At 42.5% G+C, this 288,358-nt stretch overlaps 3 protein-coding genes, 1 non-coding gene and 2 pseudogenes across 8 annotated transcripts; 5 read left to right on the top strand and 1 right to left on the bottom strand.

The window, feature by feature from the left end:
- Positions 1-32,211: 32,211 nt before the first annotated feature.
- On the top strand, positions 32,212-32,337 carry LOC115830735. Its single transcript, XR_004026287.1, has one exon. It is a non-coding gene; the product is annotated as a U6atac minor spliceosomal RNA (small nuclear RNA).
- A 17,668-nt stretch (positions 32,338-50,005) lies between these two features.
- On the top strand, positions 50,006-68,064 carry PABPC1 (poly(A) binding protein cytoplasmic 1). Its single transcript, XM_030795384.1, has 15 exons — positions 50,006-50,699; positions 53,760-53,953; positions 54,146-54,261; positions 56,404-56,543; positions 58,838-58,932; positions 59,224-59,361; positions 59,557-59,652; positions 62,303-62,575; positions 62,811-62,901; positions 64,012-64,122; positions 64,204-64,358; positions 65,340-65,424; positions 65,932-66,062; positions 66,592-66,685; positions 67,620-68,064. Exons 1-14 carry the CDS (start codon positions 50,507-50,509, stop codon positions 66,682-66,684), a joined length of 1,911 nt encoding a protein of 636 aa, XP_030651244.1. The 5' UTR covers positions 50,006-50,506; the 3' UTR covers position 66,685; positions 67,620-68,064.
- A 19,556-nt stretch (positions 68,065-87,620) lies between these two features.
- On the bottom strand, positions 87,621-87,721 carry LOC115830790 (annotated as a pseudogene).
- A 36,403-nt stretch (positions 87,722-124,124) lies between these two features.
- Positions 124,125-200,728, top strand: SNX31 (sorting nexin 31). 2 transcript variants are annotated; one of them, XM_003256066.4, is made up of 14 exons: positions 124,125-124,338; positions 124,439-124,513; positions 138,095-138,209; positions 143,706-143,770; positions 155,448-155,558; positions 160,126-160,216; positions 161,128-161,215; positions 164,624-164,693; positions 172,744-172,836; positions 176,345-176,548; positions 184,482-184,595; positions 189,274-189,351; positions 196,547-196,603; positions 199,652-200,728. In XM_003256066.4, exons 1-14 carry the CDS (start codon positions 124,273-124,275, stop codon positions 199,745-199,747), a joined length of 1,323 nt encoding a protein of 440 aa, XP_003256114.2. In that variant the 5' UTR covers positions 124,125-124,272; the 3' UTR covers positions 199,748-200,728. The 2 variants fall into 2 exon arrangements, with proteins under 2 accessions (XP_003256114.2, XP_030650998.1); XM_030795138.1 differs by lacking the exons at positions 124,125-124,338; positions 124,439-124,513; positions 138,095-138,209; positions 143,706-143,770 and adding an exon at positions 154,821-154,843 and having other exon boundaries at positions 155,447-155,558; positions 199,652-199,747.
- Positions 200,729-213,613: 12,885 nt separating this feature from the next.
- Positions 213,614-273,765, top strand: ANKRD46 (ankyrin repeat domain 46). 3 transcript variants are annotated; one of them, XR_004026180.1, is made up of 7 exons: positions 213,614-213,689; positions 243,058-243,159; positions 246,499-246,836; positions 248,353-248,511; positions 253,594-253,759; positions 271,757-271,871; positions 273,386-273,765. XR_004026180.1 is itself a non-coding variant. In XM_003256063.1 (5 exons), exons 3-5 carry the CDS (start codon positions 246,526-246,528, stop codon positions 253,808-253,810), a joined length of 687 nt encoding a protein of 228 aa, XP_003256111.1. In that variant the 5' UTR covers positions 213,614-213,689; positions 243,058-243,159; positions 246,499-246,525; the 3' UTR covers positions 253,811-255,596. The 3 variants fall into 3 exon arrangements, 2 of the variants coding, with proteins under 2 accessions (XP_003256111.1, XP_030650941.1); XM_003256063.1 differs by lacking the exons at positions 271,757-271,871; positions 273,386-273,765 and having other exon boundaries at positions 253,594-255,596; XM_030795081.1 differs by lacking the exons at positions 213,614-213,689; positions 271,757-271,871; positions 273,386-273,765 and having other exon boundaries at positions 241,448-243,159; positions 253,594-255,596.
- Positions 224,440-226,102, top strand: LOC100594294 (annotated as a pseudogene). Its single transcript, XR_179541.3, has one exon. The product of XR_179541.3 is annotated as a glyceraldehyde-3-phosphate dehydrogenase pseudogene (transcript).
- Positions 273,766-288,358: the final 14,593 nt, after the last annotated feature.

Here is a 288,358-nt window from a genome sequence, read left to right as displayed (position 1 = left end):
ATGATCTGAGGTGGAACAGTTTCATCCCAAAACCACTTCCACTCTGTTTGTAGAAAAATTGTCTTCCATGTAACTGGTCCCTGGTATCAAAAGGTTGGAGACCACTGTCTTACAGGATTGTTGTGAAAATTAAATGGGAACCACCAGGCTCAGGGCAAGTCATAGAAGTTTGTTGTTCAAAAAGTCTTTGCTCCCCTTACAGTGATTGCTGTTGTGTTACTTAACTTGCATTTGGCTGGGTTGGATTTTATAGCAATGTGTGAAAAGGACTTGCAAAGTAGAGGTCAGGGCCTCCAGGGAGGCTCAGATGCAGGAGAATGGAAATTACACTGGAGGTGTAATCCAGCCCAGACCTCAAAGGCGAGGAGTCTACAACCAAACTGCCTGGGCTCTGATTCTGGCTGTCACACTAACTGGGTGACCTTGGGCAAGTTACTTAACCTTTCTGTGCCTCAATATCGTCATCTGTAAAATGGGGCTCATAGCAGTACCTATGTTACAGGGCTATTGTGAGGATTAAACTGTCATATGTAAAGTGCTCAGAGTAGTGACTAGCACAATATGCACCCTCCATAAGTGTTAGCTCTTGGGCTCATTATGTGTTGTGAAGAAAGCCTCCCACAGATCCATTTGGTTGAAGGGGAGGTAGAGACACGGGAAGGCAGGGTGAAATGAGGCATAAGATGGGCACAGTGTGAGCCCTGCCAGATAGGGGCTTCTCATAGGTGTAATTCCAGGCCCACATTGAAGGCCTGGCCCCATCTCTCTCAAATGCCTTCTACAGAAGCCTCTCCCAGCTGCCCCACACCTGGGTTTCTAGGGCATAGGTTGGTGCTCTATCTATACTGCCTTCTATTATCATTGATGGTTTTATATTCGGCCACCTGAACTCACATGTTGACCCACTGAGGAAGGAAAGAAAATACCTCTCACAGGCCATGTTTGATCCAGTCCCTTTCCGCCACACTCTGCTGTAAGTGTGAGGAGGGTATGGGTGGGTGGTTAAGAACAGTCTTGAATAGCTGGGTGCTGTAAGTCCAGCACTTTGGGAGGCTGAGCCGGGCAGATCACGAGGTCAGGAGTTCAAGACCAGCCTGACCAATGTGGTAAAACCCTGTCTCTACTAAAGATACAAAAAATTTTCTGGGTGTGGTGGCGCACACCTGTAAGCCCAGCTACTTGGGAGGCTGAGGCAGGGGAATTGCTTGAACCCAGAAGGCGGAGGTTGCAGTGCGCTGAGATGGCGCCATTGCACTCCAGCCTGGGCCACAGAGCGAGACTCCGTCTCAAAAAAAAAAAAAAAAGAACAGCCTTCTTGGAATCAGGCTGTTCTCAGTTTTAATCCCCATTATCCTACTTTTTAGATACATGATCTGGGCAAGTTACTTAATCTTACTAAACCTCAGTTTTATCATCTGTTAAATGGGAACAATACTATTACCTACTCCATAGGGCCATTGTAAAGATTGAAGCAATGCTGGAAAAGTATTTTAGCACAGAGCCCTCGGTCATAGAAAACATTCAGTAAGTGGTAGCTTTGATTATGCTCAAGGTATTAATAGAAGAACATCACTAAGAAATAATCCTGGCTGGGGGCGGTGGCTCATGCCTGTAATCCCAGCACTTTGGGAGGCTGAGGCAGGCAGATCGTGAGGTCAGGAGTTTGAGACCAGCCTGGCCAGCATAGTGAAACCCCATTTCTACTAAAAATACAAAAATTAGCTGGGTGTGGTGGTGGGTGCCTGTAGTCCCAGCTTCTCAGGAGGCTGAGGTACGAGAATCACTTGAACCCAGGAGGCAGAGGTTGCGGTGAGCTGAGATCACACCACCGTACTCCAGCCTGGATGACAGAGTGAGATTCTGTCTCAAAAAAAAAAAAAAAAAAAAAATCCTATTAGAAGCACAATGTGTGGTTTACCGTGGATTGCAGTAGAAAGTGCAGGAAGAGGTACCCACTGCAACTGTCCAGCAATGAAGTGATAAGGGCTACTGACCTATGCTACTTGGCCTCCAGTACTCCTTCCCACCACAAAGGTAGTGGTATTGGTCATTCAATCCCATGAAGATGACAGTCTTTGTATACCCCTTCCTCCTATATTTCCCAGCCTCTAGTGTCCCCTATTGTACTTTTTACTTCTGTGAGATCAACTTTTTTAGCTTCCACATATTAGTGGGAACGTGTGGTGTTTAATTGTTCCTTGCTTATTCACGTAACATAATGTCCTCCAGTTCCATCCAGGTTGCTGCAAATGACAGGATTTCATTCTTTTTAAGGGCTGAACAGTATTCCATTATATATATCTATATATATGTAATGTTTTATATGTAACTATATATAATACATTATATATAATTATATATTTTATGTATTTATAAAAATATATTCATATACACTAGGCGTGGTGGCTCATGCCTATAATCCCAGTACTTTGGGAGGCTGAGATCGGCGGATCATCTGAGGTCAGGAGTTCAAGACCAGCCTGGCCAACATGGTGAAACCCTGTCTCTACTAAAAATAAAAAAATTAGCCAGGCATTGTGGCAGGCACCTGTAATCCCAGCTATTCAGGAGGCTGAGGCAGGAGAATCACTTGAACCCAGGAGGTGGAGGTTGCAGTGAGCAGAGATAGTGCCACTGCACTCCAGCATGGACAACAAGAGTGAAACTCCATCTAAAATATATATATATATATATTTTATATATGCCATATATATTATATATATATTTCATATATATATAAAATATATACACCACATTTTCTTTATTCATTCATCTAGGTTGACTCCATATCTTGGCTATGATGATTAATGCTGCAGTAAACATGGGGGTGAAGATGTCTCTTTGATATACTGATTTCCTTTCCTTTGGATAAATGCCCAGTAGTAGAACTGCTGGAACATATGGTAATTTTATTTGTGTTTTTTTTTTAAGGAACTTCCTCACTGTTCTCCATAGTGGCTGTACTACTAGATTACATTCCCACCAACAACGTGTAAGAGTTGCCTTTGCTCCACACCCTTGACAGCAGTTATTTTTTTGTCTTTTTGATAATAGCCATCCTAACTGGGGACAGATGACACCTCATTGTGGTTTTGGTTTGCATTTCCCTAATGATTATTAATGTTGAGCATTTTTTTTTTTTTTGAGACAGAGTTTTGCTCTTGTTGCCCAGGCTGAAGTGCAGCAACACAATCTCAGCTCACTGCAGCCTCTGCCTCTCAGGTTCAAGTGATTCTCCTTCCTCAGCCTCCCAAGTAGCTGTGATTACAGGCACCCATGACCACGCCTGGCTAATTTTTTGTATTTAGTAGAGATGGGGTTTCACCACGTTGGTCAGGCTGGTCTCAAACTCCTCACCTCAGGTGATCTATCCACCTCAGCCTCCCAAAGTGCAGGGATTACAGGCATGAGCCACTGCACCTGGCCCAATGTTGAGCATTTTTTCATACATTTCTTGACCATTTGTATGTCTTCTTTTGAGAAATGTCTGTTCAGATCATTTGCCCATTTTTAAATTAGATTTCTTTTTATGTTGAAATTATTAAATTGATTATCTATTCTGGATATTAATCCCCTGTCAGCTGAATGGTTTGCAAATATTTTCTCCCATTCAGTAGGTCATCTTTTTACTGTTGATTATTTCCTTTGCTATGTGGAAGCTTTCTAGTTTAATATAATCACATTTGTTTATTTTATCTTTTGTTGTTTGGTTTTGAGGCCATATTCATAAGATCTTTTCCCAGACCAATTTTCTGAATTGTTTCCCCTATATTTTCTTCTAAAAATTTTATAGTTTTGGGTCTTACATTTTGAATATTTGATCAATTTGGAGTTGATTTTTATAGAGGGTGAGAGGTAGGGGTCTAGTTTCATTCTTCTGCATATGGATATCCAATTTTCCCAGCACCACTTGTCAGAGACTGTCCTTTCCCAAATGTATGTTCTTGGCATCTTTATCAAAAATCAGTTGGTGACTGGATGTGGTGGCTCACGCCTGTAATCCTAGCATTTTGGGAGGCCGAGCAGGCAGATCACTTGAGGTCAGGAGTTCGAGACCAGCTTGTCCAACACAGTGAAACCCTGTCTCTACTAAAAATACAAATGTTAGCTAGGCGTGGTGGGCATGCTTGTAGTCCCAGCTACTGGGACGTTGAGGCAGGAGAATCACTTGAATCCGGGGGTGGAGGCTGTAATGATCTGAGATTGCACCACTGCACTCCAGCCTGGGCAACAGAATGAGACTCTGAGACTGACTCTGTCTCAAAAAAAAAAAAAAAAAAAAAAATCAGTTGGCTATAGATACATGGATTGATTTCTGGGTCCTCTATTCTGTTCCAATGGTCTATATGTCTATTTTTATGCCAGTACCATGCTGTTTTAGTTTACTACCGCTTTGTAGTATATTTTGAAGTGTGGGAGTGTGATGCCTCCAGTTTTGTTGTTTTCGCTCAGGAGTTCTTTGGCTATTTTGGGTCTTTTGTGGTTCCATACAAATTTTAGGATTTTTTTTTTCTTTTTTCTGTTTCTGTGAGGAATGTCATTGGTATTTTGACTTTGCATTGACTCTGTAGATTGCTTTGGGTAGTATGGTCATTTTAACCATATTAATTCTTCTGATCTTCACAATAACCACTGAAGTTTTTAAATTTTTTTTTTTTTTTTTTAAACGGAGTCTTGCTCTGTCGCCCAAGCTGGAGTGCAGTGGTGGGATCTCGGCTCACTGCAACCTCTGCCTCCTGGGTTCAAGCAATTCTCCTGCCTCAGTCTCCTGAGTAGCTGGGATTACAGGTGCGTGCCACCACGCCCGGCTAATTTTTATATTTTTAGTAGAGACAGGGTTTCACCATGTTGGTCAGGCTGGTCTTGAACTCCTGACCTCGTGATCTGCCCACCTCGGCCTCCCAAAGTTCTGGAATTACAGGCTTGAGCCACCACGCCTGGCTGGTTTTTATAATTTCTTTTTTTCAGATGAGGAAACTCAGGCTTTGAGAAATTAAGTAACTTGTGGGGTTACACAGCTGAGTCAAGACTATAAATTTGTCGACTCTAAAGTCTCCTTGACTCGTATTCTTTGTAGATCTCTTAAAATCTGAGAGTTTGATTATTAAAAACAATGTCTAAAAGTGTATGTTTACATAACCACTGACGTTTCCTTTATCTGTGCTCAGTGGATTCTGTAGCCAGGCCCCCAAGGAATCACACAACAGTAAGGTGTGACAAATTCAATCCCTCGCCTCCTTCAAGCCTTTGTCCAAATGTCTTCTTTGGGCCTTCTCTAACCTTTATATTAAATGTTGCAAATCCCCATACACCCACATCCTCACCCCATGCAAGGATGACCAGTTGTGCTGGTTTGCCAGGAACAGAGTGGGGCCAGGATAAAGGGATTTTCAGTTTTCAAACTGGAGAGTCCCTGAAAAACTTGGAGAAGTCAGTCACCCTACCTTGCTGAGAAAAGGCCATTGCCCTTGACAGCATGATGGTCATGGATGCCCTTGACAGGAGCTGTTTTTGCAGAGTTCTGGAGATGAAAGCACAATTAGATTGGTTTTAAAAGAGAATAGGCCAAATACAATGCAGTACCCTGGACTGGATGAAAACAATGAGAAAACTGGTGAAATATGAATACGGTCTGGAGCTTAATGAATAGTCATGTAGTCACCAGAAAGGGCTCCTGACTCAGACCCCAAGAGAGGTTTCTTGGATCTTGAGCAAGAAAAACTTCAGGGTAAGTCCGCAGAGTAAAGTGAAAGCAAGTTTATTAAGAGAGTAAAGGAATAGACCGGGCAGAGTGGCTCATGCCTGTAATCCCAGCACTTTGGGAGGCCGAGGCGGGTGGATCACCTGAGGTCAGGAGTTCAAGACCAGCCTGGCCAACATGGTGAAACCCTGTCTTTCTAAAAATACAAAAATTAGCCGGGCGTGTGGCACTCACCTGTAATCCCAGCTACTCGGGGGCTGAGGCAGGAGAATCGCTTGACCGGGGGAAGGGCAGTGAGCTGAGATCATGCACTGCACTCCAGCCTGAGCCAAACCATTAAAAAAAAAAAAAAAAAAAAAAAAAAGAAAAATGAATGGCTGCTCATAGGAGAAATCCCAAGGCTGCTTGTTGTTTTTTTTTTTTTTTTTTTTTCGACGGAGTCTCGCTCGTCACCAGGCTGAATGCATGGCGAGATCTCGCTACTGCAACTCAGCTCCGATTCAAGCAATTCGGTGCTTCAGCTTTCAAGTAGCTGGGATTACAGGCATGCCACACCCAGCTAATTTGATTTTAGTAGAGATGGGATTTTACCATGTTGGCCAGGCTGGGCTTGTTGCCCATTTTTATGTTTTTATTATTATGATTATTATTATATACTAAACAAGGGGTGGATTATTCATGCCTCCCCTTTTAGACCATGTAGGGTAACTTCCTAACATTGCCATGGCATTTGTAAACTGTCATGGCGCTGGTGAGAGTGTAGCAGTGAGGACGACCAGAGGTCACTCTCGTCATCATCTTGGTTTTGGTGGGTTTTAGCCAGCTTCTTTACTGCAACCTGTTTTATCAGCAAGGTCTTTATGACCTGTACCTTGTGCCGACCTGCTATCTATGTCTTAACCTCCTGGGAATGTAGCCCAGTAGGTCTCAGCCTCATTTTACCCAGCCCCCATTCAAGATGGAGTTGCATGGCCAGGCACGGTGGCTCATGCCTGTAATCTCAGCACTTTGGGAGGCCGAGGCGGGTGGATCACGAAGTCAGGAGTTCAAGACCAGCCTGGCCAAGATGGTGAACCCATCTGTACTAAAATACAAAAATTAGCTGGCGTGGTGGGCGCTGTAGTCCCAGCTACTGGGAGGCTGAGGCAGGAGAGTCACTTGAACCCAGGAGGCAGAGGTTGCAGTGAGTGAGATCACACCACTGCACTCCAGCCTGAGTGATACAGTGAGACTCCATCACAAAAAAAAAAAAAAAAAAAGATGGAGTTACTCTGGTTCAAATGCCTCTGACAATGTCTCCATCGTAGTTTCTTGGTTTTAACAAATAAATGTGGCGTAGTAATATAAAATGTTAACATTGGGAGAAACTCGGTCAAGAGTATATGGGTATTCCCTGAATTACCCTTGCAACTTTTCTATAAATCAAAAATTATTCCAAAACAAAACATTGAGAAAGAGAATGGGAGGAGATGAAAAGGAAGCAGCAAGTATCACAATTTTCTCAAGGTAGAATAATTTATCTGTGGTTGATTTTTGAGCTTTGCAGAAAGTCTGCCACTAAAACTTTCAGCCCTTTGGCAAAGATGTTTTTTCCCTGCTCTAAAGCAAATACTCCTGTAGAAGATAAGCGATTAATCCTTATTGGCCATTTATACCTTAATATAAATGAGTTTATCAGCTACTTTTCAGAGAGCAAATGGGGTGGATAAGCAGGAAGTCAGAGTTTGCTTACATCGTAAATTAGTCTTGGGCATTTACCTTTTGCTTTTGTTCTTTACATTACACAAATATAAATGCACATCATTCCTTGGATTGTTTCCTTCTTCTTTCTTCTTTTTAACGGTCACTTACAAAATTAGCAAAAATTGGGGCAGCAACATGTTTTCTTCCTTGGTTGGTTACAAGTGCTTTCAGAGTGTTCGCATTTTTACAACTACTTAGCTCCTGGCACTAACCCAAGAGTAACCCACTACAGAAATAGTATCTGATCCCCCAGACGGCTTCAGGAGAGCTGGCAGCGATGGCACTCCCTCAGAGAAAGACACGTTCTTGCCTTATCTCACTGTCACAGAGCCTTAAACTTTTTGCCTCTCCTGTTATTATTTAGACTGAGAATGTTGGATTCCTAGGAGGATGAGAAACCCATACCTAAGTGAGAAGGTCTTATATGTAAAGAAGTTGTTACAGGCGTCCTTTGGTGGTTTTTTTTTTTTTTTTGAGTTAAATACTAAATGTGGAACTTTATAACCCAATATTTATAAATGTCTTATAAATGAAAGCTGCGAATATATTTTGAACTAACTGTATTTTAAATTTTAAAAATTGACAATGTGCCAAAACAGCAAAACTTTGACTTTTCAAGGATGAAATTACACTTAAGGAATTTTTAGTTCAAAAAAAAAAAAAAAAACAAAACACTTTAACTTCCAAAGGCAGAGGTAAATATACACTAGCCAGTTATTAATTGTGCAATTTCTACTAAACTTTAAAATACAATTGAGTTCATGAATACATGTGAAACCCTTGCCACCTTGATGGAGGTGTGACCTATGTTGTCCCACAGGGCCCCACACTGAGAAGGGCCCCATGCTTAGTTTAATGTTCTGCTGTCACCGTCTTGAAATTCTTAATACTTTTTGAACAAGGGGCCCTGGTTTTCATTTTGCACTGGGACCTGCAAAGTATATAGCTGGTCCTGCCTGGTATGGAGCCTCTCTGGTATGGAGTAGTGTTTGGTGGAATATTTGTCAAGGGAATGACAAGAAGGAGCCAGCCGTGCAAAAAATCTTCAGATGGATGTCCAGGCAGAAAGGCCAGCAAGTGCAAAGGCTTTGTGGTAGGAAAGAGCTGGGCGTGTGAGCAGGTCTTATATGTAAAAGTTGTACAGCGTCCTTTGGTTTTTTTTTTTTTTGGTTATACTAAATGTGGAACTTTAACCCAATAACTACATACTTCCAAGGGCATCATTCACCCTGCAGCCTACTGAATGCCTCTCTTGGAGTTATGCAGTGTACAACCTGCATGTCTGCACATGGTGGGCCAGGCATGCGAAACAGCAAAGTCAGTGTGGACAGATCATCACAAGAGGGAGGGGAGTGGTAATGCCATGAGATCGGAGAGTCAGGCAGGCCAGATCCCGGGGGGTCTCACAGACCATGGTGACGGGTTTGGATTCTATCCTGCGGTGAGATGGAAAGCAGATGAGTTGTAAGATGAATGACATGATCTGATTTACTTATAAGATGACACTAGCTTCACCAGGGAAAATGAATGGAGGGGGTCAGAGTGAAAGCAGGAAGATGAGTTAGTAGTCCAGGTTAGTGATAATGTCATGGTGGCTTGGATTTTAGTGGTAGCAGCACAAAATAAGGTGTGAGCTGATTTAATTTAAATTTTAGAACTAGTAGCAGTACTTACTAGAAGTAGTTATGCCTAGTTTCTGCTGGCAGCTACCAGCCTTGTTTGTTCTACATCATAGGTAATCACTAACTTCTTAAGGTCATCAACATGTCCGTGTTGATGGAGGCTTCTGTGACTCACTTGTTACGAGAGTATATAGTTGCATAATAGATCTGGGCTTATTCAATTTATATTACAAAATCATGTTCATATATGAAACCAAGAATCTGACATTTCTGGTTATATTTATTTTTGGTTACCAAGAGTCTCTTTTGTATCAATAGGAAATGAAACTGTAAGAAATAAAACTATCAAAAGTCCTCAAGACAGGAACTGCTGTATTATAATGACTGTGTTCCCATAGTGATCTCACAAGATATGCAAAAAACTCGGGCCACTTTGCAGTCAGCACACGACTATAGATTGACAATAAGGCCGTTGGTGGATGGTGGGAGTCTGCCTGTAGCTGCAACGTCCTTCCAACAGGCAAAAACATTCACCAGTAACAGAGGGCAGAAAGCTGCCATAGGCTTCAGTTACCTTGAAAGCTTGTTGATGCACAGTTGTCAAAGATTTAGGAGTATAGAATTAAAAAGCCAAGCTGAGCACTTTGAAGATAGGCAACCTTGTATGCTCCCAAGTCCAAGATCAACCTCCAGGATAAACAGGCAGCCTGGAGAATGAGGTCACATTGGTGAAATTTGTCCTTGACCCCCTGAACCATCTTCAGCAATATCCAGCTGTTTGTACTTTAAAATGCAGAAAAGTAGGATCAGTAGTGCCATGGATTAGAACGTGAGTCATGCCTTTTAGTCATGACGCTCCTCTTTCCAGCACATGGTGGGCAGAAGGGTATAACAGCAACCACTTACGTTGCTCTGAAGCTGGGCTGCCAGGCAAGACTTGCCACAAAGACAATAGGCAACGCGGCTGTGGGATGCTTGGGAGGAAGGAGAAGCCCATAAACCCACCTGGTGTGTCAATTAGACTCAGGGTGGGTCTGCTCAAGCAAATAGGAGGAAGACAGATCCCTGATAATTTTAGAAACAAGTCCTACAAACAGACAGACACTAACCAGGAAGCAGTTCTATCCCAGCGTGGTGTGGGAGACAGTGCTAAGGGCTCCTGCATAGGCACAGAGGTATCAGAAGAGCAACCAGGGGCTCCTTGGCAGCTTCCCATGGGAAGAGAAGACTAAAGCCAGAAGACAGGGCTAGTCCTGGCTTTGCCACCTACTAGCTGTGGAAACTTAGGCATATTCCTTAAGCTGTCTGGGTCTCAGTTTTTCTCATTTGTTGCCAAAGACCTTCCTGAGTGCTTGTCCTATGTGTCATCTCTGCAGCATTTGACACTGGTACCCACCCTGGCCTTAAGTGCCTTGCCTCTTCCATTGACTTCTTTCACCTTGTGTTCTCTGACTCTCCCTCCCAACTACTCCGACCCCTCGTTCTCATCTTCTTCATTCGTTTCTCTTCCAGTGCTCACCTCTTATGTGGCAGTACTCCCTCTTCCCATCTCACACTTTGGGCAATGCTGTTCACATTCAAGCTCTGACTACCATGACGTTTTCTAAATCTCTGTCTCCAACTTCAACCATTTTCAGGGTCCTTGGACAGGTATTGCAACTACCCACAGGATTGGACATTTCTACCTGGATATTCTGTTTTTTTTTGTTTTTTCGTTTTTTGTTTTGTTTTGTTTTGTTTTGCTTTGCTTTGCTTTGTTTTGTTTGAGATGGAGTCCTGCTCTGTTGCCCAGGATGGAGTGCAATGGGCGAGATCTCGGCTCACTGCAACCTCCGCCTCCAGTGTACAAGCGATTCTCTTGCCTCAGCCTCCTGAGTAGCTGGAATTACAGGCACACACCATCATGCCTGGCTATTTTTTTTTTTTTTTTGTACTTTTAGTAGAGACGGGGTTTCACCATGTTGGCCAGGCTGGTCTCAAACTCCTGACTTCAGGTGATCCTCCTGCCTCGGCCTCCCAAAGCACTGAGATTACAGGCATGAACTACCGCGCCTGGCCCTACCTGGAGTCAACTCAGTCAAATCTGCAGTCAACTCAGATTTATTAAGTCTAGTACTAAGCTCATATTCTTCTCTCTTCCTCTAGAATCTCTACCACAGGCCAGGTGTGACAGCTCACACCTGTAATCCCAGCACTTTGGGACACCAAGGCAAAAGGATCATTTGAGGCCAGGAACTTGAGACCAGCCTGGGCAACATAGCAACTTCATCTCTACTAAAAATAAAAAATAAAAACTAGCCAGGTGTGATGGCACATGCCTATAGTCCCAGCTACTCGGGAGGGTGAGATGGGAAGATCGCTTGAACCCAGGAGTTCAAAACTACAGTGAGCTATGATCACACCACTGCACACCAGCTTGGGTGACAGAGCAAGACCTTATCATAAATAAATAAATAAATAAAATAAAAATATAGACTCTCTACCACAGTTAACACCATCACCATCCAATTGTCTAGAAACCTAGGAGTTGTCCACTTCTCCTTCCTCTCCCTCACCACAAGATCAAAGCAGTCATCAGAGGAGAATTTATTTCTGAAGTACATCCCTTCCTCTCCGACATACACCCGCTGCTTTAGTTCTGTCCTTCATTGTTTGTCTGTCTTATTCTATTACAATGGTGGCAGAGGCTGTTAATTTTCTGCCGGTATTCATTCCTTTGATTTTTCTTTTAGTACAGAAGCCAGTTTTAGCTGTATACAAGGCTTCCCAGCTGGAGATTCGATTTCCTAAGGTTCCTTATAGCTAGTTAAGCCACAGGACCACACGGCCACATAACTAAATTCCAACCAGAAGGATGTGAGCAGAAGTGATACACTCAACTTCCAGGTATTTTCTGGAAAAAGGAAATGGTTTCCTTCTTCCTTTCTCTTCTTCCTTTCTTTCTGCCTCTCCACAGGCTGCTCCCATAGTTCTAACATGACAGATGAGGACAAAATCCTAGGTTAGTGTTTCTCAAACTTGAGTGTGCATCAAAATCACCTGGAGGCGGCTGGGTGCCGTGGCTCATGCCTGTAATCCCAGCACTTTGGGAGGCCTAGGCGTGATCACCTGAGGTCAGGAGTTTGAGACTAGCTTGGCCAACGTGGTGAAACCCCGTCTCTACTAAAAACACAAAAAATTATCTGGGCGTGGTGGCACATACCTGCAGTCCCAGCTACTCAGGAGGCGAAGTCAGGAGAATCGCTTGAACCCAGGAGGTGGAGGTTGCAGTGAGCTGAGATTGCACCACTGTACTTCAGCATGGGTGACAGAGCGAGACTCTGTCTCAAATAAATAAATAAATAAATAAATAAATAAATAAATAAAATCAACTGGAGGGCTTGTTAAAATACAGATTGCTCATGTCAGTTTACCATTGCCATAGCAACAGCCAGGGAAAAAATACAGATTGCTGGGCCCCACCCCTGGAGTTTCTGATTTGCTAGGGCTTGGGTGAGGCCCGAAATTTTTCATTACTGATAAGTTCCCAGATGATACTGATGCTGCTGCCCCAGCAGCTGCATTTTGAGAGCCACTCTCTTAAGAGATAGCAAAGTAACAAGGTAAAAGAAACCTGGGCCCCTGAGTGGCCTCACAGAGCAGTGTCCCTTCTGTGGCTCTTGACCACTCACTTTTACACTGTAACATGAAACTCTTGTTTGGGCCTTGAGTCTCAATGTTATAAAAGTTTAGCCTATACCCAAATAATACACCCCTTAGATCATCCTTCCTGATTCAACTTACACTATCTTTTTGTTTTGTTTTGAGATGGGGTCTTGCTATGTTGCCCAGGTTCAAGTGCAGTGGGTATTCACAGGTGTAATCATAGCTATAGCCTTGAACTCCTGGGCTCAAGCCATCCTCCTGCCTCAGCCTCCTGATTAACTGGGACTACAGGTGTGTGCCACCATGCCCAACCCAGCTTACGCTATCTTTTAAGCCACTGATCTGACATATCATTCTCCTTCATTAAATTCTTCAAATCTTTCCTATTGTCCAGCACAGCTTGACACAACCAATATATCCTGACAAACATTAACCTGAAGCATTGTGAGGAAGGGAAGGAATCCCAAGCAGCCAGCTGGGCTGGGAGGGATGGGCATGACCCTCTTCTATTCCTTGGGCCACGGTGAAGGATTTTCAAAATCCAAGTGCTCTCAAAGTAGAAAGTATATAGTGACTTCATCAGGGCAGAGAATAATAATACCTGGTGTCCTTTGGGTTAGATACCAGGCATACAATCCTCCAATTGCCCTGCAAGGGATCTACTACTAATATTTCCATTTTGCCACTGAAGAGACAGAGACGCAGAAGTAAGTAGACCGCCTGTGGTAGATACCAAGATGCGCTGCTCAGAGCCCCCATGCACTCCACCCAGCTACGGGGAAAGCAGTGAGCAGACAGCTTCCTCCTGCAGGGTCTCCGCTGCTGCAGACATCACCTGAGGCCTGGCCTTACCTGGGGCAGTCTGTGTCTGGTGATGGAGCAAGGTAGGGTTATAAAGGCCTGGCCATTTCAGCCTGATACAGGTCAACCCTGGCAGGCCGTACTCATTCCAGAATTTCCCATCAGGTTGGCCAAGCTTTGTTGGGCCTGCTGTTTGACTTCCTCTGCCCAACCCTGCTTCTTCCTTCTTCCTCTCATAGCTGTTAATTCCTAATAAACATCTTACACTCCAAATCTGTTTCAGTGTCTGCCTGCAAAGAACCCAACCTGCAGCACAGCCCATGAGTAGGGGAAGCTGAACTTCAAACACAAGCAATCTGCCCATGATCACAATTCCACAGCACGTTGCAAAATCCACTCACAGGAGAAATTCAACTTCCGTAGCATGGCATTCCAGGCCCTTTATAATGTGATTGCAATATTCTTCACTCACCTTATTTCCCACCACTCCCCAAGACAGGCCCTACTCCATTCCCATTCCAACCATTTGCTCAAGTGGTATATTGACAGGAACGCCCTCCTTCCTCCCGACAAGGTCCTTCCAAGCCTAGCTCAGACACCTTCTCCTCTGTGAAGCTTCCCTGCGGTCCCCAGAGAGGAAAGAGTTGCCTGGGGTAGTGAATGGAGCCTGGGAGTCTGTCAGGCCTGAGTTCAAATTCCAGCTTCATAACATAGCTATGTGACATGGAGAGAAGTCCCTAACTCCATCTCCTATCCTACACGACAGTAATAGCAACTCCCTCACCAGGTTTTGAATTAAACGAAATCTATACGCCGGCTGGGCACCATGACTCAGATCTATAATCTCAGCACTTTGGGAGGCCAAGGCAGGAGGATCACTCAAGGCCAGAAGTTTGAGACCAGCCTGGGCAACAGAGGGAGACCCTGTCTCTACAAAAACTTTCCTTTCAAAAATTAGTTGGGCATGGTGGCACATGCCTGTGGTCCCAACTATTCAGGAGGCTGAGGCAGGAGAATTGCTTGAGCCCCAGAGTTGGAGGCTACAGTGAGCTATGATGGCACCACTGCACTCCAGCATGGATGACAGCAAGCCCCTATCTCTAAAAATAATAACAATAATAAAATAAAATAAATCTGTCCACCACCTAGCCCAGTGCTTCTCGAACTTTAATGTGCACAGATACGTCCTGAACATTTTGCTCAGATGCAGCTTCTCTCTCTTTTTTCTTTCTTTTCTTTCTTTCTTTCTTTCTTTCTTTCTTTCTTTCTTTCTTTCTTTCTTTCTTTCTTTCTTTCTTTCTTTCTTTCCTTTCTTTCTTTCCTTCTTCCTTTCTCTTTCTTTCTTTCTTTTTTCTTTTTTTTTTCTTTTGAGACAGAGTCTCTCGCTGTCACCTGGGCTGGAGTGCAGTGGTGCAATCTTGGCTCACTGCAACCTCCATCTCCCAGGTTCAAGCAATTCTTCTGCCTTAGCCTCCCAAGTAGCTGAGATTACAGGTGCCTGCCACCACGCCCAGCTAATTTTTTGTATTTTTAGTAGAGACGGAGTTTCACTATGTTGGCCAGGCTGGTCTCGAACTCCTGACCTCAGGTGATCCACCCACCTCTACCTCCCAAGTCCTGGGATTACAGGCGTGAGCCACCGCGCCCAGCCAGATGCAGATTCTCAAATCAGTGGGGTCTGGGGTGCGGCCTGAGATTCTGCATTTCTAACAAGCTCCCAGGTGATGCAGCTGCTGTGGGTCTGTGGACCACACTTGGAGTAGAAGGGCAGGGCCCTAGCCCAATACCTGGCACTTGGCAAGCACTCAATGACATGTACTCTCCCTACCCCTTTCATTACTCCCTCCTCCTGGCACCCATAGCATTTCACTCTTACCATCTGCACACTGCTCACCACACCATACTTTAGCTGGTTACTATGTTTCCATCTCCCACTGCACTGTATTGAGGACAGAAATTATATTATCATCTTCTCGGTATCACCAGTGCCCAGCAGAGGGACAGGTATATAAAAGAGGATCAATAAATGTTTGATGAATGAAGCCTTTAAAATGGAAATAAAAATATCAACTCTGCTTGTCTCGACAAGTTGTTGTAATGAGCAAATGTGATAATTTGGGAGAGAGAGCGTAGAAACACGTATCGAGTGGTACAAGTATAAAGTATTTTTACCCGTCAGCCTTCCACCAGCAGCAGTTTAGACGGATGCAGCTGAAGTGTGTTTACTCATGGCATTTGCTCAGACGCTAGCAATTTTAAAAATTCAGATTCATCTATAGTTTAAAAATAAACCATATCCTCTTCAGGATAACAACTGTGGCATTCTTTGCCAATTATAAGAAAGTAATTATAATGATTTCAATGAAAAGGATGTGTCTTTCAATCAATAGGCAAACAATCAATCAATCATGAAGCAGGCACAGAGTACCTCTCTCCAGGAGGCACTGGGCTTACAAAAGACTTTTGCTTATCGACCTCCCCCAAATGAGCAGCAGATATCAGCCTTGTCATCTCATGTCTGTTTGAAGGGTGTAACATTCAAAGAGACATCCAGATGAGGCGAAAGAGAGAGAAATATCACAAAATGTAGACTATAACAAGTCAATGAGTATTCCTCTCACGCAGCTTGATACCAGGTATGCTTTCTGGATTCATGTGGGTACTGTAAGTCTCAGACATGGGGGGAGGCAGATGGTCCACACAGCTGCAATAGAAAAATAATTTTGAGCCGCATGTGGTGGTGTGTGCCTGTAGTCCCAGCTACTCAAGAGGCTGAGGCAGGAGGATCCCCTGAGCCTAGGAGTTAAGAGTCTAGCGTGAGCAACATAATGAGATTCTATCTCTTAAAAAACAAAACTTGCAAAAAAAAAAAAAAGTGATTTTTTTTTCTTTCTTTCTTTCCTTTTTTTTTTTTTTTTTTGAGATGGAGTCTCACTCTGTCACCCAGGCTGGGGTGCAGTGGTGTGATCTCAGCTCACAGCAGTCTCTGCCTCCTGGGTTCCAGCGATTCTCCTGCCTCAGCCTCCCAAATAGCTGGGAACATAGGTGCCACCATGCCTGGCTAATTTTTGTATTTTTAGTGGAGACAGGGTTTCACCATGTTGGCCAAGCTGGTCTTGAACTCCTGACCTCAAGTGATCCACCTGCCTTGGCCTCCCAAAGTGCTGGGATTACAGGCATGAGCCACTGTGCCTGGCCAAAAAAAAAAAAAAAGAAAAAATTTTTAATGAAAAGATGACTCACTGAGTGAGGGCAGAGTCAAGATAACCAAGTGAAGCACCTGGGGACCAAGAACAGTGGAAGACATCACCACCAATGCCAAGAGTCAGGGGCAAAAATTGCTATTACCAGAGCTTAAAAACTGGAGCCCTGGTGTAAACACCAAGTACAGTGGTGTTTACAACTAATTTATCACAACCAGCTACTAATTCCTTTGTTCCTTCTCCACTCCCACTGCTTTGCTTGACTAGCCTTAAAAAAAAGAAAAAAAAAATAGGCGGGGTGCAGTGGCTCAAGCCTGTAATCCCAGCACTTTGGGAGTCTGAGGTGGGAGGATCACGAAGTCAGGAGTTCGAGACTAGCCTGGCCAACATAGTGAAACCCTGTCTCTACTGAAAATACAAAAAATTAGCCGGCTGTGGTGGCAGGTGCCTGTAATCCCAGCTACTCGGGAGGCTGAGGCAGGAGAATCACTTGAACCCAGGAAGGGGAGGTTGCAGCGAGCTGAGATTACACCATTGTATTCTTGCCCGGGCGACAGTGCGAGACTCCATCTCAAAATAAATAAACAGGCCAGGCGCAGTAGCTCATGCCTGTAATCCCAGCACTTTGGGAGGCTGAGGTGAGCGAATCACGTGGTCAGGAGTTCAAGACCAGCCTGGCCAAGATGATGAAACCCCATCTCTACTAAAAATACAAAAATCAGCTGGGCATGGTAGCACACGCCTGTGATCCCAGCTACTGGGGAGTCTGAGGCAGAGAATTGCTTGAACCCGGGAGGCGGAGGTTGCAGTGAACCAAGATCATGCCACTGCACTCCAGCCTGGGCGACACAGCGAGATGCTTCTCAAAATAAATAAATAATTAATTAAAAAAATAAAAAACTGGAGCCCTGGAAAAGTGTCTGCCCCATGGAAGCTGTGACCACAAAGGGACACAATCACTATGATTCATAATGGAGAACCATAGGGAGAGAGTGGGAGGAATATGTATTCTGACCTTTGTCTATTTCCAGCCTCTTACCACCCACTGGTGCCTCCCATTGACTTAACCCAAGCCTTCCAGCAAGGGAGCCTGGGTGGTGCACCACATAAACATCAGCTTTCCAGGCACAAAGCGAGGCAGAGAAGGGCAGAAAATGAATCAGTTAGTGGTCTGAGCACTGTGGCTTCCACCTATAATTCAGCAATTAGAGAGGCTGAGGCTGATCGCTTGAGGTCAGGAGTTCAAGGCCAGCCTGGGTAACATAGTGAGACCACGTCTCTATGAAAAAAAAAAAAAAAAAAAAAGCCGGGCACGGTGGCTCATGCCTGTAATTCTAGCACTTTGGGAGGCCGAGGTGGGTGGATTACCTGAGGTCAGGAGTTCAAGACCAGCCTGGCCAACATGGTGAAACCCCATCTCTACTAAAAATTAAAAAAATTAGCCAGGCGTGGTGGAGCCTGCCGGTAATCTCAGCTATTCGGGAGGCTGAGGCAAGAGAATTGCTTGAACCCCGGAGGCGGTGGTTGCAGTGAGCCAAGATTGCGCCATTGTACTCCAGCCTGGGCAACAGAGTGAAACTCTGTCTCAAAAAAAAAAATAAAAATTAGTGGGTGTAGTGGTGGTGCACAACTGACAACTGTAGTACTTCCAGCTACTCTGGAGGCTGAGGTGGGGGGATCACTTGAGTCCAGAATTCGGATTTCAGCGAGCTATGATTGCACCACTGTACTCCAGTGCCACTGGAGGGACAAAGTGAGACCCTGTCTCTCTCTTAAAAAAAAAAAAAAAAAAAAAAAGAAGGCCAGCACGGTGGCTCACACCTGTAATCCCAGCACTTTGGGAAGCTGAGGCAGGTGGATCATCTGAGGTCAGGAGTTCGAAACCAGCCTGGCCAACGTGGTGAAACCCCATCTCTACTAAAAATACAAAAATTAGCCAGGCATCCTGGCGTGTACCTATAATCTCAGCTATTCGGGAGGCTGAGGCAGGAGAATCGCTTGAACCCTGGAGGCAGTTGTTTCAGTGAGCTGAGATTACGCCATTGCACTCCAGCCTGGGCAACAGAGTGAGACTGAGAAAGAAAGAGAGAAAGAAAAAGAGAGAGAGAAAGAAAGAGAAGAGAGAGAAAGAGAGAGAGGAAGGAAGGAAGGAAGGAAGGAGGAAGGAAGGAAGGAAGAAAGAGAAAGAAAGAGAGAGAGAGAGAAAGAAAGAAAGAAAGAAAGAAAGAAAGAAGAAAGAAAGAGAAAGAAAGAAAGATGTGAGGAAGGGAGGGAGGAAAGGAAGGAAGGAAGGAAAGGATCAGCTGGGAGTTGGGATAGAGTTGGGCACTCAGTCAGTTCAGAGATAACCTTGAGCTCTTCCCTCAATTGCCCTAATCCTGGTGACATTAGTCCCTGACTATCCTTTTCCCCACATTTTCTAGGTGCCTGGTCTTTCTGACTCTTCCAATCTTCACAAAACTGCTAGTTATGTAATGTAAACCAGTATAATCCAAGACCACCCAGTTCCAATTAGAACCTGAGAGACTAAGACAGAAACAACCATCAGTTCTGCCTCAATCACTACGGATAAAAATCTTTGTAGTCCACCAAACTGTAATGTCTAGTAGCTCAGGGCTAAGAAACAAATTTACTTAACCAAAGATTACTTTTCAATTAATTGTGCAAAAATATATGTAAACCACACAAAAATGAAAGTAGCATCCAAGTGGGAGCAGGATGTTTTGCAAACAGTTCCTCCGTGCTTATAAATTCATATTGGATGTGCATAAATCCAGAGAGGCCAGGAGTTCACCCTAACTGGAAGAGAGCCTCTTCTCTCCAAAAAGGGACCTCTGCACAGTCAGCAGGCCAGCACACTGCTGTTTGGCCTGAAAAAGAAACTGGCCAAATGCCAGGATGAAAGTTTTCTTTTTTAGCAACACGTTCATCGTTGTCTTCATCAAAGTGACTATAAAAAAATGCCACACAAAAGAATGATATAATCCTGGACCTGCCCTCTGTCGTTTATAGTATAAGCAAGATGCACTAGTGCAAATAGGTGTGGACAGATTGAAGATGTGTTATGGTGAACCAGCAAAAAAAAAAAAAAAAAAAAAAAAAAGAATTCACAGCCTACACACAAAAGGGATAATAGCAAGAGTTAATAGAATGCACATACAATAGTCCTATGGGGTAAGTATTATTATTATCCCTTTTCTATAAAAGATGAACATGAAGTTTTAAACTTCTTACATTCACATAGAGAGTGGCTGGTAGAGCCATGTATACCTAACAACTGGCTTCTCTCTCTTTTTTTTCCAGATGGTGTCCCGCTTTGTCACCCAGGCTGGAGTGCAGTGGTGTGATCTCCACTCACTGCAACCTCTGCCTCCTGGGTTCACCATGTTGAAACCCTCCTGGGCTTCACTATGTTGGCCAGGCTGGTCTCCAACTCCTGACCTCAAGTGATCTGCCCACCTTGGCCTCCCAAAGTGCTGGGATTACAGGTATGAGCCACGGCATCCAGCCTCAGATACTTGTTTCTGTACAGCCAGTATGTGTGGTGTCTGACAGACCCACCTGCAAATCCAACCTCCACCACACTAGTTGTTTGATCTTGTAAAAACTCCTTGACCCTCTTGGCCTCAGCTTCCTTATTTATAAAAATGGAGACAGGCCAGGCGTGGTGGCTTACGCCTGTAATCCTAGCACTTTGGGAGGCCAAGGCGGGTGGGATCACTTGAGGTTAGGAGTTTGAAACCAGCCTGGCCAACATGGTGAAACCCCATCTCTACTAAAAATACAAAAAAAAATTAGTCAGGCATGGTGGTAGTCACCTGTAATCCCAGCTACTCAGGAGGCCAAGGCAGGAGAATCGCTTGAACTCAGGAGGTGAAGGTTGCAGTGAGCTGAGATACGCCACTGCACTCCAGTCTGGGTGACAGAGGGAGACTTTGTCTCAAAAATAAATAAATAAATAAAAATAAAAAGGGAGAAAATAGCATCTACTTTGAACAGCTACTCTAAGGATTCAAGGAAATATATATAAGGGAACTAAAAGTCCTCAATAATTGGCAATAATTATTAATAAATAATAATAATAAACTATAAAAATGGGCATGCAAAAAGTTTTCACTAACCTAAAAAAGGCCCCTGTAAGAGTCTGTTCTGAACCCTTACAACAAAAAGAATGCCTGGGTGTGCCGAGCAACATGGTGGCCATGACAGGAGGATCCCTTGAGGCCAGGAGTTCCAGACCAGCCTGGTCAACATAACAGATCCCATCTCTACAGAAAAAAAAAACTAAAAAAAGAATGCCCAGGGGTGCTCAGCACGTGCTCAGCACGTGTGTGCTGAACTCCCGCCCTTGCCCTCTTTGGCTCCAGGCTACAAGCCTTCTCTTGTTCTCTGTCCCTCTTCTGAGTGAATGCACCGCTGCTTGACTTCTGACTTTAGGGCCCTTAGAATTTTTCAGACGGCACTAAGGCCAGAAGTTATCCTCTTTTCTGATAAACCAGCCATGTGACTTGTACATCCTGCAGTGCTGAGAGGAAGGAGGGCAGAATGGGAAGTGGGAAAGGCTGGCCATGGAGAGAATTCTCAGGCTACTGAGCTGAGATTATAAAAGGATTATTGATGGAAGTCCTCACTAGGAAAGGAAGACTTCAGGGGAGGCCCCTTGAATCCAGCTCCACCAGAATTGCCAGCACCACCCATCCCCAGCCTGTTCCCTTCTTCTCCCTCTTCCCTCCTCTTCCCAAAGTGGTGAGTTCTGTGTCAAGACACACACACATGCACACACGCACACACACACAAACCAAAAATGAGAAGAGGGACTTTTAGACTCCACTAGGAATCATTCCATTTGGTGTATGGTTTATAGGTTTGGTCTGTTCTCACTGTGGTTTTACATGATCCAAAGCCCCACCCCATTGCCAGCTCTGGATTCAAAAGGTTCCAAGGTCAAGTCTAGTCCAGAGAGGTGGCCAGGTTCTGGGAAGCCAGAATTGCTGCATCAGAGTCAAATCCAAAAGGCAAGGCCAAGATGAAAGTGGGGAGATTCACCAGGCATGGTGGTTCATGTCTGTAATCCCAGCACTTTGGGAGGCCCGAGGTGGGTGGATCATGAGGTCAGGAGTTCCAGACCAGCCTGGCCAAGATGGTGAAACCTCGTCTCTACTAAAAATATAAAAATTAGCTGGGCATGGTGGCGGCCGCCTGTAGTCCCAGCCACTCAGGAGACTGAGGCAGGAGACTCGCTTGAACCCGGGAGGTGGAGGTTGCAGTGAGCCGAGATCACGCCACTGCACTCCAGCCTGGGCGACAAAGCAAGACTCCGTCTCAAAAAAAAAAAAAAAAGGCTGGGCGTGGTGGCTCACCCCTGTAACTTTGGGAGGCCACGGCAGGCAGATCACGAGGTCAGGAGATCAAGACCATCCTGGCCACTGCGCCTGGCCGCACAGTTGCCCAGTTCTAAATCTAGAAACAATCCTTTCTCTTTTACTTCCTACACCCAACTTATCAGCAAGCTCTGTTAACCTTACCTCTGAAATGTATCCAGGATCTCACCCGTTCTCCTCCTCCTCCATTGCCACCCTGGTTCAAGCCTATCACCTGCATTATACGACAATAACCTCCTAACTGATCTCTCTGATTCCATTCTCTGCCCTATACAATCACTTCTCCATGTCATGGCCAAAGAGAGCTTCTGACACATAAAGAGGATCACGTTGGTCCCCTGCCTTAGAACCTCCAATGGCTCCCAATTACCCTTACAATAAAACCCACACTCCTCACCCCAGCTGGAACTCATGCTTCAACCTCCTCTCCCGACACCTCTCCCCGTCGACACCTCTCCCCCTCAACACGTCTCCCACTCGCTCCTTCTTTTTGTTTCTCAAACATGCCAGGTCCTTTCACACTTTAGGGAGAGCTTGCATTTGCTGTTCCCTCAGCCTTCGAGCCTTCATCCCACAGATCTTTAGCTGCCTGTTCCTTCTTCTCATTCAGGTCTCAGCTTGAGCCTCCTCTCTGCAGAGGGGCCTTTGCTGAGCATCTGAAGGGGCCCAGCAGTCCTCTCCAGCTGGTCACTCTCATTATAACTCCCAATACTTTCTATTTTCTAACTGCTTGCATCGCCAAAGTAAAGAGAAGCTACTTTATCTTTCTTATTCACCCATTTCCCTAGAACTTAGAACAGAGCCCAGCACAAAGAAAGCACCAACTATTTTTAAATAAACGTAAGATCAGGGGAAAGGTGGCTGATTCAAATTACAAGTCTACACTCATCAGGCAAAAGGAAAGCAAAATCCTTTCCTCTGACCAATTTTTTTTTTTGAGACAGGGTCTCACTCTGTCACCCAGGCTGGAGTGCAGTGGTAAGAACACAGCTCACTGCAGCCTTGACTTCCTGAGCTCAAGTGATCCTCCCATCTCAGCCTCCCAAGTAGCTGGGATTACAGGTGCATGCCACCACGCCCAGCTGTTTCTATTTTTTATAGAGACAGGGTCTCACTCTACTGCCCAGGCTGGTCTTGAACTCCTGGCCTCAAATGATTTTCCCACCTCAGGCTCCCAAAGCACTGGGATTACAGGGTTGAGCCACCGTGCTCGACCTGGACTTTGCATTTAACAAGTAAGTTCACGCCATCATGTAGAGATATGATTTTAAATGTATTTGATTCAATAACATATATACATAGGTCAATATTCCCTGGATGATCCCCTAGGTTCCTTTTCCTAGAGGTAACTACTACTACCAACCTGATAAATGATCACATCATTCATGGGATTTACTCACGCTTACTGGATCAGAATCTTCAGGTTGCAAATATTTTCTCCAGTCCTTCCCACATGTTCAACTATCACAAAGACTTGTGTAATGAATACAAGATACAAAATCAGAAGATTGTTTAGCAGTTTTAATTCAAATTCTTACCAGGCTATTCCCGAACCCTTTCAGGCCCTAGAAAGGCCTATGCCATTTTCTGCAGTTGGACAGATTTCTAGACAAACTAGAAAATCTGGATTTCAGGACAAGCTCAACGTCTAGACAGACAACACCCTGGCGGTGGTTTCAGAGATTAGGAGATGCACTGTCCTCTGATATCTGTGACAGGCACAACTCCATCTCCTTTGCTGTAACGCAGCGTGGTGTCATATGGGTCATTCAAAGAACATGGGCTGGATTCAAACCCCAGGTTTACTTCTTGAAAACTGTGTGACCTAGGACATGTTGTTTAACTTCTCTGAGCTCTTTTCTCTAGTATAAAATCAAAGAATATCTATCTCATAGTGTTGTTGTGAAGATTAAATGTAATGATATACGTGAATGGCTCTCACCAAGTAGTCATCTCATGGTTTGTTAAATGACTTTGGATTTATGTAAAATTCAGATGACATCCCCCGGGGGTGTCTTCCATGACTGACCACACCTGACTCTGTGGCATCAGTATCCGCAGGTCCCCAAGGAGTCTCTCTCTTCCTGTCTGGAGTCAGCCCCTCTGGGGTTGATCTCCATTGCAACCCTCCTCCTGCTCCTCCAGGATATGCTTTCATTGTCAGTTTCTTCTCTCTTCTATCTTGAATCTCTCTTTGTCCATTGGCTCTCTCTTCTTTCAGGCTTACTCAAGTCGTTTTTGTTTATTTTGTTGTTGTTGTTGGTTTTTTTTTGACAGACTCACTTGTCCACCCAGGCTGGAGTGCAGTGGTGCCATCATGGCTCACTGCAACCTCAAACTCCCAGGCTCCAGCGATCCTCACCTCAGCCTCCTGAGTAGCTGGGACCAAAGACATGCACCAGCACACCTGACTAATTTTTTATTTTCTGTAGAGATGGGGTCTTGCTATATTGCCCAGGCTGGTCTTGAACTCCTGGGCTCAAGCGATCTGCCCACCTTGGCCTCCCAGAGTGCTGGGATTACAGGCATGAGCCGCCATACCCAGCCACGTCTTTCATACTTGAAACAAAAAGCCCATCAGTGAATCTTGTGTGTTCTCCATTACTTCCCACTCTTGTCTTCTCTCCTAACAAGATTTTAAGTATGAAAAGTTTTAATTACTAAACTTAAAAGGAGCCTGAGTGACTGGTCAGACCCCTCAGGCTGGGACAGGACTTCCAAGATCAGCTCAAGCCTGAAGGCTAAGTATACCTCCCTTCTCACGGAAGAGCTGGCTTACATGTTGGTGATAAATGGATCCTAGCTAAGGTCTGGAGCAGAGTGGGAAGGACTGAACAGTGACAAAGGGAAGAAGCCCAATTCCTCCACAACTCTTCTCTGCTTTTAAGAGCCTGGGGAAGGCTGGGGGGGTGGCTCACACCTGTAATCCCAGCACTTTGGGAGGCTGAGATGGGAGGATCACTTGAGACCAGAAGTCTGAGACCAGCCTGGCCAACATGGCAAAACCCCATCTCTACTAAAAATACAAAAAAATAGCCAGGCATGGTGGCGTGCACCTGTAATCCCAGCTACTCGGGAGGCCAAGCCAGGGGAATTGCTTGAACCTAGGATGCTGTGGAGGTTGCAGTGAGCCAAGATCATGCCATTGCATTCCAGCCTGGATGACAGAGCAAGACTCTGTCTCAAACAAACAAACACAAACTTGAATGACTCTTTCTTCCCCTCGAGACTTGTGGATCTCCTTGATTTGACCCCTCTCTATCTCTCAGCCACCCCCCAACTTTCACTAGTTGTCCTCCCACTTTGCTGTCCTAATTCTCTTCTCTGTGCCCTGGATTATACTGGGAATGCCCTGCCTACCTCTGTTTACCTGAAAACCTTATCACCTTTTAAGATAAAATTCAGATGTTATCATCTCCAAGAATCCTCCCCTGAACCCTCAGGCAGGATTTTGGCTACCTGTCATCTTACCCTGTGATAATGTGTTCCAAGAAGACTGGTCACATTAATGTCTGCTGAGACATTTCCTAGCTGACTCAGAAATCTGATTTCATCAGCATTTTAAGAACAAATTAGCCAGGCACGGTGATGCGTGCCTGTAGTCCCAGCTACTCAGGTGGCTGAGGTAGGAGGATCCCATTAGCCTGGGAGGTATTTCTCAGGAAATAAAGTTTTCCCCAATCTCTCCACTCCTCACCCCACTTTCCCTGCACACCTCTCACCCCATGCTTCTGATAATAACAAATACATGTGAAAGTTTCCAGTTTCTTTCTTTTTTTTTGAGATGGAGTTTTGCTCTTGTTGCCCAGGCTGGAGTGCAATGGCACAATCTTAGCACACTGCAACCTCCACCTCCCAGCTTCAAGCGATTCTCCTGCCTCAGCCTCCCAAGTAGCTGGGATTATAAGCATGTGCCACCATGCCCAGCTAATTTTGTATTTTTAGTAGAGACAGGGTTTCTCCATGTTGGTCAGGCTGATCTCGAACTTCTGACCTCGGGAGATCCACCTGCCTCGGCCTCCCAAATTGCTGGGATTACAGGCATGAGCCACCACACCCGGCCTCTAGTTTCTATTTGGCTGCTACAGAGAGGCCTTCAACAAGAACTTGGAAATATGGTTCAGCTCTCGAATGACGACTTTAAGGATCTTGATGATTTTAAGGATCAAAGTACAAGCTGAGAGGATGGCTTTTACTAACAGGCTCTTCAGTAACTACATTAAAGGATTAATGAGCAAGAGGCACCCAGGCCAGGGGTTGGGGAGTGACTTTTGGTTGGCCAGGAAAGTAAAAAGGGAGTCACAGATAATCATGGGTAGTGATTATCCAGACTTCAGCCTGGGATGAGGGGACACAAGTGAACTGTCTTCTGATATCATGGTCCCATTGGCGAGCCCATTCCTGATGTGGAGATAGAGACATCAAACTTTCACCCTGATTCCACCAAATGTTTGATTTACTCAGCTTCCATTGTTCTGATTTTCATTCATCTCCATGGGTAGGTCTGTTTGCTGTTTATAACAATAATGACTATTACTATTTTGCCAACTGCATTGACTTCAGTAAAACGGTAGGTCTGTTTGCAAGGAAAGAGTGCATTAGTCTCTCATATTCCAGTATTACAGTTTTAAGAAAATTATCATTCTTTGACCGGGCACGGTGGCTCACGCTTGTAATCCCAGCACTTAGGGAGGCTGAGGCAGGCAGATCACGAGGTCAGGAGATCGAGACCATCCTGGCTAACACTGTGAAACCACGTCTCTACTAAAAATACAAAAAATTAGCCGAGCGTGGTGGCAGGTGCCTGTAGTCCCAGCTACTCAGGAGGCTGAGGCAGGAGAATGGCGTGAACCCGGGAGGCGGAGCTTGCAGTGAGCCGAGATCGCGCCACTGTACTCCAGCCTGGGCAACAGAGCAAGACTCTGTCTCGAAAAAAAAAAAAAAAAAAAAAAGAAAATTATCATTCTTTTTGAAATTAATCTGTTCATATCCTGACTTCATACATTTTTCTTTCTTTCTTTTTTTTTTTGAGACAGAGTTTTGCTCTTGTTGCCCAGGCTAGACTGCAATGGCCCAATCTTGGCTCACCATAACCTCTGCCTCCTGGGTTCAAGGGAGTCTCCTGCCTCAACCTCACAAGTAGATGGGATTACAGGCATGTGCCACCATGCCCAGCTAATGTTGTATTTTTAGTAGAGACGGGGTTTCTCCATGTTGGTCAGGCTGGTCTCAAACTCCTGACCTCAAGTGATCCGCCCACCTCGGCCTCCTAAAGTGCTGGGATTACAGGCGTGAGCCACCATCCCTGGTGACTTTATCCATTTTTCAAGAAAATAGTTAATTTGAGCCCCCCACTAAGAGATGAATTTTTTTCTTTCTTTCTTCCTCTTTCTTTCTCTTTCTTTCTCTCTCTTTCTTTCTTTCTCTCTTTCTTTCTCTCCCTCTCTCTTTCTTTCTTTCTTTCTTTCCTTCCTTCCTTCCTTCCTTCCTTCCTTCCTTCTTTTCTTTTCTTTCTTTCTTTCTTTCTTCTTTTTTTCATGGTGTCTGTCACCCAGGCTAGAGTGCAGTGGTGCAATCATGGCTCACTGCAGCCTCAAACTTGAGCTCAAGCGATCCTCCCACCTCAGCCTCCCAAGTAGCTGGGACTACAGGCTCCAAGCACTGCACCTGGCTAGTTTTTAAAAACACTTTTGTAGTGATGGAGTCTCAGTATGTTGTCCAGGCTGGCCTTGAACTCTGGGCTCAAGCAATCCTTCCATCTAAGACTCCCAGAGTTCTGGGATTACAGGTATGAACCGTTGCACCCAGCTCTTGGGGAAAATTCTAGGCAATGATTCCTCTCCTCTATCTCCACTTCAGCACAATTTTCAAGAGCTGCAGCTCTTTTAACAACTTGTTAGGGTTAGAAGTTGCCACAGCAGTAAAATTGTGGTGAAAAGAACATAGGGAAGTGATGGAAGCTCAGTGATCAGACCCTGAGACCTGTAGAGAAGGAAGGTGAGGAATAGCACTGTTTTGGTGTTTTTGTTTGTTTGTTTTTGAGACAGAGTCTCACTGATTTTTTTTTGTTGTTGTATTTTTTGTAGAAACGGGGTTTTGCCATATCGCCTAGGCTGGTCTGGAACTCCTGGCCTCAAGTGATCCACCTGTCTGGGCCTCCCAAAGTGCTGGGATTACAGGCCACCACGCCTGGCCAGCATGGTTTATTCTGTGCATCCACACCTAGCCCCACCCCACCACCTCAACCTCAGTGGATCTCAAGTTCAGTCTCTACATCAGTGGCATCAGCACTGCAGGGGACTTGGTAGAAATTCAGGGCCCCACCTCCAACCTACTGAATCAGAAACTCTAGTGGTTGGGCCCAGCAATCTGTTTTAACAAACTCTCAAGGTGAGTGTGATTGGATTCGAGAATCACTGATCTAGGGCAGAGTCCAGGGCCCTCCTCACAACACACACCCTGACCCATACCCAGGCAGACCTGCTTCCTGGATGGGTTCCTCCTGATGTTAGAAAGTGGCTTTACCTTGGACAATGTCAGGAGCCTTGTTTTATGTATTCTCTGGGTCTAGCACACAGGAAGTATTTAAGAATGGCTAATGGGCCGAGCTTGGTGGCACCCACCTGTAATTCTAGCACTCTGGGAGGCCAAGGCGAGTAGATTGCCTGAGTTTAGGAGTTCAAGACCAGCCTGAGCAACATGGTGAAACCCCGTCTCTACTAAAAATACAAAAATTAGTTGGGCGTGGTAGCATGCGCCTGTTGTCCCAGCTACTCAGGAGTCTGAGGCAGGGGACTCACTTGAACCCAGGAGGCAGAGGGAGGTTGCAGTGAGCCAAGATTGCACTGCTGCACTCCAGCCTGGATGACAGAATGAGAATCTGTCTTTAAAAAAAAAAAAAAAAAAAAAGAATGGCTAATGAACTAAACTGAAGTGCATGTTTTATATATGCTTGGGATCAGTTCATTTATTCCATTCCTTAGCTCTCTAGATTCAGCAATATCCAAATTCTCCTCTCTCACACCATTTCTTTCTTCTTCTTCTTCTTCTTCTTCTTCTTCTTCTTCTTCTTCTTCTTCTTCTTCTTCTTCTTCTTCTTCTTCTTCTTCTTCTTCTTCTTTTTTGGGCGGGGGCGGAAGTACAGACTCTCACTCTGTTGACCAGGCTGGAGTACACTGGTGTGATCTTGCCTTACTGCAGCCTCAACCTCCTAGGCTCAAGCAATCCTCCTGCCTCAGCCTCCCAAGTAGTTGGGACTACAGGTGTGCACCACCACACCCGGCTATTTTTATTTTATTTTTGCTATGTTGCTCAGGCTGGTGTCGAACTCCCGACCTCAAGTGATCCTCCCATCCCGGCCTTCTAAAGTGCTGGGATTACAGGTGTGAGCCACTGCACCCAGCCACACATCATTTCTTTCAGTTTTTCCCAGGGTTTCTTTCCCCCCTTCCCCGTCTCCCTAATTCCGATGTGCAGAGCTCTCAAACCATCCTGCTGTGCAGAGTCCATGTTTCCTCTCTAAATTCAGTCCTTTGGAAATGTACTCCATTCACTGTCCCAAATATCACTGCCATGGCCTATCTTCTAGCCACAGAATCCACTCGAAGGTCCCAGCGTACAGCATTCAACATCACTACCCTACGCTCTCTACCCCGTCATTCTTCCTGCCCACCTGCCCCCAATGTTTTAACTTCATTCCTTCTGTGATTGGTCCCACTATTTTCTTTTACTGTGGCTCCTACTCTTACTACTCTTACTGATATCCCTGAGTCTGCCCTCTCTGTCACCTCTATTCCCTTCCATTCCAGTTGACACCACGATAACTAAAGTCTTCAATCCTGGTCAACTGTGTCTCCTAACTGTTCTAATCTTAAATATATCCTGGCTCTGATCCAAACCATAGCACATCACTCTCAGATTAACTTTTGTCAGACACCACTATGGTCATGACAGGGAGGGGCACACCACAGAACAAACTATAATGCACAGGCACCAAGCCTGTCACCAGAGAATTGGCATGTGCCCCTCCCATGGAGTCCACCCACCTACCTTATCCTCAGAGCATGACTTCTCTCCCTCCCCATTCACTCTAATTTTTCTCCTTTTTCCTCTCAGACTGTCCTCTGGAATTGAAAATTTATTGCGTCCACTATTTTACTCCTAAATTATTCCTGCCATCCCCTCAGGACTGCCTTTGGACAACCAAAATGGCCTGTGAGAGTGCTTTGCTAAATCTGGTTCTTCAGGTAAAGACAGTTCTTTCTCCTAAGAGGAGTTCTGTTCTCCTAAGAGGAGTTCTGTTCTCCTAAGAGGAGTTCTGTTGGCAGATTTTAATCTTAACAATATACTTTTTCTCCCCACTACAGGTGACGAAGGGTGGAAGAGGTTCAGTTTGTAACAGGTCATCAACTGCGCTTGACCTAGAACAGGTCCTTAGGCGGGAGGTCAGGGCCTCCAGAGGCTTCCTGAGCATACTGGAATCCTGAGGGAAGGAACAGTCTCTAAGGAGGTGGTGGGAAAGAAGGTGCAGTACTGGAGTCTGGCCAATTCCACTCAAGTAGAGAAAGCTGACCCCCCTTCCCTTGGGATGCCCAGTAGAGAGGAAGCTAGAATCAGAGACACAGAGGCCAAGGAACTCTGACCATATAGAAACCTCCAGCCAAGAAGGTAAACCAAATCATTCCTTGGGAAGGTATTCCTAGATTTGCTTGGGAAGACATAATTGTTTTTTTTAGTGCATATACATCTCTTAATCCTGGGAAGATTTAGAATTACATAGAGATATAACGAAGGCAATCAAACCTCATGGTGTTTTTTGTTTTTCTTTTCTGTTTTGAGATGGAGTCTCACTCCGTTGCCCAGGCTGGGGTGCAATGGTGCTATCTTGGCTCACTGCAACCTCTGCCTCCTGGGTTCAAGCAATTCTCCTGCCTCAGATTCCTGAGTAGCTGGGATTACAGGCGTATGCTACCACATCCAGCTAATTTTTTGTATTTTTAGTAGAGATGGGGTTTCACCACGTTAGCCAGGCTGGTTTCGAACTCCTGACCTCAAGTGATACACCCGCCTTGGCCTCCAGAAGTGCTAGGATTACAGGCGTGAGCCACTATACCCGGCCTAATTTGCATTTCTCTAATGGTCAATGATGTTGAGCTTTTTTTCATATGTTTGTTGGCTGCATTAATGTTTTCTTTTGAGAAGTGTCTATCCCTGCCTAGACATACTTTTAATGTTTACTAAAGTGTCTAAAAATTAACCTTGCACAGGCATGATGGTACACACCTGTAGTCCCTACTACTTGGGAGGCTGAGGCAGGGGGATTGCTTGAGCCCAGGAGTTTGAGACCAACCAGGGAAACATAGCAAGACCCCATCTTTAAAAAATAAAATAAAATTAACCTTGCAATGCTGCTTTAAAGTATATAACTTGCTGATGTAGACTTTTTTATTATAATTTTAAAATCTTTTAAAAGTTTATATACTATTTTGGAACTTTTTTATTTTTTATTTTATTTTATTATTTTATTTTATTTTAGAGACAGAGTCTCACTCTGTCGCCCAGGCTGGAGTGCAGTGGCGCGATCTCGGCTCACTGCAAGCTCCACCTCCCTGGTTCACGCCATTCTCCTGCCTCAGCCTCCTGAGTAGCTGGAACTACAGGCGCTTGCCACCACGCCTGGCTAATTTTTTGTATTTTTAGTAAAGACCGGGTTTCACCGTGTTAGCCAGGATGGTCTCATCTCCTGACCTCGTGATCCGCCCGCCTCAGCCTCCCAAAGTGCTGGGATTACAGGCTTGAACCACCGCGCCCAACCCTATTTTGGAACTTTTAAGATAAATTACAACTTACTGTATGTATTAGTTTAATGTATTTGTTTAATGAGAATTACTTAAGAATTTGGAAAAGTGTGTTAATCAGAAAATTGGTGTTTTTGAAAAAATAATCAAATTTTTAAATTAATAAATGCAATTTAAAATGTTTAAAATGATTAAACAAGTGGCTCAGACATTGTTTGTTAGATTTATAAATAGCATAATAAAATGGAAATGTTTAATGTAAAAGCTTGAGATTTTAAATGTGAAAGTAGTGGATATCAATTTTTGAAAACCCAAGTAGTGTTGTATGAAAGGAGAGAAAATTAGCACACCTCTTGACAAGGATGAAAGAGGCCCTCAAGCCTGACAACACACATACAGTTAAGGCACTGCCACCTACTTCGTGGCATCTGACCATCCTTAAAAAATAATTTAAAAAAAAAAAGTGACTTTTTAACTTTGTTTTTTTTTTTGAGACAGGGTCTCACTCTGTCGCCCAAGCTGGAGTGGACCTCAGATCACTGCAACTTCCACCTCCCAGGCTCAAGTGATCCTCCCACCTCAGCCTCCTGAGTAGTTGGGAAGGATGGCACTCGCCACCACACCTGGCTTTTTCTTTCTTTCTTTCTTTCTTTCTTTTTGGCAGAAACAGGGTTTTTCCATGTTGCCTAAGCTGGTCTCAAACTCTGAGCTCAAGTGATCCACCTGCCTGGGCCTCTCAAAGTGCTGGCATTACAGGCATGAGCCACTGTGCCCAGCCCCAAGTAACTTTTTTTTTTTTGGATGGAGTCTCTCTCTGTCGCCCAGGCTGGAGTACAGTGGCACAATCTCGGCTCACTGTGACCTCCTTCTCCCAGGTTCAAAGCGATTCTCCTGCCTCAGCCTCCGGAGTAGCTTGGATTAGGCTACCATGCCCAGCTAATTTTTTGTATTTTTAGTAGAGATGGGGTTTCACCATGTTGGCCAGGCTGGTCTCGAACTCCTGACCTCAAGGGATCTGCCCACCTCGGCCTCCTAAAGTATTAGGATTACAGGCATGAACCACCGTGCCTGGCCCCTAAGTAACTTCTAAATAATCATTTCAGCGTGAAAAGTCCTAATGAGTTTTTTAAAAGTATTTTATTTTTATCTTTCTTTTTTATGCTACCATAGAGAAAGTTCACCAGGAAATATCCAAATCTATAAATGTAAATTCTTCCTGATAGTAAATGTCCAAGAAAAGTGCATTTGAGTTGGGTGAATAGGCAGCAAGTGTGCAGAGTTGGGAAAGCGAGCCGGAGGCTAATCAGAATGACACAATACAAACTCTGACATCTTACCTTCTCTCCAGACTTGTTTCTCCGGTTGCCTACAGACCTGCAATTGAACATCCTTGCTTCATCTTCAGCTTTGCATTTCAAAAACTTAGCTCACCAATTCCTCATCCCCATCTCTCTATTCTTGGCCTCAGCCAAAAGGCTTCCTGTCATAAATAATGTGTTTATTGCACCATAATCAGCCCAACACAACAGGCTGGTCACCTTGCAGTCATTTTTTCACTCTTTCCCCTCCTCCTCTTTTACTCTAAATCCATCAGTCAGTCCTGATGAGCCTTTCACGCTGGGTCCACTTTGCTCCAATTTCCTCAGTCACCACCATCAGCTGTGGCCATGTTACCTTATGCCAGGATTACTGCAGCAGTCTTCTGTCAATTTCTCCTGCTGCAGTTCATTCCACACGGAGCTCCCACAAGAGCCATCAAACTTTGTTTTCATCTCTAATTTGTATTTGCATGGGCTTTTATGGACTCCCCAATGTCTGTCAAATAAAACCTAAGCTCCTTTTGCTATCCAAACGTTTTCACCAATGGGGTACTCTTAATCTTCATCTTTTATTATTTCTTGATGGGACCCCTCTGTTTTTGTCAAGCTAATTTGCTGGTCCCATTCTCCAATGGTGTTGTGCCTACATACATATCTTTGCATAGCCCATTTCCTCTGTCTGGAAAGCTCTGACCCCTCTTGTTTTCCACCCCTCAACTCTGGTTTTTTCCTTTCCTTCCAAACCCTGTTAAACACTCACCTCTTCCCACACTTTATACTAGATCTTGTTTGGCTATAAACAATTCAAAATCTCCTTGGCATCAGTATACATTTCTGTAATTAATTTCCACGTGTTTATATTATTCTGTAACAATGTCTTTGGTTTTACATATGTATTGTTTCCTTAAAAGACTACATGAAGTTTTTGGCTGGGCACAGTGGCTCATGCCTGTAATCTCAGCATTATGGGAGGCCGAGGCAGGTGGATTACTGGAGGCTAGGAGTTCAAGACCAGCCTGGCCAACATGGTGAAATCCCATCTCTACTAAAAATACAAAAGTGCCTGTAGTCTCAGCTACTCTGGTGGCTGAGGCATGAGGATTGCTTGAGCCCAAGAGGCAGAGGTTGCAGTGAGCTGAGATCATGCCATTGTACTCCAGCCTGCACGACACAGCAAGACTCTGTCTCGAAAAGGAAAAAAAAATAAGGCTATATAAAGTTTTTAGAGAAGAGTTTTACCAGCAAAATTTAATCCCTCCTAAGTTCCAGTAACCTCACCAGTAAAATGGCCATAAAATGCTTTACAGAGTAGGGGGCTTGGGAAGATCAAATAAATTGACATCAATAGAAACTTTGCAGAATGGGCACAGTGGCTCATACCCGTAATCCCAGAATTTTGAGAGGCTGAGGTAGAAGGATCACTTGAAGCCAGGAGTTTGAGACCAGCCTAGGCAACTTAGGTCTCCTAAAAGAAAAATAAAAATGTTTTACAAAGTTTAAAGCACCAACAAATGCATATTCCCCCTTTTTCTTTTCTTTTCTTTTCTTTTTTTTTTTTTCTTTTGAGACAGGGTCCTGCTCTGTCACTCAGGTCAGGATGCAGCGGCATGATCTCAGCCCACTGCAGCCTCAACCTCTCGGGCTCAAGCGATCCTCCCACCTCAGCCTCCTGAGGAGCTGGAACTACAGGCTCATGTCACCTATGCCCAGCTAATTTTGTCTATTTTTTGTAAAGACAAGGTCTCACTATGTTGCCCAGACTGGTCTCCAACTCCCGGACTCTAGTGATCCTCCTGCCTCAGCCTCCCAAAGTGCTGGTATTCCAGGCGTGAGCCACCATGTATCTCTTAGTAATGACAAGGTAAGCACTTGATTAATAAATGTTGACTAAGAGACCAATACGTGTCAACTTAGTGATTCAACAAGATTATAAGATGAAGAGCACATACATGATGGCATAAGCAGCATCACTTCATAAACAGCAATCACAGCAGAGCAAGCAGCCTAGTGATTCAAACATACTGAATGTCTCTGACTTACAAAACAAGTTAATAGGACTCCAGATAGATGCTAATGAATCAAAAACCTCACATAAATCACTGTTTCTATGAAAGTAATTAATTATGTTTATTTAATTATGAGGGAATATTTGAAAAGCATAACATTTGTCCAATTTCCCCCAAGTTCTGATCCTATATTTGAAATGCATTCGAATTTGCTTATTCAACCTTTTTTGCTTTAGGAAATATTAGCTGTATACCAACTATATACCAAGCTCTGTTTTAGGCCCTGGAGACATACCAGTGAAGACAGTTCAAGTTCCTGTTCTCAGGGATCTTATATTTCAATCAGATAAGTAGCATTAAATAAACAAAATAATTACAGATTATAGTTAAGTGCTATGAAGAAAGCAGTATGGGGACTGGGTGGGGAGGACTGTGGATGGCATATTTAGGGAAGACATCAATGAGGGTGCCTTTTTTGTTGAGACAGGGTCTCACTCTGTCGTCCAGGCTGGAGTGCAGTGGCATGCATGATCAAGGCTCACTGCAGCCTCAACTTCCCAAGGTCAAGTGATCCTCCTGCCTCAATCCCCCAAGTAGGTGGGACTAAAGGCATATGCCACCACACTCAGCTAACTTTTTTAAATTCTTAAGAAAATTTTTAAATTTTTTGAGGTGGAGTCACTCTGTCACCCAGGCTGGAATGCAGTGGTGCGATCTCAGCTCACTGCAACCTCCACCTCCTGGGCTCAAGTGAGCCTCCCACCTCAGCCTCTCAGTAGCTGGGACTACAGCTGTGTGCCACCACACCCAGCTAATTTTAGCATTTTTTAAGTAGAGATGGGGTTTCACCATGTTGGCCAGGCTGGTCTCAAACTCCTGGCCTCAAGTGATCTGCCCATCTTGGCTAGAATTACAGGTGTGAGCCACTGTGCCCAGCCTAATTTTTCCAAATTTTAGTAAGGACAAGGTCTCGCTGTGTTGCCCAGGTGGGTCTCAAAGTCCTGGGCTCAAGCAATCCTCCCTCCTTGGTCTCTCAGAGTGCTGGGACTACAGGTATGAGCCACTGTGCCAGCCAGGATGGAGGATGAAGTAGAGAGGCACAGGAGCCCAGGAGGGAGCATGCCAGCTGACAGAAGAGTGAGTGCAAGGGCCCTAGGGCAGCAAAGAGCTGGCTGTGCTAAGAGGTCTATGTGACTGGAGCCTCCTGATTAAGAAGTCTGGAGCCAGATCACACAAAGCTTGGTGAGCCTTGGGGAGGAGTTTGGATGTTATTCTTTGTGCAATGGAAAACCACTAAAGGAAATTACATATTACTGAAATTTCAATTGTGTTATTTTTTAAACAGTCATATTTATCATTATAATATCTTGGATCACTTCACAAAACTTGACTAGATTTTGTTCAAAGTACAAGTTTCTTTCTTTTTTTTTTTTTTTTTGGAGACAGAGTCTAGCTCCGTTGTCCAGGCTGGAGTGTGGCAGTGTGATCTCGGCTCCCGAGTTCAAGTGATTCTCCTGCATCAGCCTCCTGAGTAGCTGGGATTATAGGCGTTGTCACCAGGCCCAGCTAATTTTTGTGTTTTTAGTAGAGATGGGGTTTCATCATGTTGACCAGGCTGGTCTTGAACTCCTGACCTCACGTCATCTGCCTACCTTGGCCTCCCAAAGTGCTGGGACTGTAGGTGTGAGCCACCAAGCCCGGCCCCCAAAATACAAGTTTCGAAAAGAAAAAGGACTAGGTATTTCGAAATGCGAGCTTCCTGCATATGGGCAGGGTGCACCAAGTAGGGGCTGTCATAGGCTCTACTTGCTGTTATCATTACCTGTCTTACGAAATTATGATTTTTTAAAATTATTTTTTGTAGAGACAGGGTCTTACTATGTTGTCCAGGCTGGTCTCAAACTTCTAGCTTTAAGCCATCCTCCTGCCTTGGCCTCCCAAAGTGTTGGGATTATAGGGGTGAGCTACTGTGCCTGGTCAAAATTAGGATTTTTAACATTTCAAATGCAAGCTATCTCATTGACTGTCAAAATCGCAGACAAGCCACCTTCAGGTATCTTTTTAAAACAGATTCTTTAGACTACACAGTCATAGGAAGGAGACAGTCGATGAACTGATATAAAGTGACCCTTAAAATATGTTAAGAGGAATTAAGAATGCCTTGTGAACAACAGTGATGTGCTAACATTACTTGTAAATACATAAAGTATCTTTGGGATATATAAGAAACCGGTAACATCGGTCACACCTATGCTGAAGAGACCTGAGTAGCTGAGGGATAGGATGGGAGAGAATTCTTACTATACACCTTTTTGTCATTTTAGTGTTTTGAAACAATATGAATTTACCTATTCAAACAATAAATTTAAATTCTAAATTTTTTCAATATAGATCCTTATCTGAAAGAAAATGGACAATCTTCCAGAATTGGTGAGAAGAAATTTGCATCACTGGGTAAACCATCTATTTTTTTGTTTTTATGTTTTCTTTTTCTTTTTTTTCTCAAGAGGTCACACTGAGGAAAAACCATCTAATTTGAAGGAGGCTTAACAGAACAGTGCAGTGGCTCAGGCATATAATCCCAGAGCTTTCGGGGCATCTCTTGAGGCCAGGTGTTCTAGAGTATCCTGGGCAACATAGGAAGACCTCCTACCTCTACAAATAAATTTCAAAATTAGCCGGGCATGGTGGCACAAACCTGTAGTCCCAGCTATTCAAGAGGCTGAGGTGGGAGGATTGCTGGAGCCAGGAGTTTGAGGCTGTGGTGAGCTATTTTCTCTCCACAGCACTCCAGCCTGGACAACAGAGTGTGACCCTGTCTCTAAAAAAAATTAAAAGCGGCTGAAAATCTAGACCTATACTGTTCAATACATCAGTCATTAGCCACATGTGTCTATTTTACTTTAAATTAAATGAAATTAAACTAAAAATTCAGTTTCTTGGTCACAGTAGCCACATTTCAGTGTTCAGTAACCACTAGCTACATGTGACTAATGGCTACCATATTGGTCAGCACAGATATGCAATATTTTCATCATCATGGAAAGTTCTATTGAACAGCCTACTATATACTTAAACAAAATGCCACCAAGGTTATAAACTACCTCTTAAAATTTATTTCATAGGCCGAGTGCGGTGGCTCATGCCTGTAATCCCAGCACTTTGAGAGGCTGAGGCAGGTGGATCAACTGAGGTCAGGAGTTCCAGACCAGCCTGGTCAACATAGTGAAACCTAGTCTCTTCTAAAAACACAAAAATTAGCCAGGTGTGGTGGCATGTACCTGTAATTCCAGCTACTCAGGAGGCTGAGGCAGGAGAATCACTTGAACCCAGGAGACAAAGGTTACAGTGAGTCACTGCACTCCAGCCTACGTAACAGACGAGACTCCATCTCAGAATAAATACATAAATAAAACAAAACTTAGTTGACTGAAACAAATTCGAATATATTCCAACACCAATTTTCCTGAGGTGATTCACTAAAATGACATTTTGAGGTGTAATCAAAACCCTCAGTATTCAATTTCTAAGGCAGGCAGGGATACACTGGGAAGGTGCCTACATACACAAATAATTTCGTCACTACAAAAAAAGCAGTTTGCACTAGTAGACACAGGTAGTTATAGCCTAAGAGTTAAAGAACTATTTTTCTCAATGTAAACTTAAAATTAACATACTTGTTATTTACTGAATTTGGTATCTGCACTGACTCAATAAATGAGTCAGTAGTACTAATATGATGACAGGGTAAATAATGAGATTGATTATATTCAATTTCTTTGGTACAATTCATCAACTTATCTCATTTTTGCTATCATTATGAATTCATCACCTCCCTACTTAAGGCATTTCAACTAACTATAGTCATCATTTTCCTTTTGATACACAGTTTAATAGAATCTAGTCAATGGGTATCCCATTAAACTGGCTTCTGTATTCTTCCATTATTTTCAACACTGTTATTTTTGTTTTTATATTCATTTATTTATTTTGAGACGGAGTCTCACTCTGTCACCCAGGCTGGAGTGCAGTGGCATGATCTTGGCTCACTGCAATCTCCACTTCCTGGGTTCAAGTGATCCTCCCACCTCAGCCTCCTGAGTAGCTGGGACTACAGGCACACACCATCACAACTGGCTAATTTTTGTATTTTTAGTAGGACAGTGTTTTGCCATGTTGGCTAATCTGGTCTCGAACTCCTGACCTCGAATGATCCTCCCGTCTTGGCCTGGGATTGGGATTACAGGTGTGCTGTAAAATGCTGGGATTATAGGCGTGAGCCACCATGCCAGGCCCCAACACCATTACTTTTAGAAAGCACTTGCCTTCTGGCCCAAACAAAATGTTCCAAGACTCCCCTGTGCTTCCCTAGACCCAGACATGGAATCAGCCATTTTTCTGAGGTATGTTGGTTCCTTTACGTGAAAAATGGTTTTAGACCTCAAAATTTAGCCAGCAAGAGTGCATATGATCAGGCTCATGTTGGTGGTGTAATATTGCTCCTTGGCAATTTCATTGAACAAAGTTAGAAAAGACATATTTTATTAAGTGTTATTAGTTTGTATTAATATTTTCAACTTAGTTCTTACATTACTGCATGTCTACTCCAATTTTTTATTCTTCTTCCAAGTTATAATTATATTTCTCTTTCTTTATAACTCAATGAAACACTGAATTATCACTCTAAAAGATGTTAAATTCTTAACAAAGTTAGCATAATCCCTTCTTTTATTTGGCAATAGAAAAAAGCATGAAATAGTAATGCAATTATTAATACTAACAGTAAAACTACTGAAAAACATTCAAATTCTTTGCTTTTCTCTTAAAATGCATCTCACTAAGGTGACCAAACCAATGATTTTGTCCCTCACAAGAAGTCTTCATTCTGCTTTCTTACTGAATACTTCACTAATATGCAGTTCCATCCTCTTAGTTCACGTGAGAGCGTTGGCAGGCAAACAACTGACACCTCTGAGTTCTTAGATGGGAATGGCTTTCAGCTTCTCAATTTTTCTCTTGAGAGGCTAGGATTTTTTTTAAATGCTAATTATCTTATCAATAGTTAAATGGCAGATAGGCTACCTTCACATTATCTTTTAAAAATAGATTTTTATATGGAAGGAAATGAACAGTGTTCCAAAATTATTCATGACAAGGAAATGGTATAATGTAGGTAACTTGAGGTAATTCTGATTAACAGGAGGTTTATCATTCAGACAATATAACTACAGATTTGCAAGACAGAGACACACTGGACAGGTACCTACACACATCATTCTGTCACAACAATCATTTGACACACACAGTTTTCAGGACATAGGCCATTACCACCATTCAGCATAAACATATTTTCTTGCTCAGCCTGTGAAGGAGCCAAAAGAAAGATTACTAGAAGGAAGTTGTTCATCCCTGGTTGGTTTCCTAGAAGAGAAAACAAACCAACGAACCATAGTTACAGGAGCCGTCCCCTAATTAGTAATACAAAGCTGGAACTGATGTCATCATTTAATCTGACAGGCAGGTCATTTATGATTCACAAGAGCTGCCTGGCACCTCTGTCATGGCCTACCCCAGAGAAGGCAGTGCTACCACTCAGCACACCGCTAGTGAGCCTGGAGCTGGGGTCTTGCTGTGTGCTGACCTTATTTGGGCCTCACTTGGCTCCTCTGAGCTGTTGTTTTAAGCAAAAGGGCTCCTTAAATGGTGGCTATTATTTTTTTATTTTTCATTTCATTTTATTTTATTTTATTTATTTTTTTGAGACAGAGTTTCATTCTTTTGCCCAGGCTGGAGTGCAGTGGCATGATCTCGGCTCACTGCAACCTCTGCCTTCCGGTTTCAAGCGATTCTCCTGCTTCAGCCACCCGAGTAGCTGGGATTACAGGTGCCTGCCACTGTGCCCGGCTAATTTTTGTATTTTCAGTAGAGATGGGGTTTCACCATGATGGCCAGGCTGGTATCCAACTCCTGACCTCAAATGATCCACCCACCTTGGCCTCTCAAAGTGCTGGGATTACAGGCATGAGCCACCGCACCCGGCTTTACTTTTTATTTTGACACAGGGTCCCACTGCGTCTCCCAGGCTGGAGTGCAGTGGTGCGATCATGGCTCACTGCAGCCTCCACCTCCTGGGCTCAAGCAACCCTCCCACCTCAGCCTCCCAAGTAGCTGGGACTACAGGTATGCACCACCACACCTGGCTAATTTTTGTATTTTTTGTAGAGATGGGGTTTCACCATGTTGCCCAGGCCAGTCTGGAACTTTTGGTTTCAAGCAATCCACCCACCTCGGCCTCCCAGAGTGCTGGGATTACAGGTGTGAGCAACAGTGCCCAGCCCCAGCTCTTTTAAAAGGCCCAGATAAAATCACTGATATTCGAGATATGTTGGCTAAAGGGTGCACCACCATCAGTTTCTGTAGATTTCGTAAGCTTTTTGTTAAATTTAGTTCTCAACAGGAATGCCATTAGTGCATTACGATTTGCCAGTATTTATTTTTCTTCAGAGACAGAGTCTCACTCTGTCGCCCAGGCTGGAGTACAGTGGTGTGATCTCGGCTCACTGCAACCTCTGCCTCCCAGGTTCAAGCGATTTTCGTGCCTCAGCCTCCCAAGTAGGTGGGACTACAGGTGAGAATCACCATGCCCGGCTAATTTTTGTATTTTCAGTAGAGACGGGGTTTCACCACGTTAGCCAGGCTGGCAATTTGCCATTATTAAGAGTTGACAAAAGAGGCTGGGCATGGTGGCTCATGCCTGTAACCCCAACACTTTGGGAAGCTGAGGAAGGTGGATTGCTTGAGCCCAGGAATTTGAGACCAGTCTGAGCAACATAACAAAACCCTGTTGCTACAAAACATAAGACATTAGTTGGGGTGGTGGCACTCACCTGTAATCTCAGCTATTCAGAAGGCTGAATTGGGAGGATCATTTGAGTCTGGGAGGTGGAGGCTGCAGTGAGCCAAGATTGTGCCACTGCATTTCCAGCCTGGACAAGAGAGTGAGACCCTGTCTCGAAAGGAAGGGAAAGGAGAGGAAAGAAGAGGAAAGGAAAGGAAAGGTGAGAGAGAAAAAGGAAAGAGTTGACAAAAAAAATTGTTCTTGCATTAAAAACAATCACTTGAATGTGGCTTTTGTTGCAGAAAAAAATAGAATATAAAAACAAATAAAAATAAAAATCACTATTTAAGACAACTGCCCTAGACAATTTCTCTAGAAAGTAAGCTCCATAAGGGCAGACACTTCAGTGGTTTTAATGTTTTATAACAACATTTATAACACACCCTGTAGGCCTAAAAAGCATTTGGTTTGTAGTGAATGAATAATTGACTTATATAACTCAATGTCTTTAAAGAGCTACACAATAAATTCTTTTCAAGATTTACTATAGGAAAAACATTAGTCTTCCTGAATAAAATTGTTGTGCTGCTTTTCATTAGACAGTTAGGAACTTGTTTCTTCGACTTCCAGGAAGATGAAAGTGAGGCCATTCCAAGAATATCTCAACTGGTCTTCTTTTGGCTCTCATCTTTCAAATCCAGTACTTTTACACCACCACTGGAATTACCTTTTGTAAAAAACCTGAAAGCCAAAAGTTTAGATCCTGTGTTCCCTTTTCATTCAAGCCCTAATCTATTGTTTATCGTACCTGCCTCCTCTCCCGCCTGCCTTTACGCCCACCTATTCACCCTGTTTCAGCCAAGGGATCATCATCCCTTCAACACATGCTGTTTATTCCCACCTCCACCACATTCCTGATGTTATTTCTTCCACCTTACAATGCCCTTTCCTTTCCTTTCCTTATTCCAAGTACTGTTCGGCCCCCCATCATTCCCACATCAAAGACATCCTTTGAAATTTGCACTGCCTGTGTTTGAATCAAAGTTGTTCTACTACTTTAGCCTCAGTTCCCTCATTGGCAATACTGTACTTTCCTGCCTGATAGGATTCTGTGAGGGGGCAATAAAATTATCCAGGTTCAGCCAGGAGCAGTGACTCATGCCTGTAATCCCAGCACTTTGGGAGGCTGAGGCGGGTGGATTACCTGAGGTCACGAGTTTGAGACCAGCCTGGTCAATATGGTGAAACCCCATCTCTACTAAAAATACAAAAAAAGTAGCTGGGCATGGTGGTGGCCACCTGTAATACCAGCTATTCAGGAGGCTAAGGCAGGAGAATCACTTGAACCCAGGAGGCAGAGGTTGCAGTGAGCTGAGATTGCGCCATTGCACTCCAGCCTGGGCAACAAGAGCCAGACTCCGTCTCAAAAAAAAAAAAAAAAAAAAAAAGAGAAAATTATCCAGGCTCAATAAATATCCATGCTCCATTAATATTAGCTCTTAATAAAATTAAAATTTCTTCTATTTACCTGAAAAGTATTTTTGTCATTCTTTATATCTTTTTGTTGTTTGTTTAGAGACAGGGTCTCACTCTGTCACCCAGGCTGGAGTGTAGTGGTATAATCATAGCTCACCGCAGCCTCAACCTCCCTGGCTCAAGTGATCCTCTTGCCTCAGCCTCCCAGTAGTGGGGACCACAAATGCACACCACTACACCTGGCTTTGTTTTGTTTTGTTTTAACTTTGTAGAGATGAGGTCTCACTGTGCTACCCAGGCTGGTCTTAAGCTTCTGGCCTCAAGCAATTTTGCCACCTCGCCCTCCCAAAGTGCTGGGTTTACAGGTGTGAGCCAGCCACCATGCCCATGCCTGGCCAAACACTTTATATCTTTTTTTTTTTTTTTTTTTTTGAGATGGAGTCTAGCTTCGTCGCCCAGGCTGGAGCACAGTGGCGTGATCTCAGCTTACTGCAACCTCCACCTCCCAGGTTCAAGCAATTCTCCTGCCTCAGGCTCCCAAGTAGCTGGGATTACAGGTATGCACCACCAAGGCCAATTAAGTTTTGTATATTTTTTAGTAGAGATGGGCTTTCATCATGCTAGCCAGGCTGGTCTCGAACTCCTGACCTCAAGTGATCTGCCCGCCTCGGCCTCCCAAAGTGCTGGAATTACAGGCACGAGCGACCATGCCCAGCCCCAAATACTTTATATCTTAACCTATGTTCTTAAAGTATTTGTGCCTTAAGAACAGTGGTCCTAGAATATGACCCATTGCAAGAATATTCTCACTTTGACCCCTCTTGTGAGTTTTTTTGTTATGCATCTAAGATTTAATATTGTCTCAATGGGGTCATTGCATTTTTCTGCTCTCTAAATTAGTTCAGGACAGTAACAGTTGTATCTCTTTCATGTGTCTGCATGTGTATGTCTATTTTTTTTTCCCCTCCCCACCCTCCTGTGTGTGTCTCTGTTTAATACTTCTGTCATACATTTGAACTTGGTATCTACCAAATCAATTGATGTGTGGTAATAGCGATAAGAGGTATTCGATAAGTGGTAGCACTGTACATTATGCTATTAAAATTTACATATAGGCCAGGTGTGGTGGCTCACGCCTGTAATCCCAGTACTTTTGAGGGCCGAGGCTGGTGGATCACCTGAGGTCAGGAGTTCAAGACCAGCCCAGCCAACATGGAGAAACCCCATCTCTACTAAAAATAAAAAAATGAGCCAGGCTTGGTGGTATGTGCCTGTAATCCAAGCTACTTCGGAGGGTGAAGCAGGAGAATCACTTGAACCCAGGAGGCGGAGGTTGCAGTGAGCAGAGATTGTGCCACTGCACTTCAGCATGGGGGACGGGGCACGACTCTGTCTCAAAAAAAAAAAAAGAAGTTTACATATAATATTTTACTCAAGTCTTACAAGAATCCCATTAGGAAGGTAGTAGTATCCCTGTTTTGTTTTGTTTTTGTTTTTGTTTTGAGACGGAGTCTTGCTCTGTCCCAGGCTGGAGCGCAGTGGTGTGATCTTGGCTCACTGCAACCTCCACCTTCTGGGTTCAAGCGATTCTCATGCCTCAGCCTTCTGAGTAGCTGGGATTACAGGTGCACGCCACCACGCTTGGCTAATTTTTAGTATTTTTAGTAGAGACAGGGTTTCACCATGTTGGCCAGTCTGGTCTCGAACTCCTGACCTTGTGATCTGCCGATCTCGGCCTCCCAAGTGCTGGGATTACAGGCGTGAGCCACCGTGCCCGGCCGTAGTATCCCTGTTATATTGAACAATCATTATAACAACTACACTGGTTTAACATAGATGGCTATGCCATTAGAAAAGCATCTTGTAAGAAACCTTAGTATTTTGAGATTTCTCTTATTCTCTTCCACAACAAAATCACTAACTACATTTTTTTCCCAATATTGTTTCTGTGTTTATGAGTCTGTGTTTATGACCCTCGACCTTATGACCCTTGATCCTGCCGCAGCATGTTACCTCTAAACTCCAGGAGCTCTTTCAGGGAGCGTTTCCTGACACGCTGGCTGGATTCTCATTTCTAGTGCTGAGCTTGGAAGTAGTGGACTTTTGGTACCCAAAGTCAGGCAAGCAGGGATCAGCAAGGACTTCTGGACAACAGGAGTTTCTGGACCTCCAAAGCCGAGGACGCTGTATGGCAGTGATGCCACTAATGTTCTGAGATCCCCTCTTTGATGTTAGAGTCTGATTGCTCGCCATTTTCTCAGAACTAATGTCAGGTTACGACATCTGACACACAATCTAGAAACAGGACCCCATTTCAAACTCATATAAATTCCTTTTTTCATTCTTAGTTGGTATGAGAAAAATATGTAATGCATATGGAAGAAAACATAAACTCTAAGTGAGTCTCATTATAGGAATTCCTCTGATCATGGGCATGACAATTTGCAAATCTGAGTAGGTGTTATGTTCCTCGCCAACCCAGCAAACCAATTAAGTGGGAAGCTCATCTTCTGAAACATTGCATAGTTTTGATTTTATCACAGACATCATATAATATTTTTTCTATTTCAAGGATTTACAGAAAGTATACCCCTTCAATTGAGAGGGATCTGCTCTCAATGAATACACTTATTATCCATTTCAAATATATCTCTGTATATTACCTAAAGATGTTACAAGGCCAGGCAACTTTAATTTATCTTACATTACACAAGATACTATAAATTATCCTGGATATATTCTGAATGTATCCTGGATATAACCTGAAAATTACTTATAAATTGCTAGTGAAGTTCAAGTGAATAAGCTCTCTGGAGAACTTTACAGTTTACTCATTAAATAAAAACAGGTTAATTGAATGACTTTAATGTCATTAGATATTCTTAGGCACCCACAGTGAGATGCTGCACATATAAAGACATTATTCTGTCCCACAGCTTGCAATCTAAAATTAGATAAAACACAGGCAAGCCAGATAAACATAGACAGCACATTTTTTAAGACAAAAAAAATGATAGGAGAGAAAAATGAGAGTAGTGAATCAAAAAGGCAAAAGGAATCAACAAATATTTCATCTTCTGCCTTTTATTCGTAGCCTTAATTACCTCTATCACAAGCAATCAGACTGCTAACACCAAAAAGGCGGTCTCAGAACATTAGTGGCATTACCACTGCACAGCGTCCTCAGCTTTGAAGGTCCAGAAACTCCTGTTGTCCAGGAGTCCTTGCTTGTCCCTGCTTGCCTGATTTGGGGTACTAAAAGTCCACTACCTCCAGCACTAGAAATGAGAGCCCAACCAGCATGTCAGGAAGCGCTCCCCGAAACAGCTTGTGGAGCTGAGAGGTAACATGCTGCAGCAGGCCAAGCAGTCTGGAGGTGAACACGGCCCTAGGTGCCCATGTGACCATCAGGTTGAGACCTCCCAACTAACCCTCATCCTATATGGTCAGTCTACAAGGCCTAGCTAGCTGGCCCTCTCCCTGAAGTTAGGTTTAAAAAGAAAAAATACACCCTCAGTGTGCCAGGCTTCACGGTAGATGGTTGGGATGCAGATAAACATGACATAAGCCCTCTTTTGGAGCTTACAACTTATTTTGGGAGATCGCTCATAAACAGACTATTTTGATATAACGTAGTAAATGTAGTGGCGGGGTTGGCGGGGGGCAGGGGAAAAACCGAAGGAGGGGTGCCCAATCCTACCTGGTGGTCAGGGAATGGTTACTGGGGGAGAGGAGGAAGAGTCTGAGAGGCAGAACCAGGAGACTGTAGCCCAGATACCAAGAGAGTGTGTGACAAAAGAGAGGGAGGAAAACAGTGTCAGACTCTGCAGATGTCCAGTAAAATGGACCTGAAGAAAGTCCATTGGATTTGTCAAATAGAACAGAGATCATTGGCAACTGTTGATGGGGCAATTTGAGTGGAGCTGAAAGTCATACCGTAGTGTTGAGGAACTAAGGAGAGATAAAGTAGAAATGAAAAGCTTGGCTATGAAAAAAAGTGAATGAGAGAGGAATATGTCATCAAGAGAAGATTGGTTTGTTTTCTTTTTGATCTGAATTGACCAGTTTCTGATCTGAGCGAAAGGAGCTGGCTGGAAATAAAGAGAGGTGATTGATGGATCAAGGAAACAGGTTCTTGGTTTCAGTTCCAGATCCCACTCCTGTTTCCTCCTGGGCTGACTCTCTCTCCTATTCTATTAAATAGCAGCTCCGTTTCCTCAGGGATGGACTTTGCTTCTACTTTCCCTTGCACATACTCAACTGTACCTCCATAAAATATGACAATGACATCTACTAAGTGTAAGAGCCACAGCTGCATAGACGTCCTGATGACTGGCTCCCTTCCCAAACTATGTATTCACCTACAAAGCACTAATGTCCTTTTCTAGTGATGAGAATGCTTCCACTTACCATCCAGGGCATCACTGCCTGTCAAGCTGCCCTGGAAGCCTAACAACTGTTTATTATTTATTTATTTATTTTGAGTCTCGCCCTGTCACCAGACTGGAGTGCAGTGACACGATCCTGGCTCACTGCAACCTCCGCCTCCCGGGTTCAAGCGATTCTCCTCCCTCAGGCTCCCAAGTAGCTGGGACTATAGGCGCGCGCCACCACGCCCAGCTAATTTTTGTATTTTTAGTAGAGACGGGGTTTCACCATGTTGGCCAGGATGGTCTCGATCTCTTGACCTCGTGATCCGCCTCCCTCGGCTTCCCAAAGTGCTGGGATTACAGGCGTGAGCCACTGCGCTCAGCTACTTTTTGTATTTTTAGTAGAGATGGGGTTTCACCATGTTGGCCAGGCTGGTCTCGAACTCCTGACCTCAAGTGATCAGCGTGCCTCAGCTTCCCAAAGTGCTGGAATTACAGGAGTGAGCCACCGCGCCCGGTCACATTTTATCCTCTTTCTAATAGGAACAAAATAGTATTTATGTGGGATTCCACTGGTTTAAATTCTAATTAAATGAGAACAGATATAAAGTACTTAATTCCACACCTAGCAATACAGTTGGCATCCATTAAAGTTTATTGAATTAAGGAATAAATTGGGCAATCATTTAACTTCTTTGAGACTGTTTCCTTAATAGTAAAATAAAATTATTACTACTTGCTCCACCTCCCACACAAGATTGCTCTCAGGAACAAATGATAGTATGTTTATGCGAGTGCTTTAAAAACTGTAAAAGCACTTTACTACTTTCGAGTGGAATTTGTATGTTGATTTAATGTCATTCCTAGAGCCGGTTTTTATTACTATCAATTCGTTAAATTTAGCATTCCTATTAAAACCCACTACTAATGTGCAGAATTGTTTTAGTTATTTATAAGGACGTTGTTTTAGACTATTCCTAATTTTGTCTGGTTGCAGGGCTGTGGTGCCACATAGTAGTGATTGTGACAAACCGTACTTTCAGGAAAAACATTCACTTTTCTCCACTCCTGGTTTCTACCGCCAAGAAATGTCTGGCAGAAGCAGCACAAATCAGTGACTGCAGCCTAGCACCTTAAGGTAAGGAGTGATCAAAGACCCCAACACAGCTATCCCAAATTAAAGCCACTTTGACCAACGACAACGTCCAGTGAAGACACGGAGGAGGGTCGGGCTGGAAAAGAAGAGGACGAGGAACCCGAGGGGCCCTCCCCTCTCTCTCCCTGCCCCCCCACCCCCCGCCCGGAGCTCCAGCGGTGCCGGGGTCCAGCGCGCAGGACGGTTGGGGGTCCCGGAGCGGGCGGCCAGGACCCGCGCAGCCAGTTGGGGTCAGCGAGCGCCGCGGCCGTTGGGGACTCCAGCTCCCAGCAGGCACCGCTGCTGCGGCCGACGCGCGTGGCGGCGGTGCCCGCTGGGACTCGTAGTGCGGTTCGGGTAGGAGCGAGCAGGGAGCCACCCCGGCTCCATCTACGCACGTTTCGGAAACCGGGCCCGGAGGGGACTACGCCCGCCCACCCGTGCCCGGCGTCCCTCAGAGCTGGGGCTAAAGGAGCCGGGCTGGCCGCGGCGGGAAGAGGCCACAGGCGGCCGCGCACGTGGGGGGTGGTTAGCGCGGAGGAACCCGGAAGCCCCTTGCACCGCCCACCGCCGCGGTGACGGGTTAACGCTCCTCCTGGTGGAGGCGGGGGCGGGCGGGGCGGAAGGCGGGGCCACCTCAGCCAACACCCCCCCCGAGGACCGCCCACGAGCCGCCCTCCCCACCCCCACGGACGCGACCCAGCGCAAGCTCAGCTTCCCCGACCGCGGCGCCTGCGCAAAAGCCCCGCCCCTTCGCCCCAGCCCCACCCCCACACCGCAGCCTCCGACGCCGCCACCTCTCCCCTCCTCTCTGCTCTTTCCGCCTGTTTTCTTTTCCCTCCTCCCCCTGGCCTCCGCGTCTCCTCCTACTCCGGCGCTGACGCTCGCGTAGGGCCCTGGCGTCAGACGCGCGGGGGCGGGGCGAGTGCGGCGCGGGGTATAAGTAGAGGGTGCAGAAGGCGGTGCTTCCCCTTCTCCCCGGCGGTTAGTGCTGAGAGTGCGGAGTGTGTGCTCCGGGCTCGGAACACACATTTATTATTAAAAAATCCAAAAAAAATCTAAAAAAATCTTTTAAAAAACCCCAAAAAAATTTACAAAAAATCCGCGTCTCCCCCGCCGGAGACTTTTATTTTTTTTCTTCCTCTTTTATAAAATAACCCGGTGAAGCAGCCGAGACCGACCTGCCCGCCCGCGGCCCCGCAGCAGCTCCAAGAAGGAACCAAGAGACCGAGGCCTTCCCGCTGCCCGGACCCGACACCGCCACCCTTGCTCCCCGCCGGCAGCCGGCAGCCAGCGGCAGTGGATCGACCCCGTTCTGCGGCCGTTGAGTAGTTTTCAATTCCGGTTGATTTTTGTCCCTCTGCGCTTGCTCCCGCTCCCCTCCCCCCGGCTCCGGCCCCCATCCCCGGCACTCGCTCTCCTCTCACGGAAAGGTCGCGGCCTGTGGCCCCGCGGGCAGCCGTGCCGAGATGAACCCCAGCGCCCCCAGCTACCCCATGGCCTCGCTCTACGTGGGGGACCTCCACCCCGACGTGACCGAGGCGATGCTCTACGAGAAGTTCAGCCCGGCCGGGCCCATCCTCTCCATCCGGGTCTGCAGGGACATGATCACCCGCCGCTCCTTGGGCTACGCGTATGTGAACTTCCAGCAGCCGGCGGACGGTGAGCGCCGGGCTCCGCGATCGGCCGGGCGGGCGGCCATGAGGCTCGGGCGGCCGCGGCGGGCGGGGTAGGCCGGCGGGCCCGGGGCGGGGGGCGGGAGGGCATGTCACCCCGCGACGGCCGGCGGGAAGGCGCCGGGGCCCCGGAGCCGCGTTTCCCGAGCCGGCAGGGACCCGTGCTACCGGCAGTCGCACGCCCGGCTACTTCCTTCTTTGCGACCATTTTCTCGGCCTAGACGCTCTCAAACTTTAGGGTGATGACGCGCCGGGAGGGTGGGTGAGATTCGGTTCCTCTGCGGCGCTCCCGCCAGTGGCCCCGCGATTCTGGGGCGTTGAGCGCTGAGCTCCTTTCGTGGGTAAGAGGTGGAGGCGCTCCCAGCACTCGGAGCTCCTGCCGGCGCCCCAGCCTGGGGAGGAAGTGCAGTTCTGTGCTCGAAAAATACCACGTGTTGAACCCTGTAACCTCGCAGGCCCGAGGCCTGCTCCTGCTCCTGGCCCAGTCGCCTGGGGGAGCCACCAGGCCTTAGGATAAAGTTTCTGTGGCGATGTGTGGTGTGGTGGTGGTCCTCAGGCTTGTGAGTCCACTCCCCAGAACTCATCAGTGACTGATGGATCTAGAAATGGGATTTACCGGAGACGTGCATTTGGGGTTTTCCCTAGATCAAGCATTTCTCTAACATTAAAAGGGCAGAGTGGGAGGAGGGGATGTGGGAGCCGACCACTTTGAAGGCCAGTTTTCTCAGGCAACTTAGACTATTTTTTGGCAAATTTTGTTTTAGATTCACAATACTGGTGGTTTTCGAGTATATTGTTACCTTCTGAAATAGTTCCTGTCGTTTTGAGGGGCTTTTCTTTATAAGATAGTCAATTTTGGCTATAAAATGTGACCAGTCTTAATCTGTAGCATGCAGGAAATTCAAGTTTCTCTTTTATTTTTAAAAGTGGCGCATGATACCTGTAAATCTTGGGAAATGAGTACAAAATAACGGAGATCAAATTGAGCTTGAAATTTATGGGGGGAAATGCAGCTAACTTTGTGCTTTTATTTTGAAGCTAAACAGTTAACAGTTACACAGTTTTGTAAACACATAGTATCTGTGGTCTGTTGAGTTGCTAGGATTTGTCTTCAGATCAATTGGCTTTGGGAAGTCAGCTTAATTCTATTTTACGGCCCAATTTTGCCTTTTTTCTCCCTACAGGCTGGCCACTTGAATACGTGTCAAATAATCGAAATATGAAGAATTCATTTTTATTAGAAAAGGCCTTAAGGGTGGAATTTAAGCTCCTATTAACATTCATTCAGTAGAACTTAGGTTACTGATCAGCTCTTCACTGTGTAAAGTTGATACTGATTTTGGAAGCAGAATATTGAGTGACACAAAGCCAGAAGTTGTAAAACTGCACTGCAGGTTTCCTGCCCTTTTGCTCTGTAAGCAGTAACTCCAAATGTCACCTCATAACAGTTCTTGTCAACTTCAGGCAGCGTGTATCAATGCATGTCAGATGGGGGTAGATTTTGGGGCAGGTTATCACAACCTAAGAGTTGGTAGAGAAAACATGGGAATGAATTCTAGAGACCATAAAATGATAACTTGGAAGTGTTACTCTTTCTCAGCTTAACGTTTTTAAATCCAAAAAACAATTTTTACATTTCTTGGGATTCGAAGAGTTGAACTTAAGGTTGCCGTGGTTACAGTGTACAGTATATATTATCAGTCTGTACCAGTAGACCAGTACCCTAACTACTGAAAAGAATATGGCAGTTTTCCATTTGTCTAGTTTCTATATGTACAATTTACTATCCAATTAATTACTTCAGTGGATTTCTTGTTCTTATATTTTTAAAACTTATTGCTACATTGATAGGCAGAATAGCTTCTGAAAGTGACCAGTTTTCAATTTCATAGGAAGAGGTGACTCATTGAAAAATAGCTCAAGCAAAGTCAGCTAAAAAAAAAAAACTAGGGAAGCTGAGTAGGTGTGGTCAATTGATAATGAGCTAACAGCTGATTATCACTATATTCTAGAAACTGGAACTTTCATTTATAAAAAAGAGGTGGCCGGAAAATTCGTCCTGTCAATAACTTTAAATTTACATTGGCATGGAATTTGTAGAAATTGTTTCAGGGCTTAAAAGGACCATTTTTCCTCTCTTCGGGGACTAGTCTTTTTATTTAAGGATGTGTTATTTCATTTAGAGCCTTTAATGGTACAGGTATACATAACTTAATCCTTTATAGACCCTGAAATTAATTGTAGATTTTGCGATTTTCTAGTACTATTCAGAAATAACTAAATCAGTTGTTAAGAAAATCAGCGATCTAAAGTGAAATTGATTTTATGTGTCAAGAAAGTGTTAATAGTGATTTCTGAATATTGCAGACCTGGTGTTTTTAAAATTGTGTGATTATGAAACCGAGTATGTCTAACTTCACATTAGCTTTTGAAAGCATGATTCAAATCTTGGTCTAGCCTTTCATTTTCTTAAATGGAAGTTGTGCCATGAATCACTGAAACCCTCCCTCCCCCCAATAATTCAGAAACTTTCATTTTTTAGGAAATGGACTAGTTTTCATGCAATAGTTACTAGCAATGAAATGACCAATTTTAGCAAGTAGTTGGGAAGAAGTTAAAATGTTTAAATCTATAAACTACTTCCAGCTGGTAGATAAATCTATTGCGTAATGTCTTTTATACTGCTCATTAAACAGATTGTATGTGAAGGAATTTGGATTTTGTTAACTAGGGAAAAAAAGTGTTTTTAGATTTAATGGCAGTTAAGGCAAGAAATGCTTCAAGAATTCATTAGTTATTAACAATATGGCATCCTTTTATATGTGAGAAATTTCGGGGGCTTCTGGTATTTGTCTTCGCTTTGTACAACTTAGGTCCCACACTAGTGTGTGATACTTGAAAGGTCTAGCCATCTTGAAGCTTAAAGAGGAAGCGTTCAACTGTGAGACCATGTGTCCACCCACGCCACTCACCATAGTTTATATAATCTTAAGTAGCCAGCAAAAATTTTGAAGTAATATTGACTCTGAAAATGTCTTTCCTGCAGCGGAGCGTGCTTTGGACACCATGAATTTTGATGTTATAAAGGGCAAACCAGTACGCATCATGTGGTCTCAGCGTGATCCATCACTTCGCAAAAGTGGAGTAGGCAACATATTCATTAAAAATCTGGACAAATCCATTGATAATAAAGCACTGTATGATACATTTTCTGCTTTTGGTAACATCCTTTCATGTAAGGTAAGCCAAAAATGTCCAATACACATGTTTACATTGTTGAGCTACTTTTAGTTTAGTGCTTGAAATAGGAACTGTGCTGTAATGGATATCTATTTCACAAATATCCAGGTTAGATGGCTAACAAATTGTCTCTCAGCACTGAACAAATGTTAAATCGATAGCAGATAAAAATGGGTATATGTTTTTCCGTAGGTGGTTTGTGATGAAAATGGTTCCAAGGGCTATGGATTTGTACACTTTGAGACGCAGGAAGCAGCTGAAAGAGCTATTGAAAAAATGAATGGAATGCTCCTAAATGATCGCAAAGTGTAAGTTATAAATATCCAGCTAATCATATTTTGAATCTTATTTTTAATAATTCCAAATCCATTCGTTTAAAGTTAGTATTTGTCAGGGAGAAGTTAGATACACATAAGATAAAAGAATAAAAACATTTTAAAGATGAATAACAAGAAAAGTTCATGTAGTTGTACTCGAGTGAAAATAAGCTAATCTTGATTTTTACAATTGGATTTTCTACACAATAAGTGTAGCATACAAATAACAGGTTTAATATAATTAACATTCATGCCAAAAGGAAAACAGAAGTAAACAGAAATATGAAGCTTTTTCAAAATGAGTGCATTAGTGAAAAATCAGGAATTCAGACAAACCTAATATTCATAATTCTTGAGGTACTGGTTAAATTAACCCATTTTATAGGTGAGGAAACTCAAAATAATTTGCTTTTATGTACTGTAAAAGGAGAGACAAACATTACTCACAAGGCCGGGCGCGGTGGCTCATGTGTGTAATCCCAGCACTTTGGGAGGCCGAGGCGGACGGATCACCTGAGGTTGGGAGTTTGAGACCAGCCTGACCAACATGGAGAAACCCCGTCTCTACTAAAAATACAAAATTAGCTGGGCGTAGTGGCGCATGCCTGTAATCCTAGAATCACTTAAACCCGGGAGGCGGAGGTTGCAGTGAACCGAGATTGCGCCATTGCACTCCAGTCTGGGCGACAAGATTGAAACTGTCTTTAAAGAAAAAAAAAAAATTAATACTCACAAATGCCTGTTACCGGTGCTTTAGGAGGAAAAAAAAGCAAGCCCAACACTGGCAGGATCCAGAAAAGAATGATATATTGCTGTTTTGAGTAAAAGTGATATAACTCTTTTGGAAATTTGTAACTGTCCTAAGAAAAAATACACAAAGTGTCTTTTCATAAAGTTTCAGCTTTACTGCAGTGTGCCTTTATTCCCAGCCACTGGGAAGCTGAGGCAAGGCTGTAGTGTGTTGTGATTGTGCCTGTGAACAGCTATTACACTCCAACCAGGGCAAAATAGCAAGACCTTGTCTCAAAAAAGTTGCAGCATTATTTACAAAGCAGAAAGTGATGCTCACAATGAAATACGCTCCCTTTGAGAACATTTATGAAACTAATAGCATAGTGAAGACCAACCATATTTTGTGGAGAGATACGGAAATTACTTTTATTTTACTTTTTATTCTAAAGCTAGGTTAGAGATAAGGAAATTTAGATGACTAGAGGGAGATTATGGAAGATGATTTTTCCTTCTGCTTTGCTGTGTATTATAATATGCTGTGACACATGTGCTACCTTTTTTTCTTCAGTGATGATTGTTCTTTTTATTTCTATATTTTTGAGACATGGTCTTGCTCTCTTGCCCAGGCTGGAGTGCAGTGGTACAGTCTCCACTCACTGCAACCTCTGCCTCCCGGGTTCTAGCGATTCTCGTGCTTCGGCCTCCCAAGTAGCTGGGATTACAGGTGTACACCACCACACCCAACTAATTTTTGTACTTTTAGTAGAGACAGTTTCACCATGTTGGCCAGGCTGAACTCGAATTCCTGGCCTCCAGTGATCATCCCACCTCGGCCTCCCAAATTGCTGGGATTACAGGTGTGAGCCACTGCCTAGCCCAGTGATCCTTGTTCTGAATTACTACTGTTATATTCAGGAAAAATTAAGTTTCAGTGTCGTTTTGTTGAAAATGCTGCAGTTATGTCAGGCCGTTGTGTGTTAGAGTACAGGATTGGGAAGTTTAAATTTTTATTTTAGGAGATGGCAAAGAAAGTGCAAGGGCCACTTTGAAATGATGATGAAAGCTTTTTAATTTGATAGAGGTCTTTTTATTGGCATGGTACACATGCACTTCCACTCATTTGTATTGATGGGAGTGATCCCTTTAACCCTAGGTTAGCTAGAGAAGAGAGAAGTGTGTATTAAAAGAAGTTTTTTTTTTTTGTGATTGTAGTTAGAGGTTTATTCATATATTTCATGGTGTCATATCTTAAATTATGGCCCTATTTCTATTTTGTAGTGTGCTTTTTATTAGAGATTCTGAATATTCCCAGTAACAATAACAAAACCAACCATCAGGCTTACTTAATCTGAACTTTATAAAATAGAATCTAATGTTATATTCCTTGTATATCTTAACTAGATTTGTTGGACGATTTAAGTCTCGTAAAGAACGAGAAGCTGAACTTGGAGCCAGGGCAAAAGAATTCACTAATGTTTACATCAAGAATTTTGGAGAAGACATGGATGATGAGCGCCTTAAGGATCTCTTTGGCAAGTTTGGTAATGTGTCTTAATTAAATTTTTACACACAAAGTTCTGAATTAGTGCTCTATGTTAACTTTAGCTATTACTTTATACTAAAAAAGTCAATAAAATTAGACTTACATGGTAGTTTAAAATATTTGTGGTTGTTTGAATTAAGCTGCTGGCCATCTATTACACTACAAAGTAGTGTAATGCGAATAAATAGAATTCTCTCCAGGTTAAAGGTTAATAGCATTGGATTAGCACAGTAAGGTATGACTAAGTAATTAGAACAGATTTTAAAATATTTCACTACATTAAGAGGCTGGAGATGTGTGTGTGTGTGTGTGTGTGTCTGTAATTAGAGATTCCATGTCATCAGAAGCATATATTTGGCACAGCCTACAGTGGAATGCAGTCTCATAGGACAATAAAGCTGGTCAGTCTAAGTAACATCATGTTTGAGCAGTTTAAAACAATGACTTTCAGTGATGAAGCCAAAAATTCAGATTTTCCAGTGATTCCTTGGGATTTAAAGTACTTATTTCCTGCATTTAAAAATAACTTCATAAAACTTGAAATTGATGAAGCACAAACCGGCCTTAGTTTAGGTAGGGGTGTAACAGATAATATAACTTTTAAGTGTTCATGTGCAGATGATTTGCTTGACTCCGCCCTTTGCATTTTGTGTTGAACTTAGAGGTGGCTTGCTTTTTTTAGTATGTCAAATAATAAAGAATTAGGAAATCTAATACTTTTTTGTGTGTGTGACTCTCGCTCTGTCACCTGGGCTGGAGTGCAGTCGCGTGATCTCAGCTCACTGCAGCCTCCGCCTCCCAGGTTCAAGCAGTTCTCCTATCTCCACCTTGAGTAGCTGGGATTACAGGTGTGCGCCACCATGCCCAGCTAATTTTTGTATTTTTAGTAGAGACGGGGTTTCACCCTGATGGCCAGGCTGGTCTCCAACTCCTGACCTCAAGTGATCCAGCCACCTTGGCCTCCCAAAGTGCTGGGATTACAGGTGTGAGCCACTGTGCCTGTCCAGGAAATCTAATACTTTACTGCTATGCTAGCATGTCACATCGAGCCCTCCACTAGAGCAAAAAAGTACCATTTTACACAAAGATAGATAACATAAAATGTAGAAAGTGACGTCATGTTTACATCTCAACCCCAAATTGTCTTTAGCTACTACTGCTTTTTATGTATTTTAACTGTCGTGCTTCTTAATATCTTTTAATTAGAAGCTATTTGTAAAAGTTGATGTTAACTACCTACCCTATGAGTAATGCTGCATAAGTTGACCACGAATATGTCATATTTTCTTGACTTCGGCCTCAGGAGAGAGGCACATTCAGAAGAAAATCTGCCTTGGCCCATACATCTTCTAAATTTCTGTAATCAAATGTGATTTTTAACCTTTTCTGCCCCACTTGCCTGAGATACCACCCGCCTCAGTCACCTGTCTCTCCTACTTTAGAGGGAGTTAGGGGAAAACATGTCTTCAGAAATAAAATGCTTCCTCCTCCAGGTAATTCACCTGTGTCTTTAAAAAAAATGTTTTTTTCCTGTCTTTCAAATTCCTGTATCACCTATGTCTTACCAAAGAGTCCAACCATGTATTTCTTCCACTCCTATTGAAAGTCAGGTAGGCCAAAGCTTAATAAACACTTGTTTCTTAATTGATACAAAGAAAATCAAATTGGTCTGGCACAGTGGCTCATGCCTGTAACCCTAGTGCTTGGGAAGGTCAAGGAGGGAAGATACTTGAAGCCACAAGTTTGAGACTAGCCCAGGCAACATAGCAAGACCCTATCTCTACAAAAAAATAAATTAGCCAGGCTGGTGGTATGTGGGCCAGTAGTCCCAGCTACTTGGTAAATTGAGGCAGGAGGATCACTTGAGCCCGGGAGTTGAGTTAAAGTGAGCTTATTCATTGTGCTACTACACTCCAGCCTGGGCAATGGAATGAGATACTGTCTCTAGAGAAAAGGGAAAAAATCAAATTATTGGGTAAAAAATGCAACTCTGTTTTGTGCTAGAGCTGAGAATAAAACTTTTTACAGCCGTTTAAAGTATACCTCCTTAAATGGAAGGAGGAATCCTTCAGGGCAGGGAAGGTATTTACCTTCTTAATAATAAAGGGTCTTTCAATGGAAAAGTATACCTACCTGGGGCATAGAAGGCTGGGAGGGAGGAGTCAAGTTATGGAGTTCTGAAATTTTTTCCATGGCTTTTCATCTTTTTCATGGCTTTGTATGTTGAAATTTGAAATGTATAACGTGAATGTTGTATGGAATATCTTTGATTTATTTAAAAAAATTTTTTAGGGCCTGCCTTAAGTGTGAAAGTAATGACTGATGAAAGTGGAAAATCCAAAGGATTTGGATTTGTAAGCTTTGAAAGGCATGAAGATGCACAGAAAGTAAGTGGTCTGTATTCAGCAGGAAGAAGGGGGTACAAATTTGAGTTGCTCTTGTGTTGAAGTCTTTGCATACTAATAGCTGTCTAACGTGTTCTTATATTTTGGGTTATTTGCATTTTATGCATTAGCTTTGAGAGTATAAATTGGTAACCTATATTGTCCCAAAACCTTGAGATTTTGGGATAGGTTTGTCTTTAGCTTTTGTGACTTAACAAATTCGTCTTAACTGTTAAGGAAATGAACTGTAAGTTGAAAGTTTTGTGATTTTTTTTTTTTTTTTTTTTTGGGAAGGCTGTGGATGAGATGAACGGAAAGGAGCTCAATGGAAAACAAATTTATGTTGGTCGAGCTCAGAAAAAGGTGGAACGGCAGACGGAACTTAAGCGCAAATTTGAACAGATGAAGCAAGATAGGATCACCAGATACCAGGTTCATTTTTAATTGAACAAGCAAAATAAGACAGGGATGAGGAAACCTATTTTACGTTGATTTCAGTTACTTCCAGATAACTGGAGGATTTGAGAGGAATAGGAGAAGAAACATGGGATAAAATAATAGGAGAGGTACTTAGGTACCGTACCACCATGGTTTTCTTTTTCTATAGTTTTGTTTTCTTCTTTTTAGGGTGTTAATCTTTATGTGAAAAATCTTGATGATGGTATTGATGATGAACGTCTCCGGAAAGAGTTTTCTCCATTTGGTACAATCACTAGTGCAAAGGTAAGAAAACATATGGTGCATTTATTTGAGGTCTGGTAAAAATTCATACATGTAGATACATGTATATAAATTTTATATTAATTACAGCCACTAGAGAGGTGTTTGCTTCATTACTTCTAAAACTTAAATTCACATTTGAAGTAGTTGTCGTAGCCTAATGGTTAACTTATAAATGGCAAGCGCTGAACTCTGCTAAGGAAGACTGATATCCTTACATGATATGCACTATTCCAACAACTAGTCATTTTGCTAAAGCAAGCAATTTATTAGAGACTTAATTGTTACTATAGTTCTGATCTGTTTATTCATTTCTACAATTCATTCTGGGTAGTCAAGCCCCAGTTCCTTCCCCTGCCCCCTAGCAGTAAGAATAGAGATCATATTTTCTTTTATTTGAAATCAGAGATTAAGAAACACAGCAGTAGTAGTCTAGTACAAATTCTGTAATCTTGATTTAAGAAGTTCTCGTCTAGTGTCCATGGGCCAAGAGTCCCTCTATATGGAAAGTTTTGTGCATACGTAATTTTGCTGGGGTTGGGGAAGAGTGCATAGAAAAAATTACAACTCAACTGAACTGTTATGACACTGTGGCTGATCTTTCTAGTCAGCTTTTCCTGGCAAGCCCGAGGAAGCTTCTGTGAGAGTGAGGAAATGTTAGGGGAAAGGTGGTTGAATACAAGTAAGATGGAAGTGCCATGGTTGTCTTGTGTTTCAGATTATGCTTTTTATGTAAGAGTATTGGAGTTATGATAGAATTTATTCCTGAATGTTTTTGTCTTCAGTGTGTTCCCTGGATGTCGTTTAAATTGAGTGTTGTGCATCAGCATATTTTGAATGTATGAAGCATGCATGTTTTTTTGTTTCTTGAGATAGGGTCTCACTATGTTGCCCAGGTTGGAGTGCAGGGGCATGGCACAATCACAGCTCATTGCAGCCTCAGCCTTTCCTGGGCTTAAGCCAAGCTTGTCCAACCTGCTGCTTGCAGGCCACATGCGGCCCAAGAATGCTTTTAATGCAGTGCAACACAAATTCTTAAACTTAGGAGGGTTTTTTTTGTTGTTGTTGTTTTTTGTCGTCTTTTTTAAAGACGAGTCTCACTGTCGCCTGGGCTGGAGTGCGGTGGTGCATTCTCGGCTCACTGCAGCCTCTGCCTCCTGGTTTCAAGCGATTCTCCTGCCTCAGCCTCCCGAGTAGCTGGGATTACAGGCGTGTGCCACTACGCCCAGCTAATTTTTGGTGTTTTTAGTAGAGATGGGGTTTCACCATGTTGGCCAAGCTGGTCTTCAACTCCTGGCCTCAGGTGACCTCCTAAAGTGTTGGGATTACAGGCGTGAGCCACCATGCCCGGCTGGTTGTCTGTCTTTTTATTGATTGAGGGAACATTTGTTTTATTATTTTTTTGAGATGAAGTGGCGCAATCTCAGTTCACCGCAACTTCCACCCCCTGGGTTCAAGCAGTTTTCCTGTCTCAGCTTTCCGAGTAGCTGGGATTATACGCACCTGCCACCACGCTCGGCTAATTTTTGTATTTTTAGTAAAGACGGGGTTTCGCCATGTTGGCCAGGCTGGACTCGAACTCCTGACTTCAGGTGATCCACCTGCCTCGGCCTCCCAAAGTGCTAGGATTACAGGCGTGAGCCACCATGCCTGGCCAAACATTTGTTTTATATTGGAGATATTTTCTTCAGATTTTCCACTTTATAGACCTCACTCTGTGTGTGTGTGTGTGTGTGTGTGTGTGTGTGTGTGTGTGATCTTAGAAAGGTTTTCTCTCTATTTCTACATTTTATGTTCAGATTCAGAATCTACCTGGCATTTAAGATTTTTCAATGTAATGTGAATTAAGAGTTGTTCTACATTTTTTCATTTGTCCCATTGTATCATGTATTGAGTAGCCCAAAGTCCTTTTTCCCCAGTACTTTAAAATGTTAACTTTAACACAATTCCCATAATTGCTTGGGTATATTTCTGGACTCTGTTTTATTACCGTTTGTTGCTATGCCACTCGCATACTGTTAATTTAGTTTTATAGCATGCTTATATATATTGCTGGCCTAGCGAGTGGTTCTTTGCAAGTCTTCATTGCTCATTTAAAAGGTCTTTGCAATCAATTTTAGAAGAACCTTCCTCTTGAGTGTTCTTTATACCGTAATATTTATGGATCCTCTGCTCTTGAATGTGAAAACTTTTATTTTAAGATGTGGGTATTGTAAGATTCAACTACTTTTTTCTCAAAGGCATAGTAAAGCATCTTGTCAGCTTGAATTGTTAGAATAGTCAAAATTTAATTGGGAAATTCTTCAGTGGTGCCCAAAAGTCAATTTAGTAGGCCTGGGATGTATTTATTTAGATAATTCAATTTCAATATTGAAAACCCAATCAAATTCAGTATCTAAAATCTTTGAAAGTTTCTGTGCGGCCTTCACTTCTGTCAATTCTCTGGCTTGGCTAGGGTAATGCATATGTGTAGTTTGCCCTTAATACTTGGGTATTAAGGAAAAATTGTGAACTCAATGGGTGAATACAAGATGATTAAGCATTAACAGGGTTGGGTTATTTGATTCAGTGATTTATAATTGTCTAAATTGTAATGCTCTTTTTTTGCTCCTCATTCTACCATTACATTAACTTTTTTTTTTTCTTTTAATAGGTTATGATGGAGGGTGGTCGCAGCAAAGGGTTTGGTTTTGTATGTTTCTCCTCCCCAGAAGAAGCCACTAAAGCAGTTACAGAAATGAACGGTAGAATTGTGGCCACAAAGCCATTGTATGTAGCTTTAGCTCAGCGCAAAGAAGAGCGCCAGGCTCACCTCACTAACCAGTATATGCAGAGAATGGCAAGTGTACGAGCTGTGCCCAACCCTGTAATCAACCCCTACCAGCCAGCACCTCCTTCAGGTTACTTCATGGCAGCTATCCCACAGGTAGGTTTTAGGAGGCAACCAGAACCATGAAGGTTTTCGTATTTGGTCATTTCTAGTGTTTTGTGTGCCCCTCGCCCCCCAAATGTGAAACATAAGAAAGGTGAATTATGATTAAGTTGGAAAAAATGCTTGAGTGTGAAGGCCTGGTAAATGTTTTGAAAAAGTACATATAATTTATTGCATTATTTGCTTTTTTTCTTCAGCTGATAAACTCATGTGCTTTTTTTCCCTGCAGACTCAGAACCGTGCTGCATACTATCCTCCTAGCCAAATTGCTCAACTAAGACCAAGTCCTCGCTGGACTGCTCAGGGTGCCAGACCTCATCGTAAGTCTTTTTTCTTTTAATTAAGGTTGGGGATTGAGTTAAAAATACACATTGGGTAAATCAGCTCTTCTATGTCAATGTTAGGTTAACTATTGCATTTCACATAATTTGTGGTTATGGATGTTCATTTTTATAGCATTTAAAAACAGTGCGAAGAGTAATGTCTACAGTGGTTTGATTTCCCTTTATAAAAGTTTTGGGAATAGGTACAGCTTTTCATTTTTTATTTATTTATTTATTTTTGAGACAGAGTCTCACTCTGTTGCCCCAGGCTGGAGTGCAGTGGCTCAGTTTCGGCTCACTGCAACCTCCACCTCCCAGGTTCAAGCGATTCTCCCTGCCTTAGCCTCTGGAGTAGCTGGGATTACAGGTGCCCGCCACCACGCCCGGCTAACTTATGCATTCTTAGTAGAGACAGGGTTTCACCATGTTGGCCAGGCTCGTCTCGAGCTCCTGATCTCAGGTCATCTGCCCACCTCAGCCTCCTAAAGTGTTGAGATTACAGGCGTGAGCCATGGCACCCAGTCAATTTCATATTTTGTCAGGCCACAGTTTTAAAGGTCTCGTTCCATTTAATCATGTATGAGAATCAGAGTCGTGGTATTTTAAGTCTTGTCCTGTGGAACAGTACGTTATATTCCAAGAACACTTAGAGTTTAGTTTTTTAGACAGAGTCTCACTCTTTCTTCCAGTCTGGAGTGCAGTGGTATGATCTTGGCTTACTGCAGCTTTCACCTCCCAGGTTCAAGGGATCCTCCTGCCTCAACCTCCCGAGTAGCTGGGACTACAGGCACAGGCCACCATGCCCAGCTAATTTTTTAAAATGTTTTTAGAGACAGGATTTTGCCTTGTTGGCCAGGCTGGGAGCACTTAGAATTTTATCATGATTATGTTTCAGGTATATTTATAAGTACTCGTCCTTGTATGAATTAATGTTTTTACTTACTGATGCTCTGAGTCTGGGAAAATGGCTGGTGTAAGACTCAGCTTTAAAAAGTTTTGTCACTTTTTAGTCTTTTATGCAAACCTCAGATCGAAGAAAACAGCATAAACATTTTTCACTCAGTAAATTTTTCCAGTTTAATATATATTCACATCTTTAAAATGCAGCATTCCAAAATATGCCCGGTGCTATCCGCCCAGCTGCTCCTAGACCACCATTTAGTACTATGAGACCAGCTTCTTCACAGGTTCCACGAGTCATGTCAACACAGCGTGTTGGTGAGTCTTAATCTTTCCTTTAAAAATTGATCACCAATTTGAAAGAGCAAGATAAAAATAAAAAATGTTCTTATTTTTTAGCTAACACATCAACACAGACAATGGGTCCACGTCCTGCAGCTGCAGCTGCTGCAGCTACTCCTGCTGTCCGCACCGTTCCACAGTATAAGTATGCTGCAGGAGTTCGCAATCCTCAGCAACATCTTAATGCACAGCCACAAGTTACAATGCAACAGGTATGGATTTAATGATTTCTTAATAAAAATCACATTTCTTGGGTGAAATCAAAGATATGAAGACAGCTGGGCACAGTGGCTCACACCTATAACCCCAGCACTTTGGGAGGCTGAGGCAGGCAGATTGCTTGAGACCAGGAGTTTGGGACCAGCCTGGGCAACATAGCAGGACCCTGTCTCCACAAAGAAAACCAGCTGGGTGTGGTGGCATACGCCTGTAGTCCTAGCTACTAGGAAGGCTGAGGCAGGAGGATTGCTCAAGCCCAGGAGTTTGAGGCTGCAGCAAGCTGTAATCCCTGCTGGGTGACAGCAAGACTCTGTCTCAAAAGAAAAAATGTGAAGACAGCTGCATGATAGATTCTTGAGAGCTTAGCCTATCTGGAACATCCTGCTAATATGGTAGTACGTAAAGTGTCTTATGCTTTAGGAATTGGACAAGCAGTGAGAAATTCACATCCTAAATCACCACGCCTGGTCTAAAACAACTATTATAAGTAGCTATGGGCCGGGCGTGGTGGCTTACACCTGTATGTAATCCCAGCACTTTAGGAGGCCGAGGCAGGTGGATCACTTGAGGTCAGGAGTTTGAGACCAGCCTGGTCAACAGGGTGAAACCCCAGCTCTAAAAATATAAAGATTAGCCAGGCGTGGTGGCACATGCCTGTAATCCCAGCTACTGGGGAGGCTGAGGCAGGAAAGTTGCTTGAATCCGGGAGGCGGAGGTTGCAGTGAGCCAAGATTGCGCCATTGCACTCCAGCCTGGGCGAGAAAGTGAGACTCCATCTTAAAAAAAAAAAAAAAATGTATCTGTGATGTATAGTATATAATAACTACTTTGGCCTCTTTCTAATTCGCTCACTCAACTTCTCCACCTCATGTTTCAATGGAAGTCTACCACTTCAGCAGATGTCCAGTGATGACTATTTGTATTTGCCATTTTTTTCTGTGCTTTAAACTTAAGAGTTCTCATTTTCTGTCTAGCCTGCTGTTCATGTACAAGGTCAGGAACCTTTGACTGCTTCCATGTTGGCATCTGCCCCTCCTCAAGAGCAAAAGCAAATGTTGGGTGAGTACTTCTGTCCCACCTTGCCAGTTCAGAGAGACTAGGCACCAGGTCAATCAACTGACAGCTAGGGCAGTGGAATTGGTCTGAATTGGCATGAATGATTATGATAGCACAGTTGGTCTGCCTAATTAAAACCACTGGAAAGCCAATAAGAAAATGTATTGTTAGTAATAGGGTAGTAGGGCATTACTCACCATGGGCCCTCACTACATTTTTGAGAGAAGGAATTTGAAGCAAATGAGAAGAAAACTTGTGACTTTGCCTGAACACCGATTTAACAACCTAATGGTAACACTGCTTAATTGGCAAGCCGATAATATCAAGAGTTAATTGGCTTGTGGCAGATTTTACTCTGTCTTCCCATGAAGACATAATGAAATTGTGGATTATGGGTTATTATATACGTGAGACAGAAGTATGGTTCTTAAACCCCAGTTTAATGTGGTAATTCAATGCAGTTAAAAACTTTTTTTATTGAAGGGAGTTTTTGAATGTTTCTGTTCCTAGGTGAACGGCTGTTTCCTCTTATTCAAGCCATGCACCCTACTCTTGCTGGTAAAATCACTGGCATGTTGTTGGAGATTGATAATTCAGAACTTCTTCATATGCTCGAGTCTCCAGAGTCACTCCGTTCTAAGGTGATTTAAATTTACCAAGTTGCCTCTTACAGAGTTATTACATGGCTTTTTATGGGGATTTAATTGTACAGAACACTTATATCGTGTTATATATAAGCCATGTACAGTTGTAAAGTCTGCATAATAACCTGTGGCGCTATTTATCCCCATTTTATAGATAGGTAAACTGAAACAGGCTGAATAATTTGCCAAATGCTCACACAGCTCTTAAGTGGCAGAACCTGGCTTCAAATCCCATCAGCTCCAACAGCCATACTCTCAACTGCTGCTGCTTTCTCTAGTGGAGAAAGAGAAATATTTTTCGAGCGTGGGGAGGACAAGGAAAGAGAGAAGTGCAGGGGAGCGATTCATAATTCTAGAATAGTGGTGATCCACTCAAAATTGAATGGATATAGTTGTTTAATGTAACAATTTATACTTTCATCTGAGGGAAGAAACTTAATCTTTGTTGGGAATTGGTATGTTACCAATATGAAACTCTATTTCCATTCCTTTCCTGAACCAGTTTATCTGTTTTCCCCTTTTTTAGGTTGATGAAGCTGTAGCTGTACTACAAGCCCACCAAGCTAAAGAGGCTGCCCAGAAAGCAGTTAACAGTGCCACTGGTGTTCCAACCGTTTAAAGTGAGCTTTTCCCTCTGGTTTGTTGTTTTAAGCTTGTTTTCTTCATCTTTTATAAGTTTGTTGAGCATATTTTGAAATGTACATAGCAAAAGATCATTTTACAGTTCATTTAAATGTATTGCTAATTTTTCAAGGAAAAGTAGAACTAACCATAGAGGAATTAAAGGAATTTTACCCTTTAACTGTTGGATTTTTAAAATCCCAGGACTTTCAGGTGGGTTTTGTTTTTTTTTTTTTTTTTTTTTTTTTTGAGATGGAGTTTCACTCTGTCGCCCAGGCTGGAGTGCAGTGACGCGATCTTGGCTCACTGCAACCTCTGCCTCCCAGGTTAAAGCAATTCTCCTGCCTCAGCCTCCCGAGCAGCTGGGATTACAGGCCCATACCATGCCCAGCTAATTTTTTTATTTTTACTAGACTCAGGATTTTGCCATGTTGGCCAGGCTGGTCTGGAACTTCTGATCTCAAATAATCCACCGACCCTGGCCTCCCAAAGTCTTGAAATTACAGGCGTGAGCCACTGCACCCTGCCAGATTTTGTATAGTAATATATATATTAAATGACCAGTCACAGGTTGGCTTTACACCGTTCCTTTTTGGGTGGTGCCCTTGGGTCTCTACTACTGTCTTTGATTACTCCCAAGAAATTGAGTAGTGCAGCCAGGATCAGGACCAGGGATTGGCAAATCTTTTTTGTAAAGGGCCAGATAGGAAATATTTTGGGCTTTGAGGACCATGTTATCTCTGAAATGATCTTGTTCCAATGTTACCATGTCAAGAAAACCATAGGTAGTATGTATACAAATGAACAGGTATGGCTGTGTTCCAATAAAACTATAGATAAAAACAGGCAGCCACATTGAATTTGGCTAAGGGCTTTAATTTGCTACTGACAAGTGATAGTCCTGGTCTTAATTTGTTTTTTTAACATTTACAGATTGATCAGGGACCACGAAAAGAAACTTGTGCTTCACCGAAGAAAAATATCTAAACATCGAAAAACTTAAATATTATGGAAAAAAAACATTGCAAAATATAAAATAAATAAAAAAAGGAAAGGAAACTTTGAACCTTATGTACCGAGCAAATGCCAGGTCTAGCAAACATAATGCTAGTCCTAGATTACTTATTGATTTAAAAACAAAAAAACCACAAAAAAATAGTAAAATATAAAAACAAATTAATGTTTTATAGACCCTGGGAAAAAGAATTTTCAGCAAAGTACAAAAATTTAAAGCATTCCTTTCTTTAATTTTGTAATTCTTTACTGTGGAATAGCTCAAAATGTCAGTTCTGTTTTAAGTAACAGAATTGATAACTGAGCAAGGAAACGTAATTTGGATTATAAAATTCTTGCTTTAATAAAAATTCCTTAAACAGTGCACGGTTTTGCTTTTTTTCAAAGTCTTTATAATTGCCATGCATAAATAGGTAATATCTTAATGGTGCTGAGCCGACATAAGAATCTTTCATGAAAAATGTACTGTTAAGTTCAAGGGGTCTATTGGTTTTAAGTAAAAGGCGCAAGACACTTCCTGTAGTGCATTTTATGAGTTAAGGTTTCCGTACGGATTATTGAAACAATCTGTATTTGTTACATGATCTTAGTATTTCATGTACAAGACTGACACCCATCAACTTTTGAAGATTAGCCAGTTTATGGGTTGTTTTTGCGGGTAGAGATGGGGTCTCCCTATTTTGTCCAGGCTGGTCTCGAATTCCTGGGCTCAAGGGGTCCTCCTGCTTAAGCCACCATGCCTGGCCTGCCAGTTTATGATTATATTGAGGTTTCTAGGCTACCAGATTATTAGCTTAAACTCTTACATGATATAAAACAATGATAGCTACTTTTGAAGAGGATGTAGATAAGATAGGCTTTGGTATGATTTTAGTATTAGAGTGTTAAAGGTTATGATTAAACCTTATTCCTGTAACGTCTTTAATTTGGTTGTTCATGATTGTGGCTTAATTTTAGTGTAATACCCAAAGTACTTGTTAAAGGTGAAGATGTGGGGTTCTTTTAGGAGGATGGATTTAGAAGATCTAGCCTGGGGTATAGGGTATCTGCATAAAACTGATAACCCAGGCAATTTACACTTCTGAGTTTTAATTTCTAACCAATCACTCTCTGTGGACTACTGCTAGAGTTAGCTTTCTAAGTTAAACGTGTGGTTATCTCATTCCATGCTAAATAAACAATTCTATTAACCTTGGGGATTAAATAAATCTAAACAAAACCCTAGCTTGTGACAGTGGCAGCCCTCCCTGCTGATGAAGCCTAGTGATGCTTCTGTACCTAGAATGCTTTTCACTTTGGCTTCTTGTTTTGAAACTCAAGATAATACAAACTCCACCCTCCTACCCTTTAGCATAGAACAGTGCGTCCAGTGGGGATCCTGATCATTTTGTATTTTGCCTCACAACAGACATACCCTCTCAGGGGCTGATGGTTCATTACAATTTTTTTTTTTTGAAAGATTTTCTTCACTGTGTTAAGAAGGCAGAGAAACACCGTATTTCTTCAAAATTGTAATACAAAATGGTTCAAATTTTGAGGCTTTAAAAGAGCTGGCTATTTTGAGACGCTTGAAGTCAAATCTATAAAGTTCACACACTAGTTCACACACCAAAATCTAGTGCCAGGTTGGGTTCATAGCTTTGTATGTTAGGTAGCTGATTGGAAGTCAGTATTTGTTGTGAGATTCGAAGATAAGTCATATTCATCTGTTTCTGAAATATCTGCTTTTTCAGTTATAGCAAACTTTAAGTGGCTGGAGCCAACAGATCTGGGGAGTAGACATTTGGATTCTTGCAGGAATTAAGGAAACACAGTTGATTCTCATTTGCAGATTCTGTGTTTACAAATTTGCCTACTCACTAAAATTTATTTGTAACCCCCAAATCAATGTGCATGCTGCTTTCATGGACGTGTGCAGAGCAACAAAAAGTTTGCGTCACCTGATATCACACTTCCCAGACGAGTATCCCTTTCATGGTCTCTTGAGTGCTGTGTTCTTGACATTTTTGTGCCTTTTGTGGGTGGATTTTGCTGTTTAAAATGGCCCCCAAGCATAGCGCAGAAGTGTTACCTGGTGTTCCTTAGCAGAAGAAGGAAGAGATGAGCCTTTTGGAGAAAATGGATGTTAGGGAGGCTTTTTTTCAGGTATGGGTGACATGAGTTATATGAATTCAGCATTTATGTTGAATAAGGTATCTTAACAAACACATAAAACAAGGTCATGTATTAATTGCTGGAAATGTCACAGGCTTGCAGGAACCTAACCCTGTCAATACAGGTTGATGATCCCTTTTCAGAAACGCTTGGGATTTTGGAACATTTACATATACAGAATGAGATCTTGGATGGGACTGAAGTCTAAACAATTTATTTCATACATGTTACAGCCTGAATGTAATTTTATACAGTATTTTCAGTAAATTTGTGCATGAAACTAAGTTTTGACTGACCCATCACATGAGATCAGGTGTGGAATTTTCCACTTGTGTCATGTCAGCACTCAAAAGTTTTGGGTTTTGGAGCTTTTTGGATTAGGGATACTCAACCTGTATTTAATAATTCAGTCTTCATGGTGATTTCTTTTCTTTTTTTTTTTTTTTTTGAGACAGTCTTGCTCTTGTTGGCCTGGGCTGGAGTGCAGTGGCACGATATTGGCTCACTGCAGCCTCTGCCTCCCGGGTTCAAACAATTTTCGTGCCTCAGTCTCCCAAGTAGCTGGGATTACAGGCGCGCACCACCACACCTGGCTAATTTTTCTATTTTTAGTAGAGACAGTTTCACCATGTTGGCCTGGCTGGTCTCAAACTCCTGACCTCAGGTGATCACCCTCCTCAGCCTCCCAAAGTGTTGGGATTACAGGCGTGAGCCACAGCGCCCGGCCCATGGTGATTTCACAGAACATAACTGCTATGAGTAAAAAAACTGACTGTAGTTGCATATGGTAAATAACATAGTTCATAATCCACAGTGGTTTGTTTGAAACTCCTAGTTTCATAGCAGAATTTGAGATGAAAAACAGAATAAGACAACTGACATTTTTTGGGCTACCGTGTATCTTTTAAAGCATATGTATGACTGCATCATTTGACAGTTTTGACACAAACTAATAGGTGACATTTTTCTGTGGATGCTAGATGTATAATGGTTAATTGGAAACTTCTGGAATCTTTTCTCTGTTTCAACGTATGCTAAGACTTGCGTAGATGAAATAAGCTCAAGTAATGTGCCTTGTTTCCAGTATGCTATCTTTGGTTATGTGAGAGACGTTAATGGAGAGTACTTTGAAAATTGCTTATTATTTTGGTTTAAAATCGTGATCCCAGATTATTCATTTAAAGCAAGTATATGACTTTGTTTTTTTTTTTTGTCTGTTTTTCTTTTTTTTGAGACAGAGTCTCGCTCTGTTACCAAGGCTGGAGTGCAAAGGCACGATCTCAGTTCATTGCAACCTCCGCCTCCTGAGTTCAAGCAATTCTTGTGTCTCAGTCTCCCGAGTAGCTGGGATTACAGGCACACAACACTACATCTGGCTAAAATTTTTGTATTTTTAGTAGAGACAGTTTCGCCCATGTTGGCCAGGCTGGTCTTGAACTCCTGACCCCAAGTGATCTGCCTGCTGCAGTCTCTCAAAAGTATTGGGACTACAGGCGTGAGCCACCGTGCCTGGCCAAAAGCAAGTGTATAACTTTGAAGAGGATCTGGATACTTAACGTTTAATGAGTGCACTAGACAAGTTGTCATGGAAGCAAAGTAAAATCCTAAGTCCGAGTTGGAAGCACCATGGGTGGAGCTGGTCAGTATACTGCCTAACACTGTCCAGCTATGATAGTCTGCTGCATGGCTCTCTGCTAGGAGGCCTAACCAGTCATGGGGACATCTTTGAATCAACCAGTCAGGGCAGACGTACCTTTGGACAATGCCAGTGCTACACCAACGAATTTTTTTTTAATTTTTTGTATCAGAGACAGGGTCTCTGTTGCCCAGGCTGGAGTGCAGTGACACAATTGTAGCTCACTGCAGCCTCCAATTCCTGGGTTCAAGGGACCCTCCCACCTCAGTCTCCCAAGTTGCTGAGACTACAGGCACTCACCACCTCATCCAGCTAATTTTTTTGTTTGTAGAGATGGAGGTCTTGCTGTGTTGCCCAGGCCGGTCTCAAACTCCTGGCCTCCTGAAGTACTGGGATTACAGGTGTGAGCCACTGCACCTGGCCCTACACCGACGAATTTTTTTTTTTTTTTTTTTTTTTACATAGGGACAGAGCCTTGCTCTGTCACCCAGGATGGAGTGCAGTGGTGTGATCACAGCTTACTGCAGCCTCAACCTCCTGGGCTCAAGCCATCCTCCCGCCTAGCCTCCTGAGTAGTTGAGACTACAGGTACACTCCCACATCTGGTTAATTTATTACTTTTTTAGAAATGAGGTCTTGATCTGTTGCCCAGGCTGGTCTTGAACTCCCGATTCTCCTGCCTTGGCCTCCCAAAGTGCTGGGCTTATAGGTGTCAGCCATCATGCCTGGCAATGAATTGTCTCCTGTTTTCTAGGCCTCATATTGACTCTCCCTCTTCAGTAAATATAGCCTGTCTTCTACTAAGTTAGATTTAAGGGTTTTTAGTTACCACTTTCTATAACACTCAGATCACTTTGATACATCTCCTGTTGCTGTATCTTCTCTACCACGTAGTTTCACATGCTAGGGAGATACATGGCAGAATTGCAGGATAACCTAATTTTTATTTATTTATTATTATCATTAATTTTTTTTGAGATGGAGTCTTGCTCTGTCACCCAGGCTGGAGTGCAGTAGTGCAATCTCAGCTCACTGCAGCCTCCACCTCCCAGGTTTAAGCGATTCTCTTGCCTCAGCATCCCGAGTAGCTGGGACTGCAGGCACGTGCCACCACGCCCAGCTAATTTTTGTATTTTTAGTAGATACAGGGTTTCGCCATGTTGGCCAGGCTGGTCTGGAACTCCTGACTTCAGGTGATCCACCCGCCTCGGCCTCCCAAAGTGCTGTGATCACAGGCATGAGCCACCGCACCCAGCCAGGATAACCTGATTTTTAAATTTTAGATAGTATTCTTTTATTTGACCCTCACAATCATGGCAAGTTTGCAAAATATTGTATTATCTAAAAAGGTAGAAAAACATGCAATTTATTTACTTCGTTACTGACAATATCCCCAGTAAAGGAAACAACATGGGCTTTTGATTAGCTCCGATGTTCTTTCTGTAGAGAAAAAGCTCTACATGTTAGAATATTTGTCCTTTTCAGAAAGTTCCCACAAGATACATGATCATTGATAAGGCATACATGAGCAGCTGGATTTATGATTGGTGATGGGTTTTTGTTTCTATATCCCACCCCAAGTAAAAAAGAAAATGTGTGGCACATGGAATATTTTTTATTATGCTTATTTCGTATTGCCAGGTAGATGGCCAGGCTGACATTCAAAAGTATTTTATCAGCCCCTAAATGTTAATATTTCCCAAACTATTTAAATCAGTAGAAGACATTTTTACTATTAAGAATAAAAAGTTATAAAATGGATTAAATGCCAGATTATATTATGCTAAACAAGTACTTTAAATTTTTAACAGATTTTTTTTTTTTTGAGATGGAGTTTTATTCTTGTTGCCCAGGCTGGAGTGCAGTGGCACAATCTTGGCTCACCGCAACCACCACCTCCCGGGTTCATGTGATTCTCCTGCCTCAGCCTCCTGAGTAGCTGGGATTACAGGCATGTGCCACCACACCCAGCTAATTTTGTATTTTTAGTAGAGACGGGGTTTCTCTATGTTGGTCAGGCTGGTCTCGAGCTGCCGACCTCAGGTGATCTGCCTGCCTCAGCCTCCCAAAGTGCTGGGATTACAGGCGTGAGCACTGCGCCCGACTTTAACAGATATTTTTATAAGCAAATCATTTATAAATATGGGTGACTATTCTTTACAAATCCAATTGTGATGCACTGGTAATTTGGTGGCACTGCAATTATGGCCAACAATGAAAATTGTAAAATAATTGCCTGAGGAACCAAGCTCATGTGCACTAAAAAGAAGCAGGGATTCTTAGAAGATTCTTAGAAGTATAGAGCAGTGATTTTTTTGGAGATAGAGTCTTGCTCTGTCACCCAGGTTAGAGTGCAGTGGTGCGATAGCTGCTCACTACAACCTCCGTCTCCTGGGTTCAAATGATTTTCCTGCCTCAGCCTCCCAAGTGGCTGGGACTATAGGCGCCTGCCACCATGCCTGGCTAATTTTTGTATTTTTAGTAGAGGCGGTTTCACCATGTTGCCCAGGGTAGTCTCAAACTCCTGAGCTCAGGCAGTCATCCTGCCTCGGCCTCCCAAAGCGCTAGGATTACAGGTGTGAGTCACTGTGCCCGGCCGATAATGCCTGTTTTTTAATCAACCAATTTTTAAAAAATTTACCAGAGCCAACTCGGAATTAACATTTGTAACTGCTAATATTGAGTATATGTATGTGTTTACTTAACAAGTAAACTCTTTACTTGCACTATCTCATTTAATTCTTAAAACCACCCTATGAAATTGGTTCAGTAATATATTCCCATTTTACAGATGAGGAAACTGAAGCATCAGACTGAACCGCTACTTGTCCAAAGTCACATAGTTAACTGGGGGTGGAGCTGGGCTTTAAATCCAAGCCTACATACAGACTGGAGTTCACACTTTTAGGCTTGGCATAAACTGTGTATAAACTATAAAAAAGTAAAACTCCATAAAATCTCAGGTACTTGGACTACCTTCAGTCTGAGAGATGGGGGATGGGGAGACACAGGTAGCAAATTTTTATGTTTATTAAAGCATGAAATAGCAAAAACAAAGTTCCTTTTTTTTTTAATATAAATTTTTGTTTTTTTTTTACAGAATCTCACTGTCACCCAGGCTGGAGTGCAGTGGTGCGATCTCAGCTCACTGCAGCCTCCACCTCCCGGGTTGAAGCATGTCTCCTGCCCCAGCCTCCCAAGTAGCTGGGACTACAGGCGCATGTCACCATGCCTAGCTAATTTTTATATTTTTAGTAGAGATGGGGTTTCACCATGTTGCTCAGGTGAATCTCGAACACCTGACCTCAAGTGATCCGCCTGCCTCGGTTTCCTAATGTGCAAAGATGCTTTTTTATTGTCACATTTTAAGGCAGCCAAAAGGAATGAGAAAGTCATTGTTTAGAAGAAAAGGAATCCTAGTGATGAGTTGTCTTGAAAGAGAAGAAAAAAGAAAGTTAAAAAACATAGAAGAGAAAGGAGATCTTTAACCGTGCTGGGTATAAAATTCTTAATCAGGATACTTCTCTTCCTTTGAGCATCTTCGACTGCCTGGGGAATATCAGACATTCTTTTAGTGGCCTTGTGATCATTTTGCTGAGCTTGTTCATATTCCTGTTCTAGGTTCTCTTAGAATTGATAAATAGACTTAACGAAAACCTTTTAATTACCATGAATTTTTAATAAAACGTGAAATTAATGTTCTGGCCTTGTATTGCACTTCTGTGCCAATTAGGAAGATATCTCAACCTTTTCTCAACAGTTATTAAGAAATATGTTGGATAAAACACCGATTACTACTGCTAAAGAACTTTCCAACAAATTGGGAATGTTTTCTTTCAGATAAGCAACACACACTGCCAGTTAAGTAGCAAAGCCCATCTAGAACTCCTGGCTCTCTGACTTCAGCATCTGTGCTATTAACTTGTTTAATTTTGCTTTTGTCTTGCTATTTATGCAGATGAGAATGTTTGATATTTTATTTACCAATTATATTAATGAATAATAACTACTGTCATTTCAACTTAGCTTTCATCTGATCTCAGATGGAGATGACATAGATGTTTTGTGCCATGTGAGTGTAAACATTGATCCTGTTCCAGCTCTTTCCTTGAAGAAACAAACCAGTGGACTTGGAGAGGTGGTGTTATTTATTGTGTGTGAATGGAGCCAGAAGACATCTAGCATACCATAAATAAGCTCCCCTTGAAGACGTTCCGTCTAATCACATCTTTGATACATGGCAGGTTGGGAACATCACCCTTTGCCTTGCTTTGGGTTTTAAAAAAATTATTCTTTGTTTTTACTACACCTAGATTTTATGCATGATATTTTGAATTATTTATATACAGTTGATACAGCTTTATGATTTTTGACCAATGTTTATTTTTAATTTTTTTTTTGTGACGGAGTTTCACTCTTGTAGCCAGGCTGGTGTACAGTGACGGGATCTCGGTTCACTACAACCTCCACCTCCTGGGTTCAAGCGATTCTCCTGCTTCAGCCTCCTGAGTAGCTGGGATTACAGGCGCCCACCACCACGCCTGGCTAATTTTTTGTATTTTTAGTAGAGAAGGGGTTTTGCCATGTTGGGCAGGCTGGTCTCGAACTCCTGACCTCAAGTGATCTGCCCGCCTCAGCCTCCCAAAGTGCTGGGATTACAGGCATGAGCCACCACGCCCAGCCTATTGTATTTTATTTTTTGAGATGGAGTCTCGCTCTGTCACCCAGTCTGGAGTGCAATGGCGCAATCTCGGCTCACTGCAACCTCTGCCTCCCGGGTTCAAGCAATTCTCCTGCCTCAGCCTCCAAGGAGCTGGGATTACAGGCACCCGCCACCACACCCAGCTAATTTTTTGTATTTTTAGTAGAGACCGGGTTTCGCCATGTTGGTCAGGCTGGTCTCAAAACTCCTGACCTCAGGTGATCTGCCCACCTCGGCCTCCCGAAGTGCTAGGATTACAGGCATGAGCCTGGCCCTGACCAATGTTTATACCCTGTAATCACTCATATAAAAATACAGAACATTTCCAGTACCTCAGAGGGCTCCCTTGGGCCCCTACTCAGTTAGTAATTTGCCCCCTTCCCCAAAGGTATACATCCTTCATATGTCCTATATTTGTGGTAGCTGTTTTGAATTTCATATAAATAAATGCACACATATTGACTTGTGCTTGTCTGCTTTTGTTCAACATCATGTCTGAGATTTCTCCGTATTATATGTAGCAGTAGTTAGCTCCTGTGTGGCAGCATAGTACTCCATGTATGAATATACCACAATTTGTTCCTTCTGTTGATGGAAACTTGGGTTTTTAGTTCTTGGCTGTTAGACAAAAAGCAAGCTTGTGACTAGGTCTCTGAATCACAATAAGGCAGCAAGCTGGATATTCTGTGCTGCAGTGATAATTGCTCTGCTACGGGCACCAGCAATCTACAACTTGATTTATTGCATTGAAACAAGGCCAAAAACTCCAGAGACAATGTAACATTGATAATTGCAGGACAATCAATGTTTTCATATTGATTCCCAAACAAGAGGAAGATGTCTTCAAAAGCTCTGCAAAATCAGAGCAAGTCTTAAAATGTGAACAATTACTGTCCTCATAAAATGAAATGTCTTGAAACGGATGCTATTATTACTACTTCGTGACTTTAGAACAAAGCTACATATAACTTCGTTTCTCTTAATTCACCTTTTCTCAAGTGTTAGGAAGGGGTTTTGCTATTTAAAGAAGAAAAAGACTATAACGATAATGACGACTACAATGATAAAAACGATGACGATGATTCAGGGATTTGCATTGATACCCACCCCCGATATTTGGATCCTAGATGAGGTGACTCCAGCAAAATGGAAAAAACATATAGAGCCAGGCCTACCTCTGTAACAGCACTTAAGAGTAGGGGCATGACTGGGGTATTCTGTCTCGCTTTACTGCTTGGCACATTCAATAAATACTTGTTGAATGAATTCAGTAAATACTTGAATGAATGGTTCAAACATGAGGTACCATTTTTCTTCAGGTTATGAATTTCTGAAATTAGAAACTGATTACTTGAGACATGGCATGCTGTTGTTTTTTACTTTTCATTGAAATAATTCAAACTTAAAATTGCAAGAATAATATTCAGAATTTTTATATATCCTTTACCCAAATTTACCAATGTTTAACATTTTGCCACATATACTTTTTTTATTCCCTTCATATATATATATTTTCTGAACCATTTTAGAATAGGTTGCATATATCATTTCCCTTTGCCTCTTATTATCTTTAAAAATTAGATAGAAGATTAGATAGATGATAGATAGATAGATAGATAGATAGATAGATAGATAGATAGATGATATAGATAGATAGATATTTAGAGATGGAGGTCTTGCTACATTGTCCAGGCTGGTCTTGAACTCCTGGGCTCAAGCAATTCTCCCACTTCAGCCTCCCGAAGTGTTGAGATTGCAGGCGTGAGCCACTGCGCCTGGCCCCGTCATCGTATTTGTGTATTTCCTGAGATCAAAGGTATTCTCTTATATAGCTATAAATCAGTTATTACATTCAGGAATTTAACATTGAGAAAATCGTAAGTCTTGTACCTCAACTTTTTCAGTTGCTGTGATAATGTTCATGAAATTTTTTTCCCTCCAGTCCAGGATCATGTTTTGCATTTTGTTGTTGTTGTTTTTTGTTTTCTTTAGTCTGCAACTGTTCCTCAGCCTTTTATTAGCTTTCATTATATCGATCCTTATTTTACAAATGTTCAATTTGAGTTTGTTATATATTTCCTTATGATTAGATTTCAGCTAACTTATTCCCAACCCAAATAGTGTATTTTTTCCAGTGTATCACATCCAGAGCCACACTTGGTTCCTCTGTTCCTCATTGGTGATCATTTTGATCAAGATGTTGTCTGTTTTCTCCACTGTAGAGTTACTGTTTTACCTTTTGTAACTAATTAGCAGTCTGTGGAGAGACACTTTGAAACTGTATAAATATTCTGTTCCTCACCAAACTTTCCCCCTAGATTTAGCATTCATTAATTATTCTTGCTTGGACCAACCTTTACAAGGATGGTTGAGAATGGTGATTTTCCAGTATCACAACTCCCTTTACATGTATCAGTTGGTATAAGGAAGGGCACCTCCCACACTTATTGATTGATTGATTATCAGTGTGACCTAAAGAATTCCTGTTTTATAACCAGGGTTATAATCCATTATATTCTTAGTTTGATGCTCACATTTTCTCACATTTGGCCAGTGGGAACTGTTCAAATTGGGTCTTGTGTGCATTTAACAATCTCCCATCATGTTTTGAACACTTTCTCACTTCTTGGCTTAACAAGATGTTCGAGGTTTATTTTGAACTTTCCTTACTCCAGCCCTGGGACCAGACATTCCTCTAAGGAGTAAAAACCAAGATAAGGCTTTAGGTGTACTCATTGCAACTGATTTGACATTGCTTCTAAGCCCTTTCAGAGGTAGGAAATATAAGAGTTATAAAAGTTCACGCTGGTAAGTCTCAATTCAACCTCCAATTTTTTTTTTTTTTTTTTTTTTTTGAGATGGAGTCTTGCTCTGTCACTCAGGCTGGAGTGCAATGGTGCAATCTAGGCTCACTGCAGCCTCCGTCTCCTGGGTTCAAGCTAATTCTCCCACCTCAGCCTCCCAGGTAGCTGACACCATAGGTGTGTGCCACCATGCCTGGCTAATTTTTAATTTTTTTTTTTTTTTGTAGAGACAGGGTTTCACCATGTTGCTCAGGGTGGTCTCAAACTACTGGGCTCAAGGGATCCTCCTGCCTCAGCCTCCCAAAGCACTGGGATTCCAGGTATGAGCCACTGTACCCGGCCTAATTTTATTATTTATTTATTTTTACTTATTTATTTATTTGAGACAGTGTCTCACTCAGTCAGTCAGGCTGGAGTGCAGTAGTGGGATTACAGCTCACTGCAGCCTCGACCTCCTGGGCTCAAGCCATCCTCCCACCTCAGCCTCTGGAGTAGCTGGGACCACAGGTGTATGCCACCACGCTTGGCTAATTTTTTTTAATTTTGTTGAGATGGGAGTCTCGCCATGTTGTCCACACTGGTCTCAAACTCCTGGGCTTAAACAATCCACCTACCTCAGCCCCCCAACTGCTAGGATTACAAGCGTGAGCCACTGTGCCTGGCCCAGTGTAATTTTAATCTGCATTTGTCTTACCATGAGTAAAGTTAAACATTTATGTGTGTGTGTGTGTGTGTGTGTATATATATATATATATATATATATATATATATATATATGCTTTTTTTTTCTTTTTCTTTTTTTGAGACAGGGTCCCTCTTTGTCATGCAGGCTGGAGTGCAGTGGGGCAAACACGGCTCACTGCAGCCTTAACATTAATATCCTGGGTTCAAGCCATCCTCCCACCTCAGCCTCCCAAGTAGCTGAGACCACAGGTGTGACCCACACATATATATATGTAGACCACTTTTATATCTTTTTGAATTGTCTGTTCATGCCTTTTGGCCATTTTTCTATTGGGTTTTTGGACTATTTGTCCTCCTAAATTTTAAAGACAGTTTTATGTGCTGTATTAGGGATAGTAACCATTTGTATGTGATATATGTCTGGAATACTTTCTCCCAATTTGTATTTTGTCTTTCAACTTTATTTACAGTGATTTTTTTTTGTCATGCAAAAGTTTTTTTATGTATTCAAATTTGTCAATCTTTTATTTCATTTAGATTTTGAGTCATAACGAGAAAGACTTTTCCTACACCCATTTTATGGAGAAATTTGCCCACGTTTTCTTCCACTATTTTTAGTTTCGTTTTTTACATTTGGATCTTTGATCTATTTGGAGTTTATGCTTGTGTGAAAAGATCGTGTGAAGAATGGATCTAATTTTATCTTTTCCCAAATGGCTGTCCAGTTTTTTGTTTGTTTTTCTTTCTCTTTTTCTTCCTAAGCCAGACAGATTTGGCATGTTCGGGTGTTTTAATATCATTTATTTAAAAACCCACCTTTTCCCTGGTAACTTGTGGTACCACCTTTACCATACACTAAATTTCTATTTGTAGTTGTGTCTATTTCTGGGCTTTCTACTCTGTTCTGTTAGTGTGTCTATTCATGCTCCACAACCATATTCTTTATCATACCAGCTTTGTAATGTGGTTTAATGTCTTACAGGTCTGGTATCTCCTCAGAGCCCTTCCTTCTTAGTTTTCCTAGCTATCCTCGCATATTTATTTTTCTATATGATCATTTCAATTGTCTATCTCCAGAAAAAAAACTTTTTGAAAATTATATTCGGATCACATTAAATTTATATATGGACTTAGAATTGAAATCTTTTTCTTTCTTTTTGAGACAGAGCCTCACTCTGTCACCAAGGCTGGAGTGCAGTGGTGTGATCTCAGCTCACTGCAGCCCTCCGCCTCCCAGGTTCAAGCGATTCTCATGCCTCAGCCTCCCAAGTAGCTGGGACTACAGGCGTGTGGGCCACCACGCCCAACTGAGTTTTGTATTTTTAGTAGAGACAGAGTTTCACCATGTTAGCCAGGCTGGTCTTGAACTCCTGATCTCAAGTGATCTGCTCACCTTGTCCTCCCTCTCAAAGTGCTGGGATTACAGGCATGAGCCACCGCACCCAGCCTAGAATTGAAATCTTAATGAAGCTGAGATATCCTAGGCAAGAACAGAAGTCTTTCTTTTTGCTCAAGTTCACTTTCAGGTATTTCAAGAGTGTTTCATAGTTTCATTCATATAGGTTTTGAACAATTCTTGTTAAATTTTATTCCTATTTTAGCTTTTTGTTGCTTTTGTAAATGGGGTTTTTTCTTCCACCATTATATATCCCAACTGGTTATTACTTGTGTATATGAAAAAAAATTACCTGTGTTGATTTTTGTATGTTAGTTTTTATATACTGCTACATTGATTTTTTAAAAATTGAGTGTATTTAATCATTTTTTCCCAGGGTCTGAGGTGTGCTATCATGTCATGTACAAATAGAGATAGTTTCACTTTTTCTTTTCTTTTAATTTTTATGCCTTTGCTTTGTCTAATTGTATTGGTCAAATACCTGTTGTGTAAATACTAGTGGGCCGGGTGTGGTGGCTCACACCTGTAATCGTAGCACTTTGGGAGGCCTAGACCAGAGGATCACCTGAGGTCAGGAGTTTGAGACCAGCCTGACCAACATGGTGAAACCCCATCTCTACTAAAAATACAAAAATTAGCTGGGAGTGGTGGCAGGCACCTGTAATCTCAGCTACTTGGGAGGCTGAGGTGGGAGGATTGCTTGAACCCGGGAGGTTGAAGTTGCAGTGAGCTGAGATCCCGCCACTGCACTCAGCCTGGGCAACAGAGCCAGACTCCATCTCAAAAAAAAAAAAACAACAAAAAAACGTAGTGGAGACAGTAGGAATCTTTGTCTTGTTTCTGACCTTAGTTGAAAAGTCTCTAGTACTTCACTGTTATGTAAGATGCCAGCTTTAGGATGGAGATATATATCTCCATATACCTACACACACACGTGTAATTTATATAGAAGATACATACATATATGTACTGATGTATATATTTTGAATAAAAATATATGTGTATGTATGTTCATGTATGCATAGCCATTATGAATTGTGTCTTTTAGCATTAAACATGTCCTTTGACACATTTAATACCTTATTGCTAGATATGTAATGTTATGTTTTTCTTTATGTAGTACATCTTTTGGTATTTAGGAAAGATCGCATTTTTGTTCTAATTATGTTACTTTTTTTTTTTTTTTTTTTTGAGATGGGGTCTCACTCTGTTGCCTGGGCTGGAGTGCAGTGGCGTGATTACTGCTCACTTCAGTCTCAAATTCCCAGGCTCTAGTGATCCTCCCACTTCAGCCTCCCAAGTAGCCGAGACAACCACTCATCACCATGCTTGATTAATTTATTTTTTATTTTTTGAAGAGATGAGGTCTCACTATGTTGCCCAGACTGGTCTTGAACTCTGGGGCTCAAGCCACTCTCCTGCCTCAATCTCCCAAAGTGCCAGGATTACAAGCATGAACTACCAAGCCCACCTTTTTTTTTTTTTCCCCGAGACAGAGTCTTGCTCTGTCACCCAGACTAGAGTGCAATGGTACGATCTCTGCTCACTGCAACCTCCGCCTCCTGGGTTCAAGCAATTCTCCTGCCTCAGCCTCTTGAGTAGCTGGGATTACAGGCATGTGCCACCACGCCTGGCTAATTTTTGTCTTTTTAGTAGAGATGGGGTTTCACCATGTTGGCCAGGCTGGTCTTGATCTCCTGACCTCGTGATAACCCTGCCTTGGCCTCCGAAAGTGCTGGGATCATAGGCGTGAGCCACCATGCCTGGCCTTTTTTTTTTTTTTTAACTAAACCTATTATCTGGTCTGTCAATTTTTTAATGGTATCAACTATCTAACAATCTAACACTCGATCTTATTCTACTTTCCCTTCTCTTTCCTCTTTCCCTTCTCCTCTCAATTTTTTTTGTTGTTTTGCCCTTTTCTCTTTTTATTTTGGAAACTTGCAAATGTGTAGAAAAGTATAGAAAGTAATGTAATAAAGCCAACGTTCCTATCACCCGCTTTCTCAACATTTGGTTCATTTTCTTTCATTTACATTCCCCCAATTCACATGTCCCTAGATTATTCTGAAGCAAATTTCAAACCTCATGTCATTTTATCTGTAACTATTTCAAAGTATGTATAAAAGATAAAGACTTTTAAAATTATTGCCACAATACCATTATCCCAGTTAAATGAGTAAGAATTCCTTTCTCTCTCTCTCTCTCCTTTTTTCTTTTTTGAGACAGAGTCTCACTCTGTTGCCCAGGCTGGAGTGCAGTGGCAGGATCTCAGCTCACTGCAACCTCCACCTCCTGAGTTCGAGCGATTCTCCTGCCTCTGCCACCCGATAAGCTGAGACTACAGGCGTGTGCCGCCACGGCCAGCTAATTTTTGTATTTTTAGTAGAGACAGGGTTTCACCATGTTGGCCATGATGGTCTCAAACTCCTGACCTCAAGTGATCTGCCCGCCTCAGCCTTCCAAAGTGCTGGGATTACAGGCGTGAGCCACTGCGCCCGGCCAAGAATACCTTATAAAATATCCAGTGGGTGTTCATACATCTCCACTTGTTTTATAATTTTTTTACATGTTGTTTGTCCGAATTAGGATTTAAATAAGTTCTAGTTATTTGTGTTGGCCAACATATCTCTTAAGCCTCTTTTAATTTAAAGGTTCCTGTTACTGATGACTAGGGATTCTGGGCACTTTTTTTCTTGCATATTGGCCATTCATATCTCTTATGAAGTGTCTGTTCAAGACTTTTGCCCAATTATTTTTAATTGGGTTTTTGTCTCCTCATTGCTGAGATGTAGAATGTCTTTATATGCTCTGGATACAAGTCCTTTGTCATATACATCTGTCTTGAATATAGTCTCCCATTCTGTATGTCTGATAGACAACTTGTCTATTCATTCTCTTCATGGCATCTTTTGATGAGCATAAGGTTTTAATTTGGATAAAGTCCAGTGTATTTTTTTTTTTTTTTTGAGATGAAGTCTCATTCTGTTGCCTAGACTGGAGTGCAGTGGCGTGATCTTGGCTCACTGCAACTTCCACCTCCCAGGTTCAAGCGATTCTCCTGCTTCAGCCTCCTCTGTAGCTGTGATTACAGGCGCGGGCTACCGCACCTAGCTAAGTTTTGTATTTTTAGTAGAGAGGAGGTTTCACTGTATTGGTCAGGCTGGTCTCGAACTCCTGGCCTCCAGTGATCCACCCACCCCGGCCTCCCAAAATGCTGGGATTACAGGCGTGAGCCACTGCCCCTGGTCATGTTATACTTAATATTTCAAGTATATTTTATTATACTTAATTATACTATATTTATATATCATACTTAACTATTATACTTAATTATACTATAATATATATATTATTAAGTATATTAATATTTTAAATTTTAACCATTTAAAATAATATTTTTAATTGTTTGGAGGTGAGGTATGAAGAGGCACCAAACAGCACCACCTTAGAGGCTCACCCAGTTACAGCATATTTTTTAAAGGTGTCTTCATTGTTTTGTTCTTGCTCTTATTTTAAAAATAACAGCTCCTCTTAAAAACTAACTCAGAATTCAGCAGAAAGTAAATGTCCTTCATAATTGAGGGGGGTGGGGGTGAGATGGGGAGTTAGGTCTGAAGTGAAACTTAAGTCCATTGCAGCTAAAGAATGATTTTACATTTTTAAACAAATCAAAACAATCATATCCACATCCAAGCCTCCAAATCCCCTACAGCAGAGTAGCAGAATCAAAATGTCTTGCTTTTGTGCTAAGCTTTTTTTTTTTATAGATGGAATTTAATTTTTTAATTTGAAACAATGACAAAGGCTACAGAAAAGGTGGAAGCACAGTACAAAAAATCATTTTCTAAACCATTTGAGAGTTGCTAGCCTAATGCATCGTACCCAAACACATATTTATTTCCTAGAAACAAGGATGTTCTCCTCCATAACCATGACACTGCCATGCAAACGATAGCACCGTCGAATCCTCATGCCCCACTCAAGTTCCTTGATTGCTTCAATAATGTCCTCCATAGCAAAAGGATCTAGTTCAAAATCGGGAGTTACATTTCATTGTCATGCCTAAAACATAAGAATTGCTCATTCACTTTGGAGCAGTTCTTCAGTCTATCCTTGATTTTCATGACCTTGACACTTTGGAACATTATAGACCAGTTATTCAACAGAATATCTTTCAGTCTGGGTTTGTCCGATACCTCTTTATTGTTAGATTGAAATGATACATTTTGGTGGAAATATCACAGAACTGACATTACATTCTTCTCATTACATCCTGTCTGGTGGCCTGTGATTCTATTTTATCTCATTACCAGTGGCGTTCGTTTTGAGCATTTGATTAAGTTGTTATCTGCCACACATTTGCTATTTTTCTCTTTATAATTACTATGTTGTAGGGAGATATTTTGAAACTATGTAAATGTTTGCTTGCCCATCAAACATTCCATTTGTTCATTGATTTATTTATATCTGTATGAGTTTATGGTTTCTCATTTTAGTCAATGAGTTATAATCTGTTACTATCATTATTTAAATTTTTTTTTCTGCTTTCTTTGGCTCCCCAGTGGGAAACGATGACTATCATTGTTAATTTTAGTGCTCAGGTTGTCCCTGATGTGACTCGTGGCAGTTCCTTCAAGTTGGCTTCTTTGACCTTTTGACATGTCCCTATTGTTTTTTATTTTAATTAATTAATTAATTAATTTATTTATTTTTTGAGACAGAGTCTCACTCTGTCACCCAGGCTGGAGTGCAGTGGTGTGATCTCGGCTCACTGCAACCTCTGCCTCCCAGGTTCAAGTGATTCTCCTGCCTTGGCCTCCCAAGTAGCTGGGACTACAGGTGTGCGCCACCACACCCAGCTAATTTTTAATATTTTTAGTAGAGATGGGGTTTCACCATATTGGCCAGGCTGGTCTCAAACTCCTGACCTCATGATCTGCCTGCCTTACCCTCCCAAAGTGCTGGGATTATAGGCCAGAGCCACTGCGCCTAGCCCATCCCCATTTTTTTTTTTAGTACTTCCTGGCTTTTTTTTTTTTTTTTTTTTTGAGATGGAGTCTCACTCTGTTGCCCAGGCTGATGTGCAATCTCGGCTCACTGCAACCTCTGCCACCCGGGTTCAAGCAATTCTCCTGCCTCAGCCTCCTGAACAGCTGGGATTACAGGTGCGTGCCACCATGCCTGGCTAATTTTTGTAGCTTTAGTGGAGATGGGGTTTCACCTTGTTGGCCATGCTGGTCTCGAACTCCTGACCTCACGCCCACCTCAGCCTCCCAAAGTGTTGGGATTACAGGCATGAGCCACCGTGCCCGGCCTACTTCCTGGCTTTATGGCACAAGATGTGCCAGTCTTTTCTTATACCTTCCCTGCTCCTGCCTTGCGATTAGCCATTTTTCCAAGAAGCCCTGGTTTCTTTTTGTGCAATGTGGCATTTAGAAGCCAAGATCTGGGTGTCAGGTGTGCTCCTATATGTTAGGGTGGTCACTGCACCTAGGCTGCCTTTATGAACAGAACTAGGGAATATAGGAAACATATCCAACACCTACTGAATCAGTCTGCAGTGTTAACAAGATCCCTAGGGGATTCACATGCACTTTAAAGCTTTGGAAGCACTGCTCACCTACAGAGTAGACTCTACTGTCCAATCCAGCTATTTGAGTGTCAGTCATCATGTTGCGTGTTAGCCATCACGTTTCATTTCAGCCATCAGGAAGGAGGAGGGGAGCAAAAGAATTCACCTCCCGTTGAGTTAGGTCCCTTTAATCCCAGAAGTCTCTCAGAACACTTCTGCTAATGTCTCATTGTTTAGAGGTTAGTCACATGCCTGCATGCAAAGGAGACAGGGAAATCTAGTGTTTTAGTTGGGGGCCATTGCCCAGCTAAATAAAATTAATGTTCTATTTTTTTTTTTTTTTTTTTTTTGAGATGGAGTTTTGCTCTTGTCGCCCCAGGCTGGAGTGCAGTGGCGTGATCTCGGCTCACTGCAACTTCCACCTCCTGGGTTCAAGCAATTCTCCTGCCTAAGCCTCCCAAGTAGCTGGGATTACCAGGCATTCACCACCACACCCTGATAGTTTTGTATTTTTAGTAAAGGTGGGGTTTCACCATGTTGGTTAGGCTGATCTTGAATTCCTGATCTCAGGTGATCCACCCATCTCAGCTTCCCAAAGTTCTGGGATTAAAGGCATGAGCCACCACTCCTGGCCTTAATGTTCTGTTTCTAAGGAAAAAAAAGAGATGCTAGCTATTGGGTGGGGTATAAGAGTCTCTGCTCCTCTGGTCTTACTTGGTAGCAGCCTGTGTGTCCTCTCAGCATACTGGGAAATTGTTGGTAGCAGCAGCCAACACTGGGCACAACAACCAATCACCCTTAACGTGGACAGCAGGGAAGTCCCTATGGTCAGCCCATACTTGAAGGACCAATGTAAAACCCCTTCCTCAACCCCGTCTTTTTCTTTCTCTCTCTCTCATTCTCTTTCTTTTCTTTTTTTTCCTTCTGTCTTTTCTTTTCTTCTTTCTTTCTTCTTCTTTCTTTCTCTTTTTTTATATGGAATGCTTTGTAATTTGTGTCATCCTTGCACAGGAGCCATGCTAATCTCTGTATCATTCCAATTTTAGTACATATGCTGCCAACGTGAGCACTCTTTCTTTTTCCTTTTTTTTTTTTTTCTTGAGACAGAGTCTTGCTGTGTCACCCAGGCTGGAGTGCAGTGCACTCTCTGAGCATCATGATCTCTGCTCACTGCAACCTCCACCTCCCGGGTTCAAGCAATTCTTGTGCCTCAAGAAGCTGGGACTCATGCATCCCAAGAAGCTGGGACTACAGGCATGTGCCACCAAGCTCAGCTAATTTGTATTTTCAGTAAAGATGGGGTTTCACCATAATGGCCAGGCTGGTCTTGATCTCCTAACCTCATGTGATCTGCCCCCCTCAGCCTCCCAGACTGCTAGGATTATAGGCGTGAGCCACCACACCTGTCCTCTTTCTTTCTCTCTTTCCTTCTTTCCATGAGTGCAGTGGTGCAATCATGGCTTACTGCACACTTGAACTCCCAGGCTCCAGAGATCCTCCCACCTCAGCCTCCCAAGTAGCGGAGACTACAGGTACAGGCCACCATGCCTGGCTACTTTTTTTTATTTTTTAAAGATGGCAGCTTGCTGGGTTGCCCAGTCTGGTCTTGAACTTCTGGCCTCAAATGATCCTTTCACCTCAGCCTCCCAAAAATGCTGAGATTACAGATATCAGCCCTTGCGCCCAGCCCCAAACACTCACTTTCATATAGACCCTGTTGCCATCATGCCCACCAATCCTATCCTCTATCCCAAACTGGAGCCAGGGCCAGAATTCAAGGAGCAATAAGGTAGAAAAGAATGTTTGGAAGGCACTGTTTCACACAGTAGCTCAGCCGGAAGACTCTGGAAACAGACTGCTCAGGTTCAAATCCCAGTGCCACCACTTATCAGCTGTGGGGTTTTCAGTAAGTTGTAGCTGTTTGCTAGGGCTCAGTATACTTGTGTTAAAATGGGGATGAGGCTGGGTGCAGTGGCTCATGCCTGTAATCCCAGTGCTTTGGGAGACCGAGAGGGGGATGATGGCTTGAGCTCAGGAGTTTGAGGCCAGCCTGGGCAACATAAGGAGATCCCGTCTCTAGTTAAACAAAATTAAAAAAAAAAAAAAAAAAGCCAGGCACAGTGGCTCATGCCGGTAATCCCAGCACTTTGAGAGGCTGAAGCAGGTGGATCACGAGGTCAAGAGATCGAGACTATCCTGGCCAAAATGGTGAAATCCCGTCTCTACTAAAAATACAAAAATTAGCTGGGCGTGGTGGTGTGCACCTGTAGTCCCAGCTACTTGGGAGGCAGGAGAATCGCTTGAACCCAGGAGGAGGAGGTTGTAGTGAACCGAGATTGCACCCCTGCATTCCAGCCTGGTGACAGAGTAAGACTCCATCTTAAAAAAAATGGGATAGATATAGGGTTACCTCACAGGTTGTTGTGAAGATTTGATGGAAATAACTATTATGCAAAGCTCGTGGAGCACCTGGCCCACAGTGAGCTACCATACACCTTAGTTCTTATTACTAAGCAGAGATACCACAGCAAAGATAGCACCCCCCCGGGGGTGGCTGCCAACCCTGATGGTGGGCTCAGGCCCAGAAACCTGTTCCACAGGAAGTACAGAAACCACCAACTTGGAGGTGCCATCGATTTACTTAGTACTAAAGTATTAAGTAAAAAGCCCAGTATTTCCACCATTTTGGAGGAGATTGAAGCCAGCTCCATTTGCCATTCTACACCTTTGTGACAGATACCCAGGACTTTCCTGTTTTGGTGTCGTGTAGACAGTATATTTTCTTTCCCTGAGTTTGCTTTTGTTTTTCTTGACTGCTCAAACTATTTCCAACAGATTTTTTTAAAACAGTATCTTGGAAAAAAAACAAACAAGCAAGGAAACAAATTGACCTGCTAGATAGAGCATTTGACTTTGCATACATCCTCTCCATGACAAAACCTGCAGCCACCCCTGCCCCTTTACAAGAACTTAGCAAACCTTCGCAAGTCTGCATCCGTCACTCGATACGTGAAAAGTGGCCTATCATTTTCTTAGACAAACATCCTGGGCAGTTTGGCTTCTTTTACTTTGTCATTAATACAACCGGTTTGGCTGAATACCTTAGGGGACCTTGAAAGACCAGTTCTTATTATTTTAACTTCCTCCCTGGCTTATCATTTTGGTTTATAATTTGGACATATTTGCCAGTGGCCTCTAGGTACCAGTGAAAGAAATACCTAAGATGAACAAAGACCATTTTTTCTTCTTAAGATCCATGACTCCACGTCACAATGGGGAAAGATTTAAAGAATGCCAAAGAGTGCATGAGTGTATTGTGGGTCTTTATGCAAAACTAGGACTAAATGTTCCTGTGCAGTATGACTGTAGCTCATTCTGCCACTTCCAAGGCTGGCTGAAACTGTTGGAAATAATCCCTCTGTCCTTTTAACCTCCGACTCAAGCTGGGGCCAAGATGCCACCTGGTTGGCCACCTCAGGGGCCAGGGAAGTGGCTGAGAAGAGTAACAGTGCCCCTACTGGTGAGTGCTTATGACAGTGAATTTGACAGTAGGAAACCTCCCCCAGGGGACTCCTGAAGCAGCTGGAACGTGACCCTTGGTGTCTTGCCCTGTGGCATATGCAAACTGATGTTTAATGGCAAATATAAATGTAGCACTTACTGCTAAGTATCTCAGGGTGGCCAGAGACTGGCCACTCTATGTTTTCCCTGCAGTGGCTGTGGTTTTCCCATCCCTCTTTTCCTGGTAACAGTACCACTTCTCTTCAGAAAATCTCTCCCAATCTCTACATGCATCCGGTAATTTTAATGAGCCACAGTACTTGATCCTGTCCGTAGGGGTGAGAATGGGACCCAGACAGGCCAAACTTAGTCCTGCATCCCTTTGGACATTGTTGAGTAAGCTAGAAAGCTGGAGGTCATCCTTGACAACATCCTGTCCCTTACCTGCCATATCCAAGCTCCCAGATCTGCCAATTTTGCCTCCTGGATCTCTTTCCTGTCCATATCCTCAATCACCCAAGTCCCAGCTGTTATTACCTAACTTCTTAGTTAGTGTCCTCCTAACTGATACTTTCACATTCACTCCGGGCCACCGCCATGCAGCCTACTGCAGCTGGAGTCTTTTATTTTTTTCAGATGGGGTTTTGCTCTTGTTGCCCAGGCTGGAATACGATGGTGCAATCTTGGCTCACTGCAACCTCCGCCTCCCAGGTTCAAGCGATTCCCCTGTCTCAGCCCCCTGAATAGCTGGGATTACAGGTGCCCACCACCAGGTCTGGCTAATTTTTGTATTTTTAGTAGAGACGGGGTTTCATCATATTGGTCAGGCTGGCCTCAAACCCCTGACCTCAGGTGATCCACCTGCCTTGGCCTCCCAAAGTGTTCGGATTACAGGTGTTAGCCACCGTGACCTGCCATAGAGTCATTCTTTCAACGGACAAATATGATTGTGACACCTTACCCACCCCCAATTTTGGTCTTGGCTTCCTACGGCCTTAGGATAAAGACAAAATTCCTTAATGTGGCCCACAAGCCCCATGGACTACTCCCCCCACTTCTCCTGCCCCACCTTGTCCTGCTCTCTGCTGTTTTAGCTACTAGACATTCTTGCAGCCCCAGTTTCTGGTATTAACTAACATGGTGCTTTGTGCATAGCAGTTCTTCCATCCAAAATGCCCTTTCCCTAACACTCCACCTAGGTAACTTATCCTTTTTGTCTTAGTGCAAGCATCATTTCCTTAGGGAAGCTTTTCCCAACCTCCAAGGTCAAATCCTCCATGTACACTCTCCAAGTACCACCTATCTCCTTTGCAAAGCACTCGTCACAGTGCAGTTTCACACTTGCTGGCTAATTGATTTATGTTTGTCTCCCCCGTGATTATGAACTCCATGGGGCTAGGCCCAGTATCATGTTTTGCTCATATTTGTTGAATGATTGACAGTGAATGAACTGGTCCAAGAGGTGGGCATCCAACATAAATCAGGCCAACTGGAGCCTTTCCCCCAAATTTCCCAAATCAAAGTGGGAGGAGAGTTGTTCTCCTTTCCTCTGGGATCATAAGATACAAGGAGGCAGGTTCTGGGTTGCAGATGACTATCTTTCCTGCCTTATGTAGTCACCTGTCTACAAAATAAAACCTGGCAGTAGAGAGGAGAGAAGGTCCTGCCAGGTAGGGTCCCTCATTCCATTCCCAGGTCCCTGGGCTCAGGAGCTCTTCCTTCAGTTCTCCAAGCCTCCCAAGTCATTCCCAGTTGTGAAAGCCAATAGCTCTCCAGTTTATGCAAGCTTGTTTGAGATCGGGTTTTGTCACTTACAAAATAAAGATCTCTGGCTAAGGCAAGTTAACCCAGTGGCCTGGGCCTAGAGATCCAGGACTGGAGAGACATTAGGTTAGGACATTAGGGAAAAAATTGGCCTAAAGATAAGTTTAAAATTGTATCTGATATGGCTAACTTTGCCTACTGCAATTAGACTGCACAGATGCCCATTGCTATCTGCCATAGGAAAGGTGTTCCTAACCTGCTGGCAAGCATCTGTGGCATGGCAGAAATATTTCATTTGAATGCTGAGTACATGTCTGCAACAAACAAGCAGCCACATGTCTAAGCAGCCATCCGGTAATGCATCACACATGCACTGTGCACCTATGAGCAACACAGATGCTATAGGAAACAGTGAATAAGCTTCAGTCCCCTGCAGAGGTTTATAGCATAGTTTGTTAGGGAGTGTGGCATAGACATAAATGGAAAGAAAGAAAGTGCCCAGACCTCTGACGGAGCTCACTCCTGAAAGGCTGCTTGAGGGGCCAGGCAGCACACCCAGGAGCACAAGCTTCAGAGCCAGGAAGACCTGGGTGTGAATGTCGGCTCTGCTGCTCACCGCCACTCGGGCTTACATCGTTTCCTCTGCTGTAAAATGGGATAATCATGCCCTTGTGGGTAATCAGGAGGATTAACAGAGATAAAATACATAAACTCCCCAGCAGAGAAGCATTCGGCAAATTGAAGTTAGTGTTACTATATGCCCAGGTGATACTTTGCAGCCCACCTGGAAAGTCCCAGGCCCAGATCATAGTGTTTCATCCCCATGAGACATAGAGAAATCCCAGCATTAGGGATTTAGTTTGGGGTTTATTGTTTGATTGCTGGAAGACCCCTGCTGAAATGTATACACGCTATTTAAAAGTGCTAATACTTTTTTTTTCTTTGATACAGAGTTTTGCTCTTGTTGCCCAGGCTGGAGTGCAATGGCATGATCTTTGCTGACTGCAACCTCCGCCACCTGGGTTCAAACGATTCTCCTGCCTCAGCCTCCCAAGTAGCTGTGATTACAAGCATGCGTCACCAGGCCAGCTATTTTGCATTTTTAGTAGAGACATGGTTTCACCGTGTTGGTCAGACTGGTCTTGAGCTCCTGATCTCAGGTGATCCACCCACCTCGGCTTCCCAAAGTGCTGGGATTACAGGCATGAGCTACCACTGCGCCTGGCCTAAAAGTGCTAATACTTTTTTTTTTTTTTTGAGATGGAGTCTCGCTCTGTCACCCAGCCTGGAGTGCAGTGGCGCGATCTCGGCTCACTGCAAGCTCCGCCTCCCGGGTTCACGCCATTCTCCTGCCTCAGCCTCCCGAGTAGCTGGGACTACAGGCGCCCGCCACCATGCCTGGCTAATTTTTTTTTTTGTATTTTTAGTAGAGACAGGGTTTCACCATGTTAGCCAGGATGGTCTCGATCTCCTGACCTCGTGATCCACCCGCCTCAGCCTCCCAAAGTGCTGGGATTACAGGCGTGAGCCACTGCGCCCGGCCAATACTTTTATTTATACTTTTTAATTGGTCATTGGAAGACATGGACACTTATCAAGCGTCAGTTAAATTGATCAGCAAAGAGCAGAATAGGACTTGGAGAATGAGGGAAATGATAATGCAACTCTGCTGTATACCATGCACCGTGGATTGTGCTTCTTGCACTGAATTGACCTAGATCTTCGTGGCCCAATTTCCACATCTGAAGACCCTAAGGACATTTAGTCCGGTGTGGTGGCATGCACCTGTGGTCCCGGCTACTCAGGAGGCTGAGGCAGGAGGATCGCTTGAGCCTGGAGGTCAAGGCTGCAGTGAGCCAAGATAGTGCCACTGCACTCCTGCCTGGGTGGCAGAGTGAGACCCTGTCTTCAAAAAAAAAAAAAAAAAAAAAAAGAACAACACCTCTCTCATAGTATTGTTTTGATAATTAATTAGGATAACGCCTCAAAAGCACTGGCACATTGCTTTAGCAAGCCGGCATTGGAGCCCAGGTCGGTCTGAGTGGCTAGGAAGCACTTGAAACCAAGGTCCATTTGGTGAGGGAACAGACAACAAAAGAGGAGAAGAAGGCCAGGCGCGGTGGCTCATGCCTGTAATCTCAGCACTTTGGGAGGCTGAGGCAGGTGGATCATGAGGTCAGGAGTTCGAGACCAGCCTGGCCAACATAGTGAAACCCCATCTTTACTTACATTACAAAAAGTAGGCCGGGCGCGGTGGCTCACGCTTGTAATTCCAGCACTTTGGGAAGCCGAGAAGGGCGGATTACAAGGTCAGGAGATCGAGACCATCCTGGCTAACACGGTGAAGCCCTGTCTTTATTAAAAATACAAAAAATTAGCTGGGCGTGGTGGCGGGCGCCTGTAGTCCCAGCTACTCAGGAGGCTGAGGCAGGAGAATGGCGTGAACCCGGGAGGCGGATCTTGCAGTGAGCTGAGATCGGGCCACTGCACTCCAGCCTGGGAGACAGCAAGACTCCATCTCAAACAAACAAACAATACAAAAAGTAGCCAGGTGTGGTGGCATAAGCTTGTAATCCCAGCTACCCTGGAGGCTGAGGCAGGAGAATTGCTTCAACCTGGGAGGCAGAGGTTGCAGTGAGCCGAGATCACACCACTGCGCTCCAGCCTGGGTGACAGAGCAAAAATCCATCTCAGAAAAAAAAAAAAAGAGGAGAAGAGAGGGCACTAAGATTGCCTCCGCCAGGAGCAGGTAAGGATGCCGTGCTAACACGACCATGTTGTATTGTTTCGCCGACTGAAAAGGCCACGGGTGCAGCTGGAGCCTTTTACAGTGGTAACCTGAAAGAAAACAGTGTGAGCAGACCTCACTTACCTTCAAGAAATCTGTTCCTGAACTTTCACCAGTTCTGGGAATGTCGCCTTTCAAAGTGCTTTCTCTCCTCTTATACTTTCCAAGACCTAAGATGTGCTCTCTATCTGGATTCTGGGACAAATGAACTGAAGATAAAATGATGCAGGCAGGAAAGATACTTGGTTAAAAGATCTAAAAGCAATGTAAACACTGGGACTTCTTATTGCAACAGTCCACAGGGGGGCATTGCTTGCCAGTTCATAATTTGTGGAATTTTCCATTCCATTGCTAGACACCAGAAGATGAAAAACAACTCCTGGACATAGACAAATGACAACTCCATTGTTGTCTCCATGGGGAAACTTGCTGGTCTTCATTAATTCATGCTCCTCTTTCCTCTTCTGACTAGCAGGCAAGGGTTGATGAAAAGAAAAAAATTCTAGTCCCTCAGTCTGAGTCACTCACAGAGTTAGAGGAGGCTCCCCAGCTGCATCAGGGCCATCCAGGAGCTTTGACATGTGCTCCATTCCCAGGGCCTGTCGCTCGGAGAACCTGATTTAATAGGCCTGAGGCAGGAGGTTGGGGGCATGGTAGAGACGTTTTTTTTTTTTTTTTTTTTTTTTTTTTTTTTGGTAAACGGCTTTATTGAGATATAATTCATATACCATACAATTCACCCTGCTAAAGTGTACAATTAAATGGTTTTTAGTATATCCACAGAGTTATGCAAAACAGCAGCACAATCAATTTTAAAACATTTTAACCAACCCCAAAAAGAAACCCTGTGACCGTTAGCTGTCACTCCCCAATCACCCTGTCTCCCCAGTCTCCCCAGTCCTAGGCACCCACTCACCTACTTTCTTTCTTTCTTTTTTTTTTTTGAAACAGAGTTTCACTCTTGTCGCCCAGGCTGGAGTGCAGTGGTGCGATCTCGGTTCACTGCAACCTCTGCCTCCCGGGTTCAAGCAATTCTCCAGCCTCAGCCTCCCGAGTCGCTGGGATTACAGGCGCCTGCCACCATGCCTGGGTAATTTTTATATTTTTAGTAGAGATGGGGTTTCACCATGTTGGCCAGCTGGTCTCAAACTCCTGACCTCAGGTGATCCCCCTGCCTCGGTCTCCCAAAGTGCTGGAATTACAGGTGTAAACCACTGCGCCTGGCTCATCTACTTTCTGTCTCTATAGATTTATGTATCCTGCATATTTCCTATAAATGGAGTCATATATTAACACTTTGTGATCTTTTGTGACTGGCTTCTTTTACTTTCCATAATGTTTCCAGGTTCGTTCATGTTGTAGTATGTATCAATATTCCATTGTTTTTATGGACGAATAATATTCCATTGTATGGATATCCACATTTTATTTATCAGTTCATCATTTGATGGACATTTGGGCTCTTTCCACTTTTTGGCTATTGTTAATAATGCTGGTATGATTATTCACGTACAAATTTTTGTGTGAACAAGGCTTATTTTTAAAGTGCTCCCTGGTTGGGCACGGTGGCTTACACCTGTAATCCCAGCAGTTTGGGAGGCTGAGGAGGGCAGATCGCCTGAGGTCAGGAGTTCAAAACCAGCCTGGTCAACATGAAGAAACCTGTCTCTACTAAAAATACAAAACTTAGCTGGGCATGGTGGCACATGCCTGTAGTCCCAGCTACTTGGGAGGCTGAGGCAAGAGAATTGCTTGAACCTGGGAGGCAGAGGTCACAGTGAGCCGAGATCATGCCACTGCACTCAAGCGTGGGCAACTGAGTGAGACTCCGTCTCAGAATAAATAAAATAAAAAATAAAATAAAATAAAATAAAATTAAAAAGTGCTACCCTAGGAGGCTGAGGCAGGAAGATCTCTTGAACCCAGGAGGTTGAGGCTGCAGTGGGCCATGTTCATACCACTACACTCCAATCTAGGCAACAGAGTGAGACCCCGTCTCAAAAAATAAAAATAAAAATAAATTGCTCCCCTACATCAGTGGCTCTCAATCAGGGTTGATTTTGAACCCCCAGGGGACATTAGGCAATGTGTGGAGACATTTTTGGTTGTCACACCTGGAGGAGGGATGGTCCTGGCAGCAAGCAGGTAGCAGCCATGGAAGCTGCTAAACATCCTACAGTGCACAGGGCAGCCTCCACAATAGTCATCATGTGAAATGTCTGTAGTGCCGGGGTTGAGAACCTCTGCCCCAGGTGACTCAGGTGCACAGCTAGGAGTTTGGGGAGCCCTGAGGGTCCTTATTCTTCCTTCTTCCAACTGAACCACATCTAGACAACTTCCGACCTTTCAAACCTCCAGCCTTGGCCTGTTGCAGTGGTTCATGCCTATAATCCCAGCACTTTGGGAGGCCAAGGGGGAGAATTGCTTAAGCCCAGGAGTTAGAGACCAGCCTAGGCAACACAGACAGACCCTGTCTCTAAAAAAAAAAAAAATCAAGAAAATTAGCCAGGTGCGGTGGTGAATGCTTGTAATCCCAGCTACTCAGGAGGCTGAGGCAGGAGGATTGCTTGAGCCCAGGAGTTTGAGGCTGCAGTGAGCTGTGATTGCACCACTGCACTCCAGCCTGGGTGACAGAGCATGACCCTATCTCTCAAGGAAGGAAGGAAGGAAGGAAAGAAAGAAAGGCTAGCTTTCTTTTTAAAGAAAAAGAAAAAGAAAGAAGACCAGCTTTATTTTTAAAAACCCCTCCAGAGAAAGAGAACCCATATTCTCCCCACCTCTTTTTTTTTTTTTTTTTTTTTGAGACAGAGTCTCACTTTGCCACCCAGGCTGGAGTGCAGTGGCATGATCTCCGCCCCCTGAGTTCAAGTGATTCTCCTGCCTCAGCCTCCTGAGTAGTTGGGATTACAGGTGCCTGCCACTGCGCCCAGCTGATTTTTGTATTTTTAGTAGAGACGGGGTTTCACCATCTTGGCCCAACTTCATGATCCACCCGCCTCAGCCTCCCAAAGTGCTGAGATTGTAGGCGTGAGCCACTGCGCCCGGCCGAGAACCCATATTTCTTAGAACTCTTCCAAGGGTCTGAAATTTATTGTTTATAATAAGGGTTCTTAACCCAGGACTTAGGGCAGTAGGGAATTTATAAACCACCTGAAATAGTTTACAAAATTGTAGGCACATGTAAGTTTTCCTGGAGAGTGGGTCTTTATTCTAAGTGGGCATGTGAGCCAGATCCTTCATGTCTTCTAAATCAATTTTCTCTTATCCTGAGTTTTCTGCAGCAACTCAGATAATTGTTTTTTGATGTCAATTAATCAAGACTCAGAGCTGAAAGGGAGTCACTGTGCAGATAACAAGGAGGTAAAGCAGTTAGTTTGTCCAAGGTCACCCTGTTGACTGGTGGCAGAGACCCTCTCACAGGGAAGGGGGCTTCAGTAGAATATTCTAGCAAAGTGGTTAAGAACATGGGCCTTGGAGCCAGATGGCCTGGCCTGGCATCCCTGTTGTGCCACCTGTGGTTGTGTGAGCTTGGGCAACACACTTCTTTTTGTGCTTCAACTTCCTTATCTGAAAAATAGAACTAGTAGTAATAACCAACTAACATGGTTGTGAGAATTAAGTGATTAAAGTACTTAGAATGATACCTACCAACTGGAAGAACTTTGTTAGTTTTTATTTACATGGCGCTGCTCTCTATTTTTTAAAACATATGAATAATAAATGTTAAAGTATAAAACAGCTGGGCATGGTGGCTCATGTCTATAATCCTAGCACTTTGGGAGGCGTAGGTAGGAGGATTGCTTGAGCTCAGAAGTTTGAAAACCAGCCTGGGTAACATAGTGAGACCTCGTTTCTATTTAAAATATATATATATATCACATATTATATATATATATATATATAACAATTAATGCTGACATCATTCTAAATGTAATATAATTTCCCATTGTCATGTCAGTGTGACTTTTTTGGATGCCTCTGATGTTCAGTATATAATCTGTTAGATGGCAATAAGTGCTCTATAGAACAATAGCAGGGTAAGCGGGGCAGGAGTGAAGGGGTGGGAGGAGGGCATGGAGGGGTTTGCATAGGATGTTCAGAAAAGGCATCACAGAGGAGGAGACGTTTTAACAGAGACCTGAAGAAAGTGAGGGATGAGCCAGGTGGCCATCAGGTGAAAGAACATCAGGCAGAGAGAACAGCCAGTGCAGAGGCCCTAGAGTGGGGATGTGCTTGCTTCATCCATGAGTCCAGAGTGACTTCCCCCAAGGAAGAGGAAGCGGGAAGAGATGAGGTCAGAAACGGATAGGAGCAGGGTGAGTTACTACCCCATGTGAACTGCTGAAAGCTGAGTAGGAGTGACATGGCCTGGCTTATAGGATGGGAAAAGGATGGAAGCAGAGGGACCAGTTGGAGTCTATGTTATTAATCCAGGTGAGAGAGAATGGTGGTTACAGCAGGGTGAGTGTAGGAGAAGGTGAAAGGGGGTGAAATTCTGGATATACTTTAAAGGAAAAGCCAACAGGCTTTGTCAATGAATGAGTTATGGAGTACGTGAGGGAGAGAGAGAGTCCAGGGTGTCTCCAAAGCAAACACTAGCCCCCTTCTACAACACAGTTCAAGTCCTGTAAATATTAATATCTTAAGCTGTGTTTACACATTAAACATATTTAACTTTAAGGTCCTCAAATGCTAGACTAAGAAGCAAAACCTTCCCCAAATACTTAAGCCACCACAGGAAAGCTAATGAAGTAAATGAGTAACAACAGTGATTTGCCAGTTATCTCAAACATTACAATATTGTTAATAAACTTGAAAAAATGCTATTTTATTTTTCAACTTAAAATCTAAAGTCTACAATTGAATACTCAATTACATATTTTACACTGGACTCACAAGGCTAATATGTTGCATACCCTACCATGCCAAGTCCTCTTAAACATCACAAACATTGTATCATTGTAGGTGCCTATTGATAAATATTACACAGACCACTTCTAAATGTAACACAAAAACATTGATACAATGGATTTAATTTTATTATCTCTAAGATTAAGTCTAAGAGTTTCCAGGGGTAAAGTCACATACCCAGGAAGGAAACATCCCAGGCATACTCGGGGGTACCTTCTATTGACTGGGCTAAGATAACTGACCAATCAGATAGTTTTGGCCAGGACACAAGTTCTGAAGATACAGAGATCTAAGCAGAGTTTTGTGTGTTTTTGTTTTGGTTTGATTTTTTTAATGACAAGGAGGAGCAAATTGAGCCTACAGGAAAAGATTTCTTGCTCTCCCAGAAGGTTATGGTGGGTTGGGGTTTAACAGTCCCCAAATTTAAATTACTCAAATACTCATTGCTTAATTCTTGTGTAATTTTTGTTGACTTTATCCCCAGATTTGAGGAGACAATATTTTATAACTCCACTCAGGTTGCTTTACCACTTGATGGGATTCAACTGTGAACATGGTTCTTAAACTTGGCTGCACAGTGGAATCAATAATGGAGCTCTGTAAACATTGAGACTGGTGTCCCACCCAGAGACGCTGATTTGATTGATCTAGGGTGAGGCCAAGGCATTGGCATTTTAATAGCTTCCAGGTGATGCCAGTGTGCAGCCAGCCTTGAGATCTGTTGGTGGAAAGTGCTACTCATGTTAAGTGTGAGGCCACAGCTTCCCAAGTCTTGATCATGTGGCAATTCAGAGAACTCTTTAGGGTCTTGGAGTACCTCAGGGACCAGGGCAGGAACATTTACCAATGTCGAAATGATGCAGGATATTTTTTAGTGCTGCTTTGCCAGCTGGAGACCTCCACAGCCTGTATTGTCCCTGCTCACTTGGCCTGCTGGGCTGCACCTGGCTTGTGCTTTGGGGTTGATCCTGCAGGCTCTGCAACTGCACACTCAGCCTGCAGCAGGAGCGAACATGTGAGTGAGTGAGTGTGTGGTCCGGCAGGCTGCTCCAAGCACCGGCACAGGAGAGGGCTCTGTGCAGGGCTTGCGACTGGATCAGGCATGTTGCGGTGGACTCCAACATCTAGACAAGGGGAATGCAGTGGCACCCGAACAGGGATGCCCATGACCCTGAAGCCCTAGAGTGGGTGTTTCAGCATGCTAATAGCTCTTTTGTCCTGCCATCCATGGCCCGATGAACGGGGGTGTGTTAACAGCTCTGTCAGTCCTGTTGCTCCACTCCGGTCCTAGGCTCTGGGACTGGCCCAGCCCCACCACTGCTTCCTGCCATGTGGGGCAGCTACCCTCTGCCAGCAGAGGCCAGGAGGGCTATAGTGTTACAGACTTCTTCATATCTGTGTTTGGTGGGTCTTAAACTTTTGTCCCGCATCCAAGAAGAATGAGATTACACTGACAACTTGATGGTGAGGAGGGCAGAGAAGAGTTCTATTGAGCGACAAAACAGCTCTCAGTGGAGAGGGGACATGAGGGTGGTCCACCACCTGAAGTCAGGTGGTCTCTCTCTCAGTATGGCTGGGTCTGGGGCTTTTATGGGCTAAGAATTGGGGACTGCATGCTGATTGGTTTGTGAGTATACAAAAAAGTCTAAAACAAAAGTGCCACTCAAAGGTGGGCACAACAGTGTAATAAACCAATTAGGGAAGGGCAGGTATATGTAAAATAGGTGAGGAGTGGGGATCAGAGAAAAGTGTGCCAAACAAGAAGAAACATTCTCAATCCAGTCCGTGGATTTATCTGGGACTTATGGCTAGACTTTAAACTGTCCTCGGCTTGAAGGTGGGGTTCCACTGGGAACCCGTCCCTGTCTGTCTAGGATTTGTCTGCCTCCTGCCACTATCCATTCATTCCTCTAGGGTTTGTTGAGTGCTGGCTCTGTGCCAGCCACTCCCCAAGACACTGGGGGTATAGCAGTGGAGTAGACAAATCTCTGTCCTGTTGGAGATTGTATTCTAGAGGGGAGGTGGTTGGCAGTCAAACGAAGTCAATAGATAAGTGACAATGTGGAGAGCAGCTGTAGAGCCTAGTGGTTCAGAGCCTGGACTCAACCTGGCTGGAGTTCAAACCCTGGCTGTGTGTGACCTTGGGCAAGTTACTTAACCCCTTTTGCCTCAGTTTCCTCATTTGTTTGTTTTTGTTTTTGTTTTTGTTTTTGAGATGGAGTCTCGCGCTGTCCCCTGAGCTGGAGTGCAGTGGTGCAATCTTGGCTCACTGCAACCTTTGCCTCCCAGGTTCAAGCGATTCTCCTGCCTCAGCCTCCCAAGTAGCTGGGATTACAGGCACATGCTACCTTGCCCAGCTAATTTTTTGTATTTTTAGTAGAGATGGGGTTTCACCATGTTGTCCAGGCTGGTCTCAAACTCCTGACCTTGTGATTCACCTGCCTTGGCCTCCCAAAGTGCTGGGATTATAAGCATGAGTTACCGTACCTGGCCTCCTTATTTGTAAAAAGAAGACGATGAATATACAGCATTAAGAATGAGCACTCCAGCCTGGGCAACAAGAGCGAAACTCTGTCTCAAAAAAAAAAAAAAAAAAAAAAGAGTGAGCTCTAATATAAACGATGGACTTTGGATGATAATAATGTGTCAGTGTAGACTCATCAATTATAACAAAAGTACCACTCTGGTTGGGGAGACTGTGGGGTGGGCAGCAAGGAGTATTTGGATGGAAATTCTCTGAACTTTACAATTTCATTGTGAACCTGAAACTGATCTAAAAAGTAATGTTTATTAATTTTTTAAAAGTATTTATTTATTTTCCCACTATATTCCCACCTGTTTTATCTCACTATATTGACTAGGCTGGTCTCAAACTCCTGGCCTCAAGCAATCCTCCCAACTTGGCCTCCCAAAGTGCTGGGATTACAGGCATGAGCCACCACACCTGGCCTATTATTTTTTTCAGAAAAAATAATAAGAACAAGCTCAGAACCAATTCATAAAGTTATTGGGAGAGAATTAAGTGTTAATGCCCTTAATTAGCTGAGTATGGTGGCATGCGCCTGTAGTCCCAGCTACTTGGGAAGCTGAGGCCAGAGTACTGCTCGAGCTCAGGAGTTCAAGGCTTCTGTGAGTTATGATAGTGCCTCTCCACTCCAGCCTGGGTGACAGAGTGAGACCCTGTCTCAAAAAAGAAAAAAAAATTTATTAATGTACTTAAAACACAGCAATTTCAGTTAAATATGTGCACACACACACACACACACACATATGTATTTTGAGACAGAGTTTTGCTCTTGTCAACTAGGTTGGAGTGCTATGGTGTGATCTTGGCTCACTGCAACCTCCGCCTCCCGGGTTCAAGCGATTTTCATGCTTACCCTCCCGAGTAGCTAGGATTACAGGTGTGCACCACCTGCCTGATTTTATATTTTTAGTAGAGATGGGGTTTCACCATGTTGGCCAAGCTGGTCTCGAACTCCTGACCTCAGGTGATCCACCTGCCCGGCCTCCCAAAATGCTGGGATTACAGGTATGAGTCACCGCACCTGGCCTAAATAGAAAATATTTAGTAAGAAGTAACCATTATTTTAACATAAGATATTGATAATATTTTCTTCTCCAGCTTTATTAATGAGACTCTTGATGAAAAAATCAAACTAGGTTAGGGGATAAAACAGGCATGAATAAGAGAATAAGGGCTGGGAGGGGAAGTGAGAGGGCTTCTTTTAGCTGGGGTGTTTAGGGAAGGGAAGGCCTCTTTGTGGAGGTGGCAGTTATGCAGAGACCTGAAGGAAGAGAGGAATGGACTCATAAACTATCTAGGGATGAGAAAACAGCCAAAAACAAGGGTCTGAGGCAGCAGACAGCTTGTTAGGCCCAAGAAGAAGAGGGCAGCAATGCATGGGGTGGAGTGAATGGGGAATGAGCCCATGGTGTCATCCAGCACTTCTGCTTATGGATAATGATCTCACACTAGCTATGAGTCTCAAGTCTTTGTATCACCCGGTCCTGTACCACACCATGGAATATGCTGTATAAATGTTTATTGAATAAAGAAAACATAATGATTAACCCGTACAGCCCCTCCATCAGCAAATTAGAATATCAATATTCTAGGCTCAATTGTTCACTCCCTAGCTCCAGGCACAGCCCAACTGAAAGAAGTGATATTTATGGAGCTCTCCTAAGGCTTTGTTTTTATTAAAAAATATAGAGTTCAGCCTACAAGGAGGATGTCCAGATGGGCAACCAGTTGATGAGAACAATGCAAATCCTTTGCTTGGTTCTTCCAAGTGAGTGGATACAATTCCCTGGAGTGCCATTATTATGTACAACTGCTTATATGCAGTCAGGGGTTACCAAAATTAGTGCTCCACTAGCGGAGTCCTGGGGACTGATTCAACATTCAGCCGAGGAGCTTGGCTGCCAAGCCCAGCTCTCTGGCGTGGCCATCTCCCACTGTGCACAGCATAGCTGGAATTCCTGCCAATCTTAGGCAGGAAGCTTTGTTGTTGTTGCATCATCGATGTTGTTTAGAGGGGATCCTGGCTTTCTCTTGCAGTTTTCTTGCATTTCAATGATCATTTTCTGTTTCTCTCCATCCTTAGCAATTTGGTTTGTTGTGGACTTGTTCTGTAAGCCCTGAGGCTGTGGTAGGGAATGTTTCATCAACACTTTTCCATTTCTTAGGTTTCTAAGTCATGAATATGTTTTTTTAAAATTTTTTTTGTGCATAATTGTCGCTTTAGCCTGTCCAGCTTCCCTTCTGCCTTCATGTAGTAACAGCACCCCATTTTCCCTTTGGGGAGCCCCTCCCCACTCCATGCCGCCTTGAGAAGCTATGTATCTTAGGGTCCTGCCTGTTCTGCCTCCCTTCTTACCCCTTTCCCAAGGGTGCCCCACTAACCAAGCTAGTCAGGAGCACTTACTTTCTTGGTCACCCCTTGGGTTCAGGGTGGACTATGACCCACACTAGACCATCTGGGTCATCCTTACAAGTTGGCAAGGTGATGCTCATTAGGAGGGAGTACACAGCCCTCTTCGTCTAAGACAGTGGTTCTAAAATCTAACACTTTCCTTTTATAAACAAATACTTTATTATCCTTTTAATATACTGAAAGGTAATGGATAATGTACATGTTATTTAAAACCTCAGGCAGGGTGCAGTGGCTTACACCTGTAATTCCAGCACTTTGGGGGTGGGAGGATGGCTTGAAGCCAGGAGTTCAAGACCAGCCTGGGCAACAAAAAAAAGACCCTGTCTATACCAAAAAAAAAAAAAAAAAAAATCAATATGATGCCCTAACTGTAGTAGAAAAGAGAAATTAAAATAGCTTATAATAAAATAAAATCATTTCTAAAATAGCATATAATAAAATAATAATTCATCAATAAGTAAATGCATGGTTATGCCCACACTAGAAGACATAACGAGGGAGTCGGATGCTTGCTCAAACACGTAGAATCACCGTGAGTGTGACAGCCGCAGATGAAGCCATATGCAGGTGTGCTGTGTGATACCTCCAACACCATAAGTGGCGTTGCCATCGGCGATGTGGTTTCTGAAACAGTGAAATCATGAACAGCCCTTGGCAAAATTTCAAACAAAAGAAGATACAACTTTCCCTTGTTTTACACAAGGTAGTATGTATGGACAACTCAATGTATATTAAAACTGTGCAAGAAATACTTTATATATAAAATAGGGTTAAGTCTAGGCTCAATTAATTACAAATAGGCTTTCCACCCACATAGATGTCCAGGTGGACATTATAAATTTGCGTGGGATGCAGGATAATTCTTTGTGTAGGACTATTCCATGCTTCACAGCAAGTCTAGCATAAAATTTAAGCAGTAGCTTTCCACCATCATTGTGACAACCAAAACCATCCCCACAAATTCCCAAAATGCTCTTCAGGGGGCGCTACTGACCTCCCCTTCCACACACGAAGCAGCACTGTTCCTGGAATGAGTGGCTGTAACTGCTGGCAAACCGGAACTACTTGTAGTCATCTTTCCCAGCTTCATGGAAGCAGCCATCTATAGAAGAAGCAAATGAAACCAACATGGGGAGGAAGGCAGAAATGAGAAGTGGCAAGAGAGAGGCAAAGCCCCGAAGATAATTATTTGAGATCTCAGATTCATGTATGCATGATGTCAGATCACATCTGTATTTCCCAGTTTGCATGAATGTGCAATTTTCTTTTTGCTTGAGTTACACTGAGTTTAGTTTCTGACATATGCAACCAAAAATTAGACAAATACGTATTTCAAAAGGCCATTGTACATATAATTTAAACTTTTTGTTTTGCTTCTTTGATGATATTTTATTATTACCACAAATTTATTTTTTAGTCTTGTAAAGTAGGAATAGAAAGGGGAAGTGAACTCCAGGGTACTATGTCCTAGCAGGTCAAACTTAGTAAAGCCTGTGAGCACATGGCCCTACCTTTTCTTTTTCTCATGGAACTGCTACACACACACACCACACACACACATATACACGACACACACACACGCACACATACACATATTCATGTAGGATGGCCACATTCTCTGCGGATTAGACCAGGCATGGACAAATCAAATTCTCTTTCCCAGGAACGTCAAACCAGGTTACTAGCAGACTGAATCACTCTCTAAGGCTGGAACTGTTACAGGTAACATGAAAACGAGGATGGAGAAGGGCAAGAGTTATACAGTGACTATATTCTGCCAGGTTATTTTGGGAAGAAGGGAAAACGGATTAGCAGATGTGCAGAGAAAAGAGATACAGAGAGTTTCAGAAACTTTCCTGTTCCAAGATCCATCCCTTCTCAAGACCCAACTATATATATCCTGTCCTACAGTTCTTAAAAGAACCCCTGTGCACTAAGTACGTTTCCCCTTTTTATTCAGGATGTCTCAGCCAGGCACGGTGGCTCACGCCTGTAATCCCAGCACTTTGGGAGGCTGAGATGGGCGGATCGCTTGAGTCCAAGAGTTCGAGACCAGCCTGGGCAACATGGCAAAACCCCATCTTTACAAAAAAAAAAAAAAAAAAATTAGGATATTTCTAGTGAGTTTCTATGACTAGTGTCTAAAGAGTTCTAAGCTCGCATCTCACTCCTATAGGCATTCTAAGTTTTCTCCTCACATCAAATTAGATAGAATTAGATCAGATTACATCATAAAGCCACATGGCATAGCAGGATCAGGTCCTGCAAAATTGCCTTCAAGGGGTTCAGCTCAGGGATGAGGAGGTAATGTGTTGCCTTGGGTTTAATCAAATGTCAACACAAGAAACAACTGGAGTTGTGGTTCAAATTCAGGCTTGGACTCTCATCAGCTGTGTTTCTTTAGGTAAATTACTTCAGACTCTCCTGATCTTTAAACTTGGGACAATAATAACCAGGACAGCTAACTGAGATGATCGAAGACAAATGTGCTTAGCTCAGCAGCTGGGCCTAAGTCAGGGCCCAAACATTGTTTCTCCTATGCCTTCCCCTTTCCTCCTTACCACATTTCAAGAAAAGGAAAGTGGGCAGGGCATGCGTGGTGGCTCACACCTGTAATCCCAGCACTTTGGTGAGGCTGAAGAGGGTGGATCACTTGAGGTCAGGAGTTCAAGACCAGCCTGGCCAACATAGTGAAACCCCATCTCTACTAAAAATACAAAAATTAGCTGGGCATCGTGGCATGCATCTCTAATCCCAGCAACATGGGAGGCTGAGGCAGGAGAATCAATTGAACCTGGGAGGCAGAGGTTGCCGTGAGCCGAGATCATGCCACTACACTCCAGCCTGGGTGACAAAGTGAGACTGTGTCTCAAAAAAAAAAAAAAAAAAGGTGGGGAGAGGGGAGGTGAACTCCAGTATTTTCAGGGTGTTTAGCTGTTAACCAGTTCTTCCCAAAGCATTAGCACAACAGGCAGTATCTTAGAATTTCAGATCTAAGATTATCTTAGAAATTCTGATAAAACAGAGGTTATCTAGTCCCACCCCCTCACTTGATTTTATTTTTCATTTTAAAATTTTTTTATCAAGACTGTAGTTGGATACAGGTTAAAGAATCAACTAGTTCTATAAGATTTATGTAGAAACAGCAGACTCAGGCCTCACTCCATCGTCTCCCTCTCAAGAGGCAACCTTTTCCTGCATCTAGCTGATCACCCTCTATGCCACCAAATGTCATGCTTGTGATGGCACTTCTTTTCTGGATTAGGCACCAGCAATTGATCTCCCACTATGGAGAATGAAGATCTGCCTCCTTGTTTTGCAGATCAGAAAGCTGATATGGTTAGAGCCGAGTGATTTGTCCAAGGCCATACTGAAGCAGATAATGGAATAAGGCCAGAGACCCTGCACTTTTTAAAAGCTCCTTAGTATTTTTTCACACTCAAGTTTGAAAGTTACTCCTAAGGCAGAGAGAGAGAGAGAAAGCTTGGAGGCAGAACTGCAGGATTTAAATCTCAGCTCTGATGCTTTCTGGCTACGTTATCTTGAGCAAAACTTTTCTGAGCCTCAGTTTCTCCTTTATTTTTATTTTTTCGAGACAGGGTCTTGCTTTGTCACCCAGACTGGAGTGTAGTGGCGCGATCTCAGCTCACTGCAACCTCTTCCTCCCAGGTTCAGGTGATTCTCGTGCCTCAGCCCCCCGAGTAATGGGGACTACAGGCATGTGCCACCACACCTGGCTAATTTTTGTATTTTTAGTAGAAATGGGGTTCACCATGTTGGCCAGGCTGCTCTTCAGCTCCTGGCCTTAAGCGATCCACCCACCTAGACCTCCCAAAGTGCTGGGATTACAGGTGGTAGCCACCGCGCTTGGCCTCTCCTTCTTTAAATTGGGCACATTTTAAAGGACTTATAGAAATAAAGTGGGATGACATGGTTAAATGTTGTATAAGGATGAATGACGATTGGGAGTTTTAGCTACAGAAGCTTGGGCACATTACTTCACTTCTCAGAGCCTGATTTTCCTCTTTAGTACTGTTGAGCAGATAATACCAACCTCACAGTGTTATTTGTAAGATTACATGAGGTAGGATTTGTAAAGCAAAACAAAAACCTTGGTGTGACCTGTGGGAGCCCTTGCACTCAGCAACCCCCCTCGCCTCCTGCAGTTTCCCTCCAGGTCACTGTGTCTCCAAGAAAACTTGAAGCTTTCTTTTTTCTTTTTTTTTTTGAGCTGGAGTTTCACTATTGTAGCCCAGGCTGGAGTGCACTGGTGCCATCTCAGCTCACTGTAACCTCTGTCTCCTGGGTTCAAGTGATCCTCCTGCCTCAGCCTCCCAAGTAGGTGGGACTACAGGCGCCTGCCACCATACCCAGCTAATTTTTTATGTTTAGTAGAGATGGGGTTTCACCATGTTGGCCAGGCTGGTCTCAAACTCCTGACCTCAGGTGATCCGCCTGCCTCGGCCGCTCAAAGTGCTGGGATTACAGGTGTGAACCGCTGCGCCCTGCCTGAAGCTTTCTTACATTTGCTGTTTTTTCTGACTAAACTCCCTTTGTTACTGAACACCAGGGATTCGGTCTAGGTCCTGTTGCTTGCTGCACAGAAAACCAATCAGTGGGACAGTAGTATTGCCAGAAAATAAAGCTTTATTATATTATTAGAGCTAATCCCAACTCATGCTTCAGCCATCGGTTAAATGTCCCTGGTCCAGTAAGCCTTCCCTGTCCCCAGACTCAGAGCTGACTCCCCCAGAGCTGCTCCCCCCGTGCACAGTCCCTGCTCTGTGCTTGCCCTTTCTAGAGTGGATCACGCTTGGAATCGAATCCACTTGTGTTCTTTCTTGCTGAATGTCTGGCTTCCCTGTAAGACTGTATGAGCACAGAGACATCTACTGTGCGACCCACAGCCCATCCACAGTGCCAGATCCGCCGTAGGTATCCACTATATATTTATTCTCTCCTTTCTTGGCTGAATACCAGGCCACCTCGCTTGGCCAGCTCACTGCCAGAGCCACCAGCTAAACCTTGCGCCCTACAACTCCCTGACTAGAGATGCAGAAAAGCTGGTTGTCCCCAAGTTCATGTTTACTTAACCAAAATCAAAGTCCGATAGTTGAATAGTAAGACAAGCTCAGCAGGCAGGACGTACCCAGCCACATTCTTATTTACAGTGCACCCCAGCATGGCTGAAAATGCCTTTCCTTTATTCTCCAGCCATGGAGCTGTGGTTCTCATTTCTGTTGAAGAAACAAAATCTTCTTTATAGGACCTTTTACTCAATAGGGTTTCCAGAGGGCTCCACTCTGACTGCTTCAGAGCTGGGGGACATCGCCGTCTTAATTCACATGGTATCCTCGCAACTGAGGAAGAGGAGCCAAAAAGAATCAAAAGCAGAACAAAGCAACTCTGAAAAAGCATTCCTCAAAAGCCCTGTGCATTCAAAAAAGGCTTGGTTGGGTTGTTTCCAGTTGTACTGTCGAGAAAAGAGCTATTTCTGTCTTTTAACTCTCAAATACAAAGATACTGCTCAGTGGGAATCAAATATTCCTGATTTTCATTTATTTCTTTTTTCATTTTCATTTTGGATTTGGGGGGTACCTGTGCAACTCTGTTAGACAGAGTATATTGCATGATGCTGAGGTCTGGGCTTCTAATGATCCTGTCACTCAAGTAGCAAATATACTACCCAGCAGGTAGTTTTTCAAGCCCCACTCCTTTTGGAGCCCCCAGTGTTTGTTGTTCCCACCTTTGTGTCTGTGTGTTGACCTCCCATCTACAAGTGAGAACATGCAGTATTTTGTTTTCTGTTCCTGCATTAATTCGCTTAGGATAATGGCTTCCAGCTACATCCATGTTGTTGCAAGGAGCATGATTTTGTTCTTGTTTTTTTAATAGTAGAGCACTGATTTATTTTCAAAAGTCAAAAATATGTATTTTTAAATTAGGCCAAGTGTGTTATGACACTCTATTTTTGGGAACAAAAATTTCTAACACTGAGCAAATTCCTACCTCAAAATGTTCTCCATTTAAGCAACAGCTGAAATTGATATTGTAGAGGGGACTTAAACGTCTGGTGGGACAGTTTAGATGAGAAAGGACGGCAGTTATTTATTTTTATTTTATTTTTTTGAGACGGAGTCTTGCTCTGTGGCCTAGGCTGGAGTGCAGTGGCGCAATCTCGGCTCACTGCAACCTCCGCCTCCTGGGTTGAAGTGATTCTCCTGCCTCAGCCTCCCAAGTAGCTGGGATTACAGGTGCCTGCCACAACGCTTGGCTAATTTTTGTATTTTAGTAGAGACGGGGTTTCACCATGTTGGCCAGGTTGGTCTCAAACTCCTGACCTCAGGTGAACCGCCCACCTCAGCCTCCCAAAGTGCTGGGATTACAGGCCTGAGCCACCATGCCCGACTCAGCATGGCAGTTAATAAGAGCTTGGGTGCTGCATATACATGGTACAAGTGCCATCTCTCCCTACTCCTGCCCCTGACAGGCATTGCTAAGTGATCATAGCAGTTTAACATGACAGTTGAGAATACCAGCTTTAGAATCATACTGTCTGGGTTCATATCCTGGCTCTGTCATTTAACAGCTGCATAACCTTGGGCAGTTTTCTCAATCATGCAGTTCTTCAGTGAGCTCATCAATAAAGGGAGGAGCAGAAGAGTACCTACTACATGTCATGAAGTTAAATGATTTAATATGGCCGAGCATGGTGGCTCATGCCTGTAATCCTAGCTAGCACTCTGGGAGGCCAAGGCAGGTGGATCACTTGAGGCCAGGAGTTCAAGACCAGCCTGGCCAACATGGCAAAACCCTGTCTCTACTAAAAATACAAAAATTAGCTGGACGTGGTGGTGCATGTCTGTAATCCCAGCTACTCCGGAGGCTGAGGCACGAGAATTGTTTGAGCCTGGAAGGCAGAGGTTGCAGTGAGCCAAGATCATGCCACTGCACTCCAGCCTGGGCCAGAGAGCAAGATTCTGTCTCAAAAAAAACAAAAACAAAAAAAAACAGTGGCTGGATGCAGTGGCTCACACCTGTAATCCCAGCACTTTGGGAGGCTGAGGCAGGAGGATTGCTAGAGCCCAGGAGTTTGAGACCAGCCTGAGCAAAATAGTTAGACCTTGTTTCTACAAAATTAAAAAGAAATTGGCCATGTGTGGTGGTGCACGTTATAGTCCCAGCTCCTTGGGAGGCCGAGGTGAGAGCATGACTTGAGCCCAGGGGGTCAAGGCTGCAGTGAACCATAACCCTGCCTGGGTGACAGAGTGAGACCCTATCTAGATTTAAAAAAAAAAAAGATATTAGCTGTCATTATTTCCCACTAACCTCATTCTTTTTAACACAGGGCCTCAGGTGTTTGCTACCTGAATCAGAGTCAGCATTCAGTTCTAGTCTTATTGTTATCCCTGATTTTGATGGACTTTTTTGATCCTCTTGCATTTAGGAGAATTTATGTTTCTATAACTTTCTAATCCTCTGAACCTCTCTGGGCCTTAGTGTTTTTCCTCAGTAATATGGAACTTATAATATCTACCTGCTTTTGCCGGGCGCTGTGGCTCACACCTGTAATCCCAGCACTTTGGGAGGCCGAGGCAGGCAGATCACCTGAGGTCAGGAGTTTGAGACCAGCCTGGCCAACACGGTGAAACCTCGTCTCTACTAAAAATACAAAAATTAGCTGGGCATGGTGGCACATGCCTGTAATCCCAGCTACTCAGGAGACTGAGGCAGGAGAATCGCTTGAACCTGGGAGGTGGGGGTTGCAGTAAGCCGAGATCACGCCACTGCACTCCAGCCTGGGCGACAGAGTGACACCCTGTCTCAAAAAAAAAAAAAAAAAAAAAAAGACCTGCTTTTCTGGCAGGTAGGATTGTTGTGAAGATTGAATGTTCATCAAAATGCTCCTAAAAACTGTACGGTGTGAGGAAAATATAAGGGGGTGATCCATGCTGCATTAGCGCGAATGTGTGTTTGCCAGGGCTTGGTATGCCAGCAGAACCCGATACTGAGTAGAACCTCTCAAAGCAGCCCTTTTACAAATATTATTCAGATTTATGATTTTAGCGTGAATGCCTTTGTGAGCTCATTTTATGGCTAATCATTGGGGTCTGTGGAGGGGAGGGATTCAGAGCAAGTACACTGGAGTTTGACAGGCCCAGGCCAGGCTACTAGGAGAGGCCAGGCCAGTGCTAGTGGGGAAGGCCGAATATAGCAACTTCCTGGGCATCAAGTTTGACCCCTACAGAACCTTCTTCTGTCAGGTCAGGGATGCCTGCCACTTGAGTTAGAGCCCAGTGCTGAGTGACATTGCAGGACCTGGTTTGACCTCTTGTGTAAAACATGATCATTTAGTATCACTCTGAAGAGCCCGCAGGCATGGGTAAAACATTGTGTTTACAGGAAACAGCATATTAGTGGCTAATAACTCAAATGAAGTAAATTTAAAATAAATAATAAAAATTGCTGCAAAGAGTTTAGGCTTAGAGAGCCTGGATTCAATTTCTGGCCCTGCCACTTTTAAACAATGTGACTGGGACAAGCTCACCTCTTTCTGCTTTAGTTTTTTAATCTGAAAAATCAGCATTCTACTATTATTACTACTGCTAATACCATTAGCTAATCTGTGGGTAGGTGTGAAGATTGAACAAAGTAGTTTACATAAAATGGTTCTCTGGAAGATGGTAAGTGCTCCAAGAAAGGTAACTAATAATCATAATAAGTGATATATAATTTGAGCAAAATCATTTCCACTGGCATAATTTACTTTCAGCGAAAGAGTGATCTTAATTATATTTTCATTCTTTTTTTCTCCCGTAGTTCCTAAATCATTTTTCTATCTATTGTTAATCCTTCTATTGTTATCTTTTTCATTATATGGAGTAATGATACAGTAGAGTTGTCAGTAGATCAAAGAGTTTGTCTCATTTTACCTATGAAAGCAGAATAAGGAGAGAAAGGAAAAGGATTAAGCGGAAAAAAAAAAAGCTCTGAAACTGTATGTGTTGAAAGACCTCATTTTGTGACTGGGGGTAACTTATAAAGCCAGAGTTGAAACGACTGTAAAGATATAAACTAAAATTGTACCAAATGTTTGCCAAAAGATCCAAACCAAAACACAAACAGTAATTACTCTTTGTCTTGGGGTTGAGGAAACTTTTTACTCTCTTCTTTTGGTTTATCTGTGTTTTCTAAATTTTATATAATGAATGGATATTGCTTTTACAAAAAGAACACTTAAAAATAGTTCTAATGTCTATGGAGTTGCTACCTTTGTTCAGAAAAGCAGGAAACATTCTCGTTACTTGTAACCAATAAAGATAGCTATCTGTAAGCAAGCAAAAATAATTAAAATGCCTCAAACCAAATATCTTAGATATCTGTCTCTGAGACCTTTACATGGGACAGCCTCAGGAATGTCTTGCTGTGCTCCTTGACCCTGAATGAAAAGAACAGTGATATCCCCCCACGCCTTTTTTTTTTTTTTTTTTGAGATGGAGTTTTGCTCTGTCGCCCAGGCTGGAGAGGCTGGAGTGCAGTGGCGTGATCTCAGCTTCTGCAACCTCCGCCTCCCGGGTTCAAGCAAGTCTCCTGCCTCAGCCTCCCAAGTAGCTAGGATTACAGGTGCCCGCCACCAGGCCTGGCTAATTTTTATATTTTTAGTAGAGATGGGGTTTCACCATGTTGGCCAGTCTGGTCTTGAACTCCTGACCTCAGGTGATCCACCACCTCGGCCTCCCAAAGTGCTGGTATTACAGGCATGAGCCACTGTGCCTGGCCAGCCCCCACATCTTCTTATGTCCCTTACTTAATTCTTGATCCTGCTTTGTAATCCATATGTGAATCCCACATGAATCTAAGTTCTTCTTAAATCAACATATTTTCCACCTGTACAATGAAGTTGGAAACAACTGTATTAAAATCTGAATTCCCCCAAGCCTAGCAGCCAGTGGGCAGAGTAGTAGGTCCCACCAGGAGTGATCAAACAGCAGTCATTGGTTCACCCCTAACGGAGACCTTGACTCATCGCAAAGAACCTCTTGAAAAGTATGGTGATCCCGGAAGCATCTCGTGTGTGCTTACACAAAGTCCACACTGGCCATGCCCCACTGTGGTCCTAGTGTCCCACAGATCACTGCAGAGCCTGGGCACTCGAGTTTCAAATCCTGGCTGTGGGACTTACCAGCTGTGCAACTTTGGGCAAGATACTTAACCTCTCTGATCTCAGTTTCCTTATCAGTAAAGTGCATACAGTAGTACCTATTTCATAGGATTGTTGTGCGGATCAAGTGAAGTAATATTGTAAAGTGCCCTGAATAGTGTCTGACACATGGGAAGCACCCACTACATGTTAACTATGCTATTAAATACTGGCTAATGCCTCTGCAGCAGCATTTGAGCATCCACTCACTGTCGCTCAATAGGTTCCTAGCAGCACAAGAAATGAACTTTCATTTTACAAATGAATGAAAAAGACTTTGAATAAAATCTCAGGCAATGTTTCACAGACTGCAGTTTTGTCCCTGCAAGCTGCTTGGATGAGATTCTAACGTAGCTTCCCAGGGAGGCATTTTTCCAACAGTAGCCTCCATCTCCTAGGCAGCAAGCTGAGCCAAAATTGCAGCCTTTAGAATCTTCAGAGCAGTGAGGGGCTCTGACCACAGTGGGTTTTACTCACTCTCCAGTAGTTTTCACACTTCGGGAGCATTAGCATCCCGATGCCCAGGCTATCCTTCAAAAAACAATTAAATCAGGATCCCTGAAGGTGGGACCCGGACATCAGCATTTTTTTAAAGCTTCCCAGATGATTCCCATGGTCAGTCCAGGTTGGGCTGAACTGACCTGCCAAGGTCTAAACAAAATGCCAAGGATTTGTGATTTTTCAAATGGTAACAAATCACAGGTGGTGACCAATTTTTTTAGTTTTTTGTTGTTGTTGTTATTTTTTGTTTTTTGTTTTTTGTTTTTTTGAGATGGAGTTTACCTTTGTTGCCCAGGCTGGAATGCAGTGGGGTGATCTTGGCTTACTGCAACCTCTGCCTCCCAGGTTCGAGGGATTCTCCTGCCTCAGCCTCCCAAGTAGTCCACTTCATTCCTCACCTCTGGGCCTTTGCCAGGTGACTGCACCGTCTCCCGTGACCCTGATCTTCACCCGTATTCACAGTCCCCGTCTTGTCCCTCCACTTCAGATTGGCTCCCAAGCCCTCCAGCTGGACCTCCTTCCCACACATCCAAGCACAGTCTGGACTCCACAGGTATACCTGCTGCCTCCCCAGATGAGGTCTCCTTGTCCAGCAAGCCTGTTCCACCCAAACCCAGAGGCAGCCTCGGGGCTCCCTTCCCTCCCTTTTCTTTCTTTCTTTCTTTTTCTTTCTTTCCTTCTTTCTTTCTTTCTTTCTTTCTTTCTTTCTTTCTTTCTTTTTTTTTCTTTCTTTCTTTCTTTTCCCTTCCTTCCTTCCTTCCTTCCTTCCTTCCTTCCTTCCTTCCTTCCTTCCTTTCTTCTTTCTTTCTTTCTTCTTTTTTTTTTGAGTTGGGGTTTTGCTCTTGCCCAGGCTGGAGTGCAATGGCGCAATCTTGGCTCACCGCAACCTCTGCCTTCCAGGTTCAAGCAGTTCTCCTGCCTCAGCCTCCGGCGTAGCTGGGATTACAGGCATGCGCCGCCACCACACCTGGCTAATTTTGTATTTTTAGTAGAGACAGGGTTTCTTCATGTTGGTCAGGCTGATCTTGAACTCCCGACCTCAGGTGATCCACCTGCCTCGGCCTCCCAAAGTGCTGGGATTACAGGCGTGAGCCACCATGCCCAGCCTCCCCGCTTTTCTTTACTTCCCATGCCTGATTAATCCAAGTCTTGTGTCACTTTCCCTCCTCATTTTTTAAAATTACATTTTAACAAAATATTAATTGACTGTAAGGTACAATATCCAATGGCATGCCATCTTTCTGTGTAAGCTTCATTAGCATGGTGGATGACTGTCGAATGCTTGCTCTTGCACCTGTATTTCTTCAGAATTCAATGCCTGGTTCAGTTTTTCCATACTTCTTGCTGCCAGACTGGGACAGAGCAGGGTCACATCTGGGAATCATTGTCGGCAGCAACCATTACACATGAAGAGAGGACCTAAGAGAAAGGAAATGAAAACCTCCAGAATGTGGATCAAGTACAAGTAGCCAAATTTTGCAATACATTGTGAAAGGATCCCAAAGTCGTTTAGGGTCAACAAATCGTTAAAGCCTAAATGGTTATCTTTTGGTTTTTTGAGGACAGGAGCTGTTTCTAGCTAATTACACAGTTTGTGTTTTGCTCTTAAATTTTTTTTTTTTTTTTTTTGAGACAGAGTCTCACTCTGTTGCCCAGGCTGGAGTGCAGTGGTGTTATCTCAGCTCACTGCAACATCCACCTCCCAGGTTCAAGAGATTCTCCTGCCTCGACCTCCCGAGTAGCTGGGATTACAGGCACCCACCACCACGCCTGGCTAATTTTTGTATTTTTAGTAGAGACAGGGTTTCACCATGTTGGACTAGGCTGGTCTTGAACTCCTGACCTCAGATGATCTGCCTGCCTTGGCCTCCTAAAGTGCTGGGATTACAGGTGTAAGCCACCATGTCTGGCTGTTTTTATTTATTTATTTTTCAGAGCAGGAGTGGAAGTTTCTTTAAAATCTTCAGAACAGTAAGGAAAGAAAAAAAGGAAGGAAAGTACACTTGGAAGAGGGACAAGTGGGTGACTTGAGAGACCAAGCATGCTTCTTAAATATTTTTAAATCCAGCCTTTTTGACACTGCCCCAGCCTAGGCCTCTGTCTTCTGTTGACAGCCATTCCTGGGACATTAGCCTCTGCAATGTGAACAGGTACAATGTAAAACAGAGTCCCAGGTTTCCTTGCTGCAGACATCTCAGAGCCCTCCATACACTAAGGCACTTTGTGAACATCCAAGAGGGGCTATCACAGATGATGCCACCCAGGCCTCCGTACTTTACAAGACTCATGTTCTACAATCTTTTCTCTCAAAAAACTTCCTTGCTGGTCTGACTGCCTCTAGTTATGACAGCCCCCCGCATTCCCTGCACACTGGCCACAGTGATCTCCATCTAGAACACATGCTGTCCACACCTTCTCCCATAGGTAGCTCTTCTTCATCTACAGGGCAAACTCCAAGCTTCTTGGCCCAGCAGCTGCAACCTTCAAAAGATCAGGCTGCCTCCCTCCCCAGCCTCACTGTCCACTTCTTAGGTCTCACCTATACTTCTCCGTAACAACAAACTCCTGCTGATAAAGACATACTCGAGACTAGGTAATTTATAAAGAAAAAGAGGTTTAATGGATTTACAGTTCCACGTGGTTGGGGAGGCCTCACAATCATGGCAGAATGCAGAAGCTGAAAGGCACTTCTTACATGGTGGCAGACAAGAGAGAATGAGCCAAGCAAAAGGGGTTTCCCCTTATAAAACCATGTGATCTCGTGAGACGTATTCACCACCACGAGAACAGTATGGGGGAAACTGCCCCCATGATCCAGTTATCTCCCACAGGGTCTCTCCCACAACATGTGAGAATTGTGGGAGCTACAATTCAAAATAAGATTTGGGTGGGGACACAGCCAAACCATATCACCTGGCTTTTTGTTTCTTTTAATTTTATCCCAGGCCTTTGCTGTGTTGCCTTCCTAAAATGCTCTTACCAGTTAACTCTTCCTGAAGAATCTCTCTGAAACATCACCTTCTCCAGAAAGCCTTTCCCGCCCTGCTCCTCCCTTCATGCCTGCTGGGTCAATGTCCCTCCTGTGTGCTGTTGTGGCAGACCGGACGTCACCGTGCCCCTTCCCCAAGGTGCTGGTATTTAGCAGTTTTTGAATATTGTCTGCCTTCTCTTACTAGGCAGTAAGGTTGTTGTAGCTGGCCCCACCTTCTGTCTTCAGTTTTGTTTTGTTGTTTTTTGAGACAGATTCTCACTCTGTCACCCAGGCTGAAGTGCAATGGCATAATCTCAGTTTACTGCAACCTCCGCTTCCTAGGTTCAGGCAATTCTCCTGCCTCAGCCTCCCTAGCAGCCAGGATTACAGGTGTGTACTACCACATCTGGCTAATTTTTGTATTTTTAGTAGAGATAGTGTTTCACCTTGTTGGCCAGGCTGGTCTCGAACTCCTGACCTCAAGTGATCCACATGCCTCAGCCTCCCAAAGTGCTGGCATTACAGGTGAGAGCCACCGCACCCGGCCCCATCTTTACTTTTTCCATCTTCATCTTTCAATTCTCACATTGAATGTGGTGCCTGCCCAGAGGCCCTGGAAGGGACGTGTGCTTCTCAGCAGCCCATTCCCAGGTCCCCTGGGGTGGGGGTCACTTCTGCCATGGCTCGATTCCCAGCAGTTTCATTTCCATAGAGTGGTATTTTCCTGATGTCATCCCTCAAATTTGGGGACTCTTGATTTTCCAGAGTTCCTCAAATGAGTAAGTACAGACTGAAATGTTATTTTTGTTTGGAGAAGGGATTAGGAGCAAGGGCTTTGGAGACTTTCCAGGCAGCCTGGATTTGAATCCTGACTCTTCTCTTACAAACTGTGTGACTTCGGGTGAGTTATTGATTTCCCTCCACCTCAGTTTCATCTCCTATAAAATAGGGATAACAATCACACCAAAGACCAGGGCAGTGGCTGATGCCTGTAATCCCAGCACTTTGGGAGGCTGAGGTGGGAGGAGCACTTGAGACCAGGGGATTAGAGACTGGCCTGGGCAACATGGGCAAAACCCCATCTCTACCAAAAAAAAAAAAAAAATTAGCCGGGTGTGATGGTGCACCCCTGTAGTCCCAGCTACTTGGGAGGCTGAGGTGGGAGGATCACCTGAGCCTGGGGAGGTCAAGGCTGCAGTGAGCCATGATCATGCCACTCCACTCCAACCTGGGCAACAGAGCAAGACCCTGTCTCAAAAACAAAAACAAGCCGGGCACGGTGGCTCACACTTGTAATCCCAGCACTTTGGGAGGCCGAGGCAGGCGGATCACGAGGTCAGGAGATCGAGACCACGGTGAAACCCCGTCTCTACTAAAAATACAAAAAAATGAGCCGGGCGTGGTGGCGGGCGCCTGTAGTCCCAGCTACTCGGAGAGGCTGAGGCAGGAGAATGGCGTGAACCCGGGAGGCGGAGCTTGCAGTGAGCCGAGATTGCGCCACTGCACTCCAGCCTGGGCGACAGAGCGAGACTCCGTCTCAAAAAAAAAAAAACAAAAAACAAAAACAAAACCCATCAAGTTCAGATGTTTGTTGCAAGCATTAAATGAGTTTGTGCATGTTACACAGAGTTACATCTGGCCGAGAGTGAGTGCTGCGTAGGGTTAGCCAGTCTTGTTACTACATCCAGGACACTGTCCCTCAGATTGCAGGTCTCCTTTCCTCTGAGCTGCTCTTTCTCTGTTCCATTCTCCTCCTAGATGCACACACGGCCGGGGGCTCAGCCCTCTGCTTTCTGGCATGAGGCTGACTGGCCACAGCATCAGTGTAGGTTTTTCTCATGGCTTCCATAACAAAGTGCCTCAAACTGGGTGGCTTACGACCACAGAAATGAATTCTCTCATAGTTCTGGAGGCTGGAAGTCTGAAATCAAATTGTCGGCAGAGCCATGCTCCCTCTGAAAGTTCTAGGGCTGACTCCTTCCTTGTTTTCCTGAGCTTCTGGTGGCCTGAGGCGCTTCTTGGCTTCTGGAAGCACAACTCCAGCTCTGCCTCCGTCTTCATGTGGCCTTCTCCTCTGTGTCTCTGTATTTCCTTTTCTGTGCCTTATAAGGACATGCTAATTGGATATAGAGCTGCCCTAATCCAGTAGGATCTCATCTTGAGCCTTACCTTATGATGTCTGCCAAGACCCTGTTTCCAAATCAGGACACTATTCCACCAACTACAGTCAGTCCTGAGTAGGTGTTCTGGACCAGAAAATCCTCCAGGAACCATGGACATTTTAGAACCACTGGTGTGATTTTGTAGTTCTCCTATGTATCGCATAATTTTGTATATTTCCTCAAATTCCAAAAGACCCTAGAGCACTCAACACAGACCAATACAGGTAAAGACAGAGAAAGACACACATCCCAAGCCATCCAGCCTTACCTTTCTGACTCACTGGTCTGAACCTCAAGAGAGTGAGGAGGACACAGGCAGATGAAGAAAGATACACAGGATGCGAAGACAACTCTGCATGCCCAACCTTCCAGCTCCTATCCCTTTCTGTGTTTGCTCAAAATAGGTGTCCACCAACCAGGAATCTCTTCCATGTTTGCTCAAGACCCTTTTTTTCATATGGCCACAGCTTTGACTGTTGGGGTGATGTGCCCAACACCTGGGCTATAAGAAAAGATGCAGCAAAGGAACACATAATGCACATTGGCTGGGCCCCTCTGGTGTAGAGCACCAGCTATTATGATCCACCTCACTGGCTCCCTCGTGGACCCTACTGCCCTCCCCATCCCAGAGGCCCAAGGATGTGAAGGACTCAGGAGACGTGGAAAGTTCCACAACAAGACAGAGCCATACCTCATTATCCATACCTCCAAAAGAGTGTGGGTACCAGATATCAAAGAGCCAAAAAGATTATACACCAAGTAGATGAGAGGCAACATGCAAATAATGCCTAAAGCTTTCAAAGTAGGAAATAGCACACTTGTTCTGTAATACTGTGGGCCATATTACAGAAATTGCCTCTTTTTAAAATCTGTAAATAAGCTTAGGCTCCATAAGGTTAGGGGACCGAGGCTGCCATGTCTAACAGCCTTACTGCAGCACCTGGCCCATAAGAAGCACTCAGTGAATACTCCCTGAATGAAGAAATGTTAAGCTTTTATTGAGTGCTGACCATGCGCCAGGCACAGAGTAAATTAAAATATCCCTTGGAAACAATATAGGATTGATTCAGAAATTGAGCACCATAAATGTTTATTTAAAACTCCATTAAGAATTAAAAACTTGTGGGCCAGGTGTGGTGGCTCACACCTGTAATCCCACGACTTTGGGAGGCCGAGGCAGGTAGCTCATGAGGTCAGGAGATCGAGACCATCCTGGCTAACACGGTGAAACTCCGTCTCTACTAAAAATACAAAAAATTAGCCGGGCATTGTGGCGGGTGCCTGTAGTCCCAGCTACTCGGGAGGCTGAGGCAGGAGAATGGCGTGAACCCAGGAGGTGGAGCTTGCGGTGAGCCGAGCTCGCACCACTGCACTCCAGCCTGGGTGACTGAGCAAGACACTGTCTCAAAAAAAAAAAGAATTAAAAACTTGTAAAGGGTGCGCTTGTCAAGTTATGGTACAGATTTCCCCAGGCACCCCTGAAAAGCAGCTTCACAGAGCACAGGCTCTAGAAGCAGACCACTTACTTCACATCGCCCCTCTACTACTCACAAATTCTGCAATTCAGAGGAAGTTTCTTCATCACTCTATGCCTCAGTTTCCCCATCTGTGAAATGAGAATAACATCAGTACCTACTTCAGGCAATTGTGAGAATTAAATGACTTCATTCATGTGAAGTGTTCAGAGCAGTGCCTCTAATCGCGTCAGCTACTATTATTATATTTATCTCTTGGTCATGTTTGAAGATTGTCTTGCACAGTGTGGAGTACACAGAAGCAGCTCAATAATGTTCACTGACTGAATGACTGAATAAGAGCCGACTGGCTACAGCAGAGGTCAGGGATGCAAGAGGATGGTGACTTGCACAGAGGCCTGTCCTGTTCCAGTTCAACTCCAGGGGGGCACTTAGTGAAAGGAAGGAAATGGCCCTGTTTGGACATTGCCATGCTGTGAAGCCAGGGTCCAGGCCATTCACTGGAGCAGGAAAGTTCCAGGAAGGCTGGGGCCACTTCTGGGTCTAACCAAAATGCTCTGGTTTGCCCTGAAGATCAGACCAGATTCCAGAGCTGCTGTGATCAGGCTTTGTCCCAAGAGGCACTCAGGAATGCCCCTGGCCTTGGTATAGGGAGGCCTTCCAGATCAGAGATGGCCTATGGGCAGGGGAAATACCCTAAGGCCCATCTATCCTGGACTGAAAATTCCCTTGAAGTGAGTAGAGTTATTAACATGATTTCATAAGAAGGAACTGCAGCTTAAAGAGTGCACTAATTTCACACTTGTAATCTCAGCACTTTGGGAGGCCGAGGTGGGCAGATCACCTGAGGTCAGGAGTTCAAGACCAGCCTGACCAACATGGAGAAACCCCGTCTCTACTAAAAATACAAAATTATCTGGGTGTGGTGGCGTATGCCTGTAATCCCAGCTACTCAGGAGGCTGAGGCAGGAAAATCACTTGAACCCGGGAGGCGGAGGTTGTGGTGAGCTGAGATCATGCCATTGCACTCCAGCCTGGGCAACAAGAGCAAAACTCTGTCTCAAAAAAAAAACAAAAAACAAAAAAACACACTAATTTGCCCAAGGCCTCTCAACTATAAGCCACTAAGCTGGGACATGAATTCCTGTTGCCATTCTCTTAACTGCTATACGATACTGCTTCCCTCACTTAATGGCCCTAAGTCTCAATTTCCTTTTCTATAAGACCAGAACCGTCAATGGCTCCTAGCCCACAGATGTTTGTGAAAATTAAGTGGCATAGCATATGTCAGGTCCTGGCACCCAGCAAGCACACAGGAGGCACCGGTGTTTGGCGGGTGTCCCTTCTCCTTTGTTAGTCTCAGATTCCCATTTCAGGCATGCAGCTCTTACCCCAGGGATGACTGGCATTTGAAAGGACTTTCAATGATCCTGATGAAATCCTTCAGTAAACGACTCAGACCCATGAAAAAAATGCCCTGTGAGCTTGGACAAGTTCCTCCACCCCCTGGGCCTGTTTTATCCATGGTAGGATGTCGTCTGTTTACCTGGAAGAGTTATGGGTGGATTAAAGGAAAGAGGGAAGAATGGAGCCAGCCCAGGGCTTGCTACAGAACAGGCTGGCGAGAGCTGCAGCATCTCTGTGCTCTGTGATCACGGCAAAGCAGGAGGAATTCTAGTTTCATTTAACTAAAATAAGAGAATTAGGAAGATTATTTTCCACAGCAACTAAAAATGAGAGACTGTTGAAAGAACTTGCACTGGGTAGTCCAGAGAACCAAGTGTTTATGTGAATGCACCTGTCTAAAAATGAGGGCTTCTCAGGGATCAAGACAGACCCAAGCCATTTCCATTTTGGGGGGCTTCTGGTATTTTAAGGAGGAAAAACAAGATTGAAAGAATAATACTAAAGCAGGGTTGCATATATTGCTGCATGTCTTGTGTTACATTTAACAAATGTCAATACAAAAAAACTGACCAAACAAACTCTGCTAATCATGAGGCAGTTACTAGATCTATGTAATTACAGAAATCTTAATTAGTGCACTGCAGGCAGCGTTGGCAGGTAATGGGACACAAACTGTTTTCAAGCCCCTCACGGGCCTTCTTGGAGAAAATACCAACAGTGGCTGATGTCCGGGGTGGGGGTGGCCGTGGATGCGCCCCAGCCCCGGTCACCACCTATCCCGGGACCAGAGCGGCGGGGCTGGATGGGGCGGGGACTGGGAGGCGGCGCGGCCCGGCCCCGGCCCCACCTGTGGACGCCCCGGGCCAGGGAGAGCGGGCGCCGGGGTTCGCCCTGAGTCGCGTGGCAGGCCCTGCTGCGTCCACCGCTGCCAAGTTCAGAGCCGCGCACCGCCCGCCGCCGCAGGTCGGGTTCCCAGCGCTACTCCCAAGCCCGCCCAGCCATGAAGATGCATTTCTGTATCCCGGTGTCCCAGCAGCGGTCCGACGCGCTGGGGGGCCGCTACGTGGTGCGCCCAGAGCTGGGGTCAGGGTGGGCAGGGAGGGGGCCGGTGGCAATGCTCGCTTATCCCTCGGCTCACCCGGGACGGGGTGTCTGTGTGTTTGCAGCTGTACTCCGTGTACCTGGACGGGTTCCTCTTCTGCAGGGTGCGCTACAGCCAGCTGCACGGTTGGAACGAACAGGTGAGCAGGTTGGAGGCGGGTACGAGCCCATCCACTGAGACAGGTGGAGAAAGCTGTCCCCAAAGCGCTCTGTTCCTCTGACTCTGGCAAGACACTGGGCCTTTCAGGGCCTCGGGCTTCGTATTGTGAAACAGGGTCCTGGTAAGGATGAACTGAATTGCTTGGCATACAGTTGGATGAATGCATGCTGCGGCGCCTGGTCGCCTACAGCTGTGAGATGAGGGAACCGGGCGCAGGTGATTCTTCCAAGCCACTCGCAGCCGCAGCCGGGTGATCCTCGCTAGCCCCGCCTGGCAGGGCGCTGGGGCTATGCTGGGCCCCATTTCAGTGCCCGCTGTTCCCCAGGACAATGCCTCCCTCCAAAATTAGGAAACTGGGTCTAGATCAAGGCCTAGAGTCTTTGGAGTCTTGTACATGGGTATTTAGTCTCCTTTGTTTCCAGAGTTTCTTAAGTTTGCCCCTTTAAAAAGGTGTGTCTCTAGTTTTGTTTTCGAATGGCCATGAGGCTTCAAGTACTGGCAGGCTGGGAACCAGGGAACATGACTTACCAAGCTAGGATAGTTTCTCACCCTGCTGTCTTGACAGTATTTTCTCTGGGAGGCAGACTGATTTATTAGTCTGCTCTAATGGGTTTCATTGTTCTTACAAGGAGGTGTTATAAGTCTTCAAAATGGATTACAGAAGTAAATGAAAGTTTAGAAATAAACTTTACCCTCCTCCTCCACTCCCCCATGAATAGTGCTTTTTGTATTTTTGTTTCAGATTTTAGGTTATAAAGAGCACATACCTAACATTAAAAACAAAAGTATAGGCCAGGCACCGTGGCTCATGCTTGTAATCCCAGTACTTTGGGAGACTGAGGCGGGAGGATTACTTGAGTCCCAGAGTTTGAGACCAGCCTGGGCAACATAGCCGAGACCTTGTCTCTATTAAAAAAAAAAAAAAAGTACAGAGAAAACAGAAAAAACTTGCCCAGAGGCAACAGCTGTTTTTGTTTGTTTGTTTGTTTGTTCGTTTTGAAAGAGTTTTTTCAGACAGTCTCTGGGTTTCTAGTGAGTTAGATACACCATGTTTCATTTAACCATCTTCTGTTGACTGACAGCTTAGTTTGTTTTTTCTGCTATTGAAATTGTCACTGTAGCAAGCCTTCTTGCTCATTCATCATAGTGCATTGGAAAAGTCCATTTTCAAGGTGTGATTAAGTATCTTTGGAGTCAACGAAGAACAGTTGTAATGTGGTTACTAGTTAATTTGAGTGGTCATCTTTATATTACTAGTGCTGTGACCCACTAGGTCCTTAGGAACGATTGTCAAATGATTGAATGAAGAATGGCATAGATTCAGACTTCTGGAAGATAAGAAGCTACTTGTGACTGAAACACATGTGAGGACTGCAGAGGCAGGGATCTCAAAGGAAGACAAAGGATGGGTGTCTTAGGCATTGGCAGGGGGAGGCAGGGTATCCTTTCCTACCCTCCTCTGTCTTCCTGCAGCTTGAGGTGGGGAAGGGGTGGGAGCAGAGCAGGAGGCAGCAAGAAAGCCTGTGACTGATCAACTGCGTCCTGGCTGATCACCTCACCTCTCCTCTGATCTTCAATTTTCTCATCAGAAATAACAAGCAAATGGGTCCTTATGGATGTCAGCCTCGCAGTGTGCCTGTGAAGATTAGGGGCCAGCTGCTTGCAGAGCCTGGTACATAATATATGCTCAGCAAACATTTGTGGACTCAGAGGCTTCAAGCATTCCTGAATCTGGCCCTTCTTACCCAACAGACTTGGGAAAATGCTTATTTTCAGGAAAACTCAGATGAATCAAATCCTAGCAGGTCCAGAAGCAGAGGCATAGAGTGAGTAAATTTTATTCTTGATCTTCTTTTTGGTAAGACATGAAGTAGAAATTGTCTGTTATTTACTATCGGGGCCTTTAAATATTGAATTACCATGGCTCAGTGCCCTCAGTAGGGTATACAATAGATTTTAATAAAATAGATTTTAATAAATATTTCATATTTATCCCAGATTTCTCAAAATACTAAAATGGAAATTTCTTTGTCTAGTTTCCAACTTCCATATATCTTACATGAATATTTATCATTTTCCCCCTTTCTATACAAACTACTACATTTTTAAAGAAACTATTTAGATCTTAGATGGCTAGTGGTATTTATAATCAATCTGAAATAATAACAAGTAGTTACTGTGTGCTGATTTTGGTACCAAATACTTCACCTGTAATAGCTTAATTTTTACAATAGTATGAGCTAGCATTAGAATTAGTCCAATTTAACAGATGAAGACGCTGAGGTACAATTTTCCCAAAGTCATACTGTTAATGTTGGAGGCAGGATTTGATTTCTAGAACCTGCTCTGACCTATTACATTAATGTGGTTTCTTTCTAAAGTTGATAAAATAAATCATATCAGTAAAACAATGAGTCAAATGACTGAGTCCCAAACTAACATACTTTTACTATATTTTGGAATCATGTAATGTAATAAAATTCCCCAACTTTATGGGTTCGGTGTAATGAATTTTGGTAAATGTATACAATTATCACCACCATGATCAAGGTTAAAAAATTTTTTTGCCTCACTCTAAAAGTCCCCTTGTCCTTGAAGGAAACCAAAATATTTTATCCAAAAATGTACTGCTATGACATATTTCAAGATGGCTGTGTAGAGAGCTGGAAATATCAGAATAGCTGAAAAGCTGCCTTTTGTGGAGGAAATTTGCACCTGTAGAGAGAATCTGTATTGATGCAGCCAGGCTTTCTCTGAAGTCCTCTCTTGTTCAGATTTAGGAAAGAATCACGGAGAGTGTGACACCTTTAAAGGTCTGAAAGAAATGTTTACCAACTATTCTCTCTGAGAGCTTCTATCTGTGGGTTTCCTCTATATACTAAGACCACCTTTGCTAGCCAGGTCTCTCCTCTTCTCCCATGACCTGTCTCGCCACCATAACCTGATTTGCCACCATAACCTGTTTTTGGCCATGCCGCTTTTTTCTGTAATCTCAAGATGGTATAAAACCATCAACCATCTGGCCATTTCTTTGAGATCTTGTATTTTGTAAGACGCCCGCGCATGTTAGTAAATTTGTATGCCTTTTCTCCTATGAATCTGCCTTTTGTCAGTTGATTTTTCAGTGAACCTTCAGAGGATGAAGGGGAAGTTTGCCCTTGGCCCCGATATTCTTTTTGCTCTCAATCTCCTTCACTCAGCCCTGACCCCAGGCCTCCAGCATCCACTCTCTGTCATGAGAGTTCTAGACACAGGATTTTGTTCCAGCAAGTCCCCAGTAAGGTCAGCAGTTCAATCATCATCATCACTCTCATTTTATAGGTAAAGAGTCTGAGGCCGGGCATGGTGGTTCACATCTGCAATCTCAGCACTCTGGGAGGCCAAGGTGGGTGGACTGCCTGAGCTCGGGAGTTCAAGACAAGCCTGGGCAACATGGCAAAACCCTGTCTCTACCAAAAATACAAAAAATTAGCCAGGCATGGTGGTGCTCCTGTAATCCCAGCTATTCAGGAGCCTGAGGTGGGAGGATCGCTTGAGCCTGGGAGGTGGAGGTTGCAGTGAGCTCAGATTGCGCCACTGCACTCCAACCTGGGTGACAGAGTGAGACCCTGTCTCCAAAAAAAAAAAAAAAAAAAAAAATGAAAAGTCTGAGTAGGGTTGCTAGATTTAGCAAATACAAATACAAAGTCCCCCAGTTAAATTTAAATCACAAATCAACAACAATTTTTTTTTTAGTATAAGTATGTCCCATGCACCACTTGATACATATTTAACTGAGCATCCTGTATTTTATCTGGCCACCCTAAGTCTGAGACTGAAAGGTTGGGTGACCTCTCCCAGATACTTTTCAGCTAGTTTTTATTTCTCCTATTCAGTGGAGGATGTGAAACGGCTCAGAATTCTTAATATGATTTAACACAGAGCACTGTAAAAAAGGAAATAGTAGAAAGGTCCCATCTGTGTTTGTGTTTGGGGAATATGAGTTTATTTCCAGTTTATTTTCTGGGAAGTTCTGCATCCTGATAGAATAGTTTTCATCTATATAATTAACTGATTATTTGCTTAAGAAATATTTACTAAGTTTCTATTATATGCCATGCATTCTGTTAAATTAGGACTATTACTTTAGCATGTGTGATATTTGGCTTTAAGAATTGGACTTATATTTTGCATGTTGGATAATTGAGATTGAGGGACAGTACCTGGCACAGGTGAGGTGGCCTCTACTCCATCTCAGCCAGGGTATGTGGAGAGCTAGTGCATAAAAACTGGACCTGGGTTGACCAGGTACAGTGGCTCACACCTAGAATCCCAGCATTTTGGGAGGCCAACGTGGGTGGATCACTTCAGCTCAAGAGTTTGAGACCTGCCTGGGCAACATGGTAAAACCCCGTCTCTACTAAAACACAAAAAATTAGCCAGGTGTGGTGGCATGTGCCTATAATTCCAGCTACTTGGGAGAATGAGGCACGAGAATTGCTTGAACCCAGGAGGCACAGATTGCAGTGAGCTGAGATCCCACCACTGCACTCCAGGCTGGGCAACAGACGGAGACTCCGTCTCAAAACAAAAACCAAAACAAAGAAAAGCTGGACCTTGGGAAGAGGTGGGTGTGTTTCCATGGGCTCTGCTGTGACCTGCGCCCTCTGTCATCCTCACCTGCAGTCCTGTCCCCAGTGAGGCTCCCTCGGGCTCTGGCAGCTTGAACCTCTGCTGCTCAGTGCTGCCCATCTTCCCGCCGTGTGAACTGGCTGGCCCCACCTTTTTCTGTGCCTTTAGATAAACAAAACCAGTTTGATTTATGCCCCTGCTCTTGCTGGCACCACCCTGCCCAAATAGATTTAAAGAAATCTGTGAGGGAAACATTTAATCAGCTCATTTCCACCAAGTTACAGATGAGGCCATCCTGTGTAAGTGATACGGGGCTCTGTGAACAGTGATATGGGGCTCTGTTTCTTTGCACTCTGCCAGCATCAGACATGGCAATGGGAACAAGTTGGGAAAGCTTGCAAAGGACCCGTCAGCAGGAGGGGAGGGCTGTGCAGCCTGTATGCGCTGGTTCAGTTGTCCTCCCTGCCAAGTGCTGACCCAACTTGGCTGCTTCCCCTCTGACCTAACCTGATCTCCTCTTTCCCTACCCATACCTCCTGTTCCTATCAGGCTGGCGCACTCTTTGTCTCTGCCTGGCTCACTTCCTCTGCCTGGGATGACTGCTGGTTTTAGTCTACCTGTCAAGGGAGCAATCGTTTCTCAAAGCCCACCTCAGTCCCATCTCCTCCAGGAAGTCCCCCTTGATTGAATGAGATGCCTTTCTCTGATTGCTGTGCCACTTCATTTTTCAACCTTGTCATGCTCCTTCCTGTTTTTGTGTTTATATTTTGTCTCCCCTGATTATTTACAAGCAAAACCCAAATATTTGAATGAAGGGACAGAATGAAGCCTTGCGGGCATGGAACACCCAGCATGGAATTCTGCCTTGGTAGTTGCTTAGCAGAGATTTGGTGGGAAAGGTGATGGTGATGATGATGACAGCAGTGAGAAGACTGAGTCCATCTTCTGCCAGTTATTAGCTTGGATGTCCTAGTTTTAAGTCACTTCATCTCCCTGAGTCTGGGGTTGCTCCTGCTCAAGGTGGAAGATGACAATGTTCATGGTGCTGAGGATCTGTCTACCTCATAGTGCTGTTTTGAGGAACAAATGGGTTAATATGCAAGCTCTAGGCCATGCTGTTAGGTTCTAGATGCCACCACCCAGACTCTGAGCTGTGGCCCTTTATATGGTGAATTTGAGTTTTTAACTACAAGGGGACTCGGAGAGATGGGATGAATGAGTCGACATTAGAAACAGACACCGTTTGTGTCTGTAATTCTACTTGTCCCAGGCCATCACCATTTTGGCGTAGGTATAGGAGGGTGTGAATGCAGTAAAGTGGGCGAAGTAGGTGACATTTTCAACTGGCCTGTAAAGGCCTCTTCATGTTAAAAGGCAGAGCTGTACAAAGGGGAAGTTGGTACAGGAGATTGTTCTGGGATTTTTTGTTTGTTTTTGTTTTGTTTTGAGATGGAGTCTCGCTCTTTCACCTAGGCTGCAGTGAAGTGGTGCGATCTCAGCTCACTGAAACCTCCACCCCCGCCAAGTTCAAGTGATTCTCCTGCCTCAGCCTCCCGGGTACCTGGGATTACAGGTGCCTGCCACCACACCTGGCTAATTTTTGTATTTTTAGTAGAGAAGGGGTTTTGCCATGTTGGCCAGGCTCGTCTTGAACTCCTGACCTCAGGTGATCTGCCCACCTCAGCCTCCCAAAGTGCCAGGATTACAGGCATGAGCCATCATGCCCGGCCTGTTCTGGGGTTTATGAAAATATTTGTCCGATCACAGTCTTAAAAAAACCCCACAATACCCCAAACAAACAAAAACACCACATAGTAAAAGAGCAGAACAGGTATGTTTTTCTTTTGATCTCTTTAAATAGTTTTTTGAAAGACAGATAGTGCTGAACTGTAGTACCAGATAATTCTCAGTGCACTGGTGGTTTTGACAGGTCAACTGTGCACTGAGACCCATGGAAAAGGTCCTCTTTTGGTGGAGTTGAACTTGGATTTGATTGTTGACTTTTGGCACATTTAACCACTCAGTTTCCTTTATGTTCATTGTCCCCCTTAGATCAGTATCCGAGAAGGGCGGGGAAAGATGCCTTGACAAGTCAGCTCATGTTGTAAAAACCTGCTGGGAAGGTTTCTGCCCTGTGATAGGTATTAGAACCTTAATCCTTGTTGATTTTTCCCCAGATTTTGTCCTCAGGACTTCCCCAAGACACTATCTTGCAGATGGATAACTCAGGCAGCCCTGTTGATTCAAGGCTGCTGTGATTAGAACTGATTCGGGAACATCTGCGACACTTATGAACACATGCCAAGGAAGACAATTGCCTTTTAAAGGTCACTTAATCAGTTAGCCAAGAAATAATTGCATGCAAAGAAGTCAAATTTTTGCTTCTATTTAATGGAATTAGCAGAGATGGGTGCATCAATCCCAGGTTGTTTCAGCAGCCCTGCCTGGGATAATGCTCCAACTGGGATGCCTTTTGACGGTGTCTGGAAGGGCAGAAAAATTTCCTTGAGTTTAAAAGAAACAGAATTGTCACTATAATATTTTATTTGTTTGTTTGTTTGTTTGTTTGTTGAGACGGAGTCTTGCTCTGTCACCCAAGCTGGAGTGCAGTGGTGCAATCTCGGCTCACTGCAAGCTCCACCTCCTGGGTTCACGCCATTCTCCTGCCTTAGCCTCCCGAGTAGCTGGGACTACAGGCGCCCGCCACCACGCCCAGCTAATTTTTTTGTATTTTTAGTAGAGACAGGGTTTCACCGCATTAGACAGGATGGTCTTGATCTCCTGACCTTGTGACCCGCCTGCCTCGGCCTCCCAAAGTGCTGGGATTACAGGCGTGAGCCACCATGCCTGGCCTATAATATTTTATACTAGGTTTAGTTGTACTCTAGCCTGGGCAACAGGAGTGAGACCCTGTCTCAAAAAAAAAAATATATATATATATACACTAGGTTTAGATGAGAGATTGCAAACTTAAATGGCTACAGGCAAGTACTATATATATACATATGCATGTGTGTGTGTATATATACATATATATATATATATATATATATTTTTTTTTTTTTTTTTTTTGAAACAAGGTCTCACTCCTGTGGCCCAGGCTGGAGTGCAGTGGTGTGATCTCGGCTCACTGTCGCCTTAGCCTTGAAGTCTCCAGCTCAGGTTATTCTCCCACCTCAACCTCCTGAGTAGCTGGGACTACAGGCACATGCTACCACACTTGGCTTAATTTTTTGTATTTTTAGTAGAGACAACATCTTGACATGTTACCTAGGCTGGTCTTAAACTCATGGGCTCAAGCAATCTGCCCGCCTAGGCCTCCTGAAGTGTTGGGATGACAGGCATGAGCCACCGCAGCCAACTGGCAGGTACTTTAAATGAGAGATGAGGGTCAGGTGAACAACAGTGGAGAGGTTTAGGTCCCCTCACCAGACAGTTGCCTGAGTGTGAACCTGTTGATTCCAGATCTCAGTTTTCAAGAGAAGCCAGAATATCAGTTTTTTTTTAAAATAAACTTTATTTTTTGAAACAGTTTTAGTTTACAGAAAAGATAGGACAGAGGGTTTCCATATAATCCAGTTTCCTCTATTATTAAGGTTTTATATTAATATGGTACATTTGTTACAATTAACAAATCAGTATTGATACATTCTTATTAACTACAGTCTATAACTTTTCAGACCTCCTTAGTGTTTACCTAATGTCCTATTTCTCTTCCAGGACCCCAGCCAGGGTACCACATTATATTGAGTTGTTAGGTCTCCTTAAGTTCCTCTTGACTGTGACAGTTTCTTAGATTTTCCTTATGTTTAATGACCTTGATAATTCTAAGGAGTACTTGTCAGATATTTTGTAGAATATCCTTCTTGGAATTTGCCTTGTATTTTTCACATAATTAGATGGGGGTTATGGGTTGGGGGGATGAAGACCCCAGAGATAAAGTGCCACTCTAATCACATCATATCAAGAGTACCTACTATCATCTGACTTACACTCTTGATGCTGGTCTTCATCACCTGGGTGAGGTAGTATTTGTCAGGTTTCTCCACTGTAAAGTTACTCTTTTGTCCTCTCTTTCCATAGTATCCTCTTTGGAAGGAAGTCACTACATGCAGCCCACACTGAGAGTGGGGATTTATGTTCCCCCTCCTTGAGGAGTATCTATAGAAATTATCTGATGTGGCTGGGTGTGGTGGCTCACGCCTGTAATCCCAACATTTTGGGAGGCCGAGGTGGGTGGATCACCTGAGGTCAGGAGTTCGAGACCAGCCTGACCAACATGGAGAAACCCCGTCTCTACTAAAAATACAAAATTAGCCAGGCATAGTGGTGCATGCCTGTAATCCCAGCTACTCGGGAGGCTGAGGCAGGAGAATCGCTTGAACCCAGGAGGCAGAGGTTGCAGTGAGCCAAGATCGTGCCATTGCACTCCAGCCTGGGCAACAAGAGCAAGACTCTGTCTCCAAAAAAAAAGAAAAGAAAAGAAAAGAAATTATCTGATGTTCTTCTGCACAAGAGATTTGTCTGGTCACTCCTATTTATTTAAAACAAGTCTATAAGGACTCATGGGTATTCACTTTATACTTCGGGTTATATTTCACTACTACTTGGTTGGTCAAATTGTTCCATCCTGGCCCATGGAAGCTCTTTCATTTTGCTCCTTTGTCTCTGATGTACTCCCATTCCTGATTTGTTTTTTTCATTTGTTTTGAATGTTTCCTTACTTTCTGGAGCTACAAGGTACTGCAGGCCCATCTTGTATATTTCCTGCCTCAGTCCTAGAAATCAGCCATTTCTCCATAGATCCTTGGTTGCATTGATTGTAGAATGGTATTGGAAACTAAGATCTGGGCACTAGATATGTTCATTGCTACTGGAATGTTGTTGCATCTAGGTCCTCTCAGCTGACAGAGCAAGGAAATATATGTGTGTATACTAACCCATGTATACAGACACATGAACAAATATTTCTATATGTAATCATCTGTATCCATATTAAACTAAACATGTGGTCATACTAATATATTCAACTCTAGTGCATTACCACATGGATCATTCTAGCCTCTTCCCCTTATGTGTAAACTCCCACTACAACAGTTGGAAACCTGACTCCTACTATCTGCCATTCATTTACTTGTTTAATTCTGTATACACATGTAGCAGTATAGTACTGTTAACCTATACTCCTGTGGGAAGCAACTTTATCAGCCAGAGTCCAATGCCTGCATACAGTTTGTTTCTTTGCCTTTAGTTTACAGACTCGACTCATTTTCAAAGTGACTTAGGTCAGCACTTTTTTTCTCACCACGTTCAGTGAGTTGGTTTCACACATTTGTAATATAGTTTTATCACATTCTACATTCCATCCTCGGATTCCCCCAACCTCTTAAATTATTTCTAAAAATATTTGCAAACATGAAGCTTCTGTTGTAAAGTTCAGAAAACATGAAGTTCTGTTGTAATTTTGACTAATGCATAGTGTCATGCATCCACAATTCTAGTTTCGTATAGACTAGTTTTATTGCCCTAAAAAACTCCATGTGTTTCAGCTATTCCGTACCTCCTTGCCCCAAAACTTGGTGGCTATTGATCTTTTTATAAAGTCTCTATACTTTTGCCTTTTCCAGAATGTCATATAATTGAAATCATATAGTATATAGCTTTTCCAGACTGACTCCTGTCACTTAGCAATATTTATTTACGTTTCATTCATGTCTTTTGTGTTTTGATAACTTTTTTCATTTTATTTCTGAATAACACATTTCATTGTATGGATATATCACCATTTGCTTATCCATTCACAGATTGAAGGACATCTTTGTTGTTGAAATTTTGGGGATTATGAATAAAGTTGCCATAAACATTTTGTATGGACAGTTTTCAAATCAGTTGGGTATTTATTGCTGGATTATAGAGTGAGACTATGTTTAGCTTTGTAGGAAATTGCCAAACTGTCTTTCAAAGTGGTTGTAATATTCTGTATTCTCTTCAAGACACAAGTTTTTAAAATTTTAAATCACACAAATAACTGCTGGTACCAAGTTCCAGTTATCTAAAAATCAAACAACCAAACACCAAAAAAATGCATCAGGGAAGTGTGTTTTACCCACAGGCAGGCAGTTAATAACCATTCCAGATGGCAGACCAATGTTTTCCAATAGAACTTTTGTGCTGATGGAAATGCTATATATCTGCTTTGCCCAACTCAGTAGCAAATTACAATATTTCAAGTGGCTATTAAGCATTTGAAATGTGGCTAGCAAGACTGAAGATTGAATTTTAAAATTTTATATTATTTTAATTAGGTTTAAATTTACTCACAGGTGGCTAATGCCCACCATATTAGATGGCACAGTTCTAGATCATTGGAAGAATTTTGGGTTTTCTTGAGTGACATGAGAAGTTGAGGATGATTTTGAGCAAGGCAGTGGAATGATCTGACTTACTTTTCTTATTTTAAGAGATGATAGAGTCTTGCTCTGTTTCCCAGGCTGGAGGGCAGTGGCTAACCTTGAACTCCTGGGCTCAAGCAACCCTCTTGCCTCAGCCTCCCAAGTAGCTGGGAGTACAGGTGTGCATGACTGCACCTGGCTGACTTACATTTTTAAAGTATCACTTTAGGCTGGGTGCAGTGGCTCACACCTGTAATCCCAGCACTTTGGGAGGCCAAGGCAGCCAGATCACCTGAGGCCAGGAGTTCGAGACCAGCCTGGCCAACATGGTGAAACCCCATCTCTACTAAAAATACAAGAATTAGCTGGGCATGGTGGTGCACACCTGTAGTCCCAACTACTCGGGAGACTGAGGCAGGAGAATCGCTTGAACCCAGGAAGCGGAGGTTGCAGTGAGCCAAGATCATGCCACTGCACTCCAGCCTGGGTGACAGAGCGAGACTCTGTCTCAAAAAAAAATAAAAATAAAAATAAAAATAAAGTATCACTTTAGATTCTGTGTTAGGAATAGACTGAAGGAGTCACGGGTAGAAGCAGAGAGACTTGTTGGAAGGCTACTGCAATAATCTAGAAAAGAGATGATAGTGGCTTGGACCAGGGTGATGGTAGCGGGCATGGAGAGAAGTCATCAGATTCTTGACTTTTTTGAAGTTAGGGCCTGTCTATGCAAGGTAAATATTTGTCAGATACTCACTGTATTTATGACAAAGGCCACGGAATTAAAAAATCTTACTGTTTGCAGCCTCATTTTTCTTATTCCATCTTTCATTTTCTTTTTTTTAAATTTATTTTATTTTTTTATTATTATACTTTAGGTTTTAGGGTACATGTGCACAATGTGCAGGTTTGTTACATATGTATCCATGTGCCGTGTTGGTTTGCTGCACCCATTAACTCGTCATTTAGCATTAGGTATATCTCCTAATGCTGTCCCTCCCCCCTCCCCCCACCCCACAACCGTCCCTGGAATGTGATGTTCCCCTTCCTGTGTCCATGAGTTCTCATTGTTCAATTCCCACCTATGAGTGAGAACATGCGGTGTTTGGTTTTTTGTCCTTGCGATATTTTACTAAGAATGGGATGAAACTGGAAAACATCTTTCATTTTCTTTAAGCCACTGAGTATGGTAATAGTAAGATTTCAGCCTTCCTGCTTTAGAGGTACCATGTCAAAACCTGATTGGGTTTCTAAGTGGATTCCTTTCTCTTATTTTCAGGAGAATGATTCTGTGCCTTACCTTCAAGCTGCCACTACAAGTGTAGGGCTGGAATAAAGATGTACACTTTTAGTTCTTAATTTTAAAATTATTTTTTATGCATCCACTTTTTAGGTTCCATAAAAATAATTACTACCATGGTCATGGGTCATATATGAGTAAGTGGGAGAGAAGGGCCTGGCTGGTTTCTGCTTGGGATCATATGTCAGCCTTATTGGAATTCTGTAACCAGCCCTGGTCCAATAGAAATATAATGTGAGTCACCTGGCCGGGTGCAGTGGCTCACTCCTGTAATCCCAGCACGTTGGGAGGCAGAGGCAGGTGGATCACCTAAGGTCGGGAGTTTGAGACCAGCCTGGCCAACATGGAGAAACACTGTCTCTACTAAAAATTCAAAATTAGCCTGGTCTGGTGGCACATGTCTGTAATCCCAGCTACTCAGGGGGCTGAGGCAGGAGAATTGCTCGAACCCGGGAGGCGGAGTTTGCAGTGAGCCAAGATCGGGTTGTTGCACTCCAGCCTGGGCAACAAGAGTGAAACTCCTTTTAAAAAAAAAACAAAAAAAAACAGAAAGGAAGAAATATGAGTCACCTATGTAATTTAAAATTTTCTGATAGGCACATTAAAAAGAGTAAAAGGAAACAGATGGAATTAATTTTAATAATATATTTTATTTAATTCAATATATCCAAAATATTATCATTTCAACATGTAATCAATATAAAAAATTATCAGCGAGATGTTTTACATTCTCTTTTCTTTGAAATTTGGAATGTATTTTACACCTACAACACAACTCAATCCAAACTAGCCACGTTCAAGTGCTCATTCGCCACAGGTGCCTGGTGGCTAGCGCATTAGGTAACACAGCTGTAAGCATTTGTCAAGTTCAGATTTGGTGGAGGTAGGGTTGAGGAATTTAATTCCCGTTGTCATTGACATCACAGACACTATTGTGGAATGAATCAAGATAATATTGTATGATGTGAGCAGTGGCTAGTCTTATAAAACAAATGAAAAATAAAAATACATCTCAGCTCTACCAAACTTAGACTGGAGCTGTCGGTCTGTGATATGTCTAGTAACGTCTCCAGAATATATACTGAAATAAATTCCTCCTTAAGAAAATCAAATTGTCCTCTTTTCCCCCTTTGGGCCACCAGGAAGGCTTAATTTGAAATAAAGTGCTGGGATGGGACTTGCCCTAGAGGAGGCTTTAGTAATCTCATCAACCCTGAACTGGTGGCTCACCTGCCTTAACTGTGTTTCCTGGATCTTTCAGCTAAGGCGGGTCTTTGGGAATTGCCTGCCACCCTTCCCACCAAAGTACTATCTGGCAATGACCACAGCTATGGCCGATGAGAGGAGGGACCAACTGGAACAATATTTGCAAAATGGTATGTATTTGCAGGTTTTTTAAAAAACAGATTTATTGCAATGTAAGTTATATGCCACAAAATTCACCTGCTAAAGTGTTCAATTCTTTTACAATATATTTATGTAATTAATTGTGTGACCATTACCATAATCTAATTTTAGAATATTGTCATCATCCCCAAAAGAAACCTCATACCCATTGGCAATCACTTCCTCTTTCCCTCCCCCACCACGCCCTGGCAACTACCACTATAATTTTTATCTCTAAAGATTTGCCTGTTCTGGACGTTTCATATATAAGGGATCATATAATATGTGTTCTTTGTATTTGGTTTTAAAAATACCTTTTTTTTTTTTTTTTTAACAGATGAGGTCTGGCTGGGCATGGTGGCTCACACCTGTAATCTCAGCACTTTGGGAAGCTGAGGCAGGAGGATCACTTGAGGCCAGGAATTCAAGTCCAGCCTGAGGAACATAGAGACAGCCTGTCTCTAAACAAAATTTTAAAAATTAGCCAGGTATGGTGGTGCGTGCCTATAATCCCAGCTACTCAGAACGTTGAGGTGGGAGGATAGCTTGAGCACAGGAAGCTGAGGCTGCAGTGAGCTGTGATTGCACCACTGTACTCCAGCCTGGGTGACACAGCAAGACACTGACTCTAAAAACGATTAAATAAATAAATAAATAAAAGAGACGAGGTCTCACTATGTTGCCCAGGCTGGTCTCAAATTTCTGGGCTCAAGTGATCCTCCTGCCTCAGCTTCCTAAAGTGTTGGGATTACAGGTGTGAGCCACCACACCCAGCCTAAATGTCTCAGCAGTTATATGTTTGCTGATTTTATTTTTTGAGACAGGATCTTTCCCTGTTGCCCAGGCTGGAGTATAGTGGCACAATCATGGCTAACTATAGCCTTGATCTCCTCCCACCACAGCTTCCTGAGAAGCTGGGACTATATGTGCAATGGACCATGCCTGGCCAATTAAAAAAAAATTTTTTTTATAGAGATGGAGTCTCACTATATTGCCCAGGCTGGTCTCAAACTCCTGGCCTCAAGCAATCCTCCCATGTCAGCCTCCCAAGGTGCTGGGATTACAGATATGAGCCACTGCACCCAATATTTAATTTTTTTTTTTTTTTTTTTTTTTTTTTTTTTTAGACAGAGTCTTGCTCTGTCGCCCAGGCTGGAGTGCAGTGGTGTGACCTTGGCTCACTGCAACCTCTGCCTACCAGGTTCAAGCGATTCTCCTGCCTCAGCCTCTCTAGTAGCTGGGATTACAGGTGCTTGCCTCCATGCTCAGCTAATTTTTGTATTTTTTTAGTAGAGATTGGGTTTCACCATGTTGGCCAGGCTGGTCTCGAGCTCCTGATCTCAAATGATCTGCCCACTTCAGCTTCCCAAAGTACTGGGATTACAGGGGTGAGCCACCATGCCTGGCCTACTTTATGTTTAGAGTCACACTTGGGTGCTGTATATTGGCTTTGATTGGGAGGTTAAAAAAAAGTTTCTGGATTAGGAATCAACAAAAGGATGAGATGAACCACTTACAGGAAAGTTCATAAGAGATATCAGAGGTCTTTATTAGCAGTGCCAGAGCTTGTGCCTCCGTGTTAGTCCTTACCAGGAAGCCATGCTAAGGCACCAAGGACATTCAGCTCTGGCCCCTGTGAGGCTTACAGTACAACAGCTTGCCCTTAGCCTGGGTCCTAGAAATGCTGTGTACAGCAAAACTGCGGTTGGCAAGATTAGGCTTTCATGGAAAAGAGGATGTTAAGGGAAAATGGCAAAACTGGCACTTAAAGACTTAAAGTTTTTAAAATTGGAAAAGTGTATACACATAATATTTTTTAAAATATAAACTACCTAAAAGAATATACAATGAAAGGTAAGTTCCCCTTCCACCCCAGGCTGTTTGTATATTCCCTAGCACCAATTTGCATGTATATAGATCCCTTTTTGCTCAACACAAATTGAAGTTTACTATACATACTTTTCTGTAGCTGATTTTCAGAGCTTTTTATTCTGAAAGTTTGGTTTACAGAAAAGTTGCAAACATAATGCTAAGCATTTCTGTATACTCCACCCAGATTTCCCAGATGTTTACATTTTACATTTGTCTTATCGTTCTTTTTTCCTTGTGTGTGTATGTGTATATATGAATCTCTCTATATCTTTTTTTAGACTCACTTGAATGTTACACACCTCAGCCATCTTATTTTAAGATACTTTGTGACTTTGGGAGGCTGAGGTGGGCAGATCACCTGAGGCCAGGAGTTCAAGACCAGCCCGGCCTACATGGCAAAATCCCGTCTCTACTAAACATACAAAAAATTAGCTGGCCATGGTGGCGGGTGCCTGCAATCCCAGCAACTTGGGAGGCTAAGGCAGGAGAATTGCTTGAACCCAGAAGGAGGAGGAGGAGGCTGCAGTGAGCCGAGATCACGCCATTGCACTCCAGCCTGGGCAATGAGAGTGAAACTCCATCTCAAAAAAATAAAAAATAAATAAAATACTTTGTGTATTTCCTAAGATCACAGAGAGTGTCTTATAGAGCCACAGTATAGTTAGCAAAATGAGGAAACAACATTGATACAATAATGTTCAATATATCAAAACCAGGAAACAACATTGATACAATAATTTATCTAGAGACCTTATTCAAACTTCGCCAACAATTAGGCTCGGCATGGTAGCTCATGCCTGCAATTCCAGCACTTTGGGAGGTTAAGGCAGGAGGATCTCTTGAGCCTAGGAGTTCAAGGCCAGCCTGGGCAATATAACAAGACCCCATCTGTACCAAAAAATAAAAAATAAATAAAAATTAGCTCGGTGTAGTGGCACGTGTCTGCACCTACTTGGAAGGCTGAGGTGGGAGGATTGCTTGAGCCCAGGAGTTTCAGGCTGCAGTAAGCTCTAATCTTGCCACTGCACTCCATCCTGGGCAACAGAGAAAGACTCTGTCTCAAAAAATAAAATAAAGTCAGCAAACATAAAACTGCCGAGACATTTAGACTGGGCGTGGTGGCTCACACCTGTAATCCCAACACTTTGGGAAGCTGAGGCAAGACGATCACTTGAGCCCAGGAATTTGAGACCAACCTGAGCAATATAGATCTCATGTCTTTTTATTTTTTTTTAGAGTCAGTGTCTTGCTGTGTCACTCAGGCTGGAGTGCAGTGGTGCAATCACAGCTCACTGCAGTCTCGACCTCCTGAGCTATGATTTGAGCAACTGCACTCCAGCTCGGGTGACAGATGGAGACCCTGTATCTACAAACAAATAAATAAAACATCACCAACTATTATACTAATGTCCTTTGTAGCTCAAGAAAAAAAGTTTTTCTCCTGTATGTTGACTTTTTTCTCTTAAAAAATATATATCTTAGAAGTCATTCTACATCAGCAGTCATAGATTTATCTCATTATTTTTCATTGCTGCATATTTTTCTTAAACACAGTAAAAATTCTAGAAGCCATCTATTTCCCATTAATTTTTTTTGTCATGGGACCATACTTCTTTTTAGACCTGCTGAATGAGCTCTTTCAAAGTTCAAGTTCAAAATGTAATATCTTTTGAATTTTCATTCTCCCTTAGCTTGTTTTCTCGTGTCTTAGCAAAATGCTCCTTTAATACCTGGCCTTTTTACAGATGATCACAGTGCTTAAGGGTTTGCTTTTCCAGGCCTGGTCTTTATTCATATCATCAGGATGACCCGTGTACCTCTTTGACAAGGTCAAGTAGGAAGACAGGACAGCTTAGCCTCATGACTCAGAGCACAGGCTCCAGAATCGGACCCAGTGTCAAATCCCACTTTAGCTCCTCACCAGCTGTGTGACCTTGGGCAAGATACCTACCTTCTCTGAGCCGCAGTTTCTTTATCCATGAAATATAAATAATATTTACCTCAGAGTTTGTCATGAAGATTAGATAAGCTAAAATATACAAAGTTTTTAGCCTAGTACTTGTACTTAATAGTGATGCAGTAAATATCAGTTGGGTGAATACCTTTTTCAGCAGCTTTCCTCATTCCCAAGAATTTATGCTAATGAATATAGTTATTAATAGTTTGACTATATGCCCCGTTGCAGAAGATAATGCAAGGGCTTCCCCCTCATCCACCCCGGGAATTACCCCTCAGAAAAGACAGAATGCTTTTTATAAATAGTTTCTCATGTTGCAGGGACTTTCTCTCTTCGTTTATTTTGGAAAACATGATGTCTTTTGGAAAAGGCGCGGCCTGCAATGAAGTCAGTGATAGTTTCGAACGCTGGTAGAGGATGTTTGATAAAATTAGTAAAACAGGCCAGGTGTGGTGGCGCATGCTTGTAATCCCAGCAACTTGACAGACTGAGGCAGGAGAATTGCTTGAACCCGGGAGGCAGAGGTTGCAGTGAGCTGAGATCACGCCATTGCACTCCAGCCTGGGTGACAGAGCAAGACTCTGTCTCAAAAACAAAACAAAACAAAACAAAACGTAAAACAGCAATAAAAACAGAAGGAAGAAAGAAATTTGGCAGCATTTAGTAAGTATTAAGTGTAGCTGAAGCGCAGGATATAGGAGAGGATCTGTGGCAAGGGGGGTGAACCAGGAGGAACCAGGCTGGGCCATACCTTGTGGGTTTGCAGTTCTCATGGGGGTGTGTCTGCTCCATCTGCTCTGCCCATATCTCCTGGCTATTTGTGTCAGGAGCTTTAAAACTAAGGGTGAAAATATTTTTGTTAAGTATAGAAGAATGAAATATTTTAAATCTCTCTGACTGCCTTATCATTGCTTTTTTTGGTAACATCTTGAGAACTCCTATCATTCAAAGGGGTGCTCTCGGCTGGGTGCTGTGGCTCACACCTGTAATCCCAGCATTTTGGGAGGCCGAGGCAGGCAGATCACCTGAGGTTGGGTGTTTGAGACCCGCCTGGCCAACATGGTGAAACCCCATGTCTACTAAAAATACAAAAATTAGCTGGGCATGGTGGTGGGTGCCTGTAATCCCAGGTACTTCGGAGGCTGAGGCAAGAGAATCACCTTAACCCAGGAGGCGGACATTGCAGTGAGCCGAGCTCACGCCACTACACTCCAGCCTGGGTGACTGGGCGAGACTCCAAAGAGGTGCCCTCAGTCGATGTTTCTTGGTTGAATTAAATTTTCAAATTACCCTGTGTCTTGCTAGGCCGGGAGTCTAGATGCAGGTTTTAAGATCTTTCTGATTCTTCATATAAACTTCATTATCATCCTGGTAGGGCAGCAAAATGGATGTTGGGTAGTATGGGTATGTATAAATAAAGTGAGATGCCTGGGAACACGGTCACCCTGGATGGGGGTCATGGGTTCCTGTTGTTAAGGCTGCCTGTAGGAGGCAAGTTTTGGGGGTTTTCCTGTATTTGAGAGGTTTCAACATTCATCACTTCAGGGAGGAGACAGAGCACTGGCAAGGCATGGAGCGATCTCTGGAGGACATAGCAATTAATAGGCAAGGCCCAGCCCAGCCCATGCTAACCTGGCTCACCGTCCATGTTTTTCAGTAACCATGGACCCAAACGTGTTGAGAAGTGATGTCTTCGTTGAGTTTTTAAAACTGGCACAGCTGGTAAGCTTGCTCTTCTCTAATGGGGCCTTCATTCCTCTGCAGGACACTCTTCATGAACCAAGTGTGCAGGTAAACACACACATGTGTGCACTGGCCACAGCCGCACAGAGCCTGGACTTGGACAAAATATATTCATTTCAAGTCAATTGGGGGATGGTTCCTATTTTGTTCTTTTGGTGGTTTAGATTTTAGATGGAAAATGAAGTGTGTCACTTGATCTTCGGCTCATTTTATTAAGTAGATCCCTTTTTCTGTAGCCTAAGAATCATACATCTCAAAACAGGACATGAAGAAGAGGACCTTCGAGTATAGTATGAGAACTACAGCCTTTATCATTAAGGGCTCTCATAACATGACTGTGACCCTGCTTCTGTAGCTGAGATTTCCAAATGGGCCACGGTGAAGACATCAGGAAAGCAGGCCATGCTGGCTATTCCTTGTATATTCTCTACCCCTACCTTTATTGTAAATGAATCATGGAGAAAATTCAACATGAACAGAATGACATACAGCAACTCCCTTTCCTTTGTTGGTCTAAAGAATCATGGGTCACTTGCTCCCTAGGCTGAAACTGCTAAGTAGATTTGTTTAGCACACCCTCATTCTAATGACACATAAGGAAACATTGTTATGCCTGTATGTATGAGCTTGGCTGGAAAAGCTCTGAAAGATTTAAGTTCTGCGGTAATATGATATAGTTAAATGGATCCTTAGCCAGGGGAGGAATGATCAGATTTGCAAAAACTAGAACACATTTCATTCATTCATTTACTCATTTATAAAATAAAATCCCATTGGGTTCTCAGAACAAATCGCATGTAAACAGGGGTTCAAATGTGTTGGGATATTTACTGGCCCAGTCAACCTGAGAAATGGCCCTAGAGCCTTCTGTTCTGTAGTGGTTCATATTTTCACATTTGCTTGATGGTTTATATATACACACACTTTCCTATTCTTTGAAAAGTTTGCTGTGGAAGCGGTGATGATAGTAAAATTCAAATAGCACAAGTGTATACAATGAAAAGTAACTTTTCTTCCCTTATGATCCCCCTCCTCAGTGACAACTGTTGTTTATAGTCTAATAGTTTATAGTGCTCTTTTGCTACACATTTCTGCACATATATAAGCATGCATATATATATACACATATATACATACATGCACATATATATACATATATATACATACATGCACAAACACAACCATGTGTCACTTAACAATGTGGATTCATTCTGATAAATGCATCATTAGGTGGTTTTGTCATTGTGTGAACACCATAGAGTGTACTTACACAAACCTAGATGGTAGAGTCTACTGCCCCTAGGCTACAAACCTGCGTACTATGTTACTGTACTGCATACTGTAGACAATTGAAACACCGTGGTATTTGTGTATCTAAACATAGAAAAGGCACAGTAAAAATATGGTACTATCATCTTGTGGGACCACTGTCATATGTGCAGTTTGCTGTTGACCAAAATGTCATTAAGGGCTACATGACTATACACACACACACGCACACGCACCCATTTTATTTTACAAACAAGCACACACTCATCACGCTTTTTCAACTTGCTTTTTAATGGCCGGGTGCTGTGGCTCACGTCTGTAATCCCAGCACTTTGGGAGGCTGAGGCGGGTGGATCACCTGAGGTCAGGAGTTTGAGGCCAGCCTGGCCAATGTGGTGAAACCCTGTCTCTACACAAATAAAAATTTAGCGGGTCATGGTGGTGTATGCCTGCAATCCCAGCTACTTGGGAGGCTGAGGCAGAATTGCTTGAACCCAGGAGGTGGAGGTTACAGTGAGCTGAGATCATGCCACTGCAATCCAGCCTAGGCAACAGAGCAAGACTCTGTTTCAAAAAAAAATTTTTTTAAATTGACCTTGCTTTTTAAAACCTATGTCTTGCAGATCATTCTATATCTGCACATATAATGGTAAGTTGACTTTAGTTCAGTCATCTTTTTGGGGTGCCTTATGGGTTTTGCTTTCCATCATTCATGGGATCATTCAATGTTTTTGAGCTTTGTTTTGTATATCTTTTTGTTCGTTTGTTTTTGAGATGGAGTTTCGCTCTTGTTGCCCAGGCTACGGTGCAATGGCATGATCTCGGCTCACCACAACTTCCACTTTCCAGGTTCAAGTGATTCTATTGCCTCAGCCTCCCAAGTAGCTGGGATTAAAGGCATGTGCCACCATGCCTGGCTAATTTTTATATTTTTAGTAGAGACAGGATTTTACCATGTTGGTCAGGCTGGTCTTCAACGCCTGACCTTGTGATCTTCCCGCCTCAGCCTCCCAAAGTGCTGGGATTACAGATGTGAGCCACTGCGCCCAGCCAGTTTTGTATATCTTATTTTCCTGATAATTTGAAAGGTTTTATGCCTGATTTTAGTTCCTTAATATTTTGCCTTTGTGACTTCATACAAAAGCCTTATACCTCTAGCTGTGTTTTTCAGTGCCTCTTTTTACTTTTTCTAACACAATTTTCACTTTTGTAATGGCTTTATTTTCCTCTTCCATTTCTTCCATGAACTTTGCCAGCTCACTTTTATATCTTTTTGTTATCTTATTTCTTGAGGCTTTTATCTATTCTTTGAGGTCTTCATTCAGATACACCTTCTTTTTATTAACACATCCATCATTTTCATCTGCTTAATGATGTAATTCTTTTGGTATATGTTTTTTGCCTTTCATCGGTCACGTTTCTTTCCTCCTTTCTTGCAGGATTTTTGCATAAATCCCTTGCCAGTTATCTTTAGGTCATCAATCAACTTTGAAAGGGGCTGCTGTTGTGAGCTAGCTGTTTGTTGACACATAGTATTGGGGAAGGGGCCTGAGTTGAATTCATCGAATCTGTTGTATTTCCAGTTCTTGTTTCTTGTTTCTGAGCACTTTCTTATGAACACGCTACCCTAAGGCCTGAGCAGACTGTCTAGCAGCAAAGCTTTAAACCCCAGCTCCTCATATCACGATCTAGCCTTCTACATATTTTGATTGACCAAGATCAGCAGCCCCCGACCTGGTTTAGGGGTTAAGAGTTCAGGCTAAGTAGTGAGATGGCCTCAGTTCAAATTTTGGCTACCCTACTTTTGATTTACATGACTTGAGTCAATTTACTTAGGCTTTTTGTACCTCAGTTTCCCCATCTGTAAAATGGGGAGAAGAGCTCCTGTCTCTTGGGGTTGCTTTGAGGATTAAATTAACTGATACCCTTAAAGCATATCATCTGGCACAATGTTAATAGATATGAGGTAGTCACTACCTCCACCTCCTGGGTTCAAGCAATTCTCCTGTCTCAGCCACCTGAGTTGCTGAGACTACAGGCGCATGCCACCATGCCCAGCTAATTTTTTGTATTTTAGTAGAGATGGGGTTTCTCCATGTTGGTCAGGCTGGTCTTGAACTCCTGACCTCAGGTGATCTACCCATCTCGGCCTCCCAAAGTGCTGGGATTATAGGTGTGAGCTACCACACCTGGCCAAGACATAGGTTTTAAAAAGCAAAATCTTAATGCCAGTCCCTTTTCTTTCCCCAGCCATGCTGAGAGATTGCTTTTTGCAAAGATGGAGTGTCTGTACATTTCTTCAGCGTCCCCTGCCACTAGGTGGTGTCCAATGGGGCCCGGAGTAGCGCTCTCAGACAGGCTGAGCACCACGTGATTAACTGCTTTGAGGCAGCTTATGCATTGCTTAAGTTCTGCAGCACTTTGAGACCTCTAATTCCCTCCTTCCTGACCAGGTTGAATTTTTACTGCACTTGGCAGCCCTTCTGAAAACCTCAGGCTCAGGGCTATTTGTAAGTTTCTTCAAGGATGCTTTCCTTTTCATTGTTTTCTGTTTGCTTCTAAAGAGAGGGCAGGACAGAGGTAACAGTCACTTCCCAGAACCTTAAAACGTTTCAAAATATGTGCTCTTTTTGAGTTGAATTGAGTTGAATTTAGCAACTGGAGAAACCTTTTAATTTTTCAAGGAGATCAGTGTGCTTTGTTGCTATTCTGCTCTGAGGCAGAGGAATGTCTAATAGCCATGGTGCCCATCCAAGAAAATCCATATGCGGACTCACCAGGCTGTAAACCTCCATCACATGCAATGATGATGGGCCACTGTCATTTCTCTACAAGTGAAATGGGAAACATTCTTAAGAATGTTCCTCTGCCTCAGAGCAGAATAGCAACAAAGCACATATTTTAAAACGTGTTAAGGCAGCCCATGGTATTGGAGGATTTTGAGGTTTCTTTAAAATAAATGTGTTTTTGTTAGTTTTCTAGTATGAATTGCGTTTTTTCATTCCTGCTGCATCATATATCAGTATGGCAGCTGGGCCAAGCATGGTGGTTCACACCTGTAATCTCAGAACTTTGGGGGGCTGAGGTGGGAGAATTACTTGAGGCCAGGAGTTGAAGACCAGCCTGGGCAACATAGTGAGACTCTGTCTCTACAAAAAAATAATAACAAGAGATATTTAGATGGGGGTGGTGGCCCACATCTATAGCCCCCACTACTCTGGAGGCTGACGCAGGAGGATTGCTTGAGCCCAGAGCTTTGAGGCTACAGTGAGCTATGATCAGCCCACTGTACTCCAGCCTGGGCAACAGAGCAAGACCCTGACTAAAAAAAGAAAGAAAGAAAGAAAAAAGGATAGCAGCTTATTTAATGTTTTGTTTTTTTATACAAGCCAATTCTACCAGATTGACTTTCCCCCCAACTGGTTTTTGTATTGCTTTTACATTTCATTAATTTTGTGATAAACACATTAAAACATTCCAGTAAAATTCAAATATCACAAATAGAGCCAAATTGTTGTTTGATTTCCGCTCTAAACTTGTTTGATCTGTTTTGTGCTTGCTTTGATCTCATCACACAAAGATCTTTTGATGGCATCAATTCTCCTCTTTATTATATTGCTCTAAAATGTTTGTTTACTTACCAAAGCAAAATGTGCTTATAGTTAAGAAAATGAAATAGATATCATGGATGGAATAAAAGTTAAAAATCTAAAAATAAGAGTGAAATAGTGCTAAAAAGGATTATAACACTCCCCTGTCCTCCAGAGGCAATGACTTTCAAATCTCACAGCTTTCTCTTCAGATATTTAAAAATATCGAGGTTAATTATATACATATATGACTGCCTCTTATTCTTTGTTTTATTTTTTCTAGATACAGGATCTCACTATGTGGCCCAGGACTCCATCTCCTGGGCTCAAGTGATCCTTCCTCCTCAGCTTCCCCAGGAGCTGAGATTATAGGTATATGCCATAGCACCCAGCTATTATTCTTCAATTTTTAAACCCTATCCACTGACTGTGATGAGGGTGAGGATTTCAGCTTTCTTGTGTCACTTCTTCTATTCTTCCCTTCTCCCCAACTTTAATGTTAAAAAATTAAGTCCTTAGTCACCACCTTCCCCTTGCCTCCCCCAATCCCCCCACCCCCAACAACTGGAGTTAAAACTGAATCACTTAAAAGAAAAAAAATATGCTTAGTTGTCTCAAAACATCTGACTAACTCCTTCCGTACCTATAGCAGTGCTGAAGACAGAATTTTCCCCATAGTCAAGCACATCAGGTTCTTTCCCATCGGGATGATCTACCCAAAGTCTCTGACTTTCTGTTGTTTTGGATGACAGAGACTTGAATAAGTTTGCCTGCTGGTGAGTAGGAGCCAGTAGAGAAAGAGAAGTGGAAGATGGGAGTATGAAGGAGGGGCCTTGATAATCAGTGGCTCCAAGTCCTTCTGGAAGGAGAATTGCACAAGGTCTGGGATCAGGTGGAGGAAGGGCACCTTTTAAGTTGAGTGTAGAACAAAGAAAGATAGAGCAAGGCTACAGGCGGGGTCCAAGGCTGGACGGTGAGTGGAAGTAGAGTAAGTTCTCATTTTGCTGTTTTCTCTGTGACTAATAGGAAGTGAGGTTAGCTGGTGGGAAGGAGGGAGGAGGAGAGGGTGACTGGAGTCTTAGGGAAAGTGGATGAGGTTGAAGATGAATGTGAGTCAGAATTCCACTGGGTGGGGGAACTGTTTGGATTTCTGTTCTCCCCCAAATCCCATGTTGAATTGTAGTTCCCAATGTTGGAGGTGGAGCCTGGCGGGAGGTGACTGGATCATGGGTGGTTTCTCATGAATGGTTTAGCACCATCCCCTTGTTGCTGTTCTCGTGGTGGTGAGTGAGTTCTCATGAGATCTGGTTGTTTAAAAGCGTGTGGCACCTCCACCCACCCTTGCTCCTGCTCCAGCCATGTAAGACGTGCCTGCTTGCCCTTCACATTCCACCATGATTGTAAGCTTCCTGAGGCCTTCCCAGAAGCTGAGTAGATGCCAGCATCATGCTTCTGTACAGCTTGCAGAACTGTGAGCCAATTAAACCTCTTTTCTTTATAAAAATTACCGAGTCTCAGGTATTTCTTTATAGCAATATGAGATCAGAGTAATACAAACCAGCAGGGTGTGATAGAAGGTGGAAGGAAGGTGAGTGCAGCTGCCAACTGATTTGTCCATCCTGGCCAATGGAAGCAAGTTGGGTGGCGCTTTAACTTCTTGCCTCCCTTGATGTGCAGATTCTCTACTGAGAGGAGGTTACCTCAGCCAAAACCAGTACTGTGACATCAAAAGAGGACATCGGAGGCTTTAACCTTAATATTCTCTTCTTACATATCTGTAGGATAAGTATGCAGTCGTGGGCTAGAGAGGGAAGTTCATATATCAACACTCCATTTTTAAATGCCCCCATTTAATTTATTTTTATTTATTTATTTACTTATTTATTTTTTGAGAGGGAGTCTTGCTCTGTCACCCAGGCTGGAGTGCAGTGGTGCAATCTCAGCTCACTGCAATCTCTGCCTCCTGGGTTCAAGTGATTCTCCTGCCTCAGCCTCCCAAATAGCTGAGATTACAGGTGTGTGCCACCACGCCCAGCTGATTTCTGTATTTTAGTAGAGACAGTGTTTCACCATGTTGGCCAGGCTGGTCTCGAACTCCTGACCTCAAATGACCCACCTACCTCAGCCTCCCAAAGTGCTAGGATTCCAGGCATGAGCCACCGTGCCTGGAAAATGCCCCATTGCAAACGCTACTATGCTAGTTCTTTTTCTCTTCTCACTTGGATTATTTTGAGAAATATGGAACCAAGATTATTAAATGTCTATTTGTACAGGGCATTCTTCAAGATAAACTCACCACATAATCCTGCTCTGAAGGAACTTGTCTTCTAGGCAGCCATCTAACCTGGCTTTAAACTAATTAAGCGTAAAAAAAGGCCAACAACATTCTACAAATAAGCATTTAGAGTGGAGAAGGCAGAACTCAGCTACTTCCAATTAGTCAGGTTATTTTCATTGTCAAGGCCAAAATCACAAAAGAGAAATTTGTTTGTTTAACTAAAAGGTCATGGAAGGTTGGCTGCCTCCCACTTCTCACCCCTACCCCAAACCCTGCTCTTCTCCACATTGACTTTATTCTCACAGAGCTTCCCTCCATTTGCTTCAAGATTAGCAGCCCCAGCTGAAGGCAAGGACCCTGCCCTTCCTTCCTCCTTCCGAGGGAGTGAGAATTGCACTGAGCGTCGAAACCTGGAGGACGTGCCAGACAGGAGGAGGAAAGGAAGTAAGAGGCAGTGGGCCACCAATTCCTCTCATCCTGACCAATGGCAAAGAGTCGGGTGACCTGTGGATAATGTTAGGATGTTGGAAGGTTTTAAGCAAAAAAGGGACATTTTTAGGTTTGCATTTAAAAAATATATCTCGGGCTGCTGTGTGAGGACCGCTTGGTAGGGGAGGAGAATGGAAGCAAGGAGACTTGTAAGGAGCCCATTGAAGTGGGGAGTCCAGGACAGAGGGGATGTTAGCTGGGTCTAAGGTGCTGCTGGTGAGATGGAGATGGACTCAAGAGATCATTTAAAATGGGAAATATGGAGGTCTCAGAACTTGACTCGATATGAGTGTTGAAAAGACCTTTCTGAATCTTTCTTTGACTCCGTTATTTCTTACCTGTTGCCAGGAAGTCAAATATTAACTCTCTTCTACATGGAGAGAGGAAGCTTAACACATGGTAGCTTAGAGCTAGGGCAGCCATACAGCTTATCCCAACTGGGATGCTTTTGAGAGTGAAAACAGTGCTGTAGTTATCACACTGGGGTGCCAGGCTTCTGGGCCAGCTGGGAGAGATGTTTACCCTATTTAGAACCTACAGTCACATGGAGCTGGCCTTGAGTTTTGCCTCTGCCACCAACTAGCAGTGTGTCCTTGGATAAGTTTTTTTTTTTTGGTTTTTGTTTTTTTGAGATGGAGTCTTGCTTTGTCGCCCAGGCTGGAGTGCAGTGGTGCAATCTCAGCTTACTGCAACCTCTACCTCCCAGGGTCAAGCAATTCTCCTGACTCAGCCTCCCAAGTAACTGGGATTACAGGTATCCACCACCATGCCTGGCTAATTTTTTTTAAAATGTATTTTCCTTTTTTATTTTTCTTTTAGTAGAGATAGGGTTTCACCATGTTGGCCAAGCTGGTTTCGAACTCCTGACCTCAGGTGATCCATGGACCTCAGGTGATCCGCCCACCTCAGCCTCCCAAAGTGCTGGGATTACAAGCATGAGCCACTGTGCTCAGCCTGGGCAAGTTATTTAACCTCTGTGAACCTTTACTTCATCTGAAAAAATAATGGGATTAGTAAGTGTATATGCCTCATGGAGTTGTTATGAGAATCAAGTGAGCTGCTATATGTGAAACAATGAGCCCAATGATCAGGATCACAATCTAATACAATATTTGTATATAATGAATATATAGTTTTTTTCTCCATAAATGATGTGCTGTATACACAGGTTCTTATATATGTAGATATAACACACAAATATATTGCTTTTTTTGGACTAATCCTTTGAATGTAGAAGAGAGCAGATTTTCTCTTCTAAAGAACTTAGATTCAGAATCATAGAAATTTAGTAATTGTAAGCATGTGGTGGGGAGGGATTAAAGTGTAAAGTCAAAACTTGCCCTTTGATAATGAAGTGATGAAAAATAAGCCTGTTGCTAATGTGATCAGCCTTTTGGGGTCACTGAGCAATATGATTGAATTGCTGGGGCTCCCCAGGTCCCTGTGAAGCCTGCAGCATCTGTTGTGTCTGAAAGGTAGGGGGACTAAGGAAAGGGGAGCTGTTGCCCGTGGTGGGGACAGGGTCTCACCTGGTCAGCTGACCTGAGTCCCAAATTTGTGGTCCCCCAGGGATCTCCTGATTGGTCATTTGAATCTTCCCTTTTTACATCCTGACACCTGGAAGGTGATGGGATCAATTGCACTCCAAACCTCAGCATCACGCAATAAACCCATGCAATAAAACTGCAAGTGTACCCCTTGAATCTAAAATAAAAGTTGAAATTATTTTAAACATGATACAGAATGTGTGCAGTGGGTATCAGATTTTCGCACCACAAATTCAGGTGTATGCCATAAATGTATTAGTCTAAAAAAAAAAGGAGGTTACTTCCCCGCCACTCCCACCTGCACTGTGTGACTAGCATTCTGGCTTATATAGCAGTCTCCAAACACAGAAGATGATGTGACTCCTTTCTCCATTTTCCTGAGGATGTTACATGACCAGCACAATTCTGAATGCCTAGGAGAGAAGTTAATTTATTGTATACTGTGGATGCCTTGGGGCATTAGAGTTTAATCCTCTCAGGGAATCTGGGATGAGAAAGGCTGTGACCTCAATCAGCCAGAGATGAAGCAGGTTTGTGGACTGACAGCATCACCTTCAGAAGATGCCAAGGAACAATCCACCCTCAGATCGCTGCCCTGCGAGGCCCCATGTGGGCAGCTGCTGGCCTCTCTGGACACTGCCTCCTCCTGTGGTCCTCCCTCTCCCTATAGCAGCTGGAGTAACAACTCAGCCTGTGCTTCCCTGAACTCTGATGGCCTAACAATGTCTCCAGCTCCATTCCGAGAATGTCACAGGTCCCCAGATTTGTTCCTGCTTCTAGCACACATCCTTCCCCTCGCAGGATGCTTAAGCCTGCAGAGTTGTGTCCAGCTGGAGCTGCTCCTTCAGCTGGAAACTCACTCACTAGATGGCAACTCACTTCCTTTCACTGGCCTCACTGTGCAGCTCAGATTTTTGCTGTAGCAAAATCATAAATTACTGCATATTTAGTGTGGTATAATAAAAAACTAATTTAATCTTTGTCCCCAGTTCCTGGCACAGAGCTCCTAGGAATTTCCTTAGTGTTAGGACTGCCTTTTGTTATCCATAACAAGCACCTTTCAGCATTGCCTGATTTTATGCTGATGAGATGATTCTTGGCTGAGGGACTCCGAGGTAGCATCAGGATGCGGACTGGTCACCTGAAAGACCACGGCATGATTAGAGGACTGGGACTTTCAGCCCCCACCCCACAACCCTCGGCCTCTGGGGAAGGGAGAGTGGCTGGAGATTGAGTTTCGTCACCAGTGGCCAATGATTTAATCAATTATGCCTGTGTCATGGACCTCCATAAGAAACCCCCAAGCAATGGGGTTTGAGGAGCTTCCGTAACGGCACCTCCATAAACAACCCCCCTAAGCAATGGGGTTTGAAGAGCTTCCAGGTTGGCGAGCACGTGGCGGTGCTGGGAGGGCGGGGCACCCAAACAGACCATGGAAACCCCACCCACTACCTTGCTCTGTGCATCTCCTCCGTTTGGCTGTTTCTGAGTTGTAGTCTTTATAATAAGCCAGTAATAGTAAGTAAACCATTTTCCTTCACTTTGTGAGTTGTTCTAGCAAACTATCGAACCTGAGAGAGGGTCATGGAAACCAGAATTTGTAGTCAGCTGAGCAGAAATGTGGGTAACCTGGGCCCCATATTTGCTGCTGGCATGTGAAGGGGGTAGTCTTGGGGAGTCTTAAACTTGTGGGATCTGATGCTAACTCCAGGTAAAGCATGTCATAATTGAATTGAATTGTTGGACAGCCATTGTTATGTTCAAGAATTGGAGAATTGGTTGCTACATGGAAACACCTTCCCCCTGCCCCCACCCACAATTAGTGTCAGAAAAAATCAGGGATATGGGCTTTAGGGATGCTTGGAAATACTGAAAAGTGGACAAGTTAATTATGAGACTGTCAAGGATGCGGACTTTATCAAAAGCTGTTTTCTCCAATATAGATACTCAGTTGTTCACTTGGAAATTCTTTAAGCTTCATGTTACTGCTTTGCCTTGCCTCCACTATACCCCACAAAACAACCCTTCCAATCTCTGCACTTGTCTCTTGGGAACTTTGGGTACCATATGCTAGAAGAATACCAAAAAAGGAAGCTGTGAATTGTTCGCTTGCTGCAATGGTGCAGCTTTAAAAAACGGTGTGGAGGCCGAGCGTGGTGGCTCAGGCCTGTAATCCCAACACTTTGGGAGGCCAAGGAGGGTGGATCACCTGAGGTCAGGAGTTTGAGACAAGCCTGGCCAACACAGTAAAACCCCGTCTCTACTAAAAATACAAAAAATTAGCTGGACATGGTGGTGGGTGCCTGTATTCCCAGCTACTCGGGAGGCTGAGGAAGGAGAATTACTTGAACCCGGGAGGCAGAGATTGCAGTGAGCCAAGATCACGCCACTGCACTCCAGCCTGGGCAACGGAGTGAGACTCCACCTCCAAAAAAAAAAAAAAAAAGGCATGGAAATGTATTTTGCTTTTCTTTTGCTTATAGAATACATTTAACATCGCCATCAAGAAAGCTTATCTGGACATATTTCTGCCCAATGAACAGAGTATTAAAATCGAAATTATAACATCAGACACTGCTGAAAGAGTCCTAGAGGTAAGCTTTGTTTAAACTCCAGCTCCAGAACTGAATCTGGGGATGGTTCTGTTTGGAAAGCAGAGAGTGGGATACAGTTACCTTCCAGGAGCTTCTGGCCTGTTGTTTTACTCTGTGGATGATTATCTGCAGAGGTACTGGCATTTCCTGGGAGAACAACCAAGGAACCTGAGATACAGCCAATCCTCCAGGGCCTCTTTGATTTCACCCTCCCTGGGGGCACCAATTTTCCAGAGATCTCTTGGAAGGCTGCTGTCACTTCCTTGGAACTTAGCCAGGGATGTGGCCTGGAAATATATAAAATGCTTTATTATTGGATGCCCCATCGTTGGGAGCAGGAAGGAAAGTGGGGCTTGGCGGAGTCTGAAACAGGTCATACCTAGGTGTGTGGGTGACAGGGGAGTTCTTGAAGGTTCCTATTCTCCCACAGGGAAAATTCTTGAAACCAGTGCTCCATCAGGGCTAATTCTGGGTGCAGAGGGCCCAGACGTGAGTTGTAGTCCACTGTCTGAGGACTAATAGGACAAGACCCAGAAGGCTTCATCCTTCTTCAGCAGCTCTGCCTCCCAGACCCCTTTTCCATCTGCTGAGCAGGGCTGCAGAGGGGACGCTGTCTTCTCACACCCACATCCTGCTCCCTGGGGGCAAGCTCCCAGGCCCTTTTCCTCTGGAAGGTTTTAGCTCTAATCCTCCAGAGAAACATACAAGAGAAAATACAAAGTTATAAACGTGAAGAAGAGTCAGAAAGTTTCTAGGACCTTTCAAAGGACAGAAAGTTCTTGTGCTTGGGTTATGGTATCTGACCCTTTCTGAGCTGAGAAATGGAAGCACTCCCATTTTGGCTGCTAGCTCTTCAGGCCTGCCTTGACTTAACCTATTCCTGTATCTCCAGCATCTCTCATATTCATCGTCTCTCCGTTTCCTCCTCTCGATCCTACATCTTGACCTTAGTTCCAGCCCTCATTGTTTCCCAGCTAGATCTCTACAGCTGCCCCTAAACTAGTCTCCCTGCTTCCAGTCTTGCTAATCTTCTGTATTGATTTCCAGCATAGTCTTTCTAAAAAGTATCAAAGGCCCCTGATGCTTGAGGGAGTTTGTACCCCAAACACAAAAACCTCAATTGCTCAGGATCTAGAAGTGGGAGACAGACTCATAAATGAAGGAGGAGTAGGAAGGCAGTGATGGAGTGGGGGCCACAGACTGCATGTGTCTGGGGCCAGGCAGGTAGCTCTGGGGTACAGCTGCAGGATCAGAGATAATTTGGAAATGGATGGAATTGTTCAGAACAGGAGAGAGCACCTGCCTTGCCCAAAGACATCATCATTGACTTCTTTTTTTACACACTGGGCTTGCTGACCAAACTAGACATGCCTGCAGCTGAAGGCAGTGGTGGTGGTGGTAGTTTGGGGTCTCCTATCTTCTGGGTTTAGGATGAGTCCTGGATTCAAATTACAGTCATGTGCCACATAATAATGACGTTTCGGTCAACATTGGGCTGCATATACAATGGTGGTCCCATCAGTTTATGATACAATATTTTACTGTACTTTCTCTATGTCTAGATATGTTTTGGCCAGGCACGGTGGCTCACGCCTGTAATCCCAGCACTTTGGGAGGCCGAGGTGGGTGGATCACGAGGTCAGGAGATCGAGACCATTCTGGCTAACACAGTGAAACCCCATCTCTACTAAAAAATACAAAAAAAAAAAAATTAGCCAGGCATGGTGGCGGGTGCCTGTAGTCCCAGCTATTCAGGAGGCTGAGGCAGGAGAATAGCGTGAACCCAGGAGGTGGAGCTTGCAGTGAGCCAAGATCACACCACTGCACTCCAGCCTGGGCGACAGAGCAAGACTCCGTCTCCAAAAATAATAATAATAATAATAACAACAATAGATATGTTTAGATACACCAATACTTACCAGCATGTTTCAATTGCCTGTAGTATTTAGTACAGTAACATGCCTACTATACTACTATAAACCTGGGCTAACAGGCTTGTAGCCTGGGAACAGTGGGCCATACGATCTGGCCTAGGTGTATAGTAGGCAATACCATTTAGATTTGTGTAAGTTCACTTTGCAATGTTCACACAACAACAAAATCGCCTAATGATGCATTTCTCAGAATGTATTCCTGTCATTAAGCCACACACAGCTGTACAGTGCTGCTGTGTAAGGGCTGTGTGAATTTGGGTAAGTTTACAGACAATGTCTAAGTAAACAATTATAGAAATAGTTCACATTCCCGAGACAATGGCAATTGTGTTTATTGATCATTATTGGTATTGGTATTGATATTGATATTGGAGGGAGTGCTGAATACATACTGAGTAGGACAGTATCTCTAGGGTTCTGTGGTACCATCTATTTTGTCCATTTCCCTTGAAACTAATAGCATGCATTTGATGAAGTACATTTGCAGTCAGAAAAATGTGCTTCCTCTCTTCCAATCATGTTGGCTTGTGAGAAATTCAGACATAAGACATTGACATTATCAGATCAGGTAAGTTGAACTGGAGGTTCTACCCTAGAAGTGGTAGTTTCCATAACAGGTGAAGCGGTCACTTGGCCAGCCACAGGTGTGAATTTCCTTCCAGGAGCTGGGAAATTCTCTAGCTTGCATAAAACCATAATTTAAGTTTTATAATTAAAAATCACCTGCATCTTCTCCGGCACACTTCCTGCCATTCTCACTTTGCTTCCCCAGGTTTGCCTCACCCACAGCCTGCCTTTTACTTTTCAATGGTCTCTTTTTTTTGTTTGTTTCGAAATGGAGTTTCACTCTTGTTGCCTAGGCTGGAATGCAATGGCGCGATCTTGGCTCACTGCAACCTCCGCCACCCAGGTTCAAGCGATTCACCTTCCTCAGCTCCCGAGTAGCTGGGATTACAAGCACGTGCCACCATGCCCAGCTAATTTTTGTATTTTTTTTTTTTTTTTTAAGTAGAGATGGGGTTTCACTATGTTGGTCAGGCTGGTTTTGAACTCCTGATCTTAGGTGATCCCCCTGCCTCGGCCTTCCCAAGTGCTGGGATTACAGGCATAAGCCACCATGCCGGGCCTCAGTGGGCTCTTTAAGGGCCAGCAGCAAGCTAAAATCTAGGACTACTGTGGTGCCAGTGATGGTGTTTGTGTTTTGAATCATTTGCTAAGAGGAAAAATATTATTATGTATTTTTTTGCCGATGCTCACTCCTCTCAAATGAAGGTGTTTATATTTATGTCTTTATGAACGCGAAAGGCTTCTTCATTCTCCTTTTGTCCACATGCCTTTCCTCTGTCTGCCTTGGCATGTAAGCTTGTTGTTTTCCCTAAATTAGACAGAAAAGAAGGAAATCTAACTTGAGTGGACCTGGGTCAGGTTTACTTTGGGAAAGATGTCTTTACTATGCTGTTACCTACCACACACTCACCCACTGTGTTTGGCTTTTGGGCGTTTTGCAACCCAAAACATGGGGGAAAGAGAGAGACAGAAAGAAGGGGAAAGGGAATTGCTTTGAAAGTGGTGAAGCTATTCCTGAGCTGCTCTTTATTTTCAGAGCTATGCTGAGAACACCCACTCATACCAGCCACCTAATGAGACTGCTTCCTGGGGGTAATTTATGTATCTCTGACAAGAGAAGGTCCCCTGTGAGGCTGGTATTTATACAACTGCCACCTAGAGAACTGGGAGCCGTGGGTAAAGCAACTCTCGAGGGCAGTGCTTGGAGGCGACTCCTTGTGCAGTACAGAGGTGATTTAGTGAGTTAAGACCAGGAGTATAAAGAAATTACTCGAAGGCCCAGTGTTAAAGCGGGGCGGGGCTGGGCTGGGCAGATGGCAGGGAGGTAGCCTGTGGTCATTAGAAGAAGTTTCTGCTAAGGGAGTGTGAGTAGATGTCCAATGCTGTGAGGTGACGCCCTAATAGGCTGATGGTAAAAATGAAGCCACTGGTGTTGAAATGAAAGCTGTTTGATATAAAAGTCAAAGAGGAATGTGAAGGAAGGCAACCTGTGCCTGGGATCTGAGGTTTTCATTTGGCAAACATCCTAGTAAATTACAGTTGACCATCGCAGGAAACATCAAGGCGAAGCAGGCCTGGAGTGTCAAAGGTGGGCAGTAGCGCATGCATGTTTGTATGCCAGCCAAGCGGCGGGGAGTGATCCTTGTCCAAATAGCTGGTAATGCAGCCCATAGGAAGGTAAACTAGTGTGCAGGCTCCAGGGACAGACATCACAGAAGGACGGATGTTCATGGAGCATGGCTGCTGCCCTCCAGGGGAAAATAAAGACCAAGACGATCCGGGAGTGTGTCCACATCTGAGATGGGATGACCAACCTCAACTGGGGCCAGCCTCTGTCCCTTGTGGTGGGACTGATTTTTATTTTCTTTATTCTAATTGTTTGTGTTTTAAAATTTTCTAAAATGGATACCATTTTTGGATTCCGAAAAGCTTTCTTTGAGTGTTCACTAACCCATGACAGCACTTTTTATTGATGTGTACCGGCCATTTCCGTGTCTGCATGTCACAGTTAGGATGCATGGTGGGCACACCTAACTTTTTCCCCTTCTGCTTGTTTCTGGTTAAAGGTGGCATCACACAAAATTGGACTGTGTCGGGAGCTCTTGGGCTACTTCAGCCTCTTTCTCATTCGGTTTGGCAAGGAGGGCAAGCTCTCTGGTAAGAAGGAAGGAACAAATGAATCAGCTAGGAGATGGGGTGGACAGGTGTGAGCAGGGGGCTCGATGCAGGAGTCACAGCTGAGGGGCTGGCCACCCACTGGGCTGTGATGCCTACCACTGTTCTCAGTCACTGGGTTAAGGGTTTGGGGAATGGGAGGTTGCGTCCTTGTTAGGGGAGAGTGGGGGCAAACCACTCATACCTTGGGTGGTCCAGTAATTGCACTTTTGTACCCCCAGCCCTAATCCTGACCCCTCTCCCCTTTACCACTGGCCTGGGCCTGACCACTGACCACCCGCCTGCACCGTTTCCTGTGAATGGAGTGCAAGACCCCAGGGGTCAGGACGCCCCACCACAGCATCATTTCTCCTTGTTAAGGAATATTTGTGGATGATATGAATGAGTTATTAGATTCTTTTTTTCAAGTGTAATGAGATAGTGTAAGAAGGCAGTCTGAGTCTCGTATCTTTTGTTTTCTCTACAGTATGTTTCTAGATATTACAAGGGTTTTTTGTGCGAAATGCTATCAGTTATATTAAAGTAGTTCATAAATGTCCTCAAGAAGCCAGAGGAGGTGGTTTTGAGTTGGAAGTTAAGGGGCTTGTGTAGAGGGTTGTCTGCTAGGCCCTGTGGTGTGCTGCAAAGGCACTGGATGTCTCCGGATCTATTTTTTCATCTATATCACAGTGTAAAACATCCCCCACTCAAGGGGCTGATATTTTTGAGGATCAAATGATATTTATTTTTTGAATGAACTTCAGAAAGTTAAAATTACATGTAAATACAGAAGATATTCTTACTGTGATTTTATTATTTCCAATAATAAGGTTTTATTTTCTCGTTTGAAAGCTGCTACGTATAAGCTGTCTGTGCTGTTTCAATCAGTAAGACCGGCTTTCCCCTTTCTCTAGTTGTGAAAAAACTGGCCGACTTTGAACTCCCTTATGTTAGTCTTGGAAGTTCTGAGGTGGAAAACTGTAAGGTTGGACTCCGAAAGTGGTAAGTAGGTTCTGAAAGTGACAGAGGCATTTGAGGACATTTCACCATTGCCCATCAGGACTTATCAGAGTCCCGTCACATCCTGCTCACAGCCTGACAGCTGGAGACCAAGAACTTAGAGAAGGTTGTAAGAAAAGCAATAAAGGCCAGGTGCTATGGCTTATGCCTATAATCCCAGTACTTTGGGAGACCAAGGCAAGAGGATTGCTGGAGCCCAGGAGTTCAAGATCAGCCTGGGCAACATAGCAAGACCTCATCTCCACTAAAAATCAAAAAATTTAGCCAGATGTGGTGTTGTGCATCTGTGGTCCAGCTATTCAGGAGGCTGAGGCAGGAGACTCACTTAAGCCCAGAAGACTGAGGCTGCAGTGAGCCAAGATTACACCACTGCACTGCAACCTGGGTAACAGTGCAAGACCTTGTCTCAAAAAGAAAAGAGAAGCAATGAAAATGAGAAAGGGTGAAATAAACTAGCTTCTGAATATTTGTCCTAAAGAATAGGATGTTGAGGATGACTTTCAGTAGTCTCAGGTAAATACTCAGGGCCGGGTGGGGTATGAAAATGAGGAGGGTAGCCATCTTTCTGCATCTCTACTGATAGGCGAAGAAGAAAGTAAGACTTGAAAACCAGGGTCAGGGCCAGGGGACATGGATTAAAGCAGGTAATGGTGGGAAATGGCTGGCATTGGGTTTGCTTTGCAATGCATCACTGACTGTATTAATGGAAGGACTTTGTTGATGATTACAACCAGATCTGATTTATTTGTCGAAGTGTGGTATTCCCTGAAGGTGAAGGGTGGATTCAGCCAGTTTGCAGTGAATTTGAACTCTAAGTACTAGGCTTACCCATGCCTAAAGGATGTGTACAGGGCCATCCATATTCCTAGATAGATAGGACACAAGTATCCCTCTGCAGAAAATACTGTCATTTCCTCCAGTAACACAGGGGCCTGTGGAGAACAAAATATTATAGAAAATAGCGCCGAGCAGCAGGATCTTATGCACCCCCAGTCCTATAACCTGCAGCTCCCAGCGTTTATTACCGCGGCTGCAGGGGATTGCTCCTTAGGCTCACTCTCTCGCAGCCCATTTATTCTGTTATCTGAGTACAGAGGTTTTAAAGAAAGGTATTTTGAAATCTAAGCATTCCCTTGACCTTGTGATGCCTTGCTCTAGAGCTCCAGTTTGTGGCTTTGAATTATGGAAGGATATTCCCAGCAAGGCAGTTCATATACTGCTGTTCAGAAGTATCCAGAGGAATGGTCCAGATCTTGAGGTGTGAAACCCTGAGAAGGGGAGAAGGACTCGGTTCCATCCAACGATTTAGAGAGCAGCTGTTCTGGAAGCTGCTTACTATAGTGAGTGGCTGAGCACAGTTTTTCCTGGAATTACAGTATGTGAATCTAAGTTGCGGCTTGCTCAGGTCTTAGCTGCATAAACCTAGCCAAGTTGTTCAAGCTCTCTAAGCCTCAGTTTCTTTATCTGTAAAATGGGAATAATAAAAATAGTTTATTGGATTATTGTAAAATAGTCCCATATGCTCAGTAAGTTTTGGTCATGTTTGTGACTGTTATATTGATGATGATGGTGATTATAGGAAGAAAAAAAAATCTTTGGGGCTTAGATTTTCACTCATATGCTCTTCTGAAAACCTGATATCAAAGGAGAGATGACGATTCTGTTTCTTACCTTGAAGCTTGAATTAGAAATTAGGCATTGCCTATGTCTTTTTTAAATAGGTAAACTCTAGATGATATGTGCAAGAAAAAACATCTACCCCAAATTATAAGCCAGCATCTCAGATCCAGGCAGATTGCCTCTGTTGATGGGAACTGGGAAGAAAAGAGGTTCCACTTCTGTTGTTAGAGCTGAGGATCAGGTCTCTGGAGGGGAGACTCTGGCATAGGCTCCTGCAGGTGCCTTGCCCTTTTTCCAGAGGGACGTCTTGCCGGGTGGGAGCCGGAAGGCTAGCTCCAAAAGCTGAGTGATTCCCAGCAGGTGAAGCCTCAGTGAGGCCTAAGTGGCATCTTAAGGACTTTTCTGTCCTTAAGGAGAGATGCCTGGGTGTATCTCTCCAATGATGATGATATGGCTTCCTCCAGGCCAGAGGGTGCTTGTGCTGGCCTGTGGGAGCCCCAGTCTGGGATGGATCTATTCTCTGCACACAGGGGCCTCTGGGATGTGTGGTTGCATAGTTACCTGGAATGTAAGTAGGGATGCTTCAGTTACTTCTCCCCACCCCGGAACGAAATTGACCTTCAAGCACCATATTTATCCCTTTCCTGGTCTAAGCCAACCCCATTGGTCTATTCACCCTGTTCTTCTGAGCATAGCAATTCTGCTTACCTCTGCCTTCCGGTTGGTAGAGATCAGCCTTCAGTACCCTTTCCTGACAGTTTCAGTCCCTTCTTAACATGCTACTGTGCTTCTACAGTCATTAATTTCAGTTCCTCGTGATTCTGGATCTGATAGGCAGACACGGAGCCTCTTCTATTTGCAAATTACTCTATCAAGATGCGGAGGGGCAACTCTGGATAGGCCCCTGGCCTTGGGGTTCTTCACAGATGATGTCAAGAAAACTTAATCAGAGCGGCAATTGGAATAAACTCAGGGTGCAGAGGAAGCACAGTGGACGGGCAGCTAATACAGCCTTGGGGAGTAGGGACCAGAGGAGGGGGCATTGCATGAGGCTTGCAAAGAAAGGCCAATCAATCAGGGGAGGAGACTGGCGAGGTCCTTGGTCTTCCAGGCAGGGGGAGAGGAGAGAAAACATGGTTGGAATATAGCGTTGGTGGTGGGGTTGGTGAGAGATGGAACTGGAAATGAAAGCGGGGGTGGTCCCGGGAAGGGCCTCGAAAGTGAGTAGAATAAATACCCAACTCCAGGAACCATCAGAGTCTGAAAAGTTTCACAGGAAAGACCACTCTGGTTAGAATGCGGAGCATGAGATTAAGGTCATATGGCTGAGACAGAAAGCCCGGGAAGGAGGCTCCCAGGGTAGCTCGGGCAACAGATGAGGGTGGCCCTGCTGCAGGGTGGTGAATATGGGGGTGGGTCCGTATGGGACAGATGACTATGCCAGGTATTGTGCAGTGGAGAAAGGGAACCCAGGGCTTGGTGGCCAAGAGTGAGGCTGAGTGTGAACAGGGATGCAGACCATTCCCCTAAAGCTTTATTTTTGTGCCTCTTTACTGTCAGAGCCCTCCAGGCAAGAGCTTACAGTGTAAATAAATTAGGAAACAAAAGAGGTGGAGGGGCAGAGTGAAAGCTGGGCAAATGGAGATGCGGCTTCGTTAGAAAAGGGGGCCCTGGTTCATAGGGTAGAGGGCCACCACTTTCCAAAGCACTTGCCAGGTATGCCCATGGGCCATGTCACAGGAATGAATTTCACGCTCCTGAATTTTGCAGGTACATGGATCCATCCCTCGACTCCATGCTGATGGACTGCAGGGCGGCCGTAGATTTGCTCTACATGCAGGTGAGGGTCACCAAGAGCTCTGACAGCACCATAGATCATAGGCCATGTTGGCTTGGAGTCACTAAAAAAATTTTGTGATAGTTAATAATTCTACCTCCATACCTAAAATAGGCAAATTCATAGAGACAGAAAGTAGAACAGAGGTTCCCGGGGGCTGCGGGGAGTGAAGGAGAAGTTGTTAGTGTTTGATGAGTACCAGTTTTTGTTGGGGGGTATGATAAAAAAGTTTTAGCTCTAAATAGTGGTGATGATTATCCAACATTGTGAATGTATATAATGACTCTGAATTTTGTGAACAGTTAAAATGACAAGTTATGTTGTACATATTTTACCACGATAACAATAAAATGTAAAAAGTAGAGGAGTTTAGAGAGAGAAAAGGAACTCTATCTCCATTTTAACAATCCCTCTCTGAATTTTCAGCTGACACACTGTCATCATGAGCCTAGAAAGGATATCCCTGATAACTTAAAGTCACACATGATCCTTAAATCTCACTCTAGCATAGCCTTCTTGCCCCTGAGCCAACAAGCAACCTGCCTGCCATTGGCTCCAGCTGCGTGGGCGTGTGGCCTGCGCATTTGCGTTGGGCCCCGGGCTCAGAGAACCCATGCTTCTGTAATGATCGCTGTTACCATCTTGAAATTCTTCATTTTATTTTTATTTTTTATTTAAAAAATGAAATTTTCATTGGTACATAGTAGGTATATATATAATATTGATGTCTTACATGAGATATTTTCATGCAGGCATGCAGTGTGTAATAATCCCATCAGGGTAAATAAGGTATCTATTTCCTCGAGCATTTATCCTTTACGTTACAAACACTCCAATTATACTCTTTTAGTTATTTTTAAATGTACAATTAATTTTTTTTTTACTGTAGTCATCCTGTTGTGCTAGCAAATACTAGGTCTTCTTCATTCTATTTTTTTGTGCCCATTACCCAAAATTTTTAATTTTTGAACAGCATTTTCATTTTGCGCTAGGTAGACCCTGAAAATTACGTAGTTGGCCCTACCTACTCCTACCCCCAGCCTCTAGTAAAGTAAATTTCGAGCTTGGCCTCAGTTCCCTTCTCCTGCCTCGTGTGATGAAGCTTCTGCCAAGTCGTGGAATGGTCAGCCGGTGCTGCCCCCAACATACACACCCCGGTCACTAGCTGCCCCAGGTGTTCCCACCCACCACACCGCCATCTTCGGAGACCTGATCTTTTCCAGGCTTGGTTCCACAATTCTGGGAAGAAAGCTCAGAAACTTCTTTCAGTGAGTTCCCTGAGAACATCTCACAGTCTATTCTCAGGCAGCAGGCAGGGTGGTGGGTCACAGCCCTGCCCTGCTCCAACCCTTCCCAGACTTTCCATCTCACTCAGGCTAAACCCCAAATCCCAATGTCCTTGTTCTTTTTCCTCCATAGCCTTTCTACCATCTGCCAATGTAAGTATGTGTGTGTGTTGTGTATATTTGTTTACTCTCTCCCTACTGGAATGATTTCTCCATGAAAGTGGGTATTTATTCGTTCACTGCTGCATCCCCAGAAACTGGAACTGTTCCTGGCACGATGTCAGCATTAAGCCCTGTGGTGGGCCTGGCATCGTATTAATTAAGTGCATTATGTCATTAGAGCTTCATAACAACTCTGTAAGGCAGTTGGTACCATCCACACTTTGAGGAAGAGAAACATTAGCTTTGCTGACAAAAGATTGAGTAGTGGGTTTGGATTAGTAGAGGTTGTAGATAAAGAAATTTAACAACACTTATTTACAGGTGCCTTTTATTTAGCGTGATTCTAAGCTGCTACACTTGGTAGCTTTTATAAACTCAGGAGAGAGAGAGATGGTGGATAAGTTATTACTTTTAATGAGCTTTTCAAGTGGAATATTAATAAAACCTACTGGAGTACTTTGGGTATAGAAAAAGGTCAATGGGTGGATTTTGACACCCTGGCTTACCAGAGGGTGTAGAAGAGGGAAAGAAACTTAGCCCATGCCTCCTTAAGTGACTTTTATAGATCAAGACCCTAAAGCTCTTCTAAATTCTAAGAGGGCAAATCAAAATGTCACTTATTAAATGTTTAATGTTCACTATTGTATTTTTATGGCTAGAATATAGCTTTGAGTTCATTCCATATTATACATTAATCCATGTATAATTATGTTCAGCCTGGGAACAGGGGCACACACCTGTAATCCCAGCACTTTGAGAGGCTGAGGCAGGTGGATTACTTGAGCCCAGGAGTTCAAGACCAGCCTGGGCACTATGGCAAAATCCCATCTCTACCAAAAGTATAAAAGTCAGCCAGGCATGATGGTGTGTGCCTGTGGTCCCAGCTACTCAGGAGGCTGAGGTAGGAGGATGGCTTGAGCCCAGAAGGCGGCGGTCACTTAAGATGTGATCACGCCATTACACTCCAGCCTGGGCAACATACCAAGAACCTGTCTCAAAAGAAAAAATCATGTTCAGTGTACTTGATATGAGTTAGAGAAGAATTTTTCCACTTTAAATGTTTATTGAGGCCCATGCTTGCTACTGTATCCTTGTTATTATGATACATTATTAGCTGTGTCTGGTTTGATACCGCGTCCTTGGTTGAGATTGCATCACATAATTCTAATATCGTTCCTGTGGGAAATATCATCTTTATGGCATGTCTTTTGCTTCTCATTGTGATGAGAGGTCAGAGCTTCAAGCATCATAATGTGACTTTTTAAATCTGTCTTCATTAAAGAGTTATAAGCAGAGGGAAATGGATGATGATACTTCCTCTGCTCAAAGCTAAAAAGCAGGTGGCTTCATGGGAGGCACACTGAATTGCAGTTTCAGAAATGAATTCTGTCCCTTGCTCGGCCACTGGTCCTCTCTCTGGGTGACCCTGGTCCAGCCACTGCATCCTTCTGAACCACGACATCTCCCTGTTGAGACGAGGTGGAACTGACATCATCTCTAAGTTTTCTCCAAGCTTTAATAGACTGTCATTCAAACCTTAGCTCATTACCTGGCAAAGTCTCCAAAAAATTGTAGTTGATGTCATAATAATCTTTATCATCATCATTATCATCATCATCATCATCATCATCATTGTTCCCTGAATCTGAGTAGAGGAGCTAAGAAGTCAAAGGTGGGTCCAAGGTCAGCAGGAGAGTTAGGACCACAATCACTGCCTCTTTTGGGAGGCCTGCCTTGGCTCTCCCCAGAAGAAAATGCCTGCCTTCCTCCCACTTCTCCCAACCAGACTCTGAATGGCCAAGGGTAGAGACTGTCTCATTCCTTCTGTGTCCTGGGTGCCTGGGATATGTGAAAGACTAAGAAGCGGCCAGGCATGGTGGCTCACACTTGTAATCCCAGCACTTTGAGAGGCCAAGGCAGGTGGATCACCTGAGGTCAGGAGTTCAAGACCAGCCTGGTCAACATGGTGAAACTCCGTCTCTACTAAAAATACAAAAATTAGCTGGGCATGGCGGCGTATGCCTGTAGTCCCAGCTACTCGGGAGGCTGGGGCAGGAGAATCACTTGAACCCAGGAGGCAGAGGTTGCAGTGATCCAAGAATACATCACTGTACTCGTGCTTGGGCGACAGCACACACACACACACACACACACACAAAAGACTAAGAAGCAGTCATCCTTTAAAAAAGTTAACATGAAAAGCTCTTGAGTTCTGATAAATAATGGAGCCATCATAATTAACTATTAAGGGGCACAGCTTTGATTTTCTAAAGCAGATGTGCCCAGTGATATCCAATGAGTCCCACAGCCTGTTTCCTTTCTTCTCCTCCTCTTTTAGCCTGAGTTTAAAAATGAGAGATTACATTTAAAACTATAAGTAAGTATAAATTTTGAAGGCTCAGTCAATTCTGGGCCTGCATTTCAGCAGGGCCTTGCTGGCCTGGACAGTGATGCAAATTAGAAAAAGGCACCCCATCCTCCAGGTGGGGCTAGCCCTGAGTCGGGGCCCATGGCTTGGTGAGTGGAGGGGGGCTGACCTTTGGCTTCCTGACTCCCCTGTGGCCTAGTGACCTTGTCCAGGCACACACGTCCCTGGCCCTTCTCCACCATGCTTTAGCCAGAGCCGAGAGACCAGTGCCTGCCTTTGAGAGGCATGTGACCTCCATTTTTCACTACTGTGCCCTCTGCAGAGGACACTAGAGCATGTGTGATTGAAGCTCAGGAAGACCATGGCTTATGTGATTTTGCTTGATTTTTAATTTTTTTTATTTTATTATTTTTTCTTTTTTTCTATCTGCAGCACCTTTAGGATGCTTGATTTTTTAAGTTCAGTTCTGCATATGCCCCTCTCAGCCAGTGTTCAGGGAACCATATAACTGAGTAGACTTGTCTAGACTTGACTCTCATTGTCTGGACCTATTCAGAGTAAGGCACTGTATAATATCGCATTTGAGTGATGACTTGTGAACCCATAATCAGGGTCAACTCTTTTCAAAGGTAATGATACAAGGCTGGGCGCAGTGGCTCACGCCTGTAATCCCAGCACTTTGGGAGGCAGAGGTGGGCGGATCACCTGAGATTAGGAGTTTGAGACCAGCCTGGCCAATGTGGTGAAACCCCCTCTCTACGAAAAATACAAAAATTAGCCAGGTGTGGTGACACATGCCTGTAGTCCCAGCTACTCTGGAGGCTGAGGCGAGAGTATGGCTTGAGCCCAGGAGGTGGAGTTTGCAGTGAGCTGAGATCACACCACTGCACTCCAGCCTGGGCAACAGAGTAAGACTGTCTCAAAAAAAAAAAGGCCAGGTGTGGTGGTTCATGCCTGTAATCCCAGAACTTTGGGAGGCCAAGGCAGGCCAATCATCCGAGGTATCTGAGGTCAGGAGTTTGAGACCAGCCTGATCAACATGGTGAAACCCCATCTCTACTAAAAAGACAAAAAATTAGCTGGGCATGGTGATGCATGCCTGTAATCCCAGCTACTTGGGAGGCTGAAACAGGAGAATCACTTGAACCCGGGAGGCGGAGGTTGCAGTGAGCTGAGATTGCGCCATTGCACTCCAGCCTGGGCAACAGGAGCAAAACTCCGTCTCAAAAAAAAAAAAAAAAAGGTAATGAAACAAAACAGTTACGTTACCTTTGCTGTAAGACATCTGCATCTCTGTGTCTGAGGATCCAGTTATTCTGATGGTGAATGACATGTCTTGGGTTAGTACTTACTGCCGTGACTCCTGTTTATCTTTACACAGCCATCCCTTCTTTTTGATATTGTTCCCCTGTACTAACAGCACTTACTGGGCTCTACCATCAAGTACAGTTCAGGAAAGAAGGCAGCGTTTAGTTCTTCACACCCATGCTTTCTTGTATGGTCTGTAGGTTTGGTTTGATGAAGAATTGGCGACACGGAGAAAGCCTTGGGGTGGGTAGCTGCCTACCTGGTAAGAATTCAGTGGCTTGGGCAAGGGAAGGAGGGCTTGGTGTAGTGTCCAGACCTGGGTTTGTTCTAACTCCTGCCACTTACTCACTGGGTCATCTTGAACATCATAACCTCTCTGAACCTCAGTTTACTCATCCGTAAAAGGGTATTGTTCCTCCGCACAGAATAGAGTAGGCCCCTCTCATCCTTGGTCTTGCTATCTGTGGTTTCAGTTACCTGTGATCAAGCATGGTCTGAAAATATTAAGTGAAAAAATTTCAGAAATAAACAATTCATAAGTTTTAAATTGCACGCCATTCTAAGTAGTATGATGAAATGTCTTGCTGGCCCAGAACATGAATCATCTCTTTGTCCAGCTTATTCGTGCTGTCTGCATCATCCACCCATCAGTCACTTAGTAGTGATCTCAGTTATCACTGTCCTGGTATCCCAAAACTTGTGTCCAAGGCCCCAGTTTTACTTAATGGCCCTAAAGTGCAAGAGTGGTGATGCTGGCATATTGTTATACTTGTTCTATTTTCTTATTAGTTATTGTTGTTCATCTCTTACTGTGCCTAATTTATAAATTAAACTTTATCACAGGTATGTATATGCAGGAAAAAATGTAGTATATATAGAGTTTGGTATTATCCATGATAGTACCAGGCATCCCTCCTGGGAGTCTTGGATAGTATCCCCTGAGGATAAGGGGGACCACTGTAGTTGGGAAAAAGTCAATGACAAAATCGATCTAAAACAAGTTTTCGACAAATATTAGTTATTTTTCTTCTCCTCTCTAAATCCCATGTCCTTTTCCCCCAGCCTAAACAGCAATATTTAAGGCGTATTCAGCTTCTCATTCTTCTCTGGGAGATAAAGCATAGCCTCCAATATCACTGAGGGATGTAACAGATAGGCTTATATTCAGACTAAGGTGAAGATAAGTGCCTGATAATTGGCAAAGAATTGCTGGGCATTGCCGTATGTAGGATACTGGGCAAGGCACACTGAGACGATGGGCGTGGGGTCTTCCCTTAGGGGTTGACAGCCTAACTGAGGGACAATGGCCAATTCTGCCCCGTCATGACAAATCAGAGCAGCACAGGCCGAGTGTGTGCGGCTGAGGAGGTGGACAGCTGATTCCATGGCCTCCTCGGGGCCAGACTGGCTAAAGGGGAAGGGAGCTGGGTGCTGAGAGGAGAGAGAAAGAGCACAGGAAAAGGTGCCTAGCCCAGGGAGGGTAGGCTGAGACAACAGGCTTTGTTACTTCCACATTTCATGTTGCTTCACCACAATCCTGACGCGCTTCCACAGGGGGCTGTTGCCTTCCAGGTGATTTCTGCCTTTGAGCCCAGTGTCGTTCTGCTGAAGCCTGCAGTGGATTAGGAGGCAACCAAAAACCCCATTAGGAATTGGGAGTTTGGGAACACTTGCTGATGGTGGTTACCCTAGGCTGACCAGACAGGACCCAACAATATATTCAGCTTTAATTTTTTTAATGTAAAATTAGTTTTTATGTTATAAAAAGTTTGTATATATGGAAGAGTTCAAAAATGAAAGTAGATGACACCCCACATCTTAAATCTACCGGATATATAAACTATTAATTAACTCTTTGGGTGTATTTATTTCGTATACATTTCATGTATTTTCACATCCATTTCCTTGACTCGTAAGTATCCATATGAGGGTTTTTTGTTGTTTTATATTTTTTTGTTGTTGTTTTATAAAAATTAGGGTCTACTACTAGACTCTTACTTGGCAATTTGATATTTTTCATGTACATTACACACATTTCCCATGTTGTTAAATATTCTGTATAATTTTTAATGATAGCATAGCCCATTATTTAGTTATACCCAAACTCAGTTACCTATTTTGGGGCATTTCATAACAGTACCTACATCACAGGGTGGCTGTAAGGATTGCCTTTTGTTCTGAATCAATTAGAACATTGCCTGACACATAGTAAGCACTATACATGTGTTTGCCACTATCAAGTTGAAAATGTTTCATTGTTATAAACAATAGCAGTAATGGCCTTATCAATATATTTTTTCCAATATCTATGTTTATGATTCAAATATACTTATTATTTGGAACTCCATTTTGTCAATTGCCAATACATAGCTGTTGTCCATTTTCCTTTTGGTGATGCTTACATTTTTCCTATTGCTTTATATAAATATTAACTGTTTGATATATATGATGCAATCATTTTCCCTGTTTTTCCATTTGATTCTTAGTTTTGTTCTTGGTGGTTTTCATGTACAGAAGTTTTATGTTTTCACATAATTATATATGACTGTTTCTTCATTATGACATTTTGTTTCTATATCTTAAAAAAGATATTCCCTACCTCAATGTCCGATAAAAATATTTACCTTCATTTTTTTCCTGATTCTTTTATGGTCTTTTACATTTAAATCTTTATCTGGAATTTATTTGATTGGGTGGTGTGGGGAAAGAGCTAATTTTGTTTTCTTTTTTGCCAAGTGTTGCCAATTGTCCCCAAGCTGTTGAACAATCTCTTCTTACTAATTTAAAAAATAAGGCTTATAACATGCTAAATCCCTAAATATATATCCACTTGGGTTTGTTTTTATATCCCTTCATACAAGAGTATTTTTTTGTCAGATTGATTAATTTCTGCTAAGACTGCTAATTTTACAACTTATGTTATTTTAAGGCAATACAGGACGTTGAAAAAGGATGGGCCAAACCCACACAGGCGCAGAGGCAGAAATTAGAAGCTTTCCAGAAAGAAGACAATCAAACAAAGGTGAATCAAATATTGCTCCAAGAGAAATCCCTTGAAAGGGAATTAAAGAAACATATTAGAATTGAACTGTTTCTGTAACTTATAAACCTACCAAGCACTAAAAGTGGGGCTCTTTTTTAAAAAATGAGAATATCTTCATTGATTGTTCTGAGTACAGAATTAGCAAAAGCTTATTGTTTAAAGATTCTAAAAAAAATACAGATGGTATATTGTGAGTCCTCTGCTAAGTTAATTAATATAGATCTTCCGCATTATTTTTAGTGACTACAGAGTATTCCATTTTATGGTTATATTATCATTTGTCTAACCACTTTTCTATTATTGGAAGTCAGGTTGTTTCCAGCTCTTGCTGCTATAAATCACTTTGGCAGCAAGAGCCATGAGGCCCAGGGCTGTGTCTAATTTATACATACTCTGTGTATTCACAGCACCTGGTACAGTTCCTGGCTGAAGTCCCTGAACATTGCAGCCAACATCCTCTTTCTTTGAGTATGTGTTCTATTATTCCTTAGGATATATTTCTAAACATTTGTTTTTAAAGTTTCCATAAAGGTGTTACCAACTCACATACCTCCTGCCCCCAAGCAGCGAATGTGTCTGACAGACAATACGTATTTTAACAGAAGAAATGGCCTCTGTTTTGTTGTGTTGTCTTTTTAAAAATTCTTTTGACTTTGCCAATGTTCACAACTGCAACACTGATTTTTGAACGAAATACAACCAAAATTTAGAGGATTCATTTACATGTAACAGAAAATAATTCTTCAAAGGCTCAGACACTTTGAGATTTTTATTAATGAACTGCAAAAAAAGAAAAAGGAAAGGCACATAGTGCCACAATTTAGTATCCCCCCCCGCCCCCGCCGCCGCTGGCCCAGTGTTCTACCCCAGCTTTGTCACAAAAAAAAGGAGCTCATTTTCTCTGTGTGTTTGTAAATTTTGACAAGTGCAGCTTCTATTTTGATGGATAGAATATTGCTGTTACTTTAGATGCGATTACAAACTGTGTATACCACAACCAAGTCTTCATTACATATCTGCCCTATAAACTTCTTAATTTAGTAAGAATATTGTTCTTACCATGCCCTGCCAAAATATGTATTTGTAGTTTTTCCACAAAATAAATTTTATCTTCTATGATAAACATTTTATCTGAATTTACCATACTATTTGTAATAATGCTATTTGAAAAAAGCTTTGCTTTGAGTACATAAATTGAATGAAAAAAATTAATTATTGTTGAAATTTACTTTCTCTCAAAGCATCTGCATGTACTGATATATAACCAACATTATTTGTTTGTGAAGTTCTTCTGCTAATGGAGCAAACACATTAACAACTATACTTTACATACAAGAAAACTTGAAATGAGTGAAATTAACTTAAAAAAGAGTCATTTGATCTAAATCAGAGAAAGGCTGTGGTCCATGGGCCACTATTTTTGTAAATAAAGTTTTATTGGCACACAGTTATACTCATTCATTCATGTATTGTCTAAGGCTGCTTTTGTGTTGCAGTGGCAGAGGTAAGTAGTTGCAACAGGGACCATATGTCTGTATAGCTATAAATATTTACTAGATAGTTCTTTACATAAAAGTTTACCAGTCCCTGATCAAAATGAAAATATATTAATATAAACATACTTTCTGCAGCTGTGTATGTTAAATTGTCTTTTTTAGGTACAATCTTAACTAATTTTCAAGTAGAGAATCCTTGTAGGATTCTGTCTTCTGGTGTTCGTATAGTTAGTAAAATCACAACACCCTTTTATTGAATGTCAAATGCCAACAGGCATTTTACATAAGTTACTTACTCATCAACAACTTTCTTGCAAAATAGAGCTTCACTTTTAATTAAACAAACACTTTCATTTCTTTTAGCTCATTGCAGCCAAGAGATTATTACAATTTTAAAGAAGTGTTATCAAATAATAAGATAAACAATTATAAATTTATACCATATCAGTTAGAAAGTGTCATAGCAAAAGCATGACACTACTCTCTGTCTGCTCTGTGACAAGATGACTCAGCTCCTGCCCCCAATCACTGCACAAGTACCATGTACTTGCAACCTGTCCTTTCTGATGTTTCTCACTGACCCAACTGAAGCCCAGCACCTTAATGCATCTCCCAAGCTGAAGCCTGGACCATAGCACAATGAGCTGGCACATGTGGCTGGATGGGACAATGGCTTTGAATACTCCTGCCAGCATGAGATCAGGAGTCAGCTGTCCCTTACTGCTCCTGTCTCGGCCTGTTTCACTTTATCAGAGAACACCTCCGGAGTCCTTGTAAAGGAGGTGTGAGTTACCTTGCTTCAGGAAAGGATCACAAGTTGTCACTAGGTAGTCTTCTTTCTGATTTAACCATGTGCTAAAGTGGGAACTCTGTTCTCTGCATGCACATCTCACATACCATTAGGCCAAGCCCGTGGCGAAAGCTGGAAGAACAGAATGGAGGTCACCAAACCTATACCAGCTTATTTAAATGCAATCATTAATAAAATGAAAAGCCCTGGATAAACGTTAACGTGACAGGATGGCTTGATCAGTGGTGTGACTGCAACTGTCCTCAGTTCTTAGGTCACTTCAGAAGCAGAGGGCAAAGCTAAATTTTAAAAGTCTTCCCTGGGCAACTGGGAGCTCTCCGGAATTCTATGTAGAAAGCAGACCAGCTCGTGCCCTCATTGCCATTTCTAAAATCTCTTTCTCTGGCAATTAATACCACCATCATATAAAGCAGCCTGTAGAAATGAACTACTTTTCTCCCTACATAGATCTCAGCTTAGTTTTTTAAAAGCCAACATTTTAGGCCAGGCACAGTGGTCACATCTGTAATCCCAGCACTTTGGGAGGCTGAGGCAGGCGGATCACGACAAGGTCAGGAGATCGAGACCATCCTGGCCAACATGGTGAAACCCTGTCTCCACTAAAAATACAAAAATTAGCTGGGTGTGGTGGCATGTGCCCGTAATCCCAGCTACTTGGGAGGCTGAGGCAGGATAATCACTTGAACCAGGGAGTCGGAGGTTGCAGTGAGCCGAGATCGTGCCGCAGCACGCCAGCCTGGGTGATAGAACGAGACTCCCTCTAAAAAAAAAAAAAGCCAACGTACACTTTTTTGTTTACTTGCTATTATAATCTGCTGAGACAGAATCATATCTGTTCATGCATTTTATGGACTCTTTTCTTCATTCTTCATTTACTCATGGAATATTTTCATTTCCACTGTGTACCAAGCACCATAACAGGGGCAGGGACACAATGGTGAAAGAGGCAGGAATGGTCCCCTCCCTGGAAGGACACTCCATGAATTTCCCCTGGGCTTCTGATGAGCACCAGGGGCATTATCTTCATTTGTACGATCAAGAAAAGGAGCTTGCATTGTGACTCAGTTCCATGTATTATCCTAGAATGGCAGTAGCTTCTGACATGAGGTTTTCATCTGTTTCAAGTGGTCTTTTGCTTCCTCTTGCCTCCCCTCTCCCAACATCACCCTCTTTGGAGCAGTTTTTGGAGCTGGCCCGGGAGGTACAGCACTATGGATACCTGCAGCTGGATCCTTGTACCTGTGACTACCCAGAACCAGGCTCTGGAGCTGTTCTTTCTGTTGGCAATAATGAGATCAGCTGCTGCATCACCCTGCCTGACAGCCAGACCCAGGACATCGTTTTCCAGATGAGCAGGGTGAAGTGCTGGCAGGTCACTTTCCTTGTGAGTATCTTGGCACCTTGCTTTGCCTATGACTTAAAAATCCTAGTACCCTTGGATGACAAAGTTGACACTAGGGAGACAGGTTTGCCATTTGAATCTGTACCTTGAGTGGAGTGACATCTAAGCCACATTTAATATCACCTGGTGGTAAAACCTATCTGTAGTCTGATGCACGTTCCCCACTCAGAGAAGCAGAGACATTGATCTTTCCACCTTCCCAACAGCAGGCCTCCCTACTGCTTGAAGGGTGGCTGTAGTAGTAACAGCAGATGGCAATAACAGCTACCATTTATTGAGCACTTACTACGTGCTCAGTGTTGACAAGGTCTCTACCCTTCAAGACTGGCACTGACTGGCAGGGCTCTTCTTACAACACCTTGGCATCATGCTTGCATTGCCAGCTCCTCCCAAGAGAAACCCTTATTAGATTTATTGAGTGCCCACTTTGTACCAGGGGCTGCACTGCACTGTCTCATCTATTATTTAATTCAGCCTATAAGACCCCAGTGAGCTAAGTGGTGTTATCTCTTTACACAGGAAACTGAGGTTAACTAATAGAGGACAAAAGCTATCAGAGCATGACACCCACTTGTTAAATCCATGAAATCCCTGGGGATTTTTTAGCTGGGCTCATACTTGACCTCTCTGTGGCATTCTATACTGTCAACCATTTCTTACTTCTTAAAAATCTCTCTCCTTTCTCCCCTACTTTTGTAGGCCACTTCTCCCTCTGAGCATTCCTGAAATTCTGGTGTTTCTGGCATTGCATTCTAGCATCATTCCTCTACATATTCTCTGAAATCAATGCCCAGACCCTTCTCAAAGGCCCAGTTTTTCTACCTCTGATGCCTTCAACCAGGTGTCTCACAGACATCTCAAACACAGCCTTTCCCCAAAGCAGAAGTATCCTTTCCTCCTTATGCCTTTCATGGGGTTCTTCTGCCTGTGTTCCCTCCTTGGTCAAGGGAACTTCCATGACCACACCCTAATTGCCAAACCAGAAATCTTGAAATTATCTCTGACTTTTCTCTTTCTCTGACCCTACACATTTAAGTACTAATGGAGGCCTATCCTTTCTATACTTTGTCGTCCCTCAAAAGTCTGCCTTACCAGCCCAGGCAACATGGCAAAATCCCATCTCTACAAACTAACACAAAAATAAGCCAGGCATGGTGGTGTGCACCTGTGGTCCCAGCTACTGGGGAGGATCCCTTGAGCCTGGGAGGCAGAGGCTGCAGTGAGCTGAGATTACGCCACTGCACTCCAACCTAGGCAACAGTGAGACCCTGTCTCAAAAAAAAAAAAAAAAAAAAAAAAAAAAAAAAAAAAAAAATTCCCTCTATCTCCGCACTCACAGCTTGGTCTCAACATGCCCTATGTGGATGTATTGAACAGTTTCCTAACCCTTCTCCCTACACCACTCTTTCCTCCTGGAAGTCAGAGAAAATATATTGTATGATCTTAGCCCTTTGAAACGTATGGAAACATGTTTTGGGGCCCCAAATTTGATCTATCTTGATAAATGTTTCACATGTATCTTAAAAGAATGTGCCTTCCGTTTGGGGTAGAACATTCTATAAATATCAATTGCCTTAGGGATTGGCTCATTTTTGCTCTGCATAATTTGCTGGAAGTTCATCCAGGTTGCTGACTATATCAGTAGTTTGTCTCTTTTTATTGTTGAGCAGCAGTCCATGGTCTGGAGGTGCCGAAGTTTGCTTAACCATTTACTCATTGAAGAACCACTGGTTGTTTCTAGTTTTTAGCTATTATGAATAGAGCTGCTATAAATCTTCACATACGGGTATTTGTCTGACCATGAATCTTCATTTTTCTGGAATAAATGCCCAGGAGTGCAATTGCTGGGTCATACGGTAATTGCATGTTTACTTTTTTTTTTTTTTTTTTTGAGACGGAGTCTTGCTCTGTCGCCCAGGCTGGAGTGCAGTGGCGTGATCTTGGCTCACTGCAAGCTCTGCCTCCTGGGTTCAGGCCATTCTCCTGCCTCAGCCTCCTGAGTAGCTGGGACCACAGGCGCCCACCACCACACCCGGCTAATTTTTTGTATTTTTAGTAGAGACGGGGTTTCACCGTGTTAGCCAGGATGGGCTCAATCTCCTGACCTCGTGATCCGCCTGCCTCAGCCTCCCGAAGTGCTGGGATTACAGGTGTGAACCACCGCACCCGGCCAAATGTTTACTTTTTAAAGAAACTGCCAAATTGTTTTTGAGAATGGCTATATCATTTTACATTCCCACCAGCAATGTATGAGTGAATCAGTTTTCTGCATTCTCACCAGCATTTGGTGTTGTCACTATTTTTTTTATTGTAGTCATTCTAATATATGTGTAAAGATATTTCATTGTGTCTTAAGTTTGCATTTCACTATGGCTTATGATGCCGAATATCTTCATGTGCTTATTTGCCATCTGTGTATCTTCTTTGGTAAAATGTCTTCTCATATCTTTTACCCATTTTTGAATTGGATTGTTGGCTTTTTACTGTTGAGTGTTGAGAGTTCTTTATGTATTCTAGATACTTGTTCTTTGTTGGCCATGTGGTTTCCAATTATTTTCTCTTACTCGATAGTTTCGGTTTTGTTGTTGTTATTGTTGTCATTTGTTTCTTTCTTTGTTTTTATTTTTGTTTTGAGACAGAGTCTTGCTCTGTCACCCAGGCTGGAGTGCAGTGGTGCAATCTCAGCTCACTGAAGCCTCCACCTCCCAGGTTCAAGGGATTCTCCTGCCTCAGCCTCCCAAGTAGCTGGGATGACAGGCATGTGCCACCAGGCCTGGCTAATTTTTTGTATTTTTAGTAGAGATGAGGTTTCACCATGTTGTTCTGGCTGCTCTCAAACTCCTGACCTCAAACAATCTGCCTGCCTCGGCCTCTCAAAGTGCTGGGATTACAGGTGTGAGCCACCACAACTGGCCCACTCTATAGTTTTTCATCCTCTTAAACAAGGTCTTTTGCAGCTCAAAAATTTTTAATTTTGATTAAATCTAATTCATCAGTTTTCCTTTTTTGCATTGTGCTTTTGCTGTCAAGTCCAAGAACTCTTTGATAAATCCTGTTACAGATGCTGAAGTTTTTCTATTTTTTTTTTCCTAAAAGTTTTAGAGTTAGGGGTTTTACATGTCAGTTGATGATCCATTTCCAGTTAATTTTTGTATGGAACATGAGACTTAGGATAGGGTTATCAGGCCAGGCGCAGTGGCTCATGCCTATAATCCCAGCACTTTGGGAGGCCGAGGTGGGCAGATCGCTTGAAGTCAGGAGTCTGAGACCAGCCTGGCCAACATGGAGAAACTCTGTCTCTACTAAAACTACAAAAATTAGCTGGGCGTGGTGGTTCACACTTGTAATCCCAGCTATTTGGGAGGCTGAGGCAGGAGAATCTCTTGAGTCCGGGAGGGGGAAGTTGCAGTGAGCTGAGATCACGCCACTGCACTCCAGCCTGGGAGACAGAGCAAGACCCTGTCTCAAAAAACATAAAATAAAATAAAATAAAAATAAGGTGGTTATCCCCCATCCCCAACCTTTTGTTTGTTTGCCTCTGGAGGTCCAGTTGCTCCAGCACCATTTGTTGAAATGACTGTCTGTCCTCAATTGAGTTATTTTTATACCTTTGTCAAAAATCAGTTGGGCATGTTTGCATGGGTCTGTTTCTAGGTTCTCTGTTCTGTTTGGCTGATCTATGTGTATATTCCCCCACCAGTATCACATGTGTCTTTCTCTGTAACAGCTTTATTGAGATATAATTCACATACCATACAATTCACCCATATAAAGTATACAATTCAATGGTATGGCATTTAGTATATTCACAGAGTCGTGCAGCCATCACCACAATCAATTTTAGAACACTTTATCATCTGAAAAAGAAGCCCCATGCCCTTTAGTTGTCACCTTCCTATCCCCCCAGCCCTAAAAAACCACTAATCTACTTTCTGTGTCTATAGAATAGATTTGCCTATTCTGGATATTTTATATTAATGGAATCATATAACATGTGATCCTTGTGACTAGCTTTTTACTTAGCATGTTTCCAAGGTTCATTCTTGTAGCATGTATCATCAGTACTTTACTATTTTTTATGGACAAATAATATTCCACTTTATGGTTATAGCACATTCTACCCATTTATCCACTGATAGACATCTGGGTTGCTTCTATATTTTCCTGTTATGAATTATGCTGCTATGAACATTTGTGCACAAGCTTTTGTGTAGACATATGTTTTTATGTCTCTTAAGTATATACCTAGGAGTAGAATTATCATTAGATCAAATGATAATTCTGTGTTTAACTTTTTGAGGAACTGCCAGCCTAGTTTCCAAAGTGGCTGCACCATTTTATATCCCCAGCAGCAGTGGAGGGTTTTGATTTCTCCTCATCCTTGCCAGTACTTGTTATTAATTTTTTATTATAGCCAACCTAGTAGATAGATGTGACATGGTATCCCACTGTGATTTTATTTATCTCAGTATTTTTTCTCTCTCTGCTTTATTTGGGGTTGTTTCTATTGCTATAGCTTTAAGATTATTGATATTTTCTTCTGTAATGTCTAACATTGCTATTTATCCCATCCAGTGCATTTTTACTTCTAGTGTTGTATTTTTCATCTCTAGAAGTTCTGTTTAGATCTTTTTTATATCTTCCATTTCTCTCCTTATCATGCTTCTATTTTTCTCCAAATTCCTGAGTGTATGGAACATACTTTAAATAGCAGTTTCAATATTTTTGCTACTAATTCCATCATCTCTGTCATTTCTGGATCTAATTCTACTGATTGATACTTTTTTCTTTTTACTTTTTGTTTGTTTGTTTGTTTTTATCACCTGGCATTGAGTATGCACTATTGATTGATTTTTCTACTGTTTTCAGATCATATTTTCCTCCTCCTATGCATGTCAGATAATTTTTTGTTGTATGCTAAACATTGCGAATTTTACATTGTTGAATGTTGCATTTTACTGAATTCCTTTAAAGAGTATTAGATTTTATTCTGGCATTCAGTTAAATTACTTAGGATTGGCTTTAGTTTTTTTTTTTTAAGAGACAAGGTCTCACTCTGTTACGCAGGTTGGAGTGCAGTGGCACAATTATGGCTCACTGCAGCCTCAACCCCATGGGCTCAAGAGATCCTCCTTCCTCAGCCTCCCAAGTAGCTGGGACCACAAGCATGTGCCTATGCCCAGCTAATTTTCATTTTTTGTAGAAACAGGGTCTTGCTATGTTTCCCAGGGTGGTCTTGAACTCCTGGTCTCAAGCAATCATCTGCCTCACCTTCCCAAAGTGCTGGGATTACAGGCATGAGCCCCCATGCCTGGCCAGTTTTACTTTTTTGATGCTTGCTTTTAAGCTTTCTTTTTTTCTTCTTCTTCTTTTTTTTTTTTTTTTTTTTTTTTTTTTTTTTTTTTTGAGACAGAGTCTCGCTCTGTCACCCAGGCTGGAGTGCAGTGGCACGATCTCGGCTTACTGCAAGCTCTGCCTCCCGGATTCAAGCCATTCTCCTGCCTCAGCCTCCCAAGTAGCTAGGACTACAGGCGCCTGCCCGCCTTAATGAAGTTGCAGAGTAATCTTTAGTCTAGGGCTAATTTAGCCCTTTATGCCTTAGCTACCATTCTTAGTGCTCTACCTGACATCTTGTCTATTGTCTCTCTGCCCTGGCCAATGGGAACATGAACTCTTTCCATCCTTGTTTGTGAGCTCCTGCAATTTCCAACCTACTGCTTTCCGGATGTTCTTTCCCCAGCCTCATGTAGGTTTACTCTATACATGCATAGATCATTATTCAGCCAAAGGTTTGTCAAAAACTCCCTAGAGCTCTTGCTGTGTTTAAAGCCCTAGTCTTTGGTATTCTGCACCACAAATTCCAATCTCAACTTCTTGAAACTTTTACCCTTTCTCCTCCACTCATTAAGACCCCTGGACTCTGTTTGGGTTCCCTGTCTTTGTGTTATATCCTGGAAACCTCTTCAGGTGGTAAGCTGGGATAATTATGGGTCTCACTTCATTTGGTTTTCCTTCTCTCTGGGTTAACAGTACTGCATTATCTGTTGTTCAGTGTCTGAAAACAGCTGTTTTCCAATTCATGTTTTGTTGTTGTTGTTGTTATTGTTTTCGAGATGGAGTCTTACTCTGTTGTCCAGGCTGGAATGCAGTGGTGCAATCTTCGCTCACTGCAACCTTCACCTCCCAGGATCAAGTGATTATCCTGCCTCGGCCTCCCAAGTAGCTGGGATTACAGGCACCAGCCACCACACCCAGCTAATTTTTTGTGCGTTTTTAGTAGAGGTGGGGTTTCACCATGTTGGCCAGGCTGGTCTCAAACTCCTGACCTCAAGTGATCAGCCTGCCTCAGCCTCCCAAATTGTTGGGATTACAGGCATGAACCACTGCACCCAGTCTCCAATTCATGTTTTAACTGATGCTGTCAGACCAATATTTCTAAAATATAAATCTAATTCCTGTTTTTTGGAGATAAGGTCTTGCTGTGGTGCCCAGGCTGGTTTTGAACTCCTGAGCTCAAGAGATTCTCTTGCCTCAGCCTCCCAAAGTGCTGGGATTACAGGCATGAGCTACCACACCTAGCTGAAACCTCTTAAAGAAAATCTGTTGCCCTTAGGATAATGTCTGTTGCCCCCTAGGGGGAAAAATATCTTTTTTCTTTCCCTATTTCTTTTTTGTGTACTGCATATAATCTGTAGGAAGGGATCCTTAGCTTATAAAACCTGTAAGAGTTAGGGCTCTTTGTTGGCAAGCAATAGAAACCAACACATTGGACTCTAGTGGAAAACGGGATTTATTGGAAGGATATGGAGTAATCTTCAGATTCAAAGGAAAAACGGATGCAGAGGCTTTAGAAGGTTAGGAACCAAAGGAGCTCAAGCTTTCTAAGAAATAGGAACTCTATCAGGACCTACCATTTGGGTCTCTCTGACTGGAATAACATGAGGAGCATAGAGAGTTACTTGTCCACTTGGCCTGAAATTTGGTCATATGCCATCCTCTGACTTTTCATTCCCTGACAGTCCTACATAGATAGCCAACAGTGGAAGAGGGATGGTTTTTCCAAGGGTATTTGAGACTCCATTACTAGGAAAAAGAATGATGGATGCTGCAAAGCAAAAATCACAGATGTTGCCTACCAGACTTTCAGGATCTGGTCCTAAGCCTCTTCTCATATCACCCTCCATGCCTTGGAGCCTGTGCTGCAGCCATATGCACAGCCCCTTGTAGTGTCTCCAACATGCCTCAGGACATTTGCACTTGCTATAATATTTCCACTTTCAAAAATCACCTCTCACCTCCCCTACACAATACCAAAATAAAACCACCACAACAAACTTGGGTAGTTTCTACCTCTGCTCAGATTGCCCTTCCGGGAAGTCTTCCTTTGCCCTCCTAGCCTGGGTTAGGTGCCCCTCCTATTTACTTCCATAGACCTGTGTTTCCTTCCTAACACTTAACTATTAATATATCAAACTGTGGTGATTTACTTTCATGGCTCCTCCATAGACTGATACCTTCTTGGAAATAGGGACAGTCTCCCTCATTTTGATATTTTGCCCAACACATTAATGGGCTTTTTTTTTTTTTTTTTTTGAGACAAAGTCTCACTCTTGTTGCCCAGGCTGGAGTGCAATGGCATGATCTCGGCTCACTGCAACCTCTGCTTCTCTAGTGCAAGTGGTTCTTCTGCCTCAGCCTCCCAAGTAGCTGGGATTACAGGTGCCTGCCACTACGCCTGGCTAATTTTTGTATTTTTAGTAAAGATGGGGTTTCACCATGTTGGCCAGGATGGTCTTGAACTCCTGACCTCAGGCGATCCGCCCGCCTCGGCTGGGATTTCAGGTGTGAGCCACTGCGCCCAGCAAATTAATGGGCATTTAAATTTACATCAAATATAAAATATTTTCCTTTTTAGGGAACTCTGCTGGATACAGATGGGCCCCAGAGGACTCTCAACCAGAACTTAGAGCTCAGATTTCAATACAGTGAGGATAGTTGGTGGCAGTGGTTTGTTATTTACACCAAACAGGTGAGTTCTCAGAGCAGACCTTGAACACTCTCTGTGCTGAAATACTGTCTTGCTTGCTAGGGTGGATGAAGCACATGACCCTAACCCAATTAGAGCAGGACACTAAAGTGTTCTATGCACTCTCGTTTGGGACTGTAATACCTTTGATTTTGTTTTATATTTCGTTTTATTTTACTAGTCACCATGGCCTTTGTATCAGTTAGAAATGAATTTAGTTACCAAGTAATAGAAGATTCAACCAACAGTGGCTTAGACCAGGAGTCCATAGACTTTTTCTTAAAGGACCAGATAGCAAATATTTTAGGATTTGAGATCCATACAGTCTCTGTTGCAACTGCTCAACTCTGTTAAAAGCAGCCATAGGCAGTATGTAAACAAGCGGGTCTGGCTATGTTCCAATAAATCTTTATTTACAGAAACAGATGGTGGCCTAGCCTTGTTTGCCAACCCCTGACTTAGGCAATACAGATTTTTATGATCTTAGTTAATAAGAATACTGAAGGTAGATGATTGGCATCCCTATTATTCTCTTGACCTTTTCCAAGCAGATAAAAAGCCACTGGTTGAGTATCCCTTATCCCACATGCTTAGCACCAGAATTGTTTCCAATTGCAGATTTTTTTAAATCTTGAAATATTTGCATATACATTCATGTGGTACATACCATTTTGGTCAATGACAGTCTGTATATATGGCAGTGGTCCCATAAGATTATAATACACTATTTTTACTATAGTTTTTTATGGTTTTTTTTAATGTTTCACCTTTTTCCTGTAGTACCTTTTCTATGTTTAGGTGATACACATACTTATCATTGTGTTACAATTGCCTCAGAATTTATTCAGTACAGTAGCATACTGTACAGGTTTATAGCCTAAGAGTGGGAGGCTCTATCATCTAGCTTAGGTATATAGCAAGCTATACCATCTAGGTTTGTGTAACTACACTCTATGTTGTTTGCACAATGACAAACTTGCCTAATGATGCATTTCTCAGAACATACCCCCATCATCATTAAGTGATGTATAACTGTATATAATGAGGTATCTTGAGGATGGGACCCAAGTCTAAACATGAAATTCAATTATGTTTCATATACACCTTAAACACATAGCCTGAAAGTAATTTTATATGACATTTTAAATAAATTTGTGCATGGAACAAAGTTTGTGGGCATTGAGCCATCAGAAAGCAAAGATGTCACTACCTCAGCCACCCATGTGGACCATCTGTGGTTGTTGAGCATCACCATCATTCCTGACTCTGAATTTATATGCTACTGATAAGCAATCCATTTCTTGTACTTATTCACATATAAATAATCAACAGTAGAAAATATGACATACCATTAATGCAGTGAAAAATTATGTGTTCAGGGTAGCTAATCAGCACAATAGCATCACCAGAATACCTGTATCAGCTGTGAAACCTGTGAAACAACAGCAACAGAATCTGTGCTGTACACCTGGATTTTGACTGTTACTAGTCACAGGAGATCAGGTGTGGAATTTCCCACTCATGGCATCATTTAAGTGGCTCAAAAAGTTTCACATTTTGGACTTTTGGATTAGGGATGCTCAATCCATATCTCTCTTATCTGGAAAGCAAAAGTTTTACCCCAGAAACCCCCCAATAGACTTCCTATTATGTTTCAATGGCCAGAAATGGATCATATGACCACTCCTAGCTGCAAGGGAGTCTGGGAACCAAGCATCTAGCAAAGAGAAACAAGATTTATGATTGGCTTAGAGTAAGCATGAACTATTGCCTGGGGGTGAGCATGTTATCGTCCCAAACAAAATCAGTGTCTCTTAGGAAAGAAGAAGGGGCAATGGCTGTTGGGTAGCCAACTATCCATGTCTACCATAGGCTTTTAACTAAAATTGGAGTAGAAATGCTAAAAAAGAGAAAATCTAAATGCCAGATCCAATTGAAAAGTCCTTTTTACTAAATTAAGCCATTTCAAATTGGAACCAAAATTGTAGATGTTCTAAAATGGAATCAAAATAGTAAACTCTTTGCATTGATGTCATATTCAACTTGAGTCTCTGGTGATCAGGCTAAGTTCCATGGAACATTCTGGTTCAGAAACCAAGGCCCCTTTTGACTCTTTACTTCTAGTATAGTTGAGTCATTATATCAAAGTCCTCTGAAAACATGAAGTACTAAGCCAAAATTCTAGGTTAAAGGAGTGGGTCCTTAGGTACACCTTAAATATGAAACATCTTTAGGGAAATGGTAGACTGGTTTGCTAAGGCAAGATTATCAGTCATTTGGAGAGACAGAGAGATTTGGGTAGTAAAACTACCTCCCAACCTCAGAATGCTAAGTGCGGTTAAATTTTACTATGATTTTTAAATCTAGTCAGTAGCAAATGAGTTTAAACCACAATAAAGAGGTGCAATAAACATTCTTTCAAAGGATTCCTGGTAAGGTCTTATTTCCCCTGGAGTGTGAGTTTTACACTCAAGTACACCCAAGGGCTACTTTTTAAAAACATTATAATTTTTATGGATATATAATAGTTGTACACACTCAAGGGCTACTTTTGCAAAAGGTGGAAATGTGACTTGTGTGCTTTGCAAATACAAATGAGGGCTTGGGCCCAAATCTTTTTGAGACCTTTTAAATGAAATCTGAATCCTTGGCCAGGCGCAGTGGCTCATGCCTGTAATCCCAGCACTTTGGGAAGCCAAGGCCAGCAGATCACTTTAGGTCAGGAGCTTAAGACCAGCCTGGCCAACATGGTGAAACACCATCTCTACTAAAAGAACAAAAATTATCTGGGCATGGTGGCAGGCACCTGTAATCCCAGCTACTCGGGAGGCTAAGGCAGGAGAATCCCATGAATCTGGGAGGCGAAGGTTGCAGTGAGTCAAGATTACAACACTGTGCTCCAGCCTGGGCGACAGAGCAAGACTCCGTCTAAAAAAAAAAAAAACAACAACAACAACAACAACTCAATCCTTTTACTTTGTCTTTTTTAAATTTTTTATTCATTTTCAATCTTTTCATATTTAATAAACCTGACAGTTTATAGCAGAGTCCTGGCCTATGTACTTGTGTACATTGTATAGGAATATGGAATTGGTCTGCATCTTATTGGACACTATTAAACGTCCTTCCTAGCTGCATTTGCTCGGGGTTTTGTTGTTTATTTTATTATCTCGTTTTGCATAGGTTACATATATGCACATATAAACAGGGCTAGTTCTTAGCAAAACTAGGAAATCAAAATGTTTGCACAAATGCCACATCTGTTAATTCTTTTAAAAATTGATGTCAGCCCTTTTTTCTCTCTTCCCTCTTTTCCCCTTTTAAATAAAATTGATTCCTATAATGCTGTACACCCCTGCAAGACATTGAGAGCTATATGTAGCCCATTTTCCCTCTAATTCTGCTTTCTGTGTTCTCCCCTCCAAGAACTTCCTACTTGGCTACCACCCCAGCCTGTGCTTTCTCTCACTCTCTCCTCCCTTCTCCTCTCCATCCTCCCCTCTAACCCCTGACCACCCCTGAACACAGCCCTGCGCTAAATTCTTATAGCCTCAACTTTGATTGGCAGTTGTCCCAAACCTTAGTAGGGCCAAAGGAGAAAACAGCAAGCCAAGAATTAAGAGCAGGACAAGAGAGAAAAAGGATTAGTGGGAAAGGAGCAAATGGGAAAATCATAGGGAACCTTCAATTTTGCTCATAGTATTGAAGAGCCTGGAATAAGGAAGCCCAGCTTTTGTGTAGCAAGTTGTACAACTATGAGTGTCTTGGCACTAATGGTGATTAAGCCACGAAGGATAGTGAAGGTGACTATCAGTCTAGAACATGAGTGATTAAAGATACTAGAAAAATAAGAAAGTGGGCCAGGCACGGTGGCTCACACCTATAATCCCAGCACTTTGGGAGGCGAGGCAGGTGGATCACTTGAGGTCAGGAATTCGAGACCAGCCTGGCCAACATGATGAAACCCCGTCTCTACTAAAAATACAAAAAAATTAGCTGGGCGTGGTGGCAGGCTGAGGCGGGAGAATCGCTTGAACCAAGGAGGCGGGGGTTGCAGTGAGCCAAGATCGCAGCCACAGCACTCCAGCCTGGGTGATGGAGTGAGACTATGTCTCAGAAAAAAAAAAAGACAAAGAAAAAGAAGAAAGTGAAGTGAAGAAAAACAGCTAATCTTTTTTTCAGTTTAGTAAAAGCAATAAGGTGCTAATATATTCCTTCAAACAAACCAGTTACTTTTATGCCCAATAGAGATCTCTCAATGATTATGTATACAATGTCTAGAATTAAATGTAGGATTGACCATCATCAGTTCATCTCATTATAATAATAATAATTAGTTTTTATTGTTTGTTGCTCATAAAACATGATCTGCTTACAAAATAATAGAAAACATGGGATGCAAGGGGGTGAGTTTTAAGAGGAAAAATGTTAATAGTGAGATCCTGGTCATTTTTCATTTCTGTAAAAAATTTGCTGTAAATATATCCACATAATTGAGAAAATTTATAGTTACTTGCTAATTGGATCTTATGAAAACTTCTAGATGTTAACGAAGAAATCTAAATTCTCGAATGTGTGTTATTGGAGGACAGAGTCAAAATCTGCTTTGTGGTGTGAGGAGGGAAGAAAGAGAGTGAAGATTTCTTCAGTTACAAGAGTTCTTTATTCCTGCATTTCTTAGGCTTTTTTGCTGAGTAGCTGCTTGAAAAAGATGATCTCAGAAAAGATGGTAAAGCTAGCTGCTGAGAATCCAGAAATGGTGAGTGCTCTTATCTATGTATATTTTTCACTTTATGTTCCCACCATCAGCCAACAGTTGGAGACCAAACTACACTCACGAGCTCCCTGGGCCAGCAGGTCTAGTCCCAAAGGGAGGACTCCAAACCACAGAAGCAAGCTCCTCTTCCCTCTGGTAGCTCAGTGGTCAGGATGGCCTGTCTTTAGAAAGACAGGGCGGAAGGAAGCCTGTCTTTAGAAAGACAGGGCGGAAGGAAGCCTGTCTTTAGAAAGACAGGGCGGAAGGAAGCCTGTCTTTAGAATTGAAGTCATTTTTCCAATGAGAAGTCATCTTCGGGTTACTGAGAATTCTAACCCTCGACTTTGTATTGTTTTATTTCAGCCTTCTCTGACATGGAGGCTTTCAGATTTATTATAGAAGCTACATCTTCAAGTCAGGGTCTTGAGGGGGTCTTTAACACAGTGGGGATGATCTTATTATAAGTTTATCTCTAGAAAGAATCCATAGCTTCTTGATACTTCCATTGTGCCAAATGAAAATGCCTTTAACAGTTGGGGGAAGTAGTAAAATAAACTCTCAAGGCTATTTTTTTCCCTCAATATAAAATTAAACTTTATTGTTCTAGTGTTTATTTATTATTATATTTATTAAAGGCCTAGTAACTCATCAAAAAGTTTGGTGAGAAGGCTGTGAAAAAATTAGATTTTAAACTGTTTTAATTGCCTAGTCATTATCATGATACAAGTATGTCCCAAACAATACAGTACAATTTTTTTTAAATGATTAGAAATACCAATGCCTGGGGCCGGGCATGGTGGCTCATGCCTGTCATCCCAGCACTTTCAGGAGGCCAAGTTGGGGGATCACTTGAGGTCAGGAGTTTGAGACCAGCCTGGCCAACATGGTGAACCCCCACCTCCACTAAATATACAAAATTAGCTGGGCGTGGTGGTGTGCACCTGTAGTCCCAGCTACTGGTGAGGCTGAGGCAGGAGAATTGCTTGATCCCAGAAGACAGAGGTTGCAGTGAGCCAAGATGACACCATTACATTCCAGCCTGGGTGACAGAGTGAGACTCCATCTTAAAAAAAAAAAAAAAGAAAGAAAGAAATACCAGTACCTGGTTGACATTCATAAACTTAATTCTTTTGTAGAATATTATATTGATATTTTAAAATATAATAGAAAATATTGGGGAACTTTTCTTTTCTTTTTTTTCTTTTTTTTTTTGAGATAGAGTCTCGCTCTGTCGCCCAGGCTGGAGTGCAGTGGTGCATCTCAGCTCACTGCAAGCTCCGCCTCCTGGGTTCACACCATTCTCCTGCCTCAGCCTCCCGAGTAGCTGGGGCTACAGGTGCCCGCCACTACGCCCGGCTGATTTTTTGTATTTTTTTTTTTTTTTTTAGTAGAGACGGAGTTGCACCATGTTAGCCAGGATGGTCAGGATCCCCTGACCTCATGATCTGCCCGCCTCGGCCTCCCAAAGTGCTGGGATTACAGGGATGAGCCACGGCGTCTGGCTGGGAAACTTTTCTAATGTTTTCATTTAAATTTAGACTAAGAGGATGGATGACATCTTTAGTTAACATTGATCTTTACTTGACTTTCCAGCTTTTTTCTAAGAAAATAGTTGTGTTTTGTAATTATTTCTCTTTCTTCTAGAACTGAACGTACCTTTTCCAGGGAAAATAAATTCACTGCCTCTTGGTGATTGAACAATTCAAAATGTACTAGAGAGTAGTAAATCAAAGCAATAAAAGAATCAAGGAAACTCTTTTTAAAAGAGTAGTATAATAAAATCCAACCTCTCAGGCAGGATGGACCCTCTTAGGCTGAGATTATTGTATGTATTAAAAAGAAGAAAGAGAAAAGTAGTTAGCTGAAGTAGCCTCATTAAAAGGGAGAAGTGCTCTCAAATGTGGATGAAAAAAATGTAAGCTACTTGATTCAGGAAATACTTGTACAATGACTAGCTAAAGAGTTAACTCAGTAAAATGGAGAAAGTAGTAATCTATTTAAAGTTTTCAAGAAAAACAACCACACTATGTATCTTAAGTTTGCACATGAATCGAAATCCATAATTTATCTCTGAGGTTAGCAAAATCAGCACATTAGTCAGTACCCTTGTATTGCTTTATCCAAATATTTAACACGTTTTAGTTCCAGAAACTCTTTATTTTTTTTTTTTTACTTATTTTGGCTCTTGGAATGAAAAGTTCAGACCTTTCATTTTGAAAATTGGGTTTCCAAGAAGATTTTGTAAGGATAGTCTGCATTTTAATCTCGAATTTTATCTACAAAGCTCTGGGTAGAGCGGAACCTGGGAGGTAGAGAGAGCAGACAGTTCAGTGTTTGAACTCATCCTGAGTGCTGGGCCCCCTCACAAGTACAGTCGATTAAAGTCATTTTGTGGCTCAAGGAAACCATATAAATGTACCATGGCAACATTCCCTTGTTTTCCAGGGAAACACACAAAGTCAAAACTGACACATAGCACTTACAGAAGGCTTGTACGGACTAGGACACAGAGGTCTCTATTTTGCAGGGCAGGTTCCGAGTCCAAGATTTTGATCATCTTAAAGAATCTGAAGCAGGGGAGAGAACTGTGACCAAATGATCCCCATAAATAAGGCAGATGGTCCCTAGAAGCAGATTAAATAGTGCTAGTTTTATCCTAGTAAGAAGAAATGAGGGAAAAAAGAAATGTATTGTTAACTTAGTTAGCTTAGTTAGCTTTAGGTAATGTTTTCAAAGATAAAACTTGTGCTCTGTTTATGAAGACATCATTAAAATTTGGGTCAAGCAAATGCACTAAAGAATAATGTAAACATACAGCCACAACAAAAATATATTAAGTTCTTAAATGCTATATATATATATATATATATATAAAATATATAATATATTAAGTTCTTAAATATAAAAATATATTAAGTTCTTAAATGCTATATATATATAAATAATATATATATATAAATACTATATATATATATATATATATATATATAATTTTTTTAAAGGCAGGGTCTCACTCTGTCACCCAGGCTGGAGTGCAGTGGTGCAATCATGTCTCACTGCAGCCTCAACTTCCCAGACTGAGGTGATCCTCCTACTTCACTCTCCCAAGTAGCTGGGACCACTGGCATGTACCACCACACCCAGCTAAATTTTTTTTTTTTTTGTAGAGATAAGGTCTCCCTATGTTTTCCAGGCTGGTCTTGAGCTCCTGAACTCAAGCGATCCTCCCACCTTGGCTTCCCAAAGTGCTGAGATTACAGACATGAGCCACTGTACCTGGCCCTTAAAGGCAATATTAACCATAAACTGGAAGAAAAAAAAAGTGTAACATTCTTCTTAAAGCTATGCTCCTGTACAAAAGCCTGAATCAATTTCCTTAATATTTGCTGCTCTTAATTAGAGCAGAATTATAAAGGATTGCTTTATTTAAAAATAAAGTATATTAGTTAGAGTTAGGTTTTGCTGCATATAATAGAAAACAAACGACAAAACAAGTGTCTTAGACACAATGAAGTTTGTTTCTCTCTCATCTAAAAGAAGTCCAGAGGTAGGAAGTCTAGGGCTGGATGGGGTGGCTCCATAATATCAACACAGACCTTTCTGTTGTGCCATCTTCTGTATGTGGCCTTCACCTCATCCCCAAAATGGCTGCCAGAACACCCATCATTACATCCACATTCTAGGCAGCAAGTATGAGGAAAATATGAAGCAGGGCTCACTTCTTTTCTTTAAGGAGAAGTTTTAGAAGTCTCACTCAGAATTTCCCTTATGACAATTGGCCAAGAGATAGTCACATCACAGGCCCACACCTAGCTGCAAGGGAGTCTGGTAAATGTGGTCTTTTAGCAGGGTGTGTTGTCTATTCAAATAAAACTGGGTGTAATTACTAAGGAAGAAGGGCAGAATGGATAATGGAGTAAATTACCAACAATATTTGCCATTTAGAGAATTCCAAAAGACACCAGGAAAAGAGAATAGATGTATTTTATGCAATAGATGTGTTCCTAAGGAATTTCTGAAAGTGCATCATTATTATTTTACATATTGAAGTGTAATCTGGATACATGAGATGTACATCAGGAGTATGCTGGTGAATAATTTTCTGACTTAAAAAGACTTTTTTTTTTTTTTTTTTTTAGACAGGCTCTGTCTCCCAGGCTGGAGTGCAATGGTGCAATCTGAGCTCACTGCAACCTCTGCCTCCCAAGTTAAAGCCATCCTCCCCACTGCAGTCTCCTAGGTATCTGGTACTATAGGCACACACCACCATGCCTGGCTAATTTTTGTATTTTTTGTAGAGACAGGGGTCTCGCTGTGTTGCCCAGGCTGGTCTCAAACTCCTGAGCTTAAGCAATCAGCCTGCCTTGGCCTCCCGAAGTGCTGAGATTACAGGTGTGAGCCACCATGCCTGGCAAGAAACAATTTATATTTCTAACAATCTATAACTAGTTTGTATATTTTTCCCTTTGTTTTTCTTAAAAGTAGATCTGATCTCAAAATTAGTTTCCCTCAAAAATGGCAAAGAACAAGATGGCTTTCTGATTCCTGATTACCTTACACCTCTCACTCCATCCTCAATTACCATCACCAGATGTATTTTTCCCTTCATTCTTCTTTCCTTTTAGGCAAGGTGAAACTATTTAAAAGGCAACTGGCAATTTTTAACATGTTTCTATTATATGGTGAGGAGGAGAAACACCAAGGACAGTGGTCTCTGATATCTGAGGAATGTTAGCCTTTTGAAGAGCTGGTCCAATATAGAAAATGGAAAAACTGTGTATGGCAGTCAGGAGAATGGTATGAGCATAGCAGGAGGACACAGTTTTAGACAGCCAGGGGGAAATTACTGTGCAGGAATAAGTGATTATGTTATTAACAGAAACTACTCTATTGATGAAAAAGAAAGTATAAGGAATACTGCATTATGAAAAAAGATTTGTTTGTTTCCCCAGCTTTATTCCCACTAGTATATAAAGTATTGAAGGCCTTATTGCAAGAAGTCAAGGAAACTGATTATGTCAGAAATTGCTTAACATTTGTAGTGGTTCTATTTTATTTACTTTGACATAGGGAGCAGGAGGGGAAGGAGACTAGGGGAGAGAAAAAATCTGAGAATTTTCCTCCAAGTTCTGTATTTCATGGCTGCAAGACTATTTACGGACCCTAATGTAACACTGTAAAATAATAATAATAGTAGCAAAACACATAAGACATCAGAGTGTTAATTTCTCATGTACCAAGACTTCATAACTGGTTTTTTAAAAAATACTAAGGCTGGGCACGGTGGCTCGTGCCTGTAATCCCAGCACTTTGGGAGGCCGAGGCAGATGGCTCACTTGAGGTCAGGAGTTTGAGACCAGCCTGGCCAACATGGTGAAACCCCGTCTTTACCAAAAATACAAAAATTAGATGGGCATGGTGATGCATACCTGTAGTCCTAGCTACTTGGGAGACTGCGGCAGGAGAATCGCTTGAATCCAGGAGGTGGAGGTTGCAGTGAGCCAAGATTGTGCCACTGCACTCTAGCCTGGGCAACACAGCAAGACTCTGTCTCAAAATAAAATAAAATAAAATAAAAAATTATTGAAATCGGCTTAAATATGTGAACATTTCCATTAAGAATACTAACCTAAAGGAAGTCTTATACATACCTCCTTAAAGCAATTGATTTTACAACAAAGTTAACTATAGTTAAAAGGTAATGCTTTTTTGCAGTGTCATGTTATTTAGCCTACTTATTTTGAAATGTCTCAGTCTATATTCTCATGAGAAGTAAGCAATAATAAACAATTAGGTCACTCTTTTATTCTGTCATTTATGAATGCCTGTGTGTACCATGTGATGGCTAAACCTGAGGATCCAGGGTCAAAGAGCTAATATGTTGGAGGAGAAAGGCAATTAGTACAGAGACGTTGACAATTGTAGGGTGAATAAATGCTGCACCCTGTTTAAGTTATGTACCTAATGCACAGTTGTTTAATAGCAGTTCTTTTCTTTCCCATTAAGAATTGTCTAATAACTCTTCCCCCCAAAAGCCTGGCTAGGTGGTGTTTACTAGGTGTGCCAGGCACTCTGCCTTTCCAGATTCACTCCCACTCTGCTCTGTGCCCTGGGAGACTGTGTACTGCAACCTTACCCTCAATGGGATAACTCAAGCTTGTCTAACCCACAGCCTGTGGGCTGCATGCAGCCCAGGACATGTCTGAATGTGGCCTAATGCAAATTCATAAACTTTCTTAAAACACTGAGGTTTTTTTTTGTGATTTTTAAAAAGCTCATTAGCTATGTTACGTGGGGACCAAGACAATTCTCTTCTTCCAGTGTGGTCCAGGAAAGCCAAAAGATTGGACATCCCTGGATAACTCATTGGGAAACCAGCAGGAGATTGGAGGGTGGGAGAAAAGTGAGAGTGGGGTGTTTATTTCTCCACGTTGGAACCTGCTGGGTCTCTGTGGTTGGAATGTCCCTCTACTGAGGGATACAGCTCCCGTCAGGCAATCTCTCCTCCTTATAGCTACAGCTACTCTCTGGTTCCAGCCACAGCTGCTCCCTCGCCCCTTCAGGCCTAGAGGTGATAAGAATCCTCTGGAAATCCCCCTCATTGCTAGGCCCTGGGGGCCCCAACATCCCTTCATGCGTTCGATGTAATCCTGCCCTGCCCACACCTCCATTAAGTAGTTAAACGGTTCCTTCCTAAAATTCTCCTCAATTATCCCAAGATTGCACCATCTGTTTCTGGTATATTGGATTTACCTTATGTACATGAGGTATATTCAAGTGTCTTGAACTTCGCTTTGGCTCTTCGTTTGATTAATGGTGGCTTTTGATTAACCAAAGCCCTGCTGGGCTTTGAGTCAGCATATGGATTGCAACCCCAAGAATTATTTCAGGATTTAGAAGGACATTTCATTTCGTGTGTTGTTCTTTTAAAAGCTTTCTTCCATCACAAAATCCATAGGCAACCACTAATGTGAAACATTAAGTTTTACTTAACTTTTGGGCACTCTATTTCTGTAACATTTAGACCCTGACAAATGAAAGAGGAATGCACAGATGACAAGCAGGTGTACCTGCTGACCGGCAGCCTTTGGGACCATTCAGAGGATTATCGTGGAAGGAAAAGTGTGCTAGTTAAATAGATTGTTTGTGTGCTTGCTTCTCTGGGCTGAGCTGACTGACATTTCACTAATCTATTTAGCAGATTGAAGTTCCGGAACAAAGCAAAAGTAAAAAATACCACATTCAACAAAGCCAGGTCTGTGAGTAAAATTATGTAATTGATAACGTTATAATTTTGATAAATCTGATCTTTTTTCCTCTTTAACCAAAGTCATCCCACTTTCAATAATAAGTCAGAATTATGTTTCTCAGAAGCTCCTCTTTGTAGATTGGGCCAATTGGATGGCCATCACAGAAGTATAGTATTTTTATTGTAGCACCCCATAGCACTACCAAGAATTTTTACATAGAAGATTTCCAAGAGAAACACAAAATTATTTGGTAATTTTTTTGTACACCCCATGCATTTTTTGGAGGCAACTCTCTTTCTAGTTTGTATATGTTATATATCTAGTATATTTTGATCTCATAGTTTTCTGCAGTATACTCTGTATAAAGCAACTTTTAAGTTTACAAAATACTTTTTTAAGCATTTAGATCTGCTGTGCAGATAATAATAGAAAAAATCACAATCAATGACATTTTTGAGCACTCATTATTGCCAGGCAGTATTCTAAGCACTTTTATGTGAATTAACACATTCCTTCACAGCCCTATAAATAAGTCGAGGAAATTAGGGCACAGAGAGGTTATGTGACCTGCCCAAGGTTGCACAGCAGTCAATGATGGAAAGAAGCAGGCAGTCTGACCCTGGAACCATGCCCTTAACTAACTGTGCCCTTGCTAACTCTTCCTTTCTAAGTCCAAATCCTAGTGTAGGTGAATGAAAGAAAAGTGACTTCTAAGTAGCATTTGAATGGGATTTCTTCTTGATCCAGCACCTGTCACAGAGACTGGTGTGTAGGTAAACATCCTTAGTATATATGTACAGTATTTATAAATATGTAAGTATATAAAGTCCTTTCTTGAATGAATACAGTCAGGGAATAATAAACTAGCATAAATGCATAAAAGCATTCTCCTTCATAATCACAGCATTTCTGGCTGGTTGGACAGAGAGACGAGATAGGAACTCCACTGCTTACTGGTTATGTGTCATTAGGCAGATCCGAAACCTAATGGCATTAGGGACTCTGACACTGCACTTCCATTTCTTTATCTGTAAAATGTAGATGGTAATCACATCATCATTTTAATGCACCCATTTTAGCAGCATGTCGACAGCATGGAGCTGTGGTTCTCAACTTTGGCTGCACATTGGAATCACCTGGGGAGCTCTAAAAACTAAAGCTTGAGCCCCACCCTCAGAAATTTGGATTTAATTGGTCTGAGGGTCCTGGGCAATGGAATTTTTAAAAGCTCCCCAAGTGGTCCTATTATATAATCAGAGCTGGAACCATTATCCTAGAACACCAGTTCTCAGTGTGTGGTCCCTGGACCAACAGCATCTGTATCACGTGGATCTTATTAGAAATTCAAATTCTCAGGCCCCAAACTTACTGGATCAGCAGCTCTGGGGGAAGTCCGCAGCAATCTCTTTAACACACCTACCAGACAAATCTGATGCATGTTCAAGTTTGAGAGCCACTGTCCTAGGACAACAGATAACACTTAGCACAACTGTGATCAGTTCAGTTGTCCTCTCAGATGAGTGGTAACTCTAATACAGGCCAACCCATCTCATGCTGTGAGTAGGACCAGCAGGTCGGAAAGAGACCTTGTGTCCAACTGTATTGAGTTTTAATTTATTTTGCAACCCGTTGTATAGACCTTATCCTGAGCCATGAACGGCTATGATTACTTTTTATGTATAACTGATTTAATCCCAATAAACAACCAAAGCACTGTTGTTATCCTTGGCTTACTGCATAGAGAACTGAAACACAGAAAGGTTAAGTCACTTGCTCAAGGTCACACAGTCAGTTCATATCAGAGCCAGTATTTGAACCCAAGCAGTCTTTATTTGTTGTTTAACAAATAAAATTAGTTTGCTGCTTTAACCACTCAGCAGTGAGGCCCCTCTATCAAAACAAATCCCTTGTAGAAAAAAAATTGTAGCCCATCTGCCCACTGAGGGGCTCCACATTTTTTTTTTTCACTTTCCACTTTCCATAACCCCGTCTTTGAGATATCGTAAGTACTGAAGGCAAATTACTCATTAAAGATTTGTGGTAACCCTAACCTCTAAAATGTTTTAAAATAAACGTAATACTTTTTTTTCTTTTAATGAGACAGAGTCTCGCTCCCTTGCCCAGGCTGGAGTGCAGTGGTTCCATCTCAGCTCATTGCAACCTCCACCTCCCAGGTTCAAGCGATCCTCCTGCCTCAGCCTCCTGAGTAGCTGGGATTACAGGTGTGCACCACCACGTCCGGCTAGTTTTTGTAGTTTTGGTAGAGACGGGGTTTCACCATGCTGGCCAGGCTGGTCGCTAACTCCTGGCCTCAAATGATCCACCGCCTCAGCCTCCCAAAGGCATGAGCCACTGTACCCGGCCTCTTTTTTTTTTTTTTTTTTTAGACGGAGTCTCACTCTGTTGCCAGGCTGAAGTGCAGTGGCACAATCTCGGCTCACTGAAGCCTCTGCCTCCAGGGTTCAAGCGATTCCTCTGCCTCAGCCTCCCAAATAGCTGGGACCACAGGCGCCAGCCACCATGCCCAGCTAATTTTTTTGTATTTTAGTAGAGACAGGGTTTCACCATGTTGGCAAGGATGGTCTTGATCTCCTGAAATCGTGATCTGCCCGCCTTGGCCTCCCAAAGTGTTGGGATTACAGGCGTGAGCCACTGCGCCTGGCCGCCCAGCCTCTTTTTTAAAGTTTGTATTTGTGTGGAATGTGCACTAAAGATTTTGGGCAAAGTTAAAAATTGAAAGTCATATGGCTTTAAGAGGGAAAAGAGGCAAGACAGGTAGAGTTAAATGTTACCTGAGTGACATCCCAGGCCCCAAAAGATGCAGAGGACACCTAAAACCAGTAGGCGGCGCTCTTCTCAGCCCTAACGAGTGTATTTACACTCACCCCAAAATAAAGCTTCTACAGAATAAGACTGTTTAAAATAACCATTGCTTATACAAATGTAAGCTTTCTGTTGCCCTTTCAGTACTGCTTTAACCTCTGTGACTTTGTTATTGTTATGGAAATGATTTTCTTTCATTTACATTTCTGACCTCTCTGTTTACTTCACAGCAGAAAGACTATTCTAGTCTTCTATCAACAAAAAGCAAGATTAAGATAGCTAAAGATGACTGCATTTTTGGGAACATAAAGGAAGAAGATCTCTGATAAAACTCTCATATTTTAGAATATCCTTGGAGGCTATCTCAAGACAGTGAAAGAACTTGGGGATTCAGGTGGGCTACCGACCATCAGTGGAGGAAATTTGACCTCTTCCCGTTTTTTTGGCATTAAGATAGACTGTATTCATCAAGATATTATACCACAGCACTCTATGGAAATCTCAAGATTAGAAAAAAAAAAGGAACCAAGTTATAGAGTTAGTTTTTATTTTATTTTTGCACTTCATCATGACAGTATAGAGTTTGTTTTTAATGTCTCATAAATGACAAGTGGCAAATCCAAATCAACTCATATGAAGCTCATTCTATTTTTCTCTAAAGTAGATCTTTATATGGCTTCATGAAGTCTTTTATGTGTTCTGAATTTACATAAATGAAAGCCTCATAAAATATCATAAATGTATTTTGGATCAATTTCTAAAGATGTGACTCTTCAACGGAGGAAAATATGGCTCTAAGAAATGGAATCACTGAAAAAGAAACCTGGGTTCTCTAATCTATCCACACAGTACTAGAGCAAGGAGGTGATGAAATACTGATTTGTTTCCTCACATAAGTCTGAGCCTACCAATATGGATGTACTCAAAGTAAAAGGCTGTCCCTTTCTCTGCTTGACCATTGTTATAATTGTATTCTGTCCTTAGAGTACTGAAGGCAGTTCAATAATTAACATGCTATTTGGAATGTTTTAATTTAGAAAGCTATTGCTTTATTAGGCCCTGCACCTGATATCAGATACCTTATAAGTCTCTTAGCTTTAAAAATATGTGTACTTTCTCACAACGTTTTTCCTTATCTAGCTTCATTTCTCTCATGGTAATTAATGTAATTATGTATAGAATTAAGACCACAATAAGGGAGATAATCAGAGGAATCTGTATAGTGTAATTAGAAAAAGTACAATATTCTAATGTCTAACTGGGTTGTATACCTAATTATATAATAAATACAAAATAATTCTAGTGAATATAAATTTGTTGATTAAAATTCTGTGAATAATCTTTTTGAAATATAGAATCTATTAAAATTCTATAATATTTTTAAACATATGCCTATAGCTGTAACTCCTAGTACTGGAAGTTTTTATATTTAAATTTTAGGCTGTAGTAGGATATTTTAGCAGAGACTCACCAACATCTCAAATCATCCTAGTAAATGTATTAATGGACTAGGATCCTCTTCAGATTAAAATGGAAGTTTATCTACGATTTTGCCAATTTAAGAGTAGTCAAGCTCTATCTCTTTTTAATAGCAAACACCTACACAATGGAAAAGGCTATCAGAGAAAACAAGAACGCAACGAATTGTATTTGGGGTAAGAAGACACATAAATTGAACCATATATAACTGCTGTCCTTGTAGGCCAAAAATAGTTTTATGTTGACAATTTCAAGTTTCAACTCCATATATAAGAGAGTGAGTAATCCCAGACAACACGTGGTTGGTGTCAGGCGTGTGCTATGTGGGCCGGGCATGGTGGCTCACTCCCGTAACCCCAGCATTTTGGGAGGCCAAGGTGGGAGGATCACTTGAGCCCAGTAGTTCAAGACCAGCCTGGGTAACATAGTGAGACCCAATATCTATAAAAACAACAGCAACAGCAACAGCATAGTGTGGACCTGCATGTCAAAGGACGTCGGGGCCATCAGGAAAGCCCCAAGGGGAAGAGGGACTTTGAAGAAAGAGTAGAGCCATGTGGGCAAAGGTGGGGCACCCTAGAGAAAGGGAAGGATAGTTACAGATGGGAGAATAAATGTGGTGTTGCAGAAAAAATGAGTAAACTTGCTCTGTGCTAGCAAAGTTTTAGGTTAAGGGAGTAGTTAGGAGATAAATCTAAGAGGCGGGATGGATCAGAAATATATGCATATCTTAATGCAGCATCTCTACAATATATGTAGAGCAGTTTATCCTTTGAAGATGGACAAAAACAGAAGCATTTTATTTAATTTTTTTTCCAAACATTGAGACTATCATCAGTGTCAGAATATGAGAAGAAAAATACAATCGATGACATGCATTCCACAGTATATAAATATAACATGAAGAATAAAGGAACTAGGGTAGCACCTGATAAACAAAACAAAAATTCAAACAAAATTCCAAACTTATTTTGTAAAATGATACATTTCTTAGTAGTTATGTGAGAGAAGAAGGAGCTATTAGCCTTTTTTGGGGATTACTGGGCCTAGTTTTATCTAGGAATTTAGGAGTTTAAATCACTTCTGGATCAAAACACTTGATCATTGTGTAAAAAGTCAGAACTTCAGCTGCCGGAGTGAGCTCCCCAGCTGCAGGTGCTGGGAGAAGACGGCGAGTGAGACCCCCTCATCACTCCAGGAGGTAAGGACCTCACTCTGCAGCAGTCCCTGCCACCGGCACAGCCGCCCCAGCACTGGAGAAGCCGTCAGCTGGTTCGTGGCTTTATCAGGTAGGTGACTGTTGATATCCTTCAGTGACTGCTAATCCTAAGGGGTGTGACATGGCTTTGCCAATTACCAGCCTATGCCTTTGTCCACTCCTCATATTCCTGCAAAAATGATCCCCAGGCAGCCACATTTTCTCCTGCCATGTCCATATCCACCACCACTTCTTTCCACTTCTAGACATTCATATGAGATTTTGCTGCTGTTTATACTCCTAAAATAACTGGCATAAGCAATTTGCCCACAGGCAAACACAACTGAGTTTGAAAATTTCACACAAATCATAATGAGAATAACTATTAGAGGTGATTAAATTGTGGTCAGGCCCCACCGAGCCCCTTTGGGCCCTATGGAGGGAAGCATGTGTAGGCTTTGATTGAAGGGCTGACAGCAGAGAAACATGCTACAGGGAGTGACAGTGCCCAGAAGAGTTCCACAATAAAATGGAAATGGTTTCTAGGGGATCATGCCACCTGGGGAATGCAAGAAGGAGATACTCACGAGCAGGGAGCCTCTTTACCCCCAGGACTGATGCAAACTGTGAGGTGCTGCTGGTTTCTATAGACACTTGGAGAGGGCACTGTGAACAGCTCTTGATTGACCAACAAGGAGCTGCTCTATTTACAGAAAGCATTTCCAAAGTGAATGGGCAACATCCTCCTGTTTGGAAGGCTGCTGCTTTGATCAAAGAAGGTAAAAACAGATTAGCTCAGTGGGCTGAACTGTGTGCTGTTTTTCTTACAGTAATGGAAGAACTGAACAGTAGTAGAAGCCCCCATATTTGGGTTTTTACTGATTCATGGGCAGTGACCAAAGGCCTGGCCATACACTCAGGCAAGAGGACGATGGAAATCTGGGCTATTAAAGGAATGTCCATATGGGGCATAGCCCTATAGAAATGTGAGGGGTGCATTAAAGGAGAATAAGTCAATGCCCATCAGAAGAACTTCCTCCCCAGGCTGGGAAGGTGACTGGAATAGACAAGCAGCATCTCCGTGTCCGCCCTTGTGGTCGCCACCTGGTCCATGAAGAGAGTGGATATAGGAATACTGCAGCAGTGCAGAGATGGCATGAATCTAAACATGTTCCTTTTGCGTCTTTGCAGACACAGAATGCCAATAAGAACTGTCCTGTTTGTCAGCAAGAGAGACAGAAACTGCCAGTGGCTATGGGGCAGATTGCCTGGTGGGAAGGCCCTGACCAGAGCTGGCAAGTGAGACTGATGCTGGTAGCCCTGGGGACTACACATTGGTCTTGACAGGAATTAGACACTGACTCTGGACTGGGTTTTGCTTCCTTAGTGGAAGATGAAAATGCTCAGAGTACCATAAAAAAACAGGAACTGAAGACTTGCGTGGATGTGTACAGACAACTGTCATTTCTTCAGACCAAGGAACAATGTATAAGCCATAATATCCAATGATGGGCAGAGAGATACCTCCTTAGAGTAATAGTTTAGTAATAGAGAAGTAGAATAAGTATAAAACATTGGTTGTCTAGAACAGGGAGATAAAGTATGAAGGGCTGGCTTGCACGCCTTCACAGGTAGGTGCTCACACTCAACACGAATGGGATTAAAGGAGTGTCCCCACTAGATTTTTCTGTTTTTTTGTTTTGTTTTGTTTTGTTTTTGTTTTTGTTTTGGTTTTGGTTGATCTGAGGAAGGGGGATTGGGGAGGATGCTGATATGACTATGCAATTCTTGCCAAGGGAGGAGTACAGTGGTATAATGACTATAATTTTCCCTTTCTTCCCCAAATAACCTCAATTTTTTTTTCTCTGCTCCACCTGATGCGATGATCCTAGGACCAGGACTACAACTACAAGTGCTGGAAGCAAGGATGATTTCTAAGCAAGAAGCTGTAACTACATTTTTAAACTTTGTATCTGAATTCCTAAGGGGATAATGGGGGTGGGTTGTGCCTTCACCCCATCTAAGAAATTGGGATCAAGAGTGAATGCAGCTATGTTCTCTGGTGGCAAAACTAGCTCACTAGTTCTGCACCTGTGTAACCTTACCCCATCTGAATGGCAGTGGACTGAGGAGGAGCTACTTGCTAGACTAGTACTGCTGCCCACAATCCAGACCAGCACAGTGGCAATTCTAGTGTCCCTTCCAAAGGTGAAAAAGTTTGAGTATTAATGGAGAGAAGGAGAAAAAGTAGCTGAGAGTAAAGAAAAAAATGGTTATGAATGGAAAGAAATTCAATATTACATTAACACCTCAAAAGAGTCTCAGAGCAAAAGATGGCATGATGTCTTGGCTCAGTTATTCTAGATGCCTCAAAGAGTGAGGCTAGTTGCCAAGACCACTCCTGTTTTTGGCACCTGACAAGATTGAGAGGAAACCTGCAAACCTGAGTGACTTTACTCTGGGAGACATTCATACACAATGATGGACTGGACTAATTATTAATGACTACATGGGATTCTAGTAATAAGGCAGTATCTTTTGAATTGAATATCGTTTTTAAAAAATTATTTTTCTGTAGCGACAAGTTCTTGCTATGTTGCCTAGGCTGGTCTCAAGTGAGGTTCAAGTGATCCTTCTACCTCTGCCTCCCAAAGTGCTGGAATTACAGGCGTGAGCCACCATGCCTGGCCTGGATATTCTTTTGATGTAAGGGGTCTGTGTTTGAAAACCAGGGGCGGCCTGATAGTTTACAGTAAACGTTTAGTAATAGAGAAGTAGAACAACTAATTAGAACATTGGTTGTCTAGAATGGGGAGATAAAAGTATGAAGGGCTGGCTTACTTGCCTTCACAAGTATGTGTTAGCACTCAACATGAAGGGACTAAAGGACTGTCCCCATCAGTGGCCGGTGGTGTTATGATACATATATATTGGTTTTCATCCATGATTCCTGGCTCATAACTCTAAAATCCCATGTATATATATGAGCTAACATCCTCCCCAGAACTAGGTCTCAGTTTACATCAGCATGTGGTCAGCATACAGCTTGCACGCATCCCCCCATATGGACATTTAAGCAAATTTTACATTAAACATTTCAGTTAGAAATTACCTTTAGGTTACCCTCAAAGTAAATTTGAGAAGAGCTTGGTGATCCTAATTTGTGGAAAAAACAAGTAGGTGCCAACCTTTGGTGGCAAAACAGTGGCAAAATGATTCTAAAATACCAGGCAAAGGAAAACTACAAAAGAAAACTCAGTAACAGAGGAAGTCTACTTTCTCAGCTGCTGTTTTAGCTGTCCCTTGTCCTGCACTGCGTATTCAGTGGCCCATGAGCGGAGTGGCTTGTGTGGACGCAGGACTGTGGAAGACAGGGGAGAGTTCTCTCCTTCACGGGGTGGTCTCCTTCCTGTCACCCATAGTCCAAAAAAAATGTCAAAAAAGTAGGTATGCTTTTCTGTCACACAAAAAAAGACGTGCTGAGTTAACTTAAAAAAAGTATGGCTAACCAACGATTTCTTACAAGATGGCTTTTAAGCTTTGTAATTGTACTTTCTCCGCACTTTATTGAGGTCCAATTATATTTTGCTCATAAGTTACTTTATAATAGCTAACAGTTGTATTCTTATGAAGTAAGTTGTTTGTATCACAATTTTAAGAAAAATTAGACAGCTACAGAAAAGTACATGATGTCATTGGTGGGCTTGGGTCTTTGGTCTAGCCCTAGCCCGTGTATTTTTCTGTAGGGCAAAGTCTTTAGCTAACCAGATAGCTTTACCTGTGTGATAGCTTGAAAGAGGTTAGACATTCTGTTGATTTAAAGGTGCTGACCTTAGTGTTTTTGCACTGCTCCTGCACCAAATGTGGTTTCTTTCCCAGAAATGTGGGAACACACAGTTGGCTGTACTTCCTAATGGGTTTTCCATCTGTCCACACGAGCTCATATGTATTTGATGGGTTCCGAGTTGCAGCAGTTGTCTGGGCAGAGGCACTCAGAGCAGCAGGCTGAAACTCATCCTCTGAGTTGGCTTTGCTGTGGGCATGCATGCTCTTATCCTCACTGGAAACTGGTCCTGGCAGAATTTCTGGGGAGATCCCGTTTGTCATGGTTTCTAGTGTGCAGAGGAAGAGAAGATGGAAATCTACTACTGTATTTGGGTCCTCATCAGGGGAAGTTCAGAATTTGATTTTCTACAAAACAAAAATGCTGAGTAAAACAAGTGAAATGACAGTTATTAAACTTCTTAAGTATTTGTAAAAGTCAACTACCTGAGGGCAAATTCCATTCCAAAATCAGCTATTGAATTGATACCTGAATGTTGCCTCACAATAGCTGGTGGAGCATCATGCTCTCCAGAGGCACATTGCCAACAAGTGCCCCACTTATGCACAAAGAGAAAGTGATTCCACTACCATGACTTGCATAGCACCATATTAAGGAAGAAAAGAGTAAGATTATAAATTAGGGTTTATTTTTAATTATTGACTGGATACAAGTCATAGTGGTTAAACCTAACATTTTGACAGGTAACTGGATTTTTATTAATCATGTAATATAAGTATTAGTTACTCTTTTGCAATTAACTATGGGTTGTTTGTGTCATAGATTCATAGATTTTTTAAATCCCCCTCCTTTTTTTAACTTCCTCTGTCTTCCCGTTTTCTTTGTCAAAATTAAAACAGGTGACAGACATGCAGTCTGGGGGTTCACAATGAAGATAGGATGAGGAAATCTTAGGCAGTGAATTCACTATAGAAAAATCCTAAAACCTTACTACCCTATTGCAAACTGTTACCTGGGACTTAAAAAATCCTGTTGGGTGACTAACAAAACAAAAACACAAAAAGCAACTCACTCCATTTATTTTGTTAATGTCTCTTGTGACCTGCCAGATAAACAAATAAAATTCATTTTTCAGGTCTTTGAAAAATAAAAATCAGGCCAGGCATGGTGGCTCACGCCTGTAATTCCAGCACTTTGGGAGACCAAGGCAGGAGGACTACTTGAGCCCAGGAGTTCAAGACCAGCCTGGGCAACACAGGGAGACTCTGTCTCTATAAATTTTTTTTTTTTAATTAGCCAGGCATGATGGAACTCACCTGTAGTCCCAGCTACTCGGGAGGCTGAGGCAGGAGAATGGTGTGAACCTGGTAGGTGGAGCTTGCAGTGAGCCGAGATCACGCCACTGCACTCCAGCCTGGGTGACAGAGCAAGACTCCATCTCAAAAAATAATAATAATAAAATAAAATAATTTGAAGTCATTGTTAACAGTCTTTTCTCATTCTATTTGTCTTAAAATAAATCATAGGCTAAGAGCAATTTGTATTACTTATCTACCTATTTGTTTTTCTTATAAAAATGACAAAAGTTTCCTTTCTTGCTGGTCACGAGTTGCTATAGTTTCAACGTTATGTGTCCCTCCAAAATTTATATGTTGGAGCTTAAACCCCAAAGTGATGGTACTAAAAGGTACCCATTTCCCCATTTGGGAAAATGACTAAGTTAAGAGGCCCCTCCCTCATGAATGGATTAGTGCTCTTATAAAGGAGGTTGATGGGAACACCCTAGTGCATTTTGCACTTTCAACTTCTGCCACATGAGGACACAGCAAGAAGGCGCCACCTTGGAAGCAGAGAGAAGCCTTCACCAGACACAGAATCTGCTGGTGCCTTGATCTTGGACTTCTCAGCCTCCAGAGCTGTGAGAAATAGATTTCTATTCTTTTTAAGTTATCCAGTCTGTGGTATTTTATTATAGCAGCCTGAATGGAATAAGGCAGGAGTGTATGTCCAAAAGATATGTTCGTTCAGCTGTATTTGCAGAAAATAGTTGTCAGAGTATGACTATATCCTCAAAAGTCAGAGTAGGATAGCCTCAGGCTTTACCCTGACATTGGCATCACAATTTTGTAAAAGTGGAAATGAAACCGCAGGATCAGTGTTTTGAGAGGAGGAGAGCAGAATTGAGGCAAAGTCTAATATAGTTTCTGGCATATGTTTCAAGACTGAGAAGGAGATGTGCTTTGCTTCTGTTTGAATGATTGCCAGGAGTTTGTTTTAGGCTAATGTAAAAGTTAAGATCCTTCTAAGCCTAAGATTTCAGTTCAGTTTAAGTCCCTGGGGTAAGCTAAGTTCCATTCTGGGGTTGAAGTGAATCTTTTAACAACACAGATTGCTGGAATCCTCAACTCTCCTCATTGTCTGAACTGAATGGATATCCCAGAGACTTTTGGGACCTGCATGAACCCTTAACTTTACCTTTGCCCAGACTTAACAAGCCATGAACTATCCTGGTCTCAAAGGAGCTGAAATATTACAAGATTAGAAAGGAAACTAGGGCCAGGAAGGAACTGGAGGAAAGGTAAGATGAGCCTGGACCGTGAGCTTTTCTGGTGTTATCTTCTGTTACTTTTCCTTGCCTGCTTCTAAGCAAATTTATCAAACCAGTTGCTATCATTTGAATATGTTCCTCAAAAAGCATGTGTTGGAAACTTAATTCCCAATGCGGCAGGGCTAGAAGGTGTATAGTACATACGTTAGGTAACTTGCCTAAATGTACATCCCATCATATTTTGCCGTGTGTGTGTGTGTGTGTGTGTGTGTGTGTGACAACCTGTGTGGTTCTGGCATGTGTAGGTAAGTGGAAAGAGAAATGACAAATGGATGTTATGGCAAGGAGCTGAGATCTTTTTTTTTCTTTCCAAGAGTCCAACTGTTATCTTAGTAACTTCAGAAACCCAAGGACATCTAAGATGTTTACTTTGCAATTGAGAAAAGAGATCCCTTTCTGAATGTTTTGTTTGAATATTTTTTAGTTGTGCCAGTTGCTCTAGGAAAATATTATTCTCCTGGGCTTCAAATTTTTTTCTCGAACAGTTTCTTAAATATGTCCGGCACACACTTCATTTTTTTTCTGGTTGTTTAAATGTTAAAAATTGTTGGGGAACTGAAATGACCCTAACTTTGGTGTAGATAAATATGTGCTACTTGTCTCATCTCCTGTACTTACTCATTCCATTGTTATGTCTCAGAACCCACAGTGTTGTGGAGAACACCTGATTCGTGCTAGCCGGGCTTGAGAGGTGGGAGACTCATGGAAGCAACACCTGTCAGGAGCATATCTCCCTCTCATGGTCATTCCTCAGTACTACAGAAACCAAATGCCCCCTGGAACAGGAAAGTAGAGCTCAAAACACTTACTTCGTAGGTGTGGTGTATTTTTTTCAAACACCTCCCCATTCTGACCATATCACCTCTCTACAGAGACAACTAGTTACGTTGGGATAGTTGCTAGATCACTTTCAGTCTCTTCTGGTGAGCATTCAAGTATAATATTTTTGAAAGTCTGTCTGCATTTTTTAAGACTGGATAGGAATTTATATAACGAATATAGCCAAAACCCTTCTTATCCCTAATAAGAAAACTTTCTAAATGAAAACCCTACCCAAAGCAAATATTTCCTTTCACTTATTCATTCATTCACTCAATTGTATCTAATACAGTGATTCTCAACTCAATCCTGGCTACACATTAGAGTTCCCTGAGCAGCTTTTAAAAATGCAGATGCCTGGGCCGTGCTTCCAGATGATTCTAACTTGATCTTGGCTAGGGCCCTGGCACTGTTTTTTTTTTTCTTTTTTAGACAGTGTCTCGCTCTGTGGCCCAGGCTGAAGTGCAGTGGCATGATCTCGGCTCACGGTAACTTCTGGCTCCCAAGTTCAAGCAAGTCTCTGCCTCAGCCTCCCAAGTAGCTGGGATTACAGGCACCCACCACCACGCCCGGCTACTGTTCGTATCTTTAGTAGAGATGGGGTTTCACCATCTTGGCCAGGCTGGTCTTGAACTCCTGATCTCATGATCCACCCGCCTCGGCCTCACAAAGTGCTGGGATTACAGGTGTGAGATGCCGCGCCTGGCCGGCACTGTTATTTTTTAAGCTGCTGCATGATTGTAACATGCTGCCAGGTTGAAAACTACTAAGCTAATATTCCTGAACACGTCTGATGTGCCAGTCACTGTGGTGGTGCTAAGGATTCAGGGGTAGAGATACTGCCACAGAAGGTGATAGCTTTCTGCCATCACCATTCGAAGGCCAAACATACCGTCTCCTCTGTCTAGAATAATTCCCTTGTTCATTACATAATTAATTCCTCATGCTTTGCATCTTAGATTAAATATCACTTATTCAAAGACATTGTTGCCCTTCTATCTAAATTAGCTCCCATATTGTTTGCCCTCAAGGAATCCTTTCTCTTTCCCTTCATGACACTTATCTCGGTTGTAATTACAGGTATTCCCCCGCCATTGGAACTCTCACAATCAAAACTCAGGACCAAATAGATTTTAGTAATGAGGAAGAAGAGGCAGACTTACCTGAAGAGTGTAAAGGTTAAGCTTCAGGGCTCTTGTGGTAGGCTGGATAACAGTTCCTCAAAGATGTCCACATCCTAATCCTAATCCCCAGAATCTATGAATATGTTGCTTTGCACGGTAAAAAGAGCTTTGCAAATGTGATTAGGTGAAAGATCTTGAGATAGGGAGATTATTCTGGATTTTCCAAGCATGCCCAATATAATCACAAGGGTCCTTATAAGGAGACAGGAGAGTCACAGAGGAAATGCAAGGCCAGAAGCAGAAGTCAGAGGGGAGAAAAGATGCTACACTGCTAGCTTTGAGGATGGAAAAAGGAGCCATGAGTCAGGGGATGTAAGTGGCCTCTAGGAGCTGGAGAAGGCATGGCAACCAACTCTCCTGAGAATCTCCAGAAGGAAAGCACTTCCCGCACTTTGAGTTTAGCTCAGTGAAACTGATTTTGGACTTCTCACCTCTTGAACTGTAAGATAATTCTTGTTTTAAATTATTAAATTTAGGGTAATTTGTTACAATGACAATAGGAAACCAATATACAGCCCTCCCTTGTTCAGGCCCCTTCCAAGACCCTGGGAAGCAGTGTTGACATGGTTATACGTTTTTGTAAAGCTTGCAAAATTAAAATACTTTACCTACAATTGATTAAGATTTCTCTCTTTCTACTCAGACTTCCCGAGTATTCTTCTACTGGCTAACACTGAAGTGACTACAGGCATTTTTGGGATCCAGCTAAGCAGAAATGCAGTTGGGGGTACTTCGGTTTGCATTTAATGCGACATGTTCATGTGGTTCGTGGTCACTTCCATGCAGCATTAAGTTATTGCTGGAGAGTAGGAATGGCTTCTATGAACGCTCCTGTATTAGTCTGTTCTCACACTGCTATGAAGAAATACCTAAGACTGAGTAATCTATAAGAAAAAAGGTGTAATTGACTCACAGTTGAATCACAATTCTGCATGGCTGGGGCAGCCTTAGGAAACTTACAATCATGGCAGAAGGCACTTCTTGACAGGGTGGTAGGAGACAGAATGAGTGCTGAGCAAAAGGAGAAGCCCCTTATAAAACTATCAGATCTCATGAGAACTCACTCGCTCTCATGAGAACAGCATAGGGGAAATTGCCCCCCATGATTCAATTATCTCCACCTGGTCCTGCCCTTGACATATGGGTATTATTATAATTCAAGATAAGATTTTGGGCAGGGACACAGCCAAACCATATCAGCTCCTAACAGCCACCGTGTCAAAGTGCCCAGGTGTGGTAACATGAAGGAGTCATAGAATATGTGCAGCATGCAGTTCACTTTAATCCCATCAGAGAAAAAAGCTGTCTTCACCATCCCTACATTTTTTCGTATCAATCAAAAGCAGTAATTCATGAAGAGGAAGAGATAAATTTGAATAGAAGTAATGGAGAGGCTCTCAGATTGTTGGATGAGTCAACTAATGAAGAGTAAATCTTATTAATACATTGGGAAAAGCTTTAATGTCCTTGCTAATTTGACATAGTTTATAGGCATCAGTGAAGATATTATAAACTCGATACACAACCACAAGGAGGACATCAATAACAAACTGATTAATAAATGTCATCAATTTAACAAGTAATATTGCTGATTAGTCATAGCACAATAAAATGTGAAATGCCCTAAGATCTTATAACTTTTTTTTTTGAGATGAAGTCTTGTTCTGTCACCCGGGCTGGAGTGCAGTGGTGAGATCTCGGCTCATTGTGACCTCTGCCTTTTGGGGTTCAAGGATTCTTGTGCCTCAGCCTCCTGAGTAGCTGGGATTACAGGTGTGTAACACCGTGCCTGGCTAATTTTTGTATTTTTAGTAGAGCCAAGGTTTCACCATGTTGGTCAGGCTGGTCTGGAACTCCTGACCTCAAGTGATCTGTCCACCCCAGCATTCCAAAGTGCTGGGATTACAGGTGTGAGCCACCGTGCACGGCCAGATCTTATAATTCTGACATGAAAGAAACGTAATAGTGATTTCCTCTAATATGACAATAGCCCTAAACCTTTACATGACATTTTCAAGAACAAATTATTAGATGGTGTAGATGGTCCTTGAATGAATGAACCATGAGATACCCTAGAGCAGGGGTGTCCAATCTTTTGGCTTCCCTGGGCCACATTGGAAGAAGAATTGTCTTGGGCCACACATAAAATACACTAACACCAGCAATTGTTGATGAGCTAAAAAAAATTGCAAAAACAAAACCTCATAATGTTTAGAGAGTTTATAAATTTGTTTTGGGCTGCATTCTAAACTGTCTTGGCTGCATGCAGCCTGCAGGTGTGGGCCAGGGGTTGGACAAGTTTGCCATAGAGGGTGGCTTGGTTAGATGAGGGTGCTAGAATTCAGAGGACGGTCACTGTGCAGTGAGAGTTGTCTTGGCTGTAGGACTGGAGTTGGTAAACTGAAAAAAAGAAAAAACTAGTTTTGCATGAAAGAATGTTTCCAGGATATAAATGTCCCACCACAGTTTTAGTTAGTCTTGGCTGTACATGTTGCAATAAGTCAAGGAACCCTACAAAGTAGGATGGAAGGATTCAAGCTGCGAATCGCTTGAACCCGGAAGGCGGAGTTGGAGTTTGCAGTGAGCCGAGGTTGAGCAACTGCACTCCAGCCTGGGAGACAGAGTGAGACTCTGTCTAAAAAAAAGAAAAAAAAAAAGAAAAGAAAAGATTCAAACTGCTTTTGAAAAATAAAAATGCAGAGATATATCTTAGAAATAGCGCAGCCAATCATTAGTGGCTATTCCTAATATGTCAATTTGGGGTCTATAGAAGACCTACCTAGTAGCCAGCAACTATTAATTGATGCTTATAGCACCTAATGAAACTGCCCTTGCCTTTGAAGCCCCCATTTAGCTAAGGGGATGGGAGGATGGGATGTGAATTTAGAATAGGACGTTAAAAGTGCAAAATGCTCCCGGATTCAGATCGGATAAACCTCTTCTAGGCTGTCTTTCCCTTCTGAAGCCACAGTTTTGATGCTTTGCCTAATTCAGAGCAGGCTTTCCCGGAGTCTCTGACTCAGAGCAGCCCGAGCCACCGTGAGGACCGCCCACCTGCAGGGGGCGCGCCGGGGGCTGCAGCGCGAGACCGCTCTGGCCCAGCCGGGACTCCGAATGCCCCTGTCTGGCCCCTCCCCTCCGCCCGTCACCGCCGCCGGGAAGTTGCTGCTGTCGGTGCAGCTCGTTCGAGTCGCAGGTACCTGGCCCGGGGCCTGTGGGCAGCGCCTGGGATAGAGCCACTTGATACCTCCTGCACCATCCCTGTAGCACTGGAGGTCCAGTAGGCCTGGCCGGGGCCCTGAGGGGCGAGGGTGCCCGGGCTTCCCGCACCTTCCGCGGCGACTGGAGGGAGCCGGGCCGAGGAAGCGATCGCGGGTCCGTGATGGCTTCTTCGCGGTCTGTGTGTTCACGAGGGCCGGGAAGAGGCCTGCGAGGGTTCTCGTTTGCGCTTGCGGGTTAGGGCTGTGGTCCGGGGAACCCCTGGGCAGCGCGGGCAGCCCTGGCTCGCGGTTAATCGGGGGATGAGCGCGGCAGCCCCGCCGCAGGTCCAGCTGCTCGGCCGGGGCGAGACGGTGCTTTCGCGGCGTGTGCTTGGAGGAGCGCACAGTTCAGGCGCCGGGACAAGCTGTTGGGGTGTGAGTGAGCTCTCCAGAATGGCACATGGCTCCGGGGTGCCCGTGTTAAAAGGCAGGATTTGCACACCTTCCACTTGAGGGCTCGGGTAATCGCAAACTTCCTCCCTTAATTGGCTTGCAGTGCTAAAAAGCAGATCTTTCTCTCTGAGGTTTTCCCAACAGTACCTCAAGAAAAAAACATCTGTTTTTTATAACGTTCCACGATATTCGGAATTGGCTTCAGAACATAATAAGGTAAAAATATGCCATTGAATAGTAGCACTTCTCAATCTTTAAGAAATGACGGTGGTACCCAGGAGCCTCTTAAAGAGCTGTAATATGAGTGGTGTGGGGATTATTTTTATGTTCTAGTAATAGCTATTTTCAGTGCTTATTTTATGTCAGACACGGTGCCATTGCTTTAAATACCTGGTAGCTTTAATCCTTGAAGCGACCCTATCAGGTACCATTTCCATTATACAGATAAGGAAACTGAGGCACCGAGAGGCTGACTTGTGCAAGGTCAGAAAGCTAGCAAAGGCTGAGCGAGATTTGGTCTCATCTCCCTTACTTCAGTATCCCTGCGTCTGTTATCTAGCCAAACATGTAGTGCTCTCTAAGAGTTTTATCAATTAGATTTGTAGCCTGAACTGATTTCTCTCAGGCTTAGTTTTCATGGTTATATGCAGGAGTCCTATATGAACTCTTTTTTAGTTTAAAAGGAGTTTAGTAAGAAAGATGTTAGCTCATTAAGGACTATAGTGATAATAAAGTTAAACTTGGACCGGGGTTCTCACTGTGCCAGTACAATTTGATTTGAAATAGAGATGAATTTGTTTGGTTGTTAACATACTTTATTACATTTCTTCATTATTTGTTTCCATACCATTTTTGGTGAGTTCAGTTTGCCTTTGCAATATTATGGTAGCAGTACCAGAGGGAAATCAAAGATTTTTTGATGATAGTAAGTTAATATTTTACAGAATACAGGAAAGGCATTGGAGAGAGGATGTGAAGTGATAAGGAATTTTTGGCATGTTATATAAATTGTGTTACTTACTCTGGAAAACAAAGGATTCTCACAGTTCTTTATCAAAAGGGAAATTGTATTTCCCATTGTGGAAATAAGTTGGGCTTTATAGTCCCAAACTTCTTAGCCTTACCTATTATAGATTTAAGAATTTGCATATTCGGCATTCATATAGCATGCGTATATTGAGTGCCTTCTATGGCCAGGCTGTGTTCTAAGCACTGGGGGATGTGAGAGTGAACAAACGGAATTTGTGAAAGTTAATGTATCTGGAGTCAGATGGCAACAGTTACTGAGAATAAAAATAAAGTAGCAAAGGGGGATAGGAAGCACCAAGGAAGGAACAGGTGCAGTTTTAAAATAAGGACTGGTGCCATGGAAAAGACTCAAGCAAAACTGAAGGTGTCGGGGACCGCCATGCAGCTGTCTAGGGAAAGAGCATACCAAGCAAGGGCAAAAGCCCAGAACCCTTCAGTCTTGTTAGAGGAACAGCAAGGGAGGAACAGCAAGGAGGCCAGTAGATTTGAGCACCCAGAGGGAAGGAGGGTGAGACAAGGTCAGAGAGCTAATGGGCCCGGGTAAGGACTTTTGCTTTTACTGTGAGTGAGAAGGGAGGTGGTTGGAGGGTTTTGAGCAGAGGAATGAGGGGATCTGGCTTAAGATTTTTAAAGGATCACTATGGCTTCTGTGTTCAGAGTTGACTGTAAGGGCAAGGATGGAAGCAGGGAGACCTGTTAGGTTGATGCAGTAATTGAAGCCAGAGAGAATGGTGGCTTAGACCAGGTGGGTAGTAAGAGAGGCAGTAAGAAGCCATCGTATTCTGAGTATTGCTGATAGGATTTGCTTATGGTTTGGATGTGCTTATGAGAGAAAGGGTGAAGCACGACCCTGTGGCCTTTGGCCTAAGCTATTGGAAGGCTTTAGTTACAGTGTACTGAGATGGAGAAGACTGAGTGTGAAGGTAGGTGGAGCCAGTTTTAGTTAGGTTTGAGATGCCTGTTCAAGTGGGGTTATAGAGATGGGAGTTGAAGAGAAAGATCCAACTGGAAATAGAAATTTGGGAGTCACTAATGCAAGCTTGTGCAACCCAAATTTGTAAACGTTCTTAAAACATTATGAGATTGGTTGTATTTTTTTAAGCTCATCAGCTATCGTTATATGTGTGCCCCAAGACAGTTCTTCCACTGTGGCCCAGGAAAGCCAAAAGATTGGCTACCCCTGCACAGAAGGGTGGTATTTAAAGCCATGAGCCTATGAGCTCTAGTGTAAGGAAATGAGAATTGAGCCCTAGGGCTTTCCACATCCAGATATTGGAGAGATGAATAATTACAAAGGAGAGGCTTTTGAAGGTAGGAGGAGAAAGAGGCGAGTATGGAGTACTGAAGGCCAAGTAAAGAGTTTTTCAGGGAGAAAGTGGCCAACTGTGTCTCCTCCTGCTGATTGACAAGTCAAGTAAGATGAAGACTAGGAGATGACCATTGGATTTAGTAATAGGAAGGTCCTTGGTGACCTTGCAAGAGCACTTTCAGGAGAGTAGTGAGGAAGAAAACCTGATTGGTGTGGTTTCAAGAGACAACAGGAGGAAGGGCATTGGAGACTGCAGTATGGGCAGCTCTTTGGAAGAGGTTAGCTGTAAATTTTTCATATGTCGGTTATTTGAAAGCACTGTAGCCGTTCCCATAGTAAATTTTTATTTCTAACTTAAGCTACTGATTAATACCTACTACACTTGGATTGTTTTATTAATGACTGGTGGAAATAAAATAGCTATCCTACTGCTGATCATAATAATAATGTATACTTAACTTTCTAAACCAATAAAGCTTGTCCTTTTTACATAGTACATTTCAGAGTCCATAAAAATCCTTGAGTGGGCTGGGCAAAGTGGCTCATGCCTGTAATCCCAACACTTCGGGAGGCCGAGACTAGAGGATCTCTTGAGCTGAGGAGTTCAAGACCAGCCTGGACAACATAGGGAGAGCTCATCTCTACAAAAAACTTTAAAATTACTTGGGCGTGGTAGCACACACCTGTGGTCCCAGCTACTTGGAAGGCTGAGGTGGAAGCATCTCATGGGCCTGGGAGATTGAGGCTTCAGTGAGCCATGATTGAGCCACTGCATAGTTTCAAAAGGTAGTAAGTGTATAAAAAGAATGCAATTTTTATCTTAAGGCATGAGTTCAGGTTCTTGTTTCTGCCCTCAGCAGGTTAATGTCCAAACCCAAATACAAAATAATCAAGGTATGCAGTAAAATACCAGATTTACACCATCTGACTGGATAAATGTGCCTTTTCCATAGCAAATACAGCCATCTGTTGCATTGTAGATGTAAAATGATTAAAATATTTCAAAGTTTAGGGTTATAGCTACTGATTTTTTAAATCCAATAATTTTATCTAAAAGATGACAGGTCCTTTATACATTGAAATCTTTTTTTTTTTTTTTTTTTGAGCTAAGGAAAATATTAAGTTGGTGCCTTTTGTTTTGTTCTTGTTTTTTTCTCCAGGAATTTTTCATTGGTTGGCTCTCTTTTCTTGTTCTCTTTGCTGTCATCTCACACATCCTTTCTAACTTTTTTCTTTTGCATAGCTTCTTAAGTTAGGCCCTTCCATCACTGATTTCCTTACTGCTTACAATTTGGATTTTAAATTTCTATTGTGTTTTCATTTAACTTATAGTCTTTTTTTTTTTTAAGTCCCAGTCTTCTTTAATACTGTTTTTTCCCCCACCCTGAGTTCTTAATTTTTTGTATGTCCCTGAGAGCACAGTATTTTTCTGGATTTTTTTCATTTTCTTATTGTAAATAATTCTCAGTGGTGTGCTTTTCTTCATGTAGATCTAGTACACCTCTTTGCTTCTGGTGTAGAATTTTTTCACTGACTCCATGTTGACTTTTTTATCCTTTAAAAATGAAAGAACTTTTGAGACTATAATATTGAATTTGTCATACTAGTACCATTCTACTAAAGGTTTTTTCTAGATTTCCTATAAGGAAAATAATTAGAGAACTGGGTTTTGTCTAGGCATTCTATAAAAGACACTATTGTGATGTTTGTAAAAGATTTCTATTTAAAATAACTTTCAGTATTATTAGAACTTAAGTTTATGGTTATGTCTTTGTGATAAGGACTTTTTTTTTTTTTTTTTTTGGAGATGGAGTCTCACTCTGTCACCCAGGCTGGAGTGCAGTAGCACAATCTTGGCTCACTGCATCAAACTATTCTCCTGCCTCAGCCTTCTGAGTAGCTGGGACCACAGGCACACACTACCACATCCGGCTAATTTTTGTATTTTTAGTGGAGATGGGGTTTCACCATGTTGGCCAGGCTGATCTCTAACTCCTGACCTCAGGTGATCCACCTCAGCCTCTCAAAGTGCTGGGATTACAGGCATGAGCCACTGCACCTGGCTAAGTACTTTTTTTTTTCCTTGTGTTTTTTTGAGACAGGGTTTTGCTCTGTTGCTCAGGCTGGAGTGCAGTGGCACAATCATGGCTGAATGCACCCTCCACCTCCCGGGCTTGAGTGATCCTCCTGCCTCAGCCTCGAATATCTGGGACAACAGGCACACACGCACCACCATGCAAGGTTTATTTTTAAATTTTTTTGTAGAGATGGGGTTTCACACTATGTTGCCCAGGCTGGTCTGGAATCCTTAGGCTCAAGTGATCCTCTTGCTGTAGATTCCCAAAAGTGCTGAGACTACAGGTGTGAGTCACTGCACCCAGCCAAGTACTTTTAAAAATTAAACTGGTAAACAGACATTAGAATTACCAATGTAAACTTTATATCTAAAACCAAAATCAATTACAAAGGATCATTATTTTCCAAAGTAGATACTTTTTTTTTTTAGTGCTGTTCAGTTTTTCTGAAGCTTATCTTTGTTCACAAGGATTGTTAGCACTTCCACCAAATCAGTGTTTAGAAACCTTAAATAATTTAACGTTTGACTTGCCAGTACCTTATTAGAGAAACAATTCCAAGACCAAAACATGTTGAATAAACAGGAGATATACACCAATTTGATTTTAAAATGGACAGCTTTCCTGTCTCTAGCTCTCTCTCTCATGTTGCCTTAAACACACATATGCCAAAGAAATCATATACAGATACTTGCATGCATTTAATAAACTATCCAATAAGTGGTACTTTTAATAAATTCTGAATACAATCAATTAAAAGATTTGTGCACATTATTATTAGATATGGTACCAAGTAAATCAGAAACAAATGAAAGAGCACAAATGGTTTATTTAGCTACCTTTCCATATTGGGTCTTTATGACATTAGATACTCTGCTGTATTTTATTTTTTAAAGTAAACATATTAAAACTAGCCAAATAACCTATATTTTCTTTTATTACATTATGATGCTTTTTTTGGTTCGCCTAAGTTTTTTTGTTTTTTGTTTGTTGGTTTGTTTTTGAGATGGAGTTTTGCTCTGTCTCCCAGGCTGGAGTGCAGTGGTGCAACCTCAGCTCACTGTAGCTTCCGCCTCCTGGGTTGAAGCGATTCTCCTGTCTCAGCCTCCCAAATAGCTGCGACTACAGGTACATGCCATCACACCCAGCTAATTTTTGTATTTTTAGTGGAGACGGGGTTTCGCTATATTGGCCAGGCTGGTCTCAAACACCTGACCTCAAGTGATCTGCTGCGGCTTCCCAAAGTGCTAGGATTACAGGCATGAGCCACCGTGCCTGGCCCGCGTATGTTTAATTAAAAAAACAAAAATGTTCTGAGTATGACTTTGTTGAAACAGTTTATATAGGCATTTTAACTTTGGTGGCAGTTTTAGTCCTACTATCAGTCATCTTTTTTCCAGTAGCCCAGCATTGCTGCTACTTTAATTTAAATCTGCCCTTCTGCCCTCTCCTCAGTTTTTTGGCTGTGTTTTGCCCATTGGCTGTTAATGCTGATTTTTTTTAAACACCACAAAAACTGTGGATTGCTTATAAAAGAGTTTTCTCACAATAGGCTTATTTTTATTTCACTTGTTTATTCAGAATATCCTTTCAACTTGTTCTTCAGGTTGTCTCCTTTGTCAGTTATAGAATTTACCAAGCTCTCAGTCAGTGTTCAATCTCCCATGCTGAACATGAGATTTCTTAGGCCTTAATTCAGGTCCTTCTCAAAGAGAGTTAAATATCAGTATACTTCACCCTTCCTTTGACCTTTGTCTTTTGCTGAAACATGTACCACAAACAATATTTTTTTCCTTTTTAGGAACAATGACAGAAGCATATAAGAGTGGAAATCAAATAGTAATGACCACTTCAGATTCTGTGTCATTTAGATATTTTGTTCTAAGTAACAGAAAACCTAATTTAAACTGTCTTAAAAAGATCCTTTATTTATAACCCTTAATATGAAAAGCCCAAGGCTTGGCCCTGTTTATCTGTTCTGCCTCACTATACTTGCTATCTATGAAATATAAAGATGACAAAAGCAAATTTAGATATCTCAGTTATACACCATATTTTTAGAAAAATAAAGTGACTGTATTTCTCTGGCATTCCAAGCAAAGAGTTTTATTGGACTGGTCACTTGCTCACCTTTAAATAAACCACAATAGCTAGGGAATGTGATATGTTACATGGCCTTAGATAATAAAGACTGACCCCTCCAAAGCATATGAACAGTGAAGAGTAATGGAGTTGGGTACCAATGGAACAGGTAGGAATGGAGTCTAGGTAGGCAGTGGACATCTGAGGAAATTACAAACACATAGTTGATTTTGAGTCAAAATAATATATTAAATTCATGTTTGGGCACCTGGCAATAACTGATGTAAAAAAAAAAAAAAAAAAAAGCCCCAAAGTATAGTCAGAATAGTAAATAGGTTAACCATCTCTATAGAGTACAAGCACAAAGTAATGAGTGAGGCTGTAGCTGTTTTGGAATTGGCCAAAATAGAAATCATCGAATATCTGATCTCAGACCAAAAGAAATTAAATTAGAATTTGATAACAGAAAGTTAGCCGGAAAATCACTGAATACTTAGACATTAAATAACACATTTCTTTTCTTTCTTTTTTTTTTTTTTTGAGATGGAGTCTCGCTGTGTTGCCCAGGCTAGAGTGCAGTGGTGCGATCTTGGCTCACTGCAAGCTCTGCCTCCCAGGTTCACACCATTCTCCTGCCTCAGCCTCCCGAGTAGCTGGGACCACAGGCGCCTGCCACCACGCCCGGCTAATTTTTTTTGCATTTTTAGTAGAGACGGGGTTTCACCTTGTTAGCCAGGATGGTTTTGATCTCCTGACCTCGTGATCCGCCCACCTCGGCCTCCCAAAGTGCTGGGATTACAGGCATGAGCCACCGTGCCCAGCCTAAATAACACATTTCTAAATAACATAAGTCAAAGAAAAAATCTCTAGAGAAATTAATAAATATTTTGAACTAAATGAAAGTGAAAACATAGCCTGACATTTGTGGGATACAGCAAAAGCAGTGCTTAGAGGAAAATATATAGCATTGAATGCATGTATTAGAAAAGAAGAAAGATCCAAAATCAGCCATCTAAAGCTTACATGTTATGAAACTAGAAAAAGAAGAGCAAATTAAACCCAAAGTAAGCAGAAGAAAAGAAATAAGAATTAGAGTATAAATTAATAAAATTGAAAATGAGAAATCAATAGAGAAAATCAGTGAAACCAAAAGTTTGTTCTCTGAAAAGATCAGTAAAATTAATAAGCCTCTAGCCACAGTAAGAAAAGAGAGGACATATATTACTAATATCAGAAATGAGAGAGGACATCACTAGAGATCCCATGGACATTGAAAGGATAATAAAGGAATACTATGAACAACTCTCTGCCCACAACTTTGATAACCTAGATGAAATTCACCAATTATTTAAAAAGCACAAGCTACCAAAATTCACACAAAAAGAAAGAAACCATCGGAATAGACCTATATTCATTGGAGAAATTTAATAAAAAATCCATAACCTTCTAAAACAGGATCAGGCCCAGATGGGTTCACTGGTGAATTCTACCAGACATTTAAGGAAGAAGCTATACCAATTCCCTACAACCTCTTTCAGAGGATAGAAGCAGAGGCAATACTTCTTAACTCATTCTGTGAGGCCAACTTTCCCCTAATACCAAAAGCAAAGACATTACAGGAAAATAAAACTATAGACCAATATTTCGAATGAACAAAGATGCAAAAATCCTCAACAAAATATTAGCAAATCAGATCTAACAATGTACAAAAATACTTACACATCCTCTCCAAGTGGAATTTGTCACAGATATGCCAGGCTGCTTCAGCATTTGAAAATCAGTTAATGTAATTCATCACATTCATTAGGCTAAAGAAGAAAAATCACAGGATCCTATAAGTAGACGTAAGAAAAGCATTCAATAAAATCTAAAACCTGTTTATTGTTACGAAAAAACTCTCAGTAAACTACAAATAAAGGAGAACTTCCTCAACTCAATAAAAAAAGATCTTCAAAAACCCTACAGCTAGCATACCTAATGGTGAGAAACTTGGAGGTTTCTCACTGAGAAGAGGAACAAAGCAAGGATGTTCCCTTTCACCACTGCTTTTCAATGTCATATTGGAAGTCCTAGCTAATGCAGTAAGATAAGAAAATAAAAGTTATACAGGCTGGGCACAGTGGCTCACGCCTGTAATCCCAGCTACTCGGGAGGCTGAGGCAGGAGAATCGCTTGAGCCCAGGAAGCAGAGGTTGCAGTGAGCCAGGGTCGCATCACTAAACTCCAGCTGGGGTGTCAGCGTGAGACTCCATCTCAAAACACAAAATAAATAAAAGTTATACAGATTGGGAATAAAGAAATAAAACTACCTTTATTTGCAGATGACATGATCATCTATGTAGAAAATCTGAATAAACTGACAAAAACCCTCCTGGAACTAATAAACAATTATAGCAAAAATGCAGGATGCAAAGGTTATATGCAAAAATTAATTGCTTTCCTATATAACAGCAATGAACAAGTGGAATTTGTAATTAAAAACAATACCATTTACATTAGCACCCTCCAAAAGAAATTAACAAATATATGTAAAACTGTAGGAGGAAAACTACAAAACTGATTAAAGAAATCAAAGAAGAACTAAACTAATGGAGAGATGTTGCAGGCTTGTGGATAGGAAGACTCAATGTTGTCAAGATACCACTTTTTCCCAACCTAATCTATAGATTCAATGGAATCCCAGTCAAAATCCCAGCAAGTTGTTTTGTGGATATTGACAAACTAATTATAAAGGTTATGTGGAAAGGCAAAAGACCCAGAATAACCAACACGAAATTGAAAGAGAACAAAATTGGAAGACTGACACTACCCAACTTCAAGACTTGCTGTAAAGCTATGGTAATGAAACCAAATAGAAAGCCTAGAAATAGACCTACATAAATATATTCAGCTGATCTTTGACAAAAAGGCAAAGGATACAATGGAGAAAAATAGGTTTTCAATAAATGATGCTGTAACAACTGGACATTTACATGCAAAAAAAAATTTAATCTAGGCACAGAACTTATACCCTTCATAAAAATTTACTGAAAGTGGATCACAGACTTAAATGTAAAACACAGAACTATAAAACTCCCAGAAGATAACATAGGAGAAAATCCAGATGACCTTGCGTTTGGTGATGACTTTTTAGATAAGACACTGAAGGCATGATTTCTTTCACGATTAGGGTTCACTCAGTGTTACATTTTCTGTGTGTTTGGACAAATTTATAATGACATGTTTCCATGTTATAGTATCATACAGATTAGGTTCACTGCCCTAAAAATCGTCTGTGCCCTGCCTGTTCCTTTCTCCCTCCTTTCTAACCCCAAACCATGGATATTTTTACTGTCTCTTTAATTTTGTCTTTCCCAGAGTGTCATTTAATTGAAATTGTACAGTATGAAAGAATTGATAGTTGGACTTCATTAAAATTAAAATTCTCTGCTCTGCAAAGACATCATTAAGAGAATAAAAATAAAAGGCACAGACTGGGATAAATGTTTTCTTTACTTTTTTTTTTTTTTTTTTGAGACAGAGTCTCACTCTGTCACCCAGGCTGGAGTGCAGTGGCACAATCTTGGCTCACTGCAACCTCCACCTCCCAGGTTCAAACTATTCTCCTGCCTCAGCCTCCCGAGTACCTGGGACTACAGGTGCGCACCACCACACCTGGCTAATTTTTGTATTTTTAGTAGAGACAGGGTTTCACCCTGTTGGCCAGGCTGGTCTCGAACTCCTGACCTCTGGTGATCTGCTGACCTCGGCCTCCCAAAGTGCTGGGATTACAGGTGTGAGCCACCGCACCCAGCCCAAAATGTTTTCAAAAGACATATATGATAAAGGCTGTTATCCAAAATACACAAAGAACTCTTAAAACTCAACAAAAAGAGAGGTGGGTATGGGCACTGGCTGGGGTCGCTCAGTGCTCACCATCCTCTTCTCAAAGCCATGTCTCTAAGACATGGTGAAGGTGAAGGCCAGAGTAAATAGATTTGGCCATATTGGGCACCTGGTCACCAGAGCTGCTTTTGACTCTAATAAAGTGGATATTGTTGCCATCAATGACCCTTCATTGACCTCAACTACATGGTCTACATGTTCCAGTATTTCTACCCATGGCAAATTCCACCACACCGTCAAGGCTGAGAATGGGAAGCTTGTCATCATTGGAAATCCCATCACCATCTTCCAGGAGCAAGATCCCACCAAAATCAAATGGGGTGATGCTGAAGCTGAGTATGCCATGGAGTCCACTGGCATCTTCATGACCATGGAGAAGGCTGGAGCTCACTTAATGGGGGGAGCCAAAAGGGTCATCATCTCTACCCCCTCTGCTGATGCCCCCATATTCATAATGGGCATGATCCATGAGAAGTATGAAAACAGCCTCAAGATCATCAGCAATGCCTCCTGTACCTCCAACTGCTTAATCCCCCTGGCCAAGCACATCCATGACAACTTTGGCATTGTGGAAGGACTTGTGACCACAATCCATGCTGTCACTGCTACCCAGAAGACTGTGGATGGCCTCTGTGGGAAACTGGCATGATGTCTGTGGGGCTCTCCAGAACATCATCCCTGCATCTACTGGTGTTGCCAAGGCTGTGGGCAAGGCCATCCCCGAGCTGAACCGGAAGTTCACTGGCATGGCCTTCCATGTCCCTTCTGCAAATGTGTTGGTTGTGGACCTGACCTGCCATCTGGAGAAACCTGCCAAATATGATGACATCAAAAAGGTGGGAAGCAGGTGTCAGAGGGCCCCTCAAGGGCATCTGGGGCTACACTGAACACCAGGTTGTTTCCTCTGACTTTAACAGTGACACTCACTCTTCCACTTTTGATGCTGGGGCTGGCATTGCCCTCAGTGACCACTTTGTCAAGCTCATTTCCTTGTATAACAGTGAATTTGGCTACAGCAACAGGGTGGTGGCGCATATGGCCTCCAAGGAGTAAGACTGCTCAACAACCAGCCCCAGTGAGAGCACAAGAGGAAGAAAGAGACCTTCAGCTTCTGGGCAGTCCCTGCCATGCTCAGTTCCCCACCACACTGGGAATCTCACCTCCTCTCATAATTTCCATGCAGACCCCACAAAGAGCACTACCTGGTCGTGGACCATCAATAAAGTCCCCTGTACTAAAAAAAAAAAAAAAAAAAAAAGAAAATGAACAACCTGATTTTAAAAATGAGCCAAAAATCTTAATGGACACCTCATCACAGAGGATATACAGATGGCAAATAAACATATGAAAAAAATGCTCCATGTCATATGTCATCAGGGAAATGCAAATTAAAACAATGAGATCTCACTACACACTTACTAAAATGGCTAAAATTTAGAACGCTGATAACCAAATGCTGGTGACAATGTGGATTAACAGGAACTCTTATTCATTGCTAGTGGGAATGCCAAATGGTACAGCGACTTTGGGAGACAATTTGGTGGTTTCTTAAAAAAACTAAACATACTCTTACCATCCAGCAATCATGCTCCTTGGTATTTACCCAAAGGAGTGAAAAACTGTCCACACAAAAACCTGCATGTGGATGTTCATGTCAGCCTTATTCATAATTGCCAGAACATGGAAGCAACCAAGATGTCCTTCAGTAGGTGAACAGATAAACTGTAATACATACAGAGAATGGCATATTATGCAGTCCTAAAGAGAAGCTATGAAACCATGAAAAGATACAGAAAACAACACATATTAACGAGGGAAAGAAGTCGATCTGAAATAGCTACATACTGTATGATTTCAGTTATATGACATTCTGGAAAAGGCAAAATTATAGAGACAATAAAAATATCAGGGGTTGGGTAGAGGGAGGGATGAATAGGCAGAGCCCAGAAAATTTTTAGGGCAGTGAACCTAATCTGCATGATGCTATAATGATGATACATGTCATTGTAAATTTGTCTAAACCCATAGAATATATAACACCAGAGTGAACCCTAATGCAAACTATGGACTCTGGGTGATAATGATGTGTTAGTGTAGGATCATCAGTTATAACAGATGTACCCTCTGGTGGTGGCAGGGTGGGGGAATATGGGAAATCTGTTCATTGTTGCTGTGAACCTAAAACTGGTCTGAAAAATAAAGACCGTTTTAAAAAAGATAAAGTAATAAAAAATATGCTCACAGCTCAGCTGTGATACTAGTAATGCAATTTTTTTTTGCAAAATTGTGCTTTTGAAGAAATCAGAATTTTATTCTCAATTTTTTAGTGATTATTTAAATTTTCCCCATTTTTATATGGTTTCTTTTAAAATGTTTCACTTTTTTTTCCTAATTTCTATTAGAATGGCAATGTATGCTTAACACTTGTATTTTTATAAATTTATGGGTTTTTAATGTTCTGAAATGTTATTTTTTACTCTAAATGTGTTGAACAGTTAACTTGTTAAAACATTCCAGGCTGGGCACAGTGGCTCACACCTGTAGTCCTAGCACTTTGGGAGGCTAAGGCAGGAGGATCACTTGAGCCCAGGAGTTTGAGGCCGGCTTGGGCAACATAGTGAGACCCCATCTGTTTAAAAAAAATTCTGAATTAAAAAAAAAAAAACAGCATTAATGCTAGTGTTCCATATTATATGAAATAAGTGTGAAATACCTAAACTACTTTTTTTTTTCATTTCTGGGTAAATCTTTAAATTTTTTTTAATTAAAAAAATTTATTATTTCTAAAAATTTTTGTGTATACATAATAGGTGTATATCATATTGAATTTCTATCTAATACGTATCTGCTTATGGAAGGAGTCAACAAATGTTTATTATTTCTAAATATTCCTATTTCTCGGACATTAAAAGATGTTCAAGAAGTAGTCATATGAACATGATTTCTTTTTAAATGTAATATCAGTTTTATTGGTACCGCATTTTTGCCACACATTTTTAGTTTAGTTATATTTTTTGGCCATCTTCAGTGAATGCCTTCATTTTCATTGTTATTACTTAAGCATTTATACTGACTTCCAGACTCCACTGAAAGACTTGTTTGAATGCATACTTTACGTTTGGACCATACATTCACTTAACAGAAAAGATACAGGTTGAGCACTTAGTGTGTAATAGGTAATGCGAAATACTGTGGATAGTGTGGAACAAGACAAACTCATGCCCTCAAAGTTTACTTTCAAACTGGGGAGATGTACAATACATGATTAAGCACATAAATAAGAAAATTATAGATTGTAATAAGAACACGAACAAAGTAAGCAGGGTGATGTGAGAAGTAACGTGGGGAGAAGTAAGTGACATTTGAGCTGAGACCTGAGTGATTCTCCATCCAGCGGAAGTACATTCCAGCAGGAAGAAAAGTAAGTGCACCTCTGAGGCAGGAAGGAGGCAAGTTGGGGGTAGAGTGTAGAAAACAAGAAGGGGGAATGGTTAAAGATGAATTCGGAGAGGTAGGCAGGAACAAAATTATCAGGGCTTTGTAGCCTGATAATTAACCTTTATTAAGGAATTTGGCTGTTGTCTTAAATACATTGGGCTGCCATTGACATATTTCAAGTAAGGGAATGAAAGGAAATGGTTTGTGCTTTTGGAAATTTTTTTTTTCTATATTGAGAACGGATTGTAGAGAGGCAAAAGTGGAAATGGAGATTAGCTAAGGTAGAAGGTCATGCTTGGGCCATAGGAGCTACTAAAAATACTTTTAGCTTGGAAGTGATGTTCACAAAGCATGGGATGAAAAAATGTACATGATAGATTAATGCGATTGACGGGGGTGTAGAGGGTGACAGAAGAGAGAATGAGACTGAGAGACCAGTTAGGAAGACATTGGAAAACTTCATGTATAAAATTGTTTGTTAGGGCACAAATTAAGAGTGAAGCCAGTGTCAATAAAATGGAAAAAGAATTTGCAGGACAATGAAAGACAGAACTGACAGGGCTTTGTGTCTAATTCACTGTCAAGAGAAAAGAAAGCATCAAGGATTTGAAACCAGGGTGTCTAGGGAGGTATTGTTACCATTGGCAGAGAATTTTGGAGCAGAGTCTGCAGTATATGTATGGAGTGCTGGCTTTGTTTTATTTTATTCTATTTTTTGAGACAAGGTCTTACTCTGTTGCCCAGGCTGGAGTGCTGTGGCATGATCACAGCTCACTGCAGCCTCAAGCTTCCAGGCTCAAGCCATTTGAATTAGTCTACGCCGCTCTAAAGAATTTATAAACAAAAGAAGTTCAATTGACTCACAGTTCCTCATGGCTGGGGAGGCCTCAGGAAACTTAGAATCCCCATGGAAGGTGAAAGGTAAGCAAGGCACATCTTACATGACAACAGGAGAGAGAGAAAATGCAGGGGAAACTGCCACTTTTAAAACCATCAGATCTCCTCCAGCCTGGGTGACAGCGAGACTCTGTCTCAAAAAAAAAATCAGATCTCATGAGAACTCCCTCAGTATCATGAAAACAGCATGGGGGACACCGCCCGCATGATCCAATCACCTCCCACCGGGTCCCTCCGTTGACATGTGGGGATTACAACTTGAGATTTGGATGGGGACATAGAGCCAAAACATATAGTTCTGCTCCTGGTCCCTCCCAAATCTCATGTCCTTTTCACATTTCAAAACCAATCATGCCTTCCCAACAGTCCCCCAAAGTCTTAACTCATTCCAGTATTAACCTAAAGTCCAAGTCCAAAGTCTCATCTGAGACAAGGCAAGTCTCTTCCACCTATGAGTCTGTAAAATCAAAAGCAAGTTAGTTGCTTCCAAGGTACAATGAGGGCACAGGCATTGGGTAAATGCTCCCATTCCGAATGGGAGAAATTGGCCAAAACAAAGGGGCCTCAGGCCCCATGCAAGTCTGAAACCCAGCCAGGCAGTCATTAAATCTTAAACTCCCAAATCTCCTTTAACTCCATGTCTCACATCCAGGGTACGCTGATTCAAGGGGGTGTGCTCCCACGGCCTTGAGCAGCTTTGTCCCTGTGGCTCTGCAGGGTACAGCCCCTGTGGCTGCTTTCATGGGCTGGCGTTGAATGCTTGTGGCTTTTCCAGATGCATGGTGCAAGCTGTCAGTGGATCTACTTTTCTGGGGTCTGGAGGACAGTGGCCCTCTTCTCATAGCTCCACGAGGCAGGGCCCCAGTGGGGACTCTGTGGGGGGCTCCAACCCTACATTTCCCTTCCACACTGCCCCAGCAGAAGTTCTTCATAAGGGCTCTGCCCCTGCAGCAGACTTCTGTCTGGACATCCAGGCATTTCCATATGTCCTCTGAAATCTAGGCAGATGTTCCCAAAGCTCAACTCTTGTCTTCTGCACACCTACAGGCCCAGCACCACATGGAAGCTGCCAAGGCTTGGGCCCCGCACCCTCTGAAGCAATGGTCTGAGCTGTAGTCTGGCCCCTTTTAGCCATGGCTAGAGCTGGAGTGGCTGGGACACTGGACACCATATCCCGAGGCTGCAGAGAGCAGCAGGGGCCTGATCCCAGCCCACAGAGCCATTTTTCCCTCCTAGACCTTCTGGCCTGTGATGGGAGGGGCTGCCGTGAAGATCTCTGACATGCCTTGGGGAAATTTTTCCCATTTTCTTGGCTATTAACATTCTGTTCCTTGTTACTTAGGCAAATTTCTGCAGCATGCTTGAGTTTCTCCCAGAAAATGGGGTTTTCTTTTCTACCAGTCAGGCTGCAAATTTCCAAACTTTTGTGCTCTGCTTCCATTTTAAACATAAGTTCCAATTGTAGATTATCTCTTCATGAACACATTTGTACACTTTCAGAAAAATCAAGGCCACATCTTTAATGCTTTGTTGCTTAGAAATTGCTGCTGCCGGATACCCTAAATCATCTCTCTCAAGTTCAAAGTTACACAGATCTCTAGGGCAGGGGCAAAATGCCACCAGTCTTTTTGCTAAAGCATAGCATGAGTGACCTTTACTCCAGTTCCCAGTAAGTTCCTCATCTCTTTCTGAGACCACCTCAGCCTTGATTTCATTGTCCGTATCACTATCAGCATTTTGGTCAAAACCATTCAGCAAGTCTCTAGGAAGTTCCAGGTTTTCCCATATCTTCTGAGCCCCCGAAACTGTTCCAACCTTTGCCTGTTACCCAGTTCCAAAGTCACTTCCATTTTTTCAGGTTATTTTTATAGCAGTGCCCCACTCCTGGTACTAATTCTCTGTATTAGTCTGTTTTCACACTGCTTATAAAGATACTGCTTGAGGCTGGGTAATTTATAAACAAAAGGTTTAATTGACACACAGTTCCTCATGGCTGGAACTGTGTGTCAATTCAAGAAACTTAGAATCATGGTGGAAGGTTATGGGGAAGCAAGGAACGTCTTACATGGTGGCAAGAGAGAGTGTGTGGGGGAAACTACCAATTTTAAAACTATCTGATCTTGTGAGCCCTCCCTCAGTATCATGAGAACAGCATGGGGGAAACCACCCCCATGCTCCATTCACCTCCCACCAGGTCCCTCCCTTGACATGTGGGGACTACAATTTAAGATGAGATTTGAGTGAGGACACAAAGCCAAATTATATCACCATCCTCCCACCTCAGCCTCCCGAGTAGCTGGGACTACAGGTGTGCATCACCACACCCAACATATATATATATAATATGTATGTATAATATATATAAAAATATATAATATATATAATATATATGTATAATATATATAAATATATATAATATATATATATATGTATTTTTTTTTTTTTTAGAGACAAGGTCTCACTATGTTGCCCAGGCTTGTCTTGAATGCCTGGGCTCAAGCAGTTCTCCCACCTCTGCCTCCAAAAGTGCTGGGATTACAGGCATGAGTCAGCACACCCAGCCTCTGGAGTGCTGGTTTTAGATATGATATTAAGGCCATGGCAACATATCCATTTGGGACTGTGGATCTGCCCTATGTACATACTCATGTGCCAGTGTACAATGCTGTTATTGTCTCCTTGGGCTTCTCTGCTTGTTCACTCTGTGAAGAGCACCAAACTCTATGAGTTGCTCCTGTTGTTGCCCCGACCCCATTCAAGGCAGAATTCCTTTTACTTGTTGTTACCAAGATGTGGAAATCCTTTTACCCTTAATTCAAAGTGAACTTATTTTGAGGGGAACTTTTACTAAGAAACTAAGAAAAAATACATAGCATCTTATATTTGTATATTTCATTATAGTTTTTAAAGTTCTGTACAAAAATATTGTGAAGTAAGAAAGACAGATATTATCCCAGTTTTGCAAGTGAGGAAACTGGGACTCTTAGAATTGGACTACTCAAGATAGTACCTTAGAAAATGGCAGAGTTAGGACCTAAGATACAAACCTTTTGATTGGTGTCTAGTACTTAGTGCTTATCCTGAAAAATAATTCTTGATAAATTCACAGATCATGGATCTCTTGATTCAAGTCTGGAACTGCCTTCGCTATTTATCACTTAAGATCACTTGATTGTTTTTCCTTGCTTCAGCCTTGTCTAGAGTGAGAGGCAAGTTGTACTTTGGGGTTAGCAGAATCCTGACACTGAGATTTGATCCAATGCTCAATTCTTTTTAGATGTTGATTATAGTCTTTTCTCCAATTGCTAGGCCTCTCCCCAACTTTATACTTATGTTCGTTGTCCTTGCTTCTTTATGTCCTGGTCCCATGGATGGGTAAGGTATTTTCTTTCCTGGTGGAAGTGGAAGTGATCTGCGTTGAGCCTTAGAAGGAACCAGAAGCTGGCTGAAGAGAGTTCGGGATGGTTGTACGGGCAGATTTCTTCCTGCTTGGGGTAGCCAAAAGGAGGGTGAGGGAGAGATTGAGAGACATAAATGAGAAATATTTCCTAAAGTGTAACGGAATATAAAAGGTAGTTGTGGGTCAAGATCTGGGCGGTGGAGTTAAGTTCTAAGTGTGCAAAGTCCACCTAAGTGATGGAAGTGATGTGGAGATAAAGGTCTTTGACATTAAGAACTCTTGGGTTAATCTTTAAATGATTTCAGTTACACTCCTGAAACCATCCAATAAAATATAATTAAAAAGAAAAACTTAGGCCAGAGAGACATGGTATGAAAGGACACAATTTGAATAAAAATATTTAGATGTATTTGGAATAGATTTATTTTGGTAGTATCATTGAAGAGGACATGCAAAAATATTAGTGGTAAATTTAATAGCTACCATAAACCTGGAAGTTTGCCTTTAATTTGTTTTTGTGTGTCTTTTCTTATACTTCTCTACAGTTTAAGATATAACATTTCATATTATAGTTAATTTCCCCAAATCCAAAGCTTGTCAATCCTGAGAGTGTAATTTGTTTTATTTATTTAAAAACAAGAAACTTACTCTCCTATTGTTTGAAGACTGTGAAGCCATTATCTTCTGATAGCATTTTAAAGAACAATTTTTAAATCATAATTATCTTTGCTTAACACTGTAGTTCGCTTGAGTACAAGGACAAAAGTTTAGCAGTTGTTCAAACTTTTAAAAACGAGTTCTTAACAGTTTTATATTGTGTCCTGCTCCTATCTACAAGTCATTTAGAAAATTGTTTTTTGAGATAAAGAAATTTACCATATTATTCCCAGTTTCCTTAGTATTTGTTATAGAACAAATGGCAAAATATTAAATGGTTTTGAGATTGAGAATAAGAATTAGAAGGAAAATAAGGTTTGTATTAACAGTTGCTAACACTAGGAATTGGTTTTAATTGACAGTGTCTAAACAAAGCCTGTTTATTAAAGACATTTCCTGGAAAGCAGCAAATCTGGAAGAGCTATGTAGCTATTAAAACTTAAGATCCGTAGTCTTTAACCATTCTTTCCCATGTTAGTCACAATGAGCAGGTCTCTGGTCTCTGGGCAGTTTGCGAAAATAGGTCCATGGGAAACTGATATAGGAACTTATCATCCTCTATTCCCATTTCTGAAAGATTCTCCAGAATGCTCTGAGTACACACATGTAAACTGAGCTAACTCACAGATTCACCATTTTAATAGGAGAGGCTGTGTGTAGGGGCCAGGGCTCACTCAGAAAGAGAATTGCTGTAATTCATTGTCTTCTGCTTGAAATTATTACTCTGCTGAAGGAGTTATCAGGACTAGTGATTGAGCTCTGCTTTAGAATATCGGTGTCTTCCACTTCTTGCCCCACCCCTTCCTAATTGGCAGCATGAGGAAAGCACTAGCCAAAATTACAACTTCTGCCTATAATCCTTTATTTATTTCTATCCTCATAAACTAGGCTAGAAAACCTGGGGGCAGGGAATCTCTGTTTATCTTTTGTGAACCTGGAGCCATTTCTGAGCATGTACTTCCTACTTTCTTTTCAAAAAAGACTCCTTCCCAAAATAGATTACCCCCAGTCCAGAGCAGAGACAGCAGGAAAAGAGCCACAGATTCCCTTTAAAGCTACAGACACTCCTCAACTCCCTTAGATATAAGACTATTTATTCCCTTTCTACCAAAGATCTCTGCATTAAATCAACATTTCCAGTGGAGAGAGAAGAAATACATCTAATACCACACATATGAGTCATTCTACCATTTCTCAGTCATTTCATGTCTGTTCTACAAACATGCCATTTTAAAAATACAGTTTGACTAAGTCATCTCCTTAGTCCGCTGTCCAGTTGTCTTTTGTTGTATATCCTTATTTACAAGGGCCCCTGGAGGCTGGAGTGAGTGAGGTGGGATGTGAGTGTAATAAGGATATGTAAGGAATTCTGAATTTTAAGGGTTTACCTAGGCCATAAATGTACATATGGTAAATGTAGACTACAGTGATTTGCATAGCTTCACACACAGCAGACCCCACATTAAAGAAGTCCACTAGATCCTCCAGGTTTTATAGTGTAGGGAGGAAGGCCCTTGTCCACCCACTGTCATGATATATGTTTTGCATGAAGGATGCAGTACATGCTTGCACCCATCTAGCACATAATCTAGAGCATGGAAAGGGACAAATTACAATAGAATTGTGAAAAATAAACTATTACGTTGAAGATGATGTACAGTCATGCATTGCTTAATGACAGGCACACGCATTCTGAGAAATGCACCATTAGATTATTTCATTGTTTGTGTAGAGTGTACTTACTACCCAAACCTAGATAGAAGAGCCTACTGCACACCCAGGCCATATGGTATGACCTGTTGTTCCTAGGCTACAACCCTCTACAACATGTTACTGTACTGAATACTGTAGGCAGTTTTAACACTGTGGTAAATATTTGTGTATCTAAACATAGAAAAGTTATAGTAAGAATATTGTATTCTAATCTTATGGGACCACCTTCATATATGCAGTCCATCGCTGACCAAAATGTCATTATGCAGTGCACGACTGCATTTTATATTTCGACAATGAATCATGAATAGGACTAGAACCTGTGGGGATGAGGGTAGCGTGTAAAGTAGCAAAGTTACAGCCTTTCTGGTCTTAGTGTCCTTATTTGTAAAATAATGATATCGAGTTAAATGATGTCGGATGGCCTTCCGCCTCTAAGAATTTTATGGAAATACAGTCATGTATAGCATGGGCATGTAGTAGGCTATGTCCTGTAGACTTGTGTAGGAACCTGAGGACACTCTGTGCTGTTCACATAACAGTGAAAGCACCTGACGATGCAGTTCTCAGAACATATCCCCATCATTAAGCAACACATGACTATTACAGTTAAGCTTCTTCTAAGGATACAATCTCATACCTTCAAACTTATTTAGTGTGAAGTCTGGTTTAAATTTTGTAGACTATTTAGAAAATAAGGAATATTTTGCAAAACCCACAATTCTTATATTTTGAAACAACACAATAAATGAATGAGTTAGAATGCCATTTAAGTATCACTTTATGTAAAGTCTGCTAAGGTGGGTTTAATGAGGTTTAGGTTTCTGAATAGGCCTGGAATCATATTTTTGCTATTAATTTTCTTGATAAAGTTTTTTTAAAAGGAAAATTGAACTTCATCCCAACTTTGGATTTTCACAAATTCAGTTAGTGAGAATTATGGTAAATAACTTGAAATGGAACAGAGAAACTTCAGAGGTACAGACTTGCTTATGCCGTACTAGATGCTGAAGTTGAACTTGAAGCCTACGCAGGCCACAAGGTGGCACCCTTAGGCCATATAAATAAAGTGCTGTTGCAACTAGAAAAGACAGTTTTAAAGAATCAAATAACTTTATTATGTAATGATAGACTGTAAACTAAAAACCTCCTGAGGAGGAAGTCCGTTGCTAAGAATTTTAAACGTGGTAAAATTACATAGTAAAGATTTTGGAAAATACTAAGATATTAGAATGTGAAATAGAATATCCAAAATAACAAGCATTCCTTTTGTGAGCAATTAATTTTGATTTGTCTTAAGCCAGTACCTTTTCTAAAAGTTGAATTGTAACTAAACTTTAATAATGCAAACAAATAATAGTTAAGCAATATAAATATTGCCAGAAATATATCAGAAATCCTTGTTGGTGTTTTTTGATTTCCTGATGGAGAAATAAAAATTTAGGTGTTTTCTTGTTATCCCAAGCAGTAGGAAGTACTTGAGAATAATGAGTCTAAGAATTTAGTCACCTGTGAAGTAGAAGACTTTTCCAAAAATATTTTATTGTTATTTTCCCATACTTTAAAAACTTACTTTGTATGAGATGATTAAAAAGAGTTAATTTGGCTTACGTGTGCTAGAATATTTTCTGTAAAGTAAAAGACATTTCCAGGTATTGTTTCTACAGTTTAAGAAGAAGTTCACTTTGAATGAAATGATTGTAAAGAGTTATATGGGATGTGTACGCTAGAGTAATGTTCTCCCTTATGTTTTATGAAGACATTTGCTAAGGTAATTCATTAAACAAAAAATCTTATGAAACAAACTTAGTGACTTTTTTTTTTTTACTCATGAAATGAGTATAGTGATAATATGCATGTACCTTGTAGGGTTTCTATGAGGATTAAATAAGTTATTACAGGAAAAACACTTAGAACTGTGCCTGCAGTATAACTTAATAAATGTAGAATACTGTGTATCTCGAATGTTGCCAAGCAATTATTTGCATAGTAATACCAGACATAACAAACAAGAAATTCTTTTTTCTCTTTTCATTAAGCTTAATTCCAGAAGAACATCTACTAAGTAATATCTGATTAACCGAGTTTTAATTATTATGTGAACTTAACACAATGAACTGGGCTTTTTTGCTTTTTGTACAGACAGGGTCTTGCATTGTTGCCCAGGCTAGTCTTGAACTCCGGGGCTCAAGCAATCATCCCACCTTGGCCTCCCAAAGTGCTGGGATTATAGGTATGAGCCACTGCACCTGGCTAGTGGCCTGTCTTTAAGTATTATTCTGTAATTCCCATACTTCAAATTAACCTCACTTTTACTGCATTAATAGTTTTAATTATGAAGTTACCAATAGTTTTGTATTTGAAGATATCACAAAGTTAAGAATTTTAGACATGGCCACATTAGACTGAAATGTTGGAAATACCACAAAATGTGTGTTTTCTACAAAGTTGGATATAAAATAAAAATGTATGTGTGTAGTAGATCCACATCTGCCTAAAAATTGCTCCAAAAATTTGCTAAAAATTTGAACTTCTGTTATTATTGAGCCTTGGAAATAAAATTCAGAAGATTCTGCTTATAAACTCCTTCCTTCCAATGTTCTTCATAGTACTGGGATATCCTAAAAGGATAGTGTTCTTGGTTCCTTCTTTTATTTACTTCCTACAGAAAGAGAGCAACTCTTTTCCTTTTTTAAAGAATCCAAATGAATATTCACATATTTTATCTTTATTTAGGACAGATCACTAAAAGGTTAAAAATTGGGGTCTTAGCCATATGATCAGTGAGAATTTACTTCCTAGACCCTTCTAATACAATTTTCCAAAAAATAAGAGAAATAAGGAACTCAAGTTCATCCTAGTTTAGGATGAACCATAAACCAGAATCTTAGAAGTTTTGCAGTGAGCAAAGAAAGCATTGCATCAAGATTGCTGTCACAGTAAAACTATTCACTGGTCAGAGACTAGTTCCACAGCCATACATTAGACAGCTTTCATCACAAAATTCTGTTTACATTTTGATTAGCCAAAAACGTCAATGAATTTATGTGATAGGAAAAATATAGGACAAATTCTTTTTTAATGTGCTAAGGAATTCAGTAAAATTATGGTACATACATAGAATACAGTCATCCTTTAGTATCCATGGGAGATGAGTTTCAGGACCTCATGCAGATACCAAAATTCACAGATGCTCATGTTCCTCATACAGAATGATATGGTATTTGCATATAACCTATGCACATCTTTCCATATACTTTAAGTAATCTCTAGGTTACTTATAATACCTAAAACAATGTAAATGCTACAGAAGTAGTTGTTACACTGTGTTGTTTAGGGAATAATGACAAGAAAGAAAGTCTGTACATACGTGTTCAGTATAGATGCAATTTTTTTTCCCCAAATATTTTTGATTCATGGTTGGTTGAATCATGAATTTGATTCATGGTTGATTGTGTGCAGCTTTTAGTTTCTTTTTTTTTCATATTTATTTCCTAAAAATTTTTACAATGCACTGCAGAACTAGTCATAAGAAAAAAATATTACTTTAAAATCATGTGACAGTGAACTTAATTGAGTGTACTTTCAGGAAAGAATTATTGGATTTCCCTATGTCTAGACTTCAAGAAACTTAATGTGCCAGGCATTGCAGTCAGCCAGTGTATATAGACAAATCAGACCTATTTCTTGGCTTCTAGAAACATATTCTGGCAGGAATTTTAGGACAGTTGTGAACAAGCAACAAAGTTTTACATGAACTGTTTTCTCCTGGTTATCTTGACAACTTACAGTGGCTGCAGGGCACATTGGAAATATACAAACTAAATATGAAGCCCCACTCTGCCACTTAAAGCAGTATGGCCCTAGACTCAATGTCTGTGGGCCTTGGGAATTAAGATCACTCTATTAGAGAAATAGTTGCTGTTTAAGTAGCTGCTGAAGATAAGCAGACTGAAGAAATATATTGTTAATGTTCTGGGAAGGATTTTAAATTGTTAAAATTCTTACTTGCTCACAGCTAAATTTCTTTTCAACATGGCTTTTTAAAACTTTGCCCAATATCTTTGGATTTTTGCAGAGCTCAGGTTTTAAGAACAGTAATTTTAAAGTACTGGCAGTTAGGATTTAATGACTTCATTGGAAATTTTTTTTTATAGTTCTCTGAGATTATGTTTTGAAACAGCTGTATCCTCTTAAAAGGATAAGAATAACCAAGTGATAGAATCTAGATTTGGGGGTTTCATTTACTGTGTATCATTCATTTTTATAGTTGTAGTACTTTTCTTTGACATTAGAAAATGGCAAAGGCAATAAGATCTGATAGAATATCTTTCCAGCTATGTCGTTTTTTCCTTGCATTTTGCTGAAATGTCTGGTGCTTTGATCTCTGACCAAAATTGCTTGTGTAGGCATATTGTAGTCAGTCCATTTGAAGCAAGAATGTGGTACTTAGTCTTGCCTTTCCAAATGGCCTTTCAAAATGAAAAATCCATCTATTATGTATTCTTGTTGATATTGGATATAGAACAATTTTTAGTTATTATAAGTATATACATTCTCTCTATTAGTCCTTAACCATTGAGAATACTATTATATCTTAAAGTTTTACAGATTGACCTAAGATTGTGGATCTAAAATTTGAGATATAAAAGAAAATTAGGCATGACTTTTCATCAAGTCAGTGAATCACAAGCTTCCATCAAAACCTTTTGATTGTTGTTTGGGTTGAGACAAGCGTGCTGGTTGACATAAGAAGCTCTTGTTGCCGAGATCTAAGTGACTGCGTCATGTGAAAGGATTAAATGACTCCGTCTTCAAGTCTCTCAGGCAGTGCCACAGAGCACAGAGTGAGGAGTTTTAAGTGTCAGGCTGCACCAGCCCTCAAAAACCTGACCCCCAAAGTTCTGCTTTTAACAATGCCAGCTAGTCTGCCTCTGAACCAGTCAGTGGACGCCGTTCCTCATGGACACTGTTCCTTGGGAACCAGGGCCCTGGTCAGCAACCAGCATGCTTTCTGGGGCGTGGTTATTCCCATATTGACTGTTCTTGCACTAGACTATGTGGTTTTTCCTCTGCCAGGAACCAGTTCTTTTATTTTTCTTTCCTGGAGGTCTTTACTGCCCACTAGATGTCACCCCATTATCAGAAGCTGCTCTATTACCAGGGGATCAGTGCTGTATGCAAGCTTTCTTCCATACGGCTGAGGACTGTCTCCCCAGAGCTGTGTCTAGCCTGAAAAGGATAATAGCTTATTTTTGAGTGCTAAGTCATACAGCTAGTAAGTAGCTGAGCTGGGGTTCAAACCCAGGCAGTCCAGCTCCGTATACATTCCGGGTGGAGTAATCAAGTTCTTTTAACAGCATCTGACAAGAAAATTGTCTCTCTATGGTACACCCCTAAGAGTAGTGCCTTTCAGGAGAGTCAGACTATCACATATCTCTCCCCGCTACTTTTCCCACCTCTTCAAGCAGGCTTCATTGTGTTTACTTAGGTTTCACATCCATTCACAGGAGCACAGACTCAGTCCTCAGTGAATCTTGAAAGATTACTGGTTCATTATTCACACTTTTATTAGTGCCTCTAATTCTGTTTGAAGAATGGTTCTTATTAAACACTCCCTTTGGTAAACGCCGGTACATCCACCTGTGCCCTTGCAAATGCTCGGTCCTACAGGTTCTTCCATAAATAACCTGACACCGAGACACATGACTCCAAAGGTGACCTTACATTATTCTCAAATGGGGGAAATAGACACCTTCGTGCTCAACAGTCTTTTAGTCACAATCTTCAGGTCTTCATATGACTCACTAGTTGCTCACCTGACCATTTATCCCAGAGAAATGAAGATTTATGGTCGCATACAAACAAATGTTTGTAGAAGCTTTAACAGTGGCCAAAAACTGGAGACACCAGATGTCCTTCAGTAGACGAACTGTTATATTGTGGTACACCCATGCCACGGAATACTACTCTGCAATAAAAAAGGGACAAACTGTGGATACACACAGCTACCCTGGATGAATCTCCAGAGAAGTATACCGAGTGAAAAGGCCAATCCCAAAAGGTTCCTGTATGTGCTGTATGGCTCCATTTATACAACATTCTTGAAATGACAGAATTAAAGAAATGGAAAACTAGGTAGTGTTTTCTAGGTGTTAAGGAGAGACTGGCATGGGCGGGAAGCAGGAATAGCTATAAAAGGGCAACATATGAGAGATTTTTCATGGTGATGGAAATGTTGTGTATCTTGACTATATCAATGTCAGTATTCTGGTTGTGATGTTGTACCATAGTTTTGTAAGATGTTACCATTGAGGGAAACTGGGTAAAGGGTGCACAGGATCACTCTGTTATTTCGTACAACTGCATATGAATTTATAATTATCTCAGAAAGTTTAATTTAAAAAAGTCTTTAGTCCTCTTCACCCATTTGACAGTCGTTAAATATGTGCTCTGATTTGTATTTGCTTTATGACTTCTTAGGGAAGCTATTAATAGAGTCTAGTGAGTAAGGTCTAATTGAGGTCTTGGAAGTTTTCTTGGCAGGTTTCTAGTAATTTATTCTAATGAATTTGTATAATATATGAAATCATACAAATCTGTAATTTGTTCAAGTGTATTTTCTTATGGGGCATTGTAATATCCAAAGAAAATGGCAGGCTCGGTGCGGTGACTCACGCCTGTAATCCCAGCACTTTGGGAGGCCAAGGTGGGTGGATCACCTGAGGTCAGGAGTTCAAGACCTGCCTAGCCAACATGGCGAAATCTCATCTCTACTAAAAATACAAAAATTACCCAGGCATGGTGGCACATGCCTGTAGTCCCAGCTACTGGGGAGGCTGAGGCAGGATAATTGCTTGAATGCGGGAGGCCTCTGCAACTCTGCAGGTGAGTCGAGATTGCACCACTGCACTCCGGCACGAGCGACAGAGCAAGACTCTGTCTCAAAAAAAAAAAAAAAAAAAAAAAGAAAAGAAAATTGCAGAAGCATTGTCTTCCTTGTGGATTTAAGAGAACGTTAGGATTATTTGGGGGCATAACCATATGAACTATAATTCCATCTCTAGATGAAAAACAAAATTTTTTCTTTTTCCATAATGTGAGCTCTACCACATCCAGAATAACCCACTTGCACCATTTTAATTAACATTGAAAATTGAAGCCAAATCATACATTAGAGACAGGCTCTAGTCGTTAAAGACTCAGCTCTAAAGGTCAGGACAAGAGAGGAAAAATATTAGGCTTTGGGTGAATCATAATATTTGTTTAAGGAAATCAAGGTAAGTGGCTCCGTGATATGAAGTTTGTCTAAATTGATACTGTGGTATCACAAAAGAAGTAGGAAACGAGGAGCATAGATGTTTCGTGTGTTACCATGTTTTCGTGATATTTACTGACCCTCGTGTGGGACTGGTCCTCACATACAGTTTGTCAGCTATTGTCATCAGTTCCAGCCTAGCACTGATAGCCTTTATGATACAACCTGACTTACATATTGTAAATGGAGCTTTGTAAAATACCATTAATTATTTCCCTATGTAAATTTGTTCACAGGGGTTTGATAACAATGAGCAAGGATGACCAGTAAAAAGTTAACCTATATTTCACCCTGACCAGGAATTTGGGATTTGGACTTCATAGCATGGTATCTGGCACATTTCAGGCACACAGTGAATGTTTGTTTCATGAACTAATATTGCTATTTTTGTGGTCCTTACTGCCTGCCCATGACCCTGCTTCCACGGTCCCTCCAGAGAAGAGTTGAGTGGGCAGACAGGGTGCCCTCATAGTGTCTCTCAGTGCAGAGAAGTGCAGCCTGGGCAGGGGAGCAGGGTCAGGTTATGTAAAGAAGATTACAGATAGATTTGGGCCAGGTTTTCTTTCATGCTGAAAAGACAGGGAAGGGAACAGATTTAAAGAGATTTAAGTACCAGCATTCAAGGTAGATTAGAAATACTTTTTCTTAAATGTATCCTGTTTGGTTTAAATGAAAGTATTGGCTTTTTAAGCTTATTTTTTCCCATTATGAATAGTATTTTATTTATAAAAATGCTTTTGTGGACTAATCTGGGATCTAGCCTCCATTTATAATGTGAAAAATATGCATTCTGAATTCCAAGTAATGACTGAGAGTGAATTTTCGGAGCCCAATTTGTTCTTTACTGATGGCACATGATTTGATTCTTATTCTTTTATCTTTCTGTCTTGCTTTCTTGTTTGTGGGCCACAGAGCAGCTTCTATTAAGCCCTTCCTTTTCATTACTTTGTTACTCATCAGGTATTTTTCTGGCCTCACAAGTTGATGCCTCACCTACAGATTTTCTAGAGAATTTCTTCAGGCTCAGTAACCTGTCTGTATTTAATAGAACAGTGAGTTCTTTTTCTCACCACACTTCTATTATAACTGAATTTTCTATTTACTGTAGATCCTTGCCAGCACATTACAGAATATTTTTGTTGAACCTTCTTGAGAATTCAGAGAAACTGCTGAGTGACCACTGAACGAAAGATCTAATCTTAAGGCTTACGTGAGTATTTACTACTGTGGACTTCCTCACGAGATGTGAAACCGTCAGTGAATGCTTTAGGACAGATTCAGTTCTGTGATCAAGATGAAAAATATCTATCATTGGGCTTATTAAATGTGGGATTAAGTTAAGCAGTTGCCCAGGGACACAGAGAAACTGACAAAATACACACTTATTCTCACCTGAAAAATAGACACAGAGACTTGTATTTCTTGCTGAGCCAACATTCAGAAGAATCCTAGTCTGCAAACCGCAAGAATTCTTACTGTGTTTGAATCAAAAACACCAAGTAGATTTTAAAAATTATCTATTCTTAAAAATTTAACCAAAACACATTACCTTTTGAAAAGCACTTGATATGTGGCATTTCATTTTTAAAAAGGTTTATGATAGCTTTTCCATTTTTATGATTCAATACTGTGCAAGCTTGTCCAACCTGCAGCCCAGAACAGCTTTGAATGTAGCCCAACACAAATTCATAAACTTTTTAAAAACATTCTGAGTTTTTTTGTAATTTTTTAAAGCTTATCAGCTATCATTATGTATTTTATGTGTAGCCCAAGACAATTCTTCTTCCAGTGTGACCCAGGGAAGCCAAAATGTTGGACACCCTTGCTGTAAGGGAAAATATTTAGATTACCCTCACAAAAGAATTCTTGACTATTTTATTGAGTAAATTCTTAATTGAGTTTTTCTGTTTGTTGGTTTGGTTTGGTTTGGTTTGGTTTTTGAGACAGGCCTCACTCTGATGCCCAGGCTGGAGTGCTGTGGCCCAATCACAGCTCATCGCAACCTCGACCTCCCGGGCTCAAGTGATCCTCTCACCTCGGCGTCCCAAACAGGTGGGACGAAAGGCACGCGCCACCATGCCTGGCTAATTTTAAAATATTTTATAGAGACAGGGTCTCTCGCTATGTTGCCCAGGCTAGTTTCGAACTCCTGGGCTTCAAGCTATCTTCCCATTTTGGCCTTCCAAGGTGCTGGGATTACAGGTGTGAGCCACTGTGTCCAGCCAGATTTTTAAAAAGTCATCATATGTATCATCTGAAGTTTATTTTGATTTTAATCTCTGTAGTTTTTAATCATAAACATGTTTTTCTTATTTGAAATTATTCTTAACAGCCCCTTTTTACCCTTCATTTCATATCCAGTGAGTCATTAAGTTGTGCTAATTCTGTGTTCTCTGTTCCCCTCCAGTGTGTCCCCTTCTGCCTGCCACTGCCTTAGGTTAGGTTTTCATTTCTTGCCTAGAGAGCTGCAATGACCTAATGATTGATCTCCCTGCCTCCATCTTTTTCTCTACAATCCAACCCTTCCATATTGTCATCCAAGTAATCTTTCTGAAAGACTAATAAGACTGTGCCATTTCTTTGACTTAAAATCCTTCAATGGGCTGGACTCATTGAAATAGTAGTCCTAGCTATTTAGGAGGCTGATGTGGGAGGATTGCTTGAACCCAGGAGTTTGAGGCTGCAGTGAACCATGATTGTACCACCGCACTCCAGCCTAGGTGACAGAGCAAGAACCTGTCTCAATTTAAAACAAAAAAATCCTTCAGTGGCTCCTCACTGAAATTCAGGTATAAAAAAACCTTACTGTGGAGTTGTTAGGAAGATTAAATTAAATTCATTAAAAGCTCCTAGTTGGTACCTGGCTCAGAACAAGTCTCAGTGTATGTTAGTGCCCACTCTTTCCACAGAGAGCCCATGGTAGCAGCAGAGCCCTTGTGTAAGGCAGCCCCAGATTTTGGGACAATGGCTCTGCTGAGAAGCCAAGTTGAAAGGAATAAGGGCAGCAATCTCACCAAACTCAGCAGCCAGGCTTCCCTGAATCCCCTTGAGGTTAGGCACAAGAATAGATGGGTCTAGCATCCAGTTCCATCAGTGTTTGAGAAAGAGACTTTACCTGATCAGCTGTATAAGCCAAGTCCATCTGTGACTAACTTTTGTAACCTAAGAATAAAAAAGCCATCTCTAGAAAAGCACTGGTGTCTGCCTGTTTTCTTGTTTGTTTTCTCGTTAATTTCCTAGTGAAGTTTCTTTTGACAAGCTTTAACTCTTTCTTAAATGAACCTAGGGGAAGAGAGAGAGACCTGGTTGTATGCAGTTTGGTAGAGCAGAATGTCCTGACAGTTCAGGTGCACCAGGCAGGTGCTGAACTCTCACCTGAGTTCAGGTGCACCAGTGGGGCCGGGAAACATCCGTGACAGAGGTGTGGGCAAACTGGTGAGCTGGATGAATCCAAGAGATGAAATTCACATCAGACCTAGTTGGGATTGCTGCTTTGTCCTGTCTTGGCATTCCCAGACAGCCCTACTTTTTCTTTCCCTCATCTCTCAGTCTTTGGACAGTGGGAATTTGGCACAGTCACATATTGAGATAACCACAGAGCACAGCAGAATAAGATCAATAGTGTAAAAAGAAGCATAATCTGAATTGATTTCATGCTCTGATTTTTAAATTCAGTTTGTTACTTTCCTTAGCCTTTCTCTTAAAATTTGTGCCATAGGCCAGGCACGATGGCTTACGCCTGTAGTCCCAGCACTTTTTGCAAGGCCAAGGCGGGCGGATCATGAGGTCAGGAGTTCAAGACCAGCCTGGCCAACATGGTGAAACCCCATCTCTACTAAAAATACAAAAAATTAGCTGGGCATGGTGGCAGGCGCCTATAATTCTGGCTACTTGGGAGGCTGAGGCAGGAGAATCGCTTGTACTCAGGAGGTGGAGGTTGCAGTGAGCCAAGACCGCGCCGCTGCACTCCAACCTGGGCAACAGAGCGAGACACCGTCTCAAAAAAAAAAAAAAATTGCTCTATAAACATAACACCCTACAGGTCTTTGTTGAGTATAAGTTCTTTTCATGCAAGTAGTTTCAGTAACCATGTAGAATATCTCAAACACAGGAAGAAGCAAATATATCAAAGAGAATTAGTTTGTATTAAATAAGAATGTCTACCAGCAGTAGCATTTATATATGGGTAGTTCTTTGATGTTTAAACACCATGTTATCTATGTGTTCTGACAATGTAATACTTAAATCTAAGCTATTACATCTTGCTTGACTTTAAAAATATCTCTTAATCTTTTTACATGATGAAAAGCAAAATAGAGCTTTACAGTAATTGAATTGGAATTTTAATCCAGCAGATGTGAAGAAAATGAAACGTTTTAATGGAAAATGAAATATAATTGATAACTTTGTTGTTGTTTCTGTTTGGTAAAGTAATTTATTTATTAGAGGCAGGAGGCCAAAAAGGATGAGAAATAGTGCTTTTCTAAATGACTTCTTTGTCTTGATTTCATTTGACTTCATGGAATCTCACTCACCTATTTCATTACAGGCGTGTTCCATCCACCGCATCAGAACAATGTCGTATGTTTTTGTAAATGATTCTTCTCAGACTAACGTGCCCTTGCTACAAGCCTGTATTGATGGGGACTTTAATTATTCCAAGCGACTTTTGGAAAGTGGCTTTGACCCAAATATTCGTGACAGCAGGGGCAGAACAGGCCTTCACCTTGCAGCAGCTCGAGGGAATGTAGACATCTGCCAGTTACTGCATAAATTCGGTGCCGATCTTCTGGCCACAGATTATCAAGGAAACACAGCTCTTCACCTCTGTGGCCATGTGGATACTATCCAATTTTTGGTTTCCAATGGACTCAAAATTGATATTTGGTAAGTTCTCTGTGGTTTTAGAAGTCTAGTCATTTCTTCCCATTAGTCTCTCAACTGATAGTCTTATCTCGGGTCTGTTGATTTTGTTTCCTCATTAATCAGTTGAAATAAGTTCAGAAAGGCATTGAAGACAGTGTAATCCTGTTAGGCAAGTGAGGGAATGAGGGGCTGACTTCTAGATTTTTGCTGAAGCAGCATATTTTTCCTATGAAAATAGTGGGTAGTTTCTGCTACTAATTAATTATGTAGTGTTACAACAAGGGAAGAGGAAGAAAAGAACATTTGTTGAAAATCTATGAGCTAGACTGTTTACTTGTTAGCTCATTTAGTCCTCAGAATGAAGAGCTCTCACAATAGGTGTTTTCATTTTACAGATTAGATAGTGAAGACAAAAAAGGATTGGACAAAGTTCACACAGTTTATAGAGGATTTGAAAAGGTCACAGCTTATAAGGGACAGAACTGGAATTTGAACCTAGTTCCGCTGACTCTAACGCTTGTGTGCCTTCTGTCATGTAACGCACCATGTGAGCTTCATAAACTCCCTGGAGTCAAGGATCCTTTTTAGACTGAACAATTTGAGGAAGTCATGGGGCTTTTTGTTTATTTTAGTGATACTCTGCTTTTTGAGTGGGAACGATGTCAAGTCACCTGTAAAACTGAGCTTGACCTTTAAATTACAGTTACACGCTGCCCTAATTTATTGATGCCATAATGCCCCCAAATCTGAATAAGACAGTAAATGCTTTTGTTTCTGCAGGACAAAATGGGGTAGGAATTGACTGCAGGATTTAATGTGATTGGGGTTCTAACCTATTATTAGCACTAAATAGCTGCGTGAACCAAAGCAGCTTATTTGACAATTTTTTTCTTAGACTTTAAAAAAAAAAGTACTGGTCTCATAAAATGTAAATATCAAATAAGAATGCGTCTAGAACTAGATGTATCCACTTTTTTGACTATATGTTCTCTTTTTTCTTTTCCTTGGAAGTAGAAAAAATAAAAATAAAAACAAGTGTTAATTCAAAATTCAGCTACACTGGATGTTTGGCTCAGCTCTGGTTTTACTTTTGAGTTAAATTGGACCCATCCTTTTTTTCCCCATGGTGATTTGTTTATTCTTCATAAACGCTTTCTATAGTACAATTGAGAAAAAAAATAGAGACACACGGCTATAACTTCCACCACAATCTGCTGTTGAGGAGACATTCAGTATGAGGATGGGGGCTGGAGGTGGGGGATGTGTTTGGGTAACAGGATAACGGCCTCTGTGATGAACTGTGCAGAAATCCCATCAGTCAAGGTCTGATTGCAGCCTGATGGTCAAGGCTCATGGTGGAAGAGTTGCAGTGAGCCAAATACTCGTTTAGTTCCCCACGGCCCTAGGGTAGGTCCTAATTGGTCCCATTCTTTCTTCACTGAGATCTATACAAATGGGTACTAAAAATGGAACTGACTATGTAGTATAACTGCTATGATGGCTTCTTTATTTTTATAAACTTTTTTTTTTTTTTTAGCAATCATCAAGGTGCTACCCCTTTAGTTCTGGCAAAGCGCAGAGGAGTAAATAAAGATGTCATCCGATTGCTGGAATCTTTGGAAGAACAGGAAGTGAAAGGATTTAACAGAGGAACCCACTCGAAACTGGAGACCATGCAGACAGCTGAGAGTGAAAGGTACTGGAGATACAATTTTTTTTTTTTCTCCCTGTATTACTCATGCTGGACTTGAACTCCTGGGCTCATGCATTCCTCCTGCCTCAGCCTCCTGACTAGCTGGGACTATAGGCACATGCAGCCACACCCAGCAAGATAATATAATTTTTTAAGGGAAAGTCACTTTAAGTATGTGGATTTATGGTTAACTTTGTAAACTTTAATATTCATTTGCTTTTAAGTGCAACTTGAACTTTATATAGGACCTTATGACTGCAGATTACAATTGAGAAGCTATTAACAGAAAGTACTACATGTCATGTGCACATAATGTTCTGTTAGCCACCTGCGATATTGACAGTACAAAGGAGAAATAGTAACAAATGAATCTGAGGGGAGGAAGCCGGAGCTTGAGGATTTTAAGTACAGGTCACAAAAAGAATGGAATTTAAAAATAAAGAGAAGTATAAGTAAAGCCAAGAACGTGGGCAATTTTAGAAAAGACCGAAAGGTAGTTTCAAGGGTAGGGAAGTGGGGTGCTGAGAAACACGAAAACAGGAGAGGGAAAGCAAGATAGTATTTAACACATGCGTAGTTCAGTAATGTGAAAGTGAACGTGACTTTCATATGAGTTGGAGCTAATGAAATTTGGACTCCTGTAAGTAATTGAAGCTAAGATATGGTAACTGACAGGGTCTTGAATAGCTCATCATTTCTCATCTAGAAGCAATGGAGAACGCAGTTCAGGGAGCTCCAAAAAGGTGGCACACCATCTTTTCTCCTGACATCACTGGGCTCAACAGGTAAAGTTCATAGGCTAGACTTAGTTCTAGTAGCATATTATCTGGTTGACCACTATGCAGTTTCAGCCTTCCAGATAATACATGTGAAGGAAAAAGGATGCTGAGCTTCCGTAGCCTCTTCCCAGCATTCTCGGTAGGTTGTAAATAGAATAAGCAAGGGCCCACATCAGCTGTTTACCTAGTAGCTGATGGACTAGGACTTGGATTTAGAATCACATAATCCACTTAGACCATTGGGATCATTGTTTCTGTGAGTTCTAAATGAAATCCTCTCTATTTTTCATAGCTTACCCTTCATTTGATTCCTTTGTACCCATTTTTGCTTTCCTCCTCTCGTGTGCCAGTTGATGTGCTCTTTGGGGACCATTAATTCCACTCTCAAGCTTAGGTCTATTTTGTTTAGATACTTTCAAGCACTTAATACAATCCTAAAGAAATCCAAGAGCTTTACTTCTGGAACAGTGCATACTCCTCTTGAGTGATCACTGAAAGCTGACAGATAGATAAACAAGAAGTCAGAGATGTATTTGCAAGACCTTTTTTTTCTCTCTTGTGTAATTTGGATTGACAGAATGGCATAAGCACTTGAACAATATTGAGTTAACTATTATTTGTTAAAGACTTTTTCCTCTAAGATAACTTGAAATTTATTTTTATCTTTTTATGAAATAACATTAAGTACTTTAAGCTTCTTTACCATGAAAAACAAAACCAAGAATGTGTTTTTGTTTGGTATATTTTTAGGACCTTTATTTTGTTAATAGCCAGTTTCTTGGCACCTTTTTATTAGATATATACTTTTAGCATTAGTTTGCCTCAGTTGTGATTACTAAGAAGTGATTAGTACAAAATAATACTACATTGGATGAGCAATGGAAGTACTCCTGCTTCCTTCACATACCTGCCATTTCACTGCAGCATGAGAGTTTGTATTAATTGTAACACTGTATAAAGCTCATTTTTCAAAAATTGAATTATTAACACTTTTATTACCTAGTTTTCCTATCTTACTCCTACCCCTCAGTGTTATGGTAGAAATTCAGTGGTTGAAGCTTAAATCAGAAAGTTGAAAGGTAATGTCATTAGGAAAATGCAAATGAGGACCATAGTGAAATGCCACTTCACACCCACTAGGATAGCTGCAATTAAAAAGATAGATAATAACAAGTGCTGTGGAGGATGTGGAGAAATTGGAACCCTCATACACTGCTGATGGGAATGGAAAGTAGAGCAGCTTCTTTGGAAAAGTCTGGCAGTCCTTCAAAAAACTACACATAGAGTTACCGTCTGACCAGCAGTGCCACTTATAGGAATATACCAAAGAAAATTGAAACATATGTCCACACAAAAACTTATATATGAATGTTCATAGCAGCATTATTCATAATAGCCAAAACATTGATACCACCCAGATATCCATCAGTTGATGAAGGAATAAACATCATCTGTTCATCCAATGGAATATTACTAATATTATTATATTGTACTGATACATGCTACAGCATGGATAAATTTTGAAAACATGCTACATTGGAGAAGCCAGGCACAAAAGGCCACATATTACATGACTCTGTTTATGTGAAATGTCCAGAATAAACAAATCCATAGAGACAGAAAGTAGATGAGAAAGTAGACTAGAAGCTGGGAGAAGGGGCAATGGGAGTGACTGTTAATAAGTACAGAGTTTCTTATAGAAGTGCTGAAAGTGTACTGGAATTAGAAGAGATGGTTGTGCAATTTGGGGAATATATGAAAAGCCACTGAATTGTACAGTTTCAAAAGGTAAATGTTATGGGGTGTGAATTATATCTCAATAAAAAGTAGATGAAAAGGTTTAAAGAGATTGGCTAGCACATGGCATTATGGCATAATTGTGTAACGGCCTTTTCTAGAGCAGAAGGTAAAGCAGGGTTTTAAATGTATTTACCATAATATTTTCCATTTCTCTTAGGATTCCCCCAAGACAGCACAACTTCTACAGGCCTTATAAGGGACTATAAATCAAGTTAATGAAAAATATTTCCCCACTCCTCCATATAACTCTAATTCCTTTTTACTTTGTAGGTATGGGATAACAAAAACAGTATAGCTATCACATTTTTTAAAAAAGATACATGCAAACACACCCCCCAAAGACAGTGTAGATATCACATTTTTTAAAAAAGATTATACACACACCCCATTATGTTAGAATCAGATATTCCCTGGACAGTAGAAAGCATTTCATTGGATAAAGTCTTTATAGAAAATCCTGATTGGCAGAGCTTCATGAGCTCTGAAGAGCAATGAGAATGCTCATGGAATTTTCATTTTATACCTAACAAGTATAAGGGCATGTCAACTCATAATCAATAAATTTTACGTAGGTCAAACTAAACCTCTGCAAAACTTCGTTATCTATTTTGGTTTTACTCTTTTAGGCCTTCTCAAAGGTCTAATCTTATTTTTAAACTTGCTCTCAGGTTTTCCAAAATTACTGTGTTGTTGTAGATTCCCCCTGAAAACATTATCTCTTATTCAGAGAATAAACATGTTTTAATTATTAAAAAAAAAAGTTTGGGTGTTAAGCAGACTGGCCCATTAGGAAGTCAGTTTCCCATGGTCAGAGAAGACCTCTAATGTTGGTAAAGGCTGAAGGACTTTTGTTTGATGGTATCAAGAAGTAAAATAAAGTTGTAGGTTAAAAAATGCCAGTTTTGCATGTTTACTCATAGTTCATAGTGAATGAGACGCTAAGAGATTGTTTTATGGGAGTTAGGAAGGATAGTAATGAACTTTGATAAGCAGTAGATAGTTGATTCCTATGGATCATGGTCATGGTGGCTTTAATCTAGATGATACCCTCTTATTGGGCCTGTATGTTGTGATATAACCATGAGTGCTCTTCCCTTAGTGCTTCCAAGTACCAAAGTCAGATGCAGTTTCTCTTTGTGGTAGTCATATTTCTCATTGATAAAGTTCTGAAAACCAGAATCAGTGTTTTTATGGTATTTGCACTACCTTATTTTCAACTAGACTAGCCTTTATGCAGAAGAGAAATGAACATATTCTGTCTTATTGTACAAGATAGAACTAAAACCAGTAGGAAGAAACTATTAATAATTCCTAATGACTAGGCCAGCTGTGGTGGCTCATGCCTGTAATGCCAGCACTTTGGGAGGTCAAGGCAGGTGGATCACCTAAGCTCAGGAGTTCAAGACCAGCCTGGGCAACATGGCGAAACCCTGTCTCTACCAAAAATACAAAAATTAGCCAGCCGTGGTGGCATGCACCTGTGGTCCCAGCTACTTGGGGGACTGAGGCAGGAGGATTGCTTGAGCTGGGGAGGTGGATGTTTCAGTGAGCCGAGATCGCATCACTGTATTCCAGCCTGGGCGGCAGAGTGAGATTCTGTCTCAAAAAAAAAAAAAAAAAAAAGAATTTCTGATGACTAGATGACTAGACGAGTCCACGTGTACAACAGGCTGAGGAGTAACCTTCCATTATTAGACAATTACAATTAAAGAAGGAATTCCTTCATTGGTCAGTTTATTGAATTAAATTAATAAAAATTCCCTTTTAACTTCAAGATTCACATACACTGTATAAGTGACTTTTTAGATTTACTCATCTTCCCCCCTCCCCCCAAGAGACATTTACTTTCTCAGTTCTAGGGCCTAGAAGTCTGAGATCAAGGTGTCACAAAGTTGGTTTCTTCTAAGGCCTCTCTGCTTGACTTGTAGATGACTGTGCTCTTCAGGGGTCATCACCTGCATGTCTGCTTATTCGTATTAACACATTCTTAAATTATGAGTCTGTACTTTGAATCTTCTAAATTTAACGTAACAAGAATGTGTTGTGGTTTAATATCTTGATGGAAAGAACTCATAACCTATTTCAAGACTTCTGCTCAGGACACCTTAAAAAAAAAAACAGAGGGGAGTCTCGCTGTTACCCAGGCTGGTCCCGAACTCCTGGGCTCAAGTGATCTTCCCTCCTTGGCCTCCAAAAGTGTCAGGTTTACAGGCATGAGCTACCATGCCCAGCCAGGACCTTTTTAATAGAATTTTTAACTTGACTTTACTAAATTCTAAACCAAGAGAAACATACTCATTACCATTTAGCAATTTACAGTTTAGGATATATTGTTCAGATACGTAAGCATGTAAGAGTGTATATATATATATATATGTGTGTGTGTGTGTGTGTGTGTGTGTGTGTGTGTGTGTATTTGGTCTTTTCTAAATAGTAGCCCTGTGGTTTTATGTTTCTGGAATTGCTGTGTTTTTTAATGCCCTTTTTGCTCTTTCTTCTTCCACAGTGCCATGGAAAGCCATTCACTCCTCAATCCCAACCTGCAGCAAGGTGAAGGAGTCCTTTCCAGCTTCCGAACCACATGGCAGGAGTTTGTGGAGGATCTGGGCTTCTGGAGAGTATTGCTGTTGATCTTCGTCATTGCTTTGCTGTCTCTTGGCATTGCGTATTATGTGAGTGGGGTGCTACCCTTCGTGGAAAACCAGCCTGAACTGGTGCATTAAAGGAGCTCATGGAACATGAGGCAATTAATTGCCTGTTTCCTGGCTTCCAATGTTTGTTCTCAGTTTCTCAGAATTTTTCTTAGTGCAAAGCAATGAGGGCGGTACATGTTTCTTTTTGCATTTTTAATTATTGTAATCCTTTTAGATAACGATGTGTTCATTTGAACTAACTACATACTATGGTCAAGTATATTGCATCCTAACGCTACCTCTGACTCAACCTGACCTTGTAGGAAAACCTACACATAGCCTTGTTTGATAAAAACACAGAAGTGACTAGAGAATGGAAGATAAAGGAAGAAGCTAGGAAGTCCTTGCTATCAAAACCTTATCCTAATATAGGACCAATTGAAGTATTCAAAAAGAAAAACAGTATCTTAATATGATTAGTTTTTGTTGGTGGTTTTGTTTTCATTTATTTTTGCAAGAGCCATTTTTTATTTACTTTCTTTAGGGATAAGAGATAACTTAAAACTTGAAGTACTTTTTTCAAATCTTGTGTGCAAATTAGTATTGTTAGCATCTATTCAGCTTATTTTAGTGTTTTTAAGTCTAGTCACAAACCAAACAAAACTTTTGAAAATGAGCTATATTTTGTTCAAAGATGATTGATTTGATCTTATATTTATTTGTTTTTAGGATAATTTTTGATCTTTTTGTAAACTGCTTTGCTTCTTAATATCTGTGAAAAATAAATGAGTTCATTTTGTTCACTTTCCAATTTTCCCTAGTATCCTAGTCCTCAAAGATAACCGTTCATCAGAATTACAGTCAGAAAATCCTTTCTCTACTGAATAGTTAGCAGGGAAAAATAATTCTGATATTTAACTGTCATAATTCTGTAGTGCTATTATAGTGAAAAATCAGTTCTATAAGCTAGCTGTGTTGTCACAGTTTTATCATAGTTCATAATTATTTCATGTGCAATCCTATTTAGAGGCCCTGTTAGACTTTTAACAATTCCATCCATATCTGTAATTCTCTGATGGCAAGAATGGATGGAGCATTTCTGAGTTAACAGTGCTGAACAGTATTGTACTGGGTGTCATAAATTCTTTATGAATGGTAATATTATGTAAATTGAAATCTGGCCCTCAAACTATATTGCAGCTTTCAGCAGTATGTTCGAAGGTCTCTTTTGTTAATGATTCTGTAATGTATGAATTATGTTCTTGAGTTATTAAAAAAGAATATGAAGGCCTGATATACTCATTGGGTAAAGTCAGGAAATTGTAGTGAAACAAGTAATGGTTTTGTTTTTTGGAATAAAGGCACCTAAGCTATTGCTAATTGAATTGCTGCTAGAATTAGAAATTATGCTTTAGAATAGAATTGGTATTTCTGTGATTCTTTTTGCTTCTTGGTATTTTCTCTTGTATCTATATATCTAGTATTGAGGCTCGCTCTTTCATGTGGCTTTATCCTCTCTTTAATAGCTGTTGTAAAATTCCTGAGTAACTGGCTGCTTCAGGATCAGCTTACAGAGTCTTGCTTTTAGGTTAGATACAAACAAAGTAAATCATAGTCAGTGTAAATACAGCAAAAGACAGCTGGCTTTAGAATGGAGAACACTACAATTCAAATTTGAAGTATATTCAGAAGAAAACTTTGGAATTAGCTTTACATTTGTTTGTAAATCTAAACAAATATGCAAAATTGGTCAAAATATAAGTATATAGCATTTTTAAAGATTAATGGTTCCTTTTATGTGCTGATTTCTTTGTATTCTGTTTTCTCTGCATTCATTCAGGAATACCACCAATAAATGTATTTATACATCCCTTAATCATGATTTGTCTTTTGGTTTTTTTTTTTTTTTTTAAGTGTATTATAGTTTTTCTTTTAATTTGGGGATTTTGTAATGGATTGCAATTAGCTGCTTTTTAAAACACGCTTTTTTTCAAACATAATGTATTAGGTATATTGAGTTTCATATATGTTTGCCTTATAAATACTGTGAAACTAATTTGAGTGAATTGCTTGTAGATTTAAGGGTGATGATAATAACTACCACAATTAAGCCCCTCCCAATTATGCAAGTTTTTAGCATGCAAGTTTTACCCTACGCCTCCTTGAGCACTACATGTCCCCAGTTTATAAGATGAGAAAATGGACACAGGGAAGGCTAAGTAACTTGTCCAAGGTCAAACAGGTAGGACCTGGTGGAAGAGGGATTCCAGATTGAGGCTCCAGCCCCAATTATGCTTGCTCTTTCCTCCTGTCCCGCTGTCTTTCATGAATCTGGAAATGGAACCAGGTTTATCCAGAACCTCGCCTGATACCATTTCAGCAGGACATTGCTAAATTTTCCACTCATGGTCCTATATACTTACTTTTTTTCCTTTTTTACACATCTTTCCAGTGATAGAAGCTTTAATATTCAAACTTCAACCCTGGCTTGTCAGAAAGTCTTCCATAGTTAACTGTACTTGACTGCCTCCTTCCCAACCCCTCCTTTCTCCACCACTTACCACACTCAGTTTTATTACTTGTATTTTGCATTCCTTGATCCGTTTCTCTGTAAACATGATTTTCTTTCTAACTTGTCTAATTGTAAGCTTCATGAGAGCAGGGACTTAGTCTATTTTTATAACCCCATCTGTCCACAGAGCATCCTGTAGAGCTCTTTGTACACAAATACTTATAGCATTACTTTTATACCTGTAGCTATATTTTTTCTTTTGAGGTTGAATAGCTCTTTGCCTTTTATGCATCCCCTGCAACAAGCTGCAGGTGTGAGCTGTGCTTGGTCCTCCTTCCACAGTGCGCCTGTAGCTTCATGAGCGAACTATACAGGCTGGCAGTGTGGAGCCCCCTCACCTGTGGAGCATGCAGGCTTCTGATCAGCGGCGCCTGTCACAGGTTTACCACTTGGTGTAGAAGGCCAGGAACAATATTCACCTGCCACTGCTGCTGTTTTGGTTTCGATGTTTTTATTTCAAAACCAGGCCTCAGTCTTTGACTTGTGAAATTGTTTATGCATGTATCAAAGTGCTTTCAGCTGCAAGAACCAAAATCCAAATTCAAAACAGCTTACTCCATAGGAAATGTATTTGTTTATGTAACTGGAAGTCCAGTTACATAAAGCCCGTTTACATAAAAAGGTAGGGTTGACCCCAAGGGTGACATCATCCAGAATCTTTAGCCCAGTTCCCTTGTGCTCTTGCCTTGCCCTCTTTGTTTGCTGCTTCCTCCAGCTAGTTCTGCAATGAGTACAGAATTTTTAGACATCACATCCATTTATAACCACATAGAGAAGAGACTGTCTTTCCTGTGACTCCCTCGTAGGAAACTTTGATGCAAACTTAAGCTGTTTCATTGGCTGACATTATATCACGTACCCCATTCTCAAACCAACCAGTACCCTACACAGGTTGACTTAGGCCTGGATTGATGAACCAGTCATTGGCAGGGGTGGAGTTGGTAGAATTCATATGTTGAGCTTGGACTAATGGTTTTAGAAGTGATTGGGGCCACTCTTGGCAATCAGTGGGCAGGGGCCATAGTTGGTTTACATCCCACAGTGCATGGGACAGTTTAGCCTAACAAAGGATTGTTCTACATCCCACATGATTCTTGAATGTTCTGCTGGACATTCATGTGTTTAGAAAACAAACAATTTTAGATATCTGAACCTAAAACCCAACCATTTCACATTTTAAAACAAGGTATTACTTGGTATAGTTTTAAAGTATCATGAATTTTCCAAGAATACAACCACGAGATAATTAAGGGAAGATTCGACTTCATTTTGTTCAAAACTTTATCAAGAATTGCACCGCTTTTCAAAAATCTTGTTATTGACAGCAGTGCTACTTATAATTAAGTCATCAACATAATTCTATTACAGATATTAATGACTTCGTTGTTTCTTCTAATGTAGCTGGGCCTGAGCATTTACATATTGAAATATACATTATAAATTTCTTTCCCTTTATTTTGTGTTTCTATTACATAATTTATGTGAAATCATTTTATTGATTTTGACAGTTGTTAACTCCTACTTATCTGGGACCCATTCTATAGCTTAGCTTATTTAATCTTTTTTAAGACAGAGTCTCACTCTCACCCAGGCTGGACCGCAGTGGTGTGACCTAGGCTCACTACAACCTCTGCCTTCCCGGTTCAAGCTATTCTTCTGCCTCAGCCTCCCTAGTAGCTGGGATTACAGGTATGCACCACCACACCTGGCTAATGTTTGTATTTTTAGTAGAGATGGGGTTTCATCATGTTGGCCAGGCTGGTCTTGAACTTCTGACCTCAAGTGATCTGCCCGCCTCGGCCTCCCAAAGTGCTGGGATTACAGGCGTGAGCCACTGCGCCCAGCCTTATTTAGTCATCTTGATGTACCTTTTCCAAATAGTTTATCTTGGAGTGAACACCAGGAAGTAGCTTTTCCCAAAGTTAATAGAACATTTGGGGGAAATGAGGCCAGTATCTGATTAAAACACCTTTAAAATTGTTCAGGCCGAAGCAATTCCAGCTCTGCTAAAGTAGAACTTTGGGATGAGGTTCATTCCTTTGTGCTCCAAGTAGATTCAAAACAATTTTCTAAGGGGGGATCTTGGCCTTGGCTCCGCTCAAAGCACACATAGGCTGGCATTCTGTTCAGCCGCTCATTCTTGACTTAGCACAACCAGACTGCTCCACACACAGCCAGAGGCATAGGTGTCTATATTCACCTGGGAACAGAGATTTGGCCACACTCCTTAGATGTCAAGGACTACAATCTGGAGTTCCTTGTTACCCAACGCTCATTAAAAGCTTAGCTGATAACAGTGTTTAGAGAGTATTGCTTGGAGGATGTTTTAGAGCAGCACTGTCCAATCAAACTTGGCAACATTGAAAATTTTCTATATGCTGTCCAATGCAGTAGCCGCTTGCCACCTGTAGCTGTTTAAATTACATTAGAAATTCATTTCTTTATTATATTAGCCACATTTCTGGTACTCTTGGGCAGCACAGATTCTATTTTTACAGAAAGTTCTTTGGGACCACAGTGTTGTAGAATCTGCCTTGAGTTCAAGTCAGGTCAGTGGAGAGCTGGGTACTTGAACTGTGCTAATGGTAGTGCCCAGCCCAACTGCTTTTACTGAGTTCTTCATTAGTAAGTTGTAATGCTATACTTATTAACTCAATCTTCACAAATGCTATTATTGTCCCCACCTCACCATTAGAGAAACTCAGCCACTTGAGGCAGGTTTGAATAGCATGCCCAAGGTAACACAGCCAGTAAGCGGCAGAGCTGGGATTTGAACTCAGGCAATATGGGACCGGGGTCTCTTGTCACCATCCTGCTGTGATGCCTGTCTACTTAGTTGTGATGTGATTGTCTTGAAGTGAAAATTGTCTTCTATCCTGTGGATTGAACCATTGGATCTATAAAGGAAAGTTACTGAGGATGCTGTTGGCACCATTCTTTATGAAGACTCCTGACAAGGAACTTTTGTTTCTTACCACACACAACTGCGTTTCTGCTGAGCAGTTACTTTACTTTCAATTTATGTTCTCTAGGAGTTGCGTAATTGATCAGGTAGAATTCGTCTTTCACACTGGATGCTGAAAAGCTTAATGCTAAATTTGGGTTTCACCACAAGCAACTGTAATGTACGTCATTATGATGATTTACTAGAACCTCATTCCTATTTATTTTAAATCCTCATCTTTAGTTTTGTTTTCTTGTTCTAAATGTCCACTTTAGCCTACTTAAGTTGTTTTTAGATTATGATGGGGGGGGTGGATAGTTAGACAGCTATTAGTATGAATTGATAGGACTACCATAAAATTACTTTTTGATTTCTGGAACATAACAGCAGAAAATGTATTGACCTTTTGCAATTTGAAACAATACTTTGTTGCCTCGTATTCAAAATGCAGTCATGGTTTCTAGCATACCTGGAAATGTCAGTTTACCTTATTTGTGTCTTTCTATGTTCCAAAAAAGGATTTATGTTCAACTGAATAAGCAGATATTATTCTAAACTATGGAAATCAAATGACCTGAGTTCTATTCTAGCATTCTAATGAATCATTTGAATGAAGCCTGAAAAATGAACATTAACAAGTTACTGGGGGCCGGGCACGGTGACTCACACCTGTAATCCCAGCATTTTGGGAGGCCGAGGCGGGCGGATCACCTGAGGTCGGGAGTTCGAGGCCAGCCCGACCAACATGGAGAAACCCTGTTTCTACTAAAGATACAAAATTAGCCAGGCATGGTGGTGCATGCCTGTTATCCCAACTACTTGGAAGGCTAAGGCAAGAGAATTGCTTGAAACCTGGGAGGAGGAGGTTACAGTGAGCCGAGATCACGCCATTGCACTCCAGCCTTTCCCCATTGCACTTCACTCCTTTAGCTGATAACAGTATTTAGAGAGTATTGCTTGGAGGATGTTTTAGGAGCGAAACTCCATCTCAAAAAAAAAAAAAAAAGCAAGTTACTGGAATCACAGAATTTTAGAGATGGGGCATTAGAAGACACCTGGAGTGGAGAGGGATGAGGAGACCAAGGCGAAATGAATGACTATGGTCCCATTCTTAGGAAAGGAGCAGAACCATTATTTGAATCCAAATAGAATCTGTTGCTCTTTCCTCTTTCATACTGCCCCTCCCTCACATGCTGCCATCACCGGCCCCCCATCTCAGTGTGCCATTCTAAATATTAAAATTACAAGAATCTGGTGTGAAATACCTAAAGATAGACTGCCTCACCATTGTGTTCTGTGTACTTTCATAGTTAGGCCAAATATGGACTGATCTTTTTATCAAGCTGATAGTCATAGCTGAGGATGTGGATTTCTGTAACCTGGTTTCTATTTGTGTGTCAACAGGAGACTCACTCTAAACTTACCTTCTCTTGATAAACAATTTTCTTCTGAGAAATCTTGCCACTTCTCAAAAAAAATCCATTTCAGTTAATGCACTTTCTCTGTAAAGCACCTTGCACCATGGAAATACTGTGAGGAAGCTGAGCAACAGGCCCCGGGGTTTCAAGAGCAGGCATGATGTTACCACATTTTGCACTGGCTAGTCACAATGCTTTTCTTAACAGGAAAGCAATTATGTATTCAAGCTCATTGTCCGCTGCATACTTTTGATTCAAGTTAGGAGATCAATGGTTGCAGGAACGTTTGTCAACTTAAGCCCTGGGATTATAAAATGCCTTCTTTGATGGCATTTAAAAAACAAAACAAAACATTTACTGCCTGGTTCTCCAGTGTGCCAGAGATGTCTTCAAGGTATTAATTAAGCTCTTCAATATGTTTTCCTCTGTATCATTTTCCACATCTTTAGAAGCATCTCTGAAAAGGCAATGAAATATGTGTGAAGATGGGGGAATAAGGCTGGGTGTGGTGGCTCACTCCTGTAATCCCAGCACTTTGGGAGGCCAAGGTGGTTGGAGCACTTGAGGTCAGGGGTTCGAGACCAGCCTGGCCAATATGGCGAAACCCCATCTCTACTAAAAATACAAAAATTAGCCAGGTGTGGTGGCACGTGTCTGTAGTCCCAGTTACTTGGGAGGCTGAGACACAAGAATCACTTCAGCTCTGGGAATCACTTGAGCCCCAGAGGTGGAGGTTTCAGTGAGCCGAGATTGCTCCACTGGGGGACAGAGTGAAACTCTGTCTCCAAAAAAAAAAAAAAAAAAAAAGAAGAAGATGGAGGAATAACCCACACTCAGGATAAAACTATCATTGTTTCTGCTTAGGAATCGCTCTTCAGGATGTTCAATAGAGTCTTCTCCCTTTTTTTCCATAAAGATTTATTATTGTTTTCTTGTTTTTAACTTGGATTATTTTTTCATGTCTGAATTACTTTAAGAATCAATTTAAACATAAGCTCTGACCTAGGGAAATTTCAGCTTAAAATGCACAATAGTAAATCTCCTAATTTTTTTTTAAGTAGATAAATATTTGCTGGAATCATTACAAATTAATGTTTGCATATTTTATGGATAGATACATCTTGGCAAATTTCAATGGTTTTCCTCTTTTTCACAGTATCCCTTTGTGTACATTTACAATTTTATGGTATGCAACATCAGCTTTACAGAATGCTTTTGTGTTTTTATGTGTCCCTAGGCCAAATTACTTTTTAGAGATTCAAGAATAATTGCTAGCCTAATTCTCTTGCATCTTCATATCATAAATTGCAAATAGGAAATGTGGCATTGAAGAGTTAGTTATTTCTTCCTATGATTGGGCTATGAGAAGGTTATTCTCTGCCACAATAAAAGTTACTCCCTTTCTTTGGGGATTAATTTCTAAATTTGAAGACTCTGGGTCAGAGTTGTCTGGACTGTTTCACCGAAATTTCAGCCCATAAGAAATAAAAATAGGTTTTGAAGTAGTTTCTAGGTCACTGGCACAGAAAGCTGGCAAAAATCTGTAACTTACTTTGGATAGTCCTAGTTAGTACAATTCCACCAGCACAGTCTGTTCTTTTAGATTGTGATTCAAGTTTAGGAGAAAGTAAAATTTAGAGATCTTTAAATGTTACCCCAACCCCAAAAGTGCTTTTGCATTCTTACGCTATAACTTAAGTTTGGGTAATTCTCTTTGTAGATCCCCTGATTTGGGGGAAAGGCAGGCATATTTAACCAGGTAACAGTTCTATATTTCACCTTATTGAACAATCCACATTTATTTGTTATTTTAGGTAAGTTCCAATTTTGGATCAGACAGTGGAGGCTGTGGTTATACAAGAAAACATGTAGACTTGGAGCCAACAAATCCCAACTTGATATGAACTGACCTTGATCAAATACATTTTCTGAATCTGTTTTCATGTTTAAAACAAATAATAGGAACCTCACAGACCTATCATGATTAATAAAAATAATAACTATGTTATTTAAGTGCTGCATGTGTACCAGGCCCTACCAGGGTTGATACTGGTATTATCCCCATAAAGAAAGTGAGGCTTAAGAAGTTAAGTATGTACCCTAAAGTCAGGGAGTAGAGTCACTTTTGAAACCGGATTCCACCTAACTCACTCCAGTGATTTTGTGCTCAACTATTTTGCCGTCCATGGTGCTTCTTTGAAGGAAGACCCACATCTGAAAGGACCTGGTGCTCTGTAAGGACTCGATGTATGTTATATGTGTTTTATTGACTAAACTCCAGCTTCTTATGGTCAACTCATCTACATACTATCTCAAAATTTCTGATATGCTGAGAAAGTATTAATAACTACATTATCAATTACAAATCCTGTTCGTGGTTTTTCATAGCAATGGCCTTATAAGACCCCATAGAACCTTCCAGGCATCATCTCAGGAACTCTAGCAGTCTCTTCTCAAGAAAGCCTCAATAGAGCCCAGGGACCTCTCCAGTAATGGGAGAAGGAAAATGCCTGGGCTTCTAACCCCTGAACTGGCCAATCTCAGGTTTACATTGAACAGGGAAGTGTATACTTTTTAACCAATCATGAAATTTTACAATGCCCAATGCACATCCTGTGATACTCAAGAGGATGATTTTGATTGAGTTCCATGAGTAAAAATTCAGATATTGGTAGTCACAATTGCAAAATTCTTTCAAAACGTATTCCTCTAATAGAACTACTCTCAGAAGTAAGAGTCAGTGAGAATTATGGAAGGTTATATTTTCTTTCTGGTTGAGATTTTTTTCTGTTTAGGAAGCATGAAACTGTTCTCTCATGATTTTTAACACTACAAGACCCTAGAACTGTGGTGACATCACCTTGCCTAATTACAAAAGAGTTCTAATGGCTGAGCTTAGAAATCCACTAAACATCTTATAATCTTCAAAAAGTATGTGTTGGTCACAAGAAACAGGAATGCACTATATCCTCAATGAATAACTTCAGCTATTTTCCTGTCATCATTCTGGAATTCTCATTCTGGGAAGTGCCAGTCCCAGTCCCCAGTGGAAAGAGCTCTGTCCTATCTTATTTCTAATTCTACACCTTTTCAAGGCCTGCCCTGCCCTAGCCTTGAGCTGCAGGTGGAAGAGAGGCTTGAAGGTAAGCAGCTGCCTTGCTGCCTGCACCTGGCTCAGAAAATGCTATAAATAGCTGGGTCCTGGAGCTCCCCACCCTCGAGATGATGCTGTTCTACAGACCAAACACCTGACCTTGCTCAGAATGCAGTTTCTGTTAAATAAACAGGCTCATTCATTCTCACTATAAAGAAGTTATTCCAATTCCAGAGTTATGTGGCAGAGCCTCCTTTCCCCCTTTCTCCTACTGATTGAAATTCTTTATTGTCTTTTTGTTCGTTTGTTTAAGATGGAGTCTCACTCTGTCACCCAGGCTGAAGTGCAGTGGCGCAATCTCGGCTCACTGCAGCCTCCGCTTCCTGGGTTCAAGCAATTCTTCTGACTCAGCCTCCCGAGTACCTGGGGTTACAGGCATGCGCCACCCCACTCGGCTAATTTTTGTATTTTTGTAGAGATGGGGTTTCACCATTGTTGACCAGGCTGGTCTCGAACTCCTGACCTTAAGTGATCTGCCCACACTGACCTCCCAAAGTGCTGGGATTACAGGCATGAGCCACCATGCCCAGCTGAAATTCTTCATTGTCTTTAATGGACTCCTAATGACTCAGCCAACAGCCTAACTTTGGTTTATTGGTTTACAATTGCTCAAATAACATTCCCAGCCATGGAATAAATACAGTCAACTTATTTCAATGTCAACCTTTTAAAATAGGTATGTGTATATGATTTTTGTCATTTAATTTGGATAAAATAAGTAGTAATGAGAAACGTAGTGCTTCTGAGTTACAAGAATAGATGTGAAAAGATGAGATGACATGCCTACCCTCAGTACACCACAGGACACACACACACACACACACACACACAACTTGGTGTCTACCTCACCATTTACCAGATGCATAAGAAAATAAACAAGACACTCCTTGTCACAGACACCCACTCTTTTGTGACTGGGAGGCAGAAGAGTGTGGTGGTGAACACAGGGGTCTTGCAATCAGACAGACCTGGGTTTGGATCCCCAACCTACACTATGATGGAATGTCCTTGGGCAGGTTACCTACTCCTGCTCCCCTAGCCTTAGGTACACCATCTGTTCAATGGGGATATTCCTGACTCAGCTCATCATCTGTTACATGGGAATAGTGATGCTAACCAAGGGATCAGCTGCGATGTGTAAGCCGCGCAACACTGTTGTTGGTGCACAGCAGCTCTCAATAATCAGTGTAATTATATGATTACTTCCTCTTTAGGCCAAGCACAATCTAGAGCTCTGCCCTGTGCTGCATTAGGAAGCATTTATTTGCTGAAAGACAGGCCAACCTCTATTCTTGTGTAATTGGTCAGGCCTGCAGGCACTGGGTGATTAGGTTCCCAGATGGCTTCAGCTCTTGTTTGAGCTTTCATTAAATAATACCTTAATTATTAGCTCAAAAGGACATTGAACACAGTCCCTGCCAATCTTCCCAGCCTTCCCTATAGGAAGCCAAGGACAGTTGTGGAGCGGCCGGACCCTTCCTGTGAGTGTTGAGAGCTGAGATGGGCAGAGGAGAAGCAAGCCCATGCTTTCTGGTTCTATATATTTATGATTGTATCTGGTCCTGGCACATCTCTGCAGCTTAACAGAACTGAGGTTTTTTTTTTTTTTAATCTATGTTCCCCACATTTACAGAGAAGGACACTGAGGCTTGGAAGCTTTGCAAGGCAAGACGGAAGCTGAATCCAGGCCATCTAACCTCCAGGTCAGTGTCCTGTGCTCCTGAGCCTCAGAAGGCAAGAAAGAAGGGATACAGACGTCAGCGTCCCTGATGGGTGGGGCTGTCTCCGTCACAACTTGTGTCACGGAGCATCATCTCAAAGCTCTGCAGTTAGGAGGCAGAGGGACCTGCTACCACCTGTCCCCTCCTCTCCAGTCCTGCCCTGCAGGCAGCCCGGGCACCTGCTGTCTTCCTGGCCTCCCAGATCCTCAAGCTGGAGCTCCAGGAACCATCCCCTCCTCTGCCTGGGCAGGATGCCACCTCCACAAGGCAAATCACATCCATTTGATCTTGAACAAAAGGCTGCCGTGCTGTCTGAAATGACAACTCCCAGGCGGGTGATGTCATGCTGTTTTGTTTGTCTCCATGGACTGTGGGGATCCAATTTCAGTTGTGAAGAAAATGGTCTGGGGAAAAAAGTTACTTCATTCGGAAAATTCCGAGAAGCCATAAATACAGTTTGCAGCTGAGGAAAGCACTTTCACACTCAGACAACGGATTTGGGTGGAAGAAAAGACTTCCCGCCCCCAAGGCTCAGCCCCTTCACTCCCACCCATGGCCACTGGCAGCCCGCTTCTGCCAGCAGATAGACGTGTGCATGGTTCTGGCAAGATCTCAAGCAACCCCCCTTCCCCAAGGAGACTCTATGACCCAGTGGCAAGTTGGCAGGGGGTGTGTTTTCCCTGGTTCTCATCCTAAATTGTCTCCTGCCCAGAGTCCATCCCTGAAGTATCAAGCACTTTCCTCTCGTAAATGGTTGACCTGCATCTCTGAGCTGCTGTTAAAGCAAACATTTTGTTGTTTTCATTTCTTACTCCCTTTCTAGCTTTGCAATCTCTAGTGAATCTTTTTGCTTTTCTTATTCTTTTCTTTTTTCTTTACATTTGGCACAGTGAGAAAGAGGCAGAAATAGAGGGTAAATTTTATTGCTCTTTTCATGAGAAACTTAGCGTATAATTCCGAGTCCAGATCTTCAGCCCTAAATCAGGAAAGAATCATCCCTGCTGGGAAAGACCAGGGCCAGAGAGCTTAGATCCAGGGGGCAACTTTTCTAGAGCTGTTGCTCCCTGGATTCTCCCACTTTATTTTTTTAATCCCATAAGAACAACATGGCAAGATAACAGAATCTTGGAAGATAGGAGAAAGTCTCTCTAGACCACCCCTCCTTTCATTACATGTCTTCCTGGTGCCAGGTCCTGTTGGCCACTGAGCCTCTTTCTGTCTTCCCTGCTCCCCTGTGACTCCTAGCTTTGTTAGGGCACCCTTCTCCCCCAGGCCTGGCCTCTAGGAATTCACAGCTCTACGGCATTCCCCAGGCTCTCAGACTCATCTTTCCTGAAACTCTCCCACAGCCTCTTATATCCATCCCCAAAACAGTTCACAGGGTCAATGCGCCCCTTGCGTTTAGTTCTGGGAACACAAAGCCTCCTTCCCTTAGCCTACAAAGCACGCAGATCTCTGAGCAGCACGTGCAGTGTCAGTGCCTGACCATTGCTGGGGAGGAAAATTTTTCTTCTATGCTCTTACATTCAGTATTTAGGGGCCTGTACATTAAACTGACAAAAGGCAGATTAACAAAAGAAAAATCCAGGCATGGTGTGGCTTATGCCTGTAATCCCAGCAACTCTGGAGGCTGAGGCAGGAGGATCACTTAAGCCCAGGAGTTCGAGGCTGCAGTGAACCCTGATCATGTCACTGCACTTTAGCCTGGATGACAGTGAGACCCTGCCTCCAAAAAAAAAGAAAACATATTATTGTTCAAATTTGTATGTACATGAGAGTTCACACACACATAAAAGCTGACTCCAGGAGGAGGTTAGAATCTGGGGCTTATGTGCCATCTTAATAGGGAGTGGGCAGATGCAGAGGGGAACTTCTACATGACCAAACAACTTAGGAAAAATAAATAGGTTCTTAGGTGACTCCATGGGAAGTACGTGTTGTCCCCATGGACTGTGGGGATAGTTTTGTAACAATATCTGTTCAGGCAATTTCTTATCCAGGTGATGCCTTGTGTTGACCTCTCTTCACTGATAAAAGTCAATCTTCTCTTCTTGTGAAATTCCTGGGAAAGGGATTTATAATAGTTGAATTCTTTGGGGAGGCTTTGCATTTAGGAAGATAAGAGGATTTCAGGAAGAGCCTCTTCCTGCAGCTGTTGATTCTCAAATGTCTTCAGCCCAAAATACTCCACATGGTCCTGTAGCATACTGCAGACCTCTTCACCCTGCAAGTCTTTGCTCTAGAATACCCTGCCAGATGCCAGCAGCCTGCCCACAGGCCTGAGCTCAGGGCCCAAGCTTTGCTCCTCTTCCAGGCCTGTACTGACACTGGCCCAGGTCTGATCAGGCACCCAGCCCCCGGTTCCGTGGCTGCCCACGTGAGCCTCAGTGGGCGACTCACCACATGTGCAATGTTAGGAGGGAAGCTTAGGGAAGGGAGGCTGGAGCCAGCCTTGTTGAATCCCCCACTCCTCACCCAGCTCCTGGCATACTGTAGGAGTTCAATAAATGTCTGAGGAACAAATAGAGGAGACTATGAATGTTTTGTGAGGGCTTTCTGCCCCTCAGGCAAAGCATCACAAGATGATATAAGGATACAAAGCCAAAGCTTTTAAAGAAATCCTCATTAACTGAATTAGTCATATTCTGAAGTGGCTTTTATCTTAATGGAATTTCACTGTATCTCAGTATTATTTGAAATAAAGGAGCCATCAGTTTGGATTTAGGAAATGTGGATTTTCAGGGTCTTGAGATTTGATTTCTAGACGTGAGTTGTTTTTCCTCATACACCAGAACCATTCTGTAGAAATATAATGCAAGCCACTTACATCATTTTAAATTTTCTAGTAGTCACATTAAAAAAGTAATAAGATACAAGCGGCTGGGCATGGTGGCTCATGCCTGTAATCCTAGCACTTTGGGAGGCCTAGGAGGGAGAAATGTTTGAGCCTAGGAATTTGAGACCAGCCTTGGAAACATATTGAAACCTCCCCTCCCCCCCGCTAATCTCTATAAAATATCAAAAATTTGGCCAGGTGTGGTGGCACACACCTGTGGTCCCAGCTACTTGGGAGGCTGAAGTGGGAGGATTGCTTAAGCCCAGGAGGTCGAGGCTGCAGTGAGCCATGATCCCACCACCACACTCCAGCCTGGGTGACAGAGTGAGACCCTGTATAAAAAAAAAAAAAAGAAAAGAAAAGAAAAAGAAAGGAAGGAAGGAAGGAAAGAAAGAAGTGAACTTCATTTTAATCATAAATTTTATTTAACCCAATGTATACAAAATAGTATCGACATGTAATCAATATTTAAAATTATTAATGAGATATTTTACATTCCTTTTTGTACTAAGTCTTTGAAATTTTATCCTTTCAACACATCTCAGTTGGGAATGGCCAAATAAGTACTCAGTAGCCACATGGCCAGTGGCTGCTACGCTGGACAGTGCAGTCGTAGACATACATCGTCTTGAGTATTCCTGGAAGGTCCCCCCAGAACTATGACGTTAAGCGGTGGGCAGTGGCTCTGAGCACACAGCTGCAGCCTAGAGAACCAGAGGCCCAGGTCTGTCTGAGGTCATGAGGCACAACCAAAGACAATGCAGGAAGAGTTCAGAGCCTCTCTCAATTCTCCCAATCCTGGGACAGGGCAGGATCCCTCCAGATCCACCTTTTCTCTGTCATCTCCTGGATCAGTCTGCTCAGACCTGGGCCGATAGGCCAGAGGTAAGAAGTTTGCTCCTGCTGGTGAAACTTTCTTACTTCGTTCAACAAGTACCTACTGGGCAGCTACTACGGGCCAGGCACTACTCTAGGACTTGGGATACAGCCGTGAACAAAACAGTTTCCTGCCTTTGAGTAGATAGACAATGAAAAGTAAACAAAATAAGCAGATTGAATAACATACTGACTGTACTGGAAAGTGGTGAGTGCTGTGAAAACAAAAGAAAAATAAAACAAGGTAAGGAAATAAGAAGTGCTGGGAGTGGGGCAGGTTACATTAAATTCTGCGGTCAGAGCTGGCCTCATTGAGAAGGTGAGATTTGAGAAGTTTGAATGCACAGCATTGAAGGAAGTGAGCGAGTTGGCCAGGAGAGTACTCCAAACAGAGAGAACAGCTAGAGCAGAGGCTCTCAGGTGGGCGGGAGCACGCCTGACATGATCGAGAAACTACAAAAAGACCTGAATATCTGGAGAAGATTGGGCAAGGGCGAGAGTGTTGGGAGCTGAAATCACAGAGCTAAGGTGTCGGGAAGGAGACAGCAGATCCTTTAGGGCCTTGCAGGCCATTGCCAGGGCACTGGCTTTAATTTTGGGAGAAAAGAAGAATTGCTATGTGATTTTGAATGTAGTAGCAGTGAAGATGCCGAAAGATCAATGGATTGTGGATGTATTTTGAAGGTAGAGCTAGTGGGGCATGAGAAAGGATAGTCAAAGATGACTCCTAGATTTTTTATTTGAGCAAATTGCAAGATGCCAGCCTAGGAAAGGCTGCAGCAGGGACAGGTTTAAGGGAGAAGATCAGGAGTTCTGTTTGGGGCATGTTGGGTTGGACGTGTCTATTCAACATCCAAAGAGAAATGCCAAGTAGGCCATTGGAATTATGAGTCAAAATTTGGGAGAAGGGTCTGGGCTAGAGATAGAATTTCTCAATCATATTGGAAATTCTCAGCATATAGATTGAATTTACAGCCCTGGGACTTGGTGAAATCATCCGAGGAGGGAGCACAGAAAGGGGAATCCTGAGACAGCCGACATGAAGGGGTTGGAGAGGTAAGGAGAATCAGCACAGAAGACAGAGGAGGAGTAATCAGAGGCAGGCAGAAAACCAAGAGACTACTGTGTCCTGGAAGCCAAAGGAAGAAAAAGGAGTTAACTGTGTGGAACGCTCCTGACAGGTCAAATAAAATGTGACTGGGAAATGGGAACTAACCATTGGATTTAGCAACATGGAGGTCACTGCCGCCTTGATGAGAATGGTTTCCATGGCATGATGGGAATAGAAGCCTGGGTGGGGTGGGCTTCAGAAAGAATGTATGGGGTAGAAGTGGAGACAGTGAGTACCAACAGCTCTTTCAGGAGTCTTGCAAAAGGGGAGCTGGCAGGGTAAATGGATCAAAGGAAGCTTTTCAGAAAATCAACTTTATTAAGGCATAATTTACATACAATAAATGTGAAGTATACAGTTTAATGATTTTTGACAAATGTATGCATCCATGTAACCACCACAACAATCAAGATATATATCACCAGCATCACCCCAAAAAGTTCTTTGTGCTCCTTTTGTCAATCACTCCCATCACCACCTCCCGAATCCCCAGCTCCAGGCAACCACAGACCTGCTTTCTGTCTCAGATTAGTTTTGCCTTTTCTAAAATGTCATATAAATTGAATCATATAGGATGTGCTCCTGTGTCTGGCTTTTTTTGCTCAGCATATACTTGAGAAATATCCATGTTGCTGTATCTGTGAGTAGTTTCTTACTTTATATTGTTGAGTTATATTTCATTGTATACATATACCACAATTTGATTACCCATTACTTGTTGATGGACATTTGAGTCGTTTCTAGTTTTGGGCCATTATGATGAAAAATGGTATGAATATTTGTATACAAGTCTTTGTACAGACATACATTTCCTTTCTACTGGGTAGATATCAAGGAGTAGAATTGTTGGGTCATTTAGTGATGTATCTTTCATTTTATAGGAACTACGGAACTGTTTTCCAAAATGACTGCATAATTTCACATTCTCACCAGCAATGTATGAGCTCCAAATTCTCCACAGATTTGTCAACACCTGATATTGTCCGTCTTTAAATTTTAGAGGAGGTTTTTGTTGTTTGTTTTTTAGTAGACTTATCTTTGGAATAGCTTTAGATTCATAGAAAAGTTTAAAAGACAGTACAGGGTAGAGAGTTCCAGTATACCCTTCGCCTAGCTTTCCCTCACGTATATTTGTCAAAACTAAGAAATTCACATTGGTATAATACTAATAGCCCAACTATAAACTCTAATCAGAGTTTTTTGAATTTTCTCACTAATGTCTTTTTTCTGTTCCAGGATATCACTCTGCATTTTGTCATCATGTCTCAGTCATCCCAATCTGTGATCATTTCTTAGTCTTCCCTTGTTTATCATGACCTTAAGGGCTTTGAAGAATACTGGTCATGTATTCTGTAGAATGTTCCTCAATTTGGGTTTATCTTGTGTTTTCTTATAACTCAATAGATTTGAAGAATACCACAGTCGAGAAGTGCCCTTCTCATGAGATCGTATCAGCGGGTGAATGATAGCAACATGACTTATCAGCGGTGATGTGAACCTTCATCATCTGGTTAACAAGGTACCTGCTGGGTTTCTTTCCTATAAAGTTACTATTTTCCTTTTCCATACTCTACTCTTTGGAGGTGAGTCACTAAATCCATTCCACTCTCAAAGAGAGTGGATGTAAGCTCGGCTTCCTGGAGGGGAGAGTATCTACATATGCTATTTGGAATTCTTCTATAGAGAAGATTTTTCCCTTCTCGTTGATTAATTTGTTAAATCACTTATAATAAAGGCATTTTTTTAAATATGGAAAAAATAACAGGTATTTATTTGTATGTTGATGGAAATGATCCAATAGAGAGCAAAATATTGTGAGTTTCTTTAGTTTCTATAGCAAGTATTGAAAATTTTTTTCACTGTTAGCTTTCCACCAGGCTTTTCCTCATGTCTTTTACAAATTCACTTCTTGGCCAGGCATGGTGGTTCACACCTGTAATTTCAACACAGGAGGCCAAGGTAGGAGGATCACTTAAGCTCAGGAGATCAAGCCCAGCCTTGGCAACATAGCAAAACTGTCTCCCCCAAAATTTATAAAAATAAAACAAAATAAAATAGATAAAATGTTTCTTTTACCCACAATTCCATTTCCTTAGGCCCTGTGGGAGGTCAGCTGTTGATGTCAGGGCAGACACTTCACAGCTGGCCGGTGGAACCAGGTGTCAGTTCTGGTGATCTGGCAGAAGTCCTTGGTACCTGGTGGCAGGGGACCCCTCTCTCCCCAACACACTCACTCTTCACACCTCCTCATCTCCTCAGCCACTCACCGGAGTTCAGTGCAGGGCTGGGGAAGGGCCCGTGTTTTCCTCTGGGTAGGAAAGAGCCAGTTATCCATCATAGGGAGGTGGGGCAGCTATAGGCCTCTGGAGGAGACTGGAGGGACTAAGGGTCCTTGGGGGATAATTCAACAGGAAGGAAGCAGCAGATAGAATTTCTTGGCTCCAACTCAGAATCCAGAAAAGTGGGCCCTGTGTTTCTTCTGTCCCTTTGTTGGGAGGATGGAACTCTGAGGACAATGGTCACGGCCATGAGCCCAGCTGGGGACTCAGGGGAGACATGTCTGAGCACCCCAGGATGCGGGAATGAGATATTCATAACCTTAGAGACCCAGGTTAGAAATTCAATGGTGGAAGTGACAGCCTGGGGAGAGGCCTAGGACAGATCCTGGATGGAACTTGGACCACTGCCAGTGGCCTACCACATCATTCCCACCCCATCCTCCCTATCCTCACCACACAGAGACCTCTAATCTGGCCTCCAGCTGGGGAGCTCCCCACCCACACGCCTGGCCCCTGCAGGGTGTGGGAGTGGTGGAGAGAGAGTGGTGGTGACAAAGGTGACATCTCCTAGGCAGCAGAAATGGTTTCCAGGCATGCATTTTGCAGAGGCTAGCAGAATGGCATCTATGTAGATACGTATGTTTGTATATGAATCAATCCACACCCTGCGGTGACACCAGAAAAAACTGTCACCATTGAAAGGAAGGTGGTAAATTCCCTCTCATTCAGAGAATACCTTTCTCTTCTCAACCAGCTGCCCACGGGTTTCTCATCAAGCTGGTAATTCATTGTACAGGGAAGGGAACTCACCATGTGGAAATTCCCACTTCCTCGGAGAACAGTGTGCACAGTGTTAACCTTGGTGAGTAAGAAATCCCCCTCCTCTCACACCCCCGATGGCAGCTTTCCTCTCGGAAGCCTGTGGTCACCCTCAGTCTTATCCACATCTGAAAAGTGACGTAGGGGCAAATCTGCCAAGCACCAACAACCCGAGCGATTGGAGCAGATATTGTCATCTTTTTGGTCTGCCCAGCAACCCCTCTGACAATAGCACTTCAGTTTTCCTTTGGGGGAAAGCGGCTCTTCTTCCCTCTTTTCATGTGATTCTGGTTGGGGAGGGAATACGTGACCCAAGCCTGGCCACCACAGAGGTACATCTCTCTGGCTACAGGGAAGGACATATAGCCCAAGCTGGGCCAGTCAGTCACCTTTGGCCAACACTGCTAGACTGCAAGGCAGGGCAGAGCCTGTCTAAGGATGGAAAACTAAGAGATGGACAGAGGCCTGAAAGCAACCTCAGAGCTCCTGGGTCCAGCTGGTCTTTTTAGTTATAAGCAACTTATAAGCAACTTTCTTTCTTTCCTTCCTTCTTTCCTTCCTTCCTTCCTTCCTTCCTTCCTTCCTTCCTTCCTTCCTTCCTTTCCTTCCTTCCTTCCTTCCTTTTCTATTAAATGAAATTTATAGGAGGTCACTGATTTGGGCTGAGCTCCTGCAGGAGGCCCCAGTAGACCAAACCAAGATGGAGTCACTCATGCTAAGTTCCATATCACCAAACTGAAACTAAGTCATCAGACCTTCTGAGAACTCAAGACAGAGAGAGATAATATGCAAATCCCCAAACAGGCCAGTTGTAGCCAGCATGATAAGGAAGTCCCCTCTACTTTAACCTTTATAAGGAAAGTAACCTGAAGTAACCTGAGCTCGCCAATCTGCTTTTTGTTCCCTGTGTCTGCTTTCTTCACCCTTTTCTGCCTATGAAGCCAAGCTTCTCTGTTCAGCTCATCAGAACACTTTTCCTAAAGTTTTAGAGGAGATGCTGCCCCAATTCATGAATTTCAAATAAAAACCAATACAATCATTTAACTAAATGTGTTGTAATTTTGCCTTTTGACATTTCTCCCTTTTTTTTTCTTTTTCTCTTTCTTTCTTCCTCCCTGTCCCCGCTTCTCTCTTTCCTACCTATTTTGGCTCAGGCCAGTTTGAATTTGGCTTTTGTCTCTCGCGCTAAAATTTTTCCAAAAAATACCCTAATGGCATTGTCACCTCACATACCTGCCTGTCCCCCAACATTGGTTGAGAAAGGCTTAAGGTCTCTGTTTTTGAGCTGTCACAAGGGGACTGAACCATCCCAACCCACAACCTCTTTTGTCCCGTAAAGTGTAAAATAAGAATATCTTTTTAAGACTGAATACATGTACTTTTCTATTATACAAGTCATACAAATATTTAATTTTAAATGAGAGAAAGGGGAAAAATCAGTCATAGTCCAGCAACTGTGATTTTAGTTTATGTTATTAATAGCTTATTTCCCTACAAATATTTCCCCACACATTTATTTAGTCGCAGGCTTCATGCATACAAAATGTACACTGCTATGATCATCGTAACTATCAGCAAGCAGGCATTCTCATCAGCACTTCTTTCTTTCTGTGGTTTCTCAGTCTCTTTTCTTTTCTTTCCTTAAAAAAGAAAAAAAAACTTTTTTTTTTTTTTTCCTGGTCAACAGGGCCTGGGCAACATGGTGAGACTCTGTTTCTTTAAAAAAAAAAAGAAAAAAATTAGCCAGGTGTGGTGGTGCATGCCTGTGCTTCCAGCTACTTGAGAGGTTGAGATAGGAGGATCGCTTCAGCATGAGAGGTCAAAGCCACAGTGAGCCGTGTAAAATAAAAACTAAAAAAGAGGAAAGAATAAACTTAGTTTTTTGAAGAGACGCTATGTTGCTCAGGCTGGCCTTAAATTCCTGGCCTCAAGTGATCCTCCTACCTCAACCTCCCAAAGCACTAAGATTACAGGGATGAGCCATACTCAGCCCAAAGTCTCAATTTTCCATGACTTTTCTTAGTGGAGGTAGAGTTGTGAGATGGGAAACTATGTCAGTCACCTACAACAATGTCAACACACCTGTTAGGTGGGAGCTCTTCCGTCACCTGGAGTTTTTATGCTGAGGCCTGGGTTCCGCCCCCAGAGATTCTGCCTCAGTCAGTCTGGGGTGGTTTCTGATGAGCCTTTCCGAGTGGCTCCTGGGTGACACCCATGCTGGCAGGCCTCAATGTGTAGGAATGCTTTTGCTATCCAGATGATAAGCATATTCAAGTTTGAGAAGCCAAGATATAGATAAGTCCTGATTTCAGTTTAGTAGTCATTTACTAAACAATGATTCATGCACCTGTGGTTTTCAGAAGCATACATTTCTCTTGGGGACCAAGTTTCCGAAGGGGTATGACCCATAGCTTCAAGCCTAAAGCCCTTGGGAACTGCCAACTTCACATAACCTAAATGGGGAAAACATTAGAGAAGGGTTTCTTTCACTATTGTCTCATAATCTCCCTTCAAATGGCTCGAGGTTAAGGGCAGGCTGTGGGGGAGCTGGAACCTTCAGTGCAGTTTCGTAGTTCTCGAGGGTTGGGGACTACGTCAGGGGATGCAGTGATGAATAACCCAAAACATGATCCCTGCCCTCTAGGAGCTGACGACCAGTGGGAAGATGACCACAAAATAAATAATTGCTACAAACTGGGAAATAGTTGAGGCAGAGAAAGGCACAGCGTGCCCTGGGAGCAAAGAAGAGGCACTAGCCAGCCCTTGGCGACCAGGGGAGACACCCTGGAAGCAGAGCTGAGGGAGGGTTAGCCACATAGAGGAAGGTGGGAAGGGCATCCCTGGCAAAGGGAAGAGCAAAGGCAAGGAGGTACAAAACATCATGGTGCCCTTGGGTGTGGAATGGTGAGGAATGGAGCAGGAAGGCAAGGTGGGGCCAGGCCCAGACACCTGCAATTGGATGGGCAGGTGGAGCCTGTGAGATCTCTAGTCCTCAGCCCAACATGGGGCCAGCTTAGGACCATTTGAGAATTTTCCACCAGTCCACTAAGTGGAGTGACTCAGCTTCTCTGATTACTTGTGGTTTCACCTCAAAGGTACCACATTTGGTCAATAAATCCCCAAGCCTGGTCTAGGCCTGCACACACCTGGCTGTAACCACACATTTTCTAAGGACAAGGACAACGTGTTGGTTAAGTTGCTAGTAGCAAACATATATAATGGGGGCCTACATGAAATACAGGCATATTTTCACTGAGAAACAACAGGATGCATACAGTGGTCCCATGGTCAAGGTTAAGCGTGTCCAGCATTCTAATCTACCACCTTTAACTGCCTTGCTACCCAAAGTGGGACCACGGTCCAGCAGCAAGTGCCTCACTGGGTGCTTGTTAGAAACACAGAATGAGCTCTACTCCAGACCTACTGAACCACGGTCTGCATTTTAACAAATCCCCAAGTGATTTATTTGCAAACCGGTAGTTGAACAAGTTGGCCTTATTACTGGTTGCAATGAGGAAGATACCATGGGGGAACCATTTTAGTAAAATGGTGTTCAAAGGGACTTACAGGCTTTGGGCTTTGGTTAGGTGAATTTGGGGAGGGTCTAGGAGGGAAGGTCTTGCTCTGCATTGTCTGCTCTCTGGAAATGGGACAATTCTGCAGCTGGGTATGTTAGTAAATCTTATCTATAAGGACAGCAGACAAGATCAAGGCTATAGTTATAGTTGATAAGGAGGCCCCTGTCACTTAATGAGCCAGGAGGGGGTGGGTCTAGTGTTTTGTGAGGTTGTTTGTGCTTAGACAGAGTTAGGAAGGGGTCTCTTTTGACCTCTTCATCACAGTTGCAGACTGGCAGCTGACATCAATGTTTGCGAAAATAGCCAGGCAAGCTTTTAATAAGATTAAGCCCCAGCTCAAAGTGTCAGGCCATTTCCTGGATGTCAGGGGATACTTTTTCTTTTTCCAGCATTAAAGGTTGAGAGTCAATGTTTTAGTTTGTGGCTTCCTTTTTCAAGGTTGCCTCATGGCCCAATATGGTTGCTAGAACTCCAGCCATTACATTAGTGTTTTACGGTTAAGAAAGAGGGTGGGGAGAGTGAATTTCTTAGATCTCTTTAAGAAGCTTTTAAGGCCAGGTGCAGTGGCTCAAGCCTATAATCCCAACACTTCGGGAGGCTGAGGTGGGAGTGTCAGAGGTATTTGAACCAGAGGGACTCCATCTTGAGTAGGGCTGGGTAAAATAAGGCTGACACCTACTAGGCTGCATTCCCAGAAGGGTAGGCATTCTAAGTCACAGGGTGACATAGGAGGTCAGCACAAGAAACAGGTCACAAAGACCTTACTGATAAAACAGGCTGCTGTAAAGAAGCCGGCTAAAACCCCCCAAAAGCAAGATAGTGATAAGAGTGATCTCTGAATGTCCTCATTGCTCATTATATGCTAATTATAATGCCTTAGCATGCTAAAAGACACTCTCATCAGCACCATGGCAATTTACAGATGCCATGGTAAGATCTGGAAGTTACCCTATATGGTCTAAAAATGGGAGGAACCCTCAGCTCTGGAAATTGCCCACACCTTTTCCATAAAACTCATGAGTAATCCACCCCTTATTTAGCATATAATCAAGAAAGAACCATAAAAATGAGCAGCCAGCAGCCCTGGAAGCTGCTGTGCCTATGCAATAACCATTCCTTTATTCCTTTACTTTCCTAATAAACTTGCTTTCACTTTACTCTATGGATTCGCCTCGAATTCTTTCTTGTGTGAGATCTAAGAACTCTTTCTTGGGATCTGGAACAGGACCCATTTCCTGTAACATGAGGATAACTTGAGCTTAGGAATTCAAAACCAGCCTGGGCAACATGGCAAGACCCCATAACTACCAAAAAAAAAAAAAAAAAAACTAGCCAGGCATGGTGGCATGCACCTGTGGTCACAGCTACTCAAGAGGCTGAGATGGGAGGATCACTTGAGCCCAGGAGATGAAGGCTGCACTGAGCCACATAAACCAACAATAAAATTCTAAGGCCCCCCAACCGTCTGAATGGACCCTTCCTCTTAGCCAAGGGCATTCCAAAGTTAACCTGAAAAACTAGTTCAGGTCATGATGGGAAGGGGGAGTCAGACATGCTTCATTCTACCCTCCTCCCTTCAAAACCCCTCATCGTAACCCAGACATTCTTTTCTATTGATAATAACTCTTTCAACCAATTGCCAATCAGAAAATCTTTGAATCCACCTATGACTTGGAAGTCCTAGCTTTCAGTTGTCCCACCTTTCCAGACCAAACCAATGTACATCTTACACGTATTGATTGATGCCTTATGCTCCCTAAAATGTATAAAACCAAGTTGGGCACCAACCACCTTGGGTACATGCTGTCAGGATCACCTGAGGTTAAGGGTGTGCCCTTAACTTTGGCAAAATAAACTTTCTAAATTGATTGAGACCTGTCTTTGACACTTTTGATTTTACAGCTGTGATCCTGCTGCTGCACTCCAGCCTAGATGACAAACTGAGACTCTGTCTCAAAAAAAAGAGAGAAGCTTTTAGGACCTCAGTCCCAATAATTTTCATTTATACCTCATTGGCTGTCCCTAGTTTCAAGAGATTTGGGAAGTACAGTCTTTTACTTGGATGTATTGCTGCCTGCCACCCCCATCCCAAATCAAGTACTTTTGGTAAAGCAGAAAGAGAAATTGGGAATTGGTAGGTGACTGACTGACAGTCTCTATCTCAGACAGGGAAGCCAGGGCTCAGGAATGGGGAAATTCCAGGCCCTGGAGGGTGAATATTTTATCTTTTCTTCTTTATCAGTGCTTAACGTTCCTGCAACCAGAATTGCCCTGAGCTTTCTTGGTAAAAAAGAAACAATCTGTCTGCACCATCTGTAAGAAATGTTTATGAGGCAGAATTCCCTTCTCAGGTTTTCTATCCTGCTGGCTGGGAAAGTAGGAGTGATATATAAATGTAAGAGTCAGAACAGCCCCTAAGGCTATGGCCACGGTGGGAGAACCGTAGGGATAAAGAAGGAGATCGGTCTGCTCTACAGGAAGGCTTTATCCCATCCTTAGGGAAGGTGAATGATCCTTAAAACAAGGCAGTCAGAGCTAGTAAGAAGGAAGCCTGACTTCCCTTTTCATTCCACAAACCAGCACAACTCGGAAAAACGAGTTTCAGGCACCATGTGACCTGCTGCAGTGACTGAGGCGACCTCAGAAAGGGTGGTGAGTGTCTCAGCATATGTTGTCCTTATGACACCTTCCACTTACCCACTCCATCCTCCGCTCCAGGTTCTGGATCCCCTTTTGTCCCCACGATAATCCCTTTCTGCAGGATGGGAAACTGAGGCTTAGCAAGGGTTAAGCAACTTGCTCAAGATCATACAGCTTCTAAACAGCAGAGCCTAGCTTTCCACCCAGTTTGACCCGTCCCAGCCCCTGCTCCTTCCACTCCCTTTCACAACAGGCAGGCGCTGGCCTAGACTTTTAGGGCCCAGCTCTGAGCCAGGTGATCACTCCTTTCCTGCAACCTCAGCTTCATCGCTTTCACGCACGTCCGTGTGAAGAGACCACCAAACAGGCTTTGTGTGAGCAACAAGGCTATTTCACCTGGGTGCAGGCGGGCTGAGTCCGAAAAGAGAGTCAGCGAAGGGAGATAGGTGGGGCTGTTTTATAGGGTTTGGGTAGGTAAAGGAAAATTACAGTCAAAGGGGGTTGTTCTCTGGCGGGCAGGGGCGGGGGGGTCAGAAGGTGCTCAGCGGGGGAGCTTTTGAGCCAGGATGAGCCCAGAGAAGGAATTTCACAAGGTAATGTCATCAGTTAAGGCAGGAACAGGCCATTTTCACTTCTTTTGTGGTGGAATGTCATCAGTTAAGGCAGGAACCGGGCCATCTGGATGTGTATGTACAGGTCACAGGGGATATGATGGCTTAGCTTGGGCTCAGAGGCCTGACAATTGCCTTCCAAGCCATCCTCCCACTTCCCAGGTGAGGGACTTAGGGTGGGGCAGGAAGAGACTAAAGGATGCAATATACTTGTAAAAAGATGTCTAGCTGACAAAACTGCCTCTTGCAGCCATTTAGACCCATTTCCCCTAATTCGGGCAACTCGGAACATGAGAAAAGCATTCAGCTGTTGCAAGAGTGTTATTTTACTCATTACAGAGAACAATTATTTTGAATCTATGAGAATTATCTAGAAGTCACATGTCATTTTCACTTTCACCTATTAACGCTGAAGCTTACATTCAGCTGTTTAAAAAGCTTCCTAGTGCAGAGGTAGCTGGCAGCTAGCAGCCCCCAGGCAGGCTGGGTCTCAGGCCTGTGCCCGGAGCCACTGCTCTATGGAAGCATAGACCCACTCAGCAAGCTGCCGTGCTGGGCTCAAACCTGAATATATTTGGAAAGAAACAAAGGCCTGCCAAAAGGACACAGTGAACCAACAGGAAACAATCAACATCTGCCATTATCTGGACTCTCCCCCTGCTTGGGAGCTGCATTCAGCACAGTCAGGGAGCCTAGGGAGGGAGGAATGGGGCTGAGAGAAAATGGAGTTCCTGGGCCTGGGCGAGACCCCCTCGCCTATCTGCCTCACTCCCAGGCTCTGCAGTGGGCCAGGAGCTGGAGCCAGGACTCGCCTACAAGGGACATCTGTGAAGTTCTTTGAGCCAAAGGCCAAAGCTGCTGCCCCTATGATCAGGGATTCCGACAGCAGAGTCCCCAGTGTCCTGGCTACCATGTTATTAGAGTCATGTTTCAGTTTACTGGGTACAGAGGAGACCCACTGCATGCGGCCAAGCAGAGTGTGTGTGTGTGTGTGTGTGTGTTTGTACACACCTGCAGTTCTGGGGAGTCAGGGTATTTGCATAACACAGATATCTTTGCAGATACCAGACAAACAGGAAGTTTCAGAATCTAGTCCGTTTCCTTTCGCTGTGAATCAGTAGCGGCTTTTTTCTCACATAGAAATGATGACAATCACAGGGTAGGCCATGGACGCGGAGTTCAGGCGAACAGCACAAATGCCTCCAAAGTCTCCTCCAGTCAGGGACTCCCTGTATTCCCCAACCCTGCACTCACTTCCGCGGCCATGGCCCCGCCTGCTGGCTTCCTATAGCGCTTCAAGACACCTCTGAATCCCAGCCACACACCAGGAGCACAACAGACTCCCCCACACAACATCTGTTACACTAATGCTTGGAATGGGGTCCAGCCAGGAGGCTTGGGGGAGCCCCCACCCCCGAGTTCCCGGCAAGGCTCTTGTCACAGAGAGGCACTGCAGAGTAACAAGCACGGCCTGGACTTGGCACTGGAGTGCCTGGGCCCAGAATCCCATTCTTCCCAGCAAGGCCTTGGGCACACAGCCGGCCCCGCTGAGACTGGGCTTCCCTGTCAGTTAAACGAGGCTGATAATGGCTACCCTGCAGGTTTGGGGTTAACATTACATACAAAATGGAGGAAGATTAGGCAGCAAATCAAAGCATGGGCTTTGACCGGGCACAGTGGCTCATACCTGTAATCCCAGCAATTTGGGAGGCTGAGGCAGGAGGATCATTTTAGCCTAGGAGTTCCAGACCAGCCTGGGCAACACAGTAAGACCCTGTCTACAAAAAAAGTACAAAAATTATCCAGGCATAGTAGTGTGTACCTGTAGTCCCAGCTACTCAGGAGGCTGAGGAAGGAGGATCACTTGAACCCAGTAGTTTGAGATTACAGTGAGTTATGACCATGTCACTGCACTCCAGCCTGGGTGACAGAGCGAGACCCTGTCTCAAAAAAAAAAGAAAATAAAAGAAAGAGAGAGAGAAAGAGAAAAAACCCAGGCTTTGGAGTCACATACTTGAGTTCAAATCTCAGCTTTACCATGTATTTGCTATAAGACTTTGGGCAGATTACCTAAGTTTCCTGTCTTAATTTCCCCGTCTATAAATGGAAAAAAGTGGAAATAAGAGTGTCTACCTGAGAGTCTGTTGGGAGGGCTAAATGATATAATCACTTAGCACCAGGCACAGTGCCTGGTTCACAGGAAACTCTGAATAATGTGAAGCAGACTTCTCACCACCTCCTCCCCCTCCTCCCTCTTCCCACCCACCCACTGCTGCAAGAGGCATGAGTTAGGGACCGCAGCAGCTCTCCTTCCCCAGTGTGTGCCCAGAACCTGGGCTGGCCCCTAAAAAGGCTTAATAAATCAGTTAAATAAACAAATGGAAGCTCCTGGTTCATAGCATTTGCTAAGGAAATTTATCTATAAAAACATACATTTAAACAAAAGCCAAAGACCAAATCCCACCCTCTCTGTTTTTGAACTTTTAATGAGGGGACAGTATAGAAGAATGACTACAAACATCACAAGCTTTAACAGCAGTCAGGTCTGGTTTGCATCCTAGCTCTGCCACTCACAAGTGGTGTGTCCTTTAAGTTCTCTCAGCCTCCCTTTCCTCATCTGTAAAATGGACATCATATAGTCACTCAGCCACACTGGGTTGCTTTGGGTTTAAATGAGATAATTAATGCATGCAAAGCACTTAACGCTCCTCCTGCAATAAGCATGTGGAAGAATGTGTCAGATAAATCCCACCCTCGGGACCTTAGAAGAAGATAATGTTCTTTTTTCAGGACAAGCCTTGGGGCCGATCTCCCTTGTGCCTCATTTCTCTTGGTCCTCCCCTTCCCAAAAAAACTCCCTCTCCCTCCTGAAGCCTAATGGTCTTCTCTTGTTGAAGAGCTGGTGCTCCTACCCACTGTGGGACTCCTGAAGAAGACAGTGAGCTACAACCCACGCCCTTCTACCCGCCACCTCACCCCAGCCACAGTAGGAAAGTAGAGGGTGCAAGAGGCCCGTCTCTGTGCAAGGAAGACAGCACGCTCACCCAGGCATTTCTCCAGGGCATGTTTGTTTCACTGGCCAGTGCTCCAAGGGGAAGTCCGGGTGCCGTGGAAGTATAGGCTAGCTGTGAAGGTCTGGCGTCAGACAGCCTGGCTTGGAATCCAAGGCTCTGCCACACACGAGGCTGTGTGATCTCAGGCGAGTCAGCTACCCTCTCTTAACCTCGATTTCCTAATCAGTAAAATGGGAACTAATCTTAGTACCCAGGGTCGATGTTGAAAATATTCAACAACCAGCTGAGGCAGTAACCTATTAAATGGCAGGCAGCCAGTACAAGGGTGCACCTGCTAAATATTAGCCCTGTTCACCTCTCCTGCAGAGATTGCTGTGACACCTGATATGTTGCAAACACTGCTAAACATGTGCCACTATTTTTACTATTTTGATGTTGAGCTCATGTCCTGCAGTTCCTAGCACAGCCTCCAGTGGAGGGCAGTTCAGTGAAGGTGGTGACCCTAAACAGACCTGGCTTTGTTCTCCCCGAGGCTAACTAAGGCTCATTTCCCTTCTTGCCTCCCTATGTTCTGTAAAAAGTCACAGAACTGCTGAGGATGGGATGAGACCTTAGTCTTACCTGTCCAAGTAAGTCTTGGACGACATTCCTCTGCTGCCCATGGATGGAAGCTGTTTTCCCCATGAACATTCTTTGTAAATTTTCATCACAGCAATGTAGGAACCAAATATCTAATGGCCCCATCACTGGGTACACATTTGCAGTACAGACCAAGCCCATGTGTAGCTAACATATCACACCTGGGGGCCTCTTGCCTTGTCTGGAAGGAACGCCTGGAGACGTTGCTTGTGCACATACCGCTGGACAGGTTTCTGTATCGGGGCCAGAAGTGCTGCCCCTCATGTTATCACTCCTTGGACCTGTGTTTTTAAAAGGGCTCCCAGGGCATTCAGGGCAAGGAGGAAGCCCTCCATAGCAGCAGGAGTTTAAGCTCAGTCATCCCCAGCTCTGCATCCTGTGCCCCAACAATGCAGAGCCACAAATATCAACAACACCAAGCCTAGCTGCCCAGAGATCAAGATCATCTCTGCCCCCAGGGAAAGCCTGCTGGAGTCCGAATCTGGTAGCAGCCAGGACAGCTGGTCACCCAGGGAGGCCTGTGATTCCCTGCCTGGGCTGTGACAGCCCACTGGGCCCTCCCATTGTGAGGATTAATAGCAACCATCCCTCTCCTGCAATCCCGGAAGTACCAGCAGCCCCGGCAGTACCAGCAGCCCAGGCCGCACATCCATGAAATCCCCTCCTGTCATCTCATAAAAGATGCTCCCACTGCAGACAGCATGGAAGCCAGCCAGGGAGGGGGATGACTAAGCCTCAGAGCTCTAGCTCAGGAAATGCAACTGACATGATTGCTGCCCACCGAAGCCAAAGAACAACATGCAAACCCAAATGGGATTTTCTGGTAGCTGTTTTATCCATGGATTTAAAAAAGTTAGAATCGCAACCTTCATGAATAGAGTCCAGCAGGAATCCATCCATGGGTTATGGGAGCGCCTATATCAGTCCTTGGCTATGTCATGACTAGGCACAATATGACATAGCAGTGTGCTCACCAAGCTGCCACTTCTTGTGTGTAAGCTATGTTCTCTCTCGGTCAGGTTTTTGTATATATTTTCTCACCTTTGATTTATTCATTCCCAAAAACCTATCAGGAAGACATTATGTAATAAGAACAATTAATTGGTAACATTTATTAAACATTTTCAGTGTGCCAGGGACTGTGCTCCATGCCTTTAACTAATATCTCTTTTATTCCCTCCAAGAACCTCCAATGAAGTAAGTACTATTATTGCCCCATTTCATGAATGAGGAAGGAGAGAACTGGGACCCCATCCCAGATCTGCTGCCCCTGGAGCCAGTGAGCTTCCTGGTGGCTTCCTCCTGCCTCCTGTGTGAGTCCTCCTTCCTCTCATTCATCTCCTGCTTATGCAGGCAAGGGCCAGGGGGCTGCAGACCCATAGCCAGAACTTGGGCAGCTGAATTGGCCAAGCTCCAGGATGCAAACCTGCCTGGCTCCTGGCAGGTCAGAATTCTGGGGGCCGTGCTCACCACCTCCCTGCCCAGGAGATATCAATGAAGACCACGTCAGCTCTCCTATTCACACAAATAAAATAACTTTAATTTGTGCGTCAGCGTGGAACATTATTACTGACTAATGTCCCTGGCTTGCACTAAGGTCCACTCTTGGCGTTGTACATTCTATGGGTTTGTTATGACACATGTAGGGGCCAAGGAAAACTCCCCCTTCACCCTCTGAAGTTTCACTGAAAATTAACTGACAAAAGGCAGATGAACAGGAGAAAAGGCACACACATCTATTTGGTCATAGTTTTACATGACAGGGGAGCCTTCAGAATGAAGACCCAGAGATGCAGGGGACACTGCCCACTTTTACACTTAGGCGCAACAAAATATGTAGAAATGTGATTGGACAAAAAAGGGAATGGTCTAATGCTCATAGAGTGAGTGGGGCCCCCCAGCAAGCCCTGTCTAGTTTCCTCGTGGCCTCTCTGGGCAGCACTGCTTCCTGCTGGGTACGGGGCAGGGTCCTCTCTGGAATGGGGGTCTTATGACCTACAACCAAATAAGGCAGGTTAGATGATTTCCTTATGACACATTTTTACACAGAAAGGTGGTGGGGGAGGGGTGAAAGTTAGAGTCATAGTTTTAGGTTTTATGACTGGCTTTGGGGAAAAGGGGTTTGAAAGTTTCTATGACCCACCTTGGGAAAGAGGACTGGTTTCTATGGCTAACCTCGGGGGAGAATGAGGTCAGGGATGGGAGGGCAGGAGAAACTTTTGCTTCTGAGGCATTCATTTGGGGGTATTGTTTTCTGAGCCCCAGCCCACATACCCACCATTCTGGTATGATACAGAATTGTTTCACCGGCCTTAAAATCCTCTGTCCCCTGCCTTTTCATCCTTCCTTCCCTCTTAATCCCTGGCAATCACTGATGTTTTCACTGTCTCTATAGTTTTGCCTTTTCTAGAATGTCATACAGCCATGTATAGATGTAGCTTTGCAGGCTGGCTTCTTTCACTTAACAATATGTATTTAAGGTCTTTCTGTGGCTTCATAACTCATTAAAAAAAAAGACATCCAAGATTTTAACTCATTTCTCTTTTTTAATCACCAAATACTACTGCATTATCTGGATGTACCACAGTTTATTTACCCATTCACCTATTGAAGGACATCTTGATTGCTTCCAGGTTTTGGCAAGTATGAATAAAGCTACCATGAATATTTGTGTGAAGGTTTTTTTTTGTTTTTTTTTTTTTTTTTTAGATGGAGTCTCGCTCTGTCACCAGGCTGGAGTGCAGTGGTGCGATCTCGGCTCACCACAACCTCCGACTCCCTGGTTCAAGCGATTCTCCTGTCTCAGCCTCCTAAGTAGCTGGGATTACAGGCACTTGCCACCATGCCCACCTAATTTTTGTATTTTTAGTAGAGATGAGGTTTCACCATCTTGGCCAAGATGGTCTCGATCTCCTGACCTCGTGATCCACCCCACCCGCCTCGGCCTCCCAAAGTGCTGGGATTACAGGGTGAGCCACCGCGCCTGGCCTGTGTGTGCAGGTTTATATTTATTTATTTATTTATTTTATGAGACGGAGTTTCACTCTTGTTGCCCAGGCTGGAGTGCAATGGCACAACCTGGGCTCACCGCAACCTCTGCCTCCTGGGTTCAAGCAATTCTCTTGCCTCAGCCTCTCGAGTAGCTGGTATTACAGGCATGTGCCACCACACCTGGCTAATTTTGTATTTTTAGCAGAGATAGGGTTTCTCCATGTTGGTCAGGCTGGTCTCGAACTCCCGACCTCAGGTGATCCGTCTGCCTCAGCCTCCCAAAGTGCTGGGATTACAGGTGTGAGTCACCACACCCGGCCTGTGTGCAGATTTTTATATGGAAGTTTCCAACCCATTTGGGTAAATACCAAGGAGTGTGATGCCTGGATCCTATGGTAAGACTATGTTTGGCTTTGCAAATAGTATTTTAAACTTAATTTTACTCTGGATGTTTCATGTTTTAATGGAATTACTTGGTTTAGGGATGGGATTACTTGGTTTAGGGATTTGTAACCCTTCCAGCAAGAGCAAGAGCCTTCCTAAGTCCCTGGGTATGACAGCCCATGGTCCCCTCCCTCCCTTCCTCAGCCTCCCTGTCATTCTCCATTCAGCTGAAGCTGCTCTCAAACCCACCTGGATTCTACATAAACAGCCTGGTTCATACCTTCTCCAAGGCAGGAAAGTGATTGCTGAGATTTAAAACCAGCTAAAATGCAGTTCCTGCTGAGGGTACACAAAGATCTCATTTATATCAAGCTAAATAGTTCAGAATGTCAATCAAATTTGAAAGAAATATTTTGGGAAAATTCTGAAATGTAGTCAAACTCATTGTAATATACATAATTCTAATATGACCTGAATTTTTATGTTTTCCTTCTTTCTCTTCCCTGAATGCTGTTTTTCTTATTGAATCACTCCTTTTTCTCGACATACATACCTCTAACAGGCGGGGGCAAGTCTTATTTGTCTTTGTAATGCCTAAGCAAATATTTATTGAATGAGTATTTTGGAGAAAAGTATCCTGTTTTCCTTCTGGTTTGGCAAGGTCTTTCCACTGAGTTCATCTTTGCAGGGGTGACCCCATGAGCAGCATTGGAATGTCATTCACATGCTGACATCATAGGTGTTGAAATGTACTGTTGACTTCCCCAGGTCACAGAATCTTGGAGGAGATGATCAGGGTAGGAGTTGAACCTCAGGGGTGCATCTTGGGATTCCAGGCTTTTCTCATCAGCTCCTAGAGGAGTCTGTTGCTGCCATCAGAGTCCTTGCACACTGTCTCTTGGGGTCTCGCCACTCCTTATACCACGGAGGGTCGCTGCCGTCCGATCACCAAAGGTACCGTCACCTCGGCTTTGCCCCAGCTGTTCCCACCAATTTCCAGAGGAGCTCCTGGTGCCTTGGGCCCCTGATACTGTGCTGCTCTGTAAGCTCT

The sequence above is a fragment of the Nomascus leucogenys genome, chromosome 16 (genome assembly GCF_006542625.1).
Source record: "Nomascus leucogenys isolate Asia chromosome 16, Asia_NLE_v1, whole genome shotgun sequence".
Taxonomy (NCBI): Eukaryota; Metazoa; Chordata; class Mammalia; order Primates; family Hylobatidae; genus Nomascus; species Nomascus leucogenys.
Note: the sequence above shows the minus strand (reverse complement) of the source record. Positions and strands in the feature narration are given on the sequence as shown.

What these genes read in the sequence shown, in the direction of transcription:
- ANKRD46 (XM_003256063.1), top strand. Translation starts at nt 246,526, where the DNA reads ATGTCGTATGTTTTTGTAAATGATTCTTCTCAGACTAACGTGCCCTTG. An exon ending in GGACTCAAAATTGATATTTG is followed by an intron (nt 246,837 to 248,352) that starts GTAAGTTCTCTG and finishes TTTTTTTTTTAG; the next exon opens with CAATCATCAAGGTGCTACCC. An exon ending in CAGACAGCTGAGAGTGAAAG is followed by an intron (nt 248,512 to 253,593) that starts GTACTGGAGATA and finishes CTTCTTCCACAG; the next exon opens with TGCCATGGAAAGCCATTCAC.
- SNX31 (XM_003256066.4), top strand. Translation starts at nt 124,273, where the DNA reads ATGAAGATGCATTTCTGTATCCCGGTGTCCCAGCAGCGGTCCGACGCG. An exon ending in CGCTGGGGGGCCGCTACGTG is followed by an intron (nt 124,339 to 124,438) that starts GTGCGCCCAGAG and finishes GTGTGTTTGCAG; the next exon opens with CTGTACTCCGTGTACCTGGA. An exon ending in TGCACGGTTGGAACGAACAG is followed by an intron (nt 124,514 to 138,094) that starts GTGAGCAGGTTG and finishes TGGATCTTTCAG; the next exon opens with CTAAGGCGGGTCTTTGGGAA.
- PABPC1 (XM_030795384.1), top strand. Translation starts at nt 50,507, where the DNA reads ATGAACCCCAGCGCCCCCAGCTACCCCATGGCCTCGCTCTACGTGGGG. An exon ending in CTCCTAAATGATCGCAAAGT is followed by an intron (nt 54,262 to 56,403) that starts GTAAGTTATAAA and finishes TATCTTAACTAG; the next exon opens with ATTTGTTGGACGATTTAAGT. An exon ending in GGATCTCTTTGGCAAGTTTG is followed by an intron (nt 56,544 to 58,837) that starts GTAATGTGTCTT and finishes AAAATTTTTTAG; the next exon opens with GGCCTGCCTTAAGTGTGAAA.